The sequence below is a fragment of the Hemicordylus capensis genome, chromosome 4 (assembly GCF_027244095.1).
Source record: "Hemicordylus capensis ecotype Gifberg chromosome 4, rHemCap1.1.pri, whole genome shotgun sequence".
Lineage (NCBI taxonomy): Eukaryota > Metazoa > Chordata > Lepidosauria > Squamata > Cordylidae > Hemicordylus > Hemicordylus capensis.
Window position 1 is genome coordinate 33,612,014 of NC_069660.1, and position 205,120 is coordinate 33,817,133.

Consider the following 205,120-nt stretch of genomic DNA (forward strand, 5'->3'; position numbering starts at 1 on the left):
GAGACCAGGAGTTGCTCTCCCTTCCTTTAAGGCAGGGAGAGTCACTCTGGCCACACTGCTAACGCAGCAAGGGCCAATTTTTGGCTCCAAACGGGGCCACACGGCCCCATTTGGGACTGAAATAATGCCCTCCGGGTCTGACGTCAGATGTGGGGGTCATGTCTGGGGCTGCACTTGCGACCCCTGATTGGTGGCGGCCCAGGTTCTTTGAACCCGTTCGCCCAATGGTGGCTCCGCCCCTGCTGACACCCTTTGCCAGCAAGACACCAGACAAGGGAGAAGTGGGACTTATTTGATCAAGGGGTAAATTAGTGGACTTTGCTGGGGACATTTTATGCCATGATCCCCATATTTGATTGCCTCATTTAGGACAAGCGCCTGCAGCGCTGGCTGCATGCTTCAACTTGTCAGCTGTGAAATGTTTATTCATTAAATAGCCGCAGTGATTTACTCACCATCAGAGTTAACAGGATTTAATCATCCTTAATAGCAAATGAAACCAATAAGAGGAAACTCATTTAAATTCTCGTTGGCAGGCTTCCTCCCCCCCGCCCCCGCTTGAGGTGGGAAAGAATAAGATCTTGAGATATGTACAGGCTGAATTACTGGCTCGATCCCAATCCTGGTCATTCTTGCATTGTGCTAATAATGATGCAGAGGGTGGCCAAGAACACATCAAGCCAATAATGGTTATCAGCTTGATGCATCAGGATGGGAAGTGGGGGGACTTATTTTAATGAAGATTAGAAAGTAGCTGCTCCACTGGACTACCCTACCCTATATGCATCGGAGCAGGAACCACCAACCCCATGACATAAAGCACCAGATTAGGGACCAATGTCGTGATGTTGTGTCCTTTTCCTGGTACATTACTTGGGGGGGGGGCGTCTATCAGGGAGCACTTCACTTACAATTCGAGTTTCTCCATTGTGCATTAAAGTGTAGCCCGGTTTATATCTGGGGTTTAAAAAAATCCACTGTTTGCGTCAGTTTTTCTTTGAACTCGTAGTAAAGCCTCACAGAAATCCGTGGTAAAGCCTGCTGTCTGGGAAAGATCCAGGGTGCTTTCCAGATTGCGAGCCATACACCACAAAAAGTGGTGTGAACTGCAACTTTTTGTGGCACTGAATCCAAACTGCATTAGAGATCTGTTGTAAGGGGACAAGCCTCCTAAAACAGGCAAATTCAGCTCTCTTTTTTTGCAACAGACTTGCAATGCTGTAGCACTATAACGTAAAGATAAAACCCGGAAGAAGGCGTTGGAAATACGAATGTCATCTTCCTTACAACGTAGGGGCTGCGATGTCAAAACACAGGCAATACGGAAGCACACTTAAGGGACCCGCTGCGACACTGTGATAGCGTGCAATCTGGGAAGCGCCCAGGAAAAGGACACAATATTGGTTCCTAATCTGGTGCTTTATACGGGGAGAAGATGCAGGGAAAGGAAGAGATTTGAATCGCTGCCACTGCTGGAGGGAGCCTCTTCCTTGCAGAAATGTGCTCTCCCTTTACAGTAAGCCCCCCGCCCCCCGCCCAGCCTCTGATTCTTTTTGATACCATACTCATAGGATTCAGTATGGTATTGTATCGGCTTCAATAGAACTTGCATTGCCTCAGAACCAGTTACTGATTTGATGTGGTGTGCAGCTCTATTTAAAATACATTTTGATTTTCCTTAAAAATAAATGCACATGAATAAACTCTAACTCTTTGGGGAAGTATGTTTTCACAGTGCACTGTATAGGGGTGTGCATTTTGGAATTTTCTTGTTTTGATTTGTATCCAAATCAAAACATCCCCGTTTTGTTTTGTACCCAAATTTTCTGAATCCAAATCAGCCCTGTTTTGTTTTGTAGCCAAATTTTCCAAATCCGAATCCGAATCGATTTGGATTTTTAAAAAGGGTCCCAGGGCAAAGAGTGGGTGGTGGTGGTAGTGTTCAATGGGTGGAAGCTACCACCCAAATTTCAAAGGAATTAGGCAAAGGGCTGATTTTTTGTCTGTGTGATTTTTTTTTAAAGTTTACACATCTTTAAGAATTTTCCCATAGAGAATAATGGGGATTCCAGCAAATGTATCGCTTCAAATCAAGGGGAAAGGGATGACCCAGAGCAGAGTGTGGTGGGTGGTAGTGCCCAATGGGGGCAAGGAAACTTCCAGAATTATTTCAAAGGAATTGGGCAAAGGGCTGATCTTTTGTGATTTGTTGAAGTTTATGTGTCTTTAAGATTTCTCCCATAGGGAATAATGGAGGTTTCGGCAGCCCCATAATTCCACTTGGGGGGGGTGAGGAGTTGTGTAGTGCACATAGGATGTCAACCACCCACATACCCACAAGCCTGTGGGGTACTGGGTTTTGTTGTTTCTGAGGTGTTCATTGTAGATTCTCTGGTAGCATATGAGATTTTCAGTGAAAAACAAGAATCCACTCTCATATGCTACCAGAGAATCTACACTCAGAACATCACAGAAACAGCAGAACCCAGCACCCCATGGGTTAGCAACCCTTTCCCTGGCCAATGTGGGGTCAGTAAAGAGTGGGAAGAAGCAAAAGAGCCAATGGGGAACAAGGAGGGAATTGTCAGCAGGTCAGCCCATGATTTAGGTCACTAATCAGAAGGCTGGAAGGGTGGGAAATTCAAAGAGATGTCAAACACAAAATGGAGACTGACTCAGAGATCACCACAAAATGAAGGTCCGAAACAACAAAACGTTTTGTAGCCGAAACAGGGGCATTTTGTTTTGTATACAAAAGTTTTGGATCTGGAAAATGGGTGTTCTGTTTTGTCTACAAAACACCTGAAACAGGCTGTTTTGGGTACAAAACGTTTTGTATCCGAAACGTTTCGCACATCCCTAGCACTGTAGTACTGACCCCTGCTAACTGAGCAAAGAGGCACCCCTTTAAAGTGGTGATTTCCTTTATTTAGAAGGGGGAAAGCAACTGGCCTTATCCATCCCCAGCACAGCATCCCTCCAGTGGCTGTTGCTGGTATCTATCTTATATTTATTTTTTAGATTGTCCCCTTTGGGGACAGAGACCCATTTTTTTCATTCATTCATTCATTTAAAAACAAAGCTTTTTTGAACTTTTATTGAAAAGCGGTGTGTGTGTGTGTGTGTGTGTGTGTATATATATATATATTCATATTCATCACAATTAATGGCCTGGATTTCCTCAGCTTTTTCTTTTTTAAAAAAATATATACATCTAATTTTCCCCCTCTTATACATCAGAAAGTCTCTTTCATTGTATTATTTTCCTTCTCAGTCTTTCTTTCTGCATTGAATCTCCTTGCTGTATTTCAACTATAATTCATTCGGCCTTTCCTGATCTCACAAACCGACGTGCATTCATTTCTCATTTATGTTTTATTCATGTATCTAGCTTTGCTCCAATCAAGGTGCTGTGCAAGCCGATTGAGTTTCTGACATATATGAACTGAGAGGCCAATATAGCATCTATTAAAGTTAATGGAAAGATTCTAGTTTAGCTGAGCAGGTGCTAAGTTATTTCCAGAAATTTTTTTTAAAGTTAGTTCAGCCTATGAAGCTTGAATATGATTTCTTAATTTCTATAATAAACATTCAGAGATTAGGCAACTAGCAAAACCCAAATCTGCAATAAACATAAATTATGAAACTCAAAGAGAAATGTACTTAAGTTTTTAAAAATTGCTCAAGCTGCAACATTTTTAAAGAAACTTTGGTACCGATTGGGGTGGTGGGTGATGGAATGCATGAAGACTGGATTTATTTGTTTTCTGATTTTGGAGAGGAAAAGGAGGAGGAGGAGGATGGGAGGACAGCTGGTCTTGCCTGATTGCTAAGTTGGGTCTGCCCTGGTTTGTATTTGGATGAGTATATGTGAGCATAGACATGGATATGTGAGCACTGTCTGCTGCAAGATATTCCCCTTATGGAATAGGGCTGTAGCTCAATGGTAGAGCATCCACCTGCATGCAGAAGAGCTCAGATTCAATCTCTGGCATCTCCAAGGAGTTATTCATACCTGGCTTCATGCTGGGGGGTAAATGTTGAGCGACGCCACTTCGAATTACACTCACGGCATTGAGGGAAGTAGCCCCTCCCCTCTGCTCTCGGGTTTGCTTTTGATGCAAGTTCACATAGTGTTCTCCTTCTAACCAATGGCAGGGGAGATTACTAAAGAGCTACACTGGCATTTGTAAAGAGAGCATTCCTCTTATCATGCTAATGATTCTAGGTCAGTGCTTCTCCCTATTTGCTCCAGCCTTTTCAGAAAAAGTAGCTTAAAACCAGCATTTTAAAAACCCAGAAATACTTGGAGATAAGCTAGAATTCCCAAGATTAAGCCCGACTTGTGTGTGGAGTGGGTCCAAGGATCTCAAAGGGACTTCAGGGTAAATTTGGCTGGTGTGTGAATGCACACACTCTCTCCCAAAGGAGATTTGGGGTAGAAGCCCTGTCTGTAAAGCCTCCAGGTAAAGCTAGGAGAGACTTCTGCCTGAAAGCCTGGAGAGTCGCTTCCAGTAAGTGTAGACAATACTGAGCTAGATGGACCAATGGTCAGACTCGTTAGAAGGCAGCTTCCAATGTTCCTAAAGGGAGTGGTCGCCAGGCTAAATGTAAACAAAATACTCAACTTTTCCCACCAACCATGAGGTCTATAAACCTGAGCAGATAAGAATGAAAACTGAGGCAACCTGGTACCTACATATCTCACAAACTGTTGTAAAAGACAGATTCTGTCCTGTTGAGTGGTGGATTCACCATCACATAGATTTCTAGCTCTCTTGTGACTAAATATTGAACACCATACCTTTTCCCCACAAATCTGAAAATTGGCCAAATTTTCTATATTTGAACATATTTTATTTTTAACATCTAAAATGTGATGATCAGAGACCAATTTTTAAACCAGTTCTCAAATCTCATTGAAGCGTTAAGGCAAATAACTAAATGAAATGTTAGGAACTTAGAATATAGACCAGGCCAGGCTGCCCAAATGCCCCTATGTAAAGAAAATGATAAAGGGCTGATTGAAGGTGTAGAAGAATGGAAGTTTCATTCCCTAGTACTTCACATGGGAGTATCCCTCCATTGCACTCAGGAGAATGCAGAAGTTTTAATAATTCTTTACAACTGGAAATGGCTATTATCACCAAGAGCGAAAGAACCATGGCTAACATCCAGACCAGTGTTTTGTGAGAGCAATGCAAGAAGTTGCATGCATTTAAGAAGTCTGTAGAGCTGTTGAAAGTTGCAGGGTTCCACGATGCTGTGCAACTGTGGGATACGGACAGGTGCAATGCATGTGCAATGCATGCTGCTGCACATGTGCAGCATGTGCAATGCATGCTAATTTGCAGCATGTCAATATCTTCTGCTAGAAGAAGTAGTAGTCCGGAACACTCATTACTTTCTTTGTGCAATATCATTGCATTATGGGCTTACCTTTGATAGCATTATGTTAGCAAATAACTAGTCTGCATGTGGGCCCATAAGTCAAATATGTATCACTTTTTCTAAAATAAAATACCTTCATCAAAAGAACACAATACATCATCAAAAAAGAAAGAGCTGTCTCAATTTAAATTTAAAACAGTCTGGCCTCATAATATTATATTGAAGGTCTTAATAAATTGAGAGTTGCTAAGGCATGCAGATCTAATGGACTGATATAAAACTCTTTTCCAATTCCATCTGCTCCCGCACTGTGCCTCTAATTAGTTCAAAGTGGCAATCGGGGGTAAGGGAAATTGCTTCAGATTAGGGGACATGCAGCAAATCTGAGGAGGTGGAACAGCGCAGTGAGGTACCTCCCTCCATCATATTAATGCAATTTGTCAGAAAGCTATTTGTTTATTTTGCAGTTCCTATTTTGAAAGATGTCCTGGGGTGGCCTCCAATCAGCACACGGTGCTTGTCATCTTCAGCTTGAGGTTTAGAGTGCTTAGAAGTAGCTCTTCAGGATATTTTTCAATCAAGGCCCTTGGTGTAATCAAGTATATTGCAAATGTTTCCCAACTTCTCTCCTGCAGGAAAAGGAAGAAAAGAGAAAAACATTCTTTTGTGATCCAAACTTCCCCTAGTAGCAGGAAATTCAAGGGGAGATTTTCAAGGTCTGTTTCCTTACAAGGAGATATCGCAAGACATAAAGAATAGGAGGAGAGAGTGTAATAAAGAAATATGGACTCACTTTCTGACTAACGCACCTCCTCATTTAGAAAAGTCTTTAAAGATGCATCTATTCACCCAGGCTTTTAACTAAATATTGTTTTAATAGTTTAAACATTGTTTAAAATATTTTAAGGTTTGGATTGTTGTAGTGTTTTAACTTTTGCTGTATCATCTACTTTGTTTTAAATGGTGTTTTAATTTTTGTTGTCGTTTATTTTAACTAATGTTTTAACTTTTTCTGATGGTTTGTTTGCTTTGTTGTAAACTGCCCAAAGACGTGAGTTTGGGGCGGTAGAAACATGTTAAACAAACAAACAAATAAATAAATAAAATAAAGTGCTCTGTGTCTTCCAGAAATATATCTCTTAGGGTTGCACAGCCCTCAGACCTATTTTGGGAAGGCACAGGCTACTTCCGAAGGCAGGAAAAATAACTGAAAATTGCTCCCCACTACCATACACTGTGATAGCGCAGAAGCCTCTTGCTGTGTTAGGGGCAGGCTCTGTTGTAGGGAAGACATTTCAATGACCCTAATTATAACAGAGCAAGCATGTGTGAGAAGAACCAAGACTATCCAGAGTATCTTGAGACAGACATTTAAGGTACAAAACCTTGTCAAGATTTATTAAGGAAGTTACATACTTGGATAGAAAGCCTGTATCCCTGAGCTTTATGTCTTCATAGCGTGGGAGCAGAACAAGGAAGGAGGACAGGGTAAAATTGCAGCAAGCAGGTATGAAGAGGAGGGCAAGAACTGAGGATGAGCCTTTCTAAATGAGAGGATTTGTTGTGGCTGGATAAGGGGATCCACACACTTTATTGACCCCAGAGCCAGTGTGAGCTGTATATACACTTGGTTTGTTCTGCTGCCTTTTCTGGTTTTGTGTTGTTTTGGTTTTTACTCCCCTACTGAAGCCATGACACTGAGGAAGAAGGAGAGAGCCAGGTGGAGGGAGAGAGAGACCCCAGTGCTTGGGCTTAGGACGAGGAGGAGGAGGGGAAGGGGGGGTCCTGTTTGTGGGCAGTGAGAACAGGTGAAATGATATGGGGCCACAGGAAAACTGTGGCAGAGGAGGGGGACAGACTTAAAGGGGGACCCACACCCTCCTGCTCAGCCTTTTTTATCCCAGTCCGTTGGAAAGAGGGTCTATACTGTAGTGTCTGTGTGGTCCTCCTCCCCTACTATTCGTGCATGCAACGCAGCAAAACCAGGTGTGTGTGTGTGTCCACTTCTAGTGCAGATTTGGGGGCCTTTCATGCCAGTAAAACATGGCTTTCCACATGTGTCATGTATTCAGGCTGCAATATCCTTTGTGGAAATCACGAAGAACTAAACGGCACTAAGCATGCTTCAAACTGGCATTTAGAAGTGCTTAATATCAGTCTATGAATCAGAGGAAGCCAGAGCACAGAGAGAGATAACATGAGTGGGGAAACAAAGAGGAAGACCCTGATCTCTAGTCCCAATGTCCCTAGTGGTCCATAGGATAGAAGACTTGATGCCGCAGGAGCTGCATCTCCAACAGCCTCTCACTGTGTCCCCACTTCTTTTGTTAGGCGGTCAGGATGCCCTAACACAACTTCTGTTCTGCAAGAACTACACTGACTGCCTATACATTTCTGGTCAAAATACAAAGTGATGGTGATTACCTATAAAGCTCTTAATGGCTTGGGCTCAGTGGTCCCTCTAGTTTTTTCCATCTCTGTGCGGAATGAGCTTTGTTCTGGGCGGAAGGATCAAGGCACTGTGTGCGCAGATGCATTCGGAGTGAGGGCCATCCTGATTCAACCTGAGCAGGATCTAAAATGAACTGAGCAGACATCAGGAAACTTGTGAGTGCATGCACGTGTGCATGCCTTAGAGGGAACAGTGCTTGGGCCCATGGTGTTTAAGAGAATGCCGTATTCATTATGAATTCCGCCCCTTATTAAGATTGTCAAAGGTTCATCTGAGGGTGCTGCCAGAAGCCGCCAGTTCACTTGGTGGCTACTCATAGGTGAGCCTTCTCTATATTTGCTCTGTGGCTGTGGAACCCACTTCCTGTTGAAATTAGAGCTTCTCCATCCCTGAAGACTTTTACAAAAATAACTAAAGACGCATTTATTCAGGCTTTTAGTCGAATGTTTACTGCTTTTTTAAAATGACTTCTGTATGTGTTATGATCTGTGTTTTAAATTTTTGGCTGTTTTTACTTGCTTGTTAACCACCTTGAGACTTTTGCAGTCCAAGGTATGAAAATGTATTAAATAAATAATGGCACCCTGCACAGACTGGCAGCGGCTTCTCCAAGGCTGCAGGCAGGAAACTCTCTCAGCCACCCTATCTTGGAGAAGCCGGGGAGGGAACGTGGAACCTTCTGCTCTTCCCAGAGCAGCTCCATCCCCTAAGGGGAATATCTTACAGTGCTCATACTTCTAGTCCCCCTTTCATATGCAACCAGGGTGGACTCTGCTTAGCTATGCTTCCTAACATGAATTGGGGTTTATTTTTGTCATCCTTACCTACCAACACTCTTTGCTAGAAACCTTCTGGATGGTGACCTACCCCCAACCTTCCTGCCCCTCAAATGTTTGCCTCTTATCCCCCAAAGAAAAATGCTCACAAGCTTGCATCCTACTTCTCAATTTTCCTTTATAAAAGAAGCAAATAACTTTTAGCACTTCAGACAGAATAATAGGGTGCCGGAGTTTCTCTATGTACGGTAACATTTGGAGTACTATGTACAGTTCTGGCTACCATACCTCAGAAAGGACATTATAGAACTGGAGATGGTGCAGAAGAGGGCAGCCAAGAAGATCAGGGCCCCAGAGCACCTTCCTTATGAGACAAGGCTACAAAACCGGGGGCTTCTTAGTTTTGAAAAAAGATGACTAAGGGGTTATATGACAGAGGTCTATAAATTCATGCATGATGTGGAGAAATTTGATAGAGGGGAATTTTCCTCACTCTCATAGCACTAGAACCATGAAACTGATTGCCAAGAAATTTAGGACTGACAAAAGGAAGTTTTTCATGCAGTTCATAATTAATCTGTGGAATTGTCTGCAACAGAATGTGTTGATGGCCACTAGCTCGAATGGCTTTAAAATGGGCTTAGACAAAGTCATGGAGGACAGGTCTATCACTGGCTACTAATCTGGTGGCTATAGGCTACCTCTAGCCTCAGAGGCAGGATGCCTCTCAATACCAGTTGCAGGGGAGCAACGGCAGGAGAGGGGGCATGCCCTCAGCTCTTGCCTGTGGGCTTCCCAGAGACATCTGGCAGGCCACTGTGTGAAACAGGATGCTGGACTAGACATGTCTTGGGCCTGATCCAGCATGGCTGCTCATGTTCTTGTGTTTAAAGGAATTTTGATGTTTCATCTTGTAACAGAATAAATGTTTGTGCTTCGCTTTTCTACTGCAGTAATCAGCATGATTAATCCTGATGTACTCAACAAAACTCTTCAAAATCATTTACCTCTTGTAGCCTTTTGGGTGGGGGGAATTACAGCCTACCAAAGTACATTGGTATCCAACTGTTAAGAAGAGTGTACATTAAATAGACCCAGTTCTTCATGTAAAACTCACCATTTTAAATTGGTTTTTAACCTAACAGTATTCCGATGTCTCACATTAATCTTGAAACATCTCTGATTATCATAGTGGCATGGTTTACACACTCATTTTAATCTAGGTTTAATGTGGCTGATCAACATTAGTGTGATTGGGTGAACCCATTTCAAGGTAGTTTATGGCCTGAAATGAATCTGAGTTTCCCACCTTGGCATGATTTCACACAGTCACGCTGTTGCTAGCACTGCTCTTCTGAGGGCTCCCAGAAGCCCCTTTGCTTATGTCTGAGACTACAGGCTTGTGGTTCTCACTTTTAACATGCTCAGGAGTCTCACGGCATTGTGGGATCCCCATTTGTTGGCATATTGGGGACCAGTCACTTATCAGGCAGAGGGACGGTCACCCCCAGATTCAATAGCCGCCAAGCGAATTGCAAGGGGATCAGCTTCATGCCTTTTCCTATAGTTTGAGAGTGTCTGAGTAGGCTCTGGAGTTAACCTTTGGGTTAGTCTCCTCTCAAGTTCTGTCTGTCCAAAGATTGACCCCCTTCTTTCCCCTCCTCTGCAGTTGCCTCAAACAAGCTAAATCACCTCAGCAGGGAAGTCAGATAAGGCTCTGCAATGCAATTCTCTTCCTAGCAGAAGAGAGCTGAGTGGGCGATAGAAACTCAGAGGTGTGTTCATTAAAATATTGATTGGTTTACTAGGTCCTTCGAACCTAAGAAATACCATGTTTGCATGTTCATTCACTCCAATTACATACAGGCTGTTCTTGACCCATTAAAATAATTGTGTTGTAACTCAAGCACAGCAAACACAGACAATGGAATTTTTTGAGATTCCCTGGAATTACCCTGTTCAGGAAAGAAGAGCAACTGGAATGTTGCCTCAGAACACATTTTGGGCTATAATTGCCCCTGGTTTCTTGAACCAATGTGCTTCATTGGGTTTCTACACCTTGGAGTCATCCAAATTTTGGACGCTAGACCTGGCACCCACTATAACATCTAGCCGTGTCTTGCTCTGCATGCCAATCACACTTCCAGCCTCCAGATCGGCCTTCTTTTTGCCTGGTCTGATCCATCCAGATCACCTTGCCACGAGAAGTTGGCTACACAAAAACAGGCACCTTTTGGATTTACCCCTGCTACAGTATCTAACCAAGCTGTCTTCAGTTCTTCATTGTCTGGTTCCATCCCTGAGGAAGGAGGTCCTTCGGGTGCACCAGAACCACGAGGGTCTAATCGCCACTAAAGGAAGGACAAGGTTGTATGACAATTGCTGAGCCCCTCTGGACTTCCTATCCCTGCTCACTTCTAAAATCCAAAAACCTGTTTCTCTCAAACCTCCTTTCTCTAACCAGCCTGGAAGTCATTTTAATTCAGACACTAAGCAAAATTTCCTCTTTGCAGTTAACTGGTTCATCTTGTAACATATTTTTAGTAGTAATATTGCTCTAATCAACGTTTTTATTCCACTATATCCCTACCCTACAATGAAACTTTGTTTGAGGTTGAACTTCAACCTCTCTGTCAATTCATTTCCCCATAACCAAAGCTTTGCAAAAAAAGATATTCTGACATGTAACTGCTGCACCTCAGCTAACTAATTCACCACACAAAGGCCAAAGGCAATTTTGGGGTGTTCACCAAGCACCCCAGGGCAGTTCTATTAACACTAATGTTGGAAACTCACATTAAACCTAGATTCAAACAATGGTGTGAATCAGGCCCCTGTATACTTTTTGTCTGCAACTATCTTATGACTCCAAGAGACCATACAGAAAGGCATCAATCATGAGTTCATTTGTCCATTCAGATCCATCATATTAAATCCAGCTTTTCCAAGGACATCTCCCTTTCTTTGCATTAATCCCCCGCCCCCACAGGTTGACATTCTAACCAAAGCTATATGTGTGCTGTTGAAAGAAGCATGAGTTCTATGAAAGTTTTCACCACAGCAGCAGTCATTGCACACATGGCGAAGGTGGAGACAAATTTTGTCAATCCCCTTCCCTCAAAGTGCCCTGCACCACCTCAAAATATGTCCCAGATGGCTACGGAATCTTCTGTGACATAGTTTTGAGTGAGGGCACGTCTGGGAAATGAGATATGTGAAATTACTCCCTCTTGACAATCATCGGTGTATGGGTGCATCTCTCATAGGGCACCTGCAGCCTTAGTTAGGATGCTGGACACTGTTCTTAGATGAACAAAACTTTATTTTGGTAAACAGAGAGTTGAACCCAAACCCAAAAGTCATTTCAGAGAGGTTTCCCCCACCCCAGTAAACAGGAAGTGGATGTGCATATAAACCTTGGTTTTCTAGGGCTTGGAGTGGAATCAAACCGTTAATACAAAAAGTGGTAACCAGTTCCAAAGGAGTGGTATAATAATCAGGCACTCGATTGTTTCATCTCAAATGCATGATTGTTTCGTTTCATGTTTTTTATTCTGTTGATTGTTTCATTTTCATGTTTTTTTATTCTGTCAGTTGCTTTATGTTTTTGTTTTTTATTCTTTTGTATGTATTTTGCTTGCCAAAACCTTTTAAAAAATCAGATTTTTTCCCCTTAAAATTAAAAAAAGTGATTTCTTAAAATTAAAAAAAAGTGAGTTATACATTTTAAATGAATAAATATATGACTGAATATGATATGTTCAGCTGATGCAGTCTTTGGATTCCTGACCATTTTAGCTTTCCTCCTTTTTAAAAATAAAATGTATGGAGGCATGGCTGAGGAAAAAGACTCTGCTAAAGGCTCCAGGGTTCTCAAGGGCTGGAACTTAAATGCCCTATATGGCTACATAGTTTTATGGCTTCTAGCCACATTCAGAGGAATATATAGTTCTACCACCCATTTAGCCATACTTTGCCTGCTGTCACAATCAGCGGCGGAGGTGGGGGGGGATATCTACATTTCAAAACCGAAGTATTGAACTCAGGATCAATCATGGAGCTTAAGAGCCCTTGATTCAGGCTTGGATTTGAGGTCCAAGCACATAAAACAACCAGACATTCATATAACCCAGGTCCTATGTGCGAAATGGGAATCATTTCTCTATGAAAGAGAAATGGTTGCAGGCAATGGACAGGAACTGGCTGGGATCCAGGTTGGAGCATGCTCCGAGTTCAATGGGACTGAGGATGTGGGATACTCAGCGGGGAATCTGATCCCATCAGTTATTTAAATGAAAGGTTTATCTCAAGTAGACAGCACTAGGGATTTGCTACACTTCTCAGACTCAGAAATAGATCAGATTATTAGGACAGCTGCTCCCCGCCCTGCATTCCCCTTTCCAAATGCCTCCTTCTACATTCCAGCCTTGCAGCAAGTATACGGTCCCTTTATAGGAATTGATTTGTCAGCTCTAGACATATGTGAGGGGCTTTATCTCTCTCTCATTCATACATGCACACACACACACACACGCACGCACCCGAAGTGGAGCTGAGCTCTCATCAGACTGACTACCCACACAGGGCCATGAAAAGAGCTCTCTTTCCACTTGACAGTTTGTGGCTGTGTACAATACAGGCTAGAGAAGCAAAGCCAAGATGTCTTTTACAATTACCGTCGCTACCAGTTCTTGCAGCAGCAAATGGACCACATTGCCATCAAAGGGTATTGCTCAAGGGATCTTGCCAAAGGAGAGAAAAATGATCTTTTCCTTAAAAACAAGAAGGGAATTTCTGGCCCTCAAGGTTGCTCTCTTGTAAGGGTAAACTCCACACACACAGAGCCTGTTCACATGAGCAGCCCCACTGAGGCTTGCACAGTAGGGATGTGCACGGAACCGGCTGGCCCAACCAGGCCAGTTCAGTCTGGCGCCCCCTCGAACCCCCCGGCTTGGTCCGGTCCAGAGGGGTTCACGGACCATTTTTCTAAATAAATAATTTTTTAAACCTTATTCCCCCTCGGGAGAGTTCCTGGAGGTGGCGGGGGGGTGTCCGTGGAGGTTCCCCCTCCCCCCACTGGCCTCCATTATGCCCCCTCCGACCCATTTGGGTGCTCTTCGGACAGCTTTCGGCCTTCACCCAGTGGAACGGTGGCCATTTTGGAGGTGGCACGCCTGCACACTAGGCCTCCAAAATGGCCACCACACCACTGGGTGAAGGACGCAAACTGGCTGAAGAGCCCCTGAACGGGTGAAGAGCTGGCCGAACAGGCTGGCATAATAGAGGCCGGCGGGGGAGGGGGAACCTCCATGGACAACCCCCCCCCCACCGCTGCCTCCAGGAACTCCCCCAAGGGGGAATAAGGTATTTTAAAAAAAACTTTTAGAAAAATGGTCTGTGAACCCCCCCGGACATTTGGGGGTGTTTCGTCTGGGTTCGGACCAAACAGGTGGTGGTTCGGTTCGACCCCGAATGGTCGAACCGAACAGGTTCAAAGTCAAACCTTTTTGACATCGAACCTGTTCACACATCCCTATTGCACAGCCCTACCCAGGGAGAGCTGCTCATGTGGAGTGCGGGGATTGGGGCTGATTCCAGTGCTGCCCTACCAGGTAGCCCAAGGTTCCCCCTGGGCTATTACTCAGATAGAAGGGTGCAAGTGCACCCTTCTGCCTGGGATCCCAGTCGTGTGTCTGCTCAGGCTGCCTGCAGCAGACACAGAGCTGGGTGCCCAGAGCACTCAGCTTGTGGGGAAATCTGCCAATGCACGACTTTCCTCATCCTGTGCATTGAGGGATTTCTGGAGGAAGGGCAACATTCCCCCACCCCCGGCCTCCAGATGACCATGCTGTCAGGAGCAGCGTGGGTGTGGACAAGCCACACATCCCAGGTAACAGTGACAATTTTCGGGGGGGTGGGGGTGGGTTAATATCGATGCTGTCTCCCCCTGCCACGCCCTCCCTGCCTAACTCACAGGTCATGAAAATGACCTTACTGACTTCTGTAAGCCCAGCTATCCTTGCCTATACAGAGATTTGCCTAGATTTACCTCTAGGCAAATCTCTGGGTAACACTGTTCCCCTCAGCACATGGACAGGCATATGTGTGCATGCGCATGCATACACACCCATACATACTGTCTGCTCCCCTCTTTTAATTTATTTTTACTCCTCTCCTCCTTTTGGTGCCAAATTTTATCTTCCTTTAAGCCCCTGATTGAGATTCTCATGCTTAAAAACAACAACTTAAAGAGAAGTCATGGTGGGTCAGATCAGCATGAGGACCATGGCATAGGAAGGACTAAAAAGATAAATAATGCATATTGGGATCTCTTAAATCAAGCAAACAAGAAACAATAAGATCCCCATCATACTATGCACAAACCATACAATAAGGAGCATGCAACTTGGTCCAGTATAATTTTATATGCAAAGATATTTTCAATCTAAAATAAAAACAAAATATAATAACTGGAAATCACATAAATGAAACTAAATATGTTACTAGAGGAATAGTGGTGTCCATTTTGTGGAGATTTATATAGAATGTTACAAACAAGTCCACCCATCCACAATGGAGACCCAGTGATCTCCGTTTTGATGTTAATCTTTATCAAGAGGAGAATGGTCTTCAAAATGCTCCCACCTCTGGTACAGCCATCTCTGTTACTTCTAGAGAATTCACTATGAGAACCAAGTTCTTTTAACATTCTAATAAGGAGTAGTTTTGTACCTAACATTGAAATGGATGTCACCGGGTCATCTTTGATTATGAAATTATACTGGATCAGGGTGTTGCATGTTAGGGTTGTGCATGAATCATGATTTGACATGCGATTTGGAACACATCCCCGGCTCCTTTAAAATGGAGGCGAGCTGGTGCATACCTGCTCCTCCGTCGCTTGTTGCCACTTCCTGAACTGACAGCGCTCCTCCCAGCTATCTACGTGCGCCAGCCGTGCTCTCCCCCAGATGCCCTCGTGTGACACCAGCACACACATGGCCACCATGCACAATCCCTTTAACGCCATTTATCTCTCACTTTGTGAGGTGTCTACCAGTCCTAGCATTGTGGGGAACACGGTTTTTCTCCAAGCCTTGAAAGGCTGGGAAGATTCAAGTTGCCCTCGAATGCTGCAGGGCTAGTGAGGGAAGGTGGAACTCGGACCCTGAAGACAAAGTTGGGTTGTGCCTTTTAACTAGCAGTATATCTCATCTACACATATTCTTCCCTCCCTCTCACCCTAGGAAAGTTCAGCTTTCTCAAGTTTCTTTCTGCCTTCTTAGGGGTACAAAGGCCACATGGTTATTTTAGTCAATTAACTCAACCGCTATTCCTATCCAACAATCTTCTAAACAACTCTATGAGGTAGGTCACTAGTAATCCTGTTTTAAGGGTGGAGAATGGTGGGCAAGTTAGAGAGAGTCACTGGAGAGTCCATGAATGAGCTATAATGGAATCTGGACTGGAGTCCTTCCAGACAGTGGCATATTCCATTATGAGCACTGATTGTTAAGAGTGATTTCCCCCCTAGATTTCAGATGACATTCTCTGTATCCTCTGAGAGATTTGCCCTGCTCCTGTGAAACACCTGTTTATTTTCATTGCTCAGTTATTCTGGTGTGATAATGCACACAGAACAATTTAGTACGATGGGGAAAGGTGCAGATCAGATCATGGACCATGTGTCACTTCCATTCAGGAAAGTGAGGAATGGGAGAATGGGTTTTGGAACAGGGCTGTGCATCTATCTGGATGCTACTTGGAAGCTCCCCTCCACTTTTTTTTTCTTTTTTCTTTTTAGAAAATGTTCCTCCCATTCCAGAAGCTCTGATTGTGGAAATTTAACTGGCAAAAAGTCAGACCTTGAAAATGAGTTCATGAGTTCAAGTGTACATGCACAGAAAGCCCTGCACCTATCTGCCTGAAATGTGGATGTTATAATGTTCTCACAAGGGTCCACCATGTACTAATTTTTCATCTCATTTGAAGAAGGAAGGGGGGGGGAGAGTTATAAGCTTTTTGTAGCATTATTGTTATATTGCTTATGCCATGCCCCCATACACAGGGCACGAGTAACTAACAAAGTTTTTTTTTTTAAGGAAGAAATGGGTGGACCCAATAGCACAGCTTCTGAATGTTTACTCAGAAGTAATTCCAATTATATTCAATAGGACTTACTCCCAGGAAAGTGTACAAGATTGAAGCCATGAGAGGAAACTATTTCAGGAAGTGATTGATTAATGTTCAGCAACAATGTGCAGAAAGCAGGAGCGAGACACCTGAATCTTAATTAGGCTTTTTTCTTTCTCTTCCTTTCCAAGGCAGCTCTATAGGAGTCTTGACAGAAGGGGAAAGGAAAATGCTGCAGGAGTTCAATAAATTAGAACTGTGTGATAACACAATTTAAAAGGTGTTTGTTTTTTAAGTCAGACATGGCGAAGAAATGGGGACAGAGGTGCAGACAACCAACTGGTGATTTTTTAAAATCTCCTACTGCAGATGGAAAATAGGGATATACGAGTACAAAAAGGAAATTTAAAAAAACCTGCCACTGAGCTATGGCCTCATCATGTCAGACAATACACACAAACAGCAAAATGAGAAATTAGGAGTGCTCTTCTAGTAAGATTCATGAGTTCTGGATGCATATGGATGCATATGGGAGGGTAAGGTGCCTCCATGCTTGAAGGAGGCAATAATTAAGACCGTTTGTTAAGAAGCTTTCCCTAGATCTCTCGGTGATGGGTAATTATAGGCTAATCTCTAATCTCCCTTGTTTGGGCAAGGTTATCGAGAGGATGGTGGCCGACCAGCTCCTGGCGGTTTTGGAGGAAACTGATTATCTAGACCCATTTCAAACTGGCTTTAGAGCGGGCTATGGGGTTGAGACAGCCTTGGTCGGCCTGATGGGTGACCTATACCGGGGAATTGACAGAGGGAGTGTGACTCTGTTGGTTCTCTTGGATCTCTCAGCGGCGTTCGATACCATCGACCATGGTATCCTTCTGGGTCATCTGATAGAGTTGGGGATAGGAGGCACTGCTCTGCAGTGGTTCCGCTCCTATCTCTTTGGCAGATCCCCGATGGTGGAGCTTGGTGACAGTTGCTCTTCTCAATGAGAACTGTTATATGGAGTCCCCCAGGGCTCCATTCTGTCACCAATGCTTTTCAATATTTACATGAAACCGCTGGGTGAGGTCATCAGGAAATTTGGTGCTGGGTGTTATCAGTATGCTGGTAACACCCAAATCTACTTCTCTCTTTCATCTGCTTCATCAGGAAATGGCGTTCATTCCCTAAATACCTGCCTACAGGCAGTAATGGGCTGGATGAGGGATAACAAGTTGAAGCTGAATCCAAGCAAGACGGAGGTGCTCATTGTAGGGGCTCAGAATCTGAGGGATGAGTTAGATCTCCCTGTGCTGGATGGGGTTACACTCCCCCGGAAGGAGCAGGTACGCAGCTTGGGGGTACTCCTGGATCCAGGCCTCACTCTGGTATCTCAGGTGGAGGCTGTGGCCAGGAGTACTTTTTATCAGCTTAGGCTGATTCGACAGCTGCGTCCATTCCTAGAGGAGGATGACCTCAGAACAGTGGTGCAACAGCTGGTAACTTCCAGGCTTGACTACTGTAATGTGCTCTACATGGGGCTGCCTTTGTACGTAGTTCGGAAACTTCAGTTAGTTCAAAATGTGGCAGCAAGGCTGGTTTCCGGGACAACCCGGAGAGACCATATTATGCCTGTTTTGAAACAGCTCCACTGGCTGCCGATATGTTTCTGAGCAAAATACAAAGTGCTGGTTATTACCTTTAAAGCCCTGAATGGCTTAGGTCCAGGTTACCTTAGAGAGCACCTTCTTTGGTCAGATCCCCACCGCATGCTAAGATCATCTGAGGAGATCCAGCTCCAGTTGCCACCAGCTCGTCTTCTCTGTAGCTGCTCCTGGACTGTGGAATGCGCTCCCTGCAGACATCCGTAATTTGAATTCTTTATTGGAATTTAGGAGAGCCCTAAAGACCTACCTGTTTGGCCTGACCTTCCAGTGCCCTTAAATTGTTTTAAAGGGTCTTTGATGTTTGTGAACCACCCTGAGCTATTTTGTAAGGGTGGTCTGAAAATCGAACAAATAAATATAATAAATAAATATGGAGCTCATGCATTTCATGATGGGGGGAGCTATGACAAGTTTCTGCTTTCTACATTAAACAGAAATGTCAAAACAGGGAAGCCCAGGTGGCTTGTGCTTCCTCTGTTGCTGCTTACATTTAAAACCCAAATCTCCCTGGAACGCTACACCATACCCACTTAACTTGCTGCACATGTGATCCTTTAGGCAAGCTGCCATATATATATGGCAAGCTGCCATAAACTGAGTCAGACTATTGGTCCATCTAGCTCAGTATTGTCTTCACAGAGTGGCAGCGGCTTCTCCAAGGTTGCAGGCAGGAATCTCTCTCAGCCCTATCTTGGAGATGCCAGGGAGGGAACTTGGAACCTAGATGCTCTTCCCAGAGTGGCTTCATCCCCTGAGGGGAATATCTTACAGTGCTCACACATCAAGTCTCCCATTCATATGCAAACAGGATGGACCCTGCTTAGCTAAGGGGACAAGTCATGCTGGGACAAGACTAGCTCTCCTCTCTAATGACGATCCTTTGATGAACATGGAGTTGTCCCCCCCACCCCCGCAGCGCTAAACTCAACTCCATCTTTAAGTCATTTTGTGCACGCACCATCTATATGCATATAAATGCAGTCCTATTGTGAAAGTGATTACAAATTAAGGTTGTCCTTAATGTGCATCATGCATTACAAAGTATAAGAGGACAGGCGCCTGTCCCAAGGTGCTTACAATCTAAAAATCAACAGAAGGGAGTCAAAAACAGGAAGGGAGGCTGGAGAAGACAGGGGAAGAATATGCATTTATGTCAGTTACATGCATCCAAATTTCTAAAAGCTGCCTTTGTAAATGGTAGAGACGCAATTCATACATTCATCTTTTCTGGGGCCATCCTCAGAGAGCCCTGGTGGGGTGCGGGGCCCGGGGAAAATCCGCCAGTGCGGGGGCCCCTTCCAGTTAATTTGAATGGGGGTTAAAAGAGCGGGGCCCGGTGTAGTTGCCCTGCTTGCCATGATCTAAGGACAGCCCTGATCTTTTCCATTGGCCCTTCTAGCTGTAGCGCAGAGGTTGAACATGTGCTTTGTATGCAGAAGGTCCCAGGTTCAATCCCTCACATCTCCAGGTAGGGCTGGGAAAGACTCCTGCCTGAAACTCTGGCTGCTGCCAGTCAAAGCAGGCAAAACTGAGCTAGGTGGACCAATCGTCCGACACAACAGAAAGCAGCTTCTTATGTTCCTAACAATATTTTATTTAATTAATAAATAACAACAACAACAATAATAATTTGATTTCTATACTGCCCTTCCAAAAATGGCTCAGGGTGGTTTACACAGAGAAATAATAAATAAATAAGATGGATCGCTGTCCCCAAAGGGCTCACAATCTAAAAAGGAATATAGACACCAGCAACAGTCACTGGAGGTACTATGCTGGGGGTGGATAGGGCCAGTTACTCTCCCCCTGCTAAATAAAGAGAATCACCACGTTCAAAGGTGCCTCTTTGCCAAGTTAGCAAGGGCTTAATCAGAAGATTTCAATGGAAGATAATTACAAGCATGTAATTACTGTAATTACTAGGGAGCAAGAGGTTGATGGTTCAAATTCCCACTGGTATGTCTCCCAGACTATGGGAAACAAACACCTATATTGGGCAGCAGCAATATAGGAAGATGCGGAAAGGCATCATCTCATACTGTGAGGGAAGAGGCAATGGTAACCCCCTCCTGTATTCTACCAAAGACAACCACAGGGCTCTGTGGTTGTCAGGAGCTGACAGTGACTTGACAGTACAACTTTACTTTACTTTACAGTTAGGTGCTCATAATCTGCAGCAGCCTGTCACTGTCCCTGGAAGGCCACTGGTTAGCATGCCGTGCCTGCTGGAGGAGTAGAACCTCAAGGGTAAGGCAGCTGTCAGGCTAGGCCTTTCTTGGTGACTAATGATCCTACATGTAGCAAATTGCTGGTATCATCTGTCTCCTTGACCCAGTCTCTATTGCAAAAGCAGCTGAGGAACCGAGAAAGCAATGCTCACTGTTCCTGTATTCAGTTCTCCAAGTAATAGCTCCTCCTTTGTTCCACTTGTAAGATTTGCAAGAATCCGAGGCATACTCTTATTTGGAAACTTCTTTGGTGTGATGCCAGTTCGGGTCTCTTTTCCCACCCACAACAGCAGGGGCTCTGTGGTTTAAACATCCAGTTGCTTCTGCTGATGTTCATGTCTGCCAGTCTGAAATCTTAGAAGGTCTCCCCAGGGGGTCATATGACAGGACTAGAATAGTCATTAGATGGGAGTAGATGCATCTCATGTTTTCCACACCTGAAATCAGTGAAAGAAAAATTCTCACGGTAATATACATTGATTGATTCATGCTACCTTGTGGCATTAAAGTCAGTTTAACACTGATTTTATTACACAGGAAATGTTATGTCAAGAAAAGGACATGTGTGGATTGCTAACTGGTTGAAAGACAGGAAACAGAGGGTAGGTATAAATGGAGAATTTTCACAATGGGGGGAAGTAAGGTTCCCCAGGGATCTGTACTGGGACCGGTGCTTTTTAATTTATTCATAAATGATCTAGAAGCAGGGGTAAGCAGCAAGGTGGCCAGATTTGCAGATGATACCAAACTCTTCCGGGTAGTGAAATCCAAAACTGATTGTGAGGAGCTCCAAAAGAATCTCTCCAGACTGGGGGAGTGGGCGACAAAGTGGCAAATGCGGTTCAATGTTAGCAAGTGTAAGGTGATGCACGTTGGGATGAAAAACCCCAACTTCAAGTATATGCTGATGGGATTTGAGCTGTCGGTGACTGACCAGGAGAGGGATCTTGGGGTCGTGGTGGACAGCTTGTTGAAAGTGTTGACTCAATGTGCAGCAGCTGTGAAAAAGGCTAATTCCATGCTAGGGATCATTAGAAAGGGGATTGAAAATAAAACAGCTAACATTATAATGCCCTTATACAAAACTATGGTGCGACCACACTTGGAGTACTGCATGCAGTTCTGGTCACATCTTTAAAAGGACATTGTAGAACTGGAGAAGGTACAGAAGAGGGCAACCAAGATGATCAGGGGTCTAGAGCACCTTTCTTTTGAGGCAAGACTACAACACCTGGGGCTTTTTAGTTTAGAAAAAAGACGACTGTGGGGAGTCTATAAAATCATGCATGGTATGGAGAAAGTGGAGAGAGAGAAATTCTTTTCCCTCCCACACAACACTAGAACCAAGGGTCACTCCATGAAATTGATTGCCAGGAGGTCTAGGACCAACAAACAGAAGTACTTTTTCACACAATGCATGATCCACTTGTGGAACTCTCTGCCACGGGATGTGGTGACAGCCAACAGCCTGGGTGGCTTTAAGAGGGGTTTTGGATAATTTCATGGAGGAGAGGTCTATCAGTGGCTACCAGTCGCAGGGCTGTGGGCCACCTCCAGCCTCAGAGGCAGGATGCCTCTGAGTACCAGTTGCAGGGGAGTAATGGCAGGAGAGAGGGCACACCCTCAACTCCTGCCTGTGGCTTCCAGCGGCATCTGGTGGGGCACTGTGCGAAACAGGATGCTGGACTAGATGGGCCTTGAGCCTGATCCAGCAGGGCTGTCCTTATGTTCTTATGTAAAAGCTGTTTTATCTCCAAGTCAGAACCTTAAATATCAGAGATGAGCAAATCAATAAGAATCGATTCGAGCTTGAATCAGGGCAATTTAAGTTATTTGAACTCGTATCAAATCACCCCTACAATGAAGGGTATGGTTCAAGTTTGAATCAAATTAACCCCAATTCAAGCACAAATCGATTTGAGTGACAAGCACCATTTGGAGGGTTGTCTCCCCCTTGCTGATTGGTTTTCTGGCACTGGCTTCTGATTGGCTTGAGATCACCTTGCTTCTTGGTTGGCTTGTTATCATTCCAATCAAGTGTTGTCATAGGCAACTATGCCCCATTCGCTGGGAGTAGGGAGTGGGAGGCCAAAGGAGGGTGTTTCAAAATGTATTTAAGGGGCTGCTTGTAGGCAGAGACAGAGATCCATTTGTGCCCCAGGAGAGAAAGATCAGAGAGAGGTTGCAGCTGCAGCAGCACCACTGAGAGCAGAGACTGCTGGCTAGGCATATGCATGGAACCGAGGCAGGGCGGTTCGAAGGCAGCGGGGGTGCCGCTTTAAGGGCAGGGGAGGGTGCACTTACCCCTCCCGCTGCTTTCCCCCCGCTCATGCTCGTTGCTGTTAAAAGCCTTTGGGGCAGCAGTGTACCTCCCTGCTGCCCCTTCCACTTCCTCAGCCAGAAGTGCAATGGGTGCACGTGTACCCGGTACTTCCGGCCACTTCTGGCTGAGGAGGGGAAGGGGCAGCAGGGAGGTATGTTGCCACCCTGAAGGCTTTTAACGGCAATGAGTGCTGACAGGGAGAGCGGCAGGAGGGGTAAGTGCACTCTCCCCTGCCCTTAAAGCGGCACCCCCGGCCTTGAACTTTGAACACCCCGAGTGTTTGAACCTGTTCGGAGGCCCGTAAAAGGCCAGCCAGACTGGCCCAGTGAGTGGGGCGGTGGAGGAGAGAGAGTCTGTCTGCTGGGCTTATCAGTCTCTCTCTATTCTTTTTTCTCCTTTTTATTTGCAGTTGCTTTTATTTATTTTCTTTTTAAAAAAAATGTATGAGCCCCAATGGCCTTAACTGGGTGCTGCTTGGAATTTTATTTCATTTGGATTTCTTATTCTTTCTTGTAGCCAGTGCCCAATTGTTTTTATAACTGGGGTGCTGGTTTCTTTCTTTTCTTTTTTTGGTTTGCAGCCCTGCCTCCTCTGCTGCTGCTGCTGCTGTCTGTGGATTAATTTTTGGTATGTTTACAAGGTATTCAGTTTCTCTAGTGGCTGTCAGACTATCCAATACTTGTCATTGTTGGATTAATGTTTAGGGGACTGGGGTGGATTAATTTTCGGCTTTTTGGTAGGCTGGTGTGTTCTGTCTGATGCCCAGTCTGCCAGACAATCTCTCTCCCCACCCCCCATTTTGGTTTGTTTGTTTTGATTGTTTGGGTGTGTGGGTGCCCTCTTGCAGGGATCCACCTCACCTCCCTCCAGCTGTTGAGTACTTGTGTCTGCTCAGCCCAGAGTGCCCCTGAGAGCAATACCTAGCAGTCTCCAGCCAAAGACAAATCCCCAGCTGAAGATGCTGGAAGGTGAGAGTCCACCCCTGCCCGGGCCCAGTTTATTTGAGTTCTTTAAATAGGGCCTTGTTTAGGGAAGGGGGTTAGGTGAGTAGTAGCAGAACTGTAGGACAGGAGGGGTGGGCTTGGGTTAGACTGTCTACAGTAGTCTCCTGCCCTTTGCCTTCCCTTAGACATGCCCCATAGCTGCTTGGTCTCTTCAAAATAAAAAGGCCCCCCCCAGTAAAGCCTGCTTCTTTATTGGGGAGGATTTAGTTTTTTTGGCTTCTGTGTGTGCACCACAGTGCTATAGACAGCACTGTGCATGGTACACAGAGCATAAATAAACCATCCCCAGCTCCACACCCGGATCTTCTTGTCCCCTCACCCATCAGAGTTAGGGCTTACGCTTTTTTAAAAATTCAAGATGTCCAAGACGGTGCAAAGCAGAGCCAGGAGTAGAGTGGCAGGCAGAGGGAGGGGTGATACTGCTAATCATAGAGGATAATGGCAAGAGGGGCATACTCTGAGTTGTCCCCATCCCCACTGATGTGGTTGCAGGGGCGTAACGAGGCTGGAGTGGGCCCAGAGACAAAATTTTAAAATGGGCCCCTCGCTGATACACACACACTCACTTCACATGTGACATGCCTTTGGGGGCCCCTCGAGGCATGGGGGCCCCCAGGTAGCCGCCTCCCCTTGCCTAATGGTAGTTACGCCCCTATGTGGTTGTGCACAAGCTCTCCTTTCCAGAGGAGCCTCGTCCTGCAGTGCAGCTGCCTGTGGTGGCTGAGATAGAAGTAATGGGGAGGTCCTCCCCTGTCAGGGAAGAAGCTCTTCTTCCCAAAGCAGAAGAGGAGGAGGTGTTGTCGGCTGCTAGCCCAGCCAGAGAACTCTCTCCATTTTCCCCAATCCCTGCTGACGGTGCAGCCTCGGGCCCTGTCTGTGACTGAGGAGGAGCTGACAGCCCCAGATGGAAAGTGGTGGTGTTTATGGCCCCCAGAATGAACCAGTTGCCCCAGTACCACCACAACGGTTCTGGACAGATAGCAGCCGGGTGTGGGACCACTTTGAGCTCAGCCATGGTGACCCTCACCATGCTGCCTGCATCCATTAAGTGACACAAGTCAGCAGGGGGATAGATCCCAAGTGTCTTATGACATCAGGGATGCTGCAGCACCTGCGACAACATCACCCAGGGGTCCCTCCTCCTGCTGGCAGCCATAGGCCTGGTGTGTTGTCAGTTAGCGGAAAGGCACCTGGTCCTGCTCCCAATCAGGGGACGTTGCCTGAGCAGTGAGTGCAGGCAGTGAGCAAGTGCTCTGGTCACCCAGAGCTTCATCTCATCACTCGGGCCAATAGGGAGATGATTGCTTTGGATTTGGATAACCAGCCATTCCAGGTGGTGGAGAACACTGGCTTATGCTGACTGCTCCAACTGATTGTCCCCAACTACAACATCCCTCTCAGGCATCTCTAAGTTAGGGCTGAGAGAGACTTCTGCCTGCAAACTTTGAGAAGCTGCTGCCGCCAGTTTCTATAGACAAGACTGAGCTAGATGACCAATGGTCTGACTTGGTATAAGCAGCTTCCTATGTTTATATTGCAGCAAGCTGGTTTATTTGGGTGGTATTTAGAATGGTAATCAACTGTGATAAGTGTTACAAGAAATCTCATAATGTTCTTTTATGAGCCATGTTCTTTCCTCAACCTATTTTTAAAAGGTTTCCAGAACACGGTGAGCCATTATTTTAACATTCCCAAGATGAATACACCATCCCAAAATCCCACAAGAAAGAAAAGAAGCCTACTTGTGTGGCGAGAAACAAATCTTTCCTGATGCTGTGAGACAGAAAAAGAAAGCATACAGGAGGAAATTCCAGCTGGAGAGTATATTACTACTACTACTACTACTACTCCTCCTACACAAATTTTCAAGAAAAGTTTCCAAAGTCGTTTATAGAAAAAAATAATTAAGATAATTATTAAAATAACCCTATCTCCAAAGGGTTCACAGTCTAAAAAGAAACATAAGGTTTCTTTTTAGCAGCCACAGGAAGGATGCTCTGCTGGGGTTGAATAAGGCCAGTTGCTCTCCCACAGTTAAATATAAGAGAATCAGAGAGCAGACTCCCTAACTGTGTCGTGCTGTGGTGAGGTATGTTATGCTAAAAGACATGGCTACGTGAAAGACATGGCTGCATGGCTACATTTATGTCAGTTTTATACCAATTTGTCATGATCCCCACAAGAATCCTGGGAATGAAACTCTGATGAGAATGCTAAGAATTCTCTGTTAAGAGATCTCTGGCCCCTCATAGGACTATATTTCCCAGGAGTCGAATCATAGAATGTTAGAGTTGGAAGGGACACTTGGAGGTCTTCCAGTCCAACTCCTAGTTTAGTGCAGAAAGCTGCTTTAGCATCCCTGAAAGATGGCTGAAATTCCCTTTTAACCTACAAAGCACAAATGACCAGGCTCAAACTAGCATGCTTCGGACGACGGACACATCATGTGAAGATCCAGCTCCCTTGAGAAGTCCATAATGCTGGGAAAAGTTGAATGAAAAAGTAGAGGAAGACCAGTAGCAAGGTGGATGGACTCGATCACAACAACAATGAATATACCACTGAGAGACCTTAAAGGCCAAGTTGAAGACAGATCATCCTGGAGAGAATCTATCTATGTGGTCGCTAAGAGCTGACACTGACTTGATGGCACTTAATCAATCAATCAATCAGTCAATCAATCAATCAGTTTTTGTAAGTGTAGATTTTGGGGGCAAACTCTGTGTGATTCCTTTTATTACTATTGAGGCCACTAACATTAATTAAAAGCCTGGTGACTCTTCCCTGTCATCTCAGCTTCACAGCCCTGAATCATACTTTGCAGAGCCTATTGGGAATATTTTGATGAAAAGTCTGTTCTATGAGTGCAATAAGGTCTCACCAAGCTTTGCCCCTTTCTGAAAGAAAATCAATACAACTGTTGATTTTTAGAATATGGGACATGTGATCAATCATCTTTTATGGAGGCAAAACTCTTTGTGGTTCATTTGTAATGCTATGAGAGTCACTAAGATCAGAGCAGAATCAATATACGCTCATATACTTATATTGTACTTGGGCCAGATTGATTTTTTAAAAGGATGCATTGAGATCAGATGTCTTCTTGGTGTAGTTGATGATGCAGCTAAATTATTCTTAAATAAGTAATGCTCCTATGCATGCATTCTTCAGGAAGAAAGAAAAATCTTTCAATATAAAAGTTTGTGGCGGGGGGGGGGGGGGAGGAATTGGTCACAATATTTCCACAAAATATTTCCCCAGGGAAACAGTCAATGAGGGAACCCATTATCTTGTACTAGAGTTACCAGCTCCCCACCCCATCCTGCTTCAGTGTTGATAAACAGAAAGTAAACAGATTATGCTTTCCTCATCCATAAAGAAGAAAAGCTTTACCTGCTTAATTCCTCTGTGTCAGATTGCTTTTAAAAGAAGAGGAGCAGAGACTCTTAAGAAGTTGGCAGTCTCTCTATCCTAAGCTTTATGAGTCACACATGAACTTGTGCCATGCATGATTATAATGTTAATGTTGTGCCATGCATGATTATAATGTTAATGGCTTTTCAGACAGCAGGCTTTACCGCAAGGCTTTACTGAGAGTATGGGGCATAACTCAAAAAGAGAATTTTTTTACCCTGGACATAAATCGAGTTAGGTTCCAATATGGAGGGGAATCCCAAATCGTGTGTGAAGTGCTCTCTGAATTATCGCACAGACTTCAGGGTAAATCTAGCCAATAGGTAAATCACGCCCATCCTCCCAAAGTAAAGTTGTGGTAAAGTCGCCGTCTGAAAAAGCTCCTGGTACGGTTTTTCCCATCACAGTACCAGCTAGTTACATTCTCTAACAAATACTGGTGAGTATGAAGTCTGTGTTGCAGTCCCAGATCAGTTTGGCAATCATTTAACAGAAACCTAGAGATAGGGAGACACAAACTTTGTGAAATAATAGTTTTTACATTGGAAGCTGCCTTATACTAAGTCAGACCATTGATCAAATCTAGGTCAGTATTGTCAACAATGGCTAGCAAAGGTTCTTCAGGATTTCAGAAAGGAGCATCTTCCAGCCCTAGCTGGAGATGCCATGCCAGGGATTGAAACTGGGACTTTCTGCATACAGAGAAGATGCTCCACCACTGAGCTACAGCCCCATTCCCTCATTTTCAGAGCCCCAAAAGCCGTGTGATAGCACGAAAGCACAATTGTAGCCCATGGTAGATGTATTCTTCCTTTTTCTTTTTTACCCACCACAGTAACTGATCAAAGACATTTTGCTGAATCTTATCCTATTCTAACACTTAACCAGAGGCCAAAGTGGGATAGACAAAATGTATGTGTTTACCAGTCAAAGAAACAGAGCTAACAGGCTAGGGGAGAGAGAGAGCTACAGGTTGTTTTGGAGAGACTCCATTGAGATGGTGGGTTGAGAGCTGAAGCAACACAGAATGCAGGATTTGCTCTCTGGGTATCTGATGTAGCTTCTTGCTGTTTGTTGGGGTGCAATTCCATCTAACACCCAACTTAAATAAACCAAATATTATAAAGACACCAAAAATCTCCAGTGACCCCTCCTACAAGGAGATGCTAGAACTCAAGTATCACTGATTCCTTGGAATGTCTCACCACTTGGAGGAGTGGAGCCTGGCTATAATTTGGGTTCTGCTGAATATTATCCTGTTTCCTTTTTGCAGTGGGAAATCAATCAATCATCCTATCTATCTATTTATCTTCACCTTTTCCCAGGTGGTTTGATTCTATTATTTTCCCTGCTGCTGATTCTTCTGCAGCATTTTTTCTCCTGTTTACCGCTTCTTTCTTCTTCTGTTTGGATTAATCCCATTGGCAGTCCTAGTCAACCCCTACAGTGAACAGGATGGCATCGCTAGAGTACATAGCCAATCAGATGTGGCTATGTGATGGTGTCAATGAGAATAATCAAAAGCAATCAGCGTGTAAACAAACAGGCAAGCATTTTTGCAGGCATTGTAAATTTTTCTAAAAGCATCAAAATACATAAAAGACATTGTTCTCCCAAGCAGTGAGCAAGTTCAGTAGAGATTTTCATAAAGATGCCCCTTTCTTCAGATCTCTTAGATATATATATATTATTTTGTTTGTTTGTTTTGTTTGTTATATAAACCACTGTAGCAGATTTAACCCAGCCTTTGTCTCAAAGCAAGTCCATGTGGGGGAAAGAAAAATGCTGAATCATTCTCTCCAGGTTTGCTCAATAAAGCCTGTTCCTTTAAACTTAAACTGCTTATTCAGTAGTGCTGCCACCATGCCCACTTTGTTAAAAAGTGGGCATGGAGTCCTCCACCATGTGGGCAAAAGTCCCAGGAAACTCTCCTTCTCTTTACCAATGGAAAAGTACAAAAACCCCTCCACATGCAGCTTCCACATGGTGGGAGAACTCGGTAGTGAGTTGCTGAGCAATCAAACTTGAAATGTGTTTGCACCAGAGTAAACACCTTTTCCTGAGTTAAAAATCCATTCAGAGGAAAGCAAAATACAAAGAACAAAAAGAGAAAAGCTTTATTCAAAATACTATAGACTGCTTCCATCTGAGGCTTTCTCAGCTTTTAGTTACAGGTAAAAGAAAAGTTCAGTAGTTGCAATAATATTTCAAAAAGCACCCCTGTTGCAAGGAACAGGGATATAGGGACCTTTAAAAGCCCCTTTAGGTTACAGAGACTTTTGCAGTACCCTGGATGGATTTGGGCACAGGTTTAGCATTTCTTACATTACAGATAAACAAACTTAGAACAGTTGTAAGGATTTGCAAAGCACACCAAAAGAAAGTAATCTAGCATGCTCTAACAAACCGTTCCCAGGCTAAACCCTTCAGAAGCCAAAAGCCCTGGCTTCCTTCCCCCTTTGAACTCACCCCAAACTCCAGGAGAAAATTCAAGCTTTCTGCAATCCTGTCTCTCAAGGATCTGCAGATGTCCTTCCATGAGAGAATTCTCCAGGCTAGCTGTTAACCATGAGGCAGCAAAACTCCCTTGCTGCTCACTAAGCCTTCCACCCATCCTCTCTCATCTCCTGCCTAGCTCCTTCTGAACAAAGACACACTTCTCTTCTTGCCTCATGGCCCTCTAGGTCCCACCCTCCATGTACTGAGTGGCTGATCCCTAGCCTGTCAGTTAGGAGAGGGTAAACTTCTGGTTCACTCTTTACAGGAAATGAAAGGAAAGGCTGTTACTACCTGATCATTACAACCACTTTAAAAAAAAGTTCTCAAAGCAGCTTCCATAGCAAAAGGAATAAAAATAAGAAAATGGTTGGGGCTATAGCTCAATGGTAGAGCATCTGATTTGTATGCAAAAGGTCTCAGTTTCAAACCCCCACTGCCTGGTGGGGCTGGAAAAGACCCCCTGGAGAACCACTGTCAATCAATGAGCTATGACCAATGAGCTTTGGACCAATGTAGTGGTCTAAACTGGTCAGTGCCAACCTGGCATCTGGCCTTCAGTAGGGCTGCAAGGAAACAAGACACAGGTGTTTTTAAGAAGAGAAAATACTTGCTATGATATTGTTGTTTTGGAGCTGGTTGGTTTCCCCTCTTTGTCCCTTCCTTTCATTACAGCCCTGCTTGAAAATCTTGAATAGCCTAGAGATCAGATGAATAACCTTGACCAGCAATTGATGACTTTTGTTATAATAAGGACTCAAATACCCGCACAAGATCTCAAAGGAAAGAGCCCTAAACTTGTCCCCCTGGATTGAGTCACAGCAGCAGAGACATCATATTTAGGGGCTTTTAAGGGCAGAGTGCTGGGGATTCATTTAGGAGAACATAATGGCTATTGACAAAGCTCTTCATCTAATGGATGTGATAATTTTCCATGTAAAAAGTGCAGGGGGAAAAATGCTTTCTCCTTGTTGAAATGCTGCTTCTGTTTTTCACTGTCTTTGCAGGAAACCTGAAAAAGTTTGGAGCACTCTTATCTTAGTGTGGCCTTATTGCTGTGTGTTGTATTATATGTATTTATTATTTATTTTATTTTATTTTTTATTTAAAAAATTTATACCACCCTTCCAAAAGGCTCAGGGTAGTTTACATTAAAACACAATTAAAATCAATTAACAATTAAAACAAAAATTATAAAACTGCATAAAATAATTAACAATTAAAACATCATAAAACACCTATTAAATAGCCAAAACAATTTAAAAACAAGTTTTTAAAAGCTGAGAAAGCTTGGTTGAAGAGATGTGTTTTCAGAAGTTTCTTAAAAATTGCCAGAGATGGGGAGGCTCGTATCTTAGTAGGGAGCGTGTTCCACAATCTTGGGGCAGCAGCTGAGAAGGCTTGTCTCTGTGTAGCCACCAAACGAGTTGGCGGCAGCTGGAAACAGACCTCCTCAAGTGACCTCAGTAGGTGCTGGGGCACATAGTGAAGAAGACGTTCTCTTAAATACCCAGGGCCTAAGCCATTTAGGACTTTGTAAGTTATAATTTGCACTTTGTATTTTGCCTGGAAACCTATTGGCAGCCAGTGTAGCTCCATCAACAGAGTTGTAACGTGGTCTCTCCGAGATGACCCAGAGACCAACCTGGCTGCTGCATTCTGAACCAACTGAAGTTTCTGGACTACATACAAAGGCAGTCCCATGTAGAGCGCATTACAGAAGTCAAGTCTGGAGGTTACCAACAAATGTACCACTGTTTTGAGGTCATTGATCTCGAGAAACGGACACAGCTGGCGTATCAGCTGAAGCTGATAGAAAGCACCCCTGGCCACCGCCTCAACCTGAGAAACCAGGGAGAGGTGTGAATCCAGAAGTACTCCCAGACTGCGAACCTGTTCCTTTTGGGGAAGTGTGACCCCATCTAGAACAGGTAGATCAAGATCGTCTCTAGAGTTCTGACCCTGCACAATAAGTACCTTCGTCTTATCTGGATTCAGCTTCAGTTTATTCTCCCTCATCCAGCCCATTACTGCTTCCAGGCAGGCATTTAGGGAGGATATGCCAGCTCCTGAAGAGGTTGACATGGAGAAGTAGATCTGGGTGTCATCAGTGTACTGGTAACATCCAGCTCCAAATCCCCTGATGATTTCTCCCAGCGCCAGTGGTTTCATGTAGATGTGAAAAAGCATTGGAGAAGGTATGGAACCTTGAGGGACACCATACTTAAGCTCAGATTTTGAAGAGCAACAATCTCCAATCGACACCATCTGGAATCTGTCCCCAAACTACTGTAAAACAGTGCCTCCCACTCTCAACACTCTCAGACGTTATATCTAGTAATAGTTTGTGTTTTGTTGTTTGGATGCCTGTCCCAGTATGTTTACGGGGTGGAGCTGGAAAGAAAAAGGAGGAGAAGGAGAAAAAATGGAGTTGCTTATGAATAAAGCCTTGGGGAAATGCTTGACTAACAAGCAGAAGGTTGCCAGTTCGAATCCCCACTGCTGCTCTATCGGGCAGCAGCTATATAGGAAGATGCTGAAAGGCATCATCTCATAGTGTGTAGGAGGAGGAAATGGTAAACCCCTCCTATATTCTGCCAAAGAAAACCACAGGGCTCTGTGGGCGCCGGGAGTCGAAATCGACTTGACAGCACACTTTACTTTAAACCTACATAATATTTCTTTGGCCGCATTTACACATAACATGTGTGAACCTGTGGTTTCAGTTTTAAACTGTAAATCGCATTGCAGACGTTTGTCCAACCATAGTCTGGTAACCTCCAGTTACAGGAGAGGGGAGCCCATCCCTGCTGCTTGGTCACTGCAGCCGATCCCAGCAAGCTCCATGGCCAGACCGTGGGCAAAGTGTCAGCACATCAGAGAGCAGCTGCAGTTCGCCACAATCTTGAAGGGGTGCGTCACGCACAATTGTATATTTTCGGAGCAGTCTGCCCATCCTTGGCATTTAAATTCATTTAAATGGAAATTTAAATCCCTTTAAATGGAAAGGGCATTTAAATCCCTTTGAATGCCATGCCATGCCAGCACTTCTTCTTTCATTCATTGGATTTCTATACCGCCCTTCCAAAAATGGCTCAGTAAATAAATGGTAAATGGCTCAATAAAGTAAATGGCTCAATAAATAAATAAGATGGATCCCTGTCCCCAAAGGGCTCACAATCTAAAAAGAAACATGATAGACACCAGCAACAGTCACTGGAGGTACTGTGCTGGGGGTGGATAGGGCCAGTTACTCTCCCCCTGCTCAATAAAGAGAATCACCACGTGAAAAGGTGCCTCTCCCCCTGCTCAATAAAGAGAATCACCACGTGAAAAGGTGCAAAGGTGCCTCTTTGTCAAGTTAGCAGGGGTTCTGACAGTGATAGCACCGCTGCCCTCCTAAGAGCCCTGCAGCAAAATAGTCCCACATAAGCACAATTTCTGGGTGGGGCACTAATTCTGTGTTACTCAGAAAAGGGAAGGGAGAATGATAAGTACCTAGGAGGGAATAGGTATATGAGGGAGGGTAAAGGATCCCTCTCTCCCACCTTGACCTAGGATGATCTTGTGAGGGATCACCCCAGCAAAGCGGTGGATGTGGACTAACCCACATTCCTGCTCCCTTGACAAATTGCTGCTTGTGGGCTATCCCTTTCATAAGAAGGCCAGTCTACTGGGGAGGACCATGGGGTTGTAAAGCCTAGTTCTTCCATTGGAATACATGCTCACAAGATTTGCTAACCCAACAAAGGGGCCCCAGTTGCATGGGGCCCCCATGCACTCTAATAAAAAACAGATTTTTTTCACTGAAAGGTTTTTCTCCTCCCCTGGGAAGGAGATTTTGACACCCCAAGGAGATTTTGACATTCCATGAGTCACGTGCATAGATGGCGGGTGGGCAGGGGTGGTGGTCCCCAGGTGTGGGGATGGATCTTTACTCTCATTCAGAATTTCCAGGTCTGGTCAGGAATTGCTCCATATGTGGATTTGTCAGTGTGGGTAATTGCGGGAGAGAGAGTCTCGTTATCCAGTGACCCCGTTTCGGGGTATAAGCAAGGTTGCACATGTTCACATAGGCTGACAGGCTGTCAGGGGGCACGCTCTGACAGCTACTTGACAGCAGTCACCAAGACAGCAGTCGCCAAGACAGGGAGAGAAATTGCAAGGATATCCATCCACTTGACTTTCCTCCATAGAACAACTTGTTATAACAGCTTGTTATAGAGGCCTAGTGGCCTGACACTCTCATGAGAGAGCTGTCCATGGGAGAAAGGGTAGTTTTGTCATCACACATTTTTAGCAATTGTGGCAGACACCCCAGACCCCACAAATGGTTCTTCTCATGAGTTGAAAGGGAGCGTCCCCATGGCCTGGCACTCTCGTGAGCGAGTGCGGTCAGCATCCATCCTCTTTTTAAAAAAATATTTATTTATTTAAAGAAATATTAAAGAGCAGCCAATAAACAACAACAAAGGGGGGTGGGGAAGAAACATATATGACATCTCACGATTATCTAATACATCAACTTGGATTCCACTTCCCTATCATATCTCCTCCTATCATTTCTTTCGAACCCAATGGCAGCTGAGTAGCATATCTACGCATCGATACAGACATGAGAATTAAAGATATAAAACTTATAGTCTTGGATGTCGTGTCAAACCATGAACCAAATTATAATATATAAGCAGTTCCCACATTGAAACAAATTTATCCTCTGATTTGTTCTTTATGTTTGAAGCTCTGTTGCCAGATTTGGCTTTTTTAAAGCCAAATTTTGGGTTACAGCCCATTTGTCTCACAAGTATACCCCTTAGGTTCTGGCCACAATGGACTAATCTTAGCCATTGATGCATATTCCCAAACTTTAAGTTGCCACTCTTCTAATGATGGAATTAAATTAACTTTCCAATATATATCATAGAGAGAATTCTAGCAGCAGTTATCATATATAAAGAGAGTTCAGCACATTTTACAGTTATATAAGGTTTTGTGATACTTCACACACACACACACACACACACACACACACACACACACACACACACACACAACTGGTAACAAGGGAAAGTCAATATTCAAGATTTGTTGCATCTTAGAATGAATCTTCTTCCAAAATGGCTGAGCTTTACTGCACGTCCACCACATATGATAAAGAGTTCCTGCCTGATCCATACATTTACAGCATTTACCAGAAGATATGAGGAATATCCCCTTTCACTGGAGCAATGCTGATCCTGCTGCCTGGCGCTTCTCATGAGTAAGCCTAGAGAGTGCAAATGGCCCCAAAGGCGAAGGGGGTTGGGCCCCCATTCCCCATCCTTTTTGTGCAAAAAAAAAGACATTGCCAAGAATCCCTGGTTAGGGCAGCCTTTTAAACTGTACCCCGGGTACCCACCCCCCAGCCATATGTTCCCATCCTGGTGCTATGATGGGGTTCCCTGCCTATGTTGCCACCTGAAATGTTTGTGCTTGAGGACATACATCATTGTCACTTTATTCTCGGGGAGAGAAACACTTTAATGTCTGCCCTGTCATCCCGTCCCTGTCCCCTCCTGCTTGCCATGAGTGAAGAGCAAGGGGCAGAGTGGGAAGGGGAATGCCCCTGCGAGACTTTGCCCCTTGACAGGCTGACAAGCTTGGGATGGGATGTAGCTATGTCCCTGTTGCCAGGCTACAGCCTTGCTGGATAGGTGACTGGAAGGGAGGGGCTGGTGCTCGGAGATGTGGCCAGCAAGTAGTGCCGAAGGCATGGAGTGGGTGCAATCCCAGGCGGGTCTGTGCTGCCATCTCTATGACTGCAGTTTCAAAAACAGAACAAAACCCTGGTTAAGGCAGCATCCGGGTTTGTATATAAAACTTTGTCAGCCAAACCAGAGGTCTCGGCAGTGAATCTTTGTGCAAACTGAAGGTTCATATATGAGTTTGGCAAGCCAAACCACAGGTCACTTTCAGCTTGAAACCATGGTTGCACGAATTCGGACATGATGGAATTCCAATCTCTGCCCTATTTAACTCTGGTTTCGTGTTACGTCTGAATTTGGCCTTTGTGTTTACAATGGAAGCAGTTATAAAACTGTGTTAGAAGCAGAGGCTTGTGCTGATGAAATGAAAGTCTGCCTTTACTCTTAGGGTCACCAACTCCCCCCCTCCCCCCCACCTTGTTCTTGTGCCTAACAGTAAGTAGCCTTAGATACAGACCATAAGAAGGCAAATATTTCTCCATCACTTTATCTCCATGTCAAGAAAAACTTAATCTGCTTATTAGCTGTGTGCCAGGTTGTGGTTGTTAAAATGATGATGAATATGTATATACCGTTTTTGAACAAAGCAAAGTGCTCAAAGCAGTTTACATAGAAAAAGAAACAAGATGGTTTCCTGTCTCAAAGGAGCTCTGCGTGAGGGTTTCTAAATGGCAATTTACTCCTGCTTCACAACCCTTAGGGTAGTGGGGGGTGCATACAAAGGAAGGATTTATAGCGCCCGAGAGAGAGAGGAGAAGCAACTCATCCACACTCTTGCTGGCATGAGCTGACTGGGAAATGGTGGCAGGTGATGTGCTCCTGCTCCTCCGCTCCTCTGTTCCTTCCTATGCGCCCATTGCCATTCCCCGCCAGCTCTTACCCACAAGAGGGTGGAAGGGTTGCCTCTTTTCTCACTTGTGTGCAAGAGAAAACAACCAATCTGCCCACTCACCAGCAGGAGCCCATGTAGGGGCAGGCATTTAGGCAGGAGGAGGAGGAGGAAGGGGAGGCGGGGAAGGTGAAGCAATGTGAATGGTCCAGGTTACTCCAATTTATGCTTATATTTATTATTAAGACTTTTTTTTTAATGTGCAGGTATATGTGCTTGAAACACTCACATCCTAGCTTAAGCCACTTCCTGCCTCAGGAAAGCTGGCAGTCTAAAAAACTCCATCTAAAAAGAAACATATGGCAGACATGAGCAACAACCACTGAAGGGATGCTGTGTTGTGGTTGAATAGGGACAGTTGACCAAATTGTTGTATTTTATCCAAGAGTCTTTCGATCTTATCCACTGGATTTTCTAGAAACAGCACAACATCATCTGCAAAAGCTCTCAGTTTATAATCCTGTTTCCCAATTTTGGGACCGTGTAATTTGTCATCTTCTCTGATAGTTCTACAGAGCACTTCTAGAACCAATATAAAAAGCAATGGGGAAAGTGGACATCCTTGTCTTGTCCCTTTTTGTATTACACAATTGTCTGATAATTCCCCATTTACAATAATCTTAGCATATTGCTCCGAATAAATTGTCTTAATTGCCCTAATAAAATTATTGCCAGCAATCATTACCTCTAGTAATCTCCACAAAAATTGCCACGAAATATTGTCAAAGGCTTTCTCTGCATCCAAAAAGATCATCGCCATTTGTTTATCATTATGTTTTTCATAATACTCCAGAATATTCAAGACTGTTCTGACATTGTCTCGCAATTGTCTCTTTGGTAAAAAAACCCAGCTTGATCTTCATGGATAAAATGCCTCAGTATAACCCTCATTCTTCTTGCCAAAATAGCAGCAAAAAGTTTATAATCATTATTTAAAAGGGAAATTGGCCTATAGTTTTTAACTAACGTTAAGTCTTGATCTGGTTTTGGGATTACTACAATGTTTGCATATTTCCACGTATCCGGCATAGTCCCTTTTTGTAAAATATCATTCATAGTCCATTGGAGAGGTTGTAAAATTTGATCTTTAAATGACATAGTATAAAGCTGATAGTCTATCAGGCCCGGGGGCCTTGTTGAGCTTGGCTTGATTTATTACTTTGATTACTTCCATAGCTGTTATCGGAGCATTCATAATTTCTATTTGTTCCTTAGTAAGTTTTGGAATATTTTTGGTCTTGAGGAACTGCTCAATTTTTTTATCTTCAACTATTTTACCTTTATATAATTCTGAATAATATTTTTAAAATTCTGCTCTTATTTCTTTTCCATCATAACAGAGCCCATTTTTTGTAAATATTTTGGGTATATAATTTTTCTTCTTCTCAGATCTAATTTTCCAAGCTAACAACTTGCCTGGTTTGTTTGCAAACTCAAATGTCCTTTGCTTGACATATTTCAAATTCCGTTCTAATTCATTGGCTATCAACATAGAAAGTTGTTGAAGCATTTTGATAGCTTGTATGACCGTCTTATCATCTTTGGTCCATAATAATTCCCTTTCCTTTTTGGAGATCTGCATCAATAATATCTCTTTTCTCAGTCCTCTTTGCTTTTTAAAATATGAATTTTGCTGTATGAAAAAACCTCTCATAACTGCTTTACTTGCATCCCAGATGATTTTATTGTCCATTCCCTGATTTAAATTCAGTTCAAAATAGTCCTTTAATTTCTTTTTAGCTTTCTCCATAATGTCTGGTTTTTTCAAGAGGTATTCATTCAATCTCCAGCGAAACGAGGTCATTGTTTTCTTCTTCCAAGTAAAACAAATTGGGTTATGATCCGAAATGGAATCGCAGCATCCATTCAAGAGGGGATGAGGGCTAAACGCCATGTGTGAAACCCCCCCTGGAGAGATCTGGTTACAGTTGGCACTGGCTCATTTGGTGGGAACCGGGGAATCGGTTTTTTCTGTGGCTGCCACAGGGCTTTCGAATATGCTCCCTGCTGAAATAAGAGTATCTCCTGCTTTGTTTGTTTTCAGAAAGACCCTCAAGACTCACCTGTTCTCACAGGCTTTTAATTAGAATCAATTTTAATAATTTGTTTTAATAATTGTTTTATGCTACTGTTTTTATTGTGTATCTGTTTTATGCTACTGTTTTTATTGTTTCATGTATTTGAATCTGTGTTGATTTTAAAATATTGTTTTAAACTTTTTGCACCGCCTAGAGATGTACATATCAGGCAGTATAAAAATATGATGAATGAATGAATGAAGTAGAACTCGAGTATAAGCATTTCCCCATGGAATCCAGTCTTTGGCCCTCCCTGTCCATGGGGGTAGACAGCAATCTGTTTTTAGATTCGGACTGCGCTACCTCAACAACTATAGAGTTCGGGACTGGGTGTTTATGCAAAAAAATACAATCTTCTGTCTTTTCTCTATAGAAGTTATCCGCCTTCCTAGACATAGAAGGCATTGATGATGGCTTGTCCCAAAAGCTGAGTGCAATCTCAAGCAAGGGCTGGTTTATTGGAAGTGCTACAAACTTCTGTGATTCTCCTTCAATTAAATTAGATGGCGTTTTCACTTCCTCTTGTAGCTGCAACCCCCGGGCTGTTGCTACCTTAATCACGTGAGCAGAAAAGGATCTTTAAGATCTTTCAACAGAGATTGAGGCTGTTTATTAACAATTGGGTCCTGATGTGCAGCTTCCAAGGACTCTCCATCGGAAGAGGAAGGCTCCAACCCGTCGTTTGAATCTGAGTCCAAATCCGAGGATTCCAGGATTTTAACTGACAGGGCCAGCGCCACTTTCTCAATGGGAGGCACCGTGGCAGGGTGTTCCATGGGAACTGGCACAGAGACTGGTCCGATGGAGCCCACCTGATTTATGGAGTCAGTGAGTGCCAACGACTGGTTGTGTGGGGTTGTTACTGGTGCAGAAGCTGTATAGTTCTGAGACAAAACCTGGGACAAGATAGGCTGGGTGGAGGAAGGGTCCCTCCACCATTCAAAAAAGCTAGTATGCTCCCGAGAGTGACAACACGTATGCACAGGTGAAGGAGACCGTCATCCTGAACAATGTGGTCTGTAAAAGCAGGAACATTGAGGAGACCTGGACCTAGACCTGTATTCTTGAGCCTTATAATAATAATTGAGCCTTCTTATAATCATAGTCCACATAATCCCGGTCATAGACATAATCATGGCGGATACATCTACCTCAGCCATCATAATCCTTGTTGTTGCCATCTCCTGAGTCAGAGCACCTGCTGTCCAACTCTTCATCCCAGTCCGTGTATGGATAGTATTTCATACAGAGGTAAGGGGGAGATCTCTCATGCCTATACTTGCACTCCGGGGGGGAAGCCCTTTACCTCGAATTATCAGAGCCCCAGGGTTCTTCCTCTGAGTCCCCATGTAATCACCCTGGGTACTGGTAGTCAGACCTGCTTCCAATGGCAAACCGGTCTCGATGTGGCTGTTCTGTGCATATGCTCAGAGATAGGCTGCCCTGCCCTCCTACAGTCCGGTGGGTAGAAAAGCTAGCTGCATCCCTGCTTGACCCTGGCAGGCTGCTTGGCAGCACCTGTGTGCTGCACGCCAAGGGCTCACTGTCATCACTGTTGTTTGGACTTCACTCTTGGCTTTGCCAGCTTCAGGAGCGGCTGCTGAGCTTTCGGGTCCAGCAGCAACGTTTGCGCATGCACAGAAGAAGCCAGAGCAGTCTGCTTCAGCCAATGCTTTACTTAGGGCATGGCAAGCAAGGCGACCGCCCTGGGCCCCGCTCTTTTAACACCTATTAGAATTAACTGGAAGGGGGCCCCACACTGGCTGATTTGCCCTGGGCCATGCACCCCGCAAGGGTTCTCTAAGGACGGCCCTGGCTTCAGCGTCTGGCCCACCTCCGATGAACAATTCTTCTTTTTCAGCTTCGGTGCCGAGATCTCAGGCTCTTTAGATTTCTTCTTCTTCTGCCACTTATGTGGCTGGGCATCCGCCTTGGGATCTGGGGTAGGGTTCTGGCTCCTGATGGCGGGAGATGGTCACAGATGGCCCTGAGAGCCCCTGTGCAGGCTGAGCAGTAGGCAGGAGCAGAACTGACAGGGGCATTGACAGGGAGGCAGAGGGAGTCACAGATGGAGTCCCAGGCCCACCAGGCAGGATGGTGACTGCCTCAGCACATACACTCGCAGCAATGGAAGTCGATGTGTTAGTAGCCTGCTCCATAGTTGTGGAGGATGACAGGGCACGCTCCCACAGATACAGGAGGAGCCTCGAAACTCTATTTCTGCGAGCTTGTTTAGAAAAGCACAGGCAATGGACACAAGTAGAAGCTAGATGGGTTTCCCCTAGACAAAAAAGGCAAAGATTGTGGCCATCCGTGGAGGGAATAGAAGACCAGCACTGAGGACAGCGTTTAAATGACACTTTGCCAGCCATACACATAAAATGAGGGAAAAGAAATCCCCTCACAGGGGAGGATTGAAGGGTGAATAACCCCTGCCCGAATAAAATTTAAAAATGCAAAATGAGGGAAGAAAAAAAAGAAGTATACATGAGAGAGACAGGAGAGAATACAAATTAAAATTAAAAGATTTATTATATTTATCATTACATAAGAGCTCACAAGGTTCCCTTGAGAAAATTCTTCTTCGGTGGATGAAAAAGGAGGGTGTGGAGCATGTGACCTAGGCACAAGGGGGAGGAGCCTATCTACCTATCAGGAGAGACAAGAAAAAGAGAAGAACTTGTAAGTTTTCCCCCAGATGTTTCTTCACACAAGCACGAAGCCCATCTGTGTGATGGACAGAGACCACTTAGAAGAAGAACTACTACGGCTACGGCTACGGCTACGGCTACGACTACTGGAATATTTACATACCACTTTTAACAAAAGTTTTCAAAGCAGTTTACATAGAAAAACAAAAAATAATAAATAAGATTCTTCCTTGTCCTAAAGGGCTCACAGTCTGAAAGAAACAGAGGGAATTCAAGCCATGGTTCTGTTGCTCACTACAAAGTCCATTCATTTGTTCTCAATGGGTCACCTCCATCTCAGTGTCTGGATGTCATTACAATCTATCATGGGTGTTATAACTTTAGTGCTCTGTGAACAGCCATTGTGTGTTTTGATCAGGTCTCACTGCATCAAGTAGGTTTGAATCTTAACAATAGTGCAATTATTTGCCATTCTAAACAGCTCTTCTTGGGTGAAAAATAAGTGATATGGTCTAGGCAAGACTAGAATGGTGCTTTGACATGGAAGTTAAACTAGTATAAGAATAAATACATTTGAGACTCTGGGATAGGTAGTGTCAGCTGGTGTGGGAGCTTTATTGTGACACAGAAATGCTTTTTATCCCCTCTTGGGTAGTTCATCGAAGATGGACTGTTCAGCTCCTGCCAACCCAGAAAAAGCAAACCGATTTGAATTCCTGTGGTGTAATGCATCAGCCGCAGACCCTCTGATGCTCCAAACAATAAACCCTAGGAGGGGAGTTATTATGGGGGAAGAGAGAGAGATTGGTATCTGCTGTAGTTCTTTTATTCAATTGGAAACCGAAGGATTTCCTTTTTGTATTTGTTGAGGCTGTGCTATTACCCAGTATTATTGGAAAACAATGACAATTGTGGGATGACAGAGGTAACAAGTGCCTTCCTTCTTAGTGTAAGGATAATGGCTTGCCACAGGGAGCAGACTCTTTGATGGGCTTTTATCAGCACAAAGTTCGTGCTTGAAAGGAAGATCCTGTGTTTAAAAAAATGCCTTTCCCCCTACCAGGGAGAAAAGTTCAAGCGCTTAAAGGTGCAAGCATGATTGAGAGGTATGTTCTGTTATCTCAGTGTGGCAAAGGTTTAAAAAGGAAAATTTTGCTTCTAGGAAGGACAATCTGACTCTGCTCTAGGCAGTAACATGGGCTTTTTAGAAACTCTTCTTCTCTATGAATTCTGTAGCACAGCTCATTGTGTGGTCCAAGACATCAAGTTTTCATTTGAAAATAACAATGGCCCCATTTGCATGTAACAGGAATCTGGTGTTGAAGGGGCCTGAGGTTAAATTTCTTGTACATCTGAATGCATGCAATTAGGCTTTGGACACAAAAGTGACCCAAGGTTTCCCTCCTCAAACTCCAATTTGAACCTTTGGATTGTAATGAGTTTTGCTGCTCCTACCTCAGGTTTCAATTTTGGGTCATTACGTCGGAATGCTGCAGTGAGCGCAAACCAGAGCTGAGGGAGGCAGCTCCTCCCTCGCTCCAGCTGTGATTGGCTGCTGGGGCTGTCCATTCCAGAAGGAAGCCCACATAGTCAGTTCCTCCTCCTCTCTGCAGTCTCAGAGACTGTCGTTCAGGTGCTGGTGGTTATGAACAAACGTGGACACGTAACCGCAGGGTAGGGGCAGGGTGGAACCATGGGCCCTTTGGACCCTCAGTTCCACGTTACATGCAAATGCAGCAAATGCAATAATAAGTGTCTAGTCCTCATGACTGTACTATGCACACATACTACTACTATTATTATGGATATTTATACACTGCTTTTCAACAAAAGTTCTCAAAATGGTTCACACAGGATGGATGGATGTATTCTGGGTCCCAAAAGGGCTCTGTAGTGATCAGCCAGCACTCCCTTAAAGAGTTAACGGGAAGTGAATCCTATCTTGACTGACAGGTTGGTGAACTCCAGAGCTCAGCCAATCAGCACATCAGGTGGGTGGGACCTAGAGAGCCATTGGGAGGAAGAGAGGTGTTCTTTGCTAGAAGAAGCTAGGCTGTAGGTGAGAGAAGCACAGGCTGAAAGGCTTAGTGAGGAACAATGGAGTTTTGCTCCCACATGGACAAAAGCTAGCCTGGGGATTTCTCTTATGGAATGGCCTCTTCAGGTTCCTAAGAAGCCTAGAGGGCAGGAAGCTTGAATTCTCATCCAGGATTTGGTGAATTCAAGACAAAGGATGCCAGAACTTTGGCTTCTGGAAGTTTTTGCATTAGTCAGATTTTGCATTAGACTGTGCACTTTATATATCCCTGATACTGCTCTATTATTGTTTATCTGCAACATAATTAAGCTAAGTAACACTAACCTATGCCTATCCAGCCAGGGCGTTGCAAAGGACTCTGTAAGTTTTAATTGTGCTTTTGTATTTCCCTACATACCTGTTCCTTGCAACTTGGTAACCACGATTTTTAAAGCATGCCACCCTAACATCATCTGGGGTGCTTTTTGAAGTATTCTTGTAACTCACTGAGTATTTTTACCTGTAACTAAAAGCTGAGAAAGCCTCAGATGCAAGCTGTCTGTGGCATTTGAATAAAACTGTTTTCTTTCCAGCACAGTACCTCCAGTGACTGTTGCTTGTGTCTATCATGTTTCTTTTTAGATTGTGAGCCCTTTGGGGACAGGGATCCATCTTATTTATTTATTATTTCTCTATGTAAACTGCTTTGGAACTTTCTGTTGAAAAGCACTATATAAATATTTGTTGTTGTTCTTTTATTTTACAAGTCTCTCTGAGTGGATTTTTTAAAAACTTAGGAGAAAAGGGGGGCTGATTAAAAAAGGCAGCTGAGACCAGACAGGCAGTCTGGAGACAGAGGATGGATTCAGATAACATGAGAAACCATGGTTTATGCCTTCAAAAATTATGCCCCCACGCCCCCACCCAGAGAGCCTATCAGATTTGCAATATTGGCTAGAAGGGAAGGGAGGGAGATGCCAGCCCCAATGCCAGGAGAACTACTTCAGACAAACCCAGGAGCTGCCACTGGTAGGTCCTGAACTTCCTGATGCCTCATAGCCCATTACCTTCAATGAGAAGACAAACAAAGAGCTCAAATAGTAAATGCTTAAAAATCACATTATTTTAAAGCCAGTGTGGGAGGCTTCTACATGGTTTCCAAAGCACTCTCCATCTCCAGCAGCTGTGCTATTTGCTTTTAATTACTCTCACAAGGGAAACGGATGTTAAAAAAAATAAATGCAGACAAGGCCATGCCCTCCACACAATAGTTCTACATGGCATGTCCTCTGCCTACCTTCATTCAACTCCCCCCCCCCATTCCTTTGCACTGTCAAGTTTTCTCTTGTATAGGCAGCATTGTTTTTCTTCCTCTCCCCACCCCAGAAAACCTCCCCACCCCATCCCATGCTGTGCTGCTGCCTTTCTGGGAACCAGAGATACAAACAAGGCAAGCATGAACACCACAAATAGATATGTTGCCTTAGTAACACTTTTGTAAAAGAATATCCCTTCACAGAGCCTAGATGCTAAGGTGACAGGCTCCCTGTGAATACTGAAGACAACTCTGGTCCTCAACAGCTAGCACAGCAGCCCAAACTCTGCCCGGTGGTATGTGGTAGCAACAGAAACACTGGCTTACATTCTGTGCAACCTCCCACCACTCTAAGAGCAGGGCGCCTGTGCTGGTTCCGTCCACTTCCAAGCAGCTTCCATGCTTTTACTGAACTCACAGAGCCTCCTTGGTGACTGTGTCAGCATGGACGCAATGCTTTTAGTCACCACAGACAGGGCTTTTATTATGTCAAGCGTGAAAGGCCCCATAGCGCTACAAAAAAGCATTATTCCAACAGAAAGGATGATAAAAATTGGGGGGGGGGGAGATAAAGCTCTGTTTTTACTTGGCAAAGATGCAAACTAATAATCTCACAAAAACAGTTCTCTTACAATGAGCCTGTTCACATTAGAAATACCTTATAATGAAACACATCAAGGCTGTTCACACGAGCAACCCTACCCAGGCTTGGGCTGCCCTACCTGGGTAGGGCTGCTTGTGTGAAGCACCAGGATCGGGGCTGATCCTGGCGCTACCTTGCTGGGTGGAACGGGACTCCCCCCCCCCGTTTTTACCTGTGCAAAAGGGCGTGAGTGTGCCCTTTTACCTAGGTCCCCGGTCATGTGTTTGCTCAGGCTGCAGAGCCAGGAGCCCCACAATGCACCACACTCCTCACACAGTGCATTTAGGAAAGTCCCAGCTTCCAGAAATCTGCGCAGTCAAAAGCAAGGCAGACTGTGTGGATGTGCAAGCTGAACTCACAGAAAAACATAAGAACAACCCTGCTGGATCAAGCCCAAGTGTCCATCCAGTCTAGCATCTTGTTTCACACAGTGGCCCACCAGACGCCCCTGAGAAGCCCACAGGCAGGAGGTGAGGGCATGCCCTCGCTGTTGCTCCCCTGCAACTGTTATGTAGAGGCATCTTACCTCTGAGGCTGGAGGTGGCCTATAGCCACCAGACTAGTAGCCACTGATAGACCTAACCTCCGTGAATTTGTTTAAGTCCCCTTTAAAGCCAACCATCACCATGTCCCATGGCAGAGAATTCCAGTTTAATTACGTGCTATAAGAGAGATCTTGGTTCAAGGCTCATGGCCATGTGGGGGGAAGTTAAGCTCAATCTTGCCTTCCTCCTGCACTCTTCTTGCTGGGCTGCAATGGTTATGAGGACCACAGGAACACAGGAAGCTGCCATACACTGAGTCAGACCATCGGTCTATCTAGCTCAGTATTGTCTTCAATACTGCAGCAGCTTCTCCAAGGTTGCAGGCAGGAATCTCTCTCAGCCCTATCTTGGAGAAGCCAGGGAGGGAACTTGCGACCTTCTGCTCTTCCCAGAGCGGCTTCATCCCCTGAGGGGAATATCTTACAGTGCTTACACTTCTAGTCTCCCATTCATATGCAACCAGGGCAGACCCTGCTTAGCTATGGGGACAAGTCATGCTTGCTACCACAAAACCAGCTCTCCTCTCTGAATTGACCTTATCATGTATTCCCTGCTATCTGAGCAAAGAGGCGCCTTTTTAATGTGGCGTCTCTCTTATATTTAGCAGGGGGAGTGTTTTAAATTTTCATTCGGGTTTGTTTTATATTTTTAGCTTAATATTTTAATTGTGTCTTTTTTACAATCTTGTTTTTTAAATTTTGCTGTAAACTTCCTTGGGATTGTTTTAATGAAAGGCGGTATATAAATTTAACAATAAATACATAAATAAATAAACTGGCTCTATCCAGCTGCAGCACAGCATCCCTCCAGTGGCTGCTGCGAGTGTCTACCTTATGTTTCTTTTTAGATTATGAGCCCTTTGGGGTCAGGGATAAATCTTATTCATTTATTATTATGTTCTCTATGTAAACTACTTTGGGAACTTTTGTCGAAAAGCGGTATATAAATATTGATCGTGTTTGTTTGTATGTAAAACCTGAAATGTTGTCATTTTTTAAAAAAATTCAGAGGGCCCTCATAGTGGGAGGTCCTAAGCTGCAGCTTACTTAGTTTATGCCTAAATTCAGCACTGTCCATGGAGGCTCTGCATGTTCAGTAACAGTGTGGACACTGCTTAGAATGGACAGAACCAACGCAGATATCCCATTCTTGGATTGACAAGGTGCTGCACAGTATGCAAGCCACCACCTTCTATAGCCAGTTTTGAAAAATGGATTAAATGTTTCCCAAAGGCCACTTTTACTAGTGTTTGGAAGTACAGTGTTGAGCATCCTCATGTTCTTTACTCTAAAAACTGTCTGCATACCTGAATTTCTGTACAGTCAGTTTTGCCTAAACTTCATAACTGTGTGGGTACATTACAATGTATGTACTATTTAAATATGTTACTACCGGTAGCTTTGCATAGTAAGTGCTATTAAAGCACTGGAAATTTAAAACCATTTTAAAGTAATGTCATGCTGGCATTGCAATTGTATACTGTGGCAGAGATCTGCTGAAGCAGCTACTCTTGGGACCTGTTCCGACATTCAAAACCTTTATGCAATGCTTGTTCCAGGGATGTAAATGTAATGGCTGACTTGGGACAGATGTAGCTACAGCCACAATTCCTGGAAGAGCTCAAAAATGTGCTGCTGTGAATGTGAACATCTTTCTTCTTTATTATACTTATGCCTGCCTCTTCCTCTAAGGAGCTCATGGAAGCTTGTAGCTACTTCCCGGGTGATCTCTCATCCCAGGAGTTTACAAGGCTGGATCTGCTTAGCTTCAGTAGAAGTGTGTTATGCGCAAACTGTAGGGAAACTGACAATAGTGTCTGTAGCTATGGATGTCCCAGGCCACTCATTAAATTCTCCGCATTCATGCAGCTCTGCAGATAATCGGAGTACATTGCATGGGGTGGATGTTTCAAGCAACCTTTCAAGGTTGTTCTCACAAGCAGCTTAACCCAGGCTAGGGCAACCCAGGCTGCTCATGTGCAGTGCCAGGATCCGTGCAGATCCCTGCGCTGCCTGCTCACCCAACCCCACTTTTAAGCCTGGCCTTTAGCTAAGAGTGTGCCCTTAACCCTGGCATCATGTGTGTGTGTCTGCTTGGAGCAGCACGGATCATCTTGGAGTGCAAATTGAGTTCCCAGTAGAATTTCTTTGATCGTCTGGTGGGGAAGGTAAGTTGGGCTCTGCCTGCCCACCACCTGCCCAGTCGTGTGAATGGGCTTTCTGTCTTTCAAATGAGATTAACGCACTCATGCACCAGCAACCACAACATAGGCTCCATTGCACACAACTGAGGTTGCTGAAGAAGATATGGGAGGCATATCACATAGGAAAAACTACATTTCAGATGGATAATTACATTCTACTCACCCCAAGCCTTGTTTGTATTCACAATCAAAATTGTTATTTTTCATTTCTCTTTCCAGCAACAGCTGTGCTGCGTAGTGTAGCACTGATCACAGGGATGGATCAGAATGAGAAGGTCGCATGATCAAAGATAACTTCTCAGCAGGTGAAAAGCAACTGTGGGGCATCAGGTCAGCCACACTGGGCCCTAGCCAATGGCCCATATCCCACCCCGCTGAGGTCCCAGGGGCCAAGCAAATTTCTCAAGCAACCACTGCCTTCTCCCACCCATCCTGCAGGGGTGAGGAAGAGAATGAGCAGCTGCCATTGCACCGGCATCCCACTGTCCCCCCATTGCCAAGGCAAGGGAGGGTGGGGTCAGTGACCCACCTACCAATCCCCTGCCACCACTCATCTGCTGCTGCCCTGTCCACTTCCCTCCCAATCCACTTAAGCTGAGAGAGGCTGAAGCGCCACAGCAGAGACAGGGGAAGGGTGGAACACCATCATGATCCCAATGCAGGGCTATGCCCCACAGACCCCAACTACTTGCCACCACCCTTGTGCAACTGGAATGCTTGGCTTACGGTTACGCCTCCATGGAGCAGGGCTGTAGTTCAGTGGAAGAGCACGGTCCTTGCATGCCGAAGGTCCCAGATACAGTGAGTTCCTGGCATCTCCAGATTGTGCTGGGAAAGACCTCTCTCTCAAGCCTGGAAAAGCCGCTGGCAATTGGCATAGACCCTACTGAGCACAATGGACCAATGGCCTGATGGAGTATGACAGCTTCCTAAGCGCTTTAAGCTTGAACCGTAACTAATACAGGATCTCTGTTTATGTCAGTACTTTGCCAACTGCTGGTTCACAACTAGTAAAGGAAGGAACACTTGGACTGCCCAATCAGATGCTCAAATCAACACACATAGTGCCTCTAAATCATCCAGAGTAAGTATTATACCACTGTGCTGCATTTTCACCTCACTTAATAGAAAGAGATAAGAGAACCTAAGTGATAGAAAATATGGATGGAGCCCCCCAAATTCCCCAGAAATCTAGATGACAGGTGAGTCTCCTTGAGAAACTTTACTTAGCATGTACATTCTGCTTTCTTTCCACATTCACTGAGAAGGCAAGAGGTTCATTTGCTCTAATAGGCTCTTAAGCACAGAGAAGGCTAATTGGTCCATTAGTGGCTACAGTGACCTCAAGATTCATGCTCTTGTCATTGATTTCAACAGAATTTTCAATAGGGTGTTTTGACCTTAACCTAAGGTTGTCTCTTTCACATAATGAAAATTGGCTGTCTTTTCCCATCAAAGGTTTTCCACCATCCAATCCACCCTCAGTTCCAAGTATGTTATTCTGATTCCCTTCCAACCTACACACCTAGGAGCACAACTTATTACCAAAAGTTTTATTTTTTAAAATCAAAGCCAAAGTAGAATAAAGTGGGGCAGGAAGCAGAATAAAAAGCAGAATAAAAAGGAGTCAGTACGGTTGTTGAGATGCATCAGGCATTGAGGAAAGTGGACAGGGATAGATATTTATGGAATATAAGGGGAAATAATGGAATACCACAAACATTTTATCAAATACATTAGTATGGCTGCCATTCCAATATAAAATTATGCAAGATACAGAATATATATATATATATATATGGACCCCTGCCCCCTATCATGGTGTTGAACATAAGAACAGCCCTGCTGGATCAGGCCCAAGGCCCACCCAAGTCCAGCAAGCTGTTTCACACAGTGGCCCACCAGATGCCTCTGGAAAGCCCACCAGCAAGAGGTGAGGGCATGCCCTCTCTCTTGCTGTTACTCCCCTGCAACTGGTATTTGGGGGCCTCTTGCCTCTGGGGCTGGAGGTGGCTTATAGCCATCAAACTAGCAGCCATTGTTAGACCTGTCCTCCATGAATTTGTTTAGGCTTCTTTTAAAGCCATCCAAGCTAGTGGCCATCACCACATCTCGTGGCAGAGAATTCCATAGATTAATTATGCACTGTATGAAAAAGTAGTTCCTTTTGTTGGTCTTAAATTTCCAAGCCTCTGTTTTATGGAATGACCCCTGGTTCTAGTGTTGTGGGAGAGGGAGAAAAATTTCTCTCTGTCCAGTCTCTCTACTCCATGAATACTTTTATGCACCTCTATTATGTCTCCCCGTAGTCACCTCTTTTCCAAACTAAAAAGCCCAATATGCTGTAGCTTTGCCTCATAAAGAAGGTGCTCCAGGCCCCTGATCATCTTGGTTGCCCTCTTCTGCAACCTTTCCCATTCTACAATGTCCTTCTTAAGATACGGCATTGGTGAACAGAACGTATGTAGTACTCCAAATGTGGCCACACCATAGATTTGTATATGGGCATTAAAATATTAGCATTTTTATTTTCAATCCCCTTCCTAATGATCCCTAGCATGGAATTTGCAGACACTTTCAATGAGCTCTCTGCTATTATCCCAAGATATTTCTCCTGGTTGGTTGCTGACAACTCATATCCCATCAATGTCTATGTGAAGTTGGGTTCTTTTTGCCAAAATCACTTTACACCTGCTTACATTGAACTGCATTTGCCATTCTGTTTCCCACTCTCCCTAACCCTTTCTTTCTCATTGGGCCAGCAGCAGCAACACCATTCTCGCTTGTAACTGCTGTCTGCCAGGGTTTCCCCCCACCCTTGGGACATCATATGAGGCACTGTGGAGGGAAAAACCTGACAGGCTACAGCCCCTGGCTAAAATGCTGTTGTTGCTGCTGGCCCATGGAAAATGAAAGGAACTCTTGATCTCCCACCATTGTAAGGAGAGGAGCACAACGCATAATCACACAACGCGTAATCAACTTGTGGAATTCTCTGCCACAAGATGTGGTGACAGCCAACAACCTGGATGGCTTTAAGAAGGGTTTGGATAACTTCATGGAGGAGAGGTCCATCAACGGCTACTAGTCGGAGGGCTATAGGCCACCTCTAGCCTTAAATGCAGGATGCCTCTAAGTACCAGTTGCAGGGGAGTAACAGCAGGAGGGAGGGCTTGCCCTCAACTCCTGCCTGTAGGCTTCTAGCGGCATCTGGTGGGCCACTGTGCGAAACAGGATGCTGGACTAGATGGGCCTTGGGCCTGATCCAGCAGGGCTGTTCTTATGTTCTTATGACCCCAGCCAGGCAGAAGAGGCTTCCAACCTTCCGAGGCCTCTCATACCTGGAGGCAGCTCTGAATATAACACTAGAAGGTGGCAAAGAGAAAGTTATGGTTCCATTATTTAGAAATGGCTGATGGGAAAGTACCCACAGGGATGACAGGAAATGGAGAACCTGAGTGGTTGAATTGATAGCGGAGCAGAGAATGGACCAGCAGCTTATTTCCTCTGACAAGCTACCACATGGCACAATGAGTGAAGTGTCTGGGTCTTGGAGCTCAGGTCTCTGATTTGAAACTCCTTGCATGTTATAAGAGACTGTTGCCAACCCTCCAGGATCAGCCTGGAGTCTGCAAGAATCACCATCAATCTCCAGGTGACCACTGAAAGCAATCTTGGAAATTTTAATGGCTTGGCCATGCAGAAAATATTGGTAGCAGCAGGGCAGGGGTTGGGTTTATCTCCAGGAATAACTCCAGGAATAATAAACGTCTGGGCGAGCAATCTGCTCACCCAGCAAGAAGACCAGGATCATCTGCGGGGGAGGTAAGTGTGGAGCCTTCTCTGTGATCATGAGAAAGAGCTCTTAGTCTCCCATTCAAATGCCAACCAGGGTGGGCCTGGCTAAGCAAAGGGGACAATTCATGCTTGCTGCCACCTAATGGCGCAGCTGGGAAGAAACCTGCCTGGAGAGCAGGAGGCTGTTGGTTCGAATCCTCGCTGGTGTGTTTCCCAGAATATGGAAAACTCCTATATTGAGCAGCAGTGATATAGGAAGATGCCAAAAGGCATCATCTCATACTGCATGGGAGATGGCAATGGAATGGTAAACCACTCCTATATGCTACCAAGAAAACCACATGGCTCTGTGGTCGCCAGGAGTCAACACCAACTCAACTGCACAACCTTTCCTTTCCTACCACAAGATCAGCATTCCTCCATATGGGCTTCCCCATCTCTCAGATTTTTAAAGTTAAATGCAATGGCAATTTTGAAATGCTTTGCATGCTGCATGTGAATATAATATACAAAAATGCTAAGGATCATATAAGAGTGAGATCAGTAAGAATGAAGTTCAGTAGTTCAGCTGAAGAGTCTTTTTAAAAGCAGTGTTTGTCCTCCACCCACAAATATCCCAGAATTTTTTCAAAGCAATTCCAAATTTTAGAACCCAAATAAAACATATTCAAGCACCATTAGTTGGCATCTAGATTAATGAAGCACTTGAGCAATGAACTAATGCAAGATTATGCAATGTGTGGCATAACAATGCTTAAAATTGCACCCTTGTACATATAAGTTTGCTGCAGAGCATATAGGTGAAACTCGGAAAATTAGAATATCGTGCAAAAGTCCATTAATTTCAGTAATGCAAATTAAAAGTTGAAACTGATATATGAGAGATGCATTACATGCAAAGTGAGATAAGTCAAGCCTTAATTTGTTATAATTGTGATGATCATGGCGTACAGCTCATGAAAACCCCAAATCCACAATCTCAGAAAATTAGAATATTACATGGAACCAATAAGACAAGGATTGAAGAATAGAACAATATCGGACCTCTGAAAAGTATACAGTGTACTGTGCTTGATAGGCCAGCAAACTCGCCTGACCTGACCCCATAGAGAATCTATGGGGCATTGCCAAGAGAAGGATGAGAGACATGAGACCAAACAATGCAGAAGAGCTGAAGGCCGCTAATGAAGCATCTTGGTCTTCCATAATACCTCATCATTGCCACAGGCTGATAGCATCCATACCACGCCGCATTGAGGCAGTAATTGCTGCAAAAGGGGCCCAAACCAAGTACTGAATACATATGCATACTTATACTTTTCAGAGGTCCGATATTGTTCTATTCTTCAATCCTTGTCTTCTTGGTTCCATGTAATATTCTAATTTTCTGGGATTGTGGATTTGGGGTTTTCATGAGCTGTACGCCATGATCATCACAATTATAACAAATTAAGGCTTGACTTATCTCGCTTTGCATGTAATGCGTCTGTCTCATATATCAGTTTCACCTTTTAATTTGCATTACTGAAATTAATGGACTTTTGCACGATATTCTAATTTTCCGAGTTTCACCTGTATGACTGACACAGAAGATTATGCACCCTTGTTGCACAAGTAGAAACATGTGAAACATCCAGACTTAGCACTACTAGATAGCTCAAGAGCCTCACATCAATGGAGCACATTTGCATCCGTCTGGATGTCAGCCATTGATTTTTGCCAAATGTATCCAAGTTGCAAAGTAAGCATTGTATAATACAGTATCATAATTCTGTCTGCCTGACCAGAGTTGAGGATATATGTTTTACTATGGTGTTGGGTGTCAATTCTGTCCTGTTATGCAAACTGGCCTTTCCTTTAGGCTTTGATGATGGAAGTCAGACAATGTGGTATTAGTTCAATTGACTTTTCCGAGCACATGGAATGAAAATCTGACCTTCGTGGCAATGGAGGTGGAAGCCAGCTTTAGTATGGCAGAGCATTTGCAGGAGCTGAATAGCAGCGGTCTCTACACTGCCTGAAGAATTGGAGACTGGAGGTGAGGAGGGCATACACAGGCCGAGGCATACATTTCGCTATGGCCTCTTGTTTCCAGCAGAGGGTTCCAAAGCACAAAGTTTAAGGCAGATAACGGCTGTCATTGGCAAGTTCCACCTTCTTCTACCCAGGAGTTATTTTACAGCCTCTCCCTGCTCCTCTCCAGCTGGTATTTCTGGACTGGAATCTCTCCAGGGTATTAACCATGGAATCGTATCCCTCTCATATAATCTCACAGTGATCAGAAGTGTCAGTAAGTGGGAAAGTGGACTCCTGTGTTCCTTAATCAGCCACCTCAGCCCAAACGCCTTACTTTGATTTAGCCTGAAGTCTTACCTCTAACCCCAGAAGGCTGCAAGTATAGGAGCCTCTTACTCAAGATCTTGACTGAGGCAGCTGCATGTCCCTGCTGTCCCATCACCTCCTACTCAAAGTCCTTCGCTGAAATTGCTACTCTGCATTCTGTTCAAGTGCTCCTCTTAGCAAGAAAGCCAGCATGAAGCTCCTACCTAGCCAGCTCGGAGATCTCCTGACAAGATGTATTGATCATTCCCGTTTGTGTGACATCTGTTTGGATTAGGCCACCACACACTGTTCAAAATGTGCATACCTCTAAATGCATTTATTTCATCTATATCCTGCTCTTCCTCCAAGGCGCTGGCATTCCATGGTCACGGATGGAGGTCAGATGATTGGTTGTGATGGGCAGGTGGCTGTTCCAAGCACCTAGACTGGGAGTCGCATCCCCCTGCTGAGGGAAGCAAAAGCCAGTTTTTGTCCAGAGCAGTATATGCAGAGCCAGCTGAATAGCAGCAGTTCGGGTTTTGCCTCTGCAGCATAGGAATCCCTATACCCAGTTCTGGTGTCAGGTTCAGAGCCCTTTGGCCAATGTGTTTGTGGAGGCCCTCAGTGGTAAAGGGGCAGTGCAGCTGTGCCAGTGGCTAGCTTCTTCTTCTGGACCTATAATTCGATGCGTCCCTGCACTCAACAGCAGGGATGGAAGCATTGTACTGTTGGTTAAGAAAGATGCTGACTTCCATCATGGAGGTTGTGTTGAAAAGCACTCCCAGCCACTGGTAAGATAAGCCTCCCATATAGGAATATAGCCTTATACCATTGGTCCATCTAGCTCAGTATTGTTTGTACTGACTGGCAGCAGTTCTCCAGGGTTTGGGGCAGGAGTCTTTCCCAGCTCTACTTGGAGATGCTGAGGATTGAACGCAGGGCTTCTACTACTAAGCTACAGCCCCATCCTCCAAACCAAGCATCCCCAAACTGCGGCCCTCCAGATGTTGCTGAACTACAACTCCCAGCATCCCTAGACACAATTTTTTGTGGCTGGGTATGCTGGAAGTTGTAGTTCAGCAACATCTGGAGGGCCGCAGTTTGGGGATGCCTGCTCCAAACCCTTGGGGGCTTACCTTGGCAGTGATAACAACTAGCACTATTTGGCAGCTGTGTGGTGACCACCATCTCTTCCCCCCCTGCAACACAATGCCCCTGTGTCCAGTGAAGCAATGGTGAGGACATTGCATTATGGGGAAAGAGAAATGGTTGCTGCCAACATGCCTGCTAAAGAGTGCTTCGGGCCATTGGTGCTGCTCAGATAAGTCACTCCATGGGTTTAGGGGAGACTTACCTTGAAAGTGGTAGCAGTGGCTTGGAGTGCTTCTCAGTGGCTGTGCTGGCCGACACCATCTTCTTTCAGCAGAGTGCCCAAGTTGGCTGACGTCTGATGCTGGCCCTGCCTATATCCCTCTGAGGAGCTTAGAGCAGGTTATACATATTTTCTATATTTAATTCTTTATCTCATTGGTCTCTCACCCAAGCAACTTTGAGGGCCTGACCTATTATGGGCCTTCAAGCCAAACTCTGCATGCCAAGCTGGGTCATGCTGCAAGATTTCGAACATTCTCAGCATTTCACTCATTTGCCTTAATTCGTAATGAGGAACAATCTTGCCTGCAGTTTGGTTGAAATCAAAATCTCATGGGGCATGATTCCACCAAAGGTAAGCACTTTTAAGTCCTATTGGTTTCAATGAGAGAGATTTTCCCATACTTAATTGTTCCTCTAACATCTATGTGACTTCAAAGTGCTTAATTATGATGGGATTGTGCACTGATTTGAAGTTTTTAGTTTTTGACCTGTCAGCTTCAATGAACAAGGTGACAAATTAAATTTAAAATGCAGTGTCATGGGTGAACCAATTTCCCCCTTCAATCTTAACATTCACAGTTGGTAACATGAGCAAAATAACTTTTTTATTATTGCACATAATCCAGCAGAATAACTGATGGAAACTCCGGGACAATACTACACAAATTGTCATACACTTTTAAAAAAACATCAAAAAAACTTGTGATTAAGGTGTGTTGCTGATGGAGATAAAATGCATTTGAAGTTTTGTAAGACCTGAAAAATGTAACAAAATCCTCTTTTTGAAGGCATGCAAATTTGAGGTAAACCTGTTCCTGCTCACTCTAGGAAACAAACACTTTCAAGTCTTGTGCACACATATTTCCTCTGATCAGGCAGTTTAGGAGACACAGTTGGGCACTAGGAGGCACACATGAGCCTACTGCACCTGCCAGACCTTTCCCATTCATTTGAAAAAAGGGGGCCAATCACATATGCATTACTTTTCACATGTGGAGATGCCAGCTCTGCAGGAATGAATGGAAACACTCACAAATGCAGAAACTTACTCGAGACTCTTGATTCAAGGCACTATGTTTGTGTATTACATAGTTTTTGCTGATTTTGTTCAATCCCATCTTTGGAACGAGGCTAGAAAATTACCAATTTTCTACAGAAGGCTGAGGTTCTCAGGATTTGAGAAAAAGAAGGCAAAGAACAAGGAGCTACAGTTCAGAGGTGATCCACCCCTGCTCTATTGAATTGGAGATACTTCTTAGAGGTAGGATTCTGGATACCTGCATGTAAACACAGCAGTTATTATGCTTTGTCATGACCAATGGATAACAATGTGTGCACATGTCCTCAAGATCTCTCTCTTTTAAGAGAGCACTGAATATATAAATAGTATATGGCGTACAACACATACGTATAGGATCCAAAGAACAGTCCATTCAGTCTTGTGCACCACATGGGGGTTCTGGACTTCTTTGAACAGCAGATTGCCACGCTGCATGAAAAACTGCATTTAAAGTGACAAGTTTCAAAAGCAGTCTGTGGTTTGGCATGAAGTAGCAGCTGCTCAAAAGATTTTTTTTTTAAAGTCAAAAATTCCACCGGGTGCACACAAAGCCTTTAGGCATACCTAAAGTAGCTCTCTGAATCCCAGTCAACATATTTTCATATGCACATAAAGCAAATCTACCTACTTGTCTCATCAGATGGCAAGGAATAAAGCACAACAACGGGAGCACATCGTATTGATGTGAAACTCAGTGGGTGGATAGGGCAGCGGGGGCAATTGCAGCACTTTCAAAAGGATCAGATTTTGTGCTTCATGATCAATGAAGGCCACTTAGGTCTCTCAAAGAAAATCACAGACTTCGTTACAAAGCAACTGGCATATTGAAACCGTACACCTGGCAGCTGGGGCGCTAGGAAACAGTCTGTCAGATTTGAAAAGCAAAACATCATGAAACCCAAGGCTGGCAAAATTGTTATTAACTCATGTTCTGTGGACATTCCTAAAACACATTTCCCCCAAGGACTGTTACAATGCATGGCTTTGGGGCAAAGATAATTTATCCCCCCAACTCCAATTTACAATATATTCTGATTAAAATACATAAAAGAAAGAACAAAGGCAAAAAAACAAAAACAGAACACCACCGCTCCTGTTTTCCGATCTCATTTTCAGCAATTCATGAGTTGTATCTGATCTGCTCCTAAAACACAATCCTTGTGTCTACCTGCTCTGTATCTGCAGTACTGTACCATAAGCCTTTCATTGCTTGGCATCTGCACCTGGAGTTTCTTTTTTCAACCCATTCATCTTACCATCTCTCTAACTCTCTTTTACTTTCTTGTTTTTAACCAGCTGCAGCTGTATGAAGGAGTGTCAATATGCATAGCAATTCACAGTTAGTTTTAAATAAGGCACTTTAAAAAGCTTTTGAAACTGATTCAAAAGTCTGTGCTGTGTTCAAGAAGGAAGTGGGGAAAATATGCATGCACACTAAGGATTGAAGCACAGATTTCAGGGCTTAGCAAGATGCTAAGTCACATGTGCATCTAGATACCCAGATAAATGTATAATGTGCAAAGGTAAAGCATGTGACGCCCACTGTTGGTCTAATTTCTGAGGAATAGGCAACTCCCCTGAACAAGAGTACTAGCAGTAAGCCATGTTTTAAAAGACTGCATCCTCCAATTAGCAAGTATTTTAAATTCTAAAAGAAGATGCATTCTTTCTTAATTGTTACACAGCAGTGTTGTAAGGGACCCACCTTCTGGGGATTGCTTACATTCAGACTACTTCTATGCATCTTTACACTGAAATCCCTGACAAGAGACATGTTTCATTTCTTCACTATGGATTCTCTCATGTCCTAGTATGGGACTTGCTATTCAAATAAAGTTTAGAGTCTGGACTTCTAAACAGAACGATTTAAAATTATGTAGCAGCAGGGAAAATAGCTTACATTTTCTTAACAATGGGCTAGTAACAATCTTGGTTTGGGTGGGGAAACTAAATCCACGGCTATAACAATTTTTCTAGCTGTTTCATGATTTATGATTGTGGTGTTCTTCAGGAGATCTAGAACAATGAGTCTTCCAATGGAGCTTGGAGTTAGTTTTCTTGGTGGCATTCAAGAAAGAGCCTGTTTCATTTGTGTTTCCACAATTACAGATGAAACCTGGTGTCTTCAAACAGCAGCACAGTAGTTCATCAAAGAAATGAACCTTTCAGGCAATTCTAGTTCATAACAAAAGAAAGAATGAGGAAGACTTCTTCTTGCTGGACAGAGAAGATCACCCATGGTTGGAGTAAAAGAAGTGTTCTTGAAAGTTCAGGGCCACAGTGCAACCACTGGGTTATAAGCTCCTCCCTCTTTAGATGATTATGAGTGGATTCCATTATATCCCTGATAAGGTCTGTTGTATACATCAGCAGAAACTTCTGTTGTGGATAAAAGTCAGAGAGAAAAAATCAGTGAGGAGCAATGTTAATAGAAGGCATAACTATGTATTTATGCTAATGTTTCATAAAAATCTTTGACTGGAGAAGACGTGAACATCATAACTCAAGAGACTTGCATGGGGGGAGAGCTGGTCTTGTGGTAGCAAGCATGACTTGTCCTCTTAGCTAAGTGGGGTCCGCCCTGGTTGCATATGAACGGGAGACTTGACGTGTGAGCACTGTAAGATATTCCCCTCAGGGGATGGAGCCGCTCTGGGAAGAGCAGAAGGTTCCAAGTTCCCTTCCTGGCATCTCCAAGATAGAGCTGAGAGAGATTCCTGCCTGCAACCTTGGAGAAGCTGCTGCCAGTCTGTGTAGATAATACTGAGCTAGATGGACCAATGGTCTGACTCAGTATATGGCAGCTTCCTATGTTCCTATCAAGCCCAAGGCCATCTAGCCCAGCATCCTGTTTCCTATAGTGGTCCACCAGATGCCTCTGGGAAGTCCACAAGCAGGAGACGAAGACATGCCCTTCTCCTGCTGTTGCTCCCCTGCAACTCTTATTCAGAGGCATACTGCTTCTATTCTTGGAGGTAGCCCACAGTGAGCAAGACTAGTAACCATCAACAGACTTGTCCTCCATGATTTTGTCTAATCCCCTTTTAAAGCCATCCAAGCTGGTGCCATCACTGCATCCTGTGGCAACAAATTCCATAGACTAATTAGATGCACTTACTTTTGCCTGTCCTAATTTTTCTGCCAATTCATGTGGTGACAGGCTCAAGGTGACAAATGTTTAGTACCTAATGGTGACTTCATATGCACACTTTCTTGGGAGTATGTCCCATTGAACTACAGAATATACATGCAAAGAATTGTACTGCATATCTGGAAATTTATCATTTTATTTTCAAAGCTTTTCACAAAGCAAAACCAGGAATCAATAATAGTTCACTATTAAGTAGCTGGATAGCAAGACGTCCGTTTAGAAAAGATTCCAAAGTGAAGTTTTCATTTTTAGAAATGGTCAAAACAATACAGAACCCCATTGCATTAGCTGCACTTACCTTGTCTTAGCATCTCATCATGTCAGAAAATGCACAAATAAGATGGACAGGCCAAGGTTCAATAAGATGACCATGCAGATGATGACTGTGTTCGGTCCCTGGTGCAGGGGGAATCCAAGAGTATAATATTATCCATGACGATTTAAACAAAATATGCAGATTAAAGTTTTTTCAAAATGTTGGCTAACAAAAGCAATACATGGGGTATTTTATTTGGGGGTTCTTACACCGCCATGCTAAGTGCCCTCCCTCCTAAGCTTGTAGAGGCAGGCATGTAGCCAAGGACTTTTTGATGCCCCCTCTTGGGTTTGCCATGGAATCTGAGATGAATGAGGAAAAGCTGTTGGAGTGGTGATAGAGCTTTCCTGGCTTGACCTATTCATCTTCTGAAGCTGATCTCTGTGTTGCTAGAAGCACATGAGTGATGGTGAGGCCCAGAAGGCCTGACCAGTGTGGCATATTATTATTATTATTATTATTATTATTATTTTACACAGTCAGACAGGTGTTATTGACTGGTTTGTTTTATCCAGACATCGAGTCCTTCCCAAGGACCTGGGATGCCAGAATTTTATTGTCAGTGTTGTTGCTGTTATTATTATAGATATCGTCGCAGAATATAGGCTGTTCCCAGTAAAGCTGCTTTTTGTAATTGGCTGATGGTGATTTCTGTGGCCCCTATGGTGTTGAGGTGCTCTTCAAGGTCTTTTGGAACCCATGGCGCCAATTACCACTGGGATTATTTTGGTCTTTTTCTGCCACAGCCTTTCAATTTCAATTTGTAGATCTTTGTATTTTGTGATTTTTTCTATTATTATTATTATTATTATTATTATTATTATTATTACATTTATATCCCACTCTTCCCCCAAGGACGCCAGAGCGGTGTACTACATACTTAACTTAAGAGAGCCAGCGTGGTGTAGTGGTTAGAGTGCTGGACTAGGACCGGGGAGACCCGAGTTCAAATCCCCATTCAGCCATAATACTAGCTGGGTGACTCTGGGCCAGTCACTTCTCTCTCAGCCTAGCCTACTTCACAGGGTTGTTGTGAAAGAGAAACTTAAGTATGTAGTACACTGCCCTGGGCTCATTGGAGGAAGAGCGAGATATAAATGTAATAATAATAATAATAAGTTTCTCTTCACAACAACCCTGTGAGGTAGGTTAGGCTGAGAGAGAAGTGACTGGCCCAGAGTCACCCAGCAAGTCTCATGGCTGAATGGGGATTTGAACTCAGGTCTCCCCGGTCCTAGTCCAGCACTTTAACCACTACACCACGCTGGCTCTGAGGCTGTGCGTGCTGAGGCTGTGCATCAGTGAGCATGACTCAGCAACTTTTGTATAGCACTGAGGCTGATGCTTTACATCTAAATGTCTGCTCTCTTGAACACTGTTTTTAACATATATTTGCGCATTAAAGAGGTCTCGAAAATAATGGGTTCAACATAGCATCTAGTTTTGCCCAAAAAGGTGGTTCACACTCGATGACTACAACATAAAAACAGTGGCTGCCATCCACAGAGTTACTCAGTGGTACATCTTGGAAGTTACTCTAAAGTATAACTTAATTTCAGTAGGACTACTCAGGAATAATTAGTCTGGCTGTCAGCCAGTGACTTGCATGCAAGAGGGAGCCACCACAGATCTAACACCAAAGACAATGTCATATCACCTTACACCATCAAAAAGAATGCAATATGTGTGTGAAGAACTGGCCCCAATCATTAATATGCCAGGAAAAATAAACTAAAACAAAACATACTAAAATTCTGAGATAAGCCCAGATTCAAATGGATCAAACCCATCAAAGGTGCATCAGGGGATGTATGGAAGTACTCCAAATCTATTCTGCAGTCCAGGAACATTCATTTTATAGTAACCCAATAAAGTTAACATTTTAAACAAGAGATTGCATGTATTTTAATGAGTTGGTACTAGCACTATAAATAGATTGTAGATTCATGAAAAGGAAAACATTCTCTTAAACCAGCAAGTTCCAAACCATACTTCAGATTTTACAACAGAAGTCTGTCGATATTATGTACAGCCTAATTTTGAGGTGGGTGGGATGTGAGATGGAGAGATATACAAAATCCACTACCATTATTGACACTGTTATGTGCCTTAGGATATATTTTGTATTAGTCATTGCCTGGCAGTATCTAATGGGATTCACGGGTCTAAGGTGAAAAGCCAATTACCCATATTCAGATATGTGTAACCTTTCGATGGTGCAACAAATATAACATTTACTCTACACTGAAATATAGAAGTGATGGTTTAATCAAGACAAAGTACCATCCTAGTCTTGGAGAGCAGATCTGCAAATACTGTGCAGTCATATACTACCTCAATATTTGCACACAGAAACAATGTGAGGCATATGTCATAAGTAAGGGAAACTGACGATTTTGAAGGCAACTGCTGAGCTCCCATTTTTTCCTTCCCACTCCCTGACTGCTACAGAGACCATGCAACATCACCTCTTCGTTTTCTTCCACCTCTGTTGCCGCTGCTTCATGTGGAGGAGCCTTTTTCACAACAGCCTTGGGCTCAATTTTGGCCACAACCTTAGCCTCCGACTTCCGTTCGGTCTTGGCTTCTGCTACAACTTCTGTTTTCTCTTCCACTTTGTGCTCAGTTGGGGGGAGTTGCTTGGGCTCCTGCTTAAGTTCTGCTTTGGGTGTTTTTTTCTCTTCATGAGCTGGTTCATGTGGAGGGACAGGGGTACCTCCCCTCTTTTGGGGCTCTGATTTGTGTTCAATAGCCTTCACCTCAGCTTTTGGCTCTGGGGAACTTGACTTGGTGGGTGCTTTGGAGTCAGGGAATGATTCTTCCTCATAGTCCACTGGGGGAGTAACCGGGGAGGTCCTCACAGCATAACTGTGATAGCCCTGAAATAAGGCAACGTCACCTTCTTTCTGTATCCTCTGAAGGGGTTTGATCTCCATCTGCTCAGCTGCACTCCTCACATGGCTAGGCTGGCTGGGGCTCCGGGAGGCGGGCCTGATGTTACCTGTTGACTTCTCTGCAGGTGCCAGCAATGCATTGGAAGGTGTGTTGGGCCTACTCCCTGTACGACTCCCATCCTTGCTGTGATCCCCATTCCAGCTTCCAGGGCCAACAAAACCATCTTTCTGGGAACTCTGCTTAGCACGCTTTGCCTCTGGGGGAGTTCCAGCTGGTGATGGAGTACGAAGTGGACTTTCCTTGGGTTTGCTGGAATCCTGCTCCTCATCAGCCTGGGGACTTTCTGAAGCGACTGGTGGAGGTGGTGCCTCTTCCACAGCTGGTGCCTCTTCTGTATTCTCTATAGGCTCTTCATTCTCCATGAGCTCCTGAAGCAGCCTCCTCTTCAAATATTCAGGGCCTAGGGGGGGAAAGGTGCTTTGTATTAATAATGGAGGGTCAACCAGCATGGATTTTTGTTGAAATTAGAAGGCACAGAGCACACTCATGGAGGAAATACTAGGATAGACAGGAAGGTTTTATGAAAGCCAGAATGTTATTGGGCTACGTTTCTGGACTGGCACACCAAAAACCTGGGTACAGTCCAGCTCAGCACCAATGCACAAAATGGAGCTTTCATAACTGATGCCAAGAACACTCTTTACGCTCTAGTATATAACTTGTGACTGTTACTAAAATGATAGGAAGAAGAGTCTCAAATGAGCATTCATCCCCCAGGCTTCTCAGAGGCTAAAAGATCCTAGTAGAGGTGGGGTGTTTATTTTCATCTCATTCACAGAGGCAGGTAGCCTTGAGCAAGTCTCTTTCAGTCAGAGTATTCCATTTGTCAATTGGAAATGCTGGGTTGTTGAGAGGCTGATTCATACGGGGGCGGGGGGGGGGGAAGAGTCAAGTACCTAGATTAGAAAAAAGGGATTTCCCCCCAATTGTCTTGGTATGGATCAAAGCATAAAGTCATCTGAACAGTGGAAACAATTCAACTTCTTAACTGAAAAACTAGCAAAACTGTTTATTATTTTTGCTAATTGCATTATTTCTCATAATATTACAAATGTTGCCTTTATTTCAAATTTCATCTCTCTTTTCCTTCCTTTCGAACAGAAATCTCTCAGAGATGTTAATATTCTTTGACTTAGGGCCAAATGACCTGGACAAAGTATTTTACAATCAACCACAACATAAGGAAAACAGTATGAATACTCATGTTATATGTAGACTGGCAAATTCCTGTCATTATGACAGGGGTGTGTATGGAGTGAACCTGGTCCTTCTGTTCTGTGAGGAGTGGTATATACTGTATGTTTTGTCCTCTCTGCAGACAAGAGGTAGAGGGATGCGTGTGCATGTGTGTGTTTATGTGTGTGACCTGGCCATCCTCTATCTTAAAGAGGAGTGGTGTGCATGTTTCATCCTCAGTGCAAAATCTTATTTTTTAGAGCTATGTGAAGCTTCTTTGGACTATTCAGATTAATCTTGCACTGAACCTCCATCTGGTTTGTGCTAAATCAGGTCCAAATCGAACCAGATTGGGCTGATTCAGGTGGGCCATGTGGATGGTAGCCATGGTCACAGCACCAGAAAAGGCTACAATTCCCAGGAGCACTTGCACCATGCCTGGGTTTCCAGAGGAAGCCCTGCTGGAAATAGTATGAAATCACAAGCTGCCGCCACCACTGTCCCCATACCACTTGGAGAAAAGTGAATTCCCTCCTACCTGTTTCCGGCTCCTTGGCTGGTAAGTACTTTCATGTTCAGGGAGTGGTGGTGGTGGGGGGGGGGGGTTTGCAAAACTTCAGTCCCAAATCAAAGCAACAGCTCCAAATCAGGCAGAAGTGAAGCAGGAATCCTCCTGAAGCCTCAAATCAAATTGCGGGGGTGGCAGGAAGTACTGATGTGGCCCCTGAATAAAAGCAGGGTCACTCTGCACAGTATCCACATTGAATGAATGGCAGCCATTCATTGATTTGGGAGAGAAAGTGAAGATTACACTTCAAGATGAGATTGGAATGGGAATGTCTATGGTGGGGGGAAGTTTTACCTTTGCTCAACTGTCTTTTAGATTGCAGCCCCATAAAACTCAACAAAATTCAACAAGAACTGAGGTGTTGGGCGCTTTGATGATCAGGAGACTTGGGTGCCCAAATCTCCTGATAACGGAAGCGCCTGCCATCAGTGAAGCGGTGGTTATCTCTCCACCTCTGGAGATGAGTGACGGGGTGGGCTTCCAGCCCTGTTTGAGATGCTCTAATGGTGTGCAGCGATTTAAGGTTCGAGACAGACTGTTAAGTGCCTACTCCCACCTTGAGTCCTGGTTCTTGATGTGATGGTAGAGAATCCTAGGAACTGGTCCCTAGAGCCAATGACTGCTGCTTGTTGCAGAGAATTCTCTACATTTGAACCTGTTATTTAAATCAGGCTCTCAAAAGCAAGTCAGGGGGAAGCAGGGGGCTCAGAGCAACAGGTGAGAATACAAGCAATCTTTGATTTACAGAACCTGCATGAATCTGAACAAGGATGTAAGGTCAATGAAGAGGGCTGGTTGAGGAAAACAGTGCAGGGAGAGCGGTCGGATCTCTGTGTTGCCCAGAAATAAGGTCATCCACCTGTGGCACTGAGATCCTGCTGAAAACACTGGAGACGCTGACCTGCCTCCATTAAACAAGGTGACTTTTGGATTCAGATTTCATGCTGTCCTTATCTGACTGGTTGTGTCATCATCTCCTAGCAGCACTGCTATGGACTCCACGATTGTTTACATGTTGGTAAGCCTCAGCCTGGTGCAAAAACTACACAGCAAATTCCCTGATGCTGTCATCCCTTCTTACCACTCAGACAAACCTGCTTATGAACTGAAACACAGTCAGTGGCCTTAACGAGCTGCCAAAGATTTGTGGGTAAAGCTGCAGAGGCAGGAAGTTTACCTTAAAGTCAGGTTATTTTCATTCACAGGTGGTGCTTAAACCAGTTTGCGTTTGAATTGGTCTGCAATGCAAATGTACAGCTAGCATTGGCGTGAAGGTTTATTTGCTTTCTTTTCCCATTCACAAAACTCGAGAGTGGCTCAATGTCATGTTTGAGGGACGAACTAGATATGATGAGGCAGCAGCGGGTATTGCATTCGCATATCAGTGCTGCTCAGATATAAAGTGAGGGTGGTTTATATTTTAAATGAAAATGAGTGTGGGAGAGAGAAAGAAACCCTCCCCCACCTTATATCTCTTGCCATTAGCAGTTGCCTCCCAGCCTGGTTCACTTGTAGAATCAGAGCTAGGATGGGAGGAAAGTGCATAAAGCAACAGAGTGCAGTGAGATAAGGAAGGGGAGCAGGCGTGGAGCCAACCGAGTGGTGGCCTGCATCCAGTCCCGCTCAGTGGTCCCCTCCAATACGCCCGTGCGCTTGACATCACGCACATGGGGGCGTGGCTCGGGCTCCAGAGGAGCCCAGAGCGAACTCCCTCCTCCCACGCCCGGGCTGCTGAGAGCCCGGGCAAACTCTTAGTCAATTATTTCAGGCAGCTCCGACTGCCCGTTAGAACGTTTTCCCCTTCCTCTCCCTCTCTGGAGGGAGAGAAAGGGGGAAACGTCCTATCAGGCAGCCGACGCTGCCTGAAATGACGAGCTGAGAGCTCGTTCAGGCTCTCAACAGCCAAGGCTACGCCCCCTTTGCACGTGACAAGGGGGTGTGGCCTAGGCTGCCGAGAGCCCAAACGAGCTCTCAGCATATCATTTCAGGCAGTGTCAGCTGCCTGATAGGACGTTTTCCCCTTTCTCTCCCTCCAGAGAGGGAGAGGAAGGGAAAAACATTCTAACGGGCAGTCGGAGCTGCCTGAAATAATTGGCGAAGAGTTCACCCCGGCTCTTGGTGGCCCAGGCATTGGGGGGGGGGGGAGTTTGCTCTGGGCTCCTATGGAGCCCGAGCCATGGGGCTCGGCGGCCCTTTCCCATTGGTGGCCTGGGTTCTTTGAACATGTCCGCCCAATGGTGGCTCTGCCCCTGAAGGGGAGGGAGGGTGGTTTTGCTTCCCTTATTTGGTAGGGCTGTGCATGAACTGCTTTGTGCACTCCTGGGAGGTGTGTGTGTGTGTGTTTCCTTTAAGGGGCAGGGAGGGTGCTCTTACCTGCCCCGCTGCTTTCCCCCCGGTTGTGCTCTTCCCAAAAGCGTTGGCGCGGGGCTGCAGCATACTTCCCTGCAGCCTGGTCAATGTAGTACCAGAAGTAGCCGATGTGCATGCACATGGCATGCATGCGTGTCAGCCCTTCAGGTACAATGCTGACCAGGGTTGCAGGGAGGTAAACTGCAGCCCCATGCCAGTGCTTTTGGGGAAGAGCAGCAGTGGGGGGGGGGGGGGACAACGGGGCAGGTAAGGGCACCCTTCCTACCCCTTAAAGGAGCCCCTTGCCTCTGAACTGACTTGAATGCTGGCATTCCGAACTGGTTCAGTGCTCCAGAAAAGGAGCACCAAATCAGTTCATGCACATCCCTATTATTTGGTTGAAAGCTGTCTAGAAGTCACCTTATCCAGAATAGGAGTGCTCAGATATTGTTTTTTTGGAAGGGGAGAACAATGGCATTGCATTCTTCCAGATGCTGATATATTCCAATATCAGCTCAATTTGCTACAAAAAACAAAATGAAGAATCCACACTAGAAAGAAGGAGATCACATTATATTCTTAGCACCATCTGCTGGCAATCTGTGGCAACCCATGAAACAACCGTCCTTTTTCAGATTGGAATAAAAGGAACATGGGAAGAAATGGCTGTTTCACTGATTGCTGCAGACTGCCAGCAGATGGTGCTAAGAATATAATACAACCTTCCTAGTGTGGATTCCCCATTTTATTTTTTTTAGTAATCTGAGAGATGTTGGAATATATGAGTATCTCTAAAAGAGCCCGGAGTGACCTTGCAGTATGGCAATTAGTCTCACATTATGGTTAGGCACACTTACATGCATTGGGTGTACTACTGTGTACTAGGGGTATGCATGAGCCATGGTTCGAGCACCAATTTGATGGAGGGGAGTGGGAGCTTTAAGAAAGAGAAGAGCAGGGCCTTACTTGCTCTCTGTTCCCCATGCAGCTCCCTGCTGGGGCAGTGCTCGGCCCAAGTACCCCGATGGTGTCTGCGCATGCGCAAGCACCTAGCACTGCCCCAGCATGAAGCTGCATGGAGTGGCAGAGAGATGGTAGGGACCTGCTTTCCACTTTCTCTCTCCCCTCCCTGCGGCACCGAATTGGTGCTCGGTCCGCAATTCGTGCACACCCCTATTCTGTGCCACAAACATCAGGCTAGCTCTGTTTTGCACTCAGCATTCATTTTGTTTTCTCATTATCTCAGAAAACACGTCTTACAGTAAATCCATTAAAACCCCAAACGTGGCTCTATAATGGGATGAAAAAGAAAGTTAAACCTATTTTGCCTATCAGAAACAGCAACACAAAATCCTGTGTAACTGCAAAAATGGATTGCTTAAAATATAATTAAATATATACATTTAAACCCTTGTAATGATCTAGATAGAAAGTTTATTAAATGCTCTGATCAAATTCATGTCGTGTTTGAGTTCACTTCTTTGTGACAGTTACAGAAAACATAATTGATTTTTGGCTGCAAAAGTCAATTTTGAGTGAACCTTTGAGAATCTTATTCCAGTAATAATGAATGAAAAACATTTGAAATTCAAATCAGAAGATTCACTCTGACAGTTTTTGAAAAAGGCAACTGATAAAGTCATATCATTTTGATGCTTGTGGAATTGGCTTTGGTTTCTTATAAAGACTCGGTAAGCTACTTGTACTGACTAATCAGCATGGATCATGTTAACTAGCGAATGAATTCAAGAAACCAATAAGCTCTCCCAAAGATGTTCCAGGCATGAAAAAGGGCAGTGTCCATCAAGGACATTACTGGCTCTGCATCTGCAGCATGTGACACCAGCCACTGCTTGTAATCCTTAAAGATTCTGCTGAACCTGAGAAGAGTATTTTCTGGCAGACAGATATATCTGGCACAGTCTGTGCTGTGAGAGAGGAGAGGCCATCAACAGCCAGCAGATACATGCTTTCCATCATGTATACCTGTGGGGAGAGCTATACTCTCATCTTTTGTTTTGGCCATTTATACATCGCAGCAGCAAAAGGTTGCCACTTTTGAACTGGCCTCTGTAGTTGCCCTTTTAACAGCAATTTGGTGGAAAGGATCATGATGTTGATGTCCATTCCATGAAAACCTTTACCTGCTGATTTCTGCATGTAAAGCAGTCTTAAGACTAGAATTTTATGCACTTTGAACTCAGTGGAATTCAGTCCTGAATAAACATGTATAAGATTGGTCTGCAATTCTTATTCACAATGACAAATCAATGGCATGATTTGGTTGCTGTTGTCTGTTTTATACGATTCTATATCAAAGGGGCTCAAGAAGAGAAGCAGAAGCATAAGATGTTTATTTTAGCCAGCCTGCCCTGCCTGCAGGCTCCTGTCAATCATAAAAATACCCATTCAGGGCCATTTATTTCTGGCTGCAAGTAGGCTATTTGGAAGCTATTTCACCAGTTGCTCAGACTCCTCAAAATAGCACTCAGCAGACCGATCATCCATGATCTCTTGCCTCTCCGCTTGTGACATCTTCCTCTGAACAACTCCCTCCCTCCCTCCCTCTCTCTCCCCTCCCCCCACCTCACACAAACACACACACAACCTTAGGATATCATACTATTGTAATTTTGTGTATGAATGCTACTGATTTCTATGAAATCCTCTCATTACTCCAGAATATGATGCCATTCATATGATGGGGCCATCTAAGAACATAAGAACAGCCCTGCTGGATCAGGCCCAAGGCCCATCTAGTCCAGCATCCTGCTTCTCACAGTGGCCCACCAGATGCCGCTGGAAGCCACAGACAGGAGTTGAGGGTGTGCCCTCTCTCCTGCCAGTTGAGGGCATACCCTCTCTCCTGCCGTCCTACTGGGCGGGTGGAAGGGTTAGCCAAACTTGCCTCCCCCCACCCCACCACAGATGGGCATCCTGAGCTTGGTGGCTGTGCACTCCATGCTCCCACACAATCCCTGCTGCTCCATGCAACGCAGAGCAGGGGGGATCGCTCTGAGGCCAGGACTCTTTATCTTGGCCCCCGGGTATCCCACAATACATCATGCACCAAGTGCAGTGCCCTGGGGGATTCCTCCAGGGAACGGGCACTCTAGGCGCCCCTCTCTATGTCAGCACAAGCTACAAATAGCCCTCGCTGACACATGATCCCGGACGCCAGGTTTAGGGTGCATTTACGCCCTTAATCTTGGCTAAGAGCCAGGCTATGACATCAGGTTTGGTGCTGTGGCACCACGTAGATCCTGGTAGCTTAGGCTTGGCTGCTTGTGAGAACAGCCCTCATGCACTTGCACAGGGTCCAAAGAAACAATGCAGTGGTGTGACAAGAAAGTGAAAGGAAGGGAGGGAGGGAGGGAGGGAGGGAGGAAGGAAGGAAGGAAGACTGTCCACCAATGAAAGCCTTTTGGATTCTTAATCAATTAATTGATGAAATCAATTTGGATATTATCAAATCATCAAGAAAGAAGCTTAACTTAGCATCTAGCAAACAAAACTACTGTTAATGGTTAGTAGATAAGCTATCCTTTCTTCTTTATTCCCTATTACGATAACATACGAGAATGAGTTCTTGTGTAATGGCTTCAGATTTTAAAAACTGAGCCCTCCTGACTCAGACACCCAAATGAAAAATTTCTCTATCCACAATTAACAAATCCCATCTAACTAATTGACTAAGATCCTAGTTGTTCGGGAGTATAAAGAACTGAAGGACTGCAGTACCAATTCAGCAGAAGATTAATCAGCTAAAATCCAATTAATTAATGAATGTACTGATTAAATCAATTCTAGGTTTTAGCTGTGTGTGTGTGCACGCACACATGCAAGTGCACATATGCACACACGTGTGAATGTAAATCATAAAGACTATTTTAGGAAGGATTTTTTGGGGAGTGAAATATTCCATTTACTTTAACTGAAACTCCTGCTAACTGGGCAAAGAGGCACCTTTTTAATGTGGTGATTCTCTTTATTGAGCAGGGGGAGAGTAACTGGCCCTATCCACCCCCAGCACAGTACCTCCAGTGACCGTTGCTGGTGTCTATCTTATATTTCTTTTTAGACGGTGAGCCCTTCGGGGACAGGTAAAATACTTATTTTTTCTCTCTGTAAACTGCTTTGGAAACTTTTTTGGTTGAATAGTGGTCTGGGGGAAGATATAAATATTTGTTGTTGTTAAAGAAATATGAAATGTTCTCATTAAATGTGAATTTTAGCTGTAATACATGGAATTATCATGAAATTTTGTCTGTAAAGAACAAAACCCCATTCAGTCCATCATTCCTTCTTTCTCTCTAGCCTTCTTCAGACATCATGTTGTACATGTGTACAGGTGTCTGTTCATATGTATATGTGTTTAGGTGAAAGATTGCACATGTGTTCAATTTAAAAATGAACTGGGGTACAGATAAGAAGTGTACTACTGTAATGTGTTGAGATAACATGTATATGTGTGTACTGATCTGTATGTGTGTGAACTGTACACAGATTATACATGCATTGAACTATACATGTGAACAGGACTTTTGCGTCTTATATTCTTGATAACAGATATGTGATAAGCCATTTCAGCACTGTCTTAATAATATGTATGCCATCAATGGTTACAAATATTAAGTTAGGCATGGTAAATAAATCTTTCAAAATAAGCTTACAATCTACTAATATAGTGCTTTGAGAATCATAGTGGCCTTTTCTTCTTTAAATTACACAGCCACTTTTGTTTTTCTGAGCTATATGAAGTGTTATTACCACTATAATGGTTTCAGCGAATTGCAGATAATACCTAATTGGGAGGGGTTTAAAACCTTTTGAGGACAGGACTGTAATTCAAAATGTCCTTAACAAACTGGGGGGAAAACTGAGCAAAAATAAATAGGATGGCGTTTAATAAGAATAACAGCAAGGTACTGTGTCTAAGAAAGGCAACAAAGACACAGACTTTACTTGAGGAATGTCTGTCTAGCTTATACCACTGCAGAAAAGACTCGCAGGACCATAGTCAAAGACAAGATGAAGATGTGCTAGCAGTGTAGGACCATTACAGCAAAGAAATTCAATTCTGGAGCAGGGAGTATTATGAGTAAGATTTAGGAGGTCTTGCTTGGCTCTGGTGAGACCTTTGCTAGAATTCTGGTTCAGCAATGTCCAAGCTGTTCTAAACCAACAGCAGAATCACATATTCCTGAGCAATAACCATGAGATTGCAATAGGGCTAAATCTTGGGCCCTCAGATGTTGTTGGACTACAGCTCCCACCATCTCTAACCACAATGGTCCAACAATACCTGGAGACCCAAGTTTGAGAACCCCCTGAAATAGGGGCTTCCGTGTTTAAATTGATGGGCAAAGAAACATTTTTTTAAAATGATGGCTCTCTTAGCTTTAGCGGGGTGGGTGCACACTGTCCCTGTTCATACAAGCATAGTGTCCCTCCCAGTAGCTGTTGCTGGTGTTTCCTCGTGTTTCTTTTTTAGACTGAGAGACCTTTTGGGATAGGGAACCATCTCCTTATTCCTTTTCTACGTAAGGCCTTGTTTTGTTGAAAAGTGAGATATACATACTCTAACTAATGGGCCGGTTCAGATAATGAGGTTGTTCCCATGACCTTTGAGAGCGCCGGGGGGGTGGGGAGGGTGAGGCAGGATAGCGCCTACCTTCCCCCAGACGATTCGGAGTAGTCCTGGACCACATGGCTTGTGCGCTCACATGACTGGTGCTTTTGTGAGCTATGCGGCGTTCTGGAGGTTGGGCAAATGCTCACCACACGATGAGTGTGGTACATTGAGGGATTCTGCTGTGAGTTGGGTGCTCTAGGCGCCCAGCTCTGTGTCCGTTTGGGCTGTATGCAGCCTGAGCTTTCACAAGACGACCCTATTGCTCGTGCCCTTTCCCCCAGATAAACAGTCAGGTAAAAATCCTGTGCTAAACGGGAGGGCAGTCAGTGCTGGGATCGGCCTTGATCCCAGTGCTTCACACGAACAGCCCTACCTGGGTAGGGTTGCTTGTGTGAACAGCCTCAATATATATTTTGGCCCACACAATTGAAAGGGGGACATGAGAGCATACCTGACGTAACGTCTTTCAAGGACACCCAGCACATTCCTCTATCACATGTGGTGGGTAGATTGTCTGAACTGCCCCCCACCCCATGCACTCTTAATAAAGTTTAACCTACTTTTTTTAAAAAGTGGGATAAATCTTTTTATCATAAATGAATAGTAGCGAAGATCTCCTGGTGATGCAAGCAGTGGCTATCACACGGAGAGCTGGTTGTAAAAATGGGCTTTGAAGACAAACTTGAAAACAGCCTTCTGATACACAAAGAGTTATCTTAAGATAGATACAAATCATTGCTCCCTTCTCTGCTATATACAGGTCAAAAAATAACAATGAACTCATAGGACAGCCAGAATATTTAGCCTAGGTTTCAGGGAGAATTTTGTAAATGTAAAAGTGATGGAGCGGAGAAATATATTGCATAGGGATGTGAAAGATCTTCCATCACTGGAACTCTTTAAAATTAGACTGAATAAGCCTGTGGTTGGATTCATTCAGTGGCAGCTCAATATATATGGCCACTTGAGGTGAGGTGCAAAATGCCGCCCTGCGGCCACAGATGCCAGCCCTCTTCCTCTCCCTTCCCTGGACACACTCTGCTCACTTTGCCGGCTCCATCCCTGGGCTGGAGCTTGCAGCTGCCTGCCGCCACTCTTCTTTCTTCTTTCTCCCCACCTCCCCTGCATAGGGTGCACTCTGCTTGCCTCACCCCCTGGGCCAGAGCCTGCTGACGCCACCTCTCTCCCTTATTTCCCCTCACCTCACCTTTCTGAGGTGCTCTCTGTCTGCCCACCCATCCACTGCCCCTGATTGCTGCAGTAGTAGGTATCCACAGCTTTGTCCATTGGGACTTCCTGGCTTCCTGGGAAGGGGAGTTGAGGAGGATGTGTGGCCCAGTGAGCAGGATGGCAAGGCACACAGAGTATGCCCTGGGGGCGGGGGGACGTAGAGGCCAAAGAGCCAGGAAGAGGGGGAGCGGCAACACAAGGGAAGAAGGGCAATAGCAGTGGACCTGCAGCAGGGTGCCCACATTCAGAACCCTGCAATGCACTTGCTATCTGAGGCCAAAGAGCCCCTGGTGGCGCAGTGGTAAAACTGCCGCCCTGTAACCAGAAGGTTACAAGTTCGATCCTGACCAGGTGCTCAAGGTTGACTCAGCCTTCCATCCTTCCGAGGTTGGTAAAATGAGTACCCAGAATGTTGGGGGCAATATGCTAAATCATTGTAACCCGCTTAGAGAGCTCCGGCTATAGAGCGGTATATAAATGTAAGTGCTATTGCTATTGCTATTGCTATTCCCTGAGAGGGTCACCCCTAGATTTGTTTATAGGTGAACAAAAGCCTTGATTGATTAGATGATGTATAAACGTATACAGGTGGACAACAATTAGCAAGTGCATGATATCACACTACCCCTAGCACAAAATCTTCTGCTAGTCTAGAACAGAGGATCATTTCTTTATAGAACCATGTCCTTATACTAGCACAACAGCATTTATGCTAACACAAGATCAGTCTGGATGTCACCCACTGCTTCTCATATATCTAAGGTACCTCGGTGAAGTAGATGCTGCATAGTTCTTTCCTAATGATAACTCCAGGCAGATGGGATGACTTTTTCTAGCAGCGAGATGGACTACATAGTCTATGAGGTTCCTCTCAGCTCTGATGTCAATATTAGGCAAATTGATATGCCTAATTTATGTCAAGACTTCAAATTTTCAGATTTCAGAAAGATCTTCTTCAGGAATAATTCAGCAACTGTTTATCATCCTTCCTAAAAGAGCATTTGAGTGCTACGAGCACATAGGCCATTTTTGATGGATGTAATATTTTGCACTCACACACAACATTTGAAAAGGGCTTATGCAAATGCCAACATGTGCACATTATAAGAGCATTCATTATCCACTAGTATCTTTCAGCCCGTTAAAATAACGGGCGCTAGTAGCCTTCTCCCCACACCTTCCGCCACAGTATCCAGGGCCGCCACCGCCTCACCGGCCGGCCTCCCCTTTCCGGGCCGGTCCGGCCGCCGCCGCCTGTGGCTTCCGCGGCCGGGCCCGCCGCTGCCTCTGTCCCCCCGCCCCAGTCTCCGGCCGGGCCATCTCCGGCCGGGCTGCCACCGGCCTCCGTGGCCGGGCCCTTCGCAATCGGCCTCCGCTCCGCCGCCGGTCTCCCCGGCTGGGCCCGGGCCCCCCCCCCACCGCCTGCCTCCCCTTTCCGGCTTCTTCCACTGCCTCCTTCCATTCGCCCAGCGGTGGCGGCGGCGGCGGCGGCGGCTCCACCGACGCCTCGCCCAGATTCTTCTGCTGCCTCCTCCCCCCGCCGGGCGGCGCCTCGCCCGGCTTCCCCCGCCGCCTCCTCCCCCCCATCCATCAGCGGCAGCTCTGCCCCCACCTAGGCCGGCTTTTTCCGCTGCCTCCTCACCCCGTCTGGCGGCGATGGCGCCGCCGCCGTCTCTCCTCTCCCCGTCTCTGCCCTCCCCGCGGCCGGGCCGGACCCGCCACTGCCGCATCTGGCCTCCCCGCGGCTGGGCCGACCAACCGACCAACATGTCCGCCTGGTGCCTGCGGTTGTGTCTCCCTCGGCTGTTCTGGGCATGCGCAGAGTGCATGCCCAGAACAGCCGAGGGAGACACGGGTGCAGACACCAGAGACATGGGCGCACACGCTAGGGCTTTATTATATAGGATGTACACTGTTTGATGATACATTTGTAAATAAAATGTAATAGAAATGTAGCATTATTTTAATGGAACAATCTTGGAAATGTTTCACGTCTCATGCAGCATTTCACGTGAAGGAATAAGTGCAATCCAAATAACTTCATAGCAAACCAATTTTGCCTGGGCTGCCTACATTATATCACAAAATCAGTGGCACACATCCTGATGAATGTGTTTGTGGAAGTACTTTTCACTGCACAAGAGGAAGGAACAATTGTTGCTAACACTCCTTTTCCTCTGCTGCTTCCCATGCCCCCTGAAAATATATGCCTGAAGACCCACCAACCTGCATAGACATACCTTTGAGGGGAATTGTGGGTCACAGAGGGAAGTAGATTGAGGGAAGTAAAAAGTGGGGTCCTCCAAGGATTGGTATTGGGACCAGTTCTCTTTAACTTTTTCATAAATGTTCTAGAAGTTGGGGTAAGCAGTCAAGTGGCCACATTTGCAGATGACACTAAATTATTTAGGGTAGTGAAATTCAAAGCAGATTGAGAGGAGCTCCAAAAAGATCTCTCCAAACTGGGGGAGTGGGCAACAAAATGGCAAATGCAGTTCAATGTAAGCAAGTGTAAAGTGATGCATATCGGAGGGGAAAACCCAGCTTAACATATACGCTGATGAGTTCTGAGCTGTTGGTGACTAACCAAGAGAGAGATCTTGGGGTCTTAACGGACAGCTCACTGAAAGTGTTGACTCAGTGTGCGGCAACTGTGAAAAAGGCCAATTCCATGCTAGGGATCATTAGGAAGGGGACTGAAAATAAAACTGCTAATATTATAATGCCCTTATACAAATCTATGGTATGGCCACATCTGGAGTACTGCATACAGCTTTGGTCACTATAGGTTATGGACATTGTAGAACTGGAAAAGGTACAGAAGAGGGCATGATCAGGCTAGGCTAGACCTTATGAGGCTAGGCTATAGCATCTGGGCCTCTTTACTTTGGAAAAGAGGTAACTAAGGGAAGACATGGAGTGGAAAGAGTGGCCAACACTAGAACTAGGGGTCATCTCATGAAGCTGAAGGTCAGGAAATTTAGGATTGAGAAGAGGAAGTACTTTTTCCTACAGCACATAATCTATGGAATTCTTTGCCATGGGATGTGGTGATGGCCATTAGCTTCGATGGGTTTAAAATGGGCTTAGACAATTTCATGGAGGACAGGTCTATCAATGGCTACTAGTCTGGTGGCTATCAGCCACCTCCAGCCTCAGAGGCATGATGCCTCTCAATACCAGTTACAGGGGAGCAACAGCAGAATAGAAGGATTCCTCCTCCCTTGCTTATGGGCTTCCCAGAGGCATCTGGTGGGCCACGTGTGAAAAAGTACTAGAGGACTTGGGCCTGCTCCAGCGGGGCTGTTCTTATGAAGGGGGGAATCAGAAAAATCACCCCTTATGAAAATGAAACTTTCTTCCACAAGTGCAACATTAGTCAGGATGTGAGTCATTATGAATGAAAATGGAATCATTTAAGTATGTAGGTTTTATTTTTTAAAGACGAAACTTACACTGGGAATTCCAATTTCCTGTTTCCTGTATGCTAAAAATAGCCTGGCATTCACTAGGCAATTGTGAAGACACAGATGACAGCTGATACTCTCACACCAAGATCACATGACCTTCAGCTGTTGTTAACTGTTTCACACGTTGGCTGTCCAACATGCTAGCCATGATATGATGCTTCTGAGCTTAAAGACAGCAACACCAGAGCATACACATTTTGACTATCCAGGAAGCCCTAAACAAGAAGACCTCTGCTGAAAGAGAGCTCTGTGAGCTTTTCCTATCTTCCCAAATCTGAAAAATAGCTTTGTGTACATGTGTGAGTGGGTGGCTGTTGAGAAATCATTTTTATTTCAGTGTTATGCAGCAATCTCATTTGAAGACCACTGTAAGATCACTGAAGACTGCCTGTAAGTAATTACAAAATAGGAGAAGAACAGGTGAGTGTAAGGATCATGCACTCCTATGAGGCATGTCTTCTAAACCCACCAAATCTGGTTACTGAGATTCTGCACATAACGTTTTAGCAAGACTACCTGACCAACTTCCAGATCTGGGGATGGAAGTTGGTAAGATGTAGGACAGAGAACCTTTGTGACTAGATTTGGGTGGGTTCAGAAGACGCGTCCGACAGCAGTATGCACTTCTAGCACTCAGCAGTTCCTACTTGTTAAGTAATTATAGGTGGTCATCTGAATCCACTCAGTGTGAAACTGAGATGTTCTGTAGCAACTGACTTAAAGTGTGTGATGCCCATAGTTTATATTATCCAGTCCTTGGGACAAAACTGTTATGGGAGCACAATCCATGTGAAAATGCAGGCTGTGCTGATTGCACATAAAGTAGCAGGGGGCTTATAAAATGCAGCATGGGCAGAAGGGAGATGCTGAACCCTTCCTTTGATTGCATTCCCCCCGCTTGAAACTATTTTGCTCCCAGTGGGAGGCTATTTATACTGGAGTTCCTTAGGAGAAAAACCATGGAGAGAAGTGGTTTTGATGGAGAAGCAGGGGAGAAAGGATTCAGACCTCTTTCCACTAATCTATGTTGGATGGAGCCTTGATATGAAATCTGCACAACCCATATTGAAATTACAAGGAAATTACAGATTTAGGCTAAACTTTAGGGGGGATTTCCTAACTCCAAAAGCTGTTCAGTAGTGGAACCATCCATTGGTGGCTCTCCTTCACTAGAGGTTTTCAAACAGAGGCCGGACAGCCATCTGTCAGGGGTGCTGGAATAGTTTCCTGCTCTAAGCAGGAACTAGAAGACCTCCAAGGTCCCTTCCAACTCTAAAATTGTATGGTTCTGTGTAACGTATAAGCAGCGCCACTGTAACATCTAGTTTGGTACTCAGTTTCAGTCCTGTCACTGCCTGATATGTCCTGCAGAGTAATGCAAGCAGTGCAGATCTGCCCGTGTCTCTGCAGGGCTCTAATACACACATGGCGATGCTGCTGCACAAGAGGGTTGTTCTCGTAGAGGTTAGACTTCCATGATTGAAGGTTGTGCACTACTTACATTATTGCCAATGCAAGTAGCAAACACCCTGCAATTATACAAGGGCAAGCTGTACCAGAATAGCGCTCTTGCACAGCAGCAGCATAATGTGTGTTAGAGCTCTGCAGCAGTGCAGGTGGATCTACACCACTCTTTATGCTGCAGGATATGTTGGCCACTGTGCTTAATATCTCACTATTAATGAGAATAACTGAGAATCAGGTAGAAAGAGCTCAATTTCCTACCTGGCTGGTAGAAGTCCGGAGATAGTTCCCTGGCCATTGACCTGGCTAAAGTGGATTCATTGTTAGCTGCCAGTGCTGCTTGCTCGGCACCTTCTGACTTGGCTTTGGCATGGGCTGTCCTGTGGAAAGAACATCACCGCAGCATTAATTACTTGCCAGAAGCATCAGAGAATTCCGACCGATGAATTAAGCCATTTATTCCAAACTAGCTGACCCAGGCGCAGAGCATCTGCACCCCTAGTTCTCCCTTCCTCCCTCTCCATTTTAGGGCTCACAGCCAGTTCTTCTCCCATCCCTTCAGCCAGGTTCCCTCTCCACTGGCAGCTCTCATCCTCTTCACGAGCAGCCCGGCAGTGCGTTTTTGTTGGCCGCTTACGGTGGCACCGCCACCTTCTCCTCAACCTCCGCCCGCCTCCCTCCCCTCGCCAGCTCTCGTCCTCCTCGCAAGGAGGCCATTGGCCCTCTTTTAGCCACCTGCTCGGCCATCCTCAGCAGCTTGCAATGGCACCTCCTCTTCCTCCTTGGTCTCCCTACCTCCTTGTCAGCTCTTGTAACTCCCAGCAGCTGCTCGTGAACTCACACGAGAGCTGCCACGCATGGGATTAGCCATGGGTATGCTAGAGAATTATATATAGAGAAGATTGAGCCCTCCGGAGGATCAGTCTGCAATAAGTCATTTCAGGATGAGGGTCTTGCATAGTGGTCAATTACTGGTTATTAATTACCTTGACTGTTTACTCCCAATACTTATAATATTTATTTGACATTTTTGAAAGCAATTGGCACTTTGTTCCTTAGGTTTATGTCAGCATGACATATAAAGAGGAGGGGAATATAAGGACAGCAGTTTATTTGATAAACAGTCCTGCTTACAAAGCACTTTGATTCTGGGGCTTATAGACATCTTCAATTCATACTGAGCATTCATAAGTGATAAACGTGAGCACTATAAGATATTCCCCTTAGAGGTTGGAGCCATAGAGCAGACGGTCCCAAGTTCAATCCATGGCATCTCCAGGTATAGTAGGGCTGGGAGAGACTGCCTGAAACCTTGGAGAGCTATTGCCATAATATTGAGCTAGATGGACCAATGGTCTGACTCGGAAAGACAGCTTCCTATGTTCCTAAACCCATTTTTCTAGCACTGAGACTGCAGATGGTTTCCCTGGCAAAATTCAATTGTTCTTCCTGTTGACTGTTGTTAAATTGCATAAGAAGGTGGTTGTGTCATTTTCTGTCATGGGCATATTAAACAGATATATTCTGCATAACCACATTTTTTGCATGATAAATGTGACTTTGATTCCCATTGTGTGTCTTTCCTTAAGATAGCATTGAATATTACATGCTCCTTTTACATTATGCTGGTCTAAGACCATAATGACAATTGATTTTTGCAGGAATATAACATTTCTTCTGTCCTCAAAATACATCAGCTGGAGGACAATTTTTCTCCAATTTTAACATGTTTCAGTTAATGTCCAGCGAAAAGGCTGCATTTTCATAACATAAATGCTACCTTGTGGGGACATGTTAGCAAATGGTGCAGCAAATGGGTAACAGCTATGCGGTTTTCATGCAGTAAGTGAATATTCTGGAACAGCCTTTACAAAGCAAGAAAGAATCCCACAGTTCTCAACTGAAAAGTACGTTATGGAAAATTAAAAACACAATTTTCAGTGGCATTTTCAAAGTGCTGTTAAGTACTATATCATGATGAACCATTTTAAGAATTTCACTTTGGTCACTTATTGCGTATGCAGACTTTGTGGACCCAGCAATGCTCTGAGATAACTGACCATTCTGTTTCTTGACGCATGAATCCTACTACTTTTCATCCTTCTTTGTATCATAAGCATGAGTCACCCTGTTAACCAACATAGGGATACCACTCTCTTTTGAGCGCAGTCCTGTGTAGGAATGCTTTCAGCACCCTGTATCCTGTTAGAAAAGTGTTCCAACTCCTCAAGCATGTGGAGACTGGAGACACTTGGCAAAGCAGGCAGAAATCTACAATTTTAAGCCCTGACAGCTTGCAGAAGGCCCCCAAGAAGCTGTAAACAGACACAGAATCTCCTTTTTTGGTAGCCTATAATCAGTGTGATTAATTCCAATGTAATCTGAAGGAGGTTTGGTGGCATATTTATGCCTTTTTGTGCCTGAAGAACTGGTGTTGATTCAGAGTGTTCAGGAAATACAGCACAAGGTGGAAAACATGCTTTTCCTTGAAGCTTGTGGAAGTTTTAACCCCAAAGGAACTCACTGAGGCCTGGTCCAGTGTTCTCTCTAACAGGGATTCCCAGATGTTGTTGACTGCAACTCCCATTATCCTCAAGCAAAAGCCATTGCAGCTGGGGATTCTGGGAGTTGTAGTCAAGAACATCTGGAAATCTCTCTTAGAGGGAACACTGGCCTGGTCTACACATGCAGGAGAAAGGGGGTCAAATGCTGAGGTGGTAAAACAGATTGCACCACTTCAGATGTTACATGGGGCATTCCAGTTTGGGATGCTCATGAAGAAAACATCCCTGCAAATAGAAAAGTAGTACCCAGGGCCAGCTCTAACATAAACAGCACCATGGACAAGAAGTGCCTTTGGTTTTACCCTCCCACCATTTAGTTTATCAGTGTTGCCGCATTGTGTGGCTTGTGCAGAATTGCAAAGCCCAGTACTGTTCCAAGGCTTTTCAGCACAAAAAAGAAAAGTTATCCAATTTTGAAACTGATCATTTTACAGCTTTCTTTTGAAATTATTTATAGAGCTTATAGTCTGCATAGTATTTGTAGTGCTTATAGCACTTAGTAAGGCTGCCTCACAGTAAAGCTGTGTACCAATGATTTCTATCTAAAACAAATAACAGCAAACTGGAAACTGAAAAATAAGCACACTTTAAAGGTAATCGATGGGAGTTTACTTTTGCAATGACCAGGAGTGAAGAAATGTTGGCTCAATTCATCAGCCAAACAAAACATTTTACTTGTCAAGCTATGTAATGTTGGTACATTACTCATCAGGACTTTTTTCACTTGTCAGGCATCATTTTAACTCTCTACAGACTAGTAGATTTCTGCAACACTGGCAATGACTCCCTGACTCATTGCAGAGAGTACATTCAACTAAGAACGGGTTACCAAGCTCAGCACTGTGCCTCCTTCAGGTAGGTGCCCATCCCTACAGTCAGCCCCGGTAATACATCAGGGAGGAAAATTCTATCCTGCACCTTTGCCAGCTGCTCTAGTTTTCTGTTTGCAAGGATTTTTTTTTTTTTTTTTAAATGGAGGAGAACATTCAAAAAGTATGATCAGCGACTTTTGCATTCGGAAAATAGCACAGACCAGAGAATTGCCAATCCTCCAGGACTGGCCTAGAATCTCCAGGAATCAACATCAGTCTCCAGGTCACCACTGAAAACCATTCTGGAGATTGTATACAGCTTAATATTGTGAGCAATATTGGCATGGGGTGGGGGGAATCTCCAAGAATAGCTTCAGTCAGAGTTGGCTTGGCAACCCTATTCTTCCACCCCAGCAGTCCATTACCTCATTCTGCCTGAGGCTTGGCCTGCACATGCAACAGTTTGTATGCCAAGCAGTGGCAGAGTGGACTGCATCACTTTAGACTGCAGGTGGGTGATCACACTGTGGTAGATTTTTAGGAACATAAGAAGAGTCAGACCTTTGGTCCATCTAGCTCAGTATTGTCTACACCACCGTATCTCAACCACCGGTCCCTGGACCACTGCCGGTCCCCGAAGGGTTGAGTGCCGGTCCCTGACTGGGAGTCAAACCCCCCCCCCCCAAACACCTGCAATCAAGGCACTCACTTCCTCAATTTTGCACATGGCATGGAAGAGGGAGAGGAGGAGTATCATGGAGGCACGGGACCCTGCTTCCGCCTTGCCTCCACGTGCTGCTGAGATCTTCCTACAGCTATCTTTATCTTTACAACTTCAAACTGTATGTGGCGTGGGGCATCGAGGAAAAGGTATGGCAGTGGGCGCCACTTGAAGGGCTGCTGGTTCTTGCATGCTCATTATTTGCAGCCAAAGGTTGATTGATTGAAACCCAGCTGCCTGTTGTGGTCGAGGCACCTTGAGAGGAAACTCTTTTTCCCTTTTGCATCAGTGGGGTGTTTTCCTTGGCCCCCTGTAACCACTTGGTCTGCGGTCCCCTTTGTGACCTCGCCAGGGGGTGGAACCTCTGGCTGGGATCATGCCGTGGTGAGGGCTAAGCAGTGGAGGGAGGGAGGAGTGCCACCTTGGCTTGGGCTTTACAGAAAGGGAGTGCAAGTGGACTCCCTTGGGGAAGGGGAGCAAGCACACGTACCAAGGAGGGCCAAGTGGCGGAGGGAGGTGGCGTGGTGCAGGGGAGAGGCAAGAGACCATTTTGTGCATTCATGCAAAAGGGTCATTGGATGAATGGCACTGGAATGAAGTGATCCTGGGGATTTGATGCCCAGCGCGGTTCGTGTCCGATCCCAACCGATTTAAAACCAGCTGCCTGTTGCGGCCAAGGCACCTTGAGAGGGAACACCGTTTCTCTCTTGCATTGGTGGGGCGTTGTGGTCCCTTGGCCCCTTATAATTCCCCTGGTCTGCCCCGCCGGTGGAAGATGGCAGTCCCCTTTATGACCTCGCTGGGTGGGGGGGACAACCTCTGGCCGGGATCATGCCACGGTGAGGGCTAAGCAGTGGAGGGAGGGAGGAGGGCTGCCTTGGCTTGCCTCGCAGCAATGCACGGGCGGCATGTGGGACCACGTGAGCTGTGTGGCCCCAAAGGCAGGCTGGTGTGATTGGTGCATGCAGGGGAGTTGGGAGGGGGCACAGAAGCATGCGCTGCGAGAGAGAATGGGGGAACACCTGCTACACTCTGGTGTGCAAGCACAGCGGCAGCAGCTCTTGGATCCAGGCAACCTTCCAAGCGTGGTCTGGTGCACCATTGCCTTGCCCACCCTGAACAGTGCCTCGTCTCCCCAGCGAGGAAGACGAACCATCCACCACTATAATGCCCTGCATCCCCCGCCATCTCAGAATTGCCCCTTTCCCTTTAACACCAGGTCCCCACTTCACGTTTTCTTTCACCATTTAAAAAAACCATTCCCAGAGCCTGCCACGTAACTGTTTTTAAGGAGTTTTGGAGGAGCTGCGCGGGTTTCATTAGTCCACCTTACAAAGTGCACAATTAAGAGCAGGATCCAGATCAAGCCAGGTGATCATGACCAAGCAGCATTGACACAAATGAGAGATGACTGAATTAATTTCAGTGGGTGGTCCTGACTAACGTAGTCTGGATCCGGCCCTGCAACTACACAACTCTGGCTAAAACTCCACCTCCATCAAGAGAGGATTAAACTGTAGACTTCGGGCTCTACTGACAACTTGCCCAGCTCTCCTCTCCTCACCTCCTTTTTGCTTTGCTTGACATCCAGCCTGATGAAGAGTTTGGGGGAATTCAAAAGCTTGCTTGTATGTTGGTTTCGTAGTTTTTGAATTTTTCTAATGTCCCAACATCCCCTCTCCATTGAGTAATCACAAGCACCCCCACCCCACACATACTGAAGACATACTGGAGACATATTTGTTCACCCAGGGTTTTAGATTCAGAGGTTCTCAACCTTGGGTCCCCAGATGTTGGTGGACTTAAACTCCCATAATCCCCAGTCATAATGGCCAAATGCCATTGTAGTTGGGGGTTATAGGAGTTTAAGTCCACCAACATCTGGGGACCCAGGGTTGAGAACCCCTAATATTCCATGTTTGCAGAAGATTCCAAATTTAATGATTTTAATGCTTATATTATTTTAATTGTAAACTGCCCAGAGATACAAGTTTTGGGCAGTATAGAAGTCTATTAGATAGATAGATAGATAGATAGATAGATAGATAGATAGATAGATAGACTTAAACTTGAAAGCCCTTTACTAACTGCTGGTCTGGGAAACTGTGCATGAAGAATGTAGCGGTCCTTGAAACTCTGCACGAGGAATTTAGTGGTCCTTGACTCCAAAAAGGTTGAGAAACACTGGTCTACACAGACTAGCAGCGGCTTCTCCAAGGCTGCAGGCAGGAATGTCTCTCAGCCCTGTCTTGGAGATGCTGCCAGGGAGGGAATTTGGAACTGATGTTCTTCCCAGAGCGGCTCCATCCCCTAAGGGGAATATCTTACAGGGCTCACACATGTAGTCTCCCATTCATATGTAGCCAGGGCAGACCCTGCTTAGCAAAGGGGACAAGTCATGCTTGCTTCCACAAGACCACCTCTCCTCTCCTTGACTGAGATTGACTGAGTCAATCTAAAAGCCAGCGGAGGATTCCCCCGCCCCAGATTAACATTTGGATGAATGTGGAGCAGCAGATGATTGTGTGTGTGTGTGTGTGTGTTTGACTCCCCCACCCCTCAGAAAAAATTCCAGCAGACATGCATCCCATGTTATTACGCTTCTGCAAGCCCACTGTCTCATTTTATGTGACCCACAAAATGAAAAAGATAACTGCAGCTCAAAACACTGTGTTTTTGCTAGGAAACATCAGCTGTTTGCTCTTTACATATTTTTTCTTTATTATTATTAATTCGATTTCTATACCGCCCTTCAAAAAATGGCTCAGGGCAGTTTACGCAGAGAAATAATAAATAAATAAATAAGATGGCTCCCTGTCCCCAAAGGGCTCACATTCTAAAATCAATAAACAAGACAGACACCAGCAACAGTCACTGGAAGTACTGTGCTGGGGGTGGATAGGGTCAGTTACTCTCCTCCTGCTAAATAAAGAGAATCACCACGGTAAAAGGTGCCTCTTTGCCCAGTTAGCAGGGGCAAGTCTTAATATAAGACAAAATAGAAAGTTTTGAGTTTTACAGAGCTCAAAATTACATACTGCAATACGAGACCAGTTGCTCCTAATGAAGGTATTATCATTGACCCCACTGCTTTTGGCAGTCTTGAGTAATTTGTTGGGTTTGGACTACAACTCCCATCAGCCCTGACCTTCAGCTACTGTGGCCAAGTTGATGAGAGATGTAGTCCAAAACTAAGAAGTCATCCAGGACTGAATTCTGGATCCTAGTAATTCCTACACTTTTGTCCCTAACAATGTCACATGCACTGGACTATCCAGTATGCAGCAATGTAGCTGGATGTAAAACAGTTGAAATGTCTTTGGATGACACATGGGAATAATCTCTCCCTTCTCCACCTCACCATTTGGTATCCAGAAACAGCTTTGTGGGATGATATTATATGATATCTAGCAAAGGTGGATGAGGCAACCTTTGATCTTCAATGTTACAAAATGACTACTGGAAATCATGGAATTGCATGTATTTGTTACTGGCTCACTTATTCATTACACTGTGCCGGTGTAACTATTCAGGAACTATTCTTATGTTTGCAACACATCCTCAGTGTAATGTAGAAACTGGCCTATAGTGGTGTATGATGCTCATCTAGTGAATTAGCAATCAATTCAATATTTATTCCCCTAGTTTTCACAAGCGGAGACATTCCAATGGAGTCTAGCATAACCAGCCATTAGCTGTTAAAAGCATGTATGTATAGGAAGAGGAGGGTTTTGAGATGGTGGAAATAACTCTCCCTTTCTTTGAAGCCCCTCAATTGGCAGCCAACGTCTTTCTCCATTGACAAGCTCCACCCTTCTCAGTACTTAGTTACTCCAGACTGAATGACAGCAAAAGAGCAGCTTGGAATAACATCAGACAGTCTCTTGCATTAGACTGATCTGCATGCGTCTCCTACACAAGGGTCTTCCTTACAAGGCCACTGTATCTAATGCTTATCAGCTGCTGTCTGCAGCTCTAGCATAATTACATCATTTCATCTTAAAGACTGGCTTCTTTTTTTAAGCAGAAAAAAATTGACAAAGCCAGGGATGGATGAGCAAGTCAACCAGATAATCCTCACAGCATAAACACTGTTGGATTGAAAGAATGCTAATATATTTGCACAAGGAACTCCAGAAGGAAAGGAGTCAAGCAGCTTTATCATAAATTTGGGAGGGTAGCTTTAAATATGTTATCGGTGCGAGATGAGGAAACATATTTTCCTATGGGATGCAAATGTACACAGAATCACTTTACCCGTGGTTTTGGGCAGGAAGTGAAGGCCACTTGTGGGAAAACTGCAGCGGGAAATCAAGTCAACAGGATGTAAGAATCTAAGAAGAATGTGAGTTATGCAGATGTTGATCTCCATTAAAGGTAACGTGTGCCGTCAAGTCGATTTTGACTCCTGGAGCCCAGAGCCCTGTGGTTTTCTTTGGTAGACTACAGGAGGGGTTTACCATTGCCTCCTCCTGCATTGTATGAGACAATATCTTTCAGCATCTTCCCATTACTGCACATAAAATGTGAAGTAAAATGTAAATGTAAAATAAGTGGCTCTGGTTTTTCACCAGAATAACTACACCTGCTCTAATGTTAACAAAACGCTTTGCCAAAAGATATGAGGTTTCATCCTTGTTGAGTCTGTTTGTAAGAAGTTAAAACTGAGGGGGGAAAGTTGAGTCCCTCCACAAGAAGTCTTAGAGACATTCCAAATGTGACACAGGAGATCCATGATGAAATCACTCGATTTTTCTTTAAACTTACTAGGTCTTACTAGGTCTCTGCATTGATGCAGAGGGATGGGGTGCTTAATCCTTCCCCTTAATCCTGTTTTCATAATGAAAATCCTTGCTATTTGCTCTTTTGTTTGGGGGGGGGGATGCAAGATACCTGCATTGTGCCTGTATTTTTTCCATTGCAGGGTTAATAGAAATTTAGGAGCTGTGTTTTAGAGAGACCCTAGCACTAGAAGAAATGCGCCTCTAACTAATGCCAAGAGCAGCCAATTTCTTCTCCCTCTCTCACAACACAAGAACCAGGGGTCATCCTATGAAACTGAAGGCTGGGAAATTTAGGACCGACAAGTGGGCGTACTTTTTCACACACTGCATAATTAATCTATGGAATTCTTTGCCATGGGATGTGTTTATGGCCACTAGCTTGGATGGCTTTAAAAGGGGCTTAGACAAATTCATGGAGGACAGGTATAGTCAGTGTTCTGTGATTGATCTCTGACAAAATACTTAGCATGAGCATCTATTTACTCACAGAATATCTTCTTTCTGTTCTTCAGCCCTTATATACCTCAACAGTCTTTCCCAGATCACAAGTGACATTTTTAATTTTCACACAGTTAGAAACATGGTCCTATTTTCCAACCATTTAGCAAAGAGACAGCCACTAGGTGCTGAACAGCAGGAAATTTTAAAGGACTGCCTAGGGATCAAGGACTCAACACCCTGGAGCTTTCAGAAAATTAATACTAGATCAAATGCTCCAATTTTGCTGAGGCACTACTCTTTAACACCGACTACACATGAATCAAACCCTAGAAGGGGATCAATATCTTGGCACAGAATCCCGCAGCTACATAACTGTAGAAGAGATTGAATGATTAATGTATGTTTTGATTGAGCATTCTGCTTTGTGGTGTTTTATTTTGATCAGGCATTATTGGGTTGGCAATGAAGACGACAATCTTTGGAGATCAATCAGCTTTCAGACTCCAAAGAGAAGTTTGAAACTGCCTATGGCTGTACAGAAAATGATCAAGAAGATGAGCAGCGAGGCAGCTAAATGGTGGCCCTTTTAAATATGGCTTTTTCACAAAGGTGGACAGAAAGAATGTGGGGAAAGCTCCTAATATGCATGTATACCAGTGGTGGGAATTACACCATTACAAAAAGGAGTAGGTACCACCTAATGGCACAGCGAGGAAATGACTTGATTAGCAAGCCAGAGGTTGCCAGTTCGAATCCCCGCTGGTATGTTTCCCATATTGGGCAGCGCAGCCATATAGGAAAGATGCTGAAAGGCATCATCTCATACTGTGCAGGAGATGGCAATGGTAAACCCCTCCAGTATTCTACCAACACGACAGCACACTTTACATTTAATAGCAACAGTGCAGTGGACTGTGTGGCCTTAGGGTGCAAGCCACATTAAGATAATGTTGTTAGATCTGGGTGAAAACCAAGGATAAGTACATTGAGAACTGGTGGAGGGGGAATGAGGAACAATCTGCTTAGATTATAACATTGCTGTAGTGTAGGTAGGATAGGGTCTCTATGTGTAGGAAAGTTGTGCAACAGAGGAACATGGCTATGAGCCATGTCTGCTCCTTACCAGGTAGGGAAGGTCTCCTCCCTCCCTCCTTCCCCTGCTGGAGTGGAATCCAGCATAGCTGTGACCACAAGCCAACAAACCTGTCCCCTTGGATTGGTTATGGACTTTTCTGTACTTAAGTTTCAATAGACTGTAAATGAGATTTGGATTAGCAGAGAATTCTGCAAATATTATTCAGACACCACCTAAAAGCCATGCACGGCAAACAGCTGCCAGATTGACTTTACAACCAGATCCAATAGAATACAGAAGCTCCTACCAGTGCCAGATTAAAAGCAGGGGTTCACGGATTTTGGCTTGGTAGCCAGCCAAAATGTGTGGTCACTACTGAGCCTGACTCTAAGCTGGCTTCAGGGAGAATGGGGTCTTGTCTGTAACCTTGTGCTAGGCTTTAGAAGCAGAATCACCACTTCTGAGTGTCTCTGAACCTCAGGGCAACCACACTGGTAAGCACCCACCCACTGGTAAGCACCCCATGCAATAGATGTGAGGGTTTATCCCTGCAGCTATGCTGAGTTTTGGAGAATGGGATTTAAAGCAGAAATCGACACATTTTAGCTGTCCTTAGTAGTAAGCCAAAACCTTTCATTAATGAGCAGCCATGGTTCCAACTCTCAAGAAGTCTTTTGCTTGAAATCAAAAATATACATAAAATCAGACAACTTCCTCAGAATTAAGGATGATTTAATTTGTGTGATATAATTCACATATCTCACCCATAGTCCAAGGAATTCAGGGTGGTGTGCTTGGGTTTATCCCTTCCATCAGCCCTACAAGGGGCCAGTTTGGAAGATATGTCTGCCAACCAGTTATATAAGGAGATGAGTATGGTTGTGCATATTTGTCCACCATCCAACACATCATCCCACTGTTGCCCCAAACACAACAAAGTTCATCCTAACTATCCCTTAATGTGTAGATTAAATACTACTTATCTATACATTGAGGGGTGGTTTGGACAAACTACCCTCCCATGCAGTTAGGCCAGTGTTCTTCACTGTAAGGTCCAGAGGCCAGTAGTGCCCCCCGTCAAACTTACATGTGGCCCCCTGAGTAATTGTTTATTGGGTCTATGTGAAGCCAAATACTCTGCACAGTCTCTGCACAGTCACATGCAAAAATGGCTATTCTCACTGTGTAGTACTGTGCTGTGCCTAGTGCCAGAGGGCTCCTTTAAAGGAAATGGAGCCCTCTTAAGCCCTGCACCATCCAGGAAGGGGTGCACAGAGGATTGAAAAGTGTAGCCCTTCCCAATGCTCTCTTCCTAGATCTCTTAAGAGAGGGCTCTAGCTCTCTTATAGAGCCCTCCCAGCACTGAGAAAACTGCTGAACTATGAGGAGGTCTGCATAGTGGAAAATGGCTCCCCCACTGAATGAAGGTGGTTTTGGTTTTGGGTGTTTTTTGTTTTTTTTACAAAGAGACTCCCTGCTTGAAAAATTGTGAAGATCATCGAATTAGGCAATGGCAGGATGGCAGAGTGGATGAGGGAAGAAGGGTGCAACCACACTCCCCTCCCATGCCATTGAGAGTGCCAATGGACATGTCATTCAAGCTGGCCTTTTGTAGGGTGGAAATGAATTGAAAATGGCATTATCCCAGGGAAGTAGCAGAATACAGCTTGTTTTTCCGATTTCACCTAAGGAAAAAGTAGCCCCTAGAGCCCCAAAACTTGATCTTTCAATAAATATCATACACCAAAATATTTAGCCTGCTACCAGAAACTAAGCAACAACCAAACAAAGCACTATAAATGTCCATGCTACCTTGACTCTCCAGCTACTTTATGGGGAGAGAAAATGAAGCACACATATAGCAATACAGTACTATGAAAGGTTCCACTGGTAGGAAAGGAAGGAAGTGAGTGATGTTTTGTCCTAACAAATATTCCCCAATAGTGCTTTGTACGATGGCTGCATAGTTTTTGATAGCAGGCTAAATGGAGAGGAAGATATATTTGCATAGTATGCAGCTGAAAGACCATGCCACAAGGCTCTAGGAGAGACTTTTTCCTTATGCAAAATCTGAAAAACAAGATTCCACCCCAACACATGTCATACACATTTTGCATCTTATTCATGATGCTCCCACAAATAATTTCAATACAGTATGCTTTTTCCCAGTCATTTTGAACTCTCTGTGGCCTAAAGTGAACAAAAAGTGTAAAAGTTATAGCCATCAAATAAAAATTTGATTTTAGGGCTAGGTCATTTGAAGATATTAAATATTTGCTAGGGCATTTTTAAAAGGTACAAAGGAAATGGTGCAAAGAATATTTAACCAAAGGTTTGCAGGGAGCGGAACAGTTATTGCCTGCAAAAAATTGAGAGATTATGTAGTCCTGTGGAAGAGGGTTGCCATGAAACTCATTTTCCTAAGCACTCCCCCCACCCCATTTGGAATAGCGTTGAATTTATATGTAAGAACAGGCTGGCTGTTAATTGGAAGTCATAACTGACAGCCAATCAATAAAAGTTGTCAAAGAACAAATAATTAATCGAGAATAGATACCCTCATTTTGCTCTGGGAAACTGCAACAGCAGCAAAAGGCTGCACACACATTATCTTTTCCTTATCTCTCAGTGTGTAAGATATGGTCACACATGTGGCTGACAACGGATTGTCTGAGGTGAGATTTCTAAAATCTGAGGTGCACTAACCCTAATGACTTTAACACTGACATTAAGGTACCAATACTGGAGTTAAATGCTGGCTTTGCAAGTACAATATTTGTCCATCCCAACTGATATTCAGATTTTAGCAAGGAATGTGGACCTTGCATATGTAGATTTTCATAAGACATCAGTTGCTGCTTCACTGGTTCCCAGAAAATATTCTGAATAATGAATTCATTTCCAAAAAGCATGGAGTTCATTAGCTGAAACACCATTCTCAAATCCATGGCTAACACCATATAAAACTTTCCAGCACTAATAATGCATGACTCTGTTTAGTCAGCATAGTTTGGGCTTTATCCAATTTAGACTGTAAATTACTTGAATCATGGCCATCGCTTATTATTTTCTGGAACCGCACATACCTAAGCTACAATGCTATGACCTCGGGTGCTTTCAGATACTACTTTTGCCCCATAGCAAATTAGCAATAATATAGCCCATCATGTTCTTATAATGTCATCTATTTATTCTGGGCACTTGTTCAGACTTTTTTTTAATCAGGTGTTAACATGGTTACAGCACAAGTCCAAGGACATTTCTGCACACACTTGAATTCCTGCATGGTATCCTAGAATACATCCTGAAGGGCCACAGACAAAAGACTACCTATGCTGATAGATCTATCTGCTTCCTCTGGGCAGCAATTTCACATGTTTTACAGTGGTTTTGCTCCTATCTCTCGGACAGATTCCAGATGGTGTCGATTGGAGACTGTTGCTCTTCAAAATTTGAGCTTAAGTATGGTATCCCTCAAGGCTCCGTACTCTCTCCAATGCTTTTCAACATCTACATGAAACAGCTGGAAGAGATCATCAGGGGATTTGGTGCGGGATGTTATCAGTATGCTGATGACACCCAGATCTATTTCTCCATGTCAACTTCTTCAAGAGATGGCATATCTTCCCTGAATGCCTGCCTGGAGGCAGTAATGGGCTGGATGAGGGAGAACAAACTGAAGCTGAATCCAGATAAGACAGAGGTACTTATTGTGCGGGGTCAGAATTCCAGAGACGATTTTGACCTGCCTGTTCTAGATGGGGTCACACTTCCCCAAAAGGAACAGGTCTGCAGTCTGGGAGTACTTCTGGATCCACACCTCTCCCTGGTTTCTCAGGTTGAGGCGGTGGCCAGGGGTGCTTTCTATCAGCTTGGGCTGATACGTCAGGTGTGTCCATTTCCCGAGATCAATGACCTCAAAACAGTGGTATATCTGTTGGTAACCTCCAGACTGGACTTCTGTAATGCGCTCTACGTGGGGCTGCCTTTGTATGTGGTCCGGAAACTTCAGTTGGTTCAGAATGGAGCAGCCAGGTTGATTTCCGGGTCATCTCGGAGAGACCACATTACTCCCTTGCTGAGGGAGCTACCCTGGCTGCCAATTGGTTTCCGGGCAGAATACAAAGTGCTAGTTATAACTTATAAAGCCCTAAACGGCTAAGGCCCTGGGTATTTAAGAGAATGCCTTCTTAGTTATGTGCCCCACCGCCCATTGAGGTCACTTGAGGAGGTCCGTCTCCAGTTCCGCCAGCTCGTCTGGTGGCCACACGGAGATGGGCCTTCTCGGTTGCTGCCCCGAGATTGTGGAATGCGCTCCCTGCTGAGATGCAATCCTCCCCATCCCTGACTATTTTTAAAAAACATCTGAAGACCCATCTCTTCACCCAAGCTTTTTCAGCTTTTTAAATCTGTTGTTGTAAATTTATACTGTTTTAAAAATTGTTAAACAGTTTTAACCTTTTATATTTGTTTTAATTGTTTTTATGTTATTGTTAACCGCCCAGAGACGAAAGTTTGGGCGGTATACAGGTTAAATAAATAAATAAATAAATAAATGTTGTGCCACTTCTGGGGAGAAGGGAAAATCTTTAAGGTAGGAACAAGTGTTATACACATGCTATCTTATCCACCCTTCATTTTCTGTATCTTCCCCTGCAAAGTACATAAGAACAGCCCTGCTGGATCAGGCCCAAGGCCTATCTAGTCCAGCATTCTGTTTCACACAGTGGTTCACCAGATGCCTCTGAGAAGCCCACAGGCAAGAGGTAAGGGCATGCTCTCTCTCCTGCTGTTGTTCCCCTGCAACTGGTATTGAAAGGCATCTTACTTCTGAGGCTGGAGGTGGCGTATAGTCACCAGACTAGTAGCCATAGATAGACCTGTCCTCCATGCATTTGTCTAAGTCCCTTTTAAAGCCATCCAAGCTAGTGGCCATCACCACATCCTGTGGCAGAGAATTCCATAGATTAATAATGTGCTATGTGAAAAAGTACTTCCTTTGGTCGGCCCTAAACCTCCCAGCCTTCAGTTTCATGGGATGACCTCTGGCTCAAGTGTTGTGAGAAAGGGAGAAAAATTTCTCTCTGCCCAGTCTACTCCATGCATAACTTTATACATCTCTATCATCTCTCCTGTAGTCACCTCTTTTCCAAACTAAAGTCTCAGATGCTCTAGCCTTGCCTCATAAGGAAGGTGCTCAAGGGCCCTGATCATCTTGTTTGCCCTCTTCTTTACCTTTTCCAGTTCTACAATGTCCTTCTTAAGATACGGTGACCAGAACTGCACGCAGTACTTCAAATGTAGCTTCACCATCATTTTGTATAAGGGCATTATAATATTAGCATTTTTATTTTCAACCCCCTTCCTAATGATCCCTAGCATGGAATTTGCCTTTTCATAGCTGCAACACACTGAGTTGACACTTCCAACAAGCTGACCACCACAGTCTCAAGATCTCTCTCCTGGTCAGTCACCAGCAGCTCAGACTTCATCAGTGTATATGTGAGGTTGAGGTTTTTTGCCCCTAAATGCATCACTTTATACTTGCTTACAGTGAACCACATTTGCCATTTTGTCACCCACTCACCCAGTTTGGAGAGATTCTTTTGGAGTTCCCCACAATCTCCTTTGGATTTCATTACCCTAAATAGTATAGTGTCATCTGCAAATCTGATCACTTTGCTACTTCAACTTCATTTATGAATGACCACTTCTTACTTTCCTCCATTGTCTAAAATGTCCATTTATTCCTATGCTATGTTTCTTGTCCTTCAACCAGTTACCGATCCACATATGAACCTGTCCCCTTATCCCATGACTGCTAAGTTTACTCAAGAGCCTTTGGTGGGGAACTTTGTCAAAAGTTTTTTGGAAGTCCAAGTATACAATGTCACCTTTATCAACATGCCTGTTGGCACTCTCAAATAACTCCAAAAGCTTAGTGAGGCAAGGCTTGTCCTTGCAAAAGCCATTCTGGTGCTTCAGCAAGGCCTGTTCTACATATTCAACAATTTTGTCCTTAAGTAAGCTTTCCATCAATTTACCCAGCACAGAAGTTAAGCTAACCAGCCTGTAGTTTCCCAGATCCCCACTAATCCCTTTTTGAAAATCAGAGTTAAATTAGCTGCTTTCCAGTCCTCTGGTACAGAGCCTGATTGTAGGGACAAGTTACAGATTTTTGCTAGGAGATCAGCAATTCAGGATAGTTGCAGGGCAGCATTGGGAGCATTCTAGGGGAGGGGTGGGGATTAGGGAGTGCCTGGTAGCTCTTGGTCTTATGAAATAGCTGCCCAGGTGCTTGGGCTTGCTTCTCCCTCCCTATTCTGCAAATCTGATAGCTGGATAAGTGTGGACATGGCCAAACCTTTTTTAATCTCTCTCTTGAAGTGATTGGGGTTGCTTTTAATTTCTCTCCCATTGATTTCTCACCAGTTTCTTCTCCCACAAAGCAGCCTTTCCTGCTCCTTTCCTGTCCTGCAGCAAAATTCTCCTGTAATTTATGGGTTTTGATATTAAAATTCCTTATTTTGTTGATATAAATGTCACCATTTTTGTGACTGGCTCTGCCTCCCCAAACCACTATTTTATTTATCAAATTTGTATACCGCCCCAAACGTTCATCTCTGGGCGGTATACAATAACATAAAACCAGTTAAAAACATATACAAAAACTTAAAAACAATTTAACAATTTAAAAATAAACCAGAAATTAAAATCCCTAAATATTAGGAAGCTGAGAAAGCTTGGGCAAAAAGATGGGTTTTCAGGTGTTTTTTGAAAATTGCCAGAGATGGGGAGGATCGTATCTCAGCAGGGAGCACATTCCACAATCTCAGGGCAGCAACCGAGAAGGCCTGTCTTTGTGTAGCCACCAAAAGAGTTGGCGGTAACTGGAGACGGACCTCCTGAGATAACCTCAATGGCTGGTGGGGGTTGTAATGAAGAAGATGCTCTCTTAAATACCCAGGGCCTAAGCCATTTAGGGCTTTGTAAGTTATAACTAGCACTTTGTATTTTGCCTGGAAACCTATTGGCAGCCAGTGTAACTCCATCAGTAATGGAGTAACATGATCTCTCCAAGATGACCCAGAGACCAACCTGGCTGCCGCGTTCTGAACCAACTGAAGTTTCCAGACTATGTACAAAGGCAGCCCCATGTAGAGAGCACATTACAAAAGTCAAGTCAAGTATTTTGTGCTGGTACTTCCCAAGGCTCTGGGGAAAAGAAAAAAATATTATTTTTAATTCAAAATAGTTCTATACCACCCCAAACTTAAAATAGCTCCTGGAAGCATTAAATCTTGGTCTTGGTTTCTGTAGGGCAACAGCCAACTTGTAGCCAGAAATGTGAGACATGGAGGCCCACAGGGTACAGGACACCACATTCAAAGAGATCAATACAGAATGTCTAGAACCTAAATACAGGTAGCCAGCCTGAATTAAAGTAATTTTATTGCATTAAATATTAATAACATAAATTTAAATTTCACAGCATTTAGAAGTAAATGCCTTGTGTGCATCAGTTATCCAGTGGCTTTGCACTCATTGGCCAGAACACAGGAAGGTGGGAACATATGGTTGGAATACTGACTGCATACATGGCTTTTCCTTAACTCTCTACAGCAGTGATTCTCAACGTGTGGGTCCCCAGATGTTGCTGAACTACAACTCCCAGCATCCCTAACCAAAGGCCAATGGGGCTAGGGATGCTGGGAGTTGTAGTTCAGCAACATCTGGGGACCCACACGTTGAGAACCACTGCTCTACAGTAAAAGGGCTAATTTTGTATTTTTCAATGGAAGCTGATAATTTTATGGTTTCTAATTGGTTAATTTTATGGTTTCTAAATTATTGTATTGTTTTAACTTTTATATGTGTTATATGTTGAATTGTTTTAACTTTCATATGTGTTTTAATTGTTGTTAGCTGCCCAGAGACGTAAGCTTGGGCAGGATATTAATTAAATAAATAAATAAATAAATAAATAAATAAATAAATAAATAAAGTAGGGATGAGTTCTGGAATATCCCCAAGAGGGGCAGACCTCTTCCTCCCATGGCTACAACCCTGCCAATGGACCTGATTGGCAGGCACCCCACATGGACTGAGAAAGCACATTAGAATCTGCAAAATGGAAGGATTCCTCAGCAGACAAATTGATATGACAATAATCCAAGGGTAGGAAGTTCGAAAACCATTGCTATGGAGAAGCACACACCTTCCCCCCTGCTTTTTGGGTCAAGGGAACATTTAAGGAGTTTGGAAAGGTCGTCAAGGTTCACCGAGCTCTAAGGAGGTCAGCAAGTGTTAGCCTTCATGATTACTTGGTGAATTTTTTAAATACTGAAACGTTATCCCCAGCCCTAAATAGCTCAAGGCCACTTGCATCCTTCCCTGAAGGATACTTCCCCATGGAACAATCATAGAGCAGAGACGGCCTGCAGCTGTCTTTTTCACCAAGACATCTCAACCTAAGGATCTCATGCGGGGCAAGCAGAAATGTGCTTACTAAAAACATTTTAAGGCAACCCTAATGCAAAAGATATGGCAGCAAATATGGCCATGATACAAGTTGCCTAAGAAGGCATTTGGCCTATTGCATGCTGCCTAGGAAAACATAAAGATGGATGTCTTGCTACACAGCTTGCAATGGTCCAAATGACCCTCTCAGAAAACCACAGTTTTCTAGTTGCTTCTATCCAAATGCCAGGTCTCATGGTATGACTTTAAGTTTCAGGGTATTAGTCTTCTTCTGAGGGTCTCTAGGAGGGAAAGTAAAATATCATGATGAAGGACCGCAATCAAGGGGGCAGGCCATTTTCTGATTAGCTTGGGAGTTTTTGCTATTAGCTGCACCACATAGGTCCACCACACTCTGCCCTGGAAGCCTGACTAGGCACAGTCAGATTCTATTCTCTGATTCTCAGGAGACCTGGGAACCCTAGTGGAGAGGCGTTACAGCTCAGTGGTAGAGAACATGCTTTACATGTAGAAGGTCCCAGGTTCAATCTCTGGTGTCCTCAAATAAGGCTAGGAAAGACTTCTGCCTGGAACCACCTGATATGTGTATCTCTAGTAGAGATGTGCACAAATTGTATTTTGCTATTTGATCTGAGCTTGATTTGAATCGCAAATACTCAAATTGATTCATTGAAACAGTGGCCATTACTGGCTGTTTTGACTAATCAGCTCAAATTGATTCAAGTGAATTGGCCATTGGGAACAATGGGGAACTCAAATAACTCCTTTTTTCCCCATGAGTAGGTCCTAGCGAAACCAAACTGGGTTGGATGGTAGGGCATGATGGGTGCTACCTATCACCCAACCCACAAAAGAAATGGGCAATCAGGTGATTTTTCGAATGATTCTGTTCTGCCATGTTTTTCAAGGGAGGTTTGCAAATTTTGTACTCTGCTTGTTTCGGCCATAGGGAACAATGGGGAATTTGAACCACCCCATTGTTCCCCATGGGTAGATCCTAGGGACACCAAAGTGGGTTGGGTGGTACAGTGTGATGGGTGCTACCTAAAACCAAACCCACAAAATAAATGGGCAAGCAGGCGATTAATTTTTTTTAACCTTTCCCAAAACCCCGCATAGGATCCTAGTGTTGGTGTTTGCATGTGTCAGCAGCACTAACAGACAGACTGTGACACATCTGAGTTTGGGGTTGGCCAGGATGGGGCAAGCTGCCAGTGGTGTTGCAGTAGGTGGGGGTGACCATGAGTCACTCACCCTCCATGACCACCTCAGGATAGCCCAGCAGGGGGAAGTTGGACTTCAGGAAGACCAGCCGCTCCACCATGTCAGCATCCATGTATACAATATAACTGCTGCCAAGTCCTGCCAGACTTGGTGACACGTTGCCCAAAACTGGATCAGCTCTGTCTCCCAGCCTGCCACCGGCTCCTGCAGCACACACTGCTCAGAACTGCTGCAGTGCTTGGTGGGCTCCTCCTGTCCCCCTGGCAAGGTGCCAAGGAACCCCTCCATGAACCATCAGGTGGAACGCAGAGGAGGAACTGCTGGCTCACTTGGCCCTGCCAGGGACACCACACTGCTGGACCAGGAAGCAGTGGAGATACTGCTGCTAGGGGTGGACTGTGCAATAGCAGTTGGTGCTCCAGCACCCTACTCTTGGTTGTGCCCCAGCCTCCTCTCCTCTGCTTGCCTAACCTCTGCAACCATGAGGTCCCTCTACCTGATCAGCTGGTAAGGGGTGATGGTTTTGCCCTTCATCCTTGGGTCACATTGGCAGGATAAAACATGGAGTGCTGATGCACCCAAAGGTGTGCTAAGCCGATCCAACATTCCAATTCTCAACCGACCTGCCAATGTGATTGCTTCTCCAGCATGGTCAGCGTGGTCTGGAGATCACCCATCGTCTTCTTGAGGAGAAAAGGGGCGGGCAAAGCCTGGCTCTGCATTGCTGTCTCGGCACACAAGCTGTTCGTGGAAACAAAGAATGGCTTGAGTGCCAAGACAACCATGGAATGGAGCGCCCAGTCCTAAAGTTGGATAGGTCGCACACTTCCAAGCCAGGACTCCTTGCCATGGGACTCCTTGCCAGGCCATGGATGGCCACCTCTTGTTCCTGCAGGTGATGGAGCAAGAGAAAGCTGAGTTCTACCAAGTCAGAACATCCTGAGGGATCCAGTGTTTAAGGTAGGCCCAACTCAAGCTGCGTCTCGTTGAGCATATGTCTATCCTTTTCACTCTGATGGGAGAAAGCGCCTATCTTGCGGCACATCTCACAAGAGCAGCTGTGGCAGCAGCAGGATGGTGCCCAGCGCCTGAAGTGGGGATGTCTCGTCGGTCCACAGCCCAAGAAGGGCCAAGCGCATCCTGCACAAGCAGGTTCAGAGTGTGCGCCATACAACAGATGGACACAAACTGATCCTGCTCGGCTGCCTTAGTTATGTTGGCATTGTCGCTAACTGTGAACCCTTGGTGAAGGGTTGGCTGCCTGGACAGGCATTCCTCCACCTTGTGATTCATGGCCGCTGGCAGCTCAGCTGTGTGTGGTCAGTATCCAGCACCTCCACATGCAGCACAGCCCACCTGTGCTTTGCTGCATAGCAAGGGCTGACCACACCCCCAGCAGATGTCCCCTCGGTGTCCTGCCCCCACCAGTGCGTTGTGAGGGACAGGAAAGCAGCATATCTCCCACTGGGACTGGTCCACAGATCCACAGTGAGGTGTACTCTGGTAAGCACCAGCCCAAACACGGCCTCCTTGCATGCCCAATAAAGGGAGCGCACCACCCACCTTCTAAGGGTGGTGCATGAGGGGATGTTGTAGTCGGGGGCAAGCAGTCGCAGGAGCAGTTCGAAACCGGCATTCTCTACCACCTGGAATGACTTGTCGTCCAAAGCGATAATCTTGGCAATGTCCTGGGTGATGAGATGAGGCTCTAGGCAACCAGACTGCTTGCCCACCTACTGTGACCAAACCACTTGCACCTACTGCACAGGCAACTTCTCCTGCTTGGGAGCAGGACCAGGTGCCTTGCTGCTAGTCAAGGACAAACCAGGCATGGACCCCTGGATGATGCCATCGCAGGTGCTGCAGCATCCACGTCATTGTAAGATCCTTATCCCAGCTGATCTGTGTCCCGCAGTGGATGCAGGCAGCATGGTGTGGGACACCATGGTGGAGCTCAAAGTGGTCCCAAACAAGGCTATCATTGGTCCGGGACCGTTTTGGTGGTGGTGGTACTGGGGCTGCTGGTTCATTCTGGGGCTGCCACTGCTACCACCCTCTGTTGCGGGTTGAGAAGGTCTAGGAAGCAGAAGTAGTTCCTGCTCCTCCTCAGTCTCAGTTGGTGGGGGGGTCGCACTGCCAATGGGGATTGGGTAGGTTGGAGAAAGAGATCTGGCTGGGCTAGCAGCTGACGACACCGCCTCCTCCGCTGCCACAGGAAGAGCTTCTTCCCTGACAGGGGAGAGGAACCCCCCACCCCCTTCAATCTCAGCCGCCGCAAGTGACCACACTACAGGACCAGACTCTGCGAGAAAGGAAAGCCTGTGCACAACTACATCAGTGGAGTCAACTCGTAGGACCATCTTGCCTTGGCCCACCATGCCCAGCAGCCTCACCCCTCCTTCTGCCTGCCATTCAGCTCCTGGCTCTGCCTCACACCCTCCTGGACATCTCGGATTTTTCTTAAAGAAAAAGCGGGGGAAAGGCCTGATTGGGGAGGGGGTGGGTAGGAGAGAAGAAATGCCTTTAAGTGGGTGTGGGGCCAGGGATGGTCTATTTATTTATTTAACATATTTGTATACCAAGGTTTATAATAAAATACAAATTAAAACAAAATTAAAGGTTGAAACATTAAAATAATTTAAAATTCAACACAATGTTAAAACTGTTAAGAACTGTGAATCTAATTAAAAGCCTGGGTGAACAGATGTGTCTTAACTCACTTTTTAAAAATTATCAGAGATGGGGAGGCTCTTATTTCAAGAGGGAGTGCATTCTAAAGCCTCGGAGCAGCAACGGAGAAGGCCAGTCCCTGAGCAGCACCAGACAAGCCAGTGGCAACTGAAGATGAACCTCTCCAGATGATCTCAATGGGCAGTGGGGCTTATAGAGAAGACGACTTTCTCTTAAATATCCAGGGCCTAAACTGTTTAGGGCTGTATAGGTTATAACCAGCACCTTGTATTTTGCCCAGAAACCTAGAGGCAGTCAGTGTAGCTCTTTCAATACTGGAGTAATATGGTATTTCCAAGAGACTAAACTTGCTTCCACATTCTGTACCAACTCAGTTTCCGGACTACAAAAAAAGGCAGCCCCACATACAGCACATTACAGTAGTCAAGTCTGGAGGTTACCAGCATATATAACACTGTTCTGAGGTCATTTATTTCAAGAAACTGATGCAGCTGGCGTATCAGCCAAAGATGATAGAAAGCACCACTGGCTACCGTCTCAACCTGGGACATCAGGGAGAGCTTTGGATCCAGAAGCACTCCCAGACTGTGTACCTGTTCCTTCCGGGGAAGTGGAACCCCATCAAGAAGTGACAGATCAAAATGATCTCGCGAGTTCTGACCCCACACAATAAGTACCTCCATCTCATCTGGATTCAGTCTCAATTTGTTATCCCAGCCCATCACTACTTCAAGGAAGGCATTTAGGGAGAGATTATGCCTTCTCCAGATTATGTTGACATGGAGAAATAGATTTGGGTGTCATCAGCATACTGATAACACCCTGCACAAAATCCCCTGATGATCTCTCCCAGGAGTTTCATGTAGATATTAAATTACATTGGAGACAATATGAAGCCCTGGGGGACACCATATGAAAGTTAATATTTTGAAGAGCAACAGTCTCCAAAGGACACCATCTGGAATCTAGGAGCGTAACCACTGCAAAACAGTGCCTCCCACCCCCAACCCCCTCAGACACTCCAAAAGGATACTCTGGAAGATAGTATCAAAAGCTGCCAAGAGATTCAAAAAGACCAAGACAGTCACACTCCCTCTGTCAATTCCCAATTGGAGATTATCCATCAGGCCAACCAAGGCAGTCTCCACCCCATAGCCCGCCTGAAAGCCAGTATGAAATGGGTTGAGATAATCAGTTTCCTACAAAACTGCCTGAAGTTGGGAGGCCACCACTCTCTCAATTTATGCTCTGTGTGCTACACTCATCACTATTTATAGAAAAATTAAATTCCCCCAAATAAAGAAGCAGGCTTTCTGGGTGTGTGTGTCTTTTTTTTGGAGGTGACTGAGCAACAATGGGGCAAGTCTATGGCAAGGGAAGGCCAGGGATTACTGTGACCACTCTAAACCAAGGCCACCCCTCCTGTCCTACAATACTGTCATTACCCACCTAATCCGTTCCCCAAACTAGGCCCTAGTTAAAGAACTCTAACCTGTTATCAAGGGGCGGGGAGCTTCACCTATCTGGCGTCTTTGGCTGGAGGCTTCCAGCCTCTTTGGCTGCAGTCTAGCAGGTGTTGCTCTCAGAGGCTCTCTTGGGCTGAGCAGACACCAAGACTCATCAACTTTGGGGAGGGCAGGTGGGCACTAGTCAGTCACCCACCCACACTATAGATATAGATAGATATATAGATGGGAAACAGATAGAGCATGGAAGGCTGGGCATCAGACAGAACACACTAGCCTACAAAAACAAAAAAATGAATCCATCAGGCACACAGACAGTAGCAGCAGCAGCAGCAAAAGTACAGCTTGGGGCTGCAAAAAAATAAAATAAAATAAAAGCACAGCTCCCCAGTTATTAAAGCCACAGGGGCTACAAACAACAATAAGAAAATGGACATAGTGGGAGGGAAGTTCAAAGCAGCACCTAGTTAAAGCCACTGGGGGCTGCTGCTACAATATAAAAAATGGGGGGGGGGAATCAGCCCAGTACTCCAATTATTAAAGCCACTGGGGGGCTGGCTACAAGCAAGAATAAGGAATCCATAAGGGGGAAAGAACTCCAAAAAGCACCCACAGGGTGGGTTGTACAATTAAAGGCACTGGGGCTTGTACAATTTTAATTTTTTTTAAAGAAAAAAATAAATAAAAGCAGTCGGAACTGCAAATTAAAAGGAGGAAAAAATCGAGAGAGAGAGAGATAAGCCCAGCAGGCACTCTCTGTCTCCACTCACTGGGCCAGGCAGGGAGGCCCAGACCACCACCACCTGTCTCTGCTCTAAGTGTTGCTGCTGCTGCTGCTGCTGCTGCTGCTGCAGTCTCTCTCTGATACTGCTGTCCTGAGGCACAAATGGCTCTGTCTCTCTGCCTCCAAATAGTGCCTTAAATATTCATTCATTTATTTTCTTTACTACATTTTTATACCGCCTTTCTGCCTTGACCAAAGTGGTTTACAATATTAAAAAAAAGAAAATTACAGAATGTTAATAAAATGTTGTCCCAGGCTGTTAGTCTTTTTGGGAGCTGAGGACAAGAGCGCCCTGGCCTGGGTGCCTCCTTTCATGCCTTTCTCTCAGGGCACACTAGTCTTTCCGGTACTCCTGGGAAGGTGGGGGGGAGGGGCTGCCCCAACAGTCCTCACAGGCCAGAGCTGGTCTCTATGGGAGCCGATGTTATGCTCTCTCCTGGCCTGGGTGATTAAATACATTTTGAAAATCCCTTCTTTTGTTTCCCTCCTGATCCCTCCCCCCAGCCAATGGGGGCACAGTTGCCTATGACAACACTCGATTTGAATAATAGCAAGCTAACCAAGAACCAATGAGATCTCAACCCAATTGGAAGCTAGTGCCAGAAAACCAATCAACAAGGGGGGGAAAACAAAACAGGAGTCAAAATGGTGCTCTGATCACTCAAAACGATTTGAGCTCGAATCAGGGTCTATTCAATCAGGCCCTTTATTCTAGGGGCAATTCAATTTGAGTTAGAATAACTCAAATCACCCCAATTCAAGCTTGAATCGATTTGGCAGTATACACAATTTAAAACAAATATAAAATAAACACAATTAAAACAATTCCATAGAATAAAATAGTTAAAGCAATTCCATAGGATAAAAACAATTATAAACAGTTTTTAAAAGCCTGAGAAAACAGCTCTCTCTTGAGGGTCTTCCTAAAAGTAATCAGAGATGAAGATGCTCTTATGTTGACAGGGAACATATTCCAAAGCCCTGAGGCAGTCACAGAGAAGGCCCAGTCCTAAGTCGCCACTAAACTAGACGGTGGCAACCATAACCGCAGCTCCCCAGATGATCGTAATAGGTGGGAGGGTTCATGACAAAGAAAGCTCTCTCTTAAGTACCCTAGACCTAAGCCGTTGAGGGCTTTATAGATAACAACTAGCAGTTTGTTCTGCTCAAAAACATGTCAGCAGCCAGTGCAATTCTTTTAAAATCAGTGTTATATGGTACCTTTGGGTTGTCCCAGAGACCCATCTGGTTGCTGCAGAGAGAGTTTTGGATCCAAGAGCACTCCCAAGCGATGTATCTGATCTTTCAGGAGGAGTGTAATCTTAGCCAAAACAGGCAGTTCTAAACCAACTCGTGGGTCCCAATCCCCCCACAGTAAGTTCCTTTGCCTTATTTGGATTCAACTTCAGTTTGTTATCCCTCATCCAGTCCATTACCGCCTCCAGGCAGGCATTTAGGGAAATTATGCCATTTCCTGATGAGGGCGATATGGATCGTAACTTTGGGTGCCGTCAGCATATTGATAACACCCTGCACCAAACCTCCTGATGATCTCGCCCAGCTGTTTCTTGTAGATGTTGCTCATGTAGAAGAGCTGGTCTTGTGGTAGCAAGCATGACTTGTCCCCTTAGCTAAGCAGGGTCTGTCCTGGTTGCACATGAATGAGAGACTAGAAGTGTGAGCACTGTAAGATATTCCCCTCAGGGGATGGAGCCGCTCTGGGAAGGTTGCAAATTCCCACCCTGGCTTTTCCAAGATAGGGCTGAGAGAGATTCCAGCCTGCAACCTTACAGAAGCCACTGCCAGTCTGTGAAGACAATACTGAGCTAGATAGACCAATGGTCTGACTCAGTATATGGCAGCGTCCTATGTTTCTATGTTAAAGAGCATTGGTGATTCTCTTTATTAGATGGTATTAGATGGTGCTGCAAGTTCAGAAGAGGTAACTAATGGATTATTTCTCTGTATGGAGATCCAGCACATCAACAGTTCATATCCCAACATACCATGCTCCTTCTTAATCTGTTGGGCACCATCAAATCAACTTATATGTTCAGAATAACATCATGAAACAGCACTCCTGAGACCATACAATTTCAGAATGGGAGGTGCTCCAATTCCTTGCCTGGAACTAGGTTAGATTCCATCTCCTTGCCATGATAAATTTCCACAAGCAGGGAGGGGTTTTATTACATGGTGAAGCAAGCCATCATGCAGTTCCCCCACCTGTACTCTCAACTAGTGGTACACTCCCAAGAGAACTCTCCCAAGTGCTTTTTTAAAACTTTAAGCTCTGCACTTAACATTTCAAACTGCACTTAGGGGCTTTGTAACCTCTAAAGGCCATGTGTAGCAAAGATAAAGGCAGGCTGCTATATATAATCCCTTGAGATGTGTAGCCCTTAATAGATCTAAAGGTATGTGAGGTATTAGCATAAAGAATTTAGGAAATGTGGCTCCCCAGTCTGGATTAACTCATATGATCATTTCCTGCAAGGGTATAGTCCAGAATCAGGATTGAGGCTTTTCAAAGCTCAACCTCAAAGAAAGCTAAACTGTCTTTTCACAAAAGGAAGAGTCTCTTCATAAAAGACAGTGCGGCTCTGAACATTTCCATGGTACATCTCCTTGCCTTGCAGTGATGCTTCTATCTTCTGATTAGCAGCAAGAAATTGAATATTAAGCTTTCCCTCATGACCACCCCTTTGCAGAACTGATTTGCCTGCCATAAAAATATCATCCTTTGTGTTTCTCAGCTCCAGAAGCAGCATCCACAGGTATGGAGCCTGGAAGTAGCGCACCAATTAAGAAAGAAGGATATTAATTGGATTTTCAATTAATACTAATCCAGCAAAAATTCTATTAAGTTCATATTGGACTCCAAAGACTTCATCAATTTGGCCTTTCAAATACCCGTAACAGTTGTTAGTGTAATACAGGATATGCAGGATTAGTACATCTTTTATATATGTTTGTTACCATTTTCAGGAAGGCAGTCTTTAAAAGGATATCATTAGCATTAGGTTCTAATTTTGAATTTACAGCTTCTATAGCAATTCTTGGACTTACTCCAAGGCACTGGAATTTATCTAGAGGTAAAAAACTATAGTTATTGTGGGCACTATTTCTGGCTAAATGCCTATTTCAGGAATGAAAAACTAAGGGCAATCCTGAGATAGAACAGTGGATATTGCTCCTGGGTGTTTGTGAAAAATTGTTTTATTTTAAGAGAGAAGCTCATGACAAATTGGAAAAATGGCATATCTTCCCTAAATGCCTGCCTGGATGTAGTAATGGGCTGGATGAGGGATAACAAACTGAAATTGAATCCAAATAAGATGGAGGTACTGACTGTGGGGGGACGGGACTCGAGAGATAGTTTAGATCTGCCTGTTCTTGGTTGGGTTACATTCACCTTGAAAGATCAGGTATGTAGCTTGGAAGTGCTCCTGGACCCAAAGCTCTCCCTGGTTTCTCAGATTGAGGCAGTGGCAAGGAGCGCTTTTTATCAGATGTATTCTTGGATTATGGGGTGGTTATTCTGGTGGTGGTGGGGAACAGAAGAAGTAATGTTTGCAAGTCAGTGGGCCGTAACAGGGGAAGGGAAATCAGAAATTTGTTTCCCCTTCCAGCTGTCCTGCCAGCTCTTTGACCTTGGGGAGCAGTGCCAACTACCCACAGGGCCTCACCTTGCTCCTTTTTAATGCCAAGTTGCTGCAGAACAAGTCAGAAATCATCCATGATTTGATTCTGGATGAAGGGATCGACCTGGTATGTATTACAGAGACTTGATTGGGGGAGTGGTGACTGGTGGCCCAGTCCGGTTCCAGCTTCTCTCTCCAGGGTACTCTGTCGAGGAGCAGGGGAGGCGATGTGAGCGGGGAGGTGGAGTGGCTGTGGTCTATAAGAATAATATGTCCCTTACCAGGATCTCTGTCAAAGTGTGAGAACATATTGAATGTGTCTAATTAAGTTTGGGGACCAGGAATAGACTGGGACTTCTTTTGGTGTACTGATCACCTTGCTGCCCAACAGAATCCCAAACTGAGCTCATGGACTTGAATTCGGATTTGGCATTGGAGTCTTGTAGTGGTAGGGGACTTCAATGTTCACTTTGGGACCGATTTGTATGGGGCAGCTTGGGAGTTTATAGCAGCCATGACAACTATGGGCCTATCCCAAGTGGTTTCAGGACCGATGCATATTGTTGGTCACACGCTTGAGCCGGTCTTTCATTCTTTCAGGGTGGTGTTCTGTGGGTGGGGACCCCTGTGATTTCCTCATTGTTATGGACAGACCACCATCTGGTTAAGGTTGGACTCATGACCATGTCCCACCTTCACAGGGGTTTGGGGCCTATTAGGATGGTCCTCCTGAGAAGGTTATTGGAACCAATAGGATTCCAAGAAGTCTTGGAGGGATCTAGTTTGGCTCTGCTGGTGATCCTGTTGATGCCCTGGTGGATAATTGGAACAGCAAGCTCATCAGGACAGTAGACATGATCGCTCCTAAGCATCCTCTCCGACTTGCTTCAAAATTGCCCCCTTGGTATATGGAAAAACTACAGAGGCTGAAGCGACAACTTAGATAACTGGAGTGCAAGTGGAGAAAAACTTGGCTTGAACCTAATAGATTACAACATAGAGTGCATTTGAAGATCTATGCTCAAGCAGTACATGTGACAAAGAAGTGATTCTTCTCTGCACATATTGGGTCCGCAAGCTCACGTCCAGCGGAGTTGTCCAAGGTTGTGAGAGGACTATTATGTGCTCCTCCTCCCCTGAATCAGTATTTGGAACCATCAGTTACCCGCTGTGACATTTTCAATGAGTTTTTTTATGGACAAAATCTCTTGTATTTGGGCCGATAGACTTGACAATTATTGCAGTGTCTGATGTGGAGGTGTCCAGTGACTCATCTTGTGTGGTTAGGTTGGATCAGTTCCAGTTCTGACTCCTGAGGATGTGGACAAGCTGCTCGGAATGGTGCGGCCTACCACCTGTTCTCTTGACCCTTGCTCAACATTGCTTATACTATCTGGCAGGGGGGTTGTTGTAGAGGGCCTGGTAGAGATTATAAATGCTTCTCTGAGGGAGGGCAGGATGCCTCATTGCTTTAAGGAGGCAATTATTACACCTCTTTTATAGGAGCCTGCATTGGATCCCTCAGAGAAAAGCAAGTATAGGCCTGTCTCCAACCTTCCATGCTTGGGTAAGGTGAATGGGAGGGTAGTAACCTCCCAGCTGCAGGCAGTCTTGGAGGAAACTCATTATCTATGACCTGTTTCAAACTGGCTTTTGGGTGGGCTATGGGGTGGAGACTGCCTTGGTCGACCTGATGGATTATCTCCAATTGGGAAACGACAGATGGAGTGTGACTCTGTTGGTCCTTTTTGATCTCTCAGTGGCTTTTGATACTATCGACCATAGTATTCTTCTAGAGCGTCTGAGGGTGTGGCGGAGGGAGGCACTGCTTTGCGGAGGTTCCACTCCTACCTCTTGGGCAGGTTCCAGATGGTGTCTCTTGGAGATTGTTGTGCTTCACAATCTGAACTTTTGTATGGTCCCTCAGGGCTCCATATTGTCTCTGCTGTTGTATAACATCTACATGAAACCACTGGGAGAGATCATCAGAGGATCTGGGGCAGGGTCTATTAAGTACGCTGATGACACCCAAATCTATTTCTCCATGTCAACATTGTCGGGAGAAGGCATAACCACCCTAAATGCCTGCCTGGAGACAGTAATGGGCTGGATGAGGGATAAGAAATTGAGGCTTAATCCAGAGAAGACAGAGGTACTTATTGTGAGAGGTCAGAACCCGGGATATGAGTTTGATCTGCCTGTTCTGGATGGGGTCACATTTCCCCAGAAGGAACATGTACACAGTCTGGGGGTGCTTCTGGATCCCAACCTCTATCTGGGTCCTCGAGGCAGCAGCCAGAGGTGCCTTCTATCAGCTTCAGCTGATAAGCTGCTGTGTCCATTACTTGAGATAAATGACCTCAAAACAGTAGTACATATGCTGGTAACCTCCAGGCTTGACTACTGCAATGTGTTCTATGTGGGGATGCCTTTGGACATAGTCCAGAAACTGCAGTTGGTACAGAATGCGGCAGCCAGGTTGGTCTCTGGGTCATCTAGGAGAAACCATATTATCCCTATAATGAAAGAGATACACTGGCTGCCGATAAGTTTCTGGGCAAAATACAAGGTGCTGGTTATAACCTATAAAGCCCTAAACAGCTTAGGCCCTGAGTATTTAAATCTTCTTCACTATGATTCCCAGTGCCTATTAAGATCATCCGGAGAGGTTTGTCTACAGTTGCCACTGGCTAATCTGGTGGCTACTCAGGGACGGGCCTTCTCTGTTGCTGACCCAAGGTTTTAGAATGCGCTCCCTGCTGAAATAAGAGCTTCCCCATCTCTGACCACTTTTAAAACGTCAATTAAAACACATTTGTTCACCCAGGCTTTTAATTAGATTTACAGTTTTAATACTTTTAACTTGTTTTAAGTTTTAAATTGTTTTGTTTACATTTTGTTTTGATTGTGAACCACCGAGAGACGTATGTTTTGGGCAGTATAGAAATATGTTAAATAAATAAATAAATAAATATTTTTAAGCTTCTAGGTAAGGATTTCTCATTATAACTCCAATTTCAGCTGGTCAATCAATCCATTTCTCTGCCTTGATGGACTCTCTCTCTCTCTCTCTCTCTCTTCCTGTGCTGTTATGTACCTGCCAGTTTCAATGATGCAAGCTGTAAATAAGGCCTGACTGTATTTGATAGGTGCTGAAGATTGTAGAGCAAAGAACTCACGGGCAGGACAATGTTGGCTCTTGGACATAAAAGCAACTTGGGAGCTAGCAACAGCCTATCTTTTTGACAGGTAGCACATATAACAAAGAAAAACTACGCATAAGCCGTAGTGTCTAAAAATACAAGCCTTGCTATATCTACTTTGCAAAGCAAAAGATGTTGACATGCTTTTGGACCAGCACAAACTCTCAACCGAGTCAGCTTTTCATTCTTCCGAACCACCAAAGATAAAAAACCTGGCTCAGTGGAGAATTGCGCTGGTCCAGAAGCATGTCAACATCTTTTCCTTTACACAAAAGATATAGCAAGGTTGGCATTTTAGATGATAACAGACCTTGTTTTATTTCTGGGAGATTTTGAGGCCCTTCCACCATCATATGGGACCCTCACCTTTTTATGTTTGTAATCCAAAGGCACTGGAAAAGAAGGGATGGAGAAAAGTGAGCGAACAAAAGACAAGCCCCTGTTTCTATTGCTTGTTATATGCATTTGAGAGGTGAAGGTGTTTGTGTTGTGTTCATGTTGCCTATCATACACACATTTATTTTTCTGTCACATTGCCATTACTGGTCAACCACTTCTTCAAGGTTTCCATAAGGCCCTAGGCCGGCTTACACAACCATCAAAACCAAGTAGGAGGCCTTGCACACTGGTTTGCAAGGGTGTGTGAATGTACCAATATTTCTTCAACTCAGCTTGCACAAAACAGGGCAGTCCCGAACCCTTCTCTTAACCCAGGTAGAAGAGAGAGCTCTTAAGAGAGCTCTCTTACCTTGCTGTTTTGGTCATGTGGATCCATTTACCTTTTGCAGCACCTTCCAGGAACTAGCAGGCCTGGAAACAATAGAGATTGTGGCTACAGAGGCTGCCACCTGTGAATGTGCCCCTCTGCAAAGCACACTCTATGCTCCTGTGCTTGCAGCTGCTTTGGAAGAGCTGGGCCCACCTCCTGCTCCTTCTTGGCTAGTCAGAGGACAGCTGCCAATATAATGAGACTTGCCAGTCTATTGACAATGCAAAGCGTGCTAGAAAGGCTTCCTTGGCCCTTGCAGGACCTTCTATGCTTCCAGCTCCCAATTTCAGCAGTGGAGGCTTCTTCTGGCTTAATTGTTTGTGTGCTGGGTTTGGTGACCCAAACAGAGGTTCTGCTTGGCTGTTGCTGCTAGGGTAGGAGCGCTTTACCTGCCTCCCCACAACTCACCCCCATATGGTCATGTGAAAGGCCCCACTATCTTCTAAATCCCAAAATCTCTCTCCTTTCATAGAGATCTGTATATTTTTGTATAATTAACATAGATACACTCTTCCCTCTAAGGCGTGCACACGTGCACAAAAGTTTTTGGATATCTGCCCAGTTCATTTTAGATCCTGCTCAAGTTGAATCAGGAAGGCCCCATTCTGAATGCATCTGCGCACACACTACCTTGATACTGCCGCCCAGAACAAAACTCATTCTGCACAGAGATGAAAAAAATTAGAGGGACCACTGCATGGATACTGCTCCAGCTGAAAATGGCTGATTAGCTGCATAGGGGAGACAGTTTCTGGGCCTCTGGTACATACAAAGGGTCGCTCCCAGGCTGCTGCTCTTTTGGCAATCACCTTCATGGAAACATGTCTTTGAAAAACGCCCCTAGGATGAGGGGTCAGGGCAGAGGAGCTGGAGGTGCTCAGCCCTTGGCAACTCACAGTGGCTAACATGATGTGCAACATTATGGCAATGGCCGAGGGCTGCTGCAGATTTCTGAGGCAGCCCCAATGCTGTTCAGAAGAAGTGGTTGTGGAAGCAGAATTTCCTCAGGTTTCCCCATGGTCGCAAATGGGAAAACCTGCAGAAACGCTGCTTCTCAAACCATTTATTGGGAACAATAAAGAGCCTTGTAGCACTGCAAATTAAAAAACACTTTCATTGTGACATGGACTTCTGTAGGCCAGAATCTACTTTGTCAGATGCCTGAAGTAGTTAGGAAAGTTGGTAGGTCTATTTCAAGAGAGCCTTTAAAACCTATTTGTTTGGTCTGGCCTTCCAAGGTTTGTAAAGCTTTTATATTGTTTTAAGCAGATTACCCTGCAACTGGTACTCAGAGGCATTGCTTACTCCCCTGCAACTGGTACTCAGAGGCATCCTGCCTTTGAGGCTCGAGGTGGCCCACAGCCCTCCGATTTGATAGACCTCTCCTCCATGAAGTTATCTAAACCCTTCTTAAAGCCATTCAGATTGTTGGCTGTCACGACATCTTGTGGCAGAGAATTCCACAAGTGGATTATGCATTGTGTGAAAAAGTACTTCCGTTTGTTGGTCCTAGATTTCCCGGAAATCAGTTTCATGGGATGACCCCTGGTTCTAGAGTTATGGGAGAGGGAGAAGAATTTCTATCTATCTACATTCTCCACACCATGCATGATTTTATAGACCTCTATCATATCTCACCGCAGTCGTCTTTTTTCTAAACTAAACAGCCCCAGGTGTTGTAGCCTTGCCTCATAAGAAAGGTGCTCTAGGCCCCTGATCATCTTGGTTGCCCTCTTCTGCACCTTTTCCAGTTCTACAATGTCCTTTTTTAGATGTAGTAACCAGAATTGTACGCAGTACTCTAAGCATGGTCACATCATAGTATTGTATAAGGGCATTATAATATTAGGCATTTTATTTTCAGTCCCCTTCCTAATGATCCCTAGCATGGAATTGCCCTTTTTCACAGCTGCTGCACATTGAGTCAACACTTTCAATGAGCTGTCCACCATGACCCCAAGATCCCTCTCCTGGTCAGTCACCGACAGCTCAGATCCCATCAGCGTATACTTGAAGTTGGGGTTTTTCATCCCAATGTGCATCACTTTACCCTTGCCAACATTGAACCTCATTTGCCACTTTGTCGCCCACTCACCCAGTTTGGAGAGATCCTTTTGGAGCCGAAAGTGTTTGGTATCATCTGCAAATCTGGCCACCTTGCAGCTTATCCCTGCTTCTAGATTATTTATGAATAAATTAAAAAGCACTGGTCCCAGTACAGATCCCTGGGGGACCCCACTTCTTATTCCCTCCATTGTGAAAACTCTCCATTTATACCTACCCTCTGTTTCCTGTCTTTCAACCAGTTAACAACCAACACATGTACTTGTCATCTTATCCCATGATTGCGAAGTTTCTTCAGGAGTCTTTGATGAGGAACTTTGTCCAAAGCTTTTTGGAAGTCCAGGTATACTATGTCAACTGGATCACCTTGAAACACACACTTGCTGACACTCTCAAAGAAGTCCAAAAGGTTGGCAAGGCAAGATTTACCTTTGCGGAAGCCATGCTGGTTCACTCCCAGTAGGGCCAGTTCTTCTAGGTGCTTTACAATTTTGTCCTTGAGGATGCTTTCCATCAATTGCCTGGAACAGACGTTAAGCTAACCAGCCTGTAATTTCCTGGATCACTCCTGGATCCCTTTTTGAAAATCAGTGTTACATTTGCTACTCTCCAGTCCTCTGGTACAGAACCCGATTGCGGGAATAAGTTATATATTTTAGCAAGGAGGTCGGCAATCTCACATTTGAGTTCTTTGAGGACTCTTGGATGGATGCCATCTGGCTGTGGTGATTTGTTAAGTTTTCAGTTTTTTCAGACAGTTTAGAACATCATCCCTTGTCACTTCTATCTGACTCAGCTCTCTAGCCTCCATCCCTAAAAAGCCTGGTTCAGGAACAGATATATGCTCAGTATCCTCTGCCGTGAAGACAGATGCAAAGAACTCATTTAGCTTCTCTGCAACCTCCATATCCTCCTTAATAATCCCTTTCACTCCCTCATTGTCTAATGGTCCAACCGCCTCCCAGGCAGGTTTCCTGCTTCTGATGTATTTAAATAAGTATTTGTTATCCCCCTTGATACTTTTGGCTAACTGTTCCTCAAACTCTCTTTTTGCCTCCCTTATTGTCACCTTGCATTTCTTTTGCCAGAGTTTGTGTTCCTTTCTGTTCTCTTCATTTGGACAGGCCTTCCAATTTCGGAAGGAAGTCTTCTTCCCATTTATGCTTTCCTTGATGGTACCTGTTAGCCATGCTAGCATCCTCCTGGACTTAGTGGTACCTTTCCTCCTTCTGGGTATACAATCTAACTGGGCTTCTAGTATTATGGTTTTGAGTAAACTCCATGCACTCTGGAGAAAGTGACTCTCCTGATTTTCCCTTTCAGCTTTCTTTTCACCATAATCCTCATTTTGGAGAAGTTTCCTCTTCTGGAATTCAAAATATCTGTGTTGGACTTTCTTGGTGATTCTCTCCTCGCATGTATGCTGAATTTAATGGCACTATGGTCATTAGTGTTCGTTAGTCATTCCATTTAAAGTTTGAGGGGGGAAAGTAGGACTGGCATTAGTGAATTGATCAAATGTATTTTAATCTAAATACATTTGCATATTAATGCAAATTAATATTATTAATATTTTTTATTATATTTATTTATTTATTTATTTATTTATTTATTTATTTATTTACACAGCCAGACAGGTGTTATTGACTGGTTTGTTTTATACAGACATCGAGTACTTTCCAAGGACCTAGGATGGTTGAATTTGATTATCGATGTTGTTGCTGTTATTATAGATATCGTCACAAAATATAGGTTTTTCCTAGTAAAGTTGCTTTTTGTAATCTGATGGTGATTTCTGTGGCCCCTATGGTGATGAGGTCTTTTAAGTATAAAAGTATAGTATATAAGTAAGTATATAGTATACTTACAAGTATACAAGTATAAGCAAGTATAAGCATGCATATGTATTCAGTACTTGGTTTGGGCCCCTTTTGCAGCAATTACTGCCTCAATGCGGCGTGGCATGGATGCTATCAGCCTGTGGCACTGATGAGGTGTTATGGAAGACCAGGATGCTTCATTAGCGGCCTTCAGCTCTTCTGCATTGTTTGGTCTCATGTCTCTCATCCTTCTCTTGGCAATGCCCCATAGATTCTCTATGGGGTCAGGTCAGGCGAGTTTGCTGGCCAATCAAGCACAGTACACTGTATACTTTTCAGAGGTCTGATATTGTTCTATTCTACAATCCTTGTCTTCTTGGTTCCATGTAATATTCTAATTTTCTGGGATTGTGGATTTGGGGTTTTCATGAGCTGTACGCCATGATCATCACAATTATAACAAATTAAGGCTTGACTTATCTCGCTTTGCATGTAATGTGTCTGTCTCATATATCAGTTTCACCTTTTAATTTGCATTACTGAAATTAATGGACTTTTGCACGATATTCTAATTTTCCGAGTTTCACCTGTATGTGTGAGGCAATGAATCGAAGGCTTTCTTGTAGTCAATCCATGCAACACTTAGATTTGTTTTTCTTCTCTTGCAGTTTTCTAAAATCATTTTGCCAATCAGCAGCTGGTCTTTTGTGCCTCTGCTGTTCGGGCAATTTCCTTTCTGTTCAACTGGAAGTTGTTTGTTAGTTAATAAGTGTTGCATCACTTCATCTGCTATTATTCCAGTTAATAATTTGAACATGGTTGGCAGGCAGGTTATCGGTCTATAATTACTTGGAACTGCACCTTTTGCTGGGTCTTTCATGATGAGACGAGTTTTCCCAGTTAGCCATTGTTCAATATCACCTCCTTGCAAAATGTGATTGAACTGTTTTGATAGTTGTTTATGAAGGCTTGTTAGGTGTTTAAGACAAAAGCCATGCAGTTCGTCGTCGCCTGGAGCAGTCCAATTTTTAATTTTCTTTGCTCTTTCACTTATTAATTCTGGTGCTATTATTAGATCTTGCATTTATTGGTTACATTTTTCGACCTCTTTTATCCAGCCTGCTTTTTTATTATAATCTTTTGGATTGTCCCATAATATCCCCCAGAACTGCACTGTTTCTTCTTTATTTGGTCTTTCTATTTTTCTTGCAGTTTCTCCTTCTATGCTTTGGTAGAAACATCTCTGATTCGACTGGAATTGGAGATTCTGCCTGTGTTTTGTAATTCTGGCTTTGTGTCTGCTAATCTTCTTTGACACTGCTGTTATTTGCTGCTTTATAATTTCCAGGACTTCTCTAATTTTCCTTGAATCTAGGTGGTATTTTTGGAGCAGATACTGTTTGCTGTTTTCATTCTTCAGCTTCTTGCCTTTCATATCTTTCAATTTACTAGCATCTGATCTAAGCCTGGAGATTTTATTTTCTAATCGTATCTTCCATTTAGGTGATGTACTGCTTTCTTTTTTTACAGGTCCACTGATCTTATATCTGAGCTCTTATGTTGTTATTGTTGCTGCACTGTACATTAGTTGGTTTGTTTCTTGCAAATTATTGGTTGTTTTTTCTGAAAGTGCAGCATTGACATCTTTTAATGCCTCAGCAAGTTGTTTTTTGGCAACTGTTTTTAGAGCTGGAAGTTGAACCCTGGTGGTTGTTTGGTTCATGTGCTCAGTTATTTTTTGCTTTAGTTCTTGTTGCTTTTCTGTTAAATGGCATTCGGGTTTTTGAGGTATAGGCAAAGGGGAGGTTGCCTGGTTTTGATTTTGAAACAGTTCAGCAACAGTGGCATCCTCTATTTCCAACACCTCCTCCATCTGCGCCTGAGCAACTGCTTCAGTTGGTGGTAATTCTTCTTCCATACCTGGAGCCTGTGTTGCTCTTTGCAGTTCTTCCAGCTCAACTCCTGTGAGTACTTTATTTCTTATTATGAATCTTTTCTGGTCTGCTAGCTTTTGTTCTGTTATTTCTGTATATGGATGCTTCTCTTTCCAAATTTGGTACATTCTTTTTAAATAACCTCTTCTAGTTGGACTAGACTTGTAATAGCAGATCATTATTTCCTTGTTGGCATTTTTCGTATATTTTTTTCGGTTAAGCGACGTTTCTTCCAGTAACTTTGCTGTCTTCAGCCCTGGTTGCTCAACTGAAGATCCTGAGTCCTGTTGCCCACTTCCCACCAGATGTCCAGGGACTCCAGCACCTGGCGTGGTCCTTGTTGACCCGGGCGACGACCGAGCCGGTATAGATTTATTAAAGTTATGTCTCACCATATTGTTGATGGGAGAGGCACTCTTTGCCTGGCTCCTCTGGTGAGAACTGTCTAGTATGGTTGGACCTCTGGCATAGCTCTCACCTTCCTCAGAGCATGCAAGCCCCACAACCACGCCAAGGTAGTGCCTCACTGGGGGATATTATTAATTATTATTATTTCTTGTTTACACAGTCAGACAGGTGTTATTGACTGGTTTGTTATATCCAGACATCGAGTCCTTCCCAAGGACCTGGGATGGCTGAATTTTATCATCAGTACTGTTGGTTATTATAGATATCATCGCAAAATATAGGCTGTTCCCAGTAAAGCTGCTTTTTGTAACTGGCTGATGGTGATTTCTGTGGCCCCTATGGTGTTGAGGTGCTCTTCAAGGTCTTTTGGGACTGCACCCAGGGTGCCAATTACCACTGGGATTATTTTGGTCTTTTTCTGCCACAGCCTTTCAATTTCAATTTGTAGATCTTTGTATTTGGTGATTTTTTTCTATTTCTTTGTCTTCTATTCTGCTATCCCCTGGTATTGCTATGTCGATTATTTCGACTTGTTTTTCTTTCTTCTCGACTACAGTGATATCTGGTGTATTGTGTGGCAGATGTTTGTCTGTTTGTTCGGAAGTCCCATAATATTTTTACATCTTCATTTTCTTCCACTTTTTCAATTTTATGGTCCCACCAATTCTTGGCTACAGGTAGCTTGTAATTTTTGCAGATGTTCAAGTGTATCATCCCTGCTACTTTGTCATTCCTTTGTTTGTAGTCAGTCTGTGCAATCTTCTTACAACAGCTGATCAGGTGGTCCACTGTTTCATCTGCTTCTTTACAAAGGCGGCACTTGCTGTTCGTTGTGGATTTTTCTACTTTTGCTCTTTTTGCATTTGTTCTTAGTGCCTGTTCTTGTGCAGCCAGTATTAAACCCTCTGTTTCGTTCTTCAAGTTGCCATTCTTAAGCCATTGCCAGGTCTTGGTGATGTCTGATTTTCCACTTATATTGTGCAAATATTGACCATGCAGGCGCTTCTTTTTCCATTTTTTTTGCTCGGTTCTTGACTTGTTCTTTCTTGTAGGCCTGCTTTGTTTCATTGGTGTTGAATAGTTTCTCGTTCTTGACCATTTTAAGTGCATCTTCTTCACTGTCCTTGATATATTCTTCAAGGCCTCTTTTCTCCTCCTCTACTGTTTGATGGACTTGCAGCATTCCTCTTCCACCTGAGCGGCGAGGGAGGTAGAGCCTATCTACAGCACTGCAGGGGTGCAAAGCATGATTGATGGTCATGATTTTCCTGGTCTTACGATCTAGCGTCTCTAGCTCTGCCTGGGTCCAGTCTATTATTCCTGCAGTGTATCTGATAACAGGTATAGCCTTGTTATTATTATTATTATTATTATTATTATTATTTCTTGTTTACACAGTCAGACAGGTGTTATTGACCGGTTTGTTTTATCCAGACATTAAGTCCTTACCAAGGACCTGGGATGGCTGAATTTTATTATCTATGTCGTTGCTGTTATTATAGATATCATCGCAAAATATAGGCTGTTCCCAGTAAAGTTGATTTTTGTAGTTGGCTTATGGTGATTTCTGTGGCCGCTATGGTGTTGAGGTGCTCTTCAAGTTGTTTTGGAATTGCACCTAGGGCACCAATAACTACTAGGATTATTTTGGTCCTCTTCTTCCACATCCTTTCAATTTCAGTTTGTAGATCTTTGTATTTTGTGATTTTTTTCTATTTCTTTTTCTTCTATTCTGCTATTACCTGGTATTGCTATGTTGATTATTTTAACTTGTTTTTCTTTCTTCGACTACAGTTCTATCTGGTGTATTGTGTGGCAGATGTGAATAGGGTCAGTTACTCTCCCCCTGCTAAATAAAGAGAATCATCACATTAAAAGGTGCCTCTGCCAAGTTAGCAGGGGTTAGGCACACAATTTTGCTGTCTTGCCCCCTTTATACTCAGCATCATTCTGATACCAGTGTTGATTAATTTTTACATATAGTTTTATGTTCTTAGTCTTAACTTTTAGCTTCTTCTACTCACTATTCTATGCTTTTAGGTAATTTTATAGAGATTCCTTATTACTTTGTACGAGTAGATTGTCTTAACTGTCTTCTGTTTAGTTTGCTGTTGTGCTGGTCAAAGACTGAAATAAAGACTATGCCTAAGTTCAGTGACTCTACTACGGTCAGCGACAGAACCCATAAAATGCTTTATTTATTCCAGTTCACTTTCTCCCCCACTGCTGCTATCTGAGCAGTTGGTGGCCAAGAGACAGCTCTCAGCATCACAGAGACAAGCCCCCATCCATCCTCCTTCCTCAGTGACAGCCATGCCCACTGCTAGAACCAAAAGGACTTGGCAAACTACTGTGCTGGCTCAAGTGGTCAAAACTGAGGAGCTGCTGCTTAAAGGGTTGCCAAAGCAACTGAGGGAGACATGGCAGCCAAAGCTTAGATTCTGGCAGGGAACAGTGGACTAGTCTACTTTAGGGCTCATGTTATGCTCTAGGAGGAGAAAAGGTCAGGGTTCGAAGAAGCGGAGTTGTCCAGGGAAGCACAGTGAGCAATAAAACAGTGCCAATGGAAGCTTCCCTTCTGGTGTTAACAGCAGGTTCCAGGGTGTGATTTTCATGAGGACCATGGCATGGCATGACATGAAATTGTTAATTGCTTCTTCCTGGTGTGCCAGAGCCTCATTCCCCCTGGCCTGGAACAGCTGCAAAACCTTTTTAAAAACCCAACTGCGCAGGACCACACTATGCATGTATGTAACGTAAAGCGCTATTAAACTCAAAACACATTTTGAAATGAAATCCACCATAAGGAACATTAAATTATTCATTAAAGAAGAATCCCAGTGACAATCTGTGAGTCTTAGCAATATACGAGCACCTCTAGAAGAAACAGGAAATTGTAAAAGGTAGCTTCACTATCACATGGGGTTTTGTGGAGAGATGTTTTGGAATAAAATAGCCTTAACAAGGACATGAACTATGGCAGGGGTTTCCAAACTTGATTCTCCAGAAGTTTTTGCACTGTAATTCCGATCAAACCTAGCAAAACCTAGCCAAGCCTCCCTTTGTGCAGCAGAAGCTACCACAAGCCAGGAAGAAACTCTAGACGATCTTTCAAGAGGCTAAAGAAATCTCAGCACCCACTCAAAAGTATAGTTCCCTGGATCCTTTGGGGGAAAGCAATTACCGGCAAACCTTGCCATTCACAGATCAAGCACCCACAGTCCTATGTATCCGCAGGCGGAAAATTGACACCCAGCCTCGGCATGCGTGGGGGGGGGGACATTTTTAAAAGAGTTAATTTCTGCGTATCCATGGTTTCGGGGTTGCCGGTAATGATTTCTGAGGTCATTTCCAGTCATTTTGTGGCTTATTTAAAAATAATAATAATTCAGAGAAATATCACAGGAAAATGGCAATTTTGGACGTGGGGGGGGGGGCATTGTGCGACAGCTGCAGACCCATGAAGCACAGTAGGGCACTTTGTTGCCATTATTTCCACCCTTTTCCTCATTTTAGAAGCCTCCTGGAACCTAATCCTTCCAATCCCATTGAGTTAATGCCCTGTTTATCTGCAGTTCTGTTATCTGCAGTTGTAGTGGAGAATGGAACTCCCATGGATAACGGGGTTCACCAGGAGGCTTTACACTCAGGGCTTCTGCCCTGAATCTCCTTCACAAGAGAGTGTTTGCGTTCACAAACCAGCCAAACTTACCTCGAAGTTCCTTTGAGATTTTTGGACCCACTCCACACACAAACTGGGCTTTGTGATGCGAATTCTAGCTTATCTCAACGTATGTCTGGGTTTTTTAAATGCTGGCTTTACGCTATTTTTTCTGAAAACTCCAGAACAAATGGGGGAGGCACTGACGTACAATCATTAGCATGATAAGAGGCTTACCCTCTCCAGAGATGCAGATCTATCTCTGCAGAAGTTCTTTCCCCCAACCTCCACTGGCTAGAAGGAAAACATGGAGGTCCATCCATGTGGACTTGTTTAAAAAGAAAACGAAAAGCAGAGAGGAGGGGCTGCTTCCCTCAATGTATTTAGTGCACTTCAAAGTGGCTTCGCTCAACGTTTACCCCGAAGCCTGAAGCCAAGTGTGAATAATTCCCTGTAGAGCCAAGCCAGCTTCAAATTAGTTTAAATCTGCTCTCCCATATCTCACAGATGAAAACAACATTCTCACATTAAGGGTCACTATCTTGGCCTCTCTCAACCCTTATACACAGCTGAAGACTCGTTTCTACCAATTGTACAATACAGTCATTTACTTTGCGGTGCTGTACCCTGCACTTTCCGAAAGAAGTATGTAAGGGCCAAATGCATTAAATAGGCTGTTTGGCCGTGCATATGTGTTTAATTTAAAATAGCAAGGGAGAAGGGACCTGATGGATTGGCATCACGGTGCACAGGGAAGGGGGTTTAATTAAACCCTCCTCCCCACAATCCCCCCCCCCCTCAATTTAACATCTAAAGACTTAAGCCCTATTCACAAATTACAGTACACACAGGTACAGATCTGTACACAAGTACAGTTATTCACATGTTATGCTGAATGCAGGTACAACAGTATACTTCCTATCTGTCCTGCATTTCAGGGGGCCACCAGGACTATACCTGGTGGAGGTATAGTCATTCACACAGAAACACCTATGTGTATACAGACATCTGAATGCATGTACAACATACTGAGGCTCTACACACAATCTGTGAGAGCTTGACCTGCTCTCCCCGCACACAAGCAGCTAGCCTGCCATGGGCAGCCGGATTGGCCGCCCACACGACCACCGGCTCCGTCACAGAGAAGGTAGAGGCGGTGGGGATCAGGGGCCACCTAGCCCACGGAAATCCCAGGATGCCCCGTGCAAGTGCACGGGGCATTCTGGGGAGACCCCCAAGCCTGGGAGGCTTGCTGTTGCCTCCCAGTCAGGGGTCTACTCACAAGTCACCATAGTGCGGAGCCACGCTGTAGTGACACACAATCAACTAAATGGGGTAGCAAAGCGCTTGGTCCACTAACCTCATTGGGGGGGACAATTAAGTGGGCTCTCAGCAGTTCACACACACGGGGGAAACTGGGCTGGGCTCCCTTAGCCAGGTTTCCTCCACACATGTGAATAGCCTCAACGTCTGAATATGGCTCTGATCTAAAAATGGATCTTTTTTTTACAGAATAGCAGCAACTCAAATACATTCGGATGTAACATTTACTGTCTGGATAGACAGGTATGGGGAGGATGGAAGTAAAGCAGTACAATGACATTTTGTATACTTATGTGTGCATGAGGTGCATGTATGTCAAGTCATATCCAACCATCTAAACAAAGAGCTATTGTGAAGGAGAAGAATGAAGCCTTAACATCGATCAAAAAGGCAAAATAATGACAGTAGGTAATATTCAGCACAGTACTTCCACAATCAAAAGTTCTGCTCATGCAAGGGAGGGATTAATTCTGTCTATTCTCTGCTTCTCTCTGCAATCAACTGAGCTCCCCAAAAATACATTCCTGAGGGTTAAGGAAAACTAATTTTGGGAGGTGAAAGAAACAGCAGAGGGAAGGAGGGATTGGCAAAAATTTGCATGAGTGGAATGTCTTCTGTTCACCGGAAAAACTAGTCCAGATACCACTTACTAATTTACCAGGGACAGGCACTAGAAAATGAGGATTGCCCCCAGTAAATCGTGACAACTGAAAAGTATGGTATGGTAAAGTCAACATTTGTTTAATTGGATGTAACGAGATTGTTAAGATATTGTAAAAAATCAATAAAAAATTTAAAAGCAAAAAAAGAGAAAAGTATGGTAAGGATCCACCCCTGAAGACCCCTAAAATTAAGCCGCAGGAGCCTGGAAGGAGTCAGGGGAATAAGCAGTTCAGAAAGAGAGAGAGAGTTTTAGCTGCACAGGTGGTGAAATATCATCCAGCAGGCAGCTGTAAGGAAACAAAATCCCCCCTCCTCCTCTTCTAAATCCCTGTATATGACGTTCACACCCCATAACTAAAATGCAATTTCTCCTCTTAACTCTGGTATAACAAGCTAGAGAAACATCACTGTTGCACGTACACATCAAACTCAAAGGAGATTTGCTTCCAGTTCAGAGAGGTTATACTACCTCCCCATAGGGGTAGCTTTAAAAGAACAGTCAGATGCATATGGCTTTCTTAAAGGACTTCCAAAACCCTGTTGACTACAGATACTATAAAATGAATCCACCCTCCTCTATGGATGTTTGCACCAAAACAGGACCAATAAGCAACCTTCACATGTCATGATAATTGAATGGACTATGCAAATATAATTTGATGTACAACATTTTGAATTTGGAACTACCTGAATATGAAAGACAAGCCACCATCTCTCAGCCCCATATTATTATGACAATAATAGTGCTTGTCTACCTTACATGGCTGTAGTAGGGATTGTTGGAAAACTATATGTCAGGGCTGTGCAACTTCAACTCCCATCATACGTGACTATTGGCCACTGTAACTGGGGATGGTGGGAGTTGTGCAGCCCTGGCACATGTGATGTGCTTTGAACACTGAAAGCACCATATAAATGCTAAGCATTATATAATGCTAAGCAAGATGTCATTTTATGTTGTATTGGACAAAAAACAACAATACTTCTTGGCACTAGGAAAGCTAGCGACCATTGAAGGACTCAAGTCTATGTTAATGACATCGATGCAGAGACATAGAGGAAAAACAATACAGCTACACGTCCTCGCCAGAAGTACTGCCTGCGCTGTCCCATAGCCAGAAAGGCTGACCTTAGCTGAGAAAGTGACATTCACATCCATTCAGAAATACAAGGGCCTGGAAAATAGGATCAAGAGGTTAATATCTGTATACTTCCTGCCAGGGCTGGAGACGTCAAGTGGGAAAAGGAGTGTGCTAATTGCAGTAAGAAGCCTCACAGTCCCTGTGGCACCAGGAATTTTTCTTAACTTTCTTCCTGAAACAATTTGTCAATCCTTGACTATTCTCCATTCCAGTAATAAAATGTATGGGGTTGGAAGTCTAGGCAGGGCTTCCCTGAATAAACTTTATCCCTGTCTTTCAGGGAAAGGAAGGGCTTCCAAATGAGAGAAATAAAGCAAGTAAAATAAGCAGAGCTCCGTGTACATTTGCTGATTATTTCTGTGCACAATACCTCCTCAACACCATCAAGCCCCTTTTGGTGAGGAGTGGCTTTCCAAACGGTCCTTACACCATGTTTAAAGACTGGCTGACATCCAGACTAACGTTGTGCCTGAGCAACAAAGTTGTGGTAGGGCAAGAAGATAATGGAGCTGTGCAAAATCATGGGGATTTTTGAAATTGTACTCTAGCACAAATGTTCCCTTAAACATATCTGAGGCATTTCACAGGTAGCACAAGCATAAACTTGTTTGTGCTGATGCAATACTAGTCTGGACTGGAATGCATCCTGGTTCAGCTTGTGCTAGTATAGCAGTCAGGATGTCAGCCAGTATTTTATTTGTGTTTTTGACTTGTACACCGCTTTTAGCAGTTGTCTGGAAAAAAGGTGTAGAAATCTAAAATACATTAATAAAATATAATGCACATAATTGCATTTGTTAAGTTTGGACATTACTAAGCCATAAATAACTGTGATAGCATCAACATTTTCAAGGAGAGGATGCAGCTGGCATACGAATTCGCACATTAGGAAAATTAGCAGGTATCGATCTGTAAACCACCTGTATTACAGAGCTGCAAGTAACATGCAAAAGCCATACGAATGTCTTTTCCCCCATGTACATTACACCTCCCTATGATAGCTGTCAACAGAAGAGTATGGTAGCTGACAGGGTGTGAACTACAAATCAAAACTCCCTGCAGTAATACACTCTCAGTGGGCATGCATTCAAAGAAAGCAAGTATGCCTCTCGTGTGTTACTAGGTACACCATGAATACATGTGGGCTGACATCCTAATGCTGTGCTTGCAGACATATATTGTTCTAGCACAAGCCTGCTGAGCCAGCTAGTTGAACTAAGGCTGTACTTGAGTTCCAGACTAGTGTTCTGCTTACACAAGGTGTTGTACAACTTGTGGCACACCTCATGTTTTGCAGGGAACTTTTGCACAAGAGTGTAATAATGGAAGAACAGAATTCCAAACATTCCTGTCATTTACTGCAGCAGCTACATGATCTTTGTGCACCACCAGAAGTTTGTTTGCTGAGCATTTGTAGTGTTAATCAGGATGTCAGCCATGTACAGACACATACCTACTATTTCCATATTTAAGTAATGAGCTGCCCTCTGCTCTCTTTTTAGTTTGTAGCTGAATCTGTTGTATTCTGATATTTTTTATTAATGTTTTTGGTTTTTAACTTTCCCCCCATTCTGAGATCTTAGCATGAAGGGCAATATAAAAGTACTAACTGGGCTGGGTGCAGAGCATCTGCATCTCTAGTTTGTCGCCTGTCACCATGGTCCCCCCCCCACCATTGCTGTTTTGTCGCCCGCCTGCCACCACCGCCTCCCCCGCCCTCCCCCACCCTCCTCCTCCTCCCCCTGCCCACTTGCCCATTGCTGCCTCCTTCTCCCCCTCCACCTGTTGACACCTTCTGCCCGTTGCCGCCTCCTTCCACCCATCACTGCTGCAGTTGCTGACCCCTGCCGCCAGCCAGCTGCTACCACGGCCGCCATTTTCCCTCCCACCAATGGCTATCTGGCAGCTCTCCAAACTCTCGCAAGTGCTGCCTCGCATGGGATTAGCCCCGGGTATGTCTTAGAGAAATATATATAAAGAAGAAGATAACTGTAAACATAGGGACCATCTTGCTGGATTCGGCCAAGATGTATCAAGTCCAGCAGCATTCTGTTTCCACTAGCAACCAGCCAGATGCCTCAGAACAATAGGCAGGGATGATGGCAAATGCCATCCCACATTGCTTGTCACCAGCATCTACTAAGCAGAGGTATCCTGCCTCTGAAAATGGAGGTTCCATTCAACCACCATGCTTAATAGGCCTCAATAGAACTATCATTTATCACTCAATTAAATCATTTTTAAAAGGCACCTGAACAAGTGATCACCACTATGTTGTATGGCAGTGATTTCCATAAGACAGTTGTGTGTGAAGAAATAATTTTATTTTGATAGAATAAAGCCTAAAAATAAAATAAAATCTTGCAAAATTTTGACAGACAAAATAAAATTAAAATAGTTTTATCTTGTCTATCAAAATAAATTATTTTGTAAACCGCCTAGAGACACAGGTTTTGGCTGGTATACACAGATGTCAAAAAAATAAATATCTGTGACCCCAAGTTCTAATATTATGAGAAAGGGAAGAAAAATGTTCACTATTCACTTTCTGTATAGTGCTTCTTCATACTTTATAAACCACTACCAATTATCCTTGTAGTTATTGTAACCAAGTGTACATGAGGCAAGCCACTCTCAGACTCAGGTTCAGAGTAGGTAACAGAGACAAAGAGTGAAGACAGACATCACATTTTAAGAATGGCAGAAGCAGCTGGATACTACAGTTGCTGCTCTGAATACATTTTTCTCTATGATTATCTCGGGGGGGGGGGAATTATGCAGACTTTCAGACTGGTTCCTCGTGAATGGGAAAAGCTAATTGTAGAAGGTGTTTGGTTAGCACCGAAGATGTGGGGTTCTTTTAGGAAACTTTTCTTTTAAAAATTCCAGATTTTTTCAGAAAAAATTTTCCATGGATTTTTCCCTCATCTGCATAATTTTTTTCTCAAAAATTTTTACAACACAAATTTTCCTGATGTCCTAAACAGACTGTGATCCAATTTGGCATGCTATTTGACTTTTCTATTTTGTAACAAAACAAAAACAAAACAAAAAACCCTCAATATTGCATTGGGACTCATTCATTGTTACCAGTGGCTGACATTCTCTGCAGTGCGGAGAGATAAGGAACGGTGCAGGGATGGAAAGAGCTACAAAACTAGTTGTCCAGCACATGCAGAGGTAAAGGGGTGTGTGTGTGTCTGTCTTCCTTAGCCCAACATGTGGCGGGGGGTGGACACGGAAGTTGCTGCTCTTTTCTCTCTCTTGAGAGACTATGAACTTCCAGGAATGTGCCTATTTCTGCAACTGAATCGTCCTTTAGGAGGGAGGAGAGAGCAGTGAAATTCACACACCCCTCCTCCTTTGCATGTGCTGGGGCTGTAGAAGAAGGAAGATGTGCTCCTAGTTTTTAAGCTCGTTGCATCTCCGTGGCACCTCTTCCATTGCAGAGCATGCCAAGCCATGTATTTTATCAAGTAATAAATGTTAAGAAATGGAATATTTTTCACAGAATAATAAAATATGGGGAACTTTTCCTTAATTTTTTCAGCCAGATTTCTGGCCAGCACATGTGGCATCACCAAAGCATCTTTCCACCACTCCAAAGAAGCTTTGCAGCTTTAAAAAAAATGTTTGTCTTTTTTAATAGGGTGAAGGATCAATGTGTATACCTAAATGAAGCTGCCTTATATCAAGTCAAACCACCGATCCATCTAACCCAAAAGTAATTATTCTGACCGACAGCATTGCTCCAGGTTCCCAGCCCTACTACCAGAGTTCTTTTTCACTTGAGAGGCAAGGGATTGCCCTGTGGCTTTTGGCATCCAAAGCATTTGTTTTATACCTCTTTCAAATAAATATACCAAAAAAGGGTCACTGTAGCTCACAAGTGTTATAGAGCAACAAGTGTTTACATGGTTTTCTCCCCAGATTCTGGCATTCTGAATTACCTGGGGGAGCTTCTTCTTTTTCTTTTGACGTGGAACCAATTAATTAGGAATCCCACATCATTCCTTTTTATTTATTTATTTTTAAAATCCAAACTGTGTACAGAGTGCTTAGCATGAGCAGTTTGTCACAGCTGTCAGTTCATGTCCATCTGTTACTATATTGCCAATGCACATGCACACCAACTGCTTTTTTGCAGTGTTTTGTTTTGTTTTGTTTAAATCAATGGGCACATGTACAGTAACCCAGAAGGGAAAAATAAGCTAGTGAATGGAAGGAACTGAAAGCAGCAAACCGCACATGCTCCAATTCTGAAATTAGTTTTAAAGGTTTTCCAGGTTAAACTGGAATCAAGGAGGAGTGGGGTGCAGCACAGAGCAAAATTCCAGAACAAGAAAGGAATGGAATGTGGGAAATCTGCTCAACCCCATGGCACACAGAGGAATGCAGTCATGCAGACTGTACTGCCCACACTTGTGCCAGGCATATTCCACCTGTTCCTGCCAGCCACATGTACCAGTGGGGAACGGCACAGGCTGAAGCATTCTGCACATCTGCTTACACTAAGAGCCCACTGGATGAGCCTGGTGAAGACATCAAAAGTCAAATGCACATTCCATGTGCCTCGTATCATCACTGACCCAGAATAAAAACCTGGTGCAGATAAAGCCTATAAGGCATCCCATTTTTTGTTCTCGATTTCTCCAACAACCAAAATAATCCTTTCAAAATCTGCATGACAGAGATGAAAGGAACTGTTGGATGCAAGCATGGGTCTGTAAGAAACTAGACACTGGCCTTGATCCAGCTCTAGTTGTGCCTAGCTGCTAGTGACCTTGGGTGGGGTTATATACTCTCCTCTGCATCAAAATACATTCAGTTGGGCTGGGATGAGCCACATAAGGTGGCTCAGTAATGCATTCAGAAGTAGTTTTCCACATTCTACTCTCCCATAATGGATATGAGTGACTCTTTAAGGTATGCCATAGTCTGCGTCAAAATAAAATAAAATGCCTGCTGCAAGATGTCTCAATTCCTGCATCCAAAAGGCAGCATATTAATTTGTATCAATACATTTTATTTTCATAATGAACAATGCAATCCTAAGCATGTTTACCCTGAAGTAAGCCCCACAGAGTTCAATGGGGCTTATTCCCAAGTAAGTACAGGCACTCCCTAAGTTACAAACACCTGACTTACAAACACCCAGACATACAAAGCTTCACAACATATTACATTAATGAAGTCCCCAACTTACAAATGCCAGCCCCCACACATACAAACAAGTCATCGTCACTGTTCCCTCTAAGGCGTGTGTGCATGCACGTGCTCACAAGTTTTTGGTTGTCCACTCAGATTTAGATCCTGCTCAGTTTGAATCAGGAAGGCCTCACTCTGAATGCCCATGTATGTGCACACACTGCCTTGATACTGCCGCCCAGAACAAAACTCATTCCGTACAGAGATGAAAAAAATTAGAGGGGTCACTGGTCATCATCCCTCTTGGGAAATACAGGAGGCCCTTGTTATCTGTGGTTCTGGCACTTGCACTTTCATGTATCTCAGTCTGGCAATATGTACCCGAACGCGCTATCCACGGCATACGGCTTCACATATCTGTGGTTTTCGGCAGCAGAGTTTTGCCTTTACATGGTTGTGCTCTTGCTCATGAGTTGTGAGAGGAGTTCGGAGAATGACAGTGGAGTACTTTGGACTGCATGTTTAGAGGGTTTTTTGTGCTCCTAAAAGCCATTTTTGGGCAGCATTTGGCAACATTTGGTATCCTTAGGGAGCCACTGGGAGCCTTCAGGAATAATTGTTCTGGAGCTTTTGGAGGCTTTTTTGAGCCATTTCTATGGAGCCTTTGGGAAGCCTTTTTTGAGCCATTCCTGTGGAGCTTCTTGGAGTCGCTTTCTGGAGCCTCTTGCAGCATTGTGCTGCCCTCATATTATTCACATTAATAAATTTAATTTTAATTTTGATATTTTATTCAAATTTAAATTTTTTAATATAATTATAGTACAGTATTATTTCCTTTAAACTGCAATTAAAAACTGATTTTAATTATCCATTGAAAATTGACTCTCCTCTCACTCCTCGATTCTCATGCACTCCTTTATATGTGTTTACTTCTATTGGATTTAATTTTGTGCTGCCTCTTTGGCCAACCTACCAACCCAATCAGGCCAAGGGGCTTGTGCTGCTAAGTGCTGGGCTTCAACAGTGGGGTGAGGAAATGTCATGATCACACATTACTGGAGAAGCTGTGAGGCACTGCTGGAGGAGCTGGAGAGCTGAGGTGGCTAAGGTACAGCGCTGTGTTCCATCCCTACTTCTGCTTTTACCCTGCCTTTTTGGTGATTTTTTTAGTCATTTTCCTGGGCTCTGGAACCTAACCCCCAATTCCCATTGACCTGAGGTTTCATTATCTGCAGTTTTGTTATCCGTGGATGTAGGCCAGAATGGAGCCCCTGCGAATGAGGACCATTACACATAGTGAGTTATGAACGTCCGACTTACAAATGAACTTTTGGAACAGAAGTCATTTGTAATTTGGGAACTTCCTGTATGTATACACAACAGACTAGCTCTGAGTGCAATATACACATTTTCTTATAATATTTTGGTAAATAATGTGAGGGTAAGTGGAAAGAAAGGAGAAGCAGGAGAGGCTGGATTGCTTTGCAAGGCATAGAAATACCACCCGCTGATCACTGGAACCTAGGCAAAAAGCTGTGTTTAACTTCTAAGCCATTAGAATCCAACTTGTTCTCCACAACGAGGGCTAGAAACTTCTTTTGTCAGAAAGAAAAGCCTCGTTTCTCAGGAAGCTAGCTGTTTGCATACCTTTTCTACAAGCATTGCGCAGAACAAAAGCCCATGCTTTATTACCGGAAGCAGAAAGTTAAGGGCCCCCTGAACAGGTTCATATTTTTTTGGATACAAGCTCTAGCTCTCCTTTGTTGCATTCTCCTGTCACGCTGATAAACCATTGCTACGCATTCCCATATTTAGTCAGGCACCTCTCTGCTGACTCCAGTGCTTTCAATACGTCATTTACACCATGCTCCATCAGTGTCCCCCCAAGGAGACACTCATTCCTGCCTGTGTAATGTAGATTTGAAATGCTGAGCACACTAGAGATATAAGTTAACATTGCTTAAGAACATGATTGGCCAGGAGAGTCCAGGAAAGTGATACGAGGGGCTGCAGTTCAAGTCTCAGCAGACAAGCGCCTCTGTTATTTTAAGGGTGAGCTCAGCTGTGCTCCATAGACACATGGAGCACGGACACACAGAAAAGCCTATTAGAATGTAGCACCCATTCCTTCGGAAGCAAGAGACTGGAAGCAGGCGAAAAGCAAACCCATGACACAAATTGGGCAGCAGTCTAGTCAGCACCGGTTTGTTTGATGATTGATACCCGCTTTTTCTGCAGGGCAGGAAGGAGATGTACACCTTGCAAGACAAGGAAAGACACTATGTGGGACAACTCCAGAGGTGTAGCTACAACTGGGGGGAAAGGAACAGAAGTCTCTGGGACCTTGGGAGAAGGAGGCTGGCTGGCTGGGTAACCACTTGCTCTTTGCTCTCTCCCTTGCGCCTCTCCAAAGAAGAAGGTGGGTTCAAGGGCCCATCTTCACTTTTTGTCCCAAGGCCTACTCCACCCTTGCTACACCGCTCAATAACCCTATATCAACAGGTTCCCTGAGCAGATGGCAGCAGCTTGATTTCCATCAGCACTCATGTTGGGCTAGCACTTGAAAAGTCAATGGAACTACTCAAGGAAAAGGAAAAGTATTTTGTGGAAGCACCTGTATATATAAAGCTGCCTTCAGTTGAGTCAGACCACTGATCCACCAAGCTCAGTGCTGCTTATGCTGTCTGACAGTTCTCCCAAGTTCCAGACAGGGTCTTTCCCAGTCTGTCTAAATAAACCTGGGGATCGAACATCCCCAGGCATATTCTATCCCCCAGAGGATGTTCTATCCTCTTCTGCATGCAAAGCAAGTGCTCTACCATCAAGTGATAGCCCCTATCCCTATAGGGCCAGTGGGTAAAAAAGGATGGATTTGAGCCAGTAGCATAACTATAGGTGGTCAAGCACAGGCTCTCACCCAGGGCGCAGTTTTTATACATTTAAAATAATAATTTTTTAAAGTGTTGCTAAAATAATCAGGGATTCTCCCCGCACCACCCATAACATGTTTATTTGATTAAAGGCTGCAACTTTACTTACATTATTGTGTCACACAAGAAGCTCAGGGTCATGTATTTGATCTTCAGAACAACCCTGTTAGGTAGGCAAGACTGAGAAACAGGTCCAAGGTCACCCATGGAACTTCATGAGCAAGTAGAGATTTGAACACAGGACTCCTTAGTCCAAGCTTTACACCACAACCACTACACCACACTGCCTAGGCAGTATGCTATACATAACCTCTGGTATACCTGCCAGTTCTATCAAATTCTGCTTAATCATTAGGGGTATAACGACCAATATATATCTATACTACTTTTCGGTTTGAATCCCCGCTAGTATCTTTCCCAGACTATGGGAAACACCTATATCGGGCAACAGTGATAAAGGGAGATGCTGAAAGGCATGATCTCATAGTGCGTGGGAGATAGCAATGGTAAACTCCTCCTGTATTCTACCAAAGAAAACCACGGGGCTCTGTGGTTGCTAAGAGTCAGTACCGACTTGAGGGCACACTTTACCTTTACTTTTCAACAAACAGAGTTCTCAAAGAGGTTTACATACTGTAGAAAAAGAAAGATGGTCCCCTGCCCCCCCCCCCCGCCAAGAGCTCATAATCCAACAAGAAACAAAAGGCAGACACCAGCAACCACCACTGGAGGGCTGCTCTACTGGGGTTGGATGGGGCCAGTTGCTCTCCCCCTGCTTAATATAAGAGAGTCACCGCTGTAAAAGGTGCCTCTTTGCTCAGTTAAAAAGGGATCACCTTAAATTAAAAAAGCAGAGATCTGCAAACTAGCAATCCTATCACAGTCCCTGCAGCTAAGCGTATCGTAACACATGAGAGCCACGTCCTAATTAAGATCAACAGAAAAAGCTTGGCTGTAGTTCCCATCTGTTCCAGATGTTCAATTGGTGGAGATGCCAGTTAGAGTCTTCTCCATTGTGAAGCCTACCCCTCTGGAAACCACTTCCAATTCAAGCCAGCCTGAGCCACTCTCTGCTTTTAAGAGGCAGGTAGAAGCCTTCCTTTGCATTATGTTTTTGAACTGTCTGCTGCTAGAAATTTATCTTCAGTTTCTGTATTCTTGCCTTGGTTTTATGATGTCACTTTTATTTTATTGTGCTGATCTGATTCTAACTTTAATACTTTGAACAGTGGTGCACACATATATACTCTCTTTTTGGAAAGGCTTTTTAAAAAAATCAACTAATCAATATAGTATTTGGCGGCAGTTAGAGCAGAGGACAAAGCATGGCCTTAGATCTCAGAGTCCATCAGCAAGAGAGAGATGAGGAGGGGCAAACTTAGTGCTGAAATTTTATACACTCTTTTCAGTCTCTCAAGCAGCTGCATTTATGCAACACACAAGAGGAGGGAAATGGCTCTACATGTCTATTTCCCCATGCTCCAAAGTTTCCTTAATAGGAAATTATGCCTAAGCAGTGCTGAGGGAGAGATGCAGTTCCCCCAGAAGTACATTCCAATCCTTGATGTAAACCGCTACAGAGTTCCCCCCTTTGATTTGAAGTGTAAATAGTGTACAATAAAAAAGAGCCTTTTATAAACTGCCCAGTGTTCAGGGAGCAGTCCAACAGCTCCAACACCATTATTTATAGCCTTGCAGCACTTTATATTTGACTCTTTCAGCATGCTGTGGAATAAAGTGCAAACAGAGAACCAGCAAAATTAAATATGAATATCCTATACAAATGTAGATGAGGGTCTACACATCCCTCAGAGAGAGCCAGTATAGTTTAGCAGTTAAGAGTGTTGGTCTAGGACTGGGGGCAGCAGGGGAGAGCCCATTCAGCCATAATGCTCATGGGATGACCTTGGGCCAGTCTCCATAGCCCTATTCACATGTTATGTTTAACACTCATATAATCTGTATGCAGGTACAACTATTCACACATTATGTTGAACACAAGTTCAATAGTACACTTTCTTTCTGAATCCTGTGCTCCAGGGAGCCTGTATCCAAGTTCATTATTAAAATGAATGGAGGTGCAGTCATTCACACAAACACATGTTATGTGTGTACAGGCATCATAATGGACAACAAAATGGGTGGCTTCAGATGCAGTGTTGAACCTCGGTTGAAGCCAAGCTCCATGAAACCTCCCTCAACTCTTCCCTCCCATCCCACATGAGTGTCTTCTTCATTTCCAGATTTGGATAGTATACGTTGAAATTAGTGGGTTCTGACATCACGACCAGTCTCAGTTTATTCTAACCTATTTGCTTCAGAGAACGCAAGATCTGATTTGGAGGGTTGAAGTCAGGTTGAGATATTGGGTTCTCTGTAGCAAATAGGTAAGGAGAAGCCAAAATTGGTGGGCTCGGATGTCGAGACCAATCTCGGCATATCCTGACCTAGAGAGGAAGTGGGCACTTGCACTGGAATGGGGGGGGGGGCAGCATGCACTCCTGGGGCTGGGGGAGGTCCCACCGAATTTGTCTTCAAAGGTTCCATGCAATATCTGAACCCACTCAATTTCTGAATAAGGCTCTCCCACCCCGCCCACCACCACCTCACAGGGTTGTACGTTGTGAAGATAAAATCTGAGTGGGGGAAACCACGCATGTCACCATGAAGTCCTTGGACAAAGAGTAGGGAATAAAATAAATAAAGTAAAATGCTCAGTTCTGTGTGTCTGCTTTTTTTTTTTTTTTTTAAGCACAATAGCGATCCTCAGATCAGGCTCATAAACACAACAATGGCAGACCCCTTTCTTTAAATCCAAGTCTGCACCAATCACATATACATCAGGCAAGAGAGGCCAATTAAGAACATAGGAACAGCCCTGCTGGATCAGGCCCAAGGCCTATCTAGTCCAGCATCCTGTTTCACACAGTGACCCACCAGATGCCTCTAGGAAGCCCACAGGTAAGACCAGAGGACATGTCCTCTCTCCTGCAACTGGTATTTAAAGGAACCTTGCCTCTGAAGCTGGAGGTGGCCTATAGCCCTCAGACTAGTAGCCATTGATACACCTGTCCTCCATGAATTTGTCTAAGCCCCTTTTAAAGCCATCCAGGCTTCCATTTTGAGAGCCAAAAAAGATGATGAAACTTTCCACAGCTTTCCTCCCCATAAACTCTCTCTCCAAGGTGGCTGTGGTGGAAAGCTGTACAGGGAAGATACTGAGGAGCAGTAAGCTACAGGAAGAGGGGAGATTCAGCTTCTGTCACTCACACCCTTTTGGTTCTTGAAATTATGCCTCACATCATCACCCATTGTATAAGTAAGTGGGGCAAACCATGGTTAAACAATGGATTTACCATCATTGCATGTACTTGAATTTGCATCGCCTAAAATCTTGGAATTTTTTTCCTGATAATCTGGGCAGCAGCAATGATCTAAGCATTGCTGCAAACTGGGGTTTGAAAAATTATCGCATGAAAGCTACACAGAGCTCAAAAAGGAGTTGTTGGAAGAAGGAACAGCTATTTTTAAATGGACATATTATGACTGAAGTCAAGTCATAAAGAAGTAACAACAGCAGAAACAGGCAAGCTTAGAGCCACATTCCATGACACTCAGACGCCCTACAAAGAGTGCGAGAAAATCCTCGGAACTGGGAATTATGACAGCAATATTGCAGAAGAATGATATATTTATTTATTGGTGAGGACTTGAAGCGTAGGGTTGCCAACATTCCACCGCCTGAATACAGGTCCTGGACTGGTTAGGATCTATAACTGGGACCTGAATTTGCAATGACAACTAGTGAGGACAGCTGCAGGGGGGTGCGGTGAGGTTCGGGAAGATATCTTTTAAAAAGGGTGAACTTCACGGCTGCTGGCACCTGGCATCGTTGATCCTCCAGGAGGTGGCAGCAGCCCCCGCCACTCAGCTGGTCATGCACGTGCGGCAGCCATTTGAATGGTCAGCATGGCAAGGGATATTGACTGGCGGTGGCAGCGAAGTTCACCTTTTTAAAAAGGTATCTCTTCCCACCCTCACCACTCCTGCTGGAGCCACCCTCATGGCCAAAAACTGTTTGTCCTGTATAGGATGCTATTTGTCCCATATTTTCATTGAAAATATGGGACAAATGGCATCCCATACAAGACAAACCATTTTTAGCTGAAATACAGGAGGTCCTGGTTAATCTGAGACTGTTGGCAATCAGCAGCGGAGTCTGCAGGTAGCATGTTTGATAAGGAAAGGAAAGGAAAAAAGGGCACATTTGATCAGGGTCTGGGTTCTAGAGGAGCCTGGACTACTCACTTCATTTTTCTCATTGTTATCAAACACTCTTTGCATCATCTAACATAACACAACTTTTGCATTTCTTGAATTTCTGAACTGCACTGCACAAATGTTCCTTTGGTACAGAATACCAGTTCAGCCTCTGAATATCAGTTGCAGGGGAGCAACAGCAGGAGAGAAGGCATGCCTTTAGCTCTTGATGGTAGACTTCCTAGAGGCATCTGGTGGGCCACTGTGGAAATGTGGGCTTAGTCCAACAAGGCACTTCTGTTCTTAACTGTACATTTTTCTGGAGAACTGCACGTTTTGTATCAGGTTGCACATTTTAAAAAGTCTTGCAAGTGGGGGAGTAATTTTCTTCTATTCCCTCTTTTCTCTCCAGACCCAAAAATCTGCTCCTGAGAGTGTAAGAAACTGGAGAAGGAAAGGGGAATTGGCAAAAACTGCTCCCTCACCACCCCCTTGCACAAGCATAACACAGCATGAGTGGAAGGTAGATTTGGATACAGCCCATTATGAGACATAAATATTTTATATTGGAGTAGCTGTAGCCAAAATCAGACAGTATTGTAAGAGAGGTACTCAATCAGTACCGCCATTCCTTATTTATGCCTGCACAAACATGTTCATTAAGTTGATAGAAAAGGGTGTGTGATGACTCCTCTGGTGGCAAGGACTATTATCTCAGACATCTGCTGGTCTCAATACAACCTTGCCAAGATGTTTAAAAAGAAACAGAACTGCCAGGAGATTCTGCTAGCTGTCTGTGAACAACCTACAAATGAAAAAAGCGAAATCCACTGTGTAGTTTTCCTGCGTAAGGCCCACTGAAATTAACGGTAGCAGTCCATGAGCAAGGTAGCGCACTTGTGCAGCTCCCATTCATTTCAACGGGGATTCATTCTCCCTGGTTTTTGTCCTCCAGATAAGTTTCTGGTAGGCATTTGCTACACTTTCCTGAAAACACTGTTGCTCTGAGCAAGAGAAGAGCAAACCAAGGTTTCTGGGCCATGTAAAAGAAAAAAGAAAAAAGTATGCCTACCCAGCAAAAGTCCAGGATAGATAACCAAGGAGAAGGAAACATATACAGGCCAGTGGTAGGCAATTTTGGCTCTCTGGCAGTTGTGAACTACAACTCCCATCATCCCCAGCCACAGGCTGGGGATGATGGGAGTTGCAGTTCAGCAACAGCTGGATAGCCAAATTTACCTCCCCTGATATAGACAATCCCCATGTTTACAATCAGACTAGAGAAAAATAATTGGCAGTACAACTCCATGCGTGCAAACGTACACATGCATAGCAGTACAGGAACCTCAAGGCTCATTATACTGTACCTAAAACCTGGATTTCTTTCACTAAGCTATGCAAGTCAAGTAAACATCAATTTTAAAAAAAATCATTCAAAAGTCTGTGATCCAAAAGAATGAAAGTACATTAGGGATGTGCAAACTGATTCGGGTACAAATCGATTTGTACCCGAATCTAGCTGCTTCGGGTGATTTGGAGACAAAACAAATCACCCTGTGGTCCATTGGCTAGATTCAAGTACAAATCAAATCACGCTTCATTGGATTCGAATAGATTTGAGATTCGGATCCCTCCTATCAATTTCCCCAGATTCCCAGCTTTCATTTAAAAGAAAAACTAAAAACCTTGTAGAAGTGGAGTTACGGAGCAAAATATGTAGTCACTATTTTTTAAGAGTTTGGATTCTTTGGTGTATAATAAGTTTTCCTCAATGAATTCCTATGAGGATTCATTACACACCTTCATTTCTTCTATTAATTTTTACTGTCTTTTCGACAGTGCCAGCTGTCAACTGCCATGTACCAACTACACCCCACTCCCACCTGCAAGGCAGTGGGGTACTACTCAGTTTATGCTCTAGGATTTTTTTCAAGACTCTTTGGTGTCTAATAACCTTTCCTCATGATGAATCCATAGGAGGATTCATTACACACCAAAGAGTCTAAACACCTCAAAAAATCCTAAAAAATAAACCGAGTACCCAGTGGCTTGAGGGGTAGTTGGAACATAGGATGCCACTAATTCCCCACCCCCATGTGCAAAGCAGTGGGGTCAAAATGAACAGAAGAAATGAATGTGTGTAATGAAGACACAAAAGAATCTAAACACTTCAATTTACATTAAAAATAAACTGGGTACCCCAGTGTGTGTATGTGTGTGTGTGGGGGGGGTAGATGACACATGGCAGTTGACAGTTGGCGCTGTCCACTGATAGTGAAAATGAACAGACAAAACAAAGGCATATAATGAATCCTCATAGGGATTCATTATGAGGAAAAGTTATTAGACACCAAAGAATCTAAACATTTCAATATTCCTAAAAATTAAAATGAGTACTACACTGCCTTGCAAGTGGTATAGTTGGCACATGGCAGTTGGCACTGTCCAGTGAAAGTCAAAATGAACAGAAGAAATGAAGGTGTGCAATGAATCCTCATATGGATTCATTATGAGGAAAAGTTATTATACACCAAAGAATCCAAACACTTGAAAAATAATGACTGCACATTTTGCTCCACAACTCCACTTCTGCGAGGGCTAGAGTATAGCTTAAAAAAAAAAAGCTGGGAATCCGTTTTAGGGTTAGGATATGGCAGGTTCGAATCCCCATTGTTTCCTATGGTGGAAATGTTCAAAATCAATAAAAAATAAAAATATCATTAAAAATCAACCAAGTGTCCCACTGCCTTGAAATTTGTGTGGTCAGTGGCACCCATGGGGACCTACCCACCACCCAAATTTGGTGCCCCTAGGACCTTGTTAAGTGGTCAGGATTGGTCTGAATCCAAATTGAATAAAAGCAAATACAAATTGAATCTGGGGTGATTTGGAGGGGGTAGATTTGGATACCAAACAAATCAGGGAACAAATCAGGGGAAAAATTTGAACAAATTTTGGGAACAAATCAAATTTTAAAAAACCAATTTGTGCACATCCCTAAAGTACACATATTGCAAAAGTTCACAGATACTGATCTAATGAGATGTTTGCTAACAAGTGTGTAGCAGCAGAAGCAGACAAGTGTAAGCCTCATTTGTAGCCTTTCTAAAGAGCCTCTTCAAATCTACTAGGAGACCCTCCCCAATTCAAGCACAGCATTATGTTTTCATTAAGGAAGAGAATATACTATACTCTGAACATCCGCGTGTGTATGTGTGTAAGGGTTCCAGATTGAAAAAAATTGAGTTTACATGTGCTCCAAATCAGATACCAAATGAAAGAACACATCCATCTACCTTATACCATGGATTCTCAAATCCCCAGATGATGTTGGACTACACCTCCCATAATCCCTAGCCATAACAGCCTGTAAGGAACACAGATTCTCTTTCCTTTGAGAACCTGGGTCTTATACGGCATCAGACCTTTGCTCAGTATTTTTGAATCTGCCCGGCAGTAAATAGCTCTCCAGAATGGCAGGGGTTTCCCCCAGTCCTGCTACTGGAGAGCTTTTAACTGGAGACTGAACCCAGACCCTTCTTAGAGCTGGCCGGCTAATGAGGCACAGTGAGATGTCTGCTTCAGATGGTAGATTGGCAGAGACGGTAGATTGACGCGGGTCATCCCGCACCAGCTGGCCACCTCCACCAGCCCATGACCACCGCACCCCAGTTCAGTGTACCAACTGCTGCTGCTCCTCCTACTCGGACCCTCATTTCCAAAGGGCAAAAGGAGAAGAAGGAAGCATGGCACAGGAAGGAAGAATAGTGGGCTGCAAAAGAAATGGTTTAGCCATCACTCTCCTCGCCTTCTCCACACTTCCTTCTGCTCCTTTTACATTTTGAGAATGCAGGAGGAGGAGGAGCACCAGCAAGCTCCTGGGAAAGCTAAGCAGAGGGGAGGTGGAAGAAATGCATGGGGGTAGAGCAGCACATTCCAGACGTCACCAGGGAGATTGTCCCATTTGCTACACAAGGCCTGCCCTGGTTTGCATTTGAATGGGAGACTAGATGTAAGCACTGTGAGATATTCCCCTTAGGGGATGGGCATCTGCATGACTGCATGCAGAAGGTTCCAAGTTCTGTAGCATAGTGCGAGAAGTAGACTCAGCTTAGATTGTATCAGGGACAGTCAGACCCTCACCTAAGATAGATACCAGACCTGTTCATAGAGCAGGAGATTCTTTGGGGAGCTCTGAACTTTGGTCTCTGAGAGGGGGGTGCTTATGCTGGAGGAATGCTGACAGAGAGGCTTTCTCTGGGAACGATGTGTCCGTGCTGTTCTCATAGAAATGTTGACGAAGAAGCTTTTGAAACTCTGATCAAGATACTGAACCAAACTTAAAGGCCATTTGGGCCTGAGTTCTGCTATAATCATGCTAATCAATGCATATCTATATTGTAACCTTTGCTGGCAAGTTTTATGTAACACAGATATTAGAGGGGATTGTCAATAATGATCAATAAGTTTATTTTGCATCTCTTGATTTTCCTTATTCTCACCTCCCCCTGCCCCAAGAATTGCTGTCTTTTAGTTACTCAGAGAGAAACTCAGAGACAACAAAATTCATGATGACTTAGCTGCAAAAAAAGACAAAAGAAGCTGTATGAAGCTGGCAGAAGTGATACTTTTTGCATTGATAACACTGGTAAAGTTCTGTGTGAAAGGCTTTTCCAAAGGGAGTGGCAGGAGCAGTTTTTCACTGAAACAGCATGAGCAAAATGGATAAAAGGAGAGACACAGATTTTTGGAGAGAAAGGAGAAGGGCTTTTGGCTCTGACTTCTGACTTTTTGGATGGGCACAGTGGTGTGTGGGTCCCAAAGGAGCCAGTTGTGAGCCAGGCCTTATCCACAGCAAGGAGTCTCTGTGAGCTCTGCTGAAGAGCAGAGTTCAGAGTAGAGATTTTTACCTGGAACCTGATCCTGCGTTTTTCCAGGCCTATGCTCTCATAGGCTTTGAGACCCTCCAAAACCAGAAGCCAGTTTCCAACAAGAGCAGCCTCGGGTCTAGTCTGAAGCCTGGGAATATGAACCTTTCCTGTAGAACCTCAGGTCCATTCCCTCCTCTAATCCAAATCTCTCGATCTCCCCACCTTTTTCCCACTTCCTTTTTTCTTTTTCTTACAAAGTTAAGATATTCTTAGCAGTTTTTATGTATTAATTATTCCTAATCATTAAGGCAACATACATACACACCACCTGTTCATTGCTATTCCACTGTAAAAGCTTCTATTAAGTCAAGTAAACTTTTTAAAGACTAGTGTCTGTGTCTTTCTCATGTCTCTGCCAAAAATTTGCCATATCTTGTTAGAGGACCAGAGAGTTTCCCAGGAGGTAGTGTTCAGTTCCTTTGGCTCCAAGGTGCTCTAGAGCAGTGATTCTCAAAGTTGGGTCCCAGATGTTATTGGACTTCAACTCCCATAATCCCCAACCAAAGGCCACTGGGGCTGGGAATTATAGGAGTTGAAGTCCAATAACATCTGGGGACCCAACAATGAGAATCACTGCTCTAGAGTATATGCAGAGCACAAGGTGACTGAGAATACAGTATCTGAGAGGTACTTGGTCTCAGAACAATGTATGGACTCAAAGTTAAAGACCTTGGACTACACTCACTGGAACTGAACAGATACTTGGAATAAGGATCTAAATTTGTTGCACTGGAATTGAGCAGGTCTGTCTCTGCTCCAAGAGAGATAAAGATCTCAAATCAATCCTTGGAATACTGATCAAGTATCTGGCTTTTTGGGTTAGATATTTCAAATTCACCCTGATATATATTAGAGATCAACTGGACAAGACTTTCAGTGAAAGTTTTTAAAGTGATAGGCATATTATTGACAATTAGTAGCATAAGCATAATACACACACACACACACACACACACACACACACACACACACACACACAGAGGAACAAGGTCTTCTGAGTCCAAACTATCACTGTGGGCACAACAGTTCCATCCCTGGCATTTCCAAACAGGGCAAAGAGAGAGACTCCTGCCTGTAACCTTGGAGAAGCTGCTGCCAGTCTGTGTAAATAATTCTGAGCTAGATGGTATAAGGCAGCTTCCTATGATCCTAGAGTTGAATGGGAGCAGCTGGGTGGTGGATGGAAAGATGGGCAAATAGCACACTCTCTCTTTGTGCCGCTTGGAGGTTGGTGGACAATGCCACACTACCACAGGTGCTGGGGAGTGGAGGGCTTGGGGTGCCCCTGGACCTCCTGCCTGGAAAGTATACACTGTACTACTGAACTACAGGCTCTTCATTATATTGTTCCGACTCCAGCAGGTACCCCATTCCCAGAAATGGCTGAACTTCCACTCAGGTGGTTACAGTGGAACACTGAAGTAATTCATCAGTGAGTCTAATGGCATTATGAGTCTAATGGCAATGAGGTATAAAATTGTTTCCCCACAAGATTTTACTTCTTGAGTACAAAAAGAAGTATACAGTTTCTGGTCTCTAAAATTTTAGAAATGTATTTGGAGGCTCCCAATTGTAATTTGAATCTTATTTGTACAGATGTATACATCTTTGGTTTTATCATCAACCTTAAAAACTGATTCCTAATTAAAAATGAAACTCTGGACAAATTCAGTGCATTCCACTTCACAGTCACACAACAACTGAAGAACTGAAGCTCTTACCTAGAAGTTGAAATCTCAGATTTCTGCCGGGCAATGGCCGCTGCCCTCTGAGCTCCTTCCACGCTCCGGTCCACTTTCTGCCTGATCTTGGCACTCTTCAGAGGTATCACTCGCTTCTTCATGCCTTTGATCAGGACATTCATCCGGTATTTCCCTTCTTCCTTCTTACCATCAGGCAATGTGGTGGAGCCGTATCCATGCCGTACATTATCCAGCCATTCGCCCTCATATTTCAGACCGCTCGATCTCTCACTCACGCCAAACCCTGAGCGCTTGTCATTCTTCCACTCACCCATGTAGGACTCCGTAGTGGTGGCATCAATATCAGCATCAAAAGGTGCAAAGTCCTCTCCCTCTGCTCCTTCACCCAAACTGGCTGTGGAGGCGGCATCACTGCCAGTAGAGCTGATCACACTCTCGCTCTTGAGGAAGCTGAGTCGGCTTCTTTGGCTAGCCAAGGAAGTCTTGGATTCTGATTTCTTCAATTTCCCAAACAAGGAGCTCCGTCTGAAAGGCCCTCCCTTCTTCAGCTTGCCAGCCTCAGCATCCGCATACAAACTAAGAGCAAAGCCACCCCGCGTGATTGTAGGTGTCATGGGGAAAATCTCCTGGTTAGCAGATGGAGAGTCATGCTGAAGCAGGGTGCCATTGCTGTGCTCACTACGAAGGGAAGTAAGGGAGGTCCTGAGAGGGTTGCGGACTACCGCTGCCATGCCATACGGGACACTCTGCCGGACTCCATAACCATGCCGCATACCATTAGTGAACTGTCCTTGGTAAGTGCCTAAAAGCAAGAATAAGGGATAAGTTAGATACATCACGTTTCCAATACTGCAAATACCATACTCATAGTTTAGGCCTCCCTCTAATGTTTTCTGCTCTTTGGGGCAGTTTGGATGATATTTCCCCCCCAAAAAACCTGACCCATGCAATTAAGTAGAGGGACACACTGAACCCTGACATTTCTCCTGAATATCCTGCCATCCTCTCATTGTGATCTGTTATTGCGGGGCAGTTCATCCAAACTGCAGTTCTGTACACAGCCCAAATATTACTTTAAACAAGTATTTGAGCTGTGTGCAGAGTGGCAGTTAAGAACTATTCTGCCATGTGATTAAAGAACGTGCCAGGGGGACATCAGGATATCCAGGAAAACCATAAAGATGTGCACACAAGAGTCACATCCCCCTTTTTATTGCATAGGCTGGATCAGCCCTCATTTAGTTTTGGTTTCAGCCAAGGAGTTAATTACTATTAGCTATCAACATTGTATATAGGAAAAGATGTCCCAAGGATCCTCTAGTCCCAGATATATATGTTCTTCATGGTTGCCCTGAATTATCCAGTTCAAAAAACAATGTATCAAATACATTGATACTAAAAATATACGAATAGTATACTAAATATAGTATAACAGTATACTAAATATTATAGTATAACAGTATACTAAAAATAAACTATTTTTATTTATTCGATTCGAAATAAAGAAGATGGCTCCCTGTCCCCAAAGGGCTCACATTCTAAGTACTTGTCATTGGAAGTACTGTGCTGGGGGTGCTTAGGACCAGTTACTCTCCCCCTGCTAAATAAAGAGAATCACCATGTTAAAAGGTGCCTCTTTGCCAAGTTAGCAGGGGAAAGATGGCAGACGCGTGAACATTTGGGCCACGTGGGCTAACTTATGGGCCACCTAACTGATTTGAACCAAATTTGGTACAGTTGTAGTGAGTGACACCTGAACAGCATAGTTTGTGATGATGTCATCCACCCCAATTCAAGATGGTGGATGTGTGAACATTTGAGGTACAATTGGGCTAACTTGTAAACCACCTACCCACTTTGAACCAAATTTGCCACAGGTGTAGGGACACAGACGAACACCTCAAGGGCGTAGTTTGTAATGATGCCATCCACCCCGATTCAAGATGGTGGAGCGTGAACATTTGAGGTGCAAGTGGGAGCCGATCTGGATCAAATTTGGTACAGTTGTAGGGACACCTCAAACACAAAGTTTGTGATGATGTCATCCATTCCAATTCAAGATGGCAGGTGCATATATGTTTGGGGTGCAAGTGAGTTAACTAGTGAACTGCCTAACTGATTTGGATCAAATTTAGTCCAGTAGGGATAGTGAAAAGTAAAGTAGGAAGATTAGTTCTTACTGGAACAACTTGTTTAAAAGGGGGCAGAAAGGCCTCTTACACCCCAGTAATCTACTGCCTAAGGCAACTGCTTCATCTTGCTTCATGGAGGAAAGGCCACCCCTAACCTTTTGCCTGGTCACTGGTATTGGTGCTGCCTGTAGGCTCTTTGGGTATTTGTGGCAACTAAAATTAGACATGCAGCAAAAGGGAGTGTCTGATTAGACAGTCCTTGGATAGTCTGCTCCTCTTTTTGCTCCTCCTGATTTTAGTTTGGATTTGCACTGATGGTGTGTCCCAGTATGTCAGCTATTAGCTTCTGAAAGGGATGAATTAAAAAAACTACATCTGAATTTATATTTTTGACTGAAATGTGTTATGTGTTTTATTTCCCCTTTGTCATTTATCAAAATGTTTTTAATGTAAGAATTTGACTTTATGCTTATACATTTATATGAATTGAATTTCTACAATTATATAAATGGTTCTGAATTTGTATTATGCTTATTAATTGAATTATTACAATGCTGTTAGATACTGAAATGTTATATTTAGACGATTGCTACATATTTATTTTTAGATTCCCCCCCCCCATATTGTTTGGATCACACACACATTGTTCTGTATGTTGTTGTTAACCACTGTAGGCTTCCTTCTGAAAGGAAGAGTAAATACAAACATTAAAATAAACTTATATTGACACTGATGTTTACAAGGGGGAGAGTAACTGGCCCTATCCACCACCAGCCCAATACCTCCAGCGAGTGTTGCTGGTGTCTAGCTTGTGTTTCATTTTAGATTGTGAGCCCTTTGGGGACAGGGTTCCATCTTATTTATTTATTATTTCTCTCTGTAAACCACCCTGAGTCATTTTTGGAAGGACGGTAATGAAATGAAATGAAATGAAATAAATAAATCTGTTTCCACAGCTATTAAAAAGTCAGGGGTGGAGAAACAAGTCTCACTCTTCACCAACACGAACAATGAGGTCTAGTTCAGTGCAATTCTTCCTCCTTCAAGCACCCCAGAACAAGTGTTTTTTTTGTGAAAGGATGGCTTCTTTACTACAGTCAATTTGAACCCTACCCCACAAGGAACCTGGTTCCTGTCCCGTAATTACCTCAGAACATTAACTTTCCTCACACTAGAGTTTCTGCCTTGTTTGTCCTTTTCCTGTTGATACGGTTACCTCAGCAACTGGCAAACCACCAAAGAAGCAAAACTCAGCCCTGTATCAAAAACCTTTGTATCACTCTTTGTATCACTCAATTACAAAGATTAATCCCCAAATTAGCACACCGCCACTACTGCCCATGGAGCTCTCCATTCAGCTAGAGTATCCTGGGAGGAAATATGCTAGACAAATACAAATATTTATTAGTAGGATAAGAGCACTAACTCCCCCAAGGATTTAACTCCCCCAAGGATTGCTTTCTCATAGGCAAATGGCCAGTTGTACATGGAGGTATTTTTATCGCCTCTGTCATCAACAGCTTGCCAATGATTTCCAACATTTTAGTGAAGGACACTAATCCTTAGGGATGCTAGAAAACCAAAGGACATGTGAAGAGACACAGAGAACAGAATGGTCATGTCATCTTCGATTAAATAGCCGACAGGGTTGGGGTGCATGCTGGGAAAGGCCACAGCTCAGCAGTAGAGCACGTTTTGTATACAGAAGGCTTAATTCCTGGCATCTCCAGTTAAAGCATCTTTCCAAGGCAGCAGGTCAGAGAAAGACCTTTGCCTCTGATCCTGGAGAGCCACTGGAAGTCAGAACTAGGCTGAAACGAAACACTGGCCTAAATCAGCTTTCTTATACCTTAATTCCCACTGGCTTTTAATAGCACTTTTATTTTAAACAATCTCCAGGAGTGAGTTCAGGAGAGGAAACTTCCTCACAAGTTACTACATAGGAAGCTGCCTTATACCGAGTCAGACCACTAGTCCATCTGGGGTTCCTAACTAAGTACTTTTATAGAGGATATGTAACTTCGTTTTTTGCTTTAGGAGGAAGAGAGACTATTTTGGGGACCAAACAACTTTTTTTGCATGTGTTGTGGTGTCCGAAATTCTGGGCAGCAGCTGGGACATTTTGTTCACCCAGAACACTTTGCTCTCACAAGCAGCTTCTCTTCCTCTGTCTTTTCCCCCTCCCTACTGCTCATCTAGCCAATGGGGAAGCCAGAGTGGAGGTGCTGCTTCAGTGGCTCACCACTGAAGCAGAGCCACAGGATGCAGGAGCACAGGTAGGTGGGCCCGGCCGGTGCAGCTTGCTTCCTTCATGGCGGTGGCAGTGAGCAGTTAGCTAACTTTACTCAGTTAGCTGCTACCTCTGCTGATTGAGTAAAAAGTCACCTCTTAAAATGGTGAATCTCTTCTATTTATCATGGGGAGAGCAGCTGGCCCTATCCAACCCCAGGACAGCATTCCTTCAAAGGCTGATGCTGGTGTTACCATGCATTTCTTTTTAGACGGAGAGCCCTCTGGGGACAGGGGAGCATCTTATTATTTATTCTTCTTTGAAAACCACTGTGAAACCTTCTGTTGAAAAGCAGTCTAGAAACATTTGTAGTCGTAGAGAACAGTAAGCGAGTGGGAGACTGTGCACGCACTGCTGTGCCGGCATGCAAAGGGTCTGGCTCGGTAGCTAGCTGGCTACCCTGCCTGGAGCCAAGAGGTGAAGTTGCCGGCCTGGCCGGGGAGAGCAGGCTGGGTGACCCATGAAGAGGAAGACAGAGAACTGTATGTGTGGTAAACCTAACCAGGAGCTGAATGTATGGTTAAGAAGCAGCGGCCTTGAGAATTCTACACCTTGACACAGAGTGGACAGACATACAGCTCACCTGGTCATCAGCTTCATAGTAGTGAACTGTATTTATTCTCTGATTATCCAATTTTTTAAAATCAAAGTATGCATATATAATATCAATAAACATATGCAAATTGTATGCAAAGTGGAGACTTTTTTGGTGAGAAGGGTCCTCCAATTCTACATTTTTGGTAATGGATATCGGGTTTTTTCACCATCTGGACCTGGCAACCCTACATACACCCCACTCCCTTTTATCCACACAACCCTGTGAGGTAGTTCAGGCCAAACAATAGTAACTGGACCAAGGTCACCCAGTGCGCTTAATGGCTGAGTGAAGCTTTGAACCTAGGTCTCCCTACTCCTAGTTTGACATATAATCACTACACTATACTACCTCTCTGATATTTGAAACATCTGAGGATTGCTTATGGAAACCGCCATTCCCAATACAAAGCTCTTCCATTTGGTCATCAGTTCTAAGACCCTTTACACAATTAATGGTCTGGCTTGCCTTTGAAAGGTTAAAAAAATGTAACCACTATATAAATGCTATTATTCAACAAGCAAGGACTCGTGAAAATTTATAAGGGAAGCAAAGTGGTAGGTGGGTATGCATCGTCTGAGCCCAACTGCCCTTCCCCTGGCAATTCTGTGGGCAACTCCTTTTACTGCCAAAATGGGTCATGTTGCCTGGCAGCCCCAGGGAACTGGCAGGCAGAGACATTCCTGGGAAGACCGGAACTGTGTGCCAGGACCTCTCAGGATGGTCTCTCCAGAGCTACCCCACCCGGGCAGCTCCTGGTGCTGGCAGAAGGGGAGTAATTTATTGCAAGAATTTTACTAGCCTCTTTTGTGCCTTTAACAAGAACTTGAGTTACAGACATTGGCTCTTCCATGCTGTGAAAAGCCTAATGACTGCTCATCAAGTTGCTGCTAAAGGCAGAAGAGTAGAATAGGCTGGCTTTGTGTCGAGTCAACTGACAGCTCAATACCACTGTGCAATTTTTAGTATTGATTATTTATTCACATAGCACAATCCATATATATGGTGGCGTTCTGCAACAGATGCGGGGACAGCTCCCTGCCTTTGAGATAGACATAAGAGAGACTACAGAGGAAGGGAAGGCGAGGCAGGGTATACAACAGAGAAAGAAGATGCAATTATTCAGGCTTAGTTTTAGTAGGATATGGAGACTGAGATTTTTTCTTTCTTTCTATTATTTACAATTGCATTTGGCACCAAGGAGCAGAAAGACAATGGCTTTCTTTCCCAGTCTTGCCTTAAACCTAGGAAGGCTGAAGCACTGGATCACTCACAAAGGGATACTATGAATAAGGCTTGTTCACACAACCGCTGGCAGGCACAAGCAGCACCCGCTCTGAGTGGGAGAGCCAGGGATCTCCTGATTTTGGGTTGTGCTTGCAAACATTAAGGCTTGAGGCAGGGAGAATGATTGTGTGCAAGGTGGCAGCTGGACAGGACAAGCACACCCTACCCAGATTCCATACCCAGTATTTTTCGGAGGCAGGAGGGAAAGCCATCCTACCCAGCTGCCATCTCACACACCATCATTCTCCCCGCCTCCAACTTTAATGTTTGCAAGCACATGACTGAAGATTGAGAGTGCACCCAGGTCTCCTACCCAGGTGGCAGATGTGTGAACAAGCCTAGATTCTGTTTAAACTGAGCACCTGAGCAGAATGTCCAGCTCTCTTTTTCCCCCCTTTTTCCCTGGCCAGACCCCTGGGCCTAATTATGTAAGAAGCACAAGTTTATTATTTATTTGACATATTTTTATACCACCCAAAATTTGCGTCTCTGGGCAGTTTAAAATAAAGTTCAATAAATGACACTTACCCCACAACTTCACCAACATGCTGGAAAAAGCTATGCCTGTTGAACTGATCCCCTTATCACAAAACTGTTAAATACTTATGTTAGATAGATACTCACACTGATAAAGTGTTTTTTCAAAATTCAAAGTACTACACAGATTTTCTCTCACTAATCCCCACAATAACCCTATAAAGGCCTAGGAGTGTTGCCAGGGTTTTGTTTTGTTTTTTTAAGCCCACTGGCATCTCTACACCCAGGGTACTGGAGAGAAAGCAAAGCAAGAATATAGTGAGCTAATACAATTTGAGAGGTGGGGGAAAGGTAAGGTCTATTTTCATTATTTCAATTTGTTGATGGGAACCCCCACCCCCACTTTCAGGCTACACAAACTTTTTGTTATCCAAAGAGCAAGCCTAAATGCTTGATTTTGATCAAATTTGGATTGACTTCCAGCAACCAGGTGAAAAGCTAAGTGGAGAGGCGGATGTAGGTTTTTAAAATGGGGAACATTCTGCAGATTTTTTTTTACATTTTAGAATCAGTTTGTCTTAAACCTGAAATATATCAAAGCTCTAATTAAAAATAATGGACTACAGCAAAACAGAAATTAAGCAAATAAAGTCAACAGGACTTCTGAATGTATACTTGTGGAATAGGACTCCAGTTCTTTTCAGTCGGAGATGTGAAATTTCTGTCAAAAATGCAGGTGTCTTTTGAGAGACAATTCTTTACTATATGTGCTGGATTTCCCTCCTCTAAAGATCACATTCCCACGAGAACCAAGTCAAAATAGCAACAGAGATGTCTTGGAGTGAAATATTTAACTGGCAACTTAACGAATCACTTCATCTTTAGGAAATTCCCTAGAGTATTAATTATCCTAAAGACGCATCCTAGAAATTAGTATTTGAAACTCAGAGCGGGGGTGGTAAGGATCAGGGGATGAAAACATGAGAAGCTGGAAAGACTTCCTAATTGAACAAAAGGCATTTACAAAAAGAGGGAGGGTATTCTAGACTTGGGATGTTGTTGGACTACAATGCCCTTCAGCCCTACAAGAATGGCCAAAAAGATGATGAGAGTTGTAATTTAACATAAAGTTTGTGCTGTCGAATCGGTGTCGACTCCTAGTGACCACAGAGCCTTGTGGTTTTCTTTGGTAGAATACAGGATACCCATGGTCTGACTCTGTATATGGCAGCTTCCTATGTTCCTATCATCTGTCCTCTGGACAAGACTGGCATCCTGACCAGGGAAGCAGCACAACATTTAGTTTTTAAGGTTCAGTAAGACGACAGGCCCGGCATCAATGGGTGGCATCCTCAGGTAGCTGCTAGTGTTCCCTCTAACAGGGATTCCTAGATGTTGTTGAGTACAACTCCCAGAATCCCCAAGCAAAAGCCATTGCAGCTAGGGATTCTGGGAGCTGTAGTCAACAACATCTGGGAATCCGTTAGCAGGAACACGGTTCAACACCCTATCATTAACACCTGCTCTGGGTTCCCCAATTATGTCCACCAGCAACAGTGCTCCTGCCAGCAGTTTATGGCTCATGTACAGCCACCATTTTATTTCCCTTCTTCAGTGATGCCAACAAGGTGGTGACCAGCAATGGCAGCAGCCAGGGGCAGGCGCAGTGCCCACTGGTGCTGGCTGCACAGGGGAGTGCCCTGGTGGCTCCCCACACCTCCACAGTCTAGGGACATCTGCCCCTGCCCCTTTTCCAATGGTGGTTATGTCACTGGCTTCATGACCACCTTCCAAGATGGTAATGGAGCTTGTCAAGACTCCATTTCTCTTAAAGACCCCTCCCAAGCACTGGGAAAAACTTGGCACTGTGTGCAGGTCTGTGCAGTGGGAAATGGCTTTCACATCACTGATCTAGGGAATGTGTGACCAAGGTGAGATTGGAACTGGGGACTTCCTAGTTTACAGTTTATTCTCTTAGCCACTACACCAGCTCATATATAACTAGTTGTCCCTAGATAATATACCTGTCAAAAAAACTGTTAGAAAGTGCAGGGGGGCAGAGGTCAAAAAAACTTTATTGCCATTTGATGGTGTGGGGGGCAGGGTTGAGGAATAGCCCTGCAGTTACATTCCAATTCTTTCTCCCTGGATTCTCTTATTGAAGAATTGGCATGAGCTATGAGCACTTGCAAAGTCTCATTGCCGAGTCTCTCCCCACTGGTTTTGAAGCAATCCATCACAGTAAAAGCTGGTTTATAAACCAGTCCAGAGACGTTTGGAATAAATGATCTCATATAAAAGACAGATATTTGCTGCACCAAAATTATGAGTGTGAAGATTTTATTTATTTATTACATTTCTATACCACCCAAAACTTGCGTTGGAGGTGGCAAACATTTAAAAAAAACTATAAATAACTGAAGATACTTCTGCAGAAAGGAAAAGGGGGGGGGAGAAAAGGGAAGGGTGGGGGGAGAAATTCACTACCATAACAACTGTATTAGGTTATTTCATGCAAGCTTCATCATTGGAAACTTAAGTTATTTAGGCATACAAAACTGCAACCTCTGCTCACTGGACAATCTTGCTACAAAAGATTAGAAGATAAATTACCCATATGCCACAAGATGCAAGACAACAAGCTAATGATCAGATTCAAAGAGTTACACTGCCAGAAGCAGGTGTGACAATTGCTGCTTCCCCATTCATTTCAGTGGCAATCAAGGCTGTTCCACAGATTGCAATCTATCACTGTCAATTATTTTTCAGTTCCCCAGTTGCGATGCAATTACACCCATCATTACTAGGGCAATTTCAGTTTCAAAAGTATCCCGTAAGAGGGCTTAATTTGAACCAGGAAGACTTGCCAGAGCTTGGTCCTAAAACCCAGGAACATGTGAAGTAGAGGTAGGGTGCCTCTGAGCATGTGCTAACAGTACAATCCTAAGCATCTTTACTCAGAAGTACATCCCACCAAGCTCAATGGGGCTTACTCTCTAGTAAACATGCTAGGATTGCAGCCCAAAGTCATCCTGGCCATTACATGCATGTAGGAATGTGGGGGGCAGGGGCGATGGAGTTGCATTGTTGATCCCGGTACGGCTTTAGGGCAGCCTCAGCACACACACACCCTTCCTCTATGCTGCCTCATCAGCATAATTGGTTTAGTATGCGTGTAAAGTAGCAAGCCAGATTAATATTGTTAGACTTTCTTGTTGCTCTGCATGCATACTAAACCCGTGATGCTGTTGAGGCAGCACAAGTTCAGCTTGGCTCTTTTGACATTCTGGCTAAGAGCTGATCACTATAAAAAAATTCCTCCCTCTAGAGATTGTCAAATTCTGATTTGATCTGCATTAGGTTTTTAAACAAACACTGAAATCACAGAACATTGTTGCACTATGATCAAGAATCTGTCTCTCTCTCTCTCTCACAGTCAGTTCTCAGAAGTCTATTGCAATCTAGCATGCATGACCAAGAATCAGAATCCAGGATGGAGCCAGGCAGATAGGAATACGCTAGACTCTTAATGGCTGGGGAGACACCAGTGGCAGGCAACAGGTTAGCTCTTACACCAGTGGTGCCCCTGAATGCACATCTTTACTTTCTCCCATATAAATGAATGGCTGTCATTCATTCGGGGGGGTGGGCAGGAGAGAAAGCGCTACACCTGGAGTCAACACTTTGGTAAGGACAAACCTTGTTCTCTACCGCTGACGCTGGGAGGCCCAGCTCAATCCTCACTGACACAAATATTGCAAGGGGTACAATGCTGAGGACCCCACAGCAACAAGCTGCACTTCCAAGGGGTCCTTGCAAGATATGTGCCTATCCTTCATTGATTCATCCATCATGAGGACACATTGCTTTGCTAGTTTCTAAAATAGGGAATCAATATAGACTTATAAACCTCATCCACTATATTTGATAAAGTGTTCCAGATCTCTCAGTGATATCTACACAGTTGTGCACAAAAAACTGGGTGTCTGGGTCTTTTTCCTAGGCTCCGGAACGAATTAATCTGTTTCCAATGCATTCCTATGGGAAACCGCTTTTCGACTTACGAACTTTTCGACCTACGAATGTGCATTCGGAACGGATTAAGTTCGTAAGTCAAGGGACCACTGTACATATGTGAAATCAAGTAGGACCCAAGATCTCCGGGGAATTTGCAAATAAACAAAATATAGGCAGTTGCCTTGTATCAAGCCAGACCATTGGTTCATGTAGCTCAGTACTGTCCACACTGACTGGCAACAGCCCTCCAGGGTTTCATACAGAAGTTTCCCAGCCCTAATTAGGGATGCAGGGATTGAACTTGGGACCTTCTACATGCAAAGCAGATGCGCTTTCACTGAGTTATGGTCCTTCCCCAAATCAGCTTTATACCAAGTCAGACCACCTAGCTCAGTTTTGTCTCCACGAAGTGTCAGGGGGGCTCTTCAGGGTTTCATTCAAGGGCCATTCCCTGCCCCACCTTGAGATGACGGACATTCCATCTGGGACCTTGTACATGCAAAGCACAAGACAGCATCTCGAAAGAGGGTGTCAGGCAGCCAGATAAGCTGAATCCATACAGGTATATATGAAGCTGCCGCTGCCTTATCCGGAGTCAGACCATTGGTCCATCTTGCTCAGTACTGTCTATGCGGACAGGCAGCAGTTCTCCATGGTTTCAGGTGGCAATCCCTCCCAGCTCTATTTGGAGATGCAAGGGATTGAACCACGGACCTTCTACATGCAAAGCAGATACTCTACCACTAAGCTACAACCTCATCCTAAGAAAGATCATTATTGAGAACATCTTGGCACCTACTGGTGAACACGGCTCTCTGTTTATCAATGACAACTAAGCATTTGTCCCAACAGCCACCACCCTGCCGCTCTCAAGTTTGTCCCAAAAAATGTCTCTTTAGCACTTTTTAGAAAGTGTGCCTATTAACATAAAGGACTGTTGGCACAGAAGGACAGAACTCTCGGGCAGAAATCTGTCAGGGCAGACTGAAATTTCAGGTCATTACAACAGTTCATAAATCTCCATAGGATTACGTATGGTGTTAAATGTTTTGAAGTGTTAATAGTTGTGCAGTCTACTTCAGAGTGGCTAAAAATATTTCCACTAGTAAGAAATCCTGCCCACCAATCTCATATAAATAACTTTTCATAGGGTTAGGAACAGTATTTAAGCACTTGAGAGCCCTGTTCAGATATTGCGTTGCACAAGTGTCTGTGTACTCACTCTTGTGTTTATGTGAATGACTGTACCTGTGTTCATTTTAAAAGTGAACCTTGGTATAGGCCCCCTGAAATGCATGGTATAGATAGGAAGTGTATTGCTGTACCAGTGTTTAACATAATGTGTGAATAACTGAACCTGTCTACACTGTACACTCATTGTATGAGTGTGGAACATAATGTGTGAAAAGGGCCAACGAGTCTGCTTTGGGTTCTCCAAAAGGGAAAGTGCAAGTTATAAAATACGATGATTTCTGAGCCAACCAGCTATAACACCACATTTACATTGTTGGGAGGTAGGTAGTATGCCAGACCGCTCTCCACAACAGCCTCTACCAGCTATACTCTGGAAAGAGCCACTACTTGCCCCCCAATTATGTTATGTGTCACTCAGCAGACATTCAACCAACCAGCAGGATTTGCAGCATGCTCCCGAATAACTATACATCCAGGGAGTAATTGACTTACACAACCTGCTTTGCAGGCGGATACAATCATGGGTGTCCTTATGATGTCAACATCTGCACCCAATCAGGAGTAGCACTGCTGCTGGGTTGTCCACATACATACTGCCACAGGGTGGTTCATTCCGCTACAATATCTGCACAGCCACAAGTGCACACAAGACATTGGGGTATATGCAGTACATTCCTGGATGTGTACACACCTGCACACAGTGCATGCAGGAATATGTTGTGCTAATGTTTTGTATTAAAAAGTGCCTAAGTCTCACAAGACTGGAACAGTTCACTCCAAGCCCTTCATTTCACTGGTCCTCCATTGAGGTTTAGGAACATAGGAAGCTGCCATATACTGCATCAGACCATAGGTCTATCTAGCTCAGTATTGTCTTCACAGACTGGCAGAGGCTTCTCCAAGGTTGCAGGCAGGAATCTCTCTCAGCCCTATCTTGGAGATGCCAGGGAGGGAACTTGGAACCATGATGCTCTTCCCAGAGCGGCTTCATCCCCGGAGGGGAATATCTTACAGTGCTCACACTTCTAGTCTCCCATTCATATGCAACCAGGGCAAACCTTGCTTAGCTAAGGGGACAAGTCATGCTTGCTACCACAAGACCAGCTCTCCTGCCTGATTCAGTTCTGAACCATCAGACGATCCTCACCCTTGAACTCTCTAGCTCACACACCACATTCCCTGGGGCTCTGTCCTCCACCCAGAAAGCTCCAGCCAACCTTACCTCCATCCGCATAGGTCTCCGTGCCATAACCGTCCTGCAGCCCGTTATTCCAGGTGCCTTCGTACTTTGCTCCGCTGCTGACGTTCTGCCTCACCCCATACCTTCCCTTGAAGCCGTGCGTCCATTCCCCTTTGTAAAGCCACCGTCCTTTGGTCTCAATCCCCAAGCCATGCCTCTTGCCTTGAGACCAGTAGCCTTCGTAGGTGTTGCCGCTGGGCCATGTATAGACCCCTACCACTTCAAAACCGTAGTTCCAGGAGCCGCAGTACTCCCCTTGCCCCTTGGGCCCAGTGCAGATGCCATGCCCATGGGCTTTGCCCCCTTCCCAGCCCCCACAGTAGGCTCCTCCGTCATCAAAATCAAACCTTCCGCCACTCATGGTACCAGCCCAGCCCAGCCAGCCAGGATCTTCCGCTCTTCTCTCCCTTTCGCTCTCTCCTCTCTTCCCTATTTAGCCAGATCGTGTCCCATCAGCAGAGGCCGGGCAGGGTGCTGCATAGCCTAGCTACTCCGCCACCTTCGGTGCAAGGTGCAACGAAAAGCAGAGAAGGGCCAAGGAGGAAGAGGCAACAGGTAAGAGAGAGTCCTGTCTGGCCGCAGGGAAGCAGTGCACTCTGGGAGCTGGGAATGCCCCAGGGATTCTGCCAACCCTGCCTAGTGCTGGGACTATCGGACCAAGGGACATGGGAGGAAAAGCACTAAGCTCTGGGAGCAGATCGGAGGCGGCAGTAAAGGACTCTCAGCTGCAAGCTGTGAGGTTCCACATCCCTTGGGCTTCCTCCAAGTGCCGCCTGATCATGCCCTGGTAAACCTCTCTCTCCAGTGCAAGGCTGGCTCCAGACTCGACATCCCTGCAGCCTCCCCCAGATGGCCTGATGGTGCACGGAGTGGGGTGCCCGAGCCCTTTAAGAGCCTCTGCAGCACCAAGAGGAAAGAGAAAGCCTTGTTCCCTCTAGATCGCCCCCCACAGACACACACCACCTGCCCCACGCCTTGTGTTCACGCCTCCTCTCCTCCCGGGTTACTGCACCCCACAACTGATGCAGACGGGCCCCGGCTGGGTGCCCAGACGCTGCCAGCCCCCTTAAAGCCCCATAGGATCTGCGCCTCTCCGGCTCTCCTCTGCAGCCCCTTCCGTCTCCCCTTCTCCGGCAGAAAAGGTCAACGCTGCCCTAACAAGGCCATCGGATCCCCACAGCTGCTCCTAAAATAAACCCGCAGAGCCCGGCCCCTTTTCCAGGACCCTTTTATGGGAGGACAGAGACACCCACCCACCTCTTTTGGGCTGGGATCAAAAAAGTGGCGGCGCGGGTTAGGGTCGGAGAAAGAGGCTGAGGACGCTTTTAAAAATAGCACGCCGGGAAGCGCTGGGAGAGGGGAGAGAGGCGAGCGCGGCCAGACCGTTTGCAGTAAAGTTTGCAGCGGGTGGGGAAAAGTTCGGCTTGGAACCGGGGGGGGGCGGGGGGGAGGAGGAGAGCAGCGCGCGGGCAGGAGAGCATGAATGGGAGGGAGGGAGGCCCGAGGAACGGAGGTGTGCGAGAGGCGGCGGAGGCAGGAGAAGGGGAGCAGGGCGGGGGCTTCGGGGCCGATGCTAGGTGTCCCCCCCCCCGCGCACCCCGCTACTACGCAAGCAGCCGGTGCAGCGCTCCCCCCACTCCTTCCGCAAACACACACACACACACACCCCTTCCTCTCTCTCTCCCCAGAATTTTTCGAACAGAAAACAAGAAAAACGAAAGAAAAAGACTGGAAAGAATGATGGCAAAAGGAGCAAAAAGCTGGAGATGTTTTCCAAAGGATAAGGGAAGGCATCAATATACTTGTTTTGCTATAAGGTTTGGAGAAGAAAAGAAAAAGAAAATCGATAGGAAACAGCATTCATCTATTTCCTGTTTCGTTTCATCTGCTCACCTCTTAAAAGAACCACCTGACTCATTAAATGCATACACAAAAACTTAGTCACCCACTGGTTGTCCCCCAGCCGCCCTCCCACTTCTCAAAGTACAACACCTTCTACGAAACCAGAGGCTCCCAACCTTAGGTCCCGTTGTTGCTGGATCACAACACCCATCACCTTTGGCGACTGTGGGTGATGGGTATTGTAGTCTGACAACTGGGGATCTAAGCTCCTGGAATAATAAGCAACTGGTGCCTAGTAAAAGAAACCCTGTGGAGGAACCCTGAGGAGTGTCACACAGGACAACTGACATTTCTGCTATGAGAGGCACCTGCTCCCTTCAGAAATCTTGCCTATTTTGTTGAGTGCCATATTATCAAACACAAGCCTTCCAGTTTGTGTGTGTACTTAAGGTAGCGACTTTTCTGAGCATAAGGTATTTGTGATCAGTTACTACAAAATACAGACTATTTAGAAAATAGTTCGGTGGCAGCATGTAAACTAGTGACATCCCTTACTAATTTTTGTAATGGGGGGGGGAATAACTGCATGACAGCCCTCTCTCTTGGGAACTAGTGAGGCTGCCTTACTTCTGCCTTGACTACCTTTTCCATACTATGGATGTATGCAGAACACAGCAAGGTACTCTGTTGACTTACATCCTGCATCTTCAGCCATAAAAAAAGCTAAAATATGAAATGGCAATTCCCAGCAAAGCCAATTGCAAAATAAATTAAGCAGCAGAAACAATATTAGGGGACACACACCTAAACAATGTCATTTTAACTTGCTGCCTGAATGCACCAAGTAAGGGGTCTGCCCAGGCTTCTCTGGGATAGAGAATGCCATAGTCTAGCTCAGGAATGACAGCTAGCTAGCTAGCTCACTCCCCCAGTCTTGTCTGAAGTAGCTCTCCAGGCATTTGGGTTTGCTTCTCTTTCCCTTCCAGCCAATTTAATTGGCTGGCTGAATGGAGGCATGGCCACACTGTTTTTGATCTCTCAGTGCTCAGGAATACTTTTAATTTCTCCCCAGTTTCTTCTCCCACAAAGCAGCTTCTTTTGTTCCTGTCCTGCAACAAAATTCTCTGGATTTTTTTACACCAATAAGGGGTTTTGATGTTGAAATCCCTTATTCAGTCAGTGAAAATATATGTACAAGCTACCATTCTGTCAGGCTTCTCCCCAACCTGCCATTGTGTGACTGACTTCGCCTCCCCCAGCCATGCTGTTGGCTCTCAAGGCTCTGGTCCCTGCAAAAAGGAGCTTCCCAGAGACGTAAAGTTTGCCCATTCTCGGACTAGCAGCTACCACTGAAAAGGCCCGCCATGTTCTTGACTGCACTATTTAAAGCATTCTAGTCACTGCAAGGACTAGAGTTAAAGCAAAAACAAAACCCAGCCTAGTTCCTCCATGAACAAGGAATCCTACGGCACCTTAAGACTAACATATTTGCTGTGGCATAGGTTTTCATAGGATAAAGCCCACTGTGTCCAGTGCATAATGAAGTAGGCACTGACCTTCAGGAGTGCATGCCAGAAATTTGTTAGTCTTTATAAAGTCTAAGACTAACACAGCTACCCATTCTGGAATTTGCTCACAGATAAGGATGTACACTATGTATCTGACTGTCATCATTAGCCACAGGCACACTATGCAGCTGGCCGCTATTTGCCCCAAGCGTTTCGATGTTAGCAGAAGTAGTAGAAAATGACAGCTTCCTGGCACAAGTAGTGTGGATGGTAGTTCAGCTGCTAGATTTTACAGAAACTGCAGGCAGCTGTGCTGAAGAATCATAGGGTCTGTACCCTGCTAGACTGTACGAACTGCAGCTGGAGATTGTCTGTTTGAATGCTTTCCTGCATAAGAATCTTTTTGAACACAGAAAGCTAGCCTGTTGGGAGGAATTCCCTTATATGGGGAAGCATTCAAAATGCAGTCTCCAACTGCAGCTTGAAGTGTACTGTCCTGCAGAAACAGGATCATATAGTTCTACTGGTTGCGTATTTTGGCTCCCACTGGGACCGAAGCAAACCCAAGGACAGTGTCATACATAAGGCAAATGCATTTTTAGGTGTACATACATAGCAGAGGAAGACCATCTGTGTCTAAGACAAGTTTGATTTCCCTTACATTTTAGCTGAGAGAGGTGACCCTGACTCCAAACTTTTTTAGATTAAATAGTGCCTTGATTTAAGTGGAACTAAAAACATACTTCACTTTCACTGAATTGTACCTACTGTTGTAAACCATTTAGGCAATTCCTGTAATATGCAGGCAGCACTTCACTACTTAAGAGTCAACATTATGCTTCTATAGTCTCAAAGTTAGCTGAACTTGGACTAAATCAGTCAGAGCTTGCAACAAAAGTGTTATATTTATAACACACCGAGTATACAAGGGCATAGGTGGAACATGCTGAAAACACTTTTTCCCCCAGAGTGGAGAAGACCCTTCACTTGTTTTCTTGATCCCATGACTACCATTTCTAGATAAATGTAGTTACCTCCTCATGCACAACTGCAACCTGCTCCAGATAAGTAATTTCAGCCATATCTCCATTTATCTTTCTATAGACTATAAAAATTGAGGTGCTAAAGTTTTAAGGCTCTAAACAGCTTGGGATCTGGCTACCTGAAGGATTGCCTAGCCCAACACAAACCTACTTGTATATTTAGGTCATCTCAGGAGGCCTTCCTCAAGCTGCACCTGCCATCTGAAACAAGGCAAAAGGGCCTTAGTTGTGGCACCTCACCTTTGGAATGTTCTCTACGGGGAATGTTGCCTGGGATCCTTTAAGTGCCAGGCAAAGACCTCTTGTTTTCCCAGGCCTTTTAACTTCTGATGAAGTTGTTTTATGCTGCTGCTTTTACCCTGTTTAATCTGTAATTGTTTATATTACTATTTAGTTTTTCATCATCAGTAATCTGCCACAGAAAAAAGTTTTTGCATTAAAGGGTAGGAAATAATTTTATAAAACAAGTTCTGGTAAGAACTAATCTGCCTATTTTCCATTCACTATAATCTTAATTGTTAATTAACATCTTCGTGAGTTAGTCCACGTGCACCTCAAACATTAACACATCTGTCATCTTAAATTGGGATGGATGACATCACCACGAACTACACCATTGAGGTGTCCTTACAACTGTACCAAATTTGGTTCAAATCGGCATTAGGGATGTGCACGCACCTGTTCGGAGGCTCTTTTACGGGCCTCCAAACAGGTTCAAACACTGGCTGGTTTGAAAGGTCAGCGATGGGGGGAGAGTCCGACTTTAAGGGTGGGGGAGGGTGCACTTACTCCTCCCCCTGTGGGTGCTCGGTTCCTGTAAAATCCTTTGGGCCAGCAGCATACCTCCCTGCCGACCCTTCCCCTCTTCGGCCAGAAGTACCTGGTACATGTCATGCACACACTTGTGTACGTCAGACAGGCTCATGCACTATTGCAACGTGTGCGCATCCACCTGGTACTTCCAGCCACTTCCAGCCGAAGAGTGGAAGGGGTGGCAGGGAGGTTAGCTGCTGCCCCAAAGGATTTTACAGGAACCGAGCGCCAGCGGGGGGAAAGCAGGGAGAGGGGTAAGTGCACCCTCCCCCACCCTTAAAGTCCAACCCCACCCCACCCCTTCAAACCACCCCCACCCAATTCCGCGCACATCCCTAATCGGCATTGCCAATACGGACACACACAGAATCTCATAAGCTTACTATCCTTAAGGAAAGTAGGCTAATAAAATGAACTAGCTGAACCCGAACAGAGCATGTGCTAGGACTTTGTTGCTCTCCTTGCCCCTCGCCACAGCCCCTGCTTTATTGCTCAGTGTCAACCACCCCTTCCCCACCGCTCGCTCACTCGCCCCCTACCCACTCTTCTTCCCTATCTGCATATGGAATCCCCACTGCTGAATTACCATGGTGCTACTGTTACCTACAAATGGTAAAGCACTGTGTGGGTGGGGCTTGCCACAGATGACCTTTGCATATATGTGTGTGTATGAGTGAGTGAGTGAGTGAGTGAGTGTGTATGTGTGTATATGATGCCAAAAATTATGATCCAAGTCAACACCTTTGACCACCCATCCCTTTATTAGTCACATTATTGTGTATGTAGACACAATAGTTATCCCCACCAACCAAGGTGTACTCGGATGTTTCATTCACTAATCATGGAGCTACAACTCTCCTGTAAATTAATGGCTCTTAATCATAAGCAGCCACATAATGACTTGACTAGCAAGCCAGAGGTTGCCGGTTCAAATCCCCGCTGGTATGTTTCCCAGACGATGGAAAACACCTATATTGGGCAGCAGCGATGCAGGAAGATGCTGAAAGGCATCATTTCATACTTCATGGGAGGAGGCAATGGTAAACCCCTCCTACCAAAGACAATCACAGGGCTCTCTGGTCGCCAGGAGTTGACCCCGACTCAATGGCACACTTTACCTAATCATAAGCAAGCATGCTAGGGATCATGTATGGTGCTGGCTACTCCCTCTCCAAAGATGATCAATCCTTGCCCCTTTTTTCCCATTTAAAAGTTTTTACACCAGTCAAAACATTACTTACTTATTCTTACTAAGCAAGCCTTCTGCTGTGAACAGTCTCTTGTGCACTCAGAAGGGAGGACTATGCCATGCACAGGAAACCCATCAATGCTGTTGGTTTATTTTCTGGTCATGTTTTATGCGAGTTACCAAGGTCTCTATATGGAAAGGCAAAATAGAAAGCCTTTGATAAATATAAAAATATAGGCTATATTCCAAGAAAGACGGACAAGTGCAAAGAGAAAAAGAGAGGCAGGAATAAGCATAGCATATTCATCGAATCTTTCGGCCCTCTTCAGTCACACCTGTCCCTTATTATGCAGAAGACTAACACCAGAGGCAAAATAAGTGATATTTCCCAAGTGCCACATTACAGGAAACAGGTGCTCATTATGCAGCCACAAAGGCAGATATGGAGATAATCCGTGTTACTTCTAACACATTATACAGCCATTACAATAATGAAAGTACCAGGAATTTCCAGATTAACTCTGTCCCCAGCTTCTGTGCCTTAATACCGCCAATGATGAAAAAGTCTTTGCATTGAAGTACAACTCGGGGGTGGGGTGGGGGTACGAGGAAACACACACATGCAGATAGTACATACCTAGTTCATTGTACAGTCGACTTGCTTGAAAAAAGTCAGTCACAGTAATCCATGTTTACACTAAAGCCACTAAGTTGCATCTTGCAAGTGTTCTCTCCAAAAAATCACCTTGATTAATAATCCAGATTGTTACTAGAAAGTGAGATAACAGGCAGTATCCAGACTAACATTCTCCTTAGGTAAAAGTACATTCTGTTTGCGCGAGAGTGGGGAGGGAAATTTTTTTGCCGCTCCCACTTAATAAATATATATCCCTGAGGGTTGGAGAACTCTCAAGGACATTTTTTTGAGACAAAGGCTACAGATGGAAGTGGAAGAAAGATATAGTAACCCCCTCCCCACTCAAACAAGGGGAATGTACTTCCGTGGGCAGAACATTAATCTGGATGCTACTTAATGTTCCTCGGGTTCTGAGCAGAAACTAAAGTATACAAGCCATGCAGCAAGAAAAATCCGCCAGCATTCTACTAGCAGAAAGTCTGCATCCCCTACACATAAAAGGAGAAAATATGCCATAGATTTAAAGGTGCACTGGCAAACACACTTTTAGAGCAACAGCTTCCTACAAGCTTTTGAGTCAACTTACCTGGCAGAGTTGGGGGTCCCTATATGGAGAGGAGGTGGGGGGAAAGGTTACTGGCATAAGACAAGTAGTCTCAGAACATAGGCAGCAAAAATGTAGTATGAAATTCTTGACTACTGCCACTCAAGGCAAGAAACAATGGGGGCACAACTGCACAGGATATGGCTTTGGGGTGTATTTGCTTAGTTGTGAACTGATTTCAAGTGTTGATTTTGCAACAAAGCGACTCTGTTCTCAGAAACAGTTCCCAAGCATGTTTTATGCTACCCTGAGGCAGCACAACTTTTTATTAGTCTAGAAATTCAAACAGATGTATTATTGCCTTTTAAAAACAGACCACATCTCATTTACATATTATGCCAACTGTCTCTAGCACAAAGTATAAACATTTGACAGACTTTATCTTTGTAGCTGTAAACATAAAGGGCTGTATATAAAGACCCACTTCCTTGCTGCAAATATTATAGGAAAGCCATTTAGCTTTCATTTCAGGTAGATGCTGCAAGAAGCTGCAAATATTATAGGAAAGCCATTTAGCTTTCATTTCAGGTAGATGCTGCAAGAAGCTTAGTTTATGCACAAGTATAACCCCTGGCAAAGGTTGCATTTCATCATGGATATGGAGCACGGCTGACATCTAGAGGCCAGACTGTCTTATTCATACATCTGTCCATATCTTGCATTACTTAATCAAAGTTTAGATTCCCCATTAGTTATTGCTAGAATCCTACAGAATAATCTTCTGTAAAAGTAAGAAATACATTTTCCTCCAGTTAAGGAAGAAAATTTACACTTCAAGTCCTCATTTAGCTGATAAACACTGTACTTCCCAAAACTAAATCAGGCATCTGGAGAAGACCCAGATATCAAGAAAAGAGACAAGATAACAAAACATTGGAACTGTTTGTTTCCCCCCATTGGTTACAATAACTCATGGATCTGTACAGAAGTTGTAAGCCATCACTGCAAAAGTTATCACAGGTAGACAAGATGCTGCATTAGGTCTCAAAAGTCAAACATTCGTATTCCATCTGAACAGATTTGCAGAATCACAACTGTCCAATCTTGATGTTCGTCAGTTATCTGAACTACCCATTTATTGGCCTATACAAGACAGCATTATTCCCTGATCTTGTTGACTGCATCTGCAGGCACCTGGTTTCAGAGGTGGGGTTAACTAACAAGTGTAAAGAACATGTTGGTTGTGATGCAAAGTGCCTTTATTACAAGCACAGGGAGCAGCTGCTTATGAGATGGAGTGTGACCAAGGGCAGAAACCAAAGTCCTTTTCTCACTAGAGCCCACTGTTGTCAAGTGTACATCATTTCTGCCATGTGGGACATTTTCTTAGGGATATACAAGAAACACTCCATGTACCCTGAAAGGTCTTCCATAGTCACATCATCCACATAAGCCCTGGCTTGCTCAGAGCAAGACTTGAGAGAGCTGGAAGAAGTTCTTAATGGGAAAGATTGGGTGCTCTCTTGCACATGTGCTGGTCTTTCAGATGCTGATTGGCGAGAGTGTTGCAGGCCAGAAAACATGTATCGTTTCATGTCCTGCCATTGCTTACATTGGCAGGCCTCATCTGTGCACATACACAGATTCCCTATATTTTGCTCAGACACAGAATGGAAGTCAGAAAAACCTGTGGCCTTTAGAATTGCTGTGGGAAGACAGACATCAGCAGGCCTGTTGGGGGGTTGTTTGTTGGATATTTCAACAGTAGACACCCCAGAATGCTCAGCACTGGCTTGCTTTTGATCAGCATTGCCAAGAGGGTGACTGGCCTGGTCATTCTTTGCGGACTCCTTCGGGGCGACCACATCCAGACCAGGGCTGCTTTCAGAAGTGTCACTCGGGCTCTTATGCATGGGCGGGCTGCCAGAAGACGTTTGGGGACTGCAGTGGATGAATTTAGGAGGGTGGAGTATTGGAGACTTTGACTGGCGGTGACGCTGGGTTCTCACTATTCCTCGCAAAGGTTTCTTTACACACCTGGAAGATAGAATGTGCAAGTGAGCAGTTCAGTCTGCTGAGTTACACAGCCATTCATACTGTAAGCCATGAGGAGGAATGTAGTTAAACAGCTTTTTGCTCTTCCAAAAGAGCACTTCTTGCACATATGCTTTGGACAGAAAACTCTTTTCTTGCCAATGGCAATGTTAAGCAAAATACTGGAGAACTGTTATGACAGAGTCTATGGGCAGTGAATTGGGAAGAGGGAGGGTCCCTGCCAAGGGAAGCAGGGAGTAGCAAAAATTGTCCCTCCCTTCCATGCACAAACAGAAGTGTTTTGCTTGCACAAGCCTTGGTCAAAATCAGGGATTCTCAATGCTGGGTCCTCAGATGTTCTTGGACTTCAACTCTCATAATCCCCAGCCTCAGTGGCCTTTGGTTGGGGATTATGGGAGTTGAAGTTCAATAACATCTGGGGACCCAATGTGAAGAATCCCTGGCTGGTCTAGATGGCCCTCTATGAAATTACACCCATACTACTACAGACTAAAGTGTTTAACATTTCTGATTTCACAATAAGCAGAGGTGGTGCAAGGTAGGGGACCTCCCTTTAATGAATACATCCCCACACTTCCACCTTGCCTATGCAGGAGTACAGATACTTCTATAAGCAGAAATCCACAAATTCAGGCTTAGCCCACTAGTCAGCCATTATTTGTGGTGGCCACCAATCCACTCTCTTCCCTCAGATCCTTTTCTGGCACACCGACAGGAAAGAAGCAGGTCTGTCAGTTGCACTGGGCTATGGAGATGGTAATAAACAGTGGAAGCCTTCTCTCGACTGCTCAGAATGGATTGCTGTTTCTTAACTTCTCAAATATGGCAGTGGAAATCAGACCTCTGGGGAGGAGATGTGTGTGGTGCTTTCCAGAAGGCTAGAGACACTCACCACTGGTGAGCAGATTTGTACATGCCTGACTGTACGCAAGTATAAGCACAGGTCCAGTTCAGATTCTGATTTGTTTGCAAAATCAGCCTTTACAAACTAGGATTTGTTGCATTCAGACGTCACAGCTAGGGGTGTATGTGGACTGATTTTAGCAGTTCGGTCTGAATTTGAACAGAACCACTGGTCCTTGAACCGGTTCAGTGGAGCTGACTGGCTAGTCCATTGGTTTGACCCGGTTCAAGGGGATATACTTGTAAAGGAGAATCCAGTGGGGATTCCTCTTTACAAGCAAAGGGAAATCCTGGCTTTTAAAAGGCTTCTAAAAGGCGCCGGGGGGTGGGGGTGGCAAGAAGGCACCTTTAAAAGAAGTTGGAAGGCGCTTACCGGTCTGGCGCTTCCCCCAGCAGCCTACCCACACTGTGGCAGCGTGGTTCAGGAACCTTACAACTATTTTAAAAAAGGTACTCTTGCCACCACCCCCAGCTACCCTTTAGAAGCCTTTTAAAGCCAGGATTCCCTTTACTTGTAAAGGGGAATCCTCACCGAAATCACTTTTACAAGCATAGTCCCTTGAACTGTCGAACCAGTCCACCATGGACCAGGCTCGGTTGTGGACCAGACCACCTCTCCTGGAGACTGGTCTGGTCCACGATCGAATGGTTCGTTCACACAACTAGTCACAGCAAATCCTGGCTTGTTCCAAGCCACAATCAGAAGTATTCTTCTCCTTGCACATGGTGGGGTGAGGGGAGCATGCGAGCACTCAAGACTAGAGGACATGACACAGAACCAAGGTGAACTACGACTCCACATGACATCCGAGCTGATCCATAGATGCAACACTTGTGGAAGTCAGTGAGGAACAATTATAGTTCTGAACATTTCCTTCATTAATACAAGCAGCCTAAGACTTGTGCTCATTTTAGAAGTGAAGCAGGATTCTTTTGAAGAGGATAATAAAATGTAGCACTAATGTCTTCTTATTCCCCCCCCCCCAAAAGTGTGTCTATTAGACAACATCCCCAAATACTTACAAGTTGGCTAGTTTGCTTTATTCTAATGAAAGACAATGATGATACAGAAAAAGGAACATTGGGTCTTACCTGTGAAGGGTCCTTTTTCACTGTAATCGGAGCCCATCCTTAACATAGGGTAATTCCATTACGCTATCGAGATCGACAGGAAGTTAACACAGCTGAGTTTTCCTGAAGGTTAGACAGTGCTAATCCCCAGTTCCGACTGTCGTGCTGAAGGATGCTGTGCTGTGACGACTATGGAGAGAGAGAGCTGTATTTTGAGGTTAAGGTGAAGAACATAAGGAAGTGTTAGGGTAGGCTCACCGTTGCCACCAGATCGGCCCATCTGCGTGGCGTCATATGGTTCAAGTATCGCCCCAGTCTCTGTTAACACCTATTGAAACCACAAGTAAAAAACCTTACCCAATCTATGTACCTAATAACAAACTTCTTAAACATTTAAAAATATTTTTTTTTAAAAAAAACTTCCGCTGGAGACCTATCGGATATCGAACTACTTCCCCTTGACTTCCGCGGGGCAGGTCGGATGGGCTCCGATTACGGTGAAAAAGGACCCTTCACAGGTAAGACCCAATGTTCCTTTTTCCACCATAATCGGAGCCCATCCTTAACATAGGGACATACCCCAGCCAGATGAACAGTAAGTATTGTGTGGGCGGGTCGCGGAAGTCACGTAAAATGTGCTAGACCACCTGCTGGAGGACCATGCAGCTGAAGGCCACCTGCTCCTCGTGGAACGCTGAGATCTTGTAGTGTTTGATAAACGGACTGACTGAGGCCCACGTTGCTGCCTGGCAGATAGTCTGCAGAGATGCTCGGGCTGAGAAAGCTGCCGAGGTAGCTGCACTCCTCGTAGAGTGTGCTGTAATGCCTCGTGGTACAGGGAGCTCTAAAGTATTGTAGGCTGGTATAATGGTGTCGCGTATCCATCTTGCCAAGGTAGCCTTCGACACCTTTCTTCCCATGGTGGTGGGGTTGTAAGATACAAAGAGGGACTCAGTCTTGCGAAACGTCTTTGTCCTCCTGATGTATGTACGTAGGGCCCTCCTGATGTCTAGGGAATGCCATGACCTCTCCCGTGGGTGGGATGGCTTAGGGCAGAAGGAAGGAAGTATTACTGGTTGTGCCCTGTGAAAGATCGAGTTCACCTTGGGTAGGAAGGTAGGGTCCAGGTACAAGACCACTGAATCCTCTTGAAATACACACAGCTCCTTGCGCACCGAAAGTGCATTCAGTTCAGACACCCTGCGTGCAGAAGTGATAGCCACCAGGAATAGTACCTTCCCCGTGAGCACTCTGAGAGATGCCTCTTTAAGTGGTTCGAACGGTGATACTGTCAGTGCATTCAGAACCTTGTTCAGATCCCATGATGGGAATCTTGGCAATGGAGGAGGTGCCAAGTTGGAGGCTCCTCTCAGAAAATGTCTGATATGGGGGTGAAGGAGGAGAGACGAGCCCTTCGAATTTAGTTCCAGTATGGATGCTAAGGCTGAAGTCTGTCTGTGTAGTGTACTAGGCAGCATACCCTGATTCAGGCCGTCTTATAAGAATAGTAGCACTTTCCCCACCTTTGCTGTGATAGGTGCAATTGCCTTTCTTCTGCACCATAGTGAAAAGCTCCTCCATGTGGTTTGGTAAATTCTGTTGGTGGATGCACGCCTGGAGGCTAGTATCATCGTTTGTACCTTGTGGTTGTACCCTAGCTCCGCTAGCGCTTGCCACTCAACGTCCAGGTGTAGAGTTGGAGCCAATCTGGGTCGGGATGGAGAATGGGGCCCTGGAATAAAAGGTCTGGTCTCCTTGGAAGGGGCCAGGGTGGTAGCACTGACATTACGAGTAGGTCGGCGAACCACGGTCGACGTGGCCACCAGGGGGCAATTAGGATGACCTTGGCCTTCTCGTGTCGTGTTTGCTGGATCACCCTGGTGCTTATCGCTGTTGGAGGAAACGCACAGAGTAGGCCCTTCGGCCATCTGCTGGACAGGGCATCCGTCCCTTCTGCTCCTGGGTGTCGGGAGCCATGTCATGAACCGTGTCATGAATCGTGGCACCTTCTTGTTCTCGCAAGTGGCGAAAAGGTCTACCTCTGGTCGGCCCAAGACGTGGGCCATCCTCTCGAAGACCTCCTGGTTCAGGGTCCACTCTGCCGCATCTACTTGTCTCCTGCTGTGCCAGTCCGCCCTGTGGTTTGAGGCACCGCTGAGGTGTTCTGCTGTTATGGAGAGGAGGTTCCTTTCTGCCCACGTGAAGAGTTTTGCTGACTCCTGCATCAGCTGTCTGGATTTCGTTCCCCCTTGGTTGTTGATATGTGCCTTTGCTGTTGTGTTGTCCGTGCGAATGTGCACGTGTCGGTGCTTGATGTGTCGACGGAAATGGATCAGCGCCAACAGTACTGCTCTGAGCTCCAGCAGATTGATCGACCTTTTGGTTTCCCATGGGTGCCACCTTCCCTGCACGAACCGGTGACCCAGGTGTGCTCCCCATCTGTCCAGACTTGCATCTGTTGTTATTGTGATTCTGCTGGAAATGTTGAATGGTCGGCCCTTGGCTAGGGCTCTGGATCTCCACCAGTCCAGTGACACCCGAACTGTGAGTGGGATCTGGATGTGCAGTCGAGAGCGAGTTGCAATGTTGTCCTGGTACGGGCGCAGGAACCACTGTAGACTGCGGGAATGCCACCTGGCCCAGGGGGTGCATTCTATGCAAGCTGTCATGGAGCCCAGTAGTGCCGCCAGTGTCAAGAGGTGGCAGGAGCGTGCTTCCAGTACTGAAGAAGTGAGCCGAAATATCTTCTTCCTTTCTGAGTCTAGGTAGATGCAACCCTTGGATGTGTCGAAGATTGCTCCCAGATGTCTGAGCCTTTGGGTGGGTAATAGGTGACTCTTTTTCTGGTTCACCACAAAGCCGTGTGCGGTTAGGAGATCCAGCGTCTTCTGGACATCCTCTTTGGCCCTCAGTAGCGAGTGCGAGCGTATGAGAAGATCGTCCAGATACGGGTGCATGCACACACCCTTGGCCCTGATGTAAGCAATCAGGGCCACCATGATCTTTGTGAACAGTCTGGGTGCTGAGGACAAGCCGAAGGGCATTGCCCTGTATTGGTACTCCTGGCTGTCGAAGGTAAATCTGAGGAAGCATCGATGCTGTGGGTGAATCGGGATGTGGAGGTAAGCCTCTGACAGGTCCACTGATGCCAAGAACTCTCCTTCCCGTACTACTTGCTTGATTGTTCTGAGGGACTCCATCCTGAACGTGCGTTTCTTGATGTAGTGGTTCAGTGGTTTCAGATTTAGGACCACCTGCCAAGATCTGTCCTTCTTGGGGACCAAGAATAGAATTGAGTATGCACCTCGCCCAGCGTCGGTCCTTGGTACTTGCTCTATTGCTCTGATCCTGAGGAGATGATGTATGGCCTCTGTCATAGGGCTTTCTTCTTCGTGTTCCTGGGCACGGGAGTTTCTCGGAAGCTGTCGGGGGGTTGGGATGAGAACTCCAGAGTGAGGCCATGCAAGACCGTCCGGAGAACCCACTGGTCGGAGGTGGCCAAGGCCCAGGCTTCTTTGAACCCCTGAAGCCTGCCTCTGACCGGCACCACGTCATTGCTTGCGCTGGTGGAAGGAGGGTGCCCGATATTGCTTGTTGAAGGGTTGTCTAGGACCTCCCCTCTGTCGTTGTTGCCACTGGGGGCGACCCGTTGGTCGTTGGTTGTACTGCCGGTAGTCACGAAAGGAACTGCCTGACGAGTAGCTTGTCTGTCTGAAGGTGGGGCGGGAATATCTTCCCGCTCTGAATGGTCTCTGGCCCTCCGTTCTGGATGAAGGCATCACCTTCTTCTTGTCTTTGGTGTCTACAAGAACGGGCTCTAGAGCGTCCCCGAAGAGCTTCGCCCCTTTGAAGGGGGTTGAGGCCAGATTGAGTTTGGACTTAGAATCCACTTTCCAATGTTTCAGCCACAGGCAGCGTCTGACTGCCACCGCTGACACCATGGCTCTTGAGGCTTGCTGGATGCAGTCTAGGCTGGAATCTGCCATGAATGCTGAGGCCTTCGCCATCTTGTTGATGCCCTGCCTCAACTTTGTACTTTCCGGCGGAACCATCTTGACCAACTACTGATGCACAGGAAAAAAAAATAGAATTTGCTGCTGCTGCTCTGACAACGTTTGCAGAGGCCTCGTGAGCCTTTTTTAAAATTGATTCACACTTTTTGTCTTCCGGGGCCCTGAGTTGTTCATCCCCCTCCTTGCTCAGTATGGTTCCAGATACCAGTTGCATAATCAGGCCATCGACCGCAGGGGGAGCTATCAAGGCCTCCACCTCTTGTGGGACCGTGTACAATTTGTTATAAAAATAGGACACTGACCTGTGTGAAAATGGTGTGTTCCATTCTGCTTTGAGAGTGGCTAGGAACAGGTGCGGAAAAGGAACTATAGGAGTGGGGTTGGAGGTGGAGGGGAAAACCTCCTGGTCCTGCTCCTGTCTGACCTCTGGGGTATCCAGCGGGGCTACCACATTAATGGTGTGCCGCGCCTTTGTCAGCAGGACCTCAAAGTCTGCCTGGGTGAACAAGCGGGAGGAACTTGGTGCCTGTTGGGTCAGTTCCTCCTCCTCGGATCTCTCTCCCTCCTCTGTCCCCAAGGAGGGTTGGTCCTGGCTCTCAGGACCCTCGGGGTTGGGGGGTACTACCAGTTCCCTGCCTGGCGCTTGTGGGGCAGTGGGTGGTCTTGCCTCTGGGCCCTGTGGGGTTGGAGCTGCAGGGGCGATGGGTGGGCGCCTTCTAGCTCTTCTTTTGGGGGAAGGGGCTCCCTTCCCAGAGGAGGAGGAGGAGGAGGAGGAGGAGGAGGAGGGAGAGCGGTAGTGCCTCCTCTTTCTTGACGTGGGTGCCCTTGGGATAAAACGTCCTCTTTCCCCCTCGGGAATAGGCCCCCTGTAAACCACCGAATCTGGGGAGGAGGACGAATCTCTCCTATCTCCCGCTCCCAAGGGGGGTGGAATAGTTCCCTCTTCCATGGCCAAGGCAGGGAAAAGGCTCTTAAACTCCCTGGCTATAAAACTCCTCAGCCACGTGGCCCCCTCCTCCGAGATGGGTGGCTCTGGTTCTCCTTGCCCGAGCGGGGGTCTACTCACGTGTAAGGGGGGTTGAGCGGCGTGCCCGTCCGGAGCCCTGGTACCCCATGATCCCGTTGCGGGCGGTGGCAAGGCGCCCGTCGCTGTCTCAGCAGTCGCGGGCGGTGGTAGAGCGCCCGTCGCCGTTTCGGCTCCGTTCCCCCTTGCTTCCGTTCCCTGGTGGGCTAGCAGCCTCGGGGACGGTATCCTTCGTGGTTGTCGCTGCTGGCAAACTGCCTGCAAAAGCAGGCGTTCGCTCAGCCGAGCGACTGGAGGCTTGGAGAGCTTTCGGCGGCTTCCAGCAGCTCCGCTGCTTGCCGTTCCTTCTTCTTAGCTTTTTTAGCCTTTTTCCTTGGAGCAGCCTCGGCCCCCATAGAAAGTGTGGCCTTTTTAGGGCTCCTCTGCTGCCCAGCTGCTGTATCCGCCCCCGTTCCTAGGGTGGCGATTGGGGCCATTGCCTCCCCCTCGGACAAAGAAGCCATGATGACGTCGGCAGCGTGAGCGCGCTCCATTGGCGCGGCGGCGGCAAACTCAAGAGTTTGTTAAAGAAGAAAGTTTGAGCTCTGAGCGCAGTGCGGCTGAGCGAGAGATAAACGTAGCAGGTATAGTGCACGAAAGACAAGTAGAAATATAGGCAGAAAAAGAAGAAAAGGAATTGAAATATTTCGAGAGCTCTCTCTCTGCTGCCGATCCTGAAGTGACAGGAAAAGGAACTGGGGATTAGCACTCAGTCTAGCCTTCAGGAAAACTCAGCTGTGATAACTTCCTGTCGATCTCGATAGCGTAATGGAATTACCCTATGTTAAGGATGGGCTCCGATTACGGTGGAAAAAAGCCTTTTTAATAAGCAGTTGCTACATTGAGACAGATCCATGACAACACAACCTGTAGGCAGACATTCACACTATGCATGATGCAGGAATCAGAATTGTGTATATTCAGTTCCCATAGCACACTTACTCATGTGCAAGCATTTGGCTGTACTTTTGTACAGAGGCATACACATATAGGTCCTGTCTGCACAATCTGTACATCACAACAATGGAGGACACAACACATGTGGGACAGAACTATATGCAGGCTAGAATGAACCTGATCGCCTACTATACATGTAGTTTGTACTTTTGCACAGGGTTAAACACGCTTACATGCTTTCCAATGCCCAATAAATTACATTATCTCAACATACCAGATGAATCATTTGCATTAGTGTACAGGCTAGTCAGTTCCCTCACACTAGTACTAGGATCTGATAACACCGTATCATGGACTTGCAGCTAGCCTTTCAATTCCTGTGAGGTACTGATGTGCTGAATAAAGACCAGTGCCCTGATCTAGCAGAAGTAAGATCCCCTTGAAAAGTATTTTCCAGGCCATTTCAATCAATAGAAGTGTGAAGGCCAGTCAGTTATTTTACAAAAAGGGAATAGTTAAAGATTATCTGGAAGCAGGACAGTGACAATTTGCTCTGTTCTTCTTGAGCACAGGGTCATGCTTCAGCTCCAATGCTACAAGTGGTGTTACAGCTTAAGTGGCTCCAAGGCACTAAGATGTTGGACAGCACGCTAGCACTTCACATATGAAGTTAGTTCCATCCATCAGGTCCAACTCAACTTACCAGTGCCAGCTCTCTTTATTTGCACACACATTCTTCACTTTTGTTTCTTCTGTAGTTCTAACAAGAGCCCTTGGAGATGTCGCCTCATTCACAGGAAGCAAAGCAGTGGATCTAATGCAGGGGGGGAAAGTACAACATCACCATTTGAAAGGATGAGCAAAATAATGTCCCCTGCTAACTGAGCAAAGAGGCACCTTTTAAAAGTGCCGATTCTCTTTATTTAGCAGGAGAAGAGCAACTGGCCTTATCTATCCGCAGCACAGCACCCCTTCAGCGGCTGTTGCTGGTGTCCTTCTTGTTTCTTTTTTAGAATGTGAGCCCTTTGGGGACAGGGAAGCATTTTATTTATTTATATGTAAACCACTTTGGTAACTTTAATTGAAAAGCAGCATATAAATATTTGTCATAAATAGTGTCATGCCCGGGGTGGATCTATAGACTGTTTACCAAAACTATTTAGCATTGTACAGAGGAAAACATTCTTCTTGAAGCAAGTCAGCTAAGAAGAGGAGAGCTGGTCTTGTGGTAGCAAGCATGAATTGTCCTTTTTGCTAAGCAAGGTCCACCCTGGTTTCCACTTGAATGGGAGACTACACGTGGGACCTGAGGGGATGGGGCCACTCTGGGAAGAGCACCTGCTTGCTTGCATGCACAAGGTTCCAAGTTCCCTCCCTGGCATCTTCAAGATAGGGCTGGGAGAGACTCCCACGTATAACCTTGGAGAGCTGCTACCAGTCAGTATAGACAAAACTGAGATAGACCGACCCATGGTTTGACTCGGTATAAGGCAGCTTCCTGACTGATCTTAAGGGCTAAAACAGATGAACTGTGGAAGAGTCATGGTCAGATATGCCAACATTTTCTTGTTTACCCCAAACCAAACATGACTGGCTCTGAATCTGATTGGAACAGAAAAGCTGGAAGAGGGAGGGTTTAAACCTGCCCCCCTCACACCAACTGGCAAATTACACCCTCCCCCCACTAAATATTCACTGTGCTGAAGAAAAAAGTATTGGTATTTGTATGTTTTCTCATCAAGGCAAGGGGAGGTTTAATCCTCCCTCCCCTAGTGTTGCCACTCCAATCAGAATCAAACACTCCTCAAAAGATACTTTTACCTAAACAAAGATAAATTAAGAGAGGGATTCATGAGTCTCCCATGCAGTGTAGCCCTTGTTCACAGCTAAGCAACACATTTATTCCTTAAAGATAAATTGGCACATATTAGATGTGTGCTTCTGGTACACACAAAATGTGGTCAACAGTGGAACATATAAGCCTGCATTTTTGGATTCCCATCAACTGCAGAAATTAGTTACCTAGTTTTTCAAATTATCAAAATAAGAACAGAACTGCCTGAAGATCTGGAATGGCACTTTACCATTCTCTTGACATTTAAATCAAGAGGCTAATCAACCCAGACAAAGAAACCATTAACCATAAGAACTGTTTGATGCTCTAGAAGTGGCAACATCAGGTTCACTCTCTGCTACATTCCTGTACCTTAGATTAAAGAAAGAAGTGTTGAAGCTTATCATTACCCTTTGAATATGCCACACAACACTACGAAGCACTTCCTGAAACTGTACTTTCAAGAGACCATCACCAATGCCAGACAAATCAGCTTGTCCATCATCAGCAATCTCCTCACTGAGGAACCATGGCATGCTTCCAAGAAGCCTCAGGGTTTCTAAATCACTGCACCAGAAGCAGCAAAAGAACACACACACACACACACACACACACACACACACACACACACAAACTTATTGGTGTTTTTTTTAGCAAGTACTGTACATTGGTATAGGTATACTGCATCAATGAGAAGCATTCCAGTTGTCTGACAAACTGCGGCTGTATACTACATCATAAATTCCTTCAAGTTTCATTCTCTATCACAATAATGACTCAACCTTTCTACTTTAGTCTGCTTTGTCATGCTTATTCACTAGTTTCCATAGATTATATATCATCCAGTGATCCATTTTTAACAAATGTTCCATTTTTAACAGCCATCCACACATTATGTAGAAGCCAGAGGAAAATGTTTGCTTACTTGGGAAAAATCTACCATGGGGCAATTAAGATGAATCTGAAATAAACATAGCCCTGCAAGTTCTCCCATAAATATAGGGCATGTTTCTGAAATGCACAAAGAGTATCTTGCTTTTAGAGTAAACACTAATAATTTATTCCACCCTCTAGAGTATGACATGTGCAGCATCACTATTACTACTACAACAAAAAATATGTACACAGCGCTTTTCAACAAAAGTTATCAGAGCAGTTTACATAGAAAAATAAATAATAAGATGGCCCCCCGTCCCAAAAGGGCTCACAAGCTACAAAAGGAACAGGTAGACACCAGCAAAAGTCACCACAAAGATGCTGTGCTGGAGTTGAATAGGGACAGTTGCTCTCTCCCTACCACCATGCCAATGAGAACTTTTAAGCAGTGATCCCTTTGACAAGGTTCAACGTTTTTGGTCAGCTTTTCCTTGGAAAGAGGTAGAAGGTAAAGTGTGCCATCAAGTTGATTTTGACTCCTGGCGCCCACAGAGCCCTGTGGTTTTCTTTGGTAGAATACAGGAGGGGTTTACCATTGCCTCCACCCGTACAGTATGAGATGATGCCTTTCAGCATCTTCCTAAATCGCTGCTATAGTAGCAGCAGGGATTCGAACCGGCAACCTTTTGCTTGTTAGTCAAGCATTTCCCCACTGCGCCACTTAAGGTGACCTTTGGAAAGAGGTACAAGAACCCTATTCTTGGGAAACAGGCTCTGCATATTTATTCATGGATAGAGAAGAGATGCCCAATAATTGTATGTCAGATGTCTCATGGAGGTCACCAATCCCATCCACCCTCTGATTAACTAGAACGACTAGCTATATTACCACTAGTACTCCCACCAAGCATACAGTAGATGCAATTCCACCAAGTGGCTAAAAACGACCAACAGAACTACACTCTCCAGAGCATTTGTCAGAGAGGATACTAAACAAGCCACTGGCCCGAGTCACTAAGTTTGCTCTTATGAAGCAGTTGAGTCAATAGACTGCTACCAATGATGACAGACCAGGAAAACATGTGCTCTATTCCAGTATGACTCCTTTAAGACATGCTACCTTACTGTTAACTGCAAATAAACTGAACTTCGTTGGCTACATTAGAAGATTGTTACTAAAGTACTAAGTAGCATCAAAGTACAGCACCTCATTTAAAATACACAGGTATGCTCTTTAAATACAGCTGTGGCCAATTAAAGGCAAATGAAATGTAAAATGAATCAAAGCAACTCACTTGGAGGTAAGTGGATTACCAAGTCATGCCTGACATACACACATCACTAGACTTCTCTCAAAGCTGCACATTTCTCAAGATGATGCTCTGCAATTATTTCCTCAATCCGTTCTATCACTCAATTCAGACACCATGTCAAGTTTGGGCTTATGCCCACCTAACCATAGTTTGATCACAAGCTGCTATATGAGCTTCCAAACATACAACAGGCAAATCAAGATTTAGAGTTGTCTTCTTTTTTCCATCCTTTCAGCTTTTCAAGTTTAGAAATCTACTCTCATATCTATGATGCAGCAGCCTCTGAGGGCAGAACAATGGCCACATTGAGTATGGCTTGCCAATTCCAGCATCAAGGCAAACCATAGTAAGCATAAGCTATGGTTTGAAAGTCCAGCAAATCCTGGTTTTGGATTCTGGTTACCCGAAGAATTGCAAATTATGTTGTGCCCTTTGTGACAGTAGCATTTCAGTTAAAATTAGTTTCTGGGCACAGAATTATATCCTGCAATAAGTTTAGGTTATATTTGCTTTTCAACTAATTCACAGGTGTACTGCAGCAAGTAAGTACTGCAAGTCAAGAAATTATCAGTTCAAAACTAATCTGTCATGAGCTCATTACATAGCAACCTTAGACAAGTCACTGCCCTCTGAGAATCAAGCTGATCCTATGTTTAGTAAGGGAATACTACAACCTACCCTACGAAGGAGGACAAGGAAAACTTACCGAGCTAATTATGTGAAGTGCTCAAATGGCACTACACTCACCCTCCCTCCCTCCTGGTGTGGCAGAAGACATAGGTCTGGGGTAACAGAGGCAAGGAATTTCCTAGCCATCAGCATGCACTAATCATAGATATATTCAACCTTCTCTCCCCAACCTTAAAAAAAGAATTACAAAGCCAAAGCCTGTTCCAATTTCACACTGTGTCGTACATACAACATTCAGAGTTCTATTTTAATAGTTGCCTGGGTGCTTACCTTTCTGCATCAACTCTTAGCTTTTTGAAAGCTGCTTGGAGATTCTCCTCGATCTCCAGCATTGTTGGGGAACAATCCACTGCTCTTTTTCTCTGCAGGCTAAAAATATATATATGAAAGCAAATCAGAATAAGATAGGAGCATCTAAAGCTGAATACAAAGTTATATACTATACTTCTCTAATGAAGGTAATATAGTCCTAAGGACCCTAGCAAAACATAAGGAAATAAACAATTCAGTGTGAACTCTTCAGTAATACACTTTACTTCTGCTGGAAGAAGATAAAATGATATAAAAGTCTATGAGCCAAGAAAGCAATAGTAAGCTGCATTGGGACACAATTTAGGTGCTTCTAGTTGCTGTGCTAAAGTAGGCCAGAATTTTCAAAAGAAAGGAGTTACAATGTAAGTACTATTTCACACATTTGTAGGACTGCTTCACTATTACCAAGTCTGTATAAGGAAGGAAACTCTTTATGAAAGTAACACACACAGGCCATACAGTATATGATACTAGGTTGAAAGGAAAGGTTGTGCCGTCGAGTCAGTGTCAATTACTGGCAACCACAGAACCATGTAGTTTTCTTGCTGGAATACAGAAGTTTACCATTGCCATCTCCCGTACAGTATGAGATGATGCCTTTCAGCACCTTCCTATATCGCTGCTGCCCAATATTGGAGTTTCCCATGTTCTGGGAAACACACCAGCGGGAATTCGAATCAACAGCCTCCTGCTCACTAGGCAGGTTACTTCCCTGATGCACCTACAAAGGATACTGCAATCTTGCACTCATTTGTTGATTCCTGTCCAAATATGCCTTGCATTTTAGAATTTTGTAGTATATTCTACAAAATATACTTAGAAGGCACATATCCTTTTTAAGCCACTGGGGGAGGGGGGGCGAGCCTGGTAAGCAGCCTTTACACAATTATTTATGCCAACTTTTGGAAATAAGTTGTTGTTGTTGTTGTTGTTATTAATTCAATTTATATACCACCCTTCCAAAAATGGCTCAGGGCAGTTTACACAGAGATATAATAAATAAATAAGATGGCTCCCTGCCCCCAAAGGGCTCACATTCTAAAAAAAACAAAAAACAAGATAGACACCAGCAACAGTCACTGGAGGTACTGTGCTGGAGGTGGAGGTACTGTGCTGGAGTTAACTGAATTCAATGGAACTTCTAAATAAACATGCATAAAATCAGTTAGCGTTCTCACAAAGGTGTTTCATTCTACCAACAGCAAGAACTACCAAAGTATTAGCAGTTTTCCAAGCAGGATACACTTGGAAAGCAATGCTTTAAGAAAGATTTATGATTATCTGAGTAATTCAGAAAGCAAAGTTGTACACATCTGGCATCATTAATCATAATTATTCATTTGATGATTTTCTACTGAAATCTAAGCATATCACCACTTTTGTTATATATCATTTTACCACTCTTACACAAATATGTAAGCTGTGGAATATAATCTCTTTTCATTATTTCTATTACCATGAATCTTTCAGGTAGTTTCTACAGAGCTCTAGTTGCTTTGCTTAGGGCAACACGTATTATAACAACTGAACCCTAGGATGTTCATTATGAAGCAAGTCCCACTAATGCAACAAAATTTACTTTCAAGAAAGTGTGTAGAAGATTGCAGCCATTATATAGACTGGCATTCCCTTACAGACTGTGCACATTTAGAAATACTAACAGAAAACATAACCGGCTGGCAAGATATCCTATCAATGTAAAACATGGCTAAGACACTGCTGTTCACAGAAAGGAGTGGAATTCAATATGGTGATGTTGAAAACATCTTTATTACCCAGTACTTTCTTAGGTGTAGTTCTCTCAGGGGCCCCTTTGGGTTGCAAGTGGAGGCTCACATGATGGAATTTTCCCCATACAAAATAATCCATTGCATACCAAAAATTAGGTAAAAAGGTAAAGTTGCACCATTGAGTCGGTGTCGACTCCTGGCGACCACAGAGCCATGGGCTTAGTTTGCAGTTGAAAACTACCAAAATACAACCAAGCTTAACGCACAAGACATTTTCCCCCCTGAAATAAGACCCACAGAATTCAATTGGATTTACTCCCAAGCATGCATAGGTATCAAGAAGTCATTCTGAACTCAGTGGGACTTACTTCAGAGTAACCATGCATAGGATCTTGAAAGAAAGCAATTGAAGTATAAATAAAATTATCTGAAATCATTTTGTGTCAAGCGACAACAATACAACTGTGTGTCTCTATTATTCTACGTAGAACCATTACTACAAACAAAAGCTAAAACCTTTTGAAATATTTAATTGATATGCCTAAATTGTGTATAGTCTCAAATATAACCCAAAAGATTTTAAGTCTGTAGTTCTCAAATTACCAAAAGATAAAATGAAAGCAGTAGAAAATATATTGCCAGAAAAATGCTCACTTGGACACACTCTCCCCCCTACTCCACTCAGCTGATGATGTTTGTTTGCTCTGAAATGATTCAGTTCAGACAGGTTTCTTAGTTACTTGTTTGATGGATGTCATTATGACACATCCAGAAATGTGAATGTGTCATAATGTATGTTGAATCAGGCAACAAGATAGGAAGTAGTTACAAGCCTGCTTCCTATGATATTACTATTACTGCCAAAGCAGCTGGATGTCAGAAGTACAAACAGCCTAACTACAGAAAACCTAACTGAAATAATATTTACAGAAGTGCCTTAAGAACTGAGCTCTATAGAGTGAATAGAGAATATAAAGTGAATTAAAAAACACTTCCTATCTAGAAACGTGTGGTGGCATTCTTACAATTAATAATCACCCGGCCACTGCTTGTTACAACAGAAAAGATTTGTTTTTAAAAAAACCAGCTGTTTAAGAAAGAGTCCCAAATTCGGTAATGTATTAAGCAGAAGTTAGGAACATAAAAATCTCCCCAATGACCTTCTTGCAACCTTTGAGTGAAACCACAATCCAAGAGGCTACTGTGCTGAGAGCCTTAAAGTTCTTAGCTGATTACTATTCATAGTGTTTGCTGAAAGTCTAGCGATCACAGAATTGCAGCTCCACTTTGTGCCAAGTATAGAAAACTTCAGATGATGCTCTCCCTACCTCTAGTCTAACAAACAGCAGAATAAGTGTACTTCTAATATTGCAGCAAAGTATATGCATTGTGGGCAGCTTCATTGTTTCTGAACCATTTAATGTATTTAGTGGGGTACTCGCTTCTCTCTCTGTTGCCTCTAGCTATACATTCAGACTGGATCATAGGGAGCTGCCATATACTGAATCAGACCATTAGTTTATCTAGCTCAGTATTGTCTTCACAGACTGGCAGCAGCTTCTCCAATGTTGCAGGCAGGAATCTCTCTTAGCCCTACCTTGGAGATGCTGCCAGGGAGGGAACTTAGAACCTAGATGCTCTTCCCAGAGCAGCTCCACCTCCTGAGGGGAGTATCTTACAGTGCTCACATGTAGGGATGTGCACGAATGGTCTTCGGCACCGGCGGGGGTAGTACTTTAAGGGTGGGGGAGCGCCGCGTTTCCCCCGCAGGCGCTCTGAAAATTTCAAGCCCCTCGGGGCGGCAGCATTCCTCCCTGCTGCCCCATTCCCCCCGTCGGCCAGAATTGGCCGGAAGTTGCGAGCGCGTGCGCACGCACTATGGGCGCACGCACTACGGGTGCACGTACGCATGCAACTTCCAACCACTTCTGGCCGACGGGGGGAAATGGAGCAGCAGGGAGGAACGCTGCCGCCCCGAGGGGCTTGAAATTTACAGAGCGCAGGCAGGGAAAACGCGGCGGGGGGGTGAGTACACCCTCCCCCGCCCTTAAAGTACTACCCCCGCCGGTGCCGAAACACCGAATACCGCCCCAGTACCGAAACGTTTCGGAGGCCTTTACAATGGCCTCCAAAACGTTTCAGGCACATGCCTACTCACATGTGGTCTCCCATTCAAATGCAACCAGGGTGGACCCTGCTTAGCTAAGGGGACAAGTCATGCTTGCTACCACTAGACCAGCTCTCCTCTCCTTGACTGAGATTTACTGAGTCAATCTAAAAGCCAAGCTACCATGTACACTACAGCTTCAGTCAACACACCCAGGCCAGGTATCCTACTAGTCATAGATCAACACAAAGCCCAGGAGAAATGTCACTTTTTAACATAGCTAAGAGAACAGGTACACACCAGACCCCAGCCTACAACATCCCTTGCTTTTAGCACTGCATGTGCTCTGAATGTATGGATGAAATACATTTCAGAAAGGTAGCTGTGTTTGGCTTCATAGTACCATGAGACACAGAACAACATGTGGCTGGTCTGGCCGCTGTGACAGGTTTGCTAGGTTTTTCGCTGATAGTTGCTCGCCTTTGGTCGGAGTTGGATTCCAATTGGTCAGTATCCACTGAGGTAAGAGGCTGGGTCTTGTGATACTATGTGGGATACCTTTGAGCTTGTTGAGGCTGATGATGTGGACAGGATTCTCGCCAATGTGGGCACAGTGACCTCTAGCCTGGACCCTTGTCCCTCCAGTCTCATTAGGGCTCCGAGGGGGAATGTTCTGTCCTGTCTTCGTGAGACGATTAATTCCTCTCTTCGAGAGCGGTTTGTTCCATCAGCCTTTAAAGAAGCGGTGCTCTACCCCCTCCTGAAGAAGCTTCTCTCTACCCTGATAATCTGGATGACTATCATCCGATCTTCAATCTTCCTTTTCTTGGTAAGATTCTGGAGAAGATGGTTTGTGCTCAGTTGATGAAAGCCCTGGAGGAAAGTGATTTCCTGGATCTTTGCCAGTCAGGTTTTAGGCCACAGCACTGAAACGGCATTGGTCGCCCTGTTGGATGACTTGCATCATAACCTTGATATGGGAAGCACACCTCTCTTGGTTCTTCTTGATCTTTCAGAGGCCTTCGATACCATCAACCATGCTATCCTTCTGGAGCTGGGCCTTGGGGGCACTGTTCTTCTGTGGTTCCGATCAGTTTTCCTTCTAAGAGGGATCCCCAGATGTTGTTGACTACAACTCCCATAATCCCCAAGCAAAAGCCACTGCAGCTGGGGATTCTGGAAGTTGTAGTCAACAACATCTGGGAATCCCTCTTAGAGGGAACAGTGGTTCTGATCCTATCTCACAGGGCAATTCCAGTCGGTGTCAATTGGGGGTGAGGGTTCTGCACCCTGGCCCCCTTCTTCTGGGATTCCACAGGGCTCAGTCCTTGCTCCTATTCTCATTAACATCTACATGAAGCTGCTGGGCCTGATCATCTGTCAGTTTGAGGTAAATTTTCATCAATATGCTGATGATACTCAGCTTTATATCTCTACCCCTGGCCAAACAGGTGATGCCATCCATGTGGTGGCTCAGAGGCTGTCAGGACCTGGATGGGTCAAAACAAGCTCAGGCTCAATCCCTCCAAGACTAAGTTGCTCTTGTTCAGTTTGCGATCTGGCCAATTGCTGTGTGAGTTTATCTCTTGACGGGGTTGTGCTTCCCTTGAGAGGGACTCTTCGTGATCTGGGGGTCCTTCAGGACTCACGGCTCCTGCTTGAACAACAGGTGAAGGCCATGGCCAGGGGTGCCTTTTCTTGACCAGCAGGCCCTAGCAACAGTCACTCATGCCTTTGTTACCTCTCATTTGGATTATTGTAATGCGCTCTACCCTAGGGTTGACTTTGAAAATGATTCGGAAGCTTCAACTAGTCCAGAATGCAGCAGCCCGTCTCATTATGGGTGGACATAGATTTGAGAGTGTCACACCTCTTTTACGGTCACTGCACTGGTTGCCTGTTCGCTTCCAGGTCCAATGCAAAGTGCTGGCTTATGGGTTTAGCACCGGTATACTTCCAGGATCACCTCTCTCAGCTGTTTGTATCCCAGCCTGTGAGTTCTTCTCAGCTGGCCATCCCTCTTCTTTGAAACATTCTCTCCCCCCCCCCATTCATTCAGTCCCCTCCCTGGCTGATTTTAAGGCCCTTCTTACAACTCACCTGTTTTGCCAGGCATTTGCCCTTTAATTATTATTATTTTTTAAATGATTGTTATTGGTATTATTGTTGTTCACCACCTAGAGTCTTTAGAAGAGGTGGTATATAAGACATTTTTAATAAATAAAATAGATAAAATGTGGCATAAGCTTTCATGGGCTCTGGCCACAAAAGACTAACTAATTTGTCCTTTGTGATCAGAACTCATAAAAGTTTATGCCACAATAAATATATCAGTCTTTAAAAAGTGGTGCCACAAGAACCAACATATTAGGCTAATCTAAACTCCATGTCATACCCTATTTAGTAAAACATTCATACCTCATCACCATGAGGGAACACACTCATTCATAGCAGTTCACAAGAAGAAAGTTTAAAATAATTGGCAAAGATATGGATTATTTTTTTTTAATCAGAACATTACACAAGCCCAAAGACTCTTAAAGAGTCTTGGCCACACACAGTAATGCCAACAATTAAGTGGACATACAAATCGTTTGGGGTGGGGGTGAGAATTCCACAAGATAGACGCTACAGCTGAGAAGATCTAGTCTCTCGCTATTACTACTATTCATATCTATATCCCATTCTTCTTCCAAAATACTTCAGAACAACATACATGGGTGCATTTTAACTTCACAACAACCCTGTGAGGTAGGTTAAGCAGCGAGAGACTAGCTCAAGCCCACCCCGTGCCCATGTGCCAAGCCCAACCCAGCTAATACTACTACTACTAAAAAGGTCATCGAGTTTTGTTTTTAAATGGCAGGGCTTTTGTGCCGTTAACGCAGTCACCTAGCTGGCAGAAGCTCAACCAGTGAGGCTTTCTCCGGCATGCAAGCACTATCACAACGAATGCTTCACCGGCTGAGTTTCTGCTTGATACACCAAGCTGAACAAGAACTTGCTTGGAAGGAGAACTTACCAGAGTAAGCCGCAGTGGCTAGAAAAGAGCCACACAGGCACCGCGAGAGGCTCAGACCTACAGAAAAGGGAGTTTGGGGAGACTTACACAGACGGGGGAAAGTCCGCCGAGTCCTTCGCGTTCCCTGCGGTGAGCGCCCCTGGGTTTTGTGAAGGCTGAGTGAGAGAGTGAGAGTGAGTGGCAGGCAACGAGGACCCCGGATGTAAAAGCATCGGCCTTTAAGGAAACCAGAGAGTCCTCCACAATTCAAGCGAAGTCCTGGCGGAGGGAGAATAGCGCTTATCTCTGCGCACGCGCAGCGTGGTCTAAGCGCCGCCTTACCTTCCCTCCTTTACGTAAGCGAGGGGACGAAGTCTATGATACGAACGCGCGGGAATGTCTCTTGCGCGCAGACGCAGGCCTGGGACGCCGTCACTTCCTGTTGTTTCTTTTCTTCACTTCCGGCAGTGACTGTCTTTTGAGCTGTTGGGGTGAGTGTGGTAGTGTTTTTGTGGGCCGGGCAGGGTGTGAGCTCCTCAGGAGTGGCTGGAGTCCGACGGGGAAGGGGGTGATCCTTTGGCAGCAGGCGTCGTCGCTGGGATTCGCTTGGCCTGGCTCAGAGCTCTCCTTCCCCGCCTCTCGTCTCAAGGCAGAGACGCCTCTAGTGGGGTGGTAAGCGGGGGTGGGTATGGAAGGCGCCTCCGCTCTGCCTGTCTTATTGTTTCGTGTGCCAGCTGCAAGGGGTCTTTCCCTAAGGCTCATGTTTGCTGACTAACGATGCCTATATGATTTGAAGCGGGGGCAGGGCATCTAGTCCGGGTGCGGGCTCGAACAGCCTTTCTGCCATATGTTGCCTCTTGAAGTTCTGAAAGTTATAATCAGTAGGATTTGGGATGCAGTTTTATGCATTCACCTGCAAGTAAGGCCCATTGAATTTGGTGGAGCTCACTTCTGGATGCACAGGCATAGCTGGGTCGCGCTGCTGCATTTCTACTTAACACTGAAGCAATTCCCCGAATAAAACCATAGAATTCTTCGACGTGGCTGTGGAGCAGGTATCTTGAAGTGGAGGGTGCAATGCTTTCTTGGGTGAAACAAACCAACCATCGTTCAGAATGTGTTATTTAATCCGTGAGGGTCGTTGGTTCACCACTTCTTGTTCTCTTTTCCAGCCAAGGAGATGATGTATATAGATCATCAAAAGTTACTAGGCTTGGTCTGACAAATGATCTTAAAGGGGGGAAATCTAGTGATTTGCAGAGGACTTAAATGAGGCTATTGAACAAGTGAATGTATTATTGCTGAACTACAAATTAATCTGATTTCTCACATGTATAAGTAGGCACTAAAATGAATATAGGAAGCTGCCATATACTGAGTCAGACCATTGGTCTATCTAGCTCTGTATTGTCTTCACAGACTGGCAGCAGCTTCTCCAAGGTTCTCCAGGCAGGAATCTCTCTCAGCCCTATCCTGGAGATGCCAGGGAGGGAACTTGAAACCTTCTGCTCTTCCCAGAGCGGCTCCATCCCCTGAGGGGAATATCTTACCGTGCTCACACTTCTAGTGTGATTACCAAAAATAATTAGTTGTTGGCTAGCTGGTAGCTCAAACATTAAGGATTAGTGCACATATGAGCCAGGAGGACTGTGTCCCTGCCATATGAAGGAAAGCTACTGCACCTGCCTTTATATTAGAAGCTTGCACAACTAAAGACAGTGTCTTTGGTGTACAAGGGATGTGGCAAAGGATAATTAAGGATATCTGTGGGAGTCATCTTTGGAGATGGTTGAGGGATCAGTGAGGGCCTGCTTAATTTGCAGCAGAAGAAACAGCAGAGAAAGTGACAGCTGGAATAGAGACTTCTCAAATGTGGTTTGTAGAAGTTGTAGGACAAGATCTTCTCTCTCCTTTTGATTAAATGACAGCCAATAGAAGTGCTGATCACACCTTTTATATTGGCTCATGTGAGAGTTGGGCGGCGGGAGATAACTTTGGCTCACTGCAGTGAGAGAATGGTTAGATTACTAAAAGAGACTTGAGAGTATTGTTTATTTTCCCTTTGTCTTTGGTTGTGGAATTTTTGCTGAACACCCACCCACTTCTTGGTTTTAGCTGTATTGTGTTCATTGCCCTGTTGCTTTAAGATCCTCCTTTGGTGAAAAGTGTTGTACAGATTTAGTTAATTGTAATGGAAGAGGCTTTAAAAACAAAACAAAACCCACTTGCTAAATGTTCCTATAGGCCTTTTTCCTGAGCAGATCATAGCTCTGAAGTAAAAGTGGAATGAGTGTCCCACCAATTATTGGATATAAGTTAATTGGTTTGCTTAGTTTTCTGACTTGTTGCCAGTGGTGGGTCTGTTATTTAGAGCAGGATGAAATGGAGAAGGACCTCTTTGTTACATAGGATCGTTTCATTATTTAGAATACTGATCCTGGGAGAAGTTGAAAAGCTGCACGTCATGTGATATGGATATGACATGCAGCTAACTGCAACAAAGTCTGATTTCTTTAAAAGATTGCAAACTATACAGTTTTGTCTACATTAGAAATTGTATTACCTGCCATGTCTAAGGCACCAGTATACAACTACATTCCATGGAGATTAGAATTGATTGATTGATTAAGTGCCATTAAGTCGGTGTTGACTCTTAGCGACCACCTAGATAGATTTTCTCCAGGATGATCTGTCTTCAACTTGGCCTTTAAGGTGGAGATCAGAATAGCTGTGACAATTGTGTGAGAAGAAAGAGGGGTAGGGGAGAGAAGAGGTTATGGTTGCCCCATAGGGGAGATTAGTTTCCAAATGCCCAGTGCTTATTCACTATGGCCTGGTCTAGAAAAAAATTGATAAAACTTATCACACTTATGAATTAGTTTAAGTAAAACAACTTCAGGAGCAACTCTTTAAAGAATTAAGCACTTGAATTTTAAGACAGGTATGTATATTTTGTCTATTGTTTCATATTGTTCTCTCTAGCTATGAATCCCATAAGCAGAGTGGAGTTTTTCTGCACTGTAAGTTGTGGGAAGCAGCAATTTACATTCTCACATTTGAAATTGTGGATAACTAAGAAATAACAACTAAAAGTTAAAGAAGCTAACAATTACCAATAAAAATAGTAGCATACACTAAAATATATTCTGTAATGTGGGAAGAATTTTGATGGGAACTAGCAGGAATTCTACATGAAGAAGAGCCATGCATGGGTTGTGAGAAATTTCAGAGGATTCTCAGAATGTTGGCTTCAATGCATACTGGGAGTTCTTCTGATAAAGATTAATTGCTATAGTCTCATTCTAGCAAGTGTATTCAGTCACCAGCTTTTCACTTCAAATGACAATCAGGATTACTGATCTTGTAAAGATACAAAAGCATTGGCAACTGTCATTTCAGTTTGTGCATCTCCACCTGCATAATTATCCCAACTCCAACTTCCTGCTGTGGCAGGTCATCTTGATCATTAGTATTTCTTTGACTTGCTGTATGTTCTCTGCAGTCTTAAAACAATTATATCCATAAAGGTGGACGGGGGAAGGTTAAGTAACATAACAGGACTTGATAAACAGTGTCATTAATTAATCTTAAACTATTTCCTTTAGCTTTTAAAATGCAGCATTGTTGTATAGATGAAAGCAACTTACTCCCTCCGCAACCGGGCAGTTTTGTCAGTAATGGGGGCCGGGGGTGGGGGGAAGGGGAACCTCTGGAGACACACACACCCCGCGGCCTTGGAGAAGCCCCCCAGAGGGGGTAAGTTGATTTTTTTTAAAAAAATTGCGAACCCACTGAATTTCCGGGGGTGGTAGTGTCGAGCAGTTGCAAAACTGAACTGGCCTGGTCCCGAGTCCAGTTTGGTCTCAGACTGTACTGGGCCAGCCAGTTTTCTGCCCACCCCTATTGTGTGGGTGTCATTTGGCATATTTCAGTATAACTCTGTCAGAACCTCCTGATCAAGTGAGCTTTGTTCTCCTCCATGCCTTTGATATGACATAAGAAGGCTTTGAATCCCAATCTCCACTGCTGCTCTGTATGGTAGTTATGTGGAGCGATTCCAAAGTAAAATAATTGCATGAGGAGTATGGTGTGTGACTTATCTGGGATAACATCCATGTAGTTGTTACAGGGAAATACCAATGAAACAAGGTAGATGAAAATCAGTTATTTTTTTAATTGGGTTTTTAAATTTATTTTAATTTTCTTTAAAAATAATACTAAACTTCACATTTAAAAATAACATGGTTAAAATTAAATTTCATCAGAAACATGGCATACCTAAACTTAGTCTCTTGAAAATAAATTAATGGTGCTCATGTTTTCTCTCTCTCTCCCTCTGAGTTGCCTTCCATTCAAACAAAGATGGGTATTTATTTCAGTTTCATCTCAGGAAAATGGCTCTAGATGGCGCAGTAACTAACAGCTGTTGCTTCTGGAAATTTCTGGGCTTTTAGTTTCTGTTCTTAAGCAAGCTAAAGTCACATGCACAAAGACATGGGCTGGATAGTAGGATTATTGTTTGTGGTGGGGCTGGGCCAAGGCAGAGCCCCACCACAAGACAGAGAGGCAATACAGGAAAGGAGGCAGAGTGGAAAGTAAAAAGATGTATTCAGTACATTGCCACAGAAAAACTGTCCTGGATTCTGGGCAAAAGAAAAATCCTATCTGGAAATCAGAGATGTGCACGAAATAGATTTTGCATTTTTGTTTCGAGCTTGAAACAAAAAAAAAGAGAGCCAAAACGTTTTGTTAAACTAGTTGTTTCAACAGAACAAAAGTCAAAACGTTTCAAGTGTTTTGGCCATAGGGAAAAGTGGGGAAGCTCGAAACACCCCATTGTTCCCCATGGGTAGCTCCTAGCAACACCAAAGTGGGTTATGTGGTAGGGCACGATGGGTGCTACCAATATTCTCTATTTTTGTTGTTGTTGTTGTTCTGGGCGGCAGTATCAAGGCAGTGCATGTGCACATGCATTCAGAGTGGGACCTTCCTGATTCAACCTGAGCGGGATCTAAAACTAATTGAGCGGACATAAAAAAACTTGTGAGCGCACACCTTAGCGCACACATGTTTTGCGCACACCTTAGCGCACACATGTTTTGCGCACACCTTAGCGCACACATGTTTTGCGCACACCTTAGCGCACACATGTTTTGCGCACACCTTAGCGCACACATGTTTTGCGCACACCTTAGCGCACACATGTTTTGCGCACACCTTAGCGCACACATGTTTTGCGCACACCTTAGCGCACACATGTTTTGCGCACACCTTAGCGCACACATGTTTTGCGCACACCTTAGCGCACACATGTTTTGCGCACACCTTAGCGCACACATGTTTTGCGCACACCTTAGCGCACACATGTTTTGCGCACACCTTAGCGCACACCTTAGCGGGAACAGTGGGTGCTACCTACCACCCAACCCACAAAAGAAATGGGCAAGCAGGCAATTTTGAACCTTTCCCCAAAACCACCATAGGATCCTATGGAGGTTTGAGGAAAAGGTTAAAAATGTGTTAAAAATTGCCCACTTGCCCATCTCTTTTGTGGGTTGGGTGGTGGGTAGCACCCATCATGCCCTACCACACAATTCACTTGGGTGTTGCTAGGAGCTACCCATGGGGAACAATGGGGTGTTTTTGAGCTTTACTACTGTTCCCTATGGGCGGAACAAGCTGAACTCAGAATACACACACAAATTTTGCATTGCAGTTTGCAATGCATTTTGCAACCCTGCCTTTAAAAAGAACTTTGCAGAAGCACACAGTAAAAGGGACTCTATCCCATCCAACACAGAACACACACTTCAAATGCAGTTCAAAAAGTACCTGTGCTTCAGTAACATCAGCACAATTTGATCTCACACACACAATTAGGACTCCTTATTTCCTAGCATTGCAACAGCTGCCACAGCAGCACCCTTAGCAGCAAGCATAGCCATTTGCTCAACTAGCCATATGCTCAACACACACACAGCTGCCATTCTCCATTTCTCTCCACAACATGATCTCACAAACAAACCAGACCACAGCTCAAGGAAGGCAGGCACCCAGGTTCTGCCTCTGTCAGTCTGAGATCCAGCAAAACCAGATAGTGATAGCAGCAGTACCACCACATATTATACTCAGTGCTGAGAAACACAAAATCAAACCTTCCTTTCATCCTGTCTGTCATAGACAGACAGGAGGACAAATCAGTCATGGTCTGGGCAGCTCAACACTGAGCTCAGCTTTCTGAAGACTCTGAACAGGATGGAAGGAACAGAAGAAATGTGAGCAGCACTCTTAAGATATTCCCCCTGCGGGATGGGGCCGCTCTGGGAAGAGCATCTGCATGCTTGCACACATGCAGAAGTTCCAGGTTCCCTCCCTGACATCTCCAGATAAAGGGCTGAGGGAGAGACTCCTGCCTGTAACCTGGGAGAAGTTTGACTTCTGTAGACTATACTGAGCTAAGTGGGCCAATGTTCTGACAAGAAACAAAGCTTCTAGACTCCTACCATGAGAAGAACTCTTCTTTCTTCTCTTCTCCTGCAACGTATATATCCCAACACTTCTGCCTGCCTGTGTCTGGATAACACCATGGCTTCAGATTGGTGCTGGACCCAGCTGACAGCCGGATGGACACAAATGGAAGCTGCTCAGCTGCCCTCACTATGGTCAGACCATTGTCGCTCACCGTGAACCCTTGGTGACTGCTTGGCTGCCCAGATAGTCATCCCTCCACTTGACAATCCATGGCCACCAACAGCTCATCTGCCATATGGTTAATGTCCAGCACCTTCACATGCAGCAGAGCCCTCCTGTGCCTTGCTGCATGGGAGGGGCTGGCCATGCCACTGGCAGCAGATGTCCCCTTGCTCTCCTTCCCCTACCAGTGCACCGTGAGGGACAGGAAATAAGCGTGCAGCCCACTGCCGCTGGTCCACAGACCAGAAGTGAAGTCAGGCACACTTAAGTCATGCACTGCTGTGCGCAGCAGCCCCGACATGGGCTCCCTGCATGTCCTGCTGAAGGTGTGCATGAGGGGATCTTATGCAATAAGAGGAGGCAAGCAATAGGAGCAGCTGGCGGAAGCCACCACCTGTAATGGCTGGTCATCCAAAGCGATCATCTCAGCAATGGCCAGGCTGATGAGATGCGGCTTTGGGCAATCAGACTGCTTGCCCACCAACTGCACCCACCATGCAGGCAACTTCCACTGCTTGAGAGCAGGAGCAGGTTCCTTGCCGCTAATCGTGAGCACACAAAGTCTATAGCTGCCATCAGGATCAGGGGCCACTGGGTGGCTCCGTTGCAGGTGTTTCAGCATCCCCAGCATTACAAGATGCTTATTTATTTTATTTATTTATGAACATATTTTTATACCGCCCAAAATTTACGTCTCTGGGCGGTTTACAACAGAATAAAAACAAAGTAAAACATTAGTTAAAACAAAAATGAAAAGTTTAAAACATTACAACAATTTTAAAATTTTTAAAAGAATATTTTAAAAACAGCATTCAAACCATTAAAACAATAATGTTCCTTCCCCTGGGTAGAAGGATCCTAAGTTGGTGCAGGCAGCATGGATTGGGGCACTAGGGCAGAGCTCAAAGTACCCCCACACCCTGCTCCCATTGGAGCCAGCCTGGCCCTGTTTCGGTGGTGGTGGTGGTGATGATGATACTGGGACTGCTGGTTCCTTCTGCAGGCCGCCACCACCCTCAGTCTGGGGCTGAGAAGGTCTAGGAAGCCGAATGTCTTCCTCCTGGGCCTCCTCAGTCTCAGACTGGGGGCGGGGTCGTACTGCCAAGGGGGATTGGGGAGGCTGGTGAGAGCGCTCTGGCTGGGCTAGTAGCCAACACAATCGCAGCTGCCTCCGCTACCACAGGAAGAGCTTCTTCCCTGACAGGGAGGGACCCCCCTGCCCACCACCACCACCACAATTCTAGCTCAGCAGCCTCTGGCTGTGCTGTAGGACCACCCTCCTCCCAAAAGGTGAGCCTGCACACAGGCATAGCAGTGCAGGCAACCTGGCGAGTAGGACCCTCTTGCCATCACCCACCATGACCAGCATCACCCCTCCCTCTGTCTGCCACTCTGCTCCTGCCTCTGCCTTGTACCCTCCTGGACATTAAAAAAAAAAAATCAAGCCATAATTCTGATGGGGAGAAGAAGTGCATTTAAGATGGGTATTTTTAAAAGGGCTGTGGAGTCAGGTGTGGTCTATTTATGCCTTGTGTACCATACACAGTGCTATCTATAGCACTGTAGTGCACACACAGAAGCGAGAAATATTACATCTCTCTCCCCAAATAAAGAAGTGGGCTTTATTTATGGGGGAGGGGGAGTGAGCTACCATGGGATAAGTCTAAGGGAAGGGAAAGGGGATTTCTGTGGCCTCTCCTAATCCACCCCTCCTGTCCTACAGTGCTACCTAGTACCTAATCCCTTCTCCAAACTAGATTCTGTTTGAAGAACTCTAACCTGACTGGGGGAGCAGCCCCCTACCCTTTTCTGCTGGAGTCTGGCCAGGTGCTGCTCTGAGGGACACTTGGACTCAACAGCTGGGGTAGGGCAGCCTGGTAGGCACCCACCCCCATTATTAAAAAAGCTGGGGGGACCCCCCAAAACACCAGGGAAACAGAGAGAACCTGGCAGGCTGAGCACCAGACAAAAGCCACAGTACACACCAACTTACAAAAATAAAAAATGAAGTCCAGTCCAGGCACATAGCAGCAGCAAAGGTGCAGCTTGGGGCAGCAGAAGGGGAGGAAAACCCAACAACCAGTCAACACAGCACCCCAGTTAGTAAAGCCACTGTGGGCTGCCTGCAAGAAGAGGAAAAAATCTACAGCTGCACCCAGTTAAAGCCACTGTGGCTGGTACAATTAAAAAAAATTCGGGGGGGGGAGCAGTTGGCACTGCAAAAAAGGGGGGGGATTAGCCTGCAGGTACTCTGTCTCTCTCTCTCTCTCTCCACTGGACCAGGCAGGCCCAATCAGGCTGCTGCCGCTGCCACCACCGGCCTCCTCTCTGCTGCCACTGGTTTCTGATCCTTTTTCCTCTCTCAGTGTATCCTCTTCAAGAAGGACCCTTTAAATACATTTTGAAACTCCCTCCTTCTGCCCCCCCGTTGCCGCCAATGGGGATACAGTTGCTTGTGACAACACTTGATTTCTATGACAACAAACCAACCCAGAAACAAGGAGATTGCAAGCTAATTGGAAGCCAGATAGGGAAAATGGCGTTCAAAATGTTGAAATGTTTCAAATAGAAAAGGGGGTGTTTTATTCTGAGCTTGGAAGAGGCCTTTTATATAAAGGGTGTTTTGTTTCGAGCTCAAAACACTCAAAATGGCCTGTTTCAGCGTCGAAATGTTTTGTAGGTCCCTACTGGAAATATTTTGAAATTCCTATCCTTAGTAAAAGTGGAGAATGTGTTGAGTATAATCAGTGCAAGAAGGAGATGCAGTGCCTAGTTGCAATAATGAAATTTCATAATGAAGAAAACTGCTTATTGTGAAGAAAATGCTGTGGAGGAAGATGTAGATATGTCTATGAAGTTAATAAAATTTGAAAATATAAAATAAGAATTTTAGCACAGCCAATAGGAACCAGAGTGAGGGAGGAGCTTCCTCCCTTAACTCTGATTTTAGAGTGATGAAACTGTGTGCCAGCGTTCCTATGTAACACTGGCACAGGCAAACCGGAGGCCAAGCAGATGAAACCTAGAGAGAACCGAAGGTGACAAAATGCAATTTGGGGAAGGAAACTGTGGATTTTGTTTTTGTTTTATAACTTTAATTACCCGGTTTGTACATTCAGGTTTGGGAACTGGAGGTGAAGGGACTTCTGGCTTCCAGTTATATGAACTGGGCCTACGTAGATGACCTTGGCTATTAGTTTGTGTAATAGACTAGTAAAATTTTGTCAGTTAGATCCGCTGCTTCACTGTAGTTTTTATGGCTTGGAATAAGCTGGTGGGGTAGCTGGTATTGCTGCAAGTAAATTGCCTGTTGCTTCTAGCCCAAATCTAGGGTTGCATAAAACAAAAAATATTGGCTGTGTTTCCACATGCTCTACAGGTTTTTGGATCCCACCATTGGCTGGAAATTAATCTATTTGACAAAAGGTTTCAAAGTAATGACAAAAATTTGTACCCTGGGTAGCATGAATTTCAGTAGACATTGCACCCAAGGCCGCTTTGCAAAATAATCAGGAGGGTGCTCTTGAAAGCAAGGTTGATTTGATTTAAGTCAAATTGTTTTAAATCACTTCATAGAAGGATTCTTTAAATCACAGTTTAAATTACTAATCAGGAAGATTATATTTAATCATCATTTTCTATAAAAGTACATACTTGTTGTGGGCAGCGGGGAGAAAGGGCTTAAGCGTGTGCGTGTTGCATGTATACCACCTGCAGAATAGGACTGATCAGGTCTGTTATCTCTCATCCCCATATACTGCTGTTAACAATGTTCATGGAATATAATTATGATTAATATTCATGATGACATCTTTGACTAGGTTCTTTATGAATTGGTGTTGTTGTTTTTAATCAATTTAAATTTTTTTAAAAAATTAAAGCATTGATTTTTTTCAACCCTGCTTGAAAGACACTTCTGACCTACAATGTCAATATGAGTTAAGGTGTGTGCTATAAACAATGGTGATGGAATTTTTCTGATGCAAGATGACTGAAATACTTCATTGCAGTTGTGTTGAGTTCAAAGGCTTAGTATATTTTCTGTGTTCTGCCTCAGCTCAATTTAATTGATTTATCTTTTCTTAGTATTCATTATATGGCAGGCCTGGCAGTATCCTAACAGTCTACCAATGGAATCAGAAGCTAAAGAAGGAGATGAAGAGAGTCTGCAAACAGCTTTCAAAAAGCTGAGAGTGGATCCAGCTGGGTAAGGTGACAATGGTCTCTCCCTGCCCCCATTAAGATGGTGCTTTTTAGCATCCCGTCACTTCCTTCCTATTAACTTGGAATTGGTTGTGAAGAAAGGCATCACTTGCTTATTCATATGTACTTTACTAAGCAGGTATGGAACGGATATCCTTATTGGTAGATTGATCAGTTGCCCTCATAGCCTAGCTTTTATTACCTGTTTGCTTACTACTTCTGTAATTTGAATTAAGAATGTCATACCATGAACTACAGTGGTCATGGGAAAAATTCTGTTTTAATTAGCTGAAGTACATAGGAACCATAGGAAACTGCCATATACCAAGTCAGACCATTGGTCTATCTAGCTCAGTATTGTCTTCACAGACTGGCAGCGGCTTCTCCAAAGTGGCAGGCAGGAACCTCTCTCAGCCCTATCTTGGAGATGCTGCCAGGGAGGGAACTTGAAACCTTCTGCTCTTCCCAGAGCGGCCCCATCCCCTGAGGGGAATATCTTACAGTGCTCACACTTCTACTCTCCCATTCAAATGCAACCAGGGCAGACCCTGCTTAGCTATGGGGACAAGTCATGCTTGCTACCACAAAACCAGCTCTCTTGTGTGCAGATGAACAAGGTGCCAAAACTGAAGGACAGAAATGCGTTCCTTCACACCTCGGGGGGTGGGGGTGGATTGTGTATGCGTTTCTGAGAATGTATGCCTCCCATCCCTTTCAGTTTAAAGTACTGGAGAACAAGAGGAATTGGTCTTCGGGAACATGTGCCTAAAGGCATGCATTCTTGGAGTCAAATTTCCAAATATATCCAAATAAAAATGCCCAAGCCATTACTTTTGCCTTATGAGTTCAGTTTTTATCTCCCACCTCGCTAAAATGTTCAAGGTGGCTCACAAGCATATGCCAGCAATTATTAATGTCAGCAATTACTAAAAATAATTGCTGACATCCTGACTAATGAAGTGTGTGCATAAATAGCAGCTCCAAGCACACAGCGGGACCATCTCCACAGCTCCGTCACTTTCTTTATGTGCATGTCTTTTGTGCAACAGAGCCAGCAGAATGCTCCTGGAATGCTCTTCTAAAGCCCTCTCTTGCAGCTGAAACACATTACTGCCTTCAGTACTATTTGCACAGTTGCTTTGGTAGTCAGGACGTCGGCCAATATGTATTATATACAACACTAAATTAAAACCATCAAATTAGGAGTGTCACATATCAAGCATCCCTAGCCTGACATCAATGCCTTCCAGGTTCACCTCCTTTTCACTTTCTAAAAAGAGAGCTCTTGTATTGTTACCTAAAATGTCAAGAGATGGAACCTTGGTTGCCTTATCTCCAAACTCTTTGAGTGTGCGGTGTGTGCTAGTGGTGTGCAGAACCAGTTTGACCGGTTTGAGCTTGAACTGGACTGCTCCCCAAAAAAGGGGGGCCGGTCCTAGTTCAAGCCAGGTCTGGTTTGGATCGAACTGATTGTTAGCCCTGGGCCGAGAGGCTATGTTTGTAAAGGGGAATCCCATAAAGATTCCCCTTTAGAAGTAAAGGGGATTTCTACCTCTAAAGGGGTTCAAAGGGTAGGCGAAAGGGCACCTTACCATTGGCCTGTTAGCAGCTCCTCTAGGTCCACCGGTGCTCCCCCGCCAGCAAAGCAGGCTGGCGGCACGCATGTGCGGAGACCAGAACCGGGCCACCGCCCTGCACTGTTGGAGGGGAGCGCTGGTGGGGCCTACAGGGGCTACGAGGAGTCAGTAAGGTGCCCTCTCATCCATGCCCCCTGCCCGCCCTTTGAACCCGTTTAGAGATAAAAATCCCCTTTTCATGTAAAGGGGAATCCTTACTGGATTCCCCTTTACAAGCATAGCCTCTTAGCCCGGGTTGGGCCAGTTCAATTCAGTTCAAATTCAAACTGAACCACCGAGAGTAGTTCCGTGCAAATCCCTAGTGTGTGCCCGCTGCTTTTGCCTCATATTTTCCATAATCTTCTTTCCAAACTGTGTGTTGACAGCTATTTCACTCCACTGAAACTGGGCTGTTGCCAAGCTTTTCACCTTTGTGACTGCGGATATATTTTGATCTGGATCCTTCCTATTCAAACTCCATCCTATCCCCAGTCTGCAGAAATGGTTTTCAGTAGGTCTAGTACACTCACCCAAAAGGCAGTCCCAGTGATTTCAGGCATGTACTTAGAGCATTTAGGATTTGGCTACAAACTAGGTTAACTGCCCTGTGGGCTGCACCAATAAGCTAGCTAGTTCATTTTACTGAAATTTGGAGCCAGGGTTCTTTCCAGAATTTCTTTTGTATTGCATTTGAGTATGGGAATCTGGGAAAGAGGTGTGAATTTGTTCAATTCCTACTGTATTACAGTTCCTGTTTTGAATGGTCTTCACTCATATAAAATGTCTTTGTATTATAAATAAAACTAAATATAGTGGCAAGCTTGTGATAATGGCTATTTAGAGTGTTTTTACTGTATGTCAGTGGAACATAGCACTTTTAAAAAGTTGGACTGTTTCTGTACTTCACCCTGTGTTTCTGAAAACTCACCCATGCCATTTATGCAGTAATTCGGCCTACTGTACTAGCATCCATACATTTGCTGATGTCAGTAACCACCATGTGGTGGGCTGTATGTGCAGCAGAACACATTTTCCTATTCTACCCATGCCAGTTCCTCAGAATACCTTGTATGGCTTTTTAGTTAGTGCCAAAATTCCAACATCAGAACACTGGTCACCTAAATGGTTATTTCATGATAGAGCGTTTGTTTCAAACAATTACATGGTGGCAGAGTAATATGAATGTATCCTGCTTTTCATCCATTTGTCTATAGAACAGAAAACCATTCCGTTCTCCTTGAGGTTTAGGTATGTAAAGCATAATCTCAAGGAGCACACACATGTGAATTTGCTTTATGGAGACTTTATCTTAGCATAGTACTTCAGTATGTCATTTGCCCTTTAATTCAGATCTTCCACACCTGTAAGTGAAGGAACGGGACTCAGAGCTCCAGTCAGGGCAGCTGTCGATGGAGGCAGGCATCCAACTGTCTGCTCAAGAGAGACCTGGCATGGGTAAGGTGCATTGCTAGTGACTGTATGCTCAAGACTAACTCAAAGAGAAGTTTTTTAACTTGAATCTGTTTTCCAGTACTTGGCAACTGTGAATACATCCAGAGAAAACAATGTTGTGATATACACTGTTGCTTCCACCCTCCAGTCATTTGTCTGATCCTTGGTTTAGTGTACAAGTGACTGGAAGGAACAGTGATTTGTGTTACCAGTGATTAATTATAATAGTTTGGGGTGTTGGGTTTTTTTTGTTAGATCACATAAATTATCTTTCTGAATGCTGGTCTTTCCCATTTATCCCCCCTCCCGCCCCCCAAATACATAATGCAGTGTGGTTGTTTCAACCATGGAATTATAACAAATCATTTTACGATGACCAACATTACACTCTTCTGAAATGTGTTTTGTTCATAATCGGTTTCTGTTAATGTTGCTGCTCTCTCTATATACAGGTGTGCAAGGAAGCCCTTGAGAGGGTCAACGAGGCCCCAGCGCCGCCGGCGTTCCAAATCCCCTGTCCTGCATCCTCCCAAGTTTACATACTGCAGCATGAAAGCATCTTCTGCAAGTAGCCAACTGAAACACAAAAGCCAGATGGATGCTTTAAAGAGCAAAGTCAGTCCAGACCCTGGTGTCACAGAAGAGCTGTATTTTGGAGGAAAGCGATGCCCCCTCTTTGACAACGGCAACTGCCGGAGAGCTAGAGCAGAGCACCAGAGCACTTGCACAAGTGAGCAGCCTTTGGAGAATTTGGTGAAGAGTTGTCCTGCTTTTTCTTTGGCCTTTGAAACCAGCCCAGATCCCAGCCAACCTTCAGATTTCCAGTCATTATCCAAGCTGAGTTTCGAGAAGCAATGCCCTTGTGTGGACAAGGAATGCCAGTGCAAACGATGGCAAGCTATAGAAGCCTACTCCTTCTCTGGCTTGCGGAATGTCCTCTCGGAATGTGAAAAGGCTGTCATGGAGGTGCGTTCACAGTCACTGCCGAACAGGGCACCTTCTGGTTTGGGTTCTTCAGGCTCTGCCCGGTCTTGTTCGGAGCAAGCTCGAGTCTTTGTGGATGATGTGACTATTGAAGATCTTTCAGGGTACATGGAGTATTACTTGTATATCCCCAAGAAAATGTCCCACATGGCAGAGATGATGTACACTTGACATGAGAATCATGGGTTGGAAATTCAGTGGTGGTAGTGAGATGTTCCCTCAGTGCCATAGTTGGAAATGTATCCATTGTCATTGCTGCGTGTTTGATCAAATGTTTATTTGCGCCATACAGTGTAGTTTTTTAATAAAGTGAAAAAGATACTAGCCGCTGTCTTAAAGGTGCATTGCATTACCTTCAAGCTTTCAAGAATATACCTCAGTAGTTTCACCTTTGATCCATTCTAATGGATCACCTTTATCATACCTTTAAAGTAAGCTGCCTTTTACACTTATACTCTGTATACCATATTTACCCAAATAGAATATGACTTTGAATTTAAGATGACCCCTCCCCCTTACAAGTACAGGTTAAACCTACATTTGCCTGCAAGGAAGATGACAGAATTTAAGACACACCCATACCCATTTCTAACATCAAGGAACTTGGAAAAGACCTAGCCTTGGATTCAGTTAAATACAGTCATTTTGGAAGCTGCATAACCCCCTACAAATTATGCTGATTTGGAATCTGGGCTGGGTCATGTCTTAGCCATCCCTGCCAATGGAGTGATATGTTGAGAATCTTCCCTGGAGCTCTTCTTAGAGGTGCAACAGCATCATACTTCTTCACCATCTGGAACAGAGAGAGGTTGTTTGGCATAAGTAGGGATATATGAAATGCCCCTGAAAAAGGTTTGTTTCGTGGAAATTCTTTTGGCTTCCCTGGTCATTGACTAAAGACAGAGGTGCACCTAGGTCATTTTGGAGCCTGGACCTGAAGGCCTTTGGAGCCCCCCCCCCCCAGCCTACAAATTAAGCATCATAGGAAGCTGCCATATACTGAGTCAGACCATAGGTCCATGTAGTTCAGTATTGTCTACACATAAGAACAGCCCTGCTGGATCAGGCCTAAAGCCCATCTAGTCCAGCATCCTGTTTCGCACAGTGGCCCAACAGATGCCGCTGGAAGCCACAGGCAGGAGTTGAGGGCATGCCCTCTCTACTGCTGTTACTCCCCTGCAACTGGTACTCAGAGGCATCCTTCATTTTAGGCTGGAGGTGGCCTGTAGCCCTCCAATTACACAGACTGGCAGCGGCTTCACCAAGGTTGCAGGCAGGAATCTCTCTCAGCCCTATCTTGGAGATGCCAGGGAGGGAACTTGGAACCAAGATGCTCTTCCCAGAGCGGCTTCATCCCCGGAGGGGAATATCTTGCAGTGCTCACACATCAAGTCTCCCATTTATATGCAACCACAACAGATCCTGATTAGCAAAGGGGACAAGTCATGCTTGCTACCACAAGACCAGCTCTCCATGCACAGATGGATGTCCAAGCCACCTGGAACAGATGAGGATTTGCCAGCTGTGGAAGCCCTGGACTTCAGCCGGAAGTCCAGGGGTAAGAGCACCTCTGACTGAGGAAGAACCTCCCCGCCCCCGCCCCCTCTGCCCTCAAAACAAAAATATGAATGTTGCTTCCATTAAAATTTCAGTAGCAACTCCAGGCATAAGGGCTGGTGAACTGTGCAGCGAGTTGTGGATCTGCATTCTCTGCTTCCAAGCCACTCACCCGTCCATCAACACAGCTAGTGACATCAGGAGCTCTTCTGTGCCACCAGTGCATTGTGTCATCACAGCTATGACCTGCGTAGGCTGCAGCTAAAATGACACAGTGCATTGGCACGGAAGAGCTCCTGCCATTGCTAGCAGCACCAGTGGTGAGTGGCTCAGAAGCAGCAAGCCGGATCCTTCTTGGATCTGCAGTTCATTGTGCAGTGTGTCAGTCAAGTTTCTTATTAATATATTCCAATATCTCTTACCCTCTGTTCCTCTTTAGCACTCAATTTCTTTCCAGACAGATCAAAATGTAGAATCCTTCCCCATCTTTCAAGCTAATGTTCTACTCTGTTATCAGAGCCTTTTATATTATGGATTTGCAAGGAGCCAAAACTAACATAAATGCAACAAGAGTCTTGGTGTGGACATACCCTAAGGTGCATAAGCAGGCAGTGAGTTTCTCCAAGCTCTCGCTAGTTGTCGTTCAGGTGATTGGATGCTGCCCAAATTACTGATATCACATAGGAAGGCTAACTGTACTTGCCACACAAATTTAGCCTGCCTCATCAGTGGGTACCTGGGAATTCTCAGTTCTCTTATCTCTCAAAAAGAGACAGCATTGTTGGTCTTAAATTTAGAAATTAGGAGTTCAGGTTAAATGCCTTGCACAAGCTCACCTACAAATTAGGCCAGAGGGAAAGTTGCTGTTAAAATCCAGGTATCTCAATACCGTTCCAGTTTTATATTTCGTGGAGACTTTGTGGATCTTTTCTAATTAAATTTGTAAGCTTGCTATTAGTTTTTCATTTTTTTCTCAGTATGACTGCTTTGGAGTCTGAAAAATGAGTCAGGAAAGGTGTCCCCCACCAATCACAAGGATGATCTAGGAGGAATATTCACAACTAGCTGAATGCTTTCACATCTGGAGTAAATACAGACTCCCACAGGAGGGAACAATTTTTTGCCTGGAAAGAGGCTCATTCATTTGTAGGATGCTGGAGAAAGCAATTTGAATATTTTATTTATTTATTCAATTTCTACACTGCCCTTCCAAAAATGGCTCAGGGTGGTTTACACAGAGAAATAACAAATAAATAAGATGGATCCCTGTCCCCAAAGGGCTCACAATCTAAAAAGAAACATAAGATAGACACCAGCAACAGTCACTGGAGGTACTGTGCTGGGGGTGGATAGGGCCAGTTACTCTACTTTTGCTAAATAAAGAGAATCACCACATTAAAAGGTGCCTCTTTGCCAAGTTAGCAGGGGGTTAGACTGGCAAAGTTCCCCAGTGTTCTGTTGGGTTAGGGAGAAAAGCAGATAAAACTAAAAGTAATCATGTGCCACCCTAGCAGCACAACAGTGAACCAGGGAAGCACTGTAGAACTAGGGAGCTATTTTTGGAAGGGCAGTATAGAAATTGAAATAATAATAATAATAATTGTTGTTGTTGTTTAAAAAACAGGGAAGTGTTCCACATGTTTATGGATGACCTGATTTCGCAATGCATTGGGCACAACCCCCTGAAAAGCCCTGCTGAAATGCATGTGGCTGCCTGAGTCTATGGTGGTTCATTTTTTTTCTGTGGGTCTTGGACAGAACTTCCCAGTAGATTGTGCCCTTGAGTTGTGGATGAACACATGGCGAGCATTGTAAGTGACATGAAAGGAAAGCTTAACCTTTGGTGGCTTCCTTACACATGCAAGTTGCCACTTGATGCTGTTGTCATAAACTGATGAACATGCCTGTGTGCACCATGCCTTAGATTTCAGTAGAAATTAGTTGTTGCATGTTAAATGTGTGTGGTGATTTCTGTTACACTTCATAAAGGATCTGACTTTTTTTACTAGCACATTCTTGCACTGAGCCAGGGATTGGATTAGGTGGTCTCTAGGGTCCCTTCCAACTCCAACATTATATGATCTGCTACCTTAATACCATCAGCAGCAGCAGCTTGGCAGTAGTACATGTGAAAAGGGTCTAGAGCAGGGCTGCACAACTTTGGCCTGCAAATCCCATCATCCCTGACTATTGGCCATTGTGGCTAGGGATTATGGGAGCTGTAGCCCAACAACAGCTGGAGGGCCAAAGTTGTGCAGCTCTGGTCTAGAGACTGCAGTCAGTCACAAGCTGGACTGTTTCCAAGTCATGAGAAGCAGTCATTCCACTTTATTCCACAGTAGTCAAATCTCATTTGGAGAGCTGTGACCAGTTCTGGCTACTTCAGCTTAAGGAGGATATAGAGCAGGCCTGCTCAACTTAGGCCCCCCAGCTGTTTTTGAACAGCAACTCCCCAAATCCTCAGCCACAGTGGCCAATAG

The 205,120-nt window shown here is 44.6% G+C and overlaps 3 protein-coding genes and 1 long non-coding RNA gene across 12 annotated transcripts; 2 read left to right on the forward strand and 2 right to left on the reverse strand.

Annotated features, from left to right (window-relative positions):
- Nucleotides 1–56,025: 56,025 nt before the first annotated feature.
- JPH2 (junctophilin 2) lies at nt 56,026–166,237 on the reverse strand. 3 transcript variants are annotated; one of them, XM_053245539.1, is made up of 6 exons: nt 166,100–166,237; nt 143,481–144,264; nt 79,078–79,196; nt 62,438–63,324; nt 59,952–60,049; nt 56,026–58,881 (listed from the first exon to the last, which is right to left on the reverse strand). In XM_053245539.1, exons 2-5 carry the CDS (start codon nt 144,233–144,235, stop codon nt 59,969–59,971), a joined length of 1,842 nt encoding a protein of 613 aa, XP_053101514.1. In that variant the 5' UTR covers nt 144,236–144,264; nt 166,100–166,237; the 3' UTR covers nt 56,026–58,881; nt 59,952–59,968. The 3 variants fall into 3 exon arrangements, with proteins under 3 accessions (XP_053101514.1, XP_053101513.1, XP_053101515.1); XM_053245538.1 differs by lacking the exon at nt 166,100–166,237 and adding an exon at nt 156,677–157,071; XM_053245540.1 differs by lacking the exons at nt 56,026–58,881; nt 59,952–60,049; nt 79,078–79,196; nt 166,100–166,237 and adding an exon at nt 156,677–157,071 and having other exon boundaries at nt 63,193–63,324.
- On the forward strand, nt 157,136–158,553 carry LOC128323040 (uncharacterized). The gene is made up of 2 exons (XR_008306162.1): nt 157,136–157,249; nt 158,383–158,553. It is a non-coding gene; the product is annotated as an uncharacterized LOC128323040 (long non-coding RNA).
- On the reverse strand, nt 164,554–186,495 carry LOC128323038 (oxidative stress-responsive serine-rich protein 1-like). Of its 3 annotated transcripts, none has more exons than XM_053245542.1 (4): nt 186,244–186,495; nt 179,256–179,354; nt 174,976–175,086; nt 164,554–166,307 (listed from the first exon to the last, which is right to left on the reverse strand). In XM_053245542.1, exons 1-4 carry the CDS (start codon nt 186,366–186,368, stop codon nt 165,620–165,622), a joined length of 1,023 nt encoding a protein of 340 aa, XP_053101517.1. In that variant the 5' UTR covers nt 186,369–186,495; the 3' UTR covers nt 164,554–165,619. The 3 variants fall into 3 exon arrangements, with proteins under 3 accessions (XP_053101517.1, XP_053101519.1, XP_053101518.1); XM_053245544.1 differs by having other exon boundaries at nt 186,157–186,294; XM_053245543.1 differs by lacking the exon at nt 186,244–186,495 and adding an exon at nt 181,682–181,769.
- A 5-nt stretch (nt 186,496–186,500) lies between these two features.
- LOC128323039 (oxidative stress-responsive serine-rich protein 1-like) lies at nt 186,501–201,407 on the forward strand. 5 transcript variants are annotated; one of them, XM_053245546.1, is made up of 4 exons: nt 186,501–186,626; nt 196,915–197,035; nt 199,998–200,102; nt 200,552–201,407. In XM_053245546.1, exons 2-4 carry the CDS (start codon nt 196,959–196,961, stop codon nt 201,252–201,254), a joined length of 885 nt encoding a protein of 294 aa, XP_053101521.1. In that variant the 5' UTR covers nt 186,501–186,626; nt 196,915–196,958; the 3' UTR covers nt 201,255–201,407. The 5 variants fall into 5 exon arrangements, with proteins under 5 accessions (XP_053101521.1, XP_053101524.1, XP_053101522.1 ...); XM_053245549.1 differs by lacking the exon at nt 186,501–186,626 and adding an exon at nt 186,633–186,817; XM_053245547.1 differs by lacking the exon at nt 186,501–186,626 and adding an exon at nt 186,633–186,807.
- Nucleotides 201,408–205,120: the final 3,713 nt, after the last annotated feature.

Coding starts and splice junctions, on each gene's coding strand:
- JPH2 (XM_053245538.1), bottom strand. CDS start 157,055: ATGAGTGGCGGAAGGTTTGATTTTGATGACGGAGGAGCCTACTGTGGG. Junction 79,197..143,480: donor TCTGAGATTTCAACTTCTAG/GTAAGAGCTTCA, acceptor TTCTTTCCACAG/GACAGCCCATGCCAAAGCCA. Junction 63,325..79,077: donor TCCGGACTTCTACCAGCCAG/GTAGGAAATTGA, acceptor TTCCCCCCCTAG/GCCCTGAATATTTGAAGAGG.
- LOC128323038 (XM_053245542.1), bottom strand. CDS start 186,368: ATGCTTTTACATCCGGGGTCCTCGTTGCCTGCCACTCACTCTCACTCT. Junction 175,087..179,255: donor CTAAGAGTTGATGCAGAAAG/GTAAGCACCCAG, acceptor CCCCTGCATTAG/ATCCACTGCTTTGCTTCCTG. Junction 166,308..174,975: donor AATAAAGAGAGCTGGCACTG/GTAAGTTGAGTT, acceptor TCTATCTTCCAG/GTGTGTAAAGAAACCTTTGC.
- LOC128323039 (XM_053245546.1), top strand. CDS start 196,959: ATGGAATCAGAAGCTAAAGAAGGAGATGAAGAGAGTCTGCAAACAGCT. Junction 197,036..199,997: donor CTGAGAGTGGATCCAGCTGG/GTAAGGTGACAA, acceptor CCTTTAATTCAG/ATCTTCCACACCTGTAAGTG. Junction 200,103..200,551: donor TCAAGAGAGACCTGGCATGG/GTAAGGTGCATT, acceptor CTCTATATACAG/GTGTGCAAGGAAGCCCTTGA.